Source organism: Drosophila nasuta, chromosome X, assembly GCF_023558535.2.
Source record: "Drosophila nasuta strain 15112-1781.00 chromosome X, ASM2355853v1, whole genome shotgun sequence".
NCBI lineage: Eukaryota > Metazoa > Arthropoda > Insecta > Diptera > Drosophilidae > Drosophila > Drosophila nasuta.
Genome location: NC_083459.1, coordinates 22,265,153 through 22,503,837, shown reverse-complemented (window position 1 = coordinate 22,503,837; position 238,685 = coordinate 22,265,153). Strand labels below are relative to the sequence as shown.

General features: G+C 39.7%; 19 protein-coding genes, 2 long non-coding RNA genes and 1 other non-coding gene across 30 annotated transcripts; 15 read left to right on the top strand and 7 right to left on the bottom strand.

Annotated features, from left to right (window-relative positions):
* The first annotated feature begins 3,839 nt into the window (after positions 1-3,839).
* On the top strand, positions 3,840-4,618 carry LOC132795831 (peptidoglycan-recognition protein SA). Its single transcript, XM_060806739.1, has 2 exons — positions 3,840-4,229; positions 4,286-4,618. Exons 1-2 carry the CDS (start codon positions 3,928-3,930, stop codon positions 4,587-4,589), a joined length of 606 nt encoding a protein of 201 aa, XP_060662722.1. The 5' UTR covers positions 3,840-3,927; the 3' UTR covers positions 4,590-4,618.
* A 547-nt stretch (positions 4,619-5,165) lies between these two features.
* Positions 5,166-70,433, top strand: LOC132796301 (uncharacterized). Of its 3 annotated transcripts, XM_060807421.1 has the most exons (6): positions 5,166-5,915; positions 19,255-19,721; positions 51,750-51,842; positions 63,776-64,069; positions 64,649-64,777; positions 64,855-70,432. In XM_060807421.1, exons 2-6 carry the CDS (start codon positions 19,383-19,385, stop codon positions 69,562-69,564), a joined length of 5,565 nt encoding a protein of 1,854 aa, XP_060663404.1. In that variant the 5' UTR covers positions 5,166-5,915; positions 19,255-19,382; the 3' UTR covers positions 69,565-70,432. The 3 variants fall into 3 exon arrangements, with proteins under 3 accessions (XP_060663404.1, XP_060663405.1, XP_060663403.1); XM_060807422.1 differs by lacking the exons at positions 5,166-5,915; positions 19,255-19,721 and adding an exon at positions 44,118-45,013 and having other exon boundaries at positions 64,855-70,431; XM_060807420.1 differs by lacking the exons at positions 5,166-5,915; positions 19,255-19,721; positions 51,750-51,842 and adding exons at positions 57,537-57,897; positions 63,053-63,632 and having other exon boundaries at positions 64,855-70,433.
* Trnap-cgg (transfer RNA proline (anticodon CGG)) lies at positions 11,647-11,718 on the top strand. The gene has a single exon. It is a non-coding gene; the product is annotated as a tRNA-Pro (tRNA).
* On the top strand, positions 28,847-31,081 carry LOC132796220 (uncharacterized). Its single transcript, XR_009633522.1, has 3 exons — positions 28,847-28,987; positions 29,052-29,161; positions 29,239-31,081. It is a non-coding gene; the product is annotated as an uncharacterized LOC132796220 (long non-coding RNA).
* On the top strand, positions 34,083-37,165 carry LOC132796811 (solute carrier family 53 member 1). Of its 4 annotated transcripts, none has more exons than XM_060808120.1 (5): positions 34,083-34,242; positions 34,299-35,022; positions 35,554-36,264; positions 36,329-36,639; positions 36,691-37,165. In XM_060808120.1, the coding sequence occupies exons 1-5, from the start codon at positions 34,174-34,176 to the stop codon at positions 36,880-36,882; spliced, it is 2,007 nt and encodes a 668-aa protein (XP_060664103.1). In that variant the 5' UTR covers positions 34,083-34,173; the 3' UTR covers positions 36,883-37,165. The 4 variants fall into 4 exon arrangements, with proteins under 4 accessions (XP_060664103.1, XP_060664106.1, XP_060664104.1 ...); XM_060808123.1 differs by having other exon boundaries at positions 36,339-36,639; positions 36,691-36,865; XM_060808121.1 differs by having other exon boundaries at positions 34,084-34,242; positions 36,339-36,639; positions 36,696-37,164.
* A 2,654-nt stretch (positions 70,434-73,087) lies between the features above and the next one.
* Positions 73,088-87,055, bottom strand: LOC132796302 (peptide transporter family 1). Of its 3 annotated transcripts, XM_060807423.1 has the most exons (7): positions 86,995-87,055; positions 86,847-86,934; positions 86,650-86,788; positions 79,797-79,875; positions 79,498-79,726; positions 78,086-79,439; positions 73,088-78,026 (listed from the first exon to the last, which is right to left on the bottom strand). In XM_060807423.1, the coding sequence occupies exons 1-7, from the start codon at positions 87,038-87,040 to the stop codon at positions 77,535-77,537; spliced, it is 2,427 nt and encodes an 808-aa protein (XP_060663406.1). In that variant the 5' UTR covers positions 87,041-87,055; the 3' UTR covers positions 73,088-77,534. The 3 variants fall into 3 exon arrangements, with proteins under 3 accessions (XP_060663406.1, XP_060663407.1, XP_060663409.1); XM_060807424.1 differs by lacking the exon at positions 86,995-87,055 and having other exon boundaries at positions 86,650-86,783; positions 86,847-86,949; XM_060807426.1 differs by lacking the exons at positions 86,650-86,788; positions 86,847-86,934; positions 86,995-87,055 and adding an exon at positions 85,497-86,004.
* A 2,284-nt stretch (positions 87,056-89,339) lies between these two features.
* Positions 89,340-98,203, top strand: LOC132796303 (peptide transporter family 1-like). Its single transcript, XM_060807427.1, has 6 exons — positions 89,340-89,496; positions 89,943-90,025; positions 95,273-95,562; positions 95,651-95,729; positions 95,801-96,804; positions 96,990-98,203. The coding sequence occupies exons 2-6, from the start codon at positions 90,007-90,009 to the stop codon at positions 97,968-97,970; spliced, it is 2,373 nt and encodes a 790-aa protein (XP_060663410.1). The 5' UTR covers positions 89,340-89,496; positions 89,943-90,006; the 3' UTR covers positions 97,971-98,203.
* Positions 98,204-98,434: 231 nt separating this feature from the next.
* LOC132795667 (solute carrier family 15 member 1-like) lies at positions 98,435-99,737 on the top strand. The gene is made up of 3 exons (XM_060806524.1): positions 98,435-98,446; positions 98,714-98,921; positions 98,974-99,737. The coding sequence occupies exons 1-3, from the start codon at positions 98,435-98,437 to the stop codon at positions 99,735-99,737; spliced, it is 984 nt and encodes a 327-aa protein (XP_060662507.1).
* Positions 99,738-100,849: 1,112 nt separating this feature from the next.
* Positions 100,850-103,161, top strand: LOC132796241 (V-type proton ATPase subunit d 1). Its single transcript, XM_060807331.1, has 3 exons — positions 100,850-101,239; positions 101,597-102,105; positions 102,174-103,161. The coding sequence occupies exons 1-3, from the start codon at positions 101,113-101,115 to the stop codon at positions 102,588-102,590; spliced, it is 1,053 nt and encodes a 350-aa protein (XP_060663314.1). The 5' UTR covers positions 100,850-101,112; the 3' UTR covers positions 102,591-103,161.
* An 828-nt stretch (positions 103,162-103,989) lies between these two features.
* LOC132795785 (uncharacterized protein ZK546.14) lies at positions 103,990-110,050 on the top strand. Its single transcript, XM_060806674.1, has 3 exons — positions 103,990-104,220; positions 107,795-108,669; positions 109,212-110,050. Exons 2-3 carry the CDS (start codon positions 107,805-107,807, stop codon positions 109,739-109,741), a joined length of 1,395 nt encoding a protein of 464 aa, XP_060662657.1. The 5' UTR covers positions 103,990-104,220; positions 107,795-107,804; the 3' UTR covers positions 109,742-110,050.
* Positions 110,051-113,448: 3,398 nt separating this feature from the next.
* LOC132796305 (uncharacterized) lies at positions 113,449-167,484 on the bottom strand. Its single transcript, XM_060807431.1, is given in 13 exon segments — positions 113,449-116,391; positions 116,453-116,645; positions 118,317-118,408; positions 123,761-123,984; positions 125,750-125,824; positions 125,956-126,080; positions 131,256-131,877; positions 133,117-133,283; positions 133,951-134,075; positions 134,077-134,592; positions 139,546-140,395; positions 140,577-140,865; positions 167,121-167,484. Coding segments are annotated over 12 exon segments (4,104 nt in total). The 5' UTR covers positions 140,784-140,865; positions 167,121-167,484; the 3' UTR covers positions 113,449-115,483.
* Positions 167,485-169,816: 2,332 nt separating this feature from the next.
* On the bottom strand, positions 169,817-172,839 carry LOC132796169 (ubiquitin-conjugating enzyme E2 S). The gene is made up of 4 exons (XM_060807237.1): positions 172,524-172,839; positions 171,794-172,472; positions 171,259-171,729; positions 169,817-171,197 (listed from the first exon to the last, which is right to left on the bottom strand). Exons 2-4 carry the CDS (start codon positions 171,800-171,802, stop codon positions 171,045-171,047), a joined length of 633 nt encoding a protein of 210 aa, XP_060663220.1. The 5' UTR covers positions 171,803-172,472; positions 172,524-172,839; the 3' UTR covers positions 169,817-171,044.
* A 395-nt stretch (positions 172,840-173,234) lies between these two features.
* LOC132796262 (partitioning defective protein 6) lies at positions 173,235-175,784 on the top strand. The gene is made up of 4 exons (XM_060807360.1): positions 173,235-173,537; positions 173,739-173,967; positions 174,045-174,436; positions 174,495-175,784. Exons 1-4 carry the CDS (start codon positions 173,460-173,462, stop codon positions 174,900-174,902), a joined length of 1,107 nt encoding a protein of 368 aa, XP_060663343.1. The 5' UTR covers positions 173,235-173,459; the 3' UTR covers positions 174,903-175,784.
* A 1,379-nt stretch (positions 175,785-177,163) lies between these two features.
* LOC132796720 (lymphokine-activated killer T-cell-originated protein kinase) lies at positions 177,164-179,701 on the bottom strand. The gene is made up of 3 exons (XM_060807977.1): positions 179,142-179,701; positions 178,404-178,762; positions 177,164-178,138 (listed from the first exon to the last, which is right to left on the bottom strand). The coding sequence occupies exons 1-3, from the start codon at positions 179,399-179,401 to the stop codon at positions 177,567-177,569; spliced, it is 1,191 nt and encodes a 396-aa protein (XP_060663960.1). The 5' UTR covers positions 179,402-179,701; the 3' UTR covers positions 177,164-177,566.
* Positions 179,702-180,010: 309 nt separating this feature from the next.
* On the top strand, positions 180,011-181,778 carry LOC132796718 (exopolyphosphatase PRUNE1). The gene is made up of 2 exons (XM_060807975.1): positions 180,011-180,167; positions 180,307-181,778. The coding sequence occupies exons 1-2, from the start codon at positions 180,120-180,122 to the stop codon at positions 181,513-181,515; spliced, it is 1,257 nt and encodes a 418-aa protein (XP_060663958.1). The 5' UTR covers positions 180,011-180,119; the 3' UTR covers positions 181,516-181,778.
* Positions 181,779-182,401: 623 nt separating this feature from the next.
* LOC132796717 (60S ribosomal export protein NMD3) lies at positions 182,402-184,188 on the bottom strand. The gene has a single exon (XM_060807974.1). The coding sequence runs from the start codon at positions 184,054-184,056 to the stop codon at positions 182,470-182,472; it is 1,587 nt and encodes a 528-aa protein (XP_060663957.1). The 5' UTR covers positions 184,057-184,188; the 3' UTR covers positions 182,402-182,469.
* Positions 184,189-184,485: 297 nt separating this feature from the next.
* LOC132796719 (RING-box protein 1A) lies at positions 184,486-185,483 on the top strand. Its single transcript, XM_060807976.1, has 3 exons — positions 184,486-184,642; positions 184,767-184,794; positions 185,065-185,483. Exons 1-3 carry the CDS (start codon positions 184,565-184,567, stop codon positions 185,283-185,285), a joined length of 327 nt encoding a protein of 108 aa, XP_060663959.1. The 5' UTR covers positions 184,486-184,564; the 3' UTR covers positions 185,286-185,483.
* A 1,181-nt stretch (positions 185,484-186,664) lies between these two features.
* Positions 186,665-196,281, bottom strand: LOC132796716 (histone-lysine N-methyltransferase Suv4-20). Of its 2 annotated transcripts, none has more exons than XM_060807973.1 (3): positions 192,651-193,436; positions 190,138-191,911; positions 186,665-187,382 (listed from the first exon to the last, which is right to left on the bottom strand). In XM_060807973.1, exons 1-3 carry the CDS (start codon positions 193,422-193,424, stop codon positions 187,102-187,104), a joined length of 2,829 nt encoding a protein of 942 aa, XP_060663956.1. In that variant the 5' UTR covers positions 193,425-193,436; the 3' UTR covers positions 186,665-187,101. The 2 variants fall into 2 exon arrangements, with proteins under 2 accessions (XP_060663956.1, XP_060663955.1); XM_060807972.1 differs by adding an exon at positions 195,383-196,281 and having other exon boundaries at positions 187,274-191,911.
* A 1,007-nt stretch (positions 196,282-197,288) lies between these two features.
* On the bottom strand, positions 197,289-199,856 carry LOC132796035 (uncharacterized). The gene is made up of 2 exons (XR_009633491.1): positions 199,687-199,856; positions 197,289-197,518 (listed from the first exon to the last, which is right to left on the bottom strand). It is a non-coding gene; the product is annotated as an uncharacterized LOC132796035 (long non-coding RNA).
* LOC132796033 (dihydroorotate dehydrogenase (quinone), mitochondrial-like) lies at positions 198,157-199,643 on the top strand. Its single transcript, XM_060807048.1, has 2 exons — positions 198,157-198,364; positions 198,420-199,643. The coding sequence occupies exons 1-2, from the start codon at positions 198,341-198,343 to the stop codon at positions 199,599-199,601; spliced, it is 1,206 nt and encodes a 401-aa protein (XP_060663031.1). The 5' UTR covers positions 198,157-198,340; the 3' UTR covers positions 199,602-199,643.
* A 241-nt stretch (positions 199,857-200,097) lies between the features above and the next one.
* Positions 200,098-202,575, top strand: LOC132796034 (protein ILRUN). Its single transcript, XM_060807049.1, has 4 exons — positions 200,098-200,321; positions 200,449-200,978; positions 201,057-201,352; positions 201,418-202,575. Exons 2-4 carry the CDS (start codon positions 200,512-200,514, stop codon positions 201,555-201,557), a joined length of 903 nt encoding a protein of 300 aa, XP_060663032.1. The 5' UTR covers positions 200,098-200,321; positions 200,449-200,511; the 3' UTR covers positions 201,558-202,575.
* Positions 202,576-218,505: 15,930 nt separating this feature from the next.
* LOC132796900 (homeobox protein B-H2-like) lies at positions 218,506-234,108 on the top strand. The gene is made up of 4 exons (XM_060808243.1): positions 218,506-219,414; positions 221,210-221,681; positions 229,278-229,524; positions 232,504-234,108. The coding sequence occupies exons 1-4, from the start codon at positions 218,782-218,784 to the stop codon at positions 233,138-233,140; spliced, it is 1,989 nt and encodes a 662-aa protein (XP_060664226.1). The 5' UTR covers positions 218,506-218,781; the 3' UTR covers positions 233,141-234,108.
* Positions 234,109-238,685: the final 4,577 nt, after the last annotated feature.

Here is a 238,685-nt window from a genome sequence, read left to right as displayed (position 1 = left end):
CATAGTATTCTATTAACCCTTTGGCATCTGATTTAAATAGCGTTAACTTAATTTGAATATTAATACTTTGTTAATGCTCAAATGCCAACAAAGAAGCTGATGACTGAACTGAAAAGAAAAAGATAGAAGCACAAAATAAATAGTAATGCGATATCGAGGAAAATAACGACAATATTAAGTATATGCATAGATTGTCCTTAAAAGGAGCAGCTGCGCTGGTCACACTTAACTGTGTTTACGAAAATGTCGAGCGAGTAACTCCAAGTCGAGCAAACTTCCTTAATAATTTTAAATATACATTGCAGCTCACTCTGGTCACACTGAATGTTAAACGATTATTTGTAAGTCAAGTAGACTTGTTAACTTTTAATTCGGTAATATTAAGAAGCATTTATAGTTTTCTCTGGTCACACTTAACTACTGCGTATTTCTATTTTATTTGTGAGTATCTTCAAGTCGAGCAAACTCCTCTCCAACCTGCTTATTAGCTTCAGCTAGCGGTTCTCTCTGGTTCTGCTCGGTCGCATTTTGTCCATAATCGAACATGTGCCCTTCTCTCCTGTTCTCCTTCTCTTACTCTTTCTATACGTGTCTCTCTCTCACTCCCTCTCTCTCTTTCTCTATCTCTTGGCCACCTGCCCAGAGCCTGGTGTCTGCTGGCGTTTTAGTCCATTGCCAATTTGTCGAGTTGTCAACGAAGCGAACGCCATTGAAGCGTCTAATCGAACACCCAAGCACCCTGTATGCCTTATATCGAGTACTATTCTATATATCCACTCTATCTGTTTCTCTCTCTCTCTCTCTGACTCTTTGTCTGTCTGTCTGTCTCTTGCACAGGTGTTGCGCAGGATTCGATTCTCTCAGCGAGCAGCGAGCACGCATGGTTGCCAAGGACTACGGAGAGACCCCATTGGAGGTCGCACACAATTTGGAGATATCTTCCCCCCTTTCTCTCTCTCACTCTCTCTTTCTCTCGCTCTGAGAGATCTTCTTGCAATGGCGGATAATTGGAGTGTCCAGCAGTGGAACAGAAAAAAAAAAAATAAAGGTTCTTATGTACATATATTTCTCTTTCCTGGCATTTGATTTAAACGATTAATCGCTTAGTTATTATTAGAAACATTAACTCTTAAAATATTATTTCAATTGTTTCTTTACTTATTTCTATTTGTGGAACTATTTCTTTATATACATTATATATTTTTTATAATTGTAGCTTAGAATTATTTGTAAAATTTATCTGTTTGTAGCTTTTACTTAAATTCTATTATTAAAATAAGCGCAAGTATAAAGCTAAAGTTATTGCACACAAATTGACTGTTAATTTATTACATATAAAATAAAATTAATTTTTATGGTGATTATGAAACAGATATTGAAATGCAAATTTTGTTAATTTGAAACTCATACTCGACTTTATTAGAATTTAACATAATTTGTCTTATATATTATTATATTTAGTATTTCAATTTATATTTGACGATTATTATTATCAAAATACCTAACATTTCGTTTACTTTATTGTGATAAGTATTATGAATAATTGAATTTATATTTGTATACGTTATTTAAGAAATATTGAATTGGTTTGGCTGACCACCGGGTATGTTTTGCACTCTATGGTATATATTGAATGTAGTAGTACATCAATATACCAATTATAGCCTTTGATATACTTTTGGTATTTTTTAGGTATATTTCAAACGTATTCGTTTCTAAAACTAGTATATTTTATAACCAAGGGTATGTTTTAAAGTACTACTATATAAATATACCAACCATTACACATTTTAGTATTTTTGTATATTATCTTAGCATATTTTTAGATTGATTTGGCTGACAATCTGGTACATTTGGAACCTCATGGTATATTTTAAATGCAGTTCTAAGACAATATACCAATTATGGTCTTTGGTATAGTTTTATTATTTTTGTGGTATATAAGTATATTTTGTACTCCATGATATATTTTAAATGTAGTAAGACAATATACCAAATATAGCCTTTAGTATTTTGCGGTATATTAAGTTGATATATTTTGATTGATTTTGAATGAAATTAAAATTATTGCAATTTATATTAATATTCAAAATATTCAATGAAACTCTGTCAAAATAATGTCTGTAAATGTTGCTTGGGCATTATTAAAACACAATTTAAAAATACATTTATCGAGTTATAATTTTATATATATTTTTAATACACAATGAAATAACAACGTGTTTTTCGGTTACGAGTGCTTAATTGGTTGTCAATCAACTGCTTTCTCAATGAATTGTTTTACAGTCGTGAGATTCGGATTTCTTGATTTCTGAGAAGAGAGCAACATCGACTTTTGAAATGCTCTGTTAATTAATCAAATTAATCTGTGAAATTTAATATAGACTAAAGAATTGATTATAGTGAAAAGTAGTTTCAGTAATAATCCGGAATGGATTTTACATTCTAGATTTTAACGATCGGAAATACTAATGAGTCTTCTACTAGCGAAAATCGACGTTAATCAGATAACCAGTTAATACGATTGAAGACTTTAGTGTGATTCAAAGTGATGATTCAAGTCGAGATTTGATTGTCGAGAGGCGAGAAGAATCCGAATCAGATGAGTTATCGCTCCGCGTTGGATTGGGACTCCCGGCAAATGCAAATAATGCAAACAAAGCGGCGAAAATAATTATGGAACAAATATATATATCAACTATGAGCAGCACCGACAGCTGAATACCCTGCAATCGCAGGTCTAATGGCAATATAATCTCTGCTCAGCTTGGTGAATATTCTTGAATTGATTAAATGTTGGTTGAATGAGTAGCTAATTAAAACTGCACTGAGAGAAAAATACTATATATTAAAAAAATACTATACATATATTCCAAAAATACTATATATTCGTTACACTATATATTCACATTTTTTAATTTCTGTTCATACAACTATACTAAAATAAATGAAAATGTTTTTTTACTATTATATATTTATAATTGTAAAAGTTATTTTAAAACTACTTTAGTATGTATTTAGTACTATATTAATATACCAATTAAGGCCTTTGGTATATTTTAATATTTTGTGTTAAATTAATCTGATATATTTGTAGACGATTTTGCCAGGCAATCTAGTATATTTTGCATTCTATAGTATATTTTGAATGTAGTACTGTATCGAAGCACCAAATACAGTCTATGATATGTTTTAGTATTTTTGCAGTATATATCATATATTTTTATATATTTTTAGACTATTAAGTTGACAATCTGGTATTTTTTGTTCTCTATGGTGTATTTTGAATGTAGTACTATATCAATATACGATATATAACATGCGGTTTATTTTTAGTACTTTTGCGGTATATTAATTTGGTTTTATTTCTGACTGATTTGTTAGATAATCTAGAATTTTTACTTTATGGTATAGTTTAAATGTAGTACTATGTCCATATACCAAATACAGCTTTTGGTATATTTCAGTATTTTTTGAGGGATATTCATTTGATATATTTTAATATGAATACCGCACATTGTAGCTTTTAATTACAATGTGTAGCTTTCATTCTTGTTATTGTTAAAATTGTATTTCATAAATCGTGAAGATTGATTGAAATTTGAATTCGTTACTTTTGTGCTCTGTATGTTGCAGATTGATCGACGCAATCGCGATACCCAGAAACAGAACAGAGCAGACGAGATTGGAACTTGTTTGACACCGCAGTTCCCTCACTTCCTCCCCCTTGGCCACTCCCTCTCCCTATCGCAGCTCGGCTCTTTGGCAACAATTGCGTCACTTGCGACGACAGCGAAGTATAAATTGGCAGCGATGCGATAAGAAGAGAACAGAACGAAGCGAAAGCATCTGCGATTAATTTACAGCCAGTTCTCACCCGGAGCACAACGTATAGAGATCGAAGATCACCGAGCAATCCCCGCGAAAATGCTGCGCTTATCCACGTTGCTCCTCCTCCTCGCCATCGTCGCCATTGTCTTTCTGTCTGGCGTTTCAGCGCGTGGCCGCAAGAAGGCGACGAAACCCGAGTGCCCAGAGATCAAGCTGAAGCGTCAATGGGGCGGAAAGTTGGCCTTGGGACTGAACTATCAGGTACGTCCCATTCGGAATGTGATCATCCATCATACGGTGACGAGCGAGTGCTCGACGTTCCCGCAGTGCGCTGAGATCCTGCAGAACATGCAGCACTACCACCAGACGCAGCTGGACTACTATGATGTGGCCTACAAGTGAGTTTTGCCTGCTTCTTAATCCACTTGCTTACTACTTTCTCCATCCTGAGTAGTTTTCTCATTGGCAACGATGGCGTCGTCTATGAGGGCACCGGCTGGGGAGTGCGGGGCGCTCACACTTATGGCTATAATACGAATGGCACTGGCATCGCCTTCATTGGCAACTTTGTGGATAAATTGCCCACGGAAGCAGCGTTGACCGCATGCAAAAAGCTTTTGGCTTGCGGCGTCACCGAGGGCGAATTGTCGGAGGATTATGGTCTGATTGGAGCCTCGCAGGTGATTAGCACACAGAGTCCGGGTCTGACGCTCTACAACGAGATACAGGAGTGGCCGCATTGGTTGCCCCGTCCCTAAGTTTGAATAAAGCGCCATGCAATACGTTACGTCATGCCTTACGTGGTTTCACTTACGATCGCTCGTGTTGTAGTTACGCGCTTCATCGCAGCAACTGGCGCCATTTGGCACAAGCAGCGCTCTCTATTGACTGTTGGTGGCGCGCTCTAGCGGCTGCAAATTGTATTGTGTTGCAAAGCAACTCCGAATCACGTCACGAACAATCGATAGCATTGTGCTGTGCTTCCATTTATTTTGTTATATTTTGCTGTTAAAAGTTCTAGTTTATTTTGTATATATTTCATTAATAATTGCACACCAATATCAATTCAACACTTGGGGTGAGTTGAACGACAGAGCTTGCGCTCGAGTTGCCGCCAAACTTATCGATTAGTAGTGTTGTATTTAGTGCTCCACACTTTTATTTATCGGTGAGCGCAACTTGTGGCTCTCTCGCGCTTTCTCACTCTCGCAAACAGCTTGCGCTTTTCACTTGTTCCACGGCACGAGAGACAGTTGTTTTATCGCACTTGTGTCGAGCGGATCGAGTGGTGTCGTGAGTGCGTGTTTTCTTCGTTTGTTATTTTTTTTTTGCGTTTGCGTTTGCTTTTGCATTTTGGCGGCCGGCGCGAATTTGACATTGTTTTTATACGTTGTGCGTTTATTATTTGTGGCCCTCAATCGGTTTGTTCTTGTTTGTTTGTTTTTTTGTTTGAGTTTGCAAACTTTTGCACGTTGCGCCGTTACAACGACAACAACAACAGCAGCAGCAGCAGCAACCGCCATTTGGAATTTAAAACGACGCGACGTTGCTATAACAGTTGATGAACCGTTAAAGCTGCAAGGGCTATTGCGCCACATTACGACAACAATAAGCGAATGTAACGAAATTGTAAAGTTTGTTTATGTTTTTTCATGTTCAAGTGAAAGCGTGTGAAAAATAGAGTCACCTTAACATTGCAAAGCCAAGCTCAAGTCTTGCTTCAAATTTCTTCTTCGATATACAAATTGAGCCTCTCTCTTACGCGCTCTTTGGCTGCGCTCTCTCTGTGTTTGCGCTCGCTCGCGCGTGTGTGTGTGTGTAAATGTTTGTTTGTGAAACTGCGTAAGAAAGAAGAAGAAGCATCAGCGCAATATTTCCCCCAAGGGGGGAAGGAACATTTTAACTTTTAACCCCCCTGCCACACAACATAATAAGATATCCTGTGGCCAATCAAAGCCAAAGCTTCCGGCCAACTAACGACATGCAACCGCAACTGTTGCGCCTGCCCAACAACAGCAACAACTACAACAACAACAACAACAACATCATTGGAGCAGCAACAACAACAAGTTTATTGCAGTAAGGTGAGTTACATGGGATAATGCTGAAAACATGCTGAAAGGGAAATTTAATAAGGATGGGAAATGGCAATGGGAATATGCGCAAAAGGGAATAAATATTGCATATCGCAATCAGATTGATAATTACCCAATTGGGAGTGTTGGGAAAGTGCAGCACATAACATACATAACATATATGATAAATACCTGTATGCTGTGCTACATTACTTAATTATGGTTATTGATCGGCCAATTGATCTCTTGTTGCTGTTTTTGGACAAGTTCGTTCTACGCTCAAGTCGTTCATGGTCTTTTGTACCCGTTTCGTTTCGTTTCGTTTCGTTTTCGTAATGATATTTTGCGGCCATTTTGAGTTTGAGTTTTGCCAAAACTGTTGTAATGATGTTTGCCATGTTGTTGTTGTTGTTGCTGCTGCTGCTGCTGTGGCTTCTTCGACGTCTTCTTTGGGGTTTCGGGGTCATCAACTCTTGACAACAGTAACAGCAACAGCAATCGCAATTGTTGCCAAAAATCCAAAAAGCACAAAAACAGCAGCAACAAACTTGCGTGCCAATGTTTCTCATGTTGTTGTTCTTGTTGTTGTTGTTGTTGTGCCTTGTATGATATACAATCCGAACATTAAAATAAAAACAACAACATAAAAAAGATTGACATCTTCTGTTGATACATTTGTACGTGCAACGAAGCGTCTTGTGTCATTTGGTAGCAAAGTCAAACATTTTCATGATCACTTCTCATGTTCGAGTAGCTGCTGCCAAATACCCTGTGTCCCAAATCTAGAGCAGTTGTGGCTATGATGGACTAGAACCTTGAATATGTATGCAATTTGAGGATGTTTATTCTAATATGAAGTTAGATCTTCAATCTTTATGCAATCACTTGACCCTATAAATCATATTTCTAAATTATTTTTTATCTAAGATCAAAACAAAACTAAAGTTGTTACTTGATATCAATATAAATAATTAAATTGAATACTTAATGGCCTTAGTTGCTAGCACTCCCTTCTTTTAGTTATTATATTATTTTGTATAATAATTTACATGTAAATAAATAAATGAATACTTAAGCATATTAATGTATTCTAAAATAAATACTTTTATGTAAAATAAAGAAAAACTAAATGTCCAATAAATACAAATTTCACTTGTTCGTTAATATAAATAATAAATTTCAAACTTAAAAAAATTTGATACTTTAAGAATAAAATTTTACTTATTTCTTAATATAAATAATCAATTTTAAACTTACAAGAATTTGAAAATATAAAAATAACTTCAAATTAAATTTTTCTAAGACCATCACAAAAATGCGTAAGAATAATAAGTTAATATTATTCTCAAATGAATGAAAAAAAACATTGTTTTTTTTTACTTTAGATTAAAGTAATTTAGAATTATGATTTATAAAACCTTTTTAAAATTTTTGAATTAAATTTTTATATTTTCGTTTACAATAATTTGCAAAGGCAAATGCAAATAAAAGAATTTCTTGACCTCAGATAAAAAGTGATTTAGAAATGTGAAATATAAAGCCAAGTTCTTAGTTTATAAGTATATCTTGATTAATATACTGACTGCAGGGTATCTCATTAAGCGTGTCAGCAATGCAACTTGTCATTTGATGACGAACTGCGTTTTGATATGGCTTCTCTCTGTTCGATTAGATGCGTTGCTCGATTGTGAATTGCATTTGCATAATCGAGCTGGACTCGTTTTGGGTTAAATATCTGGTCTGCTCAGCAATGCGATCCATCGATCGAGACTGAAGACTGTCGACTGTCGACTGGCGAGGACGGACAGTGTCTCATAACCTCAATTTGGCGGCGCTGTCCACTTGCTGCTGTGGCCCTGCCCCATCTGCGTCTCGCCTGGCGATGCCGCAAATTGCGGTGCGTGTAATTTGTTGTCCCCAATTGCGTAAAATGCACGCAGCATCGATTTTCACCTGCCACACGAGAGTGCAACTCAAAACTGTGGGCAGCCTGTTCCTCCTCCTCCATCTCCATCTCCCTCCTTCTCTTCCTTGGTTGTCTGCTTCTCTTGGGTAATCGATGAGCTCGACGAGTGTGAAACTGCCGTTAAATGCTGCCGCGCCAAAGATTGTTAATTACTCTCTTGCGGCAACTCTGCAACTCTGTCTCTGCCTCTGCCCCAGTCTCTGGGTTGTGGAACTGGCCGAAAATGTGACACAGAGAGAAAAAAGTCGATATTGAAAAAATCTTGATTCAAGATTTTTTCGATCTTAAATACAACAATCTTGAAATAAGATTTTTTGGTTGAAACGAATCTTAAATCAAGATTCTTATGCTAAATTTTCATTTTAAGATGAAAAGCATTTTATTTTAAAATTTTAAAAAATCTTGATTCAAGAAGGTTTTAGTCCATATTTAAAAGTGGTTTGCAAATCTTGAGTAAAGAACTCTTAGATCATAAAATAAAATATTTTATTCTTTTTTTTTAATGTTGGAATTCCCGTCCTTTAAATTTATAACTCAATTAATAATTAAGATTGTTACATCTTCTTATTTGAGTCACTATCAATCACATTCAATCTAGAATTAATCTAGATCGCTTGATCTTGATTTAAGATTTTGCCTTGGTTTAAGATTTTTCATTCTTGAGACAATATTGTAATATTGAATTTCAAGATTGGGCAATCAAGAATTTTGGTAGATTTTCGATCTTGATTTGAGAATAAACCTTTTGTTAAATTTTGACATACAAACAATTTTGATTCAAGATGTAGCACGTTTTTTCTTTCCGTGTAGAGAAGAAGAAGAAGAAAGAGTGGAAGTTGGTCGACATCAACTTTCACATACGCATTGAATCGAGTTCAATCGACGCGAGGATCTCAGTTTTGAGTCTGTGATCGAGGGACAATTTGGGGGGAAAAAGATAATGCTCTGATCTGATGTTGTTGATGTTGTAATTATTATTGGCTCTATTAACTAACAACTGTGCGTATTTAAGTGTTCTCATTGTTGTGGTTGTTGTTGTTGCTCTTCTCCAGCAATCTTCAAGTGCGTGCAAGCTCTGTGTGCTCAGAGGGGACCAGAGAGGGGAATGAAGCGTATGCTAATTCAGCAATTGTTCAGCGCAAATTGCGTGAGACTCGCTTCGCTCAACGAGAGACGTTGACCTCATGCTGCAGCAGCAACAACAACAGCGAAGGGAGCGAGGGAGGGAAAAGAATAACACAAAAGTTGTGGCGGAGGGGGAGTAGCTAATGGGAAACACTTTAGAAATATGAACGGATCGGATATGTGCTCAGATTGGAGCAGAGAGCACAGACAAAATGAATTGCTAAGAGCAGATGCAGCCTAGAAAGTAGTAATGAAATAGATAAATGAATGGACTTAAAAGTAAAAGATTAATAAAACTAATGAATACATTTAAAAGTAAAAGATAAATAAAAGTAATGAATAGATTTAAAAGTAAAGAATAATAAAAGTAATGAACAGATTTAAAAGTAAAAGATTAATAAAAGTAATGAATTATAAAAGTAATGAATAGATTTAAAAGTAAAGGAATACATATTTAGTTGTATTTCTTAAAAAATCAAGCGATTCATAAAAAGTTCCTATTAGAACCAGCTTAAAGATTCACAATAAAAAAAGTTTGAAAACTAGACAGCCAATGCAGAAAAAGAGTTAAGTAAACCAACTATTACACTGAGAGAAAAAATCTAAATTGAAAAGTTGCAAATCTTGACTTTTATATTTTTTCGTCTTTAAAAAAATCTTGAAATATGATTCTTGGGTTGAAAAAATCGTAAAGATTAAAATCTTGACTTAAGATTTTGTCTTCTTAGTTCAAGTTTTTCAATTTTTTATTATAATATTATAATTTTGAATTTCAAGATTAGGAAATCTAAAAGAATAAATATTCTTCGTTAAATTTTGACATACAAACAATCTTGATGCCAGATTTTATTCTTGATTTTATCATCTTTTTTCTTTTTGGATTGTTTCAATTCACTTAGCTCTACATATCATATAATGCTATAAGAATAGCCTTTGCTTACTTTGATAATTGCTTTAGCTTATATTTTTTTGTCCACTGCAAATAGTTTTGCCAGCAAATTATCCATTTAAAGTTTTATAGAGAATTAACACTTTCAGAATCCGATGTGGCATTGAATGCACTCAGTTTTCGATTATATGTTATTTGTGTTGAATTGTTTCCATTCTTGATCGTTGAGAATTGTAGGGAGTATTCTGAACGTAACTATTTTCCGCAATTGAAACAGTTTTCTCTCTCCCTCCTTCTCTCTCTCTGAAGCAGTTGAAGGAAGGGAATCAGATTCAAGAGGCGAATGCTGTGCAGTTCATTTCAGAAGAAGTAAACTGCTCCACAAATGGACTGTAAATCACGATAAACAGCCAAGAGCACAGCAGGCAAAGGGCAGCAGAGGGTAGGAAGAAGGAGGGGTGGAGGTGGAGGTGGCGCAGAAGGCGGTCTATCAAGTGCATAAATAGCACCAGCAACAACAACTCGCAACAACAATTGCATCTGCCACAGCAATAACAATAACAATGCCCTTTGCCCCCCTTTTCCTTCGCTCTGCGTTCTGCGCTTTGTGTTTCAAATGAAATTTCAAATAAAATTGTAACAGAATTTAGTTCATCTTGTTGCAGTTGTTGTTGCCATTATAGCATCGAAATATCTGATTGGAATGCAACGCGTGCTCCTCGACTAAACAATTTCATCTCGCATCGCATATTTCAATTATTGGAAGTGGAATCAATATTTTAGTTATTTTATGTGCGCAATTTTTTCATTCTCTCTAGTAGTTGAATTATCTCAAATTCAATATTTTACTTATTTCAGCTTTATTTTTTATTCCTTCTTTTTAAATTATCGTTAGTAGTTATTTCTTCGATCAATGCATTTTCAATATTTTAGTTATTTCTCATTTATTTTTCATTCTTTCTTTATGGTAATTGAATTATCTTTAGTTGTCAATAAATTTTTAATATTTTAGTTATTTCTAAATAGATAAGAAATATATAAATGAACAGATATAAAAGTAAACGAATATGTATTAAGTTGTATTCCTAGAAATCATTCGATTCATATGAAGCTTCTATAAGAACAGGATTAAAGATTCAAAGTAAATAAATATATGTATATAGTGAAAGCTTTCTTTCTGAAAGTTGAATTGTCTTTTGTAGTTTATTTTTCGTTCTAATTATTAAATGTTTTTGTTTTTTTATTCTATGTTTCAACTTAAAGTTCTTATTTCACTATTTTGCTTTTTAAAATCGTAAAAATCTTAAATCAAGATTTAGATTTTTTTCTCTCTGTGCATGATTTCTATTCGATTTCAGTTTCTTAGAGCATTTGTGCTTCGTTGTGGTGCAGAAAATTCAGTTTTTATGTTGCACAGACATTAAAAAAAAGAAAAGGAAGCGGAGAAATTGGGCGAAAAGTTGCCAGTGTAAACAATAAACAGATCTTTAGCCTATGCTGCATGCAACATGCGGCAGCAGCAGACGCTTTATGTGGCTGTTCAGGTCAGTGGCTGGCTTCTGGCTAAGAACATAAAAACGAAGAGAAAGGGAGAGAGAGAGAGAAAGAGAGGGGAATGTATGTATATACATTTATGCAACTTTAGAACTCGATCTGATGACCCGCTGCAAATACCCGGACATTAATGTGAGCTATAAATACATAGATTCGGGATCCGAGCGGCGGCTTTTGTTTCTCGGTTGGCCAGGCTTGATCAACAAGGCTCGTTGGTCTAGGGGTATGATTCTCGCTTCGGGTGCGAGAGGTCCCGGGTTCAACTCCCGGACGAGCCCGAGTTCAATTTTTTACTTTTTCGCTATTTTGTTATCTATAATTATAGTAGAGATTGCTATCGTCTATCGATGGAACACCATTTGTCATCTTGCCACACTGTGCGGTGGGCGTTTGGCTGCCCACGGTACAAAAGAAAAGAACAGAACAGATCAGCAAAGCAAAGCAGGAGCAACAACTTGATCATCGGCATCTCTCTTTGCGCCTTCATCTAATTACATGTTGTTCGTTGATGATGATGATGATGATGACGATGATGATGACGATCTGCGGCATTGCGTGTTTTGTATTTTTGTGCTCGGTCAGCACTTGGAGCGTTCAAATTTCAACAACATCTCAACTAAGACACCCAAATGGGCTTCCCTTCCCCTTTCTCTTTTCCTTCCCTTCTTACTCTCTTTTTGTGGTCGCAGGAGCAGACAAAGCGATTCTTCATTGCGGATTCTTGTTTCGTTTTTGTGCCTGTTAATCGATTTTAAATTGAAGATTGATTGATTGAGATACGAGCAATCGCTTCTTCCCTCCCACACACTTCCTCCCCTTCCGCTCCTCAGAGAGGGGATGTTCTTCTGTTCACTTCCCTCTTGAGCGTAAGATTTCACACAAATCAAAAACTCTCAATTGAAATGAAGCGATGCAAATTAGATTTACATTCACTCGATGCAGGGAAAAGTTCTCAGTTGTGTCACTAGATGGCGCCACATTCCTTTGCTTGTTTCCGTTGCCATTGGCTATCTGTTTAATTTCCTCGCTGCTGCTGCTTCAGCTGTCTCTGCTTCTATTACCCCCAATAGCTCGACATCCACCTGTTGCTTGTATAATATCCGTTAAATGCCTCTCTAGAGATCACTCGATGCTGCTGCTGCTGCTGCATTGTTTCGTTCGTTCAGGTTGCACGTTCATTTGCCACGATGCTGCACGCAACACTCCGAGACCGAAACTCGATTTTCTTTGCATTTTCGATATGCCGACTCAGCCAACGCAGCTAAACTCAGCCGACTCATGCCACCAAATTACGTTGATGATTAACGAATTTTAGACTGGAAAATAGTTCGTTACACCTTCCCCTCCCTGCTCCCTCTCTATCTCTCCTCTTACCCCCGTTTTATATTACTATATAGTAGCAATCTGTAAAGACTTTGATATGCAGTCCGTTGGCATTCCGAGAGCAATTAATGTGTTGCAAGCCGAAATCGAAGCATCAAAGCTCAAATGCCCTTTCAATCTAGTGAAGAGTTTAAAACACTTTCCAAGTAATAAGAAGTAAGAAGAAAGAAAGTATAGCAAGATAGTGTTGTACTAATTTTAAAATATACCAAATTAATATACCGAAAAAATACTAAAAATATACCAACGACTGTTTTCGGTTTATAGGTTTCAAATATATCGTAGAGTACAAAATCTACCAGATTGTTAGCCGAAGCAACCTAAAAATATACCAAATTAATATACCACAAAAATATTAAAAATATACCAAACGACTATTTTTGGTATATTGATATTGTGCTACATTCTAAATATATCAGATGGGCAGCCAATGCAGTCCAAAATATTACATATTAATATACCGAAAAGTACTAAAAATATACCAGAAAGTTTTGGTATATGGATAAAGTACAACATTCAAAATATATGTATAGTTTGGCATACCCGAAGAAAGGGTATTCCACGGTGGGGAAACCAAAATAAATAAGCAGCAAAGAAACCCATTAAAAAATGTTAATTTCCATAAAGAAAAAAGTCTCGAAAAAAAGCCACAACAACAACGCCGACAGCACGTGGCTAAAAGCCGCAAAGGGGCCAACAGACAAAAGCCAGAATTTCTACACTCAGTCTCTATATGTGTGTGTGTGTGTGTGTGTGTTGAAGCTTTATTTATGCGCGGAATTTATCTCGACTCAGTTGCGAGTTGTTTGGCTTTTGATTTGCTGCCAAAACAAGAATCAAAGTTATTGTCATGAAACGCCTACAACGAATCTCTATCTCAATCTGTAGTTGTATCTGTATCTGTAAATGTATCTGCGTATCTTTAGTGCGTTATTTGGGCATCTTGTTAGGCTGCGACTGATTTATAGCCTGGCTCTAAAGGTGTTGCTAATGGCCTCCATCGAGTTGAAGCTTGTCTAATGAAGTCCACTTTTGTCCATCGCTCGCTCGCTTCGCTGGCCAATTTTCTAGCGATTGCGATTGCCCGTTATGACAGCTGCGGTTGAGCCGCACACGAAGTTTTCCATTTGATTGGCGCTGCGACGTTTTCCTCTCAAAGGAGCTTCGACTAGAAATTATGCTGTCTGTCAGTCACAATCGGCCTTTGTCTCTGCAACTTCTCGATTTCGCGGTTGCTTTTCTTTCCCTTTCAAGTTTCGAGCAAAGACGCCTCTCTATGCAATTAAATGCTGCACAGCTGCTGTCAGCATCATTCTTGTGTAGCTAATCAATCGGCCAACCAAGGAGTCTTCTCTCTCTCTCTCAATCTTGAGTGCCAAATTGATTTGTGCACCTTGAGGAATGCGACTTGCATCACTTGGATGACTTCACGACTTGTCGAGCCAATTAGTTGGGCACGAGGCGGCGACTGCGACTGAGGTCGAGACTTAGGCTCAACTCTGACCATCGCGTGGGGGCTCGAAAAGAAGAAGAAGAAGAAGAAGAGCAGCCCAAGTTGTAAGTCGTTGTGTGGGCAGCGCCGACAAAATCATCCGCCCCAGCACAATTTCAATTTCAAACGCTAAACTGTCAAATTACTTGCGGAGTTTAACTCTGATGCAGCACGTGGGCAGCAAATTGGATGAGCGAAGAAAGACGCAAGACCCAAAACGAACAGCTGGTCTTCTCTTGTCTTCGCTTGTCTCTACTCTTCTCTTCTTTTCCCTTGTCTTGTCTTCGCCAATATCTTAAAGTTCCGCTGCAATTGGAGCACACGTTCAAACGTTTCGAGCTGATAAACAAAACAAAAGCAAAGCACACGACAACCTGAGAACTTTAACTCAACTGACAACTGAGAGAGTTGAGAATTATGCATGGAGAATTGAGAGCTAGCTGAGCTGAGAGCACGGAGAACTTTGCAAAAAGTGCGCATTGATTTCAGGGTCGACAACAACAACGTTGTTTGCTGCTGGCAACTTGTTTGCCAATGCAACAGCAGCAGCAACAATTGGCTGAAATGATGCCAACAGGTGCTCAACATTCTTGGCATAGTTTCGAGAGCAATTCGCTGAGTGTGGGGAGGGAGGGGTAGACAGAGGCAAGATTGAGGCTGCAGCCGATTGAGCTATTGTAATTGTTGGGCATGAGTGCGGGGAATGAATGAATGAGGTGTGAGGGCGCGGAAGAGGAGGGAAAGGGCAGAGACCGCAATGCATATGAATGCCTAAGGTATGTGAGGAGGGAGAAATACCAAGAGAAAGGGAGAGAGAGAGATTCGCATAGCCAACACAGTGTGAAATTCGACTTGATTGATCAATCACAGTTTTAGCAGCACTGTATACAGCTTGAGCTGTGACTTGGTTGATCAATCACAGTTTTTGATATAAAAAAGGACAAAAGCAATAGCTGGAATTAACTTAGCCAAAGCAGCAACAGTTATCGATCTCTCTTGTAATAAACAATGGCAGAGAAAGATTTTGAGGGAGTGAGAGCAAAGAGTGGGAGAAAGGGTGAGCCAGAGAGACTCGTAGAGGAAGGGAAAGATACGCAGCAAGTAAAAAGTATAAGTCAAAAGTTGAACAAAAAGTTGGAACACACAGAAATCAAATTGTAATAAAAAATGTCAACGCAAGATTATAAGGGAGTGGGATATATCAGTAGAAAGAGAGATGGAGAGAGAGAGAGGGAGGGACAGAGACAGAGACAGAGAGTCATATGCAGATAGGGAAAGAGAGACAGCAAGTGAGATAAGTGTAAGTTGAAAGTTAGAACACACAGAAATCAAATTGTAATACAAAATGCCAGGAAAATATTGTGAGGGAGTGTGAGACAGAGAGATTGAGAAATTGAGAGAGAAAAGGGAAAGAGAAAAACATAAAGAGAGAGAGAGAGAGAGAGAGCGACAAGTAAAGAGACAGGGAGAAATAGAGACAGCAAGTAAGTAGAAGTCAAAAATTTAATAGAATTGCAACACACAGAAATCGAAGCTATCAATCACCTGATGTGAGTACACTCATGAGTGTGTATTCAGTGCCTGCAGTGAGTGCATTCACATGCATTCACTGCACATTTTATCTGCCGTTGCGACTTTGACTTTAACTTCGACTCGAGTTTTGAGTTTGTCACGTTTCTCAGCGCGTTCAGCTGCTGCCTGATATGAATAAACTTACACACACACATATTCACTCACACACTCACATAGAGACAAACGTGCAGACAATGGCTAATGGAAATGCTGGCGCCAGCATCATCATAATAACAACAAACAACAAAAAGCAAAGCCAAAACAACAACAACACCAACTTAATAACTGAACAACAATTTGGTCAATCGCAGGGCTCGTTTTACCTTAACAGAGTCTCTGCTTTTGTTTAGTTACTTTGCTCGCTTTGTGTCGCAGAATGTTTGTTCATTAGGCTTATGTAATTGTCGCAAATTCGTTGCGTGACTTCTGTCCAGTTGATGACCACAATCTCAGTCCGATTCCGAGTCTGCAATCAGTCTGCCTCCATTGCTGTGTGGCCTCGATGAAGCCGAAGGGCGGCTGAAAAGTACTCGAAACTATGCTGATTGCTATATTCTTGACTGTCTTCAAGGAGATCAGTCGCTGGGGAGAGTTTGAACACAGTTTGAAATTCGATTTGATTGAGCAATCACAGTTTTGGCTGCATTGAATGCAGTTTGAAATTCCACTTGATTGATCAAGTTTTGTCTGCTCTGCAGATAGTATGTGCTTGATTGATCAGTCACAGTTTTGGTTGCACTGCACACAGTTTGACCTGATAGTTGATTGATCAATCACAGCTTTGACTCAACTGCGAACAGTTTGAGCTGCGACATGATTGTTCAATCAAAGTTTTGGTTGCTCTGTCGACAGTTTGTGCTGCGACTTGATTGATCAATATCAGTTTTGGTTTAACTGCGCACAGTTTGAGCTGCAATTTGATTGATAAATCACAATTTTGAATGCACTGCACACTTAAAATCTTGGGAATAGAAAGCTGTGGGTCCAGTTGTCATTTGCATGTTTGAGAAGAGACTGAGACTGTCGCATCCAATGGGAAAAGCAGCAGAAAGAGCGAGAGATAGAGACAGAGATAGAGAGAGAGAGAGAGTCAATCGGAGCTTGACTGCGTAAATTTGATGCTTATGTCTGCATTTTGCTGTAATTTGTGAAGAATTTTAATCAGCCCGGCCGAAATGAAGTTTCATGCCGCATGCCACATGCCGCATGCCACATGTGGCTGTGACTGTGACTGTGTGCGTAGATGATCGTGCATGAGTTAACGCTAGATCAAACTCGAATTGACAGGCGAACAACGAACAACGAACGACGAAGAGCGACGAGCGACGATGAATGTTGATTGCTCGACGTCAATTGAAATTGCCTCAAATTGTTGCATTTCACGCAAGAGTCGCAGCCAACAATTGACCGCAGCAGCAATTGAAATGCCTGACCAGTCGCTGCCCCAACCCAAACCGAAACCCAATCCCAGTCCGAGTCCGAATCCGAATCCAAGTCTGAATCCCAGAGTCACAGTCGGAGTCGTGTTGTTGTCATGCCGCATCATATATTCGATTAATATGCAAAGCAGGCGACTTGCGACTCGACTCGTTGCAGGTGCAAGAGTCCAACCCACAAAAAAAACCTAATCCGAGGCATGCTAACTACCTTTTGACTGCCTGTGGCAATTAGCACCGTTGTCAGACGGACATTCAACAATTAGTATAAGCATAAAGTTACCTCACTCCATCTGACCTTTCTCTCCCCCTCTCCACTTTTACCTCCCCCACAATTTGAATTGCGCACGCTCTTCGATATGAAATCTTCTGTTTAGCATTTAGTTCAAAATTATTAACGAAATGAAATCAACTTGCAGCTCTCAACTCGAAAATCGAACTCGCTTAGAATGTGTGAGAGCCAAGTTTGTTGCCTAAGTCTTTCGTTTTCTAGTCGCAGCGGCAGCAGCAGCAACACGAAAGCTGTTTGCCATTTACTGAATCTGAATCTGCCGGTAGAGGAAATTAAAACAGTCGAAGCAATGCGATTTGTCTGTCAGTGATGGACTAACAAATACCCGATAGTGAATGTGATTACAATTTTAAGCAGCTGTTAGGGGGTTAATTGCTTTGGTTAACAGTTTTATATATTTTGAATATACCAAATGTGAATTTCAGTATATTTTCGGTATATTAATTATCGAGTTCAATTCCTTCTGTTGACAATCTGACAAAATATATTTGCGCTTAGCTATATTTTTAATTTAGTATCCTAAGAATATACTAAATATACATTTTGGTATATTTTGTTATATGCAATATCTGTTATATGTCGTGCCTTTTGGTATACTTTGAATTTAATATCCCAAGAATATACCAAATATAAATTGCGGTATTCTTTCGGTATAATGATTGTTTTGGTTGCCAATCTAATAATATTTGTAAAATACTAGTAGCACATTGATATGCAAAATATACATTTCGGTATATTAATTGTGAAGTCTTAATTGCTTAGGTTGATAAACTGGTATAATTTCTACTTGTTGGTATATTTTAAATGTAGTAGCATACAAATATACAAAATATAAATTTTGGTATATATTTTCTCAGTATATTATTTGTCTGGTCTTAATTGCTTTGGTTCACAATCTGCCATATTTTATACTCTTTGACGTATTTTGATTGTACTAGTACATACCAAATATACAGTCGGGTATATTTTTTAATATTTGATGAGTATATTCATTTGGTATATTTCAACAATATTCGCTTCAAGAGCGTAATACTCCCGACATTTTATCGCACTAATTAGATGAGTATGCGAACAGTTGCATAATCACAGTTGGGAATTTGCGTTGTGGCCCACATTCTTGCCCAGCTACGGGTCGAGAGTCGGGCACAAAGCAATCAAAGCAATAGGTACGGGTATTCACTGCATGTGTTCGGCATTCTAATGCTGATGCTGATGCTGACACTGATGCTGATGCTTCATGTTGTTGCTGTTCGCAGCTCGCAGAACTTTCACTCGCAGAACTCGCTGCTTGTTGCGGCTTTCGGGGTCAGATGGAGATGGAAATGAAGATGAAGCGGGCAGTTTGACTGTTGTGTTGTTGCCTTTTCTCATCAGCAAAAAAATAAGCAAAGACAAAGACAACGACAACGAAGAAGAGTCGAGGCTAATTGCCAGCGACACGGCAGCCGCGATGATGAGGAAGTTTTAGCTTCAGCGTCAGCTTCAGGTCTTGAGTGAGGTATTTTGTTTGGTATTTTGAGTATGCGAGGTGAATGAGTCTGAGTATGAGGTGCGGGCGTCGTCGCATTAAGTTGTCATATTGCCATTGTTGTTGTGATTTAGATCTAACACCCAACTCTCAACTCTGTTTTACTTGCAGCCAGCATGTCAGCCACAATAACATCAACATCCACAACGACAGCTTGAACTCGCCACTGACATTGCGAGACCAAAACTGAGACTGAGACCAGAGAGAGAGAGAGAGAGAGATCGCAGATTGAATTTTGAATGCCAGCCTTAGGCGTTGCCCCAACTCGGAGTCGCAGTCGAAGCTGCAGTCGAACTCACACAATGGCCACCCATGGCACGCTCTATCGACCATCTGGCGGAGTCGCCACCGCCACTGCCTCAGCCTCAGCTGCCACGCCCATTGGTGTCGTCGTTCAATACGCCACAGCCCCAAAGCCCTTTGCAGCTGGCGCCGTGCAAAGCGGCGCCGAACGGAGTCGACTCCTCGAGCTGCTGCGCGCCCCCAACAATCTCACCTCGCCCACCCTGGAACCCTCATCGAAGGGTCTGCTCAACGGTCCCGGGCAGAACAATTGCTTCCTTAACTGTGCCGTACAGGTGAGTCAAGATTACTTATTACTATATTATATATACGAAAGTTGAGTCAGTTATTAATCAAGTGACAACAAAATTGTATAATAATATATTTCAAAGAAGTTGTTGGAGTAAATTATGGGAAAGTGCAATATGGATTATTATTATATTATTGAAATTTTAAAATAAATCAAAATTAGCAAAGCAATTGCTATGAGAAACTTTTAAAGGAAAATTGAGATTTGAAAGACTTTAGAAAATGAAGAAAACAATTGCTTATTTACAATTTTAAATTGAGATAATTATTATGCTTTAAGAATTAGGAATTCATTTTAAAAGTACATTAGCAAATGGAGCAAGTTATAGAAGAAGATAATTGATGGGTTATTATAATATTGGCAATGTAGAAATAACTCATAAATAGCAAAGCATTTTATATGACCAACTTTTATACCTAGAAAATTTGAGATTCATGAACTACAATTCATGTAATGAAAGACATTAGAAAAAGGAGTACATTATAGATGAATATCTAGTGAAAATAAATAAATGATGAAGCAATTGAAATGAGGAATAGTTAGCCAAGAAAATAATTACTTATTTATAATTTTCAAAACGTGATTTTCGAAATAATTTTTATGCTTGATCGACATGATTCATATAAAAAAGGTCACTCGTGTGTGATGATTATAAAGTTAATAATTAAATTCAAATAATAAATTATATCTCTATAGAAAAAAACATTATAAAAATAGAACAGCACAGAAATAGAGAAATACCTCATAAAAAAGAAAGCTATTCAAATGGGAAAAGTTAGACAAAATTTAAGACATATGTATTTCTATGAGTGAATATTACACATATGAACATTCAAGAACAGATTTATACATATTGGTATATTTGGACAACCGATATACCAAATATACATTTTGGTGTTGATTGTGTTGATATATTTCAATGATAATACCGTTTTTGTTTTGTATAAATTCGCTTTCAAAACTTTTTTAAATGAAATTGAATTTTTCTGAGATAAGTTTGGACAGTCGATATACCAAATATAAATTTGGGTATATTTGTAGTATACTATCGGTATATTATTTTGGTATATTTTTAATGATAACACCGCATTCTTTTGCTTATTTATTGGTGATAACCTTTTCAAATAATTTTGAATTGAATATGAATTAAGCATATTTCTTATATAAGTTTGGCCAACCGATATACCAAATATACATTTCGGTATATTATTTTAGTATATTTTAATGATAATACAGCATTATTTTACTTATTTGTTAGTAATTCCCTTTTGAAACATTTTTGAATTGAATTGAATATGAATTAAGCACATTTCTGAGATAAGTTGCGACAATCGCAAAGAGGGAGGCAAACTTATGAATCGTAGAATAGCATTAATGAGTCGAGGTCTCGCGCACGAAACGTGAATGAGTGTTGTGAGTGTATGAATGTATGAGTGTTGTGAGTGTACTCGCAGCGCATTCAAATCATTGAAAACGCGCACTTGAAACAAGAAAGAAATCATTTATTTTTTGTATTACTATTTGTGAGTTTTGGATTGTTGGAATGAGCTGCTCAGCAATTTGCTTGTTAAATTTCACACACTTTTTGGCTTCTTATTTTTTGCTGTGCTGTCGTCGCCGTTGTTCTTGCTGTCGTCGCCGTTGTTCTTGCTGTTGTTGTTGTTGTTTACTATTCGTGTTGTTGCCTCAAATGAGCTGTTGGCTTGGCTTTTTGCTCGGCAATTCAATTTTGGGGGCCAACCTTCAATTTGGAATCGTGTTAATTTGTTGCTCAATTTTTCTGCTCTTTTTTTTTTTTTTGTTTCTCTGGGCAATCTTCTGTGAGTCAACAATTTGTTGTAGGCGCCGAAGTCGCAGTCGAAGTCGAAGTCACCTTTTAAGGCAGCGGCCAACTTTTGGCTGGATGAATTGCTAGCCAAGGCAAAGCAAGGCCAAGGCAGACTTTAGCTTCAACTCTAACTCCGATTCCGATTACGATTCCAGCTTCGTCTTCTCACGGCAATTGTTTCGCTTGGCAGCAATGTAAATATTAGTTTTAGTTGCATGTTCTATCGCGCCTTGGCATAAAAGGAGGCCACTTGTGTTCTCTTCTATTCTCCGCCATTTGCATGGGAAAGCGAAAGGGAAGAAGAGGGAGAAAGAGAGAGAGAGAGGGCAGAAAAAGTGCCACCCAGTTGCATAAATTTGTATATAGTTATGATTGTTTCCATCCACTATCTCAATTAATACCACAATTAGTCGAAAGCAACAAGAAATGGGACGTTTCCCTCTCTCCTTCACTCCTTCTCTCTCTCTCGGTCGCACGCTGTACAAGTGAGTTCTAATTCTAATTAGAATACATAGTTTATTAAAAGCAAATGAGCTCATAGATGGCGCCACTGCTGCTTTCCCTGACCCAAGGCAAGCGTGAATAATCTTTAAAGTTAAGTTAATGTCATATACTCCAGACTTTTTTGACTGATCTTACACTTCAATCTCTCTTATAAAAGAAAGCTTTTGATTTTTTATTTATTAATCACCAAAAGTGTAAAAATATCACGTGCACGACATGAAATTTACCCTAAATCGGGAAACAAGTGATTGCCAAAAATTTGACTCTATTTGTGTCAAGTGTGTGTGTGACTATGAAAGAGGGCGGACCTCTTAAGTGGGCATGGTCAGACAGAAGAGCTCAACAATGTATTCCTAGCATAGAAATGCATGTGTTACACAACAGCTACTCAACAGTTGAGTGCAGAACTTTCATGTCGAAAATAAGTTTGCCAAAAATTTGTCAAAATGCGTGCGAAATGCATTTGAATTTTTCAAGCTAGGCGGCGGATCGAGACATTAGAGTGGGCGGACCTGCTAAGTGGGCGTGGTCAGTCAGGATAGTTTTGCTAAGAATTCACAGCTTCGAAGTGTGTGGTGTGTTTGTGTGTGTGTGCTTCTTATGAATTGGTATTCAATAGTTTAGCTTCTCAACTGTTACTCAACAGTTGTTAGGGCATTGCAAGTGATATTTGAAGGCTCAAAAAGTGATGTGCCAAAAATTTTAAGTTATGGCTTTCAAATTTTGTGTGTCTTCTTGACTAGGCGTCGGACCAAGGTAATGCAGGGGGCGGACCAGTTTAGTGGGCGTGGTCAGGCAGAAGAGCTACACAAAGATTACCCAGCTTAAAAGTGCATGTGTGTGTGAAGGTGCGTGCTTCTAATGAATAGATGCTACTATTATTCAACAGTTGAGCTTCTAGTCAACAATTGCTCAACAGTTGTGCCTGTGTTTTAAAGGCATTTCAACTGATCGAGTGAAAAAATCGCATGCCCAAAATATTAATATATCTCTGCCAAAAAATTGTGTGACTATTTGACTAGGCTTCGGACCGAGATATTAGAGTGGGCGGATGTGCTGAGTGGGCGTGGTCAGGCAAGGGGGCTTCACAAAGAAGTCGCAGATTGTTAGTTCAACAGTTGAGCAGTTCTTTCTCAACAGTTGTGCACAACCTCAATGCAATGCAGCTAATCAATTCAGTGTGAAAAAGTCGATGCCAAAAAGTTTTATGAATTTCTGCCAAATTAAATCTGCCTGCTTAACTAGGCGGCGGACTAAAATATTAGGCAAGGCGGACTTGCTAAGTGGGCGTGGTCAGGCAGGTGGGCTTTACAAAGTTAACCTAGCATCGATGTGTATGTGTTAGTGTGTATGTGTGCGTTGCTAGTCAAAGGCTTCTGATCTAAGACCAAATCAGCAGGCATCAGTCACGATTTTAAAGATTAAAATGTGTAAAGATTAAGATTATTTTGCTAAAGAATTATTGCTCTTATTATTACTCTTGCTTGTGGTTGACAATGTAAGCTTTTTTTTTTTAAATGCTTTCTTCATTAATGTTTTATAACAAGGGGTTTTTTTTTTGTTTCAATTTAATCATAATTCGTTTGGTTTTTATTGAAAAATTCTTTCTGTGAATTATTTCCATTATTCTTTCACATCTTAATCAGTATAGTATTAAATGTGAAGCACAATTGTTGCTGATAAATCGCATTTTCGAACTGTGATTTGTGATTTGCTTGATTTATCGATCGTCGAGTTTTTAGTGGCCACAATCAGAATCGGGCGATAATCAGACGCTGACTCACTTTCGGTGGAGCCATAAAAATTGGTTCAGGGTTGAGCTTCTGGTAAATCACGATCCATTCCCCATGTGGAGTATCAAGTATCGAGTGTAGAGTGAAGTTTAAGCCTAACTTTGGCCATTAAATTGGCGCCTAAGCACACGCCTAGTAGCTCTTTTTGCTGCGGGGGGAAGGGAAGAGCTGCATTTACTTGAAAAGGAGGGGAACAAGTTGATCGACTGAACTTTCGAGGTGTGGCCAAATGTATGGAAAAAAAAAAACACTAACATAACATCCAGCTAATTGCGCACAAGTTGTTGCTATTGTTGTTGTTGTTGTTGTTGCTGTTGTTGGTGACACGCCCCTCAGCTTTGGTTGTTGCCACACACAGCAACAACAATAAATGCGGCAAACAATGGCAATCAAATGTGGCCAAGTTGCAGACTCAAATAGACCAAGATGGAGATGTGATTGTTGTTGTTGTCATTGCTTTTGTTGCAGCGTGTGCCAAGCCTAAAGTCTCAAACTTCCCAACTGCAGGCACAGCATCATTGTTGCTTTTGTTGTTGTTGTTGTTGTGGCTGTTGTCAGTGAGGTTTGTTGTCATTGATTGTTTGTTGACATGACACAAATTTGAAGCCCCAACGAAAGTGTTGAAGACGTTCTTCGCTGAAGGGTTCGTTGCCTGCCTTCGCTTCACTACCATATGCAAATGCTCGACTAGCAGCTGCCCTGGAATTGTCCAAAAGCTACAAAAAATTCATGGCTAAGAAAAGTTATTAAATCTAAAGAGTTTTGAAGAGTTTCTATCACAATTTTCACACACAATAAACTGGGTAAGAGCAAGAACTAGTTTAGTGCTTATGTTTAAAATTGAATACTAGATTTGTTATGATTAAAAAGTGACACAAAAATTAAGAATTTCGCTGAAGAACTTTTTCATTGCAAACTAAACAAAAGATGAATAAATTAAAGAACAAAACTTCCAACACTCTAATGAAGATGAATGCATTTAAAGAAACAATCTCTTAAAACTCTATGCAAAAGGTGTATACATTAAAAAGAAGAATCAAATTGAACGAATGAATTGAGTTTCTATTTCATTTAAAATATTCAATAATTTACACACCGTGGAATACAATATTCAATCTGTCATCCGCCTCTTCACTGCGCATACCCCACGCAAGAGCTGCTGCTACAGGGTATCTAGAGTGTCCGGCACTAGTTTTTGGGAGCAGTCGCTTCCGCTGCAGTTATTGCAACCGGTAACCGGTAACTTGTAACTGGTAACTGGTAACTGGCGACTTGCAACTTGCAACTTGCCACTTGCAACCTGCGAGTGGCAGGCGCTGAGAACACTCGTGATGATTTCACTTGATATGCTTTTAATGTGTTTCTTTTGCCATCGTCGTCTCTCAACGTCTCAACGTCTCAGAGCAGTCAACTGCGACGCTTGCGAGACCCTTGAACAACTTCTTTCTTAGCTGCTGGTGTAATAAAGTAGCAACAACAATAAACATTTTCTTAGGCTTCAATTTCAAGAGGTGGAGAAGTGCAGTTTATTATGCTCATAGAGACTCGCACATCATTTCACAGCTTTGGCTGCGGCTATCGCAGCTCAATCTGTGTCTGTCTCTGTATCTGTAAATGTATCTGTATCTTTAACTGCATCTATATTAGTTGCTTCAGTTTGGTGTCTGGCTCTCTGGGGTTAGATTAGTTCACACGATAAGCGAGAAACCAAGAAATGTCGAGAACAACTCGCTGCAGTTAACCATTTTGCCATAGTTAAGTTGCTGCTTGACTGCCAGCTAATATGAGCTTGATATCGTTGCTGCATGCAACTTGATCTTACGCAAATTGGCAATTGAGACTGTTTTTAATTTTAAAAAATAATATACCGAAAAAATACTAAAATATATTGACGACAGTATTCGGTATATCACAGTATAAAAAGCAGAAGTTGCAAATGAGCTGAAAATTAAGACGGTTCCTTAAAAATGAATATACCAAAAAATACTACAAATATACCAGTATTTGGTATATCGATATATATATATATATATACTCCTTGACTTACCAAAGATTGCCTGCGGTATAATTTAGTATTTATTCGGTATATTAATATATGTATATATTTCAATACATTTTAGTATATAATATTTTTTGGTATTTCGATTTTTATAGTTCTTTATAGCTAGTTTTATACATCGATATACCAAATACTGCTTGCGACAAATTTTAGTATATTATATTATTTTTGGTATATTAATATATTTGTCGGTATATTTTAGTGCGTTTTGGTAGTATTTGTCGGAATATTAATATATGTCGGTATCTTAATATACATTTCGATTTATTTTAGTATATTTTCGGTATATTAATATATATGGATACATGTATAGTTGATAGAATTGCTGACAAATGTCAAGTAAAGATTCTCCAAATTAAGGCGAAGTCTTGTTGACTTTGTAAGGCGCAAGAGGAAGACGACTTCAACGGCGACTGCGCTGGCTTTTGGTTACGGCTGACGGCGCCGCCTGGGAAGAAGTTGCAATTGTTCTTCGCTTGGCAGCAGAAAGTGAGAGAGAGAGAAAGAGGAAGAGGAAGAGAGAGAGAGAGAGAGAGAGAGAGAGGGAGACTCCTGCGCCTCAATTTCGTTCTTCCTGTCTTGGAAGGTTCTTTTCCACTTTTCCACTTTGGGGGTTGCGCAGTTTTGAAGTCTTGGCGTGGACATGCTTAATTTAACAAATGCATGTTTAATCAACACACACACACATAGATAGCTGAAGTAACTTATGTAAATTTATGCATCGTTTTCAGTTTGATGTGTTTTTCTGCTTTTCCCTCTGTGCGCAGACAGTAATTTATTTTTGTTCAACAAGTTTAAGAACAGACATCGTCATCGTCATCGTCGACATCTTCTTCTTCGTCTTCGTCTTCGTGACGGTCAGTTTTCATGGCCAAAATCTGGACGGGAGTGTGATGCATTTCGTATGCGCGTCGCAGCAAAACTTCGACAACTTTTTTAGATGTAATTGTAGCACCCAAAAACAACAACAACAACAACTGAAATACAACTTGACTATTCGAAAGTTGTCCGCAGTTGTCCAATGTTCAATGAACCTTTAAAACTGTTACCATTTCTCTCTCTCTCTCTCTCTCTCTCTCTTTCTCTTTCGCTCACTCTCGCTTCAACAAGTGGAAGTTCGTGTCTTAAGTCTTTTGTTTTGTGACCGCTGTTAGGGCTTGCGCTAGGGCCACTTTTGTGGCAATGGAAAGTCTTGTTGTTGTTGCTTTGTTGTTTCTGTTGCTGTTCGTCTCCAAATTGAGACTCGACGCATTTTCAATTAATGTTTTAATTAGTCGTGAAAGTCGTGAAAGCAGTCGCAAGAATGAATATTTCAAGCTCTTAAACTGTCTATTAAGCGGGGCTTAGTTAACGCCCAATAAAAGCGAACTTTGTATATGGATAATTAGCTGCACTTCTCAACTGAGTTGTCTAATAAAATCCCTGGGAAAGAAAGTGCAAATTAAAATATGAATTATTAATTAATGCTTGGAATGCATCTAGTTCTGTGATCGTAAACTGCAATTAGAGTTTCACATTGTGCAAAAGGGATTGAAACGAGCTGGTTTCATATCAATTAACTCAGCAGGCTGTTCTTTTTTTGTACCCGGTACTCATAGGGTAGAAGGGTATTACAAGTTTGTGGCTGCAGGAAATGTAGAGGTAGAAAATGCAAAAAAGTGATCTGATCTAACAATATGGTATAATTTGTGCTCTATGATATATTTTAAATACAGTATTTGGCAAATTTCAGTACTTTTTCAGTATTCTACGATATTTTAAATTAAGTACTATTTGAATATACCAAATGCAGCATTTAGTATATTTTTGTATTTTTTCAACATTCTGCGAATCTGGCATATTTTGTATGCATTGATATACCAAATATAGCCTTTGATATATTTCAGTACTTTTTCCGTATTCTCCAAATCAGGTATATTTTGTACTTTATGGTATATGTTACTACTAGATTCGTTATTCCAAATGCAGCCTTCGCCATATTTCAGCATTTTTTCAATATTCGACGAATATTCAGTATTATTTTCAGAATTCTGCAAATCTGGTATATTTTGTACTCTATGATATAGATTAAATGTTCTACTAGATAGAAATACCAAATACAGTGTTCGGTATATGTTAGTATTTTGTCCGTATTTCAATTCGATTTATTTTTATAATATGCTGTTATTGAAAATGGGTAGCGGGTATCTCACAGTCGAGTCCACTCGACTGTAGCTGTCTTACTCATTGAGGAACACGTGTTTAAAGACCTTCTGTGGCTGCTCCTTTTCTGTTTGCTCCCACTCCAGTTATTCCAAATGAGGACTTCCTATTCAAAAGTGATTTGTCGCCTTTATGTCACTCGCTGCCTTCGCTTTGCTCCGATTCCGATTCTCTGCTAATTGAGCCATCGAAAAAACATCGAGTTTCGAAACGAAATCAAAATTCAAATCAGAACTCGGGACTTCCGTTGTCTGCCGTCTGCCGTCTGCTGTTTGTTGTCTCAATTGTGTGTGTTGCTGGATCATTTTATCAATTAGCTCGCGCTGCTTACATGGCATTTCCATTTACAAGCATTTCCGCGTGGCCAACAAAAGAAAACTCGCCTCGATGTCAGACCATCAAAACTCGAGCATTAAGGTGAAAGCAACATTTCAAATTCTCCTCACTACTTCTTCTCCCTTTTTCCTCGACATTTTTTACGTTTTGATTTTCATGTAATTGCCGCAACCCAAGAATGAACATTTCCTGCTCCCGTTTTCCCGCTTCCCGCTTCCAAATTCAACAATTTGTCGCATTATTTCGCTTGCTAATCATAATCAGCATCAGTTTCAGCTTCAGCTTCAGATGCGCCAATTTTCGCATCGAAGCAGGCGGCGATGTTAACGAGATTCGAGACTTGATTTTGAGTGAAAATCTTTTCGAATAGCGTCTTTTGTTAACACATTCTACAAATTGTAGACACCTAAATTTTAATTGACATTTAGTTAGTGGCTGTCTTTTATTCCACTAATTTTCAGGTAATCGAATATCAAAATCTATTCAATATTGCAGTCGCAGCTTTGACCTGAAGTACTTTGCTTTTTTAAGTAAGAGCAAAAAAGTCATTGGCAAAATTTTGTGTAAAATTTATCATAAAAATCATTATTTCAGATTGTTCTTTTTAAAGCTTAAATCAGTTTTTTTCAAACTCTCTATGTTGTAACAAATGAATCAGCTACTTTACTTTTATGAAGACTTGGCTGGAATCTATTTTCTTCTTTGTGAGTGTTATTTGTGATACTTGCGATTTCAAGAAACAAATTTGTGCATTTAAGAACTAATGTTTTTCATTTGATAGTAAAGGGTTTCCCTTGATTTAGATTTGAGAAATGTGCGATTAAAATTGTGCTATTGAGAGAAGTTAATGTGTGGCTTTGGAGCACTTGCTGCTCAGCTCTCAGCATTCTGTGTGGTCCGCCCACGCATAGCGGAAGGGGTCAAATGACAGAGGTCAGCGGAGAGAGAGAGAAGGGGCAGTGGCTGGGAGGGGGGCAGACCACCCTCGAAGGAATCAACATAAGACGCTTATGAAATACGACTACAAAAGCGAAGATGGAGAAGAAAATGGAGGAGATGGGAATGGAAATCGAGAGGGAGATGGAGATGGAGATGGATGGCACCTTCAATGTTGCTGCTGCTGGCTCTGGGAAATGATTAAATGATTAATGAGCGATTGGTTTTGTTTGTTTGCTGCACTGCGCTGCGCTGCGTTGCATCGGATGTGGCAATCCCTCAATTCTCCAATCAGTCAATCGTTCATTTCAATTAGCCAATTACGCATGCCAGACCAATTGCCAAGTCTTAAGAGTCTCAGAGCCAAGTTGAAGCTGACATTTGTAATTATAGATACTGATGCCGTAATTTGCAGTTACCGCTGCTGTTGGAGTTGTTGCTACTGTTGCAATTTGCAACAAGTGGAGCAAGTGCAACGCGCGTTGCACGGAAGTTGCACAAGTTGCAGAGCCAAGTGAAGGGAGAGAGACGAGAGGAAGAGAGGCAAGAAGTCTGCTTAGAATACTCGACATCGATATCGATATCAATGTTTGTGAGGATGTTTGCAGCAAGACGGAAGTGCAACTGCAACTCAGCCAACTCTGGGTGGCAAGTCGGATGTGGCGCCTCTCTCGTCATCTCTCTTCACTCTTCACTCTCCACGCATTTACTTCCGTTTTGCCAATCAATTGGCCAATTGACCCTGCAGATGCAAGCGATTGAATTCTTCCTGTGATTAGTGAATTAGGTGTGAAAGGGAAATGCTTCCTCTTTTGTGATAAACTCACAACTCAACTCTCAATTCCCTTTTTGTTTTCCCACCGAAAGTGTTTGAGCTTCTCTCTCTCTTCTTTCTCTTCTCAACATTCTCCAGAAGAATTGAATTTCTGGTATTCGAATTGGCCGCGAGGCAAAACACGCTTTGTGGGGTCCCGTTTAATTGCCCCCGTCCGTGGTGTCTAATGAATGTGTTTATGCTGGCAATACACAAAATACTAAATTCGTAAAGAGGCACAGAGAAAAGATAAAAGGGGCGGAACCTTTTGACCCGAATCTAAATATGATTAAATGTTAAAACGCTATGAAATCGACGTGGCAACACTTGAAGCTAATTGATTTCACCTCCGCGCCTAGGCTTGTCTCTCTCTCTCTCTTTCTCTCGCTCTCTCTATCTATCTCTTGTCTATTGCCTCGAGAAAGATTCCATTGATTCGCAGGGAAAATCTCATCGTCATCAGCTTTGGCTTCAGCAAGATCATCGTCCCCATCGTCGTCATGCCTCGGAGATACAGGTCATACGATCGATCGATCGATTGATCGCTTCGTTAATTAATTCTGCGATCCGTCACAATGAGAAACAATGAAACATTAATCGTTCGTTATGCGCCGCGTTGCCAGCAGCCAGCAGCCAAAAGTCTAAAGCCTAGCATCAAATTCGTAATAAATTACCACACAAAGACGTTTACGATTCCAATCAAAAGTCATGCCACAAATTCCCAAATGTTGTGCGACGAGCACGCGCCAAACAACTGGAATAATACTACAAGCAGAGCAATAAGTAAAAACAACAACAACATACCCTGTAGTTCAGTAGGGAGAGAGGGTATATTGCACTGCAAAGTATAGCATGAAATCTGAAGTGAATTTAAAGCGATGTATAAGATTTCTATTTTATTATTTTAATTTTTTTAATTATTGAGAATTCCTATTAAACCTCGAAGTAGAGCAATTTTAAATTAAAAAATTTGGATTGAATTTAAAGTTAAACTAAATTATTAACTAAAAAAAGGAATAGATAAGAATTATATTTTATTATTTTCAATTTTTTTACTACTCAGAATTTTAATTTTAAATTTAGATTGAATTCAAATCCAAATGTATACATATTATATTTTATTATTTTCAATTTTACAATTACTGAAAATACCTAAAATTTAGATTGAATGATGAGGGAATGTGTTGGAATTCCATTTCATTTTCAAATTTGTAATTATTCTTACACTGAAATACTTAAATTTTAGATTGAATTTAAATCCAAAAATAAACATTGGATGTAGAGGGTAAAAGACAAGAATACTATTATAATTTTTAATTTGTAATTCACTGAGAATTCGTACATTTCATTTTAAATTTCCGTTGACAATTTGTGATAATGTGTGATCATAGGATATCTCATAGTCGAGCTTGTTTCTTTTTGCAATTTTTACCCAAAGCTGTTGCTATTTGTGAACAAGCAAAAACGATGTTTCATCGTTGTTCTGCCTCTAATTCTATTTCTGTTTCGGTTTCTATTCTGAGTTTCTGACATCTTTCATCTCCCATCTTCTATCTCTCGTGTAATGCGATCGCAAGACAATGACACCAATAACAACAACAACAGATGGAAGTGGAAGATGCTTGAGAACCTTTCACGCCTTCTCTCCGTCTGTGGTTTGCTCTGCTGCCATTTCTAGCGGCACTTTTGTCGTAGGCGGCTGATCATCATCATCATCATCATCAGAATTATCATCATCATTGGCAGGCAGCCTTAGAAGTGCCTCCCCTCCGATTCTGGAATTCCGATTCTCAACTTCAATTTCAATTCTCTTTCTCTCTTTCTGCCAGTTCCAAATGATAACACACAAACCTTAAGCATTAAGCATTACTGTTATTCACGCCCTCCAAATGTCATCAGATATGTTTTTTACTACAGACAATGCTTGGAATGTTCTTCCTGTTTAGCACAACTTGATTTTGCATATTTCTATTTCGTAGTCTCGCTTTTCTACTATCTGTCGAGTCTACACAAAGTTACACAATTCAATTAAGCACTTCCAACTTTTATTCTGTGTAAAAACGCTTAGTTCAAATTGTGCTGAACACATTTATTTTGAAGCGGTGATTTTTTGTACATACAATAATAACTACATATATTATATGTTATCTGGCAACCAAGCTCAGAAACCTTAATGCTCTTAAATTTTAGACGAATATCATAGATATGATCCACGTTTAGGTTTTTCTACAAAGTGTAAATGGAGGTTGTGTTGCATCCGTTTCTCAAATTATTGATTATTATTTGCATCTTAGAATTGCTCTCCAAAAGGCTGAAAGAGTTGCCTTTGAAAGTTAAAGACTTAATCGCAGGTCAAAGGAGAATCGCTATCATTATCTGCCCCTCATTCACACAACATTATTTATTTATGGACCATACTATAATATATTAGTATTATTTACCATGTGAGCAATGTTAAATGGCTGCTAAGGCCATCGACTTGCAGTGTGATTAAATTAAAGCAAGCTGATTTCATTTGATTAGCTAACGTAAGTGACAATAACGAGTGCATTAACGGCAATTGTTGTCGTAACTGTTGTTGGCTCTTAGTTATTTGCTGTCTTCGTAGTTGTTGTTGTCGTTGTTGTTGTTGCTGTTTGCTTTGCAGCCAGCGATGCCTGGCATTAATTTGGCCAAGTCAACGAGCCGCAGAAAAAATGCCAAAAGAAGTGAGGAAAATGCGACAAGAATGGAAAAAAGGAAGTCGAAGTACTCGCTAAAAAGGCAAATGACTCACTTGCGTCCCAGACAGGAAGTCGCTTGCCAAAAAAAAACAGAGGGCGAGGGGAGAGAGGGAGAGGAGAAGACAATAAGTAAAGTTTGTGCCGTTCTGGTAAAGTAATTTGCGGGCGTGTGAACCGCAGCGAAGACGAAGACACAAGGGTCATCACCTCCCTCCGAACACTTCTCTTCTCTCGTTGACTTCATCTACATCTCAGACCCCTTTTCTATCTTCGACTGTGACTCACAACAAGATGCCAGTGATTAGACTCTGACTTTCCAGCTTAAATTAATAAAACTCGCGAAATTCGCGACCCGAGAGACTCAGATTATGAGACTGTTCCACTGTTGAGCTTTGTTTACACAATGCAGAAATTGTACTCGCAGGATTGTAGTTAAAGTCTGTTGAGTTCTTCACTCTTAATTGTAAATTATAAGCACATATTTAAAATAATATTCACTTGAATGTCTCTCGGTAATTTGAGAAGCTACTTTGAGAAGATTAGTTTTCTCTTCCACTTATTGATTTACACTATTGAAGTATTAACTCTTCTTAAAAGTGTATTTGTTTTTGAAGTTCTTTCGTCATTTATTTTGTTGACACAAATGATATTTAGAACTCAATCAGACTGACTAATAGCAATTCTTCCTTTTGCTTTTCAAGAGTGATTCAAAAGTATTAATTGATTAATTCTATGCTAAAATCTATATTCTACTGTGCTACTTTATTTATACTCTTCAACTACAAGATAAAACGATATTGTAAGCTTGAGTGTACAGAAAATGTGTGCAACAATTGCTTATTTGGTATATTTTGTACTTTATGGTATATTTTGAGCGCATATGTTGTATATCAGTGTATATTATTTAGAAATTTGATAAACTTTAGTATATTTTTGTATCTCAATTTGTTATAAATAATACTCTATGGAATATTTTGAATGAATGTGTGTGTAGTGTTTGGTAAACTTTAGTATTTTTTTGGTTGATTAATTTGGTATAATTCTACGGTAACACCGCATTGCATTATTAAAATAGCCAGCGGGTGTCTTATTGTCAATCACACTCCACTGTAGCTTTTCTCACTTATTTGACTTCGAATTGTGCTTGAGAAAGATGTCAGAATTTATTGAATCTGTCGAGACGCTGAACTTAGCAGCTAGCTAGCTCTGCCCCAACAAAAAGGGCTCCGCTCGCGGGCCAAAGATGAAATTTGGCAAGACCTTTGAGACGCATCTCACCATCGAATGGCGACAGCAGTATATGCGATATACGGTAAGCAGTTTCCTCTTTCTCTCTACTTTGAACAACACCCTCAACGCTCCCTTTAGGATTTAAAGACACTCATAAGGCGGGGCGTGGATGGAGCTCCAACGGAAAGTGAGACAACGCCGGACCAGTTTCTGGAATATTATGCAAGCTTTGAGGAGCATTTCTTTGCCGAGTGCCACCACGAGTTGACACGCGTTAACAACTTCTTTCTGGAGAAGATGGCCGAGGCGAGGCGCAAGCATGGTACACTCAAGCTGCAGCTGCTGGCCACAGCACATGCCACAGGTCATGTGTCTCGTTCCCATACTCGTAGTCAGAATCAGAGTCGGAGTCACTCGCAGTTGCCATCGCCGAGGGCGTCGGTGGTCAGCATGCCGAGCACGTCGAGCAATCGCAAGCTGATGACACAGCGGCAGCTGCGCAGTGCGTACACCGAGTTCTACTTGACGCTGGTGCTGCTCCAGAACTTTCAGTCGCTCAACGAGACGGGATTCCGAAAGATCTGCAAGAAGTACGACAAGTATTTGAAGTCCAATCATGGCGCCCTCTGGCTGGAGCGACATCTCACCTACATTGCCTTCGTCGATCGTCGGCCACTGCAGCAGATGACCATCGAGGTGGAGGAGCTCTACACGCACTATCTGGCTGCCGGAGATCGGGCCAAAGCGATGACAAAGCTCCGAGTGCCGCCACTCGGTGAACCGACGCCGCCTCCAATGGTTTTTCGGGCTGGTCTCGCTTTGGGCATGTTCATCATGCTAGCGCTGGCGGCGTTGTTCAGCTGTGAGTGTAAAACAATAGTTTATCGATAGTATTGCCATCAGTTATCGATAGTATTAGTTGAACACAACGATGTTCTTGTTATGGAAAGTTATCACAGCTACAGACTAAGTAATGACAGCTGCTTCAATGATTATTACTGCAGTCTCGTTATGATAATGACTAGTCAATTATAACTGATTATCGATCTACCATCAACTACTATCGATAATTAATACAAGTGACCTAGCTACTATCGATGACTTCTTCAAGTGACCGATTACTCACAGCTGCTACAATCGATTACTACTATCGATTATTAGCGCAAGAGATTGACCAATGAATACTATCGATACCAACTTAAAGTGACGAAGAATGACAACTGCTACGATCAATAGTAACTTTATTACTTAGCTAAGACTACTGCTGGAGACTAATCACTCTCATCTAGTATTGATAATTGCTGGAAGTGTGTAATCACTCTACTACTACTATCGATGACTATCGCAAACGTCAGTTACTATCGATAAATGCTCCCTCCCCCCCCTCGAATAGATCTCCGCAGGCCACCGATCACGGACAACATCGAGGCTTTCATGCGCCTCTATCGCGGCCCCTTCACCTGGGTGATTTTCAACTTCTTCATGGCCGCCAACGTGGCCGGCTGGCAGCGAGCTGGCGTCAATCATGTGCTCATCTTCGAGATCGATCCGCGCAGCCATCTGCAACCGGCGACGTTTCTGGAGATCGCCTGCACCTTCGGCATGCTGTGGACACTCTCGATGCTCGGCTTCCTCTTCCACGATCTGATCAACGTGACGGATCCGTTTGTCTTCCCGCTGGCACTCACACTGATCATGATCACGCTGTTGATCAATCCGCTGCCGATCATGAACTGGCCCGCCCGCTGGTGGACGATGCGCCTTGTGGGTCGCGTGATCACCGCTCCGCTGCACTACGTGGGATTCGCTGACTTCTGGATGGGGGATCAGATGAACTCGCTGGTCACGTGCATGGCCGACTATTACTACATTGTGCGCTTCTATGCTGTCTGCTGGCTGCGCTACAGTAACGTGAACTCCTGCTTCGATGAAGACATGTTTGTGCCGATCTCCCGCTGTCTGCCCGCCTGGTTCCGCTTTGCGCAGTGTCTGCGTCGCTTCTCGGACAGCGGATCGAAGTCGCTGAGCTATCTACTGAATGCAGGCAAATACTCGACCACGTTCTTTGTGGTCTTCTTCTCGACGATGCGCGGACGCACCGATGGTAGGCACTGCCCGACTCCGTGCTCCTCATCCACTCCTCCATTGCTCTCCTCACTCTCCGGCAGTCTCTTGCAGATGGCTATGCGAATACGTTTTACAATCCCTACACGTGGTTCTTCATCACCAGCTACATCGTGTCGAGCGTGTACAGCTATCTGTGGGATGTGTTCAAGGACTTTGGCATCTTTCAGATCTGGCGGGGCGAGCATTTGTTCCTCCGGGAGAAGCTCGTCTATCCGCAGTCCTTCTACTACTTTGTCATCCTCGAGAATCTCGTGCTGCGTCTCTTCTGGGTCATCGAGTTCGTTGTGCTTTACCACAAGCTGATTACGCCCTACAATATCAAAACTTGCGCCAGCATCCTGGAGATAACGCGGTGAGTCTGAGTCGAAGACGAGTTCGAGTTACTCATCTCCCCATCTGCCAGCTTAGTCGCTTCATCTGGAACTACATTCGGCTGGAGAACGAGCATCTGAACAACTGCGGACACTTTCGAGCCACGCGAGACATTCACCTGGCTGCCCTCAATCCGACGCAGGAACGCATGCTGGAGCATATGATGACGGACCCAGAGCGGAGGCCAGATGAACGCCAGAGACTGGGCAAACAATACTTCTAGTCAAGATGAAGCACGTGCCAAGGAGTAATCAGACATCAGCTGCCATTTAGGTTTTATCTGTTGCTTTTTGTGAGTTGTTGTTGTTGCCTGTTGCCTGTTGTTGATTGCCCAGTTGCCCGTTAATGTTAATGGCCCTCCGTCATCGTTGTGTGTTGTCATTTAAGCCGCTTCTTTAATTAATTCATTTGTGCAGAAAAATAAAACGAACGCCAAGCGCAAGGGAAAGAGCTGAGCTTACCTGCAGCAGGAGGCGAACAACTCGACTCGAACTCAAACTCAAACTCGCCTCAAACTCAAACTCGACTTGGCACGCGCCACAAAAGCCACAAAACCGGTTCAGCAGCTGCACCCAAAAGCAGCAGCAGCTTGTTGCTCTGTTCCTTGTTTTGCGATGCCTGTGCCTCGCATAACAATTGTCATTGCAGGCGATCGACCGGGATAGAGACAGATAGACAGAAAGAGAGAGATCTTTTAATTACCCAAGCTATTTAATTAGCGAAGCGATTAGTAAACGCATGCAGCCAGTGACTCGACTTCATTTCTCGTCAATTTATGCAGCCTCATTCCATGATTAGCCAGCATCAGTTGGCATCCTTTACAGCTCCCCTTACTCTTTCTTACTATAGATAACCGGCATTCCGCCTGATTGCGTCATTTGCCTTAGATTAAGGTTCGCTTGTGATCAGCTAATCGCCTTTCTAGAAGGTTGATACCTCATTGATTTCTTTAAGTTTCTCAAATGTTCCTTCTAGGCTAGAAGTTCTGGCATCGATCGATTATTGATTTCCTTATTTCTTCGTTTCGATGCTTCCTTATTTTAAGTGTTGCGTAATGATTGCCTAACTTAAGTGTTGATTAGTTTATTTATTTATTTTTCGTGTATTCACTTATTAATTTTCGTAATATTTAGGATTTATACATTTAATTAGTTTGCCCCATTTCACAAATGTTTCTTATAACATTAATCGATTTCTCTGTTTCTTTCCTTAGAAACTTCCTCATATTAAGTGTTGTAAAGTGCGTAATTATTACGTAACTTAAGTGTTGAGTAGTGCTTATTCATTTTGTTATATTTAGGTTTGACACATTCAATTAGTTTCCCCTCTTTTGACAAATGTTGCTTCTAGCGTTGATCGATTATTGATTTTCCTTCCTTTTTCCGATACTTTATCTTAAGTGTTGTTTAATGCGTGATGATTGACTAACTTATGTGTTGAGTATTCATTTATTAATTTTTGTTATATTTCAATCTTTCACCTTTGATTAGTTTGTTCTGTTTCACAAATGTTTCTTATAACATCGTTAGATTTATTTATTTTCGTTATATTTAAATCTTTCACTTTTGATTAGTTTGTTCTGTTTCACAAATGTTTCTTATAACATCGTTAGATTTCCTTATTTCATTTTTCGATACTTTCTAAACGTAAGTGTTGTGTAGTGCGTATTGATTGCTTAACTGTTGTGTTGGGTATTCGTATTTCATATTCTATTTCACAAATGGTTTGATCGATATCCTTATCTCTTCTTTTCAATACTTCCTCAACTTAAGTGTTGTTAATTGCTTAACTTAAATGTTGAGTAGCGCGTATCGATGACTTAGTTGAAGTGTTATGAAGCGCATAAATAAGCAACTTTTTTGTTATCCTGTTGTCGCTTAGATGCGATTTCAGTTGCATTCGCTTTGGTCTTTCTATCTGCCCTTTCAACTGTCAATCAAGCAAAGTCTCTCTCTATATATATATATATATATATATATATATATATATATATATATATATATATATCTGTCTCCTCTCTCTCTCTCTCTCTTCATTCTCTTTTTGTTCCATTTTGATAAACTGCCATTTAAACGCGTCTGGCCAAGAGGATGACAAGAAGTCGCGTCATTGCACGATGACTGTTCATACTTTCCACTGGCGATAAGAGTGAGACAGAGAAAGAGAAAGAGAGGGGGAAGTCTGGCCTAGTCAATTGGCGGTGCAAGTTATCTGAGCGTCGAGTGGTTTTTCCTCTTATGACTTGGGCACGAGGCAAACATAAATTTGCCATCATTGTTGTTGCCTCGATAATGACAACTGCGATTCTTGCTTGGATGAGGAGAGGACAGGATGCAGAGTTGCTCCTCGATTGCTGTTGTTAATTGTTGTCGTTGTCGATGTTGTCGTTGTTGTCGTTGTCTCTGGAGTGCGCTGCTGCTGTGCATCAATTGACTAAGCAACTAACTAACTGAGCTAGTGAGCAGCTAAGCTAAACTCACTTGACTGCTCTGCGGGTGCAATATGCTCTCAGTCTCAGCCCCAACGTGTTGCACACACTCCTGCTGTCAATGGTGTTGATCTTGGTACAGTTTTCGCTGCACGCGCAAGACAAACAAACAAAGCAAAGCAAAGCAAACGAAGCAATTGCGAACAAGATAACAAGCCAACAAACAAAGTTCCATTCCAGAGAGAGAGAAGTCCACAGGGAAACGAAAAGAGAAAAAGTTTGGAATCGAATCGAATTCGAATTCGATCGTAATATGTGATTAGACTAGTTTCCACTTTCAGGCACTAAATATGGAGAGATTTCTATCCACTCCAAATATATTCCATTTATAAGCTTGGGCATTTTAATTAAATGAGATAGGCTTATGCTCGCTTGATCACTTCTTAACACATTTCTCGACTGATTTGAATAATTGAAGCTCTCTCGCTGATCATTGATCGATGCTTGTGAATATTCAGTTTATTAACGAAATGTTTAAATGTCTCAAGGCAAAGTCTGATTGACTGACTGACTGATTGACAGCTCATCACTTGCAATCAAGCAAATCTGTAGCTTTGCCACCCACGACTTTAGTGAATAATTTACATTCTTATGCTTTGCTCTTAACATATATAGCTGTAGCTTTCTTGATTTTTAATTAAGAAGTACCTTTTAATTTTTAACCTTTAGTATCAGTTTTGTTTTGCTTTCTAAATTTTAATTTTTTACTACTTTAATATTTTTTTTGGTATATTAATTTGATATATATTAGTTGTAGCTTCCTTGATTTCTAATTGACAAGTAACAATTATGAAATTTTTAGATAAAGTTAAATTTTTGATTAGAAAGTTATGCTTTACTACGAAACTTTTGCATTATCTTTTTGATGAGATATTTTACTTCTTTGCAAGCTGGTTTAATTATAAGTAACTTTGTTTGAAATTAAATTAGACATAAAAATAAGGGAATTGAATGTTTCCTGATTGAGGGAAGTGGAAAGTTTCAGCAACTTAAATGTTTCATGATTGCCTCTGCTGATGTTGTAAAGTCGAGAGAGAGAGAGAGAGAGAGACAGAAGAAGAGTTCTTCGTTTGCAGTTGCAGCTGGAAAATGGCGCGCAAAACAAACAAAGAACAACAACAATGAGCTAAGCTCGCATTGTGTTCAAAGTCCACAACTATTTTTGGTAGTTGGCAATGGCAGCTCTCGTCTTGGCCATTGGCTTAAGCCCTTTTTTGAGCTGCAAGCTGCGAGCTGAGCTCGTGCTAAATTTAGCCAGGACTTCGAAGGCAACTTGCAACATCCACAACAACAACTGACAACATGCAACATAAGTGTGTGTGTATGTGTGTGTGTATGTGTGTGTGGAAGTGAAGTGAAAGAGAAGTAAACCAGTTTCGTTCCTTTTCCTGGTCGCCATCAATTTTGATGATGTTTAGCTCGTTGTGCTCCTCCAGCTGGCTGAAGTCGCTTGCCACGGCGACTCGTTGTTGATGCCACAGCTGCCTCAAGTTGCAGCACGCGCCGTGTCCCGCACGTTCAGTGACAGCTCCAAGTGCTCCAACAGTCCAACAACAGATTCGGCAGACGCGATGCTCATAAATTTATGTGGCAGTCATTTGATTGCCTCTCGCTCCTCTCTGCTTCCTCTTCCCCTTCTTCTCCATCAGTTGCATGTTTCTCCTGTTAATTTGTGCGCATAAATTGTGCTGTCTGTTGCAACAGTTCTAAGCTTGCAATTGAGCTTCAGCTTGAGCTTGACCATTGGCTGCCTCAAGTGGCACCTGCCTGCTGCATCTTTCCCCCTTTCCCCCCTTCCTTCTTCAGCTGCTGTCATTCCGCTGAAAACAGCTGAAAATCCTCTTCCACTTAATTACATTCAATATCGATAGCTGCTTTTTTTGTTTTCGTTTATTTGCAATTAAAATAAATTGCATTTTGATGCAGGCCTAATCGATTTAAGACATTCGTTATATTTTGAATAAATCTTGCTATTGATTGTACATAATAGATGTGAAGTTGAACTGTTGAATCAGCACACAATTGCGCCTAATTATTGAGCTAATGTTGGCAATTAAGTGCAATATTTAAATTTGTTATTTAATTAATGAACACAAATTGCAATTGCTTTAATTTCATGCATTATTTATAATTTATATATATGGAAATTAAACTTACTGCATTGGAAAACTTTGTTTACCATATGATGCTTGCATTAATGAGTTTGCAATTAAGTGCAATATTTTATTAATGATCACAAATTGGAATTGCTTTGAATGCATGCAATATCAGTAGTTGAAAGTTAATATGTTCTTCATGGGAAAATCCTTTTCAACAAATGAAGCTTGCATTAATGAGTTGGCAATTAAGTGCAATATTTTATTATTGATCACAATTTGCAATTGCTTTAAATGCATTATCATTAGTTGATAACTAAAACTTACTGCATTGGAAAATCCTTTTTTCACTAATGATGCTTGCATTAATGAGTTGGCAATTAAGTGCAATTTTTGTATTTGCTACTTTATTCTTTAATATAAATTGTATTGTCAGTAGTTATAACTGAAGCTGACTTTATTAGAAAACCCTTCTATTAGCGCTGCTTAAAAAGAGGAAAGTTTAAGCAATTTCGTAGGCGTGGTCAGCCCACTTCACACTACAAGCTGCAAGCTGCAACAATGGCAAAACCAAAAGCTTATTACAGGCTTCGAATTTGGCGGCGATTTGGCATGCAAAATTGCAAATGATGTGTTGCAACATTTGCGCTGCAATCGATATCAAAATTGTTGCAGCTGTGTTGCTGTGGCAGTTGTAGCTAGAGTTTGGGGGCAGGGCGTTGGCACTGGGCTCTGGCTAGTGGGCGTGGCATGACAGCGACAAGTGCAGTTCGCTTGCCACGAACGAATTGCAATTTAATTAGCAAATTCTCTCTCTCTCTCACTCGCTCTTTCTGTTTATCTCAGTTACTGTGCAACTCGAAAGAATGCCAATGTAATTGACACAAATTGTTGGCACGACACAACAACAGCAATAGCAACTGCAACAAATTATGATAATTGACAACAAGACGAATTGGCAGTCGCGATTGCAAAACTCTCGAACCTCAAACTCGAGATTTGGCTAGACTCGCATGAATACATATATCATTGTATAGTAAGTATAGGTCTCTATCTCAATCTCTCTCTCTCTTTCGCGCATCGGGATGTGGGCGGCACAGGAAGCAAGCACAGGCAGCAGGCAAAGCATTTCCTAGAACAGCGACACAACGCAAATATTCTTCTGATTTCGATCGAGTTTCGAAATCTCATCGAGATCTCTCGCCAGTTATTAATCTGAGTGTTTATTGTAGTCATGCTAAATGTTTCATAAAGCAACTTCACTCAGCAGGGGGGCAAAATGAAGCAAAGAAAAGAGTAGAGAAGAAGACGGGAGAGAAGAAAGGGGAGGGAGATAAAATGCCAGGGTCGAGAGTCGCCTGTTGATGAGCTGCCTAAGCGGATTTGCTGGCTACTGTTGATCGCTGTGATTGCTGTGATTGCTGTGCGTGCTCGCCTAGAGGAGATGCAAGTTTGTTGCCACAGTCTTTCGTTTTTTTTTTCTTTTGTGTTTCCTTGCGCAATGATTAACTGCAGAGCTGAACTCAAGTCAGCTTGGCTTTGGTTTTGGCGTTTTTGGCGCGCAATTTGAGGACGCTGCGCCTGACTGCCCCAAGTGGCACATAAAGAACGGCAAACGGAGCCCAGGAGTTGGCCCCAAAACAAAGAGGCAAGCCAACTAATGTGGCATGAATACAGCAGAAAAAAGAAACAGCGAAAAAATCAGAAAAAAAAAAACACAAAAAAGAATACAAAGCAAAACAAAAGGCACAAAAAAGCGAAGTCTCTGAACAGCCGTAGGAGCAACTTAGTCGCAGCATCAACATCAGATCTGGCCGTGAACGCGCTGGGGAACCTCAAAAGTAGCCCCAGCTTCCATCTCCTCCCCCTTCCCACTTGCCACTTCCCACTTGCTCTTCAATCGTTGTTTGTTTGTCTGTTTGGCAGCTTGTTTGCTTGACTTCGCTTTGCTTTGCTTGCTGCCTCCCCTTCCCCTATTTCCCCCCTGACGCAACCTCAATAACAATATTTTGTTCGTTTTCTCGCTGCTCGCGAGTTTCTACCTTTTTTCGGCTTATGTTGCACGTTGATTTTGAAAGCCAGCAGCAGCAGCAACATCTAGACAACAACAACAAAAAGAACGACAACGACAACAAAACTCGTTAGGTCTGTAAACGTGTTTTCGTACCTTTTCTCTTCTTATTTCTTATGTTGATCTTAACAGCACACAATGGCCGCCATTTTGTTTTGCTTGGCAGCCTGGCAGCGAAGCGTCTGTTAGCTCGCTGCTGAGACATTTCTGGTTTTTCGAACTTTTAGCAAAGTTGGCAACTCGTTCGCTCATAAAAGTTCATTTGCGGCAGGGAACACTTTGCGAGAGCTTGAGAGATAATTTCCCATTAGCAACAGTTCCCTTTTTGGCTCTCTCTCTCTTGCTGAAAATATCCCGAGCTCGTCAAACACTTTCATGGCTGTCTTGCTGTGTTTGCTAGTAACCTTTTCAAGAATTGAAGTATAAATTAATAACTATTTACTTTAGCTAAAAATCAAATCAATAAATCAAATCAGAAATAATTTTAATAATAATAATAATACAAGTTTTCTGTAGTTAGCTCTCGACTCGCTAACTTGTCCATATTTTAATCAGCTTAAAAGTATGCAACACATTGTCGACATTCACAGCTTGGGCCACAACCAGGGAAATTATGTACGTGGGTACAGTTTGCCAGTGCACACGTTGCTTTGGAAAAGTACTAAAGACTCACTGAGGTACTTTTGGGAGGGACACATTGCTCTCTCTTGGAGACTGTTGCCGCTTTGGCAGGGGAAATTTGTGAGCTTCGCATAGTGCGCCTGAGCGACCGCGCATCTGGGAAATTCGTGAGCCGCAGTATTGCGCACGCTCTCAAGATCAACGGACGTTTGTCAGTCGCGCAGTCGCAACACACATTTGATTCGCTCTCTCACTCTCTCGCGCAGCGGCAAACAAACACAGTTTGTTGTTTTTGTTTTACACGTTCGCTTTGATTTGTTGTTCGTGCGCTGGCGCTGTGTGCCTTTTATTATGTGTGTATGTTTTTTTTTCAAGTGAATTCGAAAACTGAAAACTGCTGACAATAAATACTATAAGTGAAGTGTGTGAGGCAAAAACAAATCGCAAGCGTGGCAATTTGGAATTGAATAGACGAAAACTAAAGACTGCACTCGACACTCTATACATGTGTATGTGTATGTGTGCGCGTGTGTGTGTGTAAAAACGTAACAATGTTTGCGCTGTCCGCAAAAACAAAAAGAGAGATGAACTCTTCTAGACTCTGCAAAACAGGTGCAAAAAGTACGCCAAACAACTGAAACTAGAACTTTTAAAGAAAATAAGAAGAAGAGCAACAACAACAGTTGCGCCAAGAAAAAGAAGAAGAAGAAGAAGGGAAGTTTGCAAAGGGTTGTCTTCTTTAACCCTCGCTTCCTTCCTTTGTCGCTTGCTCGCATTGTTCGCCGACTGAATCGGAAGCAGCAAGTTGCCCCCTCTCGTGCCACGCCCCCGTTGTCTGAACATGTGCTGAGCAAAAAAAAAGCGAAGAAGAAGACAACAATATCAAGAAGAAGATCAATACTCGATTAACATGGATACGGTGGCCATTAAAACGGCGCCGCCGCATGCGCCACTCGCCTCTGCCCAACAACAACAACAACAACTGCAGCGACAATCGTCGAATTCGCCAGCAACAATTGGCGATAATGTCTACAACAACAACAAGAACAACATTGGCGCCTTCTTTCAGACCTGCAAGGTAAGAAGAAGCACGGCGAGAAAAAAAACGAATTCGATTCTATGCAAAGTAAAATAGTATGAAATATGAATTTCAGTTTATTTTGAGTCGAATGCTTGATTTTCAATTTAGTTTGCTTTCATATTTCTATAATATACATAATTATTTTATTTAACTACAATATTGAGCTTAAATTTTCATTGAAAATATGAGCATCAACGTATATAACATAGTGCATAATGCGCTTTAAACTTTAACTTTTAACTTCAACATTTTCAATTTATTTTCGATTTATAATTGGCATTGAAAATATCAAATTCAATGCACAACAAGACACATATTTACACTTCAAGCTCCTTTGAAAGCTTTCGCAGCTTAAGATTGCCATTTTTATTTTCTTAGTTTTGACTCGAAGCTCGCTGCTGATTTATGAGTTCAACTGTACCCCGCACTTCCCCCGCCAAATGTAAAGTGTCAGTCATAAAGTAGCCAAAAAGCATTTCCCATTGCCCAAATAGTCGCACACACACACACACACACACACACTTATACTTAAACGTGTATTCGTATGAACTGTCACAATTATGCGCTTTACTTACAACTTTTACGAGCAGCAGCAACAACAAGTTTGTCATTGCGTGGTCTGCCCAAAGGCGAAAGAGTGGGGAAGGGAGCGAGAGAGCAAACGAAATTCTGATGCAGTTGACGAAGCCACAGAACCGAAATGAAGCCAGAACAAGAGCAAAAGAGAGAGTGAAGAGAACTTAGAGCGAGCACTTTAATTGCATTGTCATGTTCAGGAGAATGACCAGCGAGTGGGGAGAGGCGGGAGGGGAAGGAGGCAAACACCCGCACATAGACACACACCTGTGTGTGAGAGGGAGAGAGAGCAAAGGGCAGGCACAACACATAATTAATTAAAACAACAAGAGTGGGAAAGCAAAGGGAGATTTGTTCTACAATTCCCAGGAAAGTCAAGAGCAGGATAAAAGTCAGAGTTGGAGTTTACTTTATCATTTATTCAGCATCATTTAGCATTAAATACTGTACTGAGTTTTTTGTAGCTGTGAATTTGACAGTCAAGTGGAAGTGCAGCAACTATTATTAGCCATTAATGTTGCAAGTTCGGAATGTCATCTGTCGTTTTCATGCCACTTGAGAAAAAAACAAAACACATACACACACACAGATGCGACACACGAAACGTTTTGTTAGCAATGTTTTTTTTTTGGTTACTCACACTTTTTCTCGCGCCGGAAATGTAATGAACAACACCCAAAACAAAACAAAGTAAAACATAACAGAAGACAAGTCAAGCACTTGTTACATACATACTCTGTTTATGTGCGAGGTCAAATGAGGGGTAGCGAAGACTGTGAAAAGTGTCATCGTGAGTTTGCAGGGCAGTTCGCTAGTCGCGTCATTTGCGGCCAGCAGAGGGCGCCACAGTAGACACTTGCTCCCCACCTCAGGCCGCCGCTCGCTAGTGGAGTCAATTTCGCCCAGCAGAGGGCGCCACCTCTCTCGCCCACTCAGTCTTCGCAGTCTTGAAGTGTTGGTCAGTTAATGAGCGTCTGCAATTGCGAGTTATGAGCTTACATAACGAAAGTGTATGTGCATAACAGCGACTGTAAAACGAGTGTGTGTGAGAGTGTGCACAACAAGTGTAGAGCACACATACACACACACACATTGCGAGGGTAGCTGCAACTCGAACCCACATCTTTCACTAGACAGACAGACGGACAAAGGGAAAGGACAATTCTTAGCCTGGGAAATGATTAATGGGAACTGTTTCATTGCGGCTGTTGCGCTGCGTGACCAAATAATGCACAGTCAAAGGAAAGAATAGAGAAAGGGAAGAAGGCAGAGAGAGTTAGCTACCTGCCTCTGCCTTTGTCTCTATCTCTGTCTCTATTTCTGTTTCCATTCCCGATGCTGATCCTTTAACTGGACTGCACTTCTAGCTGTTTGTTCTGTTCCTTTACTTTGCTGTCTTTATGTGTTTTCAAACTACACTTGAGCTGCGTTTCTCACACAGCTTATGCAATTCTCTCTCTATCTCTATCTCTGTCTTTCTCCCTCCCACTCGCACTCTGCAAATTTGTCGCATTTCTTTTGTCGCCACCGCGAGCTTCGTTTAACATTTAATTAAATTTTCCGCGTTTGCCTTTTAACTTAATTATGTCAGTCAACGCACACACACTAACACTTGCACACACACACATACTCTCATACACACATGCATTCACACACGCAACAATTGCTTTTTGCTTCCAATTTCAATGCGCGGAAGCGGATCAAAGAGAAGGAAACAGAGGGAAAACACACACACATTGAGAAGATGTGTTTAAAATCGGATTCGAAATCCGAATCTCAATTTCAATCTTCATTTGAATTTCGAATTTGAATTTATCAAGTTGAAGTGGGATTTTGAAACGTTTTTATGCTAATTGATTAAGCTGAGGCAATCGATGCGAAGAGCAGGAGGAGAAGTAGAGGGAGGTAGGGAGGGGGCAGACTACTTAAGCACTAACAACATCGACAAATAATCGCAGTGCGATGTGCGATGAGCAGCAAGTTGCCCAGCTGCAGGCATCGAAGTCGAGGCGATCAAATTCAAATTCAAATTTAAATTCATGCACGATCAATATCGATAACAACAAAAACAAAAACAACCACAACACTGACAACAAAAACAACAACAACAAAGACAACAAGTGAGGCCTCAGCAACAGGTTGAGTTGAGCATAAATTATGAGCGACCAAAAATATTTCTTCTTAATTTTTATTTTTGTGTGTTGATTTCTTCTGCTTCTGCTGCTTCTTCTTCTTCTTGGCCAACTTTTCTTGCTGCTAGGGAAATTTGGGGTGTACGTTATGCCAGCAACTTTCACAAAGATTCGGACTTTTCAGCAACAACAACTGCAACATCGAGAAACCACGAAACTGATTGAAAAAAGAAAAAAAAATGGGTGTCCGACACTTTTCAGCTTTTCTGTTTTTCAAGTTTGTCGTCTAAGTCTTTTGTTGTTAATTCGCTTTGCTTTGCTTTGCTTTGCTTTGCTTTGCTTTGCGGTTGTTTAACGTTTTCTCTGTAAGCATTACGCAATGTGCTCAACCCGAAGACGCAACGTGTAAAAAGAACATTTTCTATGACAAAGTCTTTCGTTCAGAGTTCAGAGTTCAACTCAAGAGGAGAAGCCACTGAAGAGTTTGACAACCTTGTAGGAAATTGCTACAAAGGCAACTTAAAAGAAGAGAATTCACTTTTATTATTATAATAATTATTTAAAAATGAACCTAAAAGGGAACAAAGAATTTACTTTACTATGTACATAACAATATTTTGCACTCTATGATATATTTTGAATGTATTACCAATCATTATACCAAATATGGGTATATTTTTGGAATTTATTGTACTGCTTTAGTTCACTGTACAGTATATTTTGAATGTTAACATGTAAATGTACCAAATATAGCCTTTACAATATTTGCAGTATTTTTTCGGTATATGAATTTAGTATATTTTTAAACTGTGATGGCTGACAATCTGGTATATCTCGCACTATACTTTATTTTGAATATATTACTATGGAAATATATCAAAAATAGTCTCTGGTATAATTTTTATAGTATTTTTGAGGTATATTACATCGGTATATTTTACAATTAATACTGCATTGTTCTGCTTTCATTAAAAATGGGTCGCGGGTATCTCACAGTCGAGCTCACTTGACTGTAGATTTCTTGTTTTTGTATTCTCCGCATTGGCAGTGCAACAAATCAATGCAACAATGTTGCAATCGCAGCTGCAACAAGTTGTCAATTGTTCACTATTAACTTTGTCTAATTAGCGAGTCGAGTAAATAGCAGACTCAAAAAAATACTGAAACACAGATGCAAACACATTTCTCATGCGGAGCCCAAAAGAGGAAACACACACAGAGAGAGAGAGAGGGGAGAGGGAGAATGAAAAAGGGAAATTGTTTCCTGTTTGGTTGTTTCGTTTGCTTATTTACAAGATAATTAATCCACATCGATGTCAAATTGACATGTGCGCAACGCAACGAAACGCAGCGCAAAGGTAATGCTAACTGGCCAAGAAAGGAAGTCATTAGTTGCCATAAAGCTGCTGCCATAAGTGTGTGCGTGTGTGTGTGTGTGTGTGTGTGAGGAAACAACGGCTAAACGATTTGGTTAACAAAATGACCAAAAAAATGGAGACACATCATTAGCACGTGCGGAAAGCTGTCGCTGCCCTTTAGAGCCCCCTCTTATGTCTTGTGTCTGCTACCCAAATGTGACTTTGCTTCGCCACGCCCACACACCCACAAGAACGCCTACTCGCCCTAAGCCCACACACAAACACACACACACACACAATTCAATTCAATTGGTCAAAACGAAACCAATTAATGAGCGTCGTTTAATTTAGTTTAGCTTCGCTGTAATGTGGGTTTTCGTATTCTTTTGGGTGTTGAGCTTTAGGTTGTCGACTCTCGAATGCTGCCCCCACGCACTCCACAAAGTCGGAGTCCGATTCCGATTCAACGCCCACACTCGAGTTGCTGTTTTGAGCAGCGGAAGTGCACGAGTCGAGAAACGAAACACAAATCAAAATGCAAGTGCAACTTTGAGGTGGAAAACTATCGATTGTGGGCGCCATAGTATCGATAGTGTTATCGATAATCGACTACAGCCAATATTGAGTCATCGATAGTATCGATAGTGTCGTCGATTGTCGCCGATAGTCAATTTTAAGCCATTGATAGTTTCGAAAGTGCCATCGATATTTGACGATAGTCAATTTTGAATAATCGATAATAGTTCCATCGATTGTCGCCCGACATATAAATTTTGCCTAATTGCCACTTGTTTTGTATTCTTTGCCGCAGTCAAGGTATTTCGTAAATTTGTTGTCGTCTCACCTTTTGAAATACTTCTGCAGAATTTAACTCGACGCAGTGCAAGATTGCCACTTGAAGCAACTGTTAATGTTGCTCTGTTATAGAAGAAAAGTTCAGGGCTTTGGTTTTTCTTAATGGAGAGCAACTGTATTTGCCGCTTTCGATTCTTTGCACACATCTCAAACTACTCACTGCGTTTATGCAATGTAAAATTGACTGAGCTTTGCTATCTTGTTTGCTGCGATTTTTATTGATCCATGTGAAATTTTAGTCCTTTTAGTAGTACTTCGATTATTCTCCACTTCTATTGCAACTGGAGTTGCGATCTGAAAGCCTAGACAATAGCTGCTTCAAAGTGACGAGTGTGAAAGGCAAAATAAACGCAAGCAAACTGCGTAATCGAGTCGGGTGAAAGGTGCTCAAGAGGGAGGAAAAGGAGAAGGGGAATCTTGTGCAGAAGATAATGACAATTGATGGACTTTTTGTTCGAAGGAGTAAACTTCTTTCGCCATAGTTGCAAGCTCGAATTTTGTGGCGAGGCATCTTTCTTTTGTTATAAGAAGTCTTCCTCGAGAGCAATCTTCTTTCGCCTTAGTTCCCTCCTCATTCTTAGAAGAAGTCTTCCTTTCCTCGGGAAGCAATCTTCTAAGCTAAGCTCGCAGCCAGCTCAAATTACAGTCAAGCTAAAAAAGCTGAAACAGAAGAAGTAGAAGGCAATCCACGCAGCTGGCTCGTGGCAATTCAGTTTAGCTCCCTCGAGTCCAAGTCCAGTTGAGTCCAGAGTGCAGCTGTGGCGCTTTTATTGGACAATTCGGGTGTCCAAAAAAAGTCTCCATCTGTGTGTGTGTGTGTTTGTGTGTGAACCGGTTATGTTTAAAGTTCGCAGTTTGCAGTGCTCCAATTTAATGGAAGTTTTTGGCATTAGACGCGTGTTATGTTGCTCACAACATCGGGTGAAGGGAACAACTCTTGGCTGGGTTTGGGGAGCATGAAGCTGATGGCTTTCACTGAGACTCAAATGTTACTTGAAGTGTAATTGAATCTAACTTTGGCAACTCTGGCAAGTCGTAACCTCCATTGTCTTTCATTTAGCATAATTAGCCCCCACAGATCAGATCAGGCGATAGTTTCCTTCGGCTGCTCATGACTCACTGAGTCACTGTTGAACTCTGACTCTGAGCTTTACAACTGTTTTGTTTTTTATAGCTGCTTATGTGAATCCAATTGAAATTGAACCGCCAAAAGATTGTTGCGAGTATTGCGCCAAAACAACAAAACGAGACGCGATCGAAGATGCCTCGATTTCGACTTCGACTCTCGACTTTTGGGTCTCCAAAAACCGGCTCGTCTAAAGCCAGCGACAGAGACAGAGCCAGAGTCAAAGCCAGAGCCAGATCCAAGTTGGTAGCCGGCAGCAAAACTCAAACTCAAGCTTAACTCAGCTCTACTCTCCAAAATCGTGTGCAGCTTTGTAGCCCGCAACAAATTGAGACTTGGCTACAATTTTGTTGTCTGTCTTTTGTTGCTTGGCAGACAAAACTGGTTTTGCGATTTGGCCACAAAACGGCGGCCACAACTCTTTTGTGTGTGCTGCTGGCCAGCGATCGTTCTCTTGAGTCGCAACAGCAGACAACCCAACAACCAACAACAGACTGCAGACAACTTTGTAGTTGAGATCTTTGGCAAGATGGCGTCCCCGCAACCGGTTATTGTCTCTTGTTATACACACTGAGATTTCTATATATTTTTCTTCTTTTATGTATAACTTCCCCAACACAAACACACACACACACACTCACAAGCTCTCTTTACTGACTTTGTTTTTGGTTTGTGACTCTTTGCAGGTCTTGTGGCACTTGGACGCCTTTCGACGCTCGTTTCGAAGTCTCAATCAACATGTTTGCGGCGGCCAAGACTGTATTTTCTGTGCTCTGAAGGTGAGTTAGTCAAGACACAAACCTTTAACTACTTTATTCAATTTGTTGGCATTGCAAATATGATTATTTATTTTCGGCATTTTAGTTTTTACGTTGAAGTTTTTTTACATTTTTCAGCTACCATAGTTTTATGACATTTAAGTGAGATATATTTTCTATATTTTACAGCATTGTTTTATGACATTTGAATAATTCTATATTTGCAGCTAGATTAGGTTTGCAAATTTATGTTGCATACTTTTCGGAGTCTGTTGAAATGCTCATATTCATATTTTTAGGTTGAAGTATTCGCTGTTTTGAATGCTCCTCTTCCGATTCTTAGGTAATCGGAAAGTATGTGTTGCATACTTTCGAGCTGCAACTGTTAAATCAACACAATAAAGTAGTTAAACGTCGTTGTCCACTTGCAGACAAAGCAACAGCTATATTAATGTTCAGTTCAACTGCAGGCAGAGACTTGGCAAATTTTCCCAGTTGATTTTCCCGTGACGCGCTGTTTCAATTTAATTGCTGGCGACGCCTTCTGCACCGACACAGTTGCCAAATCATTTTTCACACGCACATGCAGAACCCACACACACACAGACACAGACTGAAACGCATTCACACTTATTACAATTGCTCAATGTGCTGGGCTCATCAGCAGCCTCAAGTGCGTGTTTCCCATTTTCTTTGCTAAGAGAATTCCCACAGTTGACGGGGGGAGAATCCCGCACTAAAATATATAAGTGCAACTCAGCTGCAAATGCAACTGCTGCTGCTGCATCTGTTGTTGGTTTAGAGTTTTCCCGTTGCAACAACAAAACAGACACAAAAAAAAAGAAGAATCTGCCACCTTTTGATCTCTGACATTTGACAGAAAGCGAGAGAGCGAGAGATGAGCCAAAGATGCAAAGACATCACGACACATTTTGCCAATTGTTGCGCCTTCGTCTCCCTCTCCCACTCACCCTCCTCTGCCACGCCCACTTGACAAGGTGTTGACATGACTTTCGTCCTGCGAGCCTTGCGTGAAACTTTAATTGCGTTGATGATTAATGCGCGCACTCCGTTTAGTGTCATGTTCTGTTCTCACCCAATTATTTAAATTGCAACCCCTCGCTCTTGCCCTCGCTTCCACTCCGCCTCGAAGGAGGCGAGTTCGTTGCTTTAGTCTTTCGTTCGTGTTGGGTTCAGTCTAGAAGTCAATAAACTCTCTCCAGCGTGTCCTCCTACTACGAGGAGAACAACAACAAATTTCCATAAAATAAAATGAAGTTGAGGGAAAAACGATACAACGATGAGGTAGAAGCAGCAGCAGCAGCAGATAAACAGACGAAAAACGATTTAAAAACCAGGCTGGAAAAGCGACGGGTACCCAGCATGATGATCATCATCATTTGGCCAAGACAACAACAAGAGAACAACAACATTTTCATGCTAACCCGTAGGCTATAAACAGGCAACAAGCAGAGAGGCTCAACTCTCAGTTCAGTTCGTGTCGTGTCGAAGACGTCGCTGTGGAAAACTCAGCGCCTTTCAAGCGGCGACTGTACTTTTTCTTGAGGTTCGTCGCAGGCCACACGAAGCACAGGGTGATTCGTTTCCCAGTTACCTGTTAGACTCCTGCGCTCGGTTATCTCTCTTTTTCTGTCGCTCTCTCGCTCTCTGTGTGTTGTTGATGACGTCGCCGTTTGTTTGCCAGAAGTGGAAAGTGTTCCCCCTTCCATCTGCCCCCCTCTCCCTCTGCCTAACTCTCCTCTCGCGCTCTTTGCCGGTCTTTGGTCTCTGCTCTTCTGCCGTTTGTTTGTTTCCCTGTTTGTTTTGACTCGAAGACGTTGCGCTTTGTTTTCACGTGCCCCCTTTTTACCTTCAGCCCGATCGTCGGTTGTCATAGAGCCCTGCACCGCTCTCCGTTCCCCCTCCCCTGCTCCCTCCGCTGTCTCCACTTGTCTGCTGCCACATATTAAACGACATTAGCAAGAACAACCTGGCAACCCCTTTTTTTCCTGCTTTTGTTTTTGGGTTTTGTTTTTTGTTGTATTTCGTTGTCGTTGTTTGTCTGGCTCCCTCGCTCCCCTCCCCCCCTCTCAGGGCTTTTCCACTTGTCGCTGCTAAATTAATTTAGCTTCCCCCACGCCTTTTTCCCAGTTCCCAATGCTCGGTTCTCGGTTCCCAGTTGCCTAGTGCAAAGCCAGTTAGCATTTCCCAGTTTAATTATGAATAGCTTCAGTTTTTAACTCGAGTCTTAGTCTTGGGCTTTAGTCACTCGTCCGTCACGAAGCAGACCAAGAATAAGAACTAGAAGTAGAACCAGAAGTAGCAGAAGAAGAAGAAGACGTTGGCCCTGTGAGAAACTCCCACGACAAGAAGCAAGCAACAAGAACACGCAACACAATTCGGATCGTAGATCTGCATCTCGCGATCTGCAGCTCTGGATCTGGATTTAACCGTGTGGGCTTTGCGTTGATTGTTTTTTATTTTCACGGCCATTTGGCACCGCTCCCCTTCCTCCCTTTCCCTTGGTCTCTCTTTTTAATGAAAAATTGTCTCGTCGCAACGTTTAAGTGAAATTTTAACGCTTCAATGCGCAATTCCCACAAGACACCAGACATTTAAGTAGTATCCTCATCCATTGTTGCAACTGCAACAGATTCGGAAAAAGAGTGTCGAAGAGTGTTTTCTCCTGTTGATGTTGATGTTAAAGGACAAAGTCATTAAAAGTCGCGTCGCATTTCCCTGAATCTCTGATCATCAGACAGCAGACAGCAGACACAAAAAAGCGACGGGGCAATGACTAGCCTCGAGGTCTGTGTGTGTTGCAAGTGCCACACACACACACACACCACAACACAACACATCAAAAATGGCTGTACCACTTTCCACTCTCGATTCTCTCGGTGATAAGCTGTTCTTATCGAGGGAGTTGCTTCGTCTTCCATTCTATGTTTGAGCAGCAAACACTCTTGTCTCTATTGTCTTTTGTCTCTAATCTCAACTCCACGTCTGAGTGTGATCTGATTTTGATTTGGATTCAGATTCGTTTCGTTTCATTTATTTGCTTGTGACTTAACGCCGAGCAGCCATAAACCCAAAATTAACATGAACATCAACATCAACATCAGCAACAGCTTCAGCATCAACATCGCATGGCGGCCATTAACACTCACCTCATCATCATCTGATTTGGGGATGATCATCATTGTACAGCACGAGCATGTTGGCGTTAATGAGTCCCAAGGAGGAGAGTTCAGAAAAAAAAAAAAGAACTCGCTTCTATTTTTTTCTGTGCTCTCTGTTTCCAAGTGAAACTTTGAGCACATGCCAAGCGCAGCTCCTGATTCATCTTCGAGCTGTTCCAGCGAAATCTTGCACAATCTTTGCACTCGCATTTATTACTTACTTATTTGTATTGTATTTAATTTTCGCATTTGTTGTTGGCACTTTCATATTCCACATTTCCATCTACTTTTGCATTCCCATCCATCGACGTGTTCGTCGAAGGTTGTCGCACATTTTCAACCATGAGCTGAGCTTCAACTCTCTGAGTCTGAGCGCTTATCAGATCTTTTGCATATTTTGGTAATTGCAAACAATGCGAAATCCGAACCGAAGCGAAGAGAACTATGAGATAATGTCGAATACGAGTACGAGTATTAAATACGTTCTTGTTTCCAGCTTCTAGTTGAGTAATTTCATTTATCAGATCTTTCGACTTTCGTCTAACACATTTTAGTCTGTACTATGTGCTTATCGCTGACATTTCTCTGAAATTATTTTAGAATTAAGTTCAGAACACAGAAAGAAAAGAACAATTTTTGAGCGTAGTTGACTCAATATTGAAATTCTTATTCTTCCCGCTACCCAAAGGGTAGAAGTATTTCAAAGTTTTAAGAAATACTTTTGCAAAGCAATTTGGTATAATTTGTACTCTCATTGAATTTGGTATTATATCAATATACCAAATATAGCCTTTGGTATATTTTTATATTAAATATATGTACATATATATTTATATATTAAATTTATGTCTTGTTAGACTACTTTGATTGGCAATCTAACAATCTAGTATATTTTGAATACTATATCAATATACCGAATATAGATTTTGCTTAAAATCTGGTATATTTTGCATTGTATGGTATATTTTCTTTCTTAATTGTTTATCTTTTCATTACTTTAACTCTTCAAATTTTAAAATCTCCGTTTTTAATATCCTCTTTGCTTCAAATGAGATTAGCTAAGAAGCTTAACTCAGATACTTTGAGCTCTCTTCTCTCGCACTCTTTGTTTGGCCACAGAAAAAGTGATTGAATCAATCAATTTGCTGGTGTCAAATTGCCACAGTGAATGAGTCATAGAATGGACAGCTTTGTTTGTAATGGAGATCGAGATGGAGTTGGAGTTGGAGATGAAGATGGAGTTGAATGCAGCGCAGTGAAATGAAATGTTGTGTGTCTTCCAAAGTCGCGGGGGGAACAACAACAATGCCAGCCATTTATGTTTCTGTGTCTTTGGGCTTTTGAGTCATGGCAGGCCAACTCATGATGGGCTTGTAACCGATAAAAACGCCAGCAGCGGCTGCTTCGAGATGAAGATGAAGACGCTTTTAAATATATATGTATGTATGTATGTATATACAATATTTTGTGAGGCAAATACAAACAGAAAAACGTGCAGCATGAACGTGCTGTGGCTTACTTTTCACCTACAACAACTTGGTCGCATCTTTAGCTAGTTTGTTGTCGCTGTTGCTGAACCTTGTCTTTTAGGCCGTGTTTATGGGTTGCGGGTTGTGTCGGTGTCGCTGTCGATGTCGGTGCTTTTGGGTTTTTTTTCCCCTCTGTTCATGTATTTTTTATACATTTTTGTTTTGTGGGTCGATCGATGCTGCTTCGATGGAAACTCTTATGCTGGCTGGCTGGCTGGCTGGCATTTCCGTTTTTTTGCGCTGACTCAGCGTGGCTAAAAACCCAATTTCGATATCGAATTCGCAGTCGAATTCAATATGCTGGAAGCTGTCTTCTTGTTTGTTGTACACAAATCTGCGCCGCATTTTGCCTCTAATGCCAATTAAGGCGCCGCCAGAGCGACAGTCACTGTCACTGCCACGCCCACAGGCGCACAGGCGCACAGGCTGCCCCTCCAAAAGTGGGCAACTGGTTTGCGCAGAGCCCTTTTGCTTAAAGCTGCGAGTTTTGCGCCATTTCCATTTGTCATTTCAAACTGACGCAAATCTGTGGGCTCCAATCGCGCACACACACACACACAGAAAGACTATCACGAGCACAGGGTGACTCTGTTGGTAATCAAGAGAGAGAGAGAGAGAGAGAGACTGAAGAGAGCGCAAGCGTAGCAACAACAACTTGTTTACCTGACTCGAGCACGTTTACCTGTTTACTTTTCCATCTTATTTCTTTTTGTCTTAGGTCTGCTTGTGTGTGAGTGTATGAGTGTACAAGTGTGTGTGTGTGTTTGTGTATTTGTTGTTGGCCTACTGCAACACGCAAAACTCCCCCGAGTTGCGACTTGAGGAGAAGTCGTCTCGCTTCTTCTCGCCGTATAACACAAGTTATTTTCTCTCTCTATCTCTCTGTCGTTCTCGCTCTCTCGGTCGGCAAACCGGTCGTTGGCAGCTCGCGCTCTATGACGACTTTTAGCCTGCGCTTGGCCTGGCCAAGAGAAACGAGTTTCAGTTGCGAGCCAATTTCAGTTGCGCACAGACGTCGCGCGTCGTTCGTTCGATCCGAATACACTTTGAATGCGATTCAATTCGTTGCGAGCACAAAAATACAAACTCGAATATCGAAACGGGAATTCAAATCTCTGCAATACACATAAAAAAAAACGCGCGCGTTCGCTGAAAAAGATAGAAAAACATATAAGAAACACATTCGCTGATTCGTTTATTTTACTTTTTTTGTTCTTGTGTGTTTGCTGAAAAGCTTCAAAGTTGTTTAACAAAGCAACAGCAAATGCTGTACAATACTTTTGGATTAAATACGCGCCATTATTGAAAGGATATTTCAAACATTGGATATAAATTAAGAGAGAAAAAAAGAAGGAATATGTCAGCGTAAGTAGCTTCGATTTGAAGTCGAAGAGATTTGCCAGCGATTTTAGGCAGCGTTTGTAATAGAGTTTGTCTTTTGTCGTTTGTCAGATTCAAAACTCGTGTTCGAGCTCGAATTCGAGTTCGAAAAACGTGTAGCGTTGTCATAGATTGATCCGCTAGATGTTTTTTTTTTGTTGGTCTTTTGGACATTTTGTTGACTTGATTTGCGTTTCAATTGGCCGTTAGCAGCGCTTTGGCCTTTTGTCTGTCCGTATGCAAATTGAGTCTTAGCCTTCACACAAAAGCAGCTTCGCCACTGAAGAGCTGCTTATTAATTGTGCTGCGGGAACAGGATTGAAGCAAAACCAGGGGGGGAAGGGAGCAATAAAGGGCGGCTAACAATGATTTTCTCAAGCCGCAGGCCTTTCGTTTCCCTAGGGAAACAGCCACAGAGAAACAGCACGCGATGGGGCAGCAACAAGAGCAGTAGAAGAAGAAGTAGAAGTCAAAGTAGAAGCTTGAGTTTTAGAGTAGGGAAAGAGTGGAAAGTGGGGAGTGGGAAATGAGGGGAGGGAACCTTTAGCGAATTTGCATTGCAAAGCCATAAAAGCGGGCAAAGCACTTGCCACGCTGTGATTTCAACTGCGACTGCGACTGCGGCTTGCCACAGTTTGCTGTGCTCACTTGACATGCGACAGGCGACGCGATGCGACAAAAACAAAAGACTTAAGCAACAAACTTTGCATTTGGTCATATGTCGCAAACACAACGCAGCAACGTTCTGCTGTCTTCCCCTCTCGAAGCTTAAGCGCCTGCATTCAGCATATTAATAGTTGCTTCGATGTTGTGTGGCATTCTTGCCACCAAAATATTTATGGTTAATTCTCAAAGCGTTGGCGCATGTTTGGCATATGTAAAAATGTAAATTTGTGGCCGTCTCTCTTTGTCTCTCAGTGTGTCCATCAACTGAGTCCCTCCTCCTCCACATCCTCCTCCTCCTCCGCCTGCAACCAATTGGTAGCCAACTCACGTGCCGCCAGCAACTTCTTTGCAATTGCCTTTGACTTCGACTTCGACTTTGGCTTTGGCTTTGGCTTTGCATAGCTTATTAAGCGTGCTTAAATATGCCTCTCAGTCAACTTATCTCTCTGTCGTTCTCTCTCTTTCTCCCTCTCTCGCTTTGTCCGCCAACACCTGTCTGACATAAAATATACAAAACAATATCTGTGTTTTGCATCTTTTCAATTTGATTTCGAGTTCAAGCTGCGAGCTAAGATTTTAACATAAACTGCATTCAATGGTTGTTCTTGTTGTTGTTGTTGTTGTTATTGTTGCAGTTGCACTTATCATTTGCTGCATGACGCAAGCGTCTTTTGCTTTGTCGTTTCACACACTAAACACGGCAAATAGTAGCCGAGTAGCAAAGTAGCTGAGATCTGAGATCTGAGCTCTACCTGCTTGCCTTTTATGGCCATCTGCCAACGCTGCCAACGACAGGTCAACAACAGAGTCTCATAGAATTGGTTTTCTTGTTACCAATCTCAACTGCTGCTGCTGCTGTGAAAAAGGTCAGCAATTGTTGCTGCAATTGCGGAAGCAGCAAAAACCAAGCACTGAGAACAAACAATGGCTCAACTTTGCTTAGCCGAATGCATGACGAATGTCATAGTATATAATACACTACATAATACTACATTCTATACTATACACTATAATACAGAATATACTACATTCTATACTACGTATTATACTAGACAATATACTACATTTTATACTATATGACTGAGAACAAACAATGGACAAACTTTACTTAGCTCAATGCACGATGAATGTCATAGTATATAATATACTAGATAATATACTACATTCTTTAGTATATACTATACTATATACTATACTATATACTATACTATTTACTATACTACATTTTATACTATATAACTGAGAACAAAGAATGGCACAACTTTGCTTTGTTGAATGCATCACGAATGTCATAGTATATAATATATACTACATTCTATACTATGTACTATATACTCATAATATCAGCCCCCGCATGTCGAGACAGTTTATGCCATAAATCATTTTGAGCAACTACAGTAAACAGCATTAACAATTAATAAGAAAGAGAGAGAAACCCAAAGACAGACATCAAAGTGAATACAAATAAGCGATTAAAAGCGAAATAAACATCGCACTTAACAATCAGCAATCGAGTCGCAAGCTGGCAACTCGTTTTGCATAATGCAGCATCGTAGCTTGTTCATATGAAAATAAATATCAATTTAAATATTATATATCGAGTCAACACATGTCTCGCCTCTCCCTTCGCTCTCTCTCTCTCTCTCTCTCTCTCTCTCTCTCTCTCTCTCTCTCTCTCTCTCTCTCTCTCTCTCGGTCTCTCGAAGTAGTTTCAAGGACTTCCAGTTGATGTTGTTGCAATGTTGTTGCTCAAAACTCAGCATTTGCCATTTGACAGAACAACAACATTAATAACTACAACTGGTCTCTCTATGCTCCAGAGTTGTATCTATTCATATCTAAAGCTGTGAACATTGAAATAGCAGTGCGATAGAAACAAAAGTACATAACGGTTTCTTTTTGCATATAGTTGTTGATCGCTTGCACATTGTTTATGTAAAATTGAATATAGAGATAAGAAACAGATATCTGTATGTGTGTATGTGTGTTAACCATGACCAACAAAATTGCAAATCAGTTGCGCGTTGTAAAAGTTGCAAAATGTTGGACAATTGTTTTTGTTTTTTTTTTCGGGCCACTTGCAATTCAATTGGGAGTGAGTCAAGAAGAATCCAGCCTCAGTTTGTGTAATTTACTGTTCGCTTTGGCTAATTGCCACACGGATGGGGAACCAGTTGACCAAACTAATTGCAGCTAAAAACCGTAACGCTGCCTCTGCCCCTATTCCCTTCTTCCCCTCTAGACTCTAATTAACATGCAACTGTTGCTGGCCAAACACCGCAAACAATAAGTCACATTACACAATCTGAACACACACATACACGCACACGTGTCAATGCAATACGCTGGAAAAACAATTAAGCACAAATAAAAGCAGCGCCCAAAACTGAACTCGAACTAAGTACAATCAACCAACCAACAAAATAAAAAAATAAAGTCTGCAACTACAATAAACAAATGCTTGTACAGCACTACACAAAAATAATAAAAGAAAAACAACGGCAATAAAAGCAATAGCAACAACAATAACAACTACAACAACAACAACTGTCCAAATGTCCACTTCCGGTGTATGGGAGGCTTTTCCGCCTATTAAGCAGTTGCAGTGCTCAGAGCTCTTAGTTTGCTGTTCTTGTAGCCGAAGTTGAGACAAAGAGCACACACAGAGCACGACTACAAAATACCCTTTCGAAGCATTGAAGCGATTGCATAACATCCGCTTCGCTTTAACTTATTTTCGCTTAACGGCATATTTGACATTAAACAATATTCACTGAAAAATAGCATAGAAAGTTAAGATAAATATTCATACTTCACTCTATGCTTACACACTTAACGGACACATCAAAATGCACTTAGTGGCAGACTTTTGCTTACTTAACAGCAACAAATGCACTTAGCGGCATTTTAGGCATTCCTTAAAATGAATTGTAAAATAGCGCAGAAAGTAAAGCTGAATATTCACGCTTACTCAGCAAAGTTTATGATGCTTCCCTTAACGTTGTTTGCTCTTTTTTTTAATGATATTGTTTTGTTCAAAGACAGTTAAGCGAGTTGTCTTGATTGCTGCCTCAATACTCCACTGTATGCCACAGTGGTGGCAAAAACAGTTGTCACATTAAAGCAATTAATTCGAATCGAAGGGAAAAGAAAAGAAATGGAAGTGGACTGAAGACGAAGCTCAAAGTTGATTCAGTTGGCTTCAGTTGACAAATGTTAAATGTGCTACACACCGACAACGATTTGGGGATAACATGTCATTCCAGTTGTTGTAGCTGTAGTTGTTGTTGTTGCTGTTGATTGACAACAACAGCTGAAAAATGATTAACTAAACAATTGTAATTGGCAGTGTGCAAAAAGGCAAAGCAACGACACAAAAAAAACAGAGCTAAAGCTGAGGCTTTATTTCGAAGACCATATGCCGCATATGGCGTCACTTTGCAGTCGCCCCCTTTAAGCCACTTGCTATATCTTCCCCTCCCCCGCCCTTCCTCTCTCTAGCTCTGGTCTAAACGAGTTCGCAGTTCTCAGTTTTCAGTTTTGAGTTTTGAAGGCGTCGTCAGCAAATGACAACTGCTAGTTTGCCACTTGCCAGTTGGCTGATCCCAAAGTCCAGCTCTGGTAATTTAAGCAGTAAACATTTGGATACTCACAACACTTGACTTGACCGTTTGCCGTTTGCTGCTGCCTTGGCGGCACTTTTTTTCTGTTGTCGTTGGCAGTTCACAATTCGCAATCAGCAATCCGCAATCCGCAATTTGCAATTTGATTTTGGGTGACACACAAAACAGACTCGATTCGGTTCTTTGCTTTGTTGACACTTTCAAAGCGTATTAAACGGAGGGAAGAAGGGAAAGATTCAGATGAAGCTGGACCGGTTTTAATAAGCCAAAAACTTTCGGGCCGTTTCGTCAGCGGTCAGCAAATGAGGTCGCAAAAGCGAAAGTTTAGTCTTGGGTTCGGTTCGGTTCTGTTCGCTTGCCTCCCGCTCTCTCTCTCTCTTTCCCTTACTCCCTCACGCTTTTGGGGTGTGTCAGTGCTTAGGCACCTGTGCTTTTCTCCCTTTTCTCCTTGCTTCAACTTGTCCTACACATCTGTTCATTGCGATCGTCGCGTGACCTGAGTGAAGTCCAAGTTCAAATCGGTTTCAATTCGCAGCTCTCGTTCTCTGCTTCTTCTACTTCTGTAAGTTCAACTTCCTTCCACGAGCCAATTTCTTACTGACTCGTCACATTTTGTTTGCTGTTTCTGCTTCATTCGACATTCACTTCCGTTGCTCGTTCTCTGCCGTTGTTTCCCCCCCTCCGCTCTATTTTCAATTGTGTCTAGTCAGCCAACGCAGTCAACGTTATCGCAATCGAAGCCGAAGTCGAAGTCGCCGTCGTCTTTTGTTATCGCTGGCAAAACTCTGAAGCCAGACCACATGCCACATGCCACAAGCGACATGCAACTTACGCCAAATTACCTTCCACAGTGCCACAATGCTAAGCGACATCATTAATTAAAACGCAACAGCAGCAACCGAAACGAAACGATCGAAACAGCCAACACTCGAAGCCACAATGATTAAGTTTCGCTACAAGCGCAAGGAGCCAAACAATGTGGTTGCCACAGCCCCCGCAACAGCCACAGCGACAACAGCAACCACGACAGCAGCAACAACATCTCCTTCAGCCGCAGTCTCCTCAACAGGAGCAGGACAAGGATCGAGTCTATCGCTGACGCTGTCGCCAAAGGCGCCTCAACCGCATCCAGCGCATACACAGTTGCATCACAGTACACATCCTCATCCTCACGCACATCTGCAACAGCTGATTAGCAACAATGGCACGCTGCCACGAAGCAGTCCGAGGAAGCTGCTCATGGAGAGCGGTGAGGGACACAAGTCGGCCACGTTGACGCGCCAGACAAAGAACCACCACAGTCACAACCACAATCAGCAGACGGTCTGCGGACTGGCCAAAGTCTCGAGCAGCGTCGAGCTGGCGGTGCTCGGCTACAACAACAACAACAACAATCCATCGGAGCGGGATCGTTGCATCAATGCGGTCATTGTAAGTCGAGGATACAGAGCTTAACCATTTACCATTTATCGTTTACCATTTACCATTTGCAATGCCAAATTAGACAAGCATAATTATTACTTTTACAAACTCATATCTACAATTGCAATTCTTTGTTCTCCCTCCCGTCACAGGAACTCTTCCAGCAGCTGCAAACGAGCTCGGAGCCAGCTTTGTGTCCGGAACCCTTGCGTCGCGCCTTGGCCAGCGGTCCGTTGGCTGGACGTCGTTTTCCCCTCGGCTGTCTCGGCGATGCTGCCGAGTGCTTTGAGCTCCTACTCCACCGCGTTCACTCGCACATCTCCCCAGACGATGGTGACTCGTGTGAGTCGCCAGCTTGCATTGCCCATCGACGCTTTGCCATGCGCGTCATCGAGCAGAGCGTCTGCAAGTGCGGCGCCAACTCGGAGCAGTTGCCCTTCACTCAGGTGAGTTATCGAATGCAGCTGCAGTTCAATTCAATTCAATTCAAAGCGGGGCGAAATCTGGTCGCGATAGATTAGTTAACTGTAACTGTAATTGAAACACACGCAAATGTGGGCTTGAAACACCTGCAAGCTTGGCAACTCGCCAGCTGCCAATGCCAAGTTGCTCCTATGTAAATGTCCGAGAGTCGAACTCAGAATCAAACTTGAACCGCGACTGCGTCTGAGACTAAGACTGAAAGCGGGTGCTGGCGCCTCAGAGCAAGCGAGGAACAGTTAGACGCAGCTTGTGACAAACTGGTTTCACCTAAACATGAACGTGAACGTGAACATGAATACTTACGACTCTGCGCAGAGTGCGTGTGCGAGTTCGGGTTCGGGTTCGACTTCGAGTTCTTCAAAAAGAAGTTTGACCAGTGCTCAGAACACCCACAAAACCAACGATAAAGAAACAGTTCAGTGTTGACTGTCATAGACCCGTTCTGAGTCAATAGTAATACCAGGTGTTATGTATAGTTATGTTAGATAACTGAGACTCCATTTTCTTATGACTCACTCTTGGTCTCTTCTCTCCACTTGCAGATGGTGCACTACGTCTCCGCTTCAGCGCTGACCTCCCAGAAGAGTCTAGCGCTGCAGAATCATCAACAACTCAGCTTCGGGCAGCTGCTGCGTGCTGCCGGCAACATGGGGGACATTCGCGATTGTCCGGTAAGTATTTCAACAAATAACACTAAAAACTTAACAAGATATGGTAACTAATGTATAATTTTTCCTTTGCTTTGCAGAACACCTGCGGTGCCAAAATCGGCATTTGCCGCGCGCTTCTCAATCGACCCGATGTCGTCTCCATTGGCATTGTGTGGGACTCGGAGCGTCCAGCGGCCGATCAAGTGCACGCCGTGCTCAAGGCTGTGGGCACGAGTCTGCGCCTCGCGGACGTCTTCCATCAGGTCAGCGAGCAGCGATGGGCACAGCAGGCCCAGCATGAACTTGTTGGCATCGTGTCGTACTATGGCAAGCACTACACGACCTTCTTCTACCACACAAAGCTCAAGGTGTGGGTCTACTTCGATGATGCCAATGTGAAAGAGGTCGGACCCAGCTGGGAGGGAGTTGTCGACAAGTGCAGTCGCGGTCGCTATCAGCCACTGTTGCTGCTCTACGCTGTGCCACAGCCCCCGAGCTCGCAGGTCGCCGCCGATCTGCTGCCCATGGGACAGACGACATGTTCTGCGACAGTGCGTCGTGCCGTCACCCCCAGTCCGGAGAAGCCGAGTCTGGGAAACACGAGGCGGGCCATTACACCGACGCCGATGCCACTGCGTGCCCCCTTGAATGATTATCAGAACCTGAGCGTCATCCAGAAGAACATCTTCCCTGTTCCCGTTGCAGCTGGATCAGGAACAGGAGCGGAAGTGCTGCCAACTGGCAGCGACGAGACGGATGCCTACATCAGTCGCAAGACCGTAGAGCATGTGCTGAGTGCGCAGTATCAGAATCTGAGCGTCATTCAGGACAAGATTGCCTCCTCGTCTGGTTCCTCGGCAGTTGGCAGCAACAACGTCCCATCCATCGCTGTCTCCAACGCGAATGGCGACAAGGACGGCGGTTTCCTCAATCGCAAGCCCATCGAGGCGATGCTGAGCGCACAGCTTGCGCGTCGTCAGCATCTGCAGCTGCAGCGCAGCCACAGCGCCGAGTCGAGTTCGGGACACACGAGTGGCGCCTCCAACGGCAGCTCGCCACCGAGCGATGGCCTCACTATACCGGAGCATTTGAATCAGCCGCGACGTCGCGACTCGGGCAACTGGTCCGGCGATCGCAACAGCGCCAGCTCGGCCAGCTCCACAACACTGGACAATCCCTACCTGTACATGGTGGCCAAGCGCGGTGTTGCCGCCGTTCCCCAAAGTCCCACGCGACACGGACACGGTCATGGTCATGGCCACGGACTGCCCTACGATGCGGGCTACGATTCGTTCTCGCTGAGCTCAACGGACTCATATCCGCCGAAGCATGTGCTCAACCCGCAACTGGCCAAGATCCCAGAGGCGGGCGCAGGTGCAGCTAATGGAGCCAAGGGACCGGGTCACGGACATGGACACGGCTTAACCCTCTCGGGTGACTGTGAGAAACTATGCCATGAGGCCGATCAGCTGCTGGAGAAGTCTCGACTGGTCGAGGAGTCGCACGACCTGGAGACTGCCCTGGTGCTATGCAACGCCGCTGCGGGAAGAGCTCGCGCTGCCATGGATGCACCCTACAGCAATCCACACACGATGACGTTCGCCCGGATGAAGCACAACACATGTGTGATGCGGGCGAGAAGTCTCCACCGACGCATTCTCGTGGAGAAGGGCGCCGAGAGCGAAGCGATGCCGGAGATGAAACACATGCGCGAGGGCAGCAACAGCAGCGTCAAGCACATACGTCAGAACAGCAAGGATCGGACACTGGACAAGCTGGAGAAACTGGAACAATCGCCAGCCTCGTCGACCTCCTCATCGGTGGCCAAGAGCATCGAGATCTATGCGACGCTGCCGAAGCGCAAGAGTCCGCTAAAAGCACTTGTCGGCGTTGGCTGCGACGACAATGCTATCGAGTACGAGCAGCAGCTGAGCACTCCGAGCAACAGCCAAGCGAAACCCGAGCGCGAGAGTCGCTCGCTGTTCGGTCGACGGGATAAGGATAAGGACAAGGACAAAGAGAAGGAGAAGCGCAGTCGGAGCGAGGATCGCAACAAGTTGACGCGAGAATTCTCGCTGACGGAGACGCTGCTGGTCAATGCCAAGGACACCCTGAAGAAGCACAAGGAGGACAAGGACGAGAAGAAGGAGAAGGACAAGAGCGGCAAGAAGCAACACAAAATCCGACGCAAACTCCTGATGGGCGGTCTCATACGTCGCAAGAACCGTTCCATGCCCGATCTCACCGAAGCCGTAGTCGACGACAACCACAGCCATGGCCACGGCAATTCTCACAACGTGGGCAGCAGCAGCCACACCCTCGCCCACAACAGCAGCAGCAACCACGCACATACGCACGTGCATGCGCACCTAACCACCCTGAATGCTCCGCTGACCAGCTCGGTGGATGACAGCGCCGTCGGTTTAAATTTGCATGGACATGGCAAACATGGTCTGGGTCTTGGGCTCGGACATGGTCATGGACAAGGAGGATTCATGATGAGTGGCTACATTTCGGAGGGTCACTTCGACTACTCAAGCAAGGGAAACGGACACAACAGCAACGGCAACGCAGCGACCATGTCGAGTGCCAATCCGAACCTAGAGCGAAGCAAACTGATGCGCAAGAGCTTCCACGGCAGCGGGCGACAGCTGACGATGGTCCCTAAGGTGGCGCCACCTCCGCCCATGCGTACCAGCTCCTCCCTGACCCCTCAGCAACAGCAGCAGCAACAACAGTTCCATCACGAGGCCAATCTGTCGAACATCTCAGCGATGAGCTCGAACACATCGATCAGCGAGGATTCATGCCAGACCATCATCACAACCTGTGCTCAGGTGCATTCGGAGCAGAGTCCCCTCAAGGACTTGCAGCTGCAATTGGCATCCTCATATCCCACCGCAGCGCAGGACGAACTCGACGGTCGGCAAACGCAGGCGCCAGAGCTGCCGCCACCTCCTCCACTGGAGCTGCCCCCGTATCCCAGCCCCCCGCAGTCGGTGTGCCATTCGCGACAGGCGAGTGAGGATTTCCCGCCACCGCCACCACCTGAAATTGATCTGGAACCGCTCAACCAGCAGCTGAGTCATCTGCAAGCACTCGAGGCGGCCAGCAAGCAGCAGCGCCAGCAACTGGACTCCCTTGAGGGCACCACCAGCATTCTCGCCCAGCTGCAGCAGCGCCAGCATCTGCTGAAACTGCGCAAGGATCAGGCGACACCGATGCCCATGGGCATGGACTGGTCCAAGCAAGCGCCCAACGATCTCAGAAGCAAGCAGGAGACATCGGCATCAGCGTCGAGCAGCAGCAGCGTGCGGGATTTGGCGCATCGCTTTGAGCAGACTAATGGCAACAACATGCGTTCCTATGCCTCTCAGGAGTTGCTCAATAACAGTCCCAGCTCTGGCGGTCAGGGTCAAGGTGTTGCTTCCCTTGCTGGCAGCGGACTGCGAACGCAGATGAATGGACTGCCCAACAATAACAGCAAGCAGGAGTCTGGCGATGAGGTTGACTGTGCGCTGCCCATGCGGATGCCGCTAGCGATGACGCATCAACAACAACAACAGCAGCAACTGTTGCTGCCGAAGCCCAAGTACGAGATGTCACAATCGCAGATCGCCGAGGAGATACGCGAAGTGGAGCTGCTCAACTCGATGGTGCAACAGACACTGAACCAGAGCAATCTGCAATCGCTTCAGGCGCCGCCAAAGCGTGTGAAGAAGAAGAGCGTCTCATTCTGTGATCAAGTGATTCTGGTTGCCACCGCTGGCAACGAGGAGGACGATGATTTTATACCCAATCCGATACTGGAGCGTGTGCTACGCACTGCGCAGCATCCCAACGAGAAAGTCACTGCTCAGCTCATCCAGCAGCAGCAGCAGAATATGCTGCGGTTGCAGACGGAGCCACAGTCACGCCAGCAACATCAACAACAGCAGCAGCAGCCACCAACGCAGCAGCAGCAAGCATCTCCTATGCTCGGTAGACCCGATATGCAGCGATATGTGCAGCGTCAGCAGCAGTTGATGCAGCAGCAGCAGCAACAGGAACTGTTTCGTCTACAGCAACAACAGCAACAACAGCAACAACAACAGCAGCAACAACAGCAGCAACAGCAAATGCAGCAACGAACTAGCATGAACGGTTTATCCAGCAACAACCTTCAGCACTTGCAGCAGCAACAGCAGCAGCAGTTGGAGGCTCAATACACGAGCATGCCACGAGCCATGCACTTGGCAGCTCAACACCAGTTGCCGCAGAGCTATTCGGTGCAGTTGCAGAAGCATCAGCAGCAACAACAGCAACAGCAGCTCAGCCTTGCCTACTTCAGCAATGGAAATGCGGGACAAATGGAGCAGCAGCCGCTGCCCTCGCCCTATCAGCGTGTACCTGTGCCCCATGGACCCTACTATGCACCTCCGCCCCAACAGCAGCAGCAACAGCAGCAACAAGTGATGAATATGAATGGCAAGCCAGCGCAGAAAAAGGTTAGCTTTGAGCCAGGAACGAAAGGAGAAACCGAAAGCTTGCCACCGCCACCGCCGCCACCACAAACGAAGCTCGCCCTGCAAAATAATGGATTGCCTGAATCGATGGCGGGCAACGCAACATCAGCAGCAGGAGCAGCAGCAGCAGCAGCAACCACAGCCATCACTGCCATTCCCACCCGCGTGTACAACAATGCCATCGTAAAGGCTTCGGCCAAAGCCGTCGAGTGCAATCTGTGCCGCAAGCGACACGTGATTGCGCCCGCCGTCTACTGCACCAACTGCGAATACTATCTGCAGATGCTGAATCAGCGCAGATGATGATGATGATGATGTTTAGATGTTTAGATATGTTTAGTCTCTAACTGTAGATGGAAACTGTTAAATCTCAAGCAATGCTGCCACGCCCAAAACCACGCCCATATGATGCATATGATAGGATGAAATGTGTACATAGCTAATCATTGTCGTACGTATAATATGTAGAAGTCGAAGCTACTGAGGATCAGGATCAGGATAAGGATGCAAATGCGAATGCGAATGGTTCCTTGTATGGGGGTGGGCAACAACAGTCCTTTTATGGTTCCACATAAGATGTCCAAACTGTATCAAGCCTCGCCTACGCTTACACACATGCACACACACTAACACACACATTCATACACGCATGTTCCCAGCACACATTCATATACGTATACTTGCCTTTATACATATATCTAACACATGTCGCTCACAACGAACAACCACAACAACATCAACAACTCCATCCAGCCTGGCTTCCGTAAACTCATTCATTTTTTTTTCTTTTTTTTTTGTAACAATTTTTACAATTATTTTACACATTTATTTTTGATAAGCTTCGAATTTAATCGTTAAGTTAAGCGCTTTTATACGTTAAGTTTGAAACTCAGCCGCTGAGCTTCCGCCGCCGGGCAGTTGTCGAACGACGCCTGGATATGTTTTTTTTATTATTATTATTATTATTACTACTTAAACTATAGTAAGCATTTATTTTTTGATGACCACTTAATAAGCATATTACTTTATATGTTTTTTTTTATGCATTTTATACAATTTTTTTTTTTAATATTTTATAGCGCTTGTTTACATAGCTACGATTATTTGTATACATATTTTATAACGACTTTTTTAAGATTTTTCTTTACAGAAAACTGAACAACATAAACGATGCAAAAAAATTATTGCAAATTGAAAAAAAGAAAATGGTAAATAATATTTTAATAAATGGACAAAAATAAACAAACGTGTTTTTATTACTTTGACATTTTCAGCAGCTTTTATAAATAGCGAAATTATCGTGGCATTCTTTTACATCCCAAAAATTACTTGCAAAGTATTTCCCAAATTTTATCAAGGCATACTTTTAGGATGCCCATTAATGAAAGCCGCCCATTCTGTAAAGTCTAAAAATTGCCCATAATATCTTGGCATACTTTTAGGATGGGGAATTAAGTCAAAGAAATTTGGTTTCAGCAGCCAATATTTTGCAGCATACTTTTACTGCGCATCTTCAATTTTTGCATTTCCATTTCAACTTGCTGCCGATTTATGTTCGCCTGGTATTTCACTTGGCCCAACTGGCATTTTGCAAGGGATCTTCGACCTCGTCGCAGATTTGCGGTCGACCAATTTTTAAGCACCACAAATATTTTAAAGCATACTTTTAGGGTTCAAGTAAGATGGCATAAAAAAGTGAAAAATGCATATATCTCAGCCGTATCCTGTCGGATTTTTAAAGGACATGTATTGTTCGATTCGTAAGGACCAACTCTACCGATTGGCATATAAAACTTGTTATTTTTCAGTTCCGTTGGGTAAATGAAAAATGCGTAAATTAGAAATTCAAGGATAACTCGAGAACTACAAGGACGATCAGGATCAAACTTGGCAGGATAATAGTCGTCACGAATACGCTTCGATTGACACAGGACTCACAAGGATTAACAAGGATATGACAGAGATATACGCTATTTTCTGTTTACATTTTATCTCGGGTCCTGTAAGGACTTTCGACCTTTGTAGTATGTCAATCAGTTAGTATTCGTATGAGGTATCCTTGCACCAAAGGACAATACGATCGTCCTTCAAATGGCCGAGATACAGATGATTTTCTTCCCTGAAATAATTTACTTTGCGTATATTAAAAGCCGATATCTTAAGGCATACTTTTAGGTTGAAGCTTAATGTTATCTGCATCATGAATTTTCTAGATTCCGCAATATTTTGCAGCATACTTTTACTGCGCCCCAACATATTTGTGCATCTGCTTGCTGCTGATTTATGTTTGCCTGGTATTTTACTTGGCCCAACTAGCATTTTGCAAGGCATCTTCGACATCTTGGCAGCTTTGCGGCCGACCAATTGTTAAGCACATCAATTATTTTAAAGCATACTTATAAGGGCGCAATTAATATGACGTATACAATTGAAAAATGCGAATAACTCGGCTATATCCTGTCGGATTTTTAAAGGACATGTATTGTTCGATTCGTAAGGAACAACTCTATCGATTGGCATCTAAAACTTGTTATTTTTCAGTTTCGTTGGTTAAATGAAAAATGCGTAAATTTGAAATTCAAGGATAACTTGAAAACTACAAGGACCATCAGGATTAAATTTGGCAGGATAATAGTCGTCACGAATACGCTTCGATTGACACAGGACTTGCAAGGATCAAAAAGGATATGACCGAGATATACGCTATTTTCTTTATTCATTTTATCGCGGGTCCTGTAAGGACCTTCGTCCAGTGTAGTATGTCAATCAATTTGTATTCTCAAGTGGTGCCTTTGTGTCAAGGGACATAACGATTGTCCTTCAAATGGCAAGAAATATAGGACATTTTTTAAATCTTACAAAATTTGTTTATAACATGCAGCATACTTTTACCTCGATTTCTAAAATACTGCTGTTGTTTTTTAATGCATACTTTCAGGATGTCAATTTAATGCGGAGTATGAACTTTTGATACACCAAATTAATGTTTGTGCATCTGCTTGCTGCTGATTTATGTTCGCCTGGTATTTCATGTGGCCCAGCTGACATTTTCCAAGGGCTCTTCTACCCCGTCATGGTTTGCCACCCAATTTTAGACACATTAGCTTCTTAAAGCATATCTTTAGAATGCAAATTAATGCAAGTAATATAGCATATAAAAATTAAAAATGCGTATATCTCGGCCATGTCCTGTCGCATTTTTTAAGGACTTGTATTGTTAGGATTATGAAGACCACCGCTATCGAGTGCCATCAAAAAAGTTGTAAGTTTTCAATCGCGTTGGCCAACTGAAAAATACGAAAATTACAACTCTAGAATAACTCGAGAACCACAAGAACAATCAGGATCAAATTGGGCAGGATAGTAGTCCCGACGAATACGCTTCGATTGACACACGACTCGCAAGGTTCAAAAAGGATATGGCAGGATAATTAAAATCCTTGAATGCAATCACTACAAATACTTACCGTGATTATAAGAATATAAATCCTTAAGAATTTGGCCAAGATATGGCAACAAAAATGAATTAATATACTACCCAAGCATGGTTTTTGTATAATAAATAAAAACGCAAAAGATATTTGAATTCAATAAATATTTAATATCAAAATAGAATTGTATGAATAATGTTGAAAATGGTTAATAACACCTTTTCTGTTCGGAATTACAAAATAATTTGAAGAGTGTGATAATCATATAATCCTGCACCGATTCTGAGATACTTCTTGTTAGACACTTTGCTGTTATCGAGGCTGCTCGGAAAACAGACAAATGATTTCTTTTCGATAGAATGGGCGCAGGCGTATAACAGATCATCATTTACATATTTATTAAACGCACTTTTGTGAAAGTTCGTATGACGCTTCCACACATTATTGTATATCTTTTAATATATTCTTTTTTTGTTTTTTTTTTTTTTTTTTTTTTGTTTTTTTTTTTTTTTTTTTTGTGTATACTTTGTGTGCATAATATTTTCGTTACTCTTTTCGAATTGCGTAAAACATTTATCCTAAAACATTTCATATTTACGTTAAACGAACCGCGGCCAAGCACATTCGACAGACGGAAAGTGCTTCGCGCGCAGTTCAAAGATATTTTACGCAATTCAAAAATACTTCTTTTCTTTTCTCTTCTTTTTGAGATTAGTGTTTGTGTCTATGGATATTGAGGATGTTTTTGTATGGTAATAGGTTGAGGACTATGAGTGAGTCCTGGGACCCAAATGACTTTAGTGTGGGAGGCGTTATCTTGTTGTTGGGAGTTGTGACAATGAGGATAGAATTGAAGAAACCAAAACTGAAAAATACTGGATAGTTTGTTTTTGGATATGCTTGAGAATGATCTGTGGAAACAAAATCAAAGAACAAATAAAAAAAGCTGCAAGTAGAAACCAGATTAATTCGTCGTCCGTCTTCTTGGCTGAAAATAGAATATAATTTTCATAGATCTCATCTTCAAATAATGTCTTTTGATTCGGCTTTTCCTATGGCTGTCAGTTTCTTTTCAATTTTATCAGCTTGCAAATCAAAGCTCTTATGCGGTAGACAGAAGAGGAAACACTTCATTTGAATTGGGAAAAATAGTAGATAAGAAATGTGATGCCAGATGATGAGAACAAAAATTAGTGGACACGCAGTTTAAAACTTGATTTTGAGATTTGAAAACTGTACTTTGAAATCGCCGTTGTATAACGATAACAAAATGAATAATTCGAGTAACTAAAAACTTTGGTTCCCATTGGCTCCAAGTTTCGGCAGTCATCGATTCGATTCGACTTACTCTCATCTGAAATACACAGCATAGAAATAGGTTAATCAACTGATCGACAAACTTTTCTTTTTCTTTTCTTTTTTGTTTTAAGGGAGTTTTGTAATATTTCCTCGCTGATCAGAAACAGAGAATTGCGAACATTCTTTGCCCCAATTTTAATTAGTTTTTCTCAACTGTCACGCGATGTGTGAACATTTATGCAATATTTTCATAATTACAAGCTTTAATTTGTTATAATCTCAACTTAGCAAACCAATTGCCAGACTCTAGACACATGTCGAGCAACAGGTTTGCATTTAATTTTCTTGTATTTTTTTGCTCATAATTCGAAAATTGTGACAGACTTGCGGTTACGAAGCGTTTTCGAAAACAATTTCATTTATTTTCATTTGTTTTTTTTTAAATTTTTTTTAATGTATATTTTTTGTTTTATTTTTTTCTTTTCTTTTTTTTTAATTGTTTTCTGTTTTGTTTTCTTTTGCATTAAGTGCACACATCACGTACAACAGTTAACCATTTATTTATTTAGTGGGGTTTATTAATTTATTGGGGGACTTTAAGACAGCTCCACAATTCTCTGAAGCAGCCAAAGAGGATTTCGGTTAGCAAATAATAACTCACCGATTTGCAGTCTTTTAAAAGGCATTAAATAACGGGAATTCAGAACTACTCTGGAAGCAACTTTTTGAGTTAAGGCAATAAAATGGTGCGATTATGAATTTAAGGCGATTTCAAAGTCGACAACTGATTTCATGACTGCACAAATTTTTGTTTGGGGGTGATTGAATGGGAAATGTGAAATTTTGCTGAAATATCTCTGGAAGCGTTTCCTTTACTTGTACACACGCATAAGAACTCATGCAGTGGCATTTCTTCTCGTCCTTTCTTCTTCAGTTTCCGGATTTGTTTTTCTTTGTCTGGGTTCTCCAAATATACTCGAAATATGTGGCAATCTCTGACTTTCTCTTTACGCATTTTCTTCACTCTTACGATTCTGGCTTTCACATTTCTTCTTCTTGGAATTTATTGATCTTTTTATTGGGTTTTGGCTGGTTTCTTCAAGGTGACAGTCGAGGCAGCGACACGGCCGAGGCTAAGAACTCGAAGAGAGTAATTCAATTATCGGAAAAGGTATTTGAATATGCCAATGGATAGGATGAGAGTTAATGAGTGATTAGGATGACACTTTTATTTCGTTATGGCACTTTCGTTGCTTTATTATATTAAGGATAGTTAGGATCTTAAGATCGTATTGAAAATATGTTGTTTTCATTGTTGTTTCATTCGAGACAAACTCGGAATTATTTATGGGAGGTCTCTCCGCGACAAGCGACATTACCACAAACTTGTGTGTGTGTTGTGTATCTGATGTTGGTTCTGCGATCTGTAGCAGCAGGAAGAGCGGAGCTAGGATCAGACGCCGAGCCCTCGCTCGATCCGTCGATTTATTCGCTTTCGATTGAGATTCACACTTGTTCAGCGTGCGTCTCGTTTAATTTCGTTTATTTCGTGTGTGTTGTTTATGCGCTCATTTTCGTGCAATTTCTTCAGTATTGAGTTGTTTTTTCTTCTTTTTTTGTTTTGTTGCATTTCCCGCTGGCCGCGCTTCTATGGCTATCCTGCTTTAGCCGCTCGAGTCGCACACCCTTGCCGAGCGAGATGGACATATGTGTGTGTGGTTGGCAAAAGAGAGAGAGAGAGCGGAACGCACGCTCTCTCCGATTGCGCGCTATTGCTATCTTTCTCGCTTACATGTGATGCCACCCACGTACGAGGGAAGTATGTTGTTACGCTTCATCTCGTGTATGCTTCGAAGGTGGCACCAAAAGCAAGCACAAAGTATCGCGAGTATAAGTTTCATTTTTCATTTGTCCACCTCTGGGGCAAGTGTCTCCAACATAAGCGTTTTCCTATAAGGCGGCGGCCAGTTGAGAAATGCAATCGTGATTGATCCTCAGCCCTCAACTACGACATCCACGTCCAAGTCCACGTCCCGCTGCGTCCGCCCTGGGAGAGTTTCCCCTTCAATGAGCCGACGCCACAAACTGGAACCCGGGCACACACACACAGACACATACACAGTGGGCAACTTACGTGGCGCGGGAGCCTTAATTTCTGGTTGAAAACATCATCAGTAATTTATGGAAGTGATGGATGCAAATGGAAACTTCCCGAAGGAGAGTCACTGGGATGTGATGATTTGGCATATACAAATTTTTCGGCAACTTGAGGCTGCTTTGCTTTCACTACTATTAGATTTTGGAACTTCTTTTGATTTCTGCACAAGCAAAAAAAATATTAACAAAAAAACTGCACTTTTTAAAAAGAAAATTTAGAAGCTGCGGCCGTGTCGCTGGCTGAAGAGTTCTCAATCGACTGTGACCGACGATGTGCGACGAGCGACGATGTCGACTCGTTATCCTCGCAGTATCCTTGGCAACAGAACCCAGACCGGACCAAAATAGGGACCAGGTAGACGACGGGGTGAGTCGACCCTTCGCCTCGTTTTGTCTCCTTAAGCCGGCTCTTTGTTCCTTATTCTGCATTGCAGCTGCATGTTTTTCTGTTTTCTTTCTGAATATTTCCAGTTTCTTTTGTTTGCACTTCCAGGTAGACGGAAACTGAAGTTGACACTGATAACTGTAAAACGGCCAGGCAAGAGCCTAATTCCGCTATTCATTCGTTTCGCTCTACAGGCTGTTCCTTCAGTCGGCTTCGTTTACTGCTGGCAATGCCGTCAACGTTGAAATTGTATAAAATCTACTTCTGCTGCTGTTTTCCCACGAACAAAGTTTGACATATTTGCATTCATTGCATTTTTTGGGTAAAGAAGTTATACACATTTGCATTAAATACAGTTTTCGTGTATAGTCTTTGTTTAACCAAATTGTTTCTTTTCACATTGAAAATAGCTGCGTTTAGTTAGTTGCCAACCTCTTTACACATAATGCGTCGCATTTGCGATAAACTCTCTCTTAAACTCCTTCCCAAAAGAATGCCATCACATTAATGAACATTTAGTATTTAACTATTTTGCAATTAGTCGCAGCAATGGCCTTCCAAAGTGGGCGATCGTGCGCAGTGGTTGCTAAACACATCGCACAGCACTGCCTCAGCCTCAGCCGCGTTGCCAACCACATGGAAACACATGCACAAAGTATTGCAGCCATGTGGCAACACATGCACAATGTATTGCAGCCATGTGGCAACGCTGGCAACGCAGCTGTGCAGCCCTCGTTACTGTATAACGTGTTACGGTTACATTCAAATAAAATAAAGTTAGTTTCAACGATACAACAACAATGTTAACAAATATAATTACATAAATAAAAAAATATATAAAACCAAATTGAACTTAAAACAACTACTAAAAAAAAACAAAATAAATGTATGTACATAAATAAAAAATAAACTTAAATAGCAAAAATTGAACAAATAAAAATGATTTTAAAATAAATAAAAGATTCGTATACATACAATCGCAATTGTGACTGCATTGCAACTTAGGGTTCAGGACCAGCATCGAAGGCGGCATTGCGATAGCTCCCTTGACCATCAATGCCATGATGGACTCCACCTTTAGCTGTTCGTCCAAGTTTCGGAATATGTTTATTCTCTTGCTCATTGACATCAGTTTCGTTTTCTTGCTGCTGCGAGCAGTCCGTGTACTTATAATTGCGAGCGAGGAACAGAAATAGTAGAAGATTGACCAGCATCAAAGTGGCAAAGAGCGCAAATTCCGCCGACTGAGATTCGACAAACTTGACCTCAGCAATGACCACAACAATCATGTTGCCAATGGCCACCGAGAGCAGCCAACAGGCTTGCAGTACGGCTTTCATGCTCACAGGCGCTTGGGTAAAGGAGAACTCGAGTCCAGTTACGGAGAACATTATTTCCGCGGCTGTCATCACAATAATCTGCGGCAGCTGCCACAGAATTGACAGTGTTGGGGCGCCACCTTCAGTAGGCATCACTTCTAGCAGATTGTGTTGCTGCAAAAGGCGCGTGAGTTGTGAATTGAAGAAGCTATTTTATAGACTGATCTACTTACGTAGCCATCCTCGGCATTTCCCTGCACCAGCAGATTGTAAAGCCTACCGCTTTTGGCCTCGAAGCTTGCTGCCCGCTGCCCGTTGATATCCAATTCGCCATGGCCAAGCGCAACCTGGTGGAGCGTGGACAAGTTGCTTGTGTCCAGGGGAATGCTCCTCGAGAGAAGCACTGGACCCTCGTCCATCGGTGTGTTGAGGAGCGTACGAATCAGCGGTGATCTGGATGTGTGTTGATCGTTGCTCACATCTTCGGCGAATTCATTGAGCGCATCCTTGGCCAGAAAGTAGCTGACTGACTTGCCCGGCTCCAGTCGAACTTGCCCCTCAATACGGGGGCACTTGCTACTCAACTCCGCCGACTGCGCTGTGAAGACAAACTTCAACTCTGTGGGCTGAGGCACATGCAGACCAAGTGCGTTCCACATGCTCAGTGGCTCAATGCTGTGCTTAGCTGTTAATCTCTCAAGGTCTCCTCCTTCTCCAGCCGATGACAACGCGCTACTGAAGTCATAGCGACACGGCATGCCGTTGTAGAGACGCAGGTGAGTTAGATTTGGGTTAAGCGACTGCGACTGTTGTTCCAAACGCATTTCCAGAGCAGCCGAGATGAAGAAGCCAAACGAGGCCAAGAGCAGACCAATCGAGAGCTTCTGCAGCGGTCGCCGGATGCCAATGCGAGCGAGCAGCGGATAGACAACATAGTCGAAAAGCGGTATGAAGGCGAGAATGAGCAGCGGATTGATCACCTGCATCTGGTCGGGCTTAATCTCGTAGCCCCAGACAAAGCCGTCCATGTGGGTGGCCTGGAATGTCCAGCGCGATCCCTGCTGATCGGACAGCGCCCAGAAGATGGGGAATGGCACATAGAGCAGTAGAATCTTCACCAGACACTTTGTCTCATGCACCATCTTCTGGCCAACTACGGGCGTGGCATAGTCCAAAAAGTGCGCCATCCGCTTTTCCTTGCGATTCTCTCGCCATCCCTTGTACGCACTTGTTATGCACTGCGAGACGCCAAAGATCATGTTGCCCGCCGGCGGCTGGACGCGATAGCGACGTTTGCCGGCCACAAAGATCAGCATCGAGACGACCATGAGGATGGCGGGTACGCCAAAGGCCAGCGAATAGCAATCGTCTTCGCCAAAGCAATGGACATCCGCTCGCAGAATTGGCGTGACTGTCGTCGAGATCATCGAGCCAGCATTGATGGCGAAATAGAAGAGCGAAAAGAACTTGGCCAACTGCATGCTCTGCTCCGGCAACTGAAATTGATCGCCGCCAAAGGCCGAGACACATGGCTTGATGCCTCCCGTGCCCACGGCAATGCACAGAAGTCCTACAATCGTCACAATTCTGCGGAATTAGATGATCAAATTAGCAAGTGTTTACAAAGTACTCGCTCTCTACTCACTTCACTGGCATCCCCTCAAGGGGCACGGCGCCAATGGCCACCACGAGGGCACCCAAGCTGTACACCACCGACAGATAGAGTATCGTCTTGTACTTGCCCAGCCAGCCATCGGCAATCAGAGCTCCGAGCAGCGGAAAGATGTAAACCAGCATCGTGAATATGTGGAACAGCACCGTCGATGTCTCCTCATTGTAGCCCAGCTTATGTGTCAGATACAGCACGAGAATCGCTGTGCATATCAAGTGTGTCATTAACAGAGATGGAGAATTGGAAAAGCGGATAACTCATAGTTAACTCACCTCGCATGCCATAGTAGTTAAAACGCTCGCAGAACTCATTGCTGATGATGAAGCCAACTGCTTTCGGATACTCGAGATTCTGTAAACAAGTAAAATATATCAATTTCAGCTCTTCCTACTTATTTCAAATTCAAAACTACTTGAAATTAATCAATTAAACACAATTAGTGCGAGAATGAAGTGTTTTTATTTCTTCATTAAGCTAAGACACAAGTCATAGCACGCTTTTAACCAGTGCTTATTTGATGCAGCTTAAGAATCTCTAATCTCAGTAAGTCTTTATATATTTCAAATACTTAACACTGATTCAAAACTATTTCAAATTATTAATTACAATTAGACACGAAACGAATTCTTCAAATTACTGGTAAGACTTTTATGTGCTGTCTGTCATTCAAGCTGAAATATACACTTCTGGGAACTTTATTACAAACGTTCGTAATCATATACATATATAAAAGAAGTAAGAGAAAACAAATTCAGCTCTTTTCAAATGCAAAACACATTAAATTAATCAACTAATTAAACACAATTAGAGCAGATTATTTCTTGATTAAGCTAAGACACAAACCACAGCATGTTTTTAAACCTGTGCTTATTTGATACAGCTTAAACAGTTCCAATTCCAGCAAGTATCTATTTATTTCAAATTCCTCACACTTATTCAAATTATTAATTATAGTACAATTAGTAACAAAGTGTTGTCTGTCATTCAAGCTGAAATATACGCTTCTCAGAACTTTATTGCAATCGCTTGTTCAGCTAGAGAGGAAGTTGTGCGAAACAATCGTTTTATGAGGCAAAAATCAAGTGCAGTTTAATTGCTTTATTTTCCATAAAAAAACGGACAGCGGGTATCTACACATAACAGGTGAACTCAATCGAGCGTAGTTTTTTCTCTTTGGCTTATCAGAGTGTACCCATTTATTAGACCGATTGTTTATGACCTGGTAGCTGGAATTACCCATTAGTAAAACACAAAAACACTTTAGACTGCCCCCAAAAAAGGTTTCCAAATGATCTAATCATCATTGTACCCATTTCTCAACGACTGCTTCTAAGGGAGAAGGATGTTTTTTATGTGGTTCACAATTCAATATTCATAAATATAGCTTATAACCGAAAACCGCATTGTAATCGACACTGTTGGTCAGTTGGTCAGTTTGTCAACCGAGAACCGATCGTTTTAAAAATACACATTATTTATAACTATTCTTAGTCGATGTATGTGTTTATGTTTGTGTTTGCGTTGCACGCATTGTTGAACTTGACTGAGCCGCTATCAAATCACTCAGATGAGAAAGTGCCGCATCATTTGGCCGATGACTTGCCAAATTCTAGACCACTTACCAGACACCTCTATCCGTATCTGTATCTGTGTATGTGTCTGATAAATATATACAACTGCAGATAGACATCATTCTTTGGGGTAAGGGCATTCAAACGTCATCGTCATCGTCGTCGACATCGCGTCGCGTCGCGTCGTCTCATTATCAAAAGTACGAATAATTAAATTGTTATTTTCTAAATTTTCAAAAATAGCAACAAAAACTTGACTGTCATTTCCCATTCTCCGTCTCTGCCTGCTTCTCTGTTGGTTTCCTCTCTCGTCTAGCTGCATTTAAGTAAGTCACAAACAAGTAAGAAAGCTATAGACGAATGTGCTCGACTGTGAGATACCCTCTACCCACTAAAAGCAAAACTGTGCGGTATTTATTTAAAAATATACTGAATTAATATACCGAAAAAAAAAACTACAAATATACCAAATGGAATAGTTGGTATATTGTTTCAGTACATATGTACATACATTCAAAATATACCATAGTGTATATATACCAGATTTTCAGTCAAATCAGTATACAAATATACCAAATTGATATACCGTAAATATACTGAAAATATACCAAAAGCAATAACAGACCATTTTTGTGGCATTTCCTGCTGGCACAAAGTTCTGCCTTCCTTCTACCCTATGGATAGCGGGTATAAAAAAAGTACTTAGAATCGAGTGAACATGTTGTACCCTGTGTGTACTGGGTTCAATGGGGTATATTGCGTCTGATGACAACAACGATGTACATATGTGATTGGTATAGCATTAATCTGGATCTTGTCTGCTAATCGACATCGCTGTGAAAGTATGTTCTTCATCATTTGCAGGGTATTTGCTAGTCTGACAGCTCAAGACTCAACTCTCGAGAGCGACTCTTAGCTAGTTACGAGTTTAAATAACGAATATGAATGCAGCATTTATATGTAGATTCTTTATAGCGACTCTGACCTAGTGTTTGTTGTATGTATTTACTGACTGGCTTTGAAGATTTTGCATTTCCATACCCTGCATTAGTTGGTTTGACAGGGTGGTATAAATGTGTGACTATGCTAACATAAATTCCAATTTTCGAATGTGGTAAATTGAGTTTAAATAATAATTGCAAAACTATTATCGCTACGCAACTATCGATAGTATAAGGGTGTTATCGATAGATGGCTATTATATCTACGCAACTATCGATAGTATGTGACTGTTATCGATAGTACATGACTGTTATCTCTAGGGTTAAACTTGGACTACCGGGTATCTCCTAGTCGAGTAGTGCCGCGCACAACGTTCTCACTTGTTGATATTTGTTTTCGCTTTCAATTTGTAAATTTGTTTTGGTGTCGCTGTTTGTTGTTTTTTGTTGGATTTGCTGTCTGTTATTGTTGGTATTTGTCTATTGGCCTATTGGCCAAGGTAAACCGTAAACGGGTTTCCAGCTGCAGCTGTTGGCCAACTCAACGCTAGACAAATCGCGAATTCTGCGCACGCAACAACGGTTAAGTTAAAGCCAAAGTCAAGTCCACACCTATTAAAAAACACTACTGGAGTGAGTGTTTCTGAGTATGAGTGTGTGTGAGTAGTGAGTGTATTCACACACCCCCCGCTACACACTCTCCATCGATGCGAAAAGTGGATTTTCCAATTGCAAGTGCTGACAAATGTTTTATTTACTATTTACTATTCGCTTTGCGAGTCGATGCAATGAATTGATCGCTAAGAATTGAATTGAGTGTTGAGTATAGAACACATTCGATCTGTAAGCTTCTATCGACCAGGTGCGCAAACTTCTGGCAAATAAGAAATCTTGCTGGAGGAAAGATCAGATCGAGACATTTATCGATCTCCAGAGGTAAACCAACAATAAATTCATCTTAGATCTAATCTAATCTAATCCAATTGCACTCGACACATTCAATTCATACACATATGTTATGCATGTCCATTTAATAGTACAAGTGCAATAAACCTGATTTGTGCATATCTAATCATACTGTCCAGATTCTAGGAATCTACCTCAGACATTACAACTAGTATATCATATAATAATTGCACAATTTTCACACAGTTGAGGGGCACAATGCACGGCTGATGGACATACCCGATGACTAGCACTTAAAAGGGTATTATCAGTTTGCAGTTTGGTAAAATTAATGTATTTAAACTATATAGAACAACAAGATCTCATTTAATACTACAAAAGCAAAGTTGTATTCGTGAATCATGAATCAAAATCAAAACAATTGAACTGGTTTCGATTGAATAACAAAACCTCTCGTATATATATAACTTGCAGGTATCAGACCGTCGAACACACTCAACTACAGTTTTTTTTATTTTCAATTTCAATATGCAAATCTATTTATAAGCAAAGCACACATAACCTCACTTTCATGATTGTGACGTCACAGTCTTAAGTGTTGTTGCTTTGTTGTCTCGGCTCATTCGCTCGAACGAACGGTAACACAACGACAAACAGACATACAAACATACTTATTGAGCCGTGAGGAACGCATAGAAAGAAAACTGATGATTTAACCGTGAGAGATCGAAAGCTGCTGCGACTAATTGCCGAAGCGAAGAAGGGGAAGAAGTTGAAGGTGAAGGGAAGGCGGGTGCAATGAGGCGCAGCCATTGCGTCGTCTAACGTTTGGCTAGACTGCAAATTACGTACAAACATCCAGTATGTCAAGAAACTCTTTACACACTGAAAAAAAACATATTTTTTGACTTTTCATGCAAAAATAACGCCTTTAGTTAGTTTTTTTCAATATTTTTTTTAATGCAGAACTATTATATAACTAATTTTAAATGAGTATGTATTAAAATAAAAACAAAATAACGAATGGGAAAATTTTCAAGCAACAAAAAATGAGTATACACATTTTTGACACTGTCAAGAAAGTCTTTACACAAAAAACTTAAACTACAATAGTAATAGAAGAGTACTTCTTCCGCAGAATTAGTTGGCGGATGGTTTCATGCGAAACGACCTTGCCACACTCTTCTTCCAACTCCTTGGCAAGTGTTCTAGTCGAAATTTGGGGGTTTTGACGCACCTTACACATGATAAGGCGGTCTTCTTGCTCGTCAATCTTCTTCGTTCGACCACTTCCACGCTTTGCTTCCAGTCTTTCTTCGTTTTCTGCTCGATTTAAAACATTATAAACTGTTTTTCGGGACACACGAAACATCTCCACTAAGTAGCTCCGCTACAGATTTCACAATTTGGTGATTATAATAAATCAATTGGGTAACTTCATAAGTCAATCTAGCTCCAGGCATATTAAATAATTAAAAAATCAGTTTTTTTGTGACAAGTGCGCAGCAAGATTTCGCAATTGAATGAAAAGGAATGCAAAAATAGTGCATAGTGCAGAAGAATGGATAACGGAAAAGTTTCGTTTTTTCTAAAAATAGAACAAAACGGAATCGAAAAGACAAGTGTGTAAACACTTTCTTGACAGTGTCAAAAATGTGTATACTCATTTTTTGTTGCTTGAAAATTTTCCCTCTCATTATATTGTTTTTATTTCTGTATATACTAATTAAAAATTTGCTAAATAATAGTTCTGCATTAAAAAAATATTGAAAAATGGCGTTATTTTTGCATGCAAAGTCAAAAATTATGTTTTTTTTTTCAGTGTGTAAGGAGTTTCTTGACATACTGTACATATGTGGTTAAAGAACTGAGAACTGCCAACTTATGTTTAGCCAGCAGCAGGTTATTCAACTCTTTGCGGTTGTAAATGTAAATGTACATATGTATGGGTGTGTGTGTAAGTTAGTTATTTCTATGCACTATCGGTAACTGGGTCATCGCCAGTCTATTGCTTGTTGTTCCACAATTCTATTGCGAATCTCTCATTTCAATTTCGCTCGTTGATTAATTCAATCAATTTGCGCGGCAATAAAAGGATTGCCAGGCACGCACTTCGCCCTGATAGTCGTGTGACCAAGGTCAAACACACACACACATATGTACATTCGCATGCATTGCATACATGTATTTGCAGTTGCATTGAGAGTCGAGTCGTCTACCATCTTAAGTTAGGAATCTCTCTCTTTCTCTCACTGCCTTATGTTCACTTCAGAATGCAGCACATTCAAGTGTGTGTGTGTGTGCTTGTGTGTGTGCGCAGTAGACTTTCTCAATTGCCATCAGAAAGTGACAACAAACAGACGCCGCGACGTCGCTTTTGCTGCTGATTTCTTTTCCTTTTCAAGTTTAGGGCACAGCACTTAAACACACACACGTGCACACAAACAGACTTGTACACTTAAAGCTTTGAATGTTTGTATGCATGTGTTGGTATGTAATTGCGCAGCATCCATAAGCGACGCGACCGTTTAAGGTAGCGGTACATTAAGCTCACCTCTTGCTGCTTCTCTTGCTTCTGCTTCTCGTTAGTTGTCATCTCCTTTAATTTGCCGCCGACTTCGTTTGCGTTTGCGACTGCGACTGCAGCAGAGGCAGAAGCAGAGGCAGTGCTTGCCTTCTCAACATCGACAGGTTTCATTTGCAGTTGTTGTTGCCGTTCAACAATAAAATTTAATGCACATAAGCAAACAGACAACAGACGGAGGTAAAAATGTGGGAGCGCACACACTCACACATATACACGCACACAGACAAAATTAAGCGCGAATTGTAAACACTAAAAACAAGCAAAAAAAAAAAATAAAACAAGCCTCGCCTCAAGTTCACAATTTGCCACTTGAAATTGGAATTTAATGTGCTGCCAAAAAACGCACGCGCGTGTTGCAATTATTAATCTGTTACAAAAACCACTGGTAGGAGAGGGGGGAGTAACAGTAACGGTCACGTTTACGCCACAAAACAACGAACACCACAAATTCTGGACAGCAAATGATCTGCGACTCTTGTGCAAACTGCACTTTAACCAAAATGCCAGACGAGACAAACGGCAAAAAGAACAACAACAAACACTAGCGCCATCGTCAGCATCTGCGTCGACGGCGCTGTCAACGCAGCAACACCACAACAACCCAACAACACAACAACAACAATCAATGCAAACGAGCAGTAATACACGAAACACTCAGTGTTAATATTTTGGATATTCAAAGCACCAGAGGGGGAAGGGGAGAAACGGGGGGAGGCAACGACCGTCGTATATCTGCTGCTGTGTTAATTAACATAGATCAGCACCAGTGCTTTACTCTCTCTCTCTCACCGGAGGCTGGCTCTCCCTCTCCCCATAGCGTGGTGGCTGCGCACACTCCACTTAGAGAGCTTAGTGCAGTTTAGTTGAGCAGCGCAGTCGCAGTCGCTACGCGAGAGCGAGATCGAGAGCTTTGGCATTAACATTGTCAAGTTCAATGCTGATAAACGCTGCCTCTGCCTCTGCCTCTGCCGCTGTCTCTATCTCTGTTATCCACTCACTGTAGACAACCTAATTAGCTTGCTTCTACGATTAGTTCTACAGTGCGTTTAACTATCTCAAGACTTAAAGTATGCACATACATATATGTAGATTCACTTTCTGTTAAAGAAGATTCTCTTACCTTAAATCGGTCCTGATCCTCACTTTCATTAATATCGGTTCGTGTATCGCTCTCATCAGTGTCGAATTCGGTTTCACTTTCCACTGGTTTTTTTAGTGGATGGCGAACAGCATATGCTCCTTTTTTAGGCACCACTTTGCTCAAATGATAATGATCGACGCATTATTAAGGGAATTTTAAAGAATTCCAAAACTCACCTTTGGAAGCGTCCGATGTGGAACAAAGGGTTTGATTCAGCGGCCGGGCTTTTCCCAGATGAACGCATAATTTCTGGTACATTTGGGTCTACAATGTCGAATTTCTATAGTATAATTTCATTAGTTTGACAGTTGTCTCAGGGACAACCTTTCGGGTTTGCAAACTGCAGTTTGAACCTTGATAATCTCTGCATGACTCCGATGTAATCTGTGCGATATTGTCACCTGACCAAAGGGTTTAATCGCAACCACGGCGCGTGCTGTTTCCACCCTTTCAAGTGGACAAAGTTAAGAGTTATCAACGTTGTTATTAGGAATAATATTACTCACCTTTAGTAGGAAATACTTCACATACTTATAGGTATATGAATCGTTGAAGTTCAGCTTTCGTTTCTTGACCTACACGGAGAAATGAAAAGCAGTAGTATTTTAGAAATAAAGAATATAAAGAAGTCAACATAAATCTAATTGCTACAATATATGAATCAACTGAGTTCCTAATTCATTCCAGATTATCCAATAAGTGCTTATCAGTATACATATATATTAGAAACTCAGTAGATTTATATGGGGTTTTTCTAGACAGCGATTGCTCAATCATTGGGACGCATTGTGAAGCCCCAACAAAGGGGTTGCAATGTCTCAAGACCTTCTAAACGTGATCGGCTCAGCAATGTGATTTACTTGAACTATATCTTGCTGTTGGACTGTTGCCACAACACTCTAGAGCCATTGTCTTTAGTTTGCAATTGTGTGATCATTATCATTATCGTGATCGTTATCGATATTCTATAAATGTGCATGCACTCGTTGCTCAAATGTAGTTGTAGCTGTAGGAATTTCAGCCTCAGATATGGGCCATGCGCTTCTCTTAATAGCCTTAATAAACGCTGTTACTCAATCCATTCATATATATTCGAATCGAATACTTAATAACACCCTGATGGCGTGCAATCTCAAGTCAAGTCTCAAGTTGGTATCGCCGAGAGCTCATGACCAAATGACAATCGTTGAATCGAAAGCAAAAATAACAGCAAAAATAAAAAAACAAAAAGGAAAATGAAAACGACAACAAAGTGGTTAATAAATCGCTTACAGCACCTAATAACAGTGTCACACAATGCAATAGTCATGTTTTTTACCCATATAACAACGCACACACATCTATGTTTGTGCGTTGGGCGGCATGTGTTAATCTTTGTGGGTATTATTATGGCGTCGCAATCGTAAATACTATTCACACTTATCGGCAGAACGATTAAGTTCATAAAACAAAATCGGTTGTCGCGCAGGGATCGAAATGGAATCGGTTCGAAACGAGAAACGAGTTGATTTGATCGCAATTGATTAAGTCACTGAATGCCCCACCTGATCAAGGATTGGCAAAACTTTCAAAAGTGTGAATATTTATGGGCTAAGGGAATCGAGAGTTGTGTGACATAACCTCACAAAAACTCTACTGCGCTGCACACCATAAACGCATCTCACACACACACATATATATATATATATACTACACTCTGATATCTTGGAAATTATCTAAACTAGTTGAGATAAGCAATGAATTGACACGAAAATATTTAATTAATGACGCCGCAGACACGACTCTCGACACGACGACGAGGCTGCTGTTTGCCAGATAACACCAGCCTGCCCCGATATTGGATTCCCCTTTGTCAAGTACTCTATATATGTATATGGAGAGCACAGAGATGAAAATAGATGTTGATGGGTCAATTCTTCTCTGGTGAAGACGTTTAGAGAAGGATTTATAAATTTAAAAGATGCATCATTACTAAAGTGTAACGATAGTATATCGATAGTATGTGCATCTAGTTGTTTTTTCTATAGCGAAGACTATTACAGAAGAATCTAAAAATAAAGATGCATCTGCAAGTGTAACGATAGTCTATCGATAGTATGTGCGTCTTCCATGATCTCTAGATACTAGTTCATCTTTAGTTGATTTAAATAGAGATGAGCAATGGTCTATCGACGATGATTTGCGCTACCACTGAGATCTCTGTTGGATTAGAGGCTTTAGAGACTTTCGACCGGTTCGATTGGCCCATAAATTAACGCAAGTTGTGAAGGACGCGGGCGGGCATTATAAATAAGTGCGAGTACTTCAGCTGGTCGGTAGCGATAAGCTGATAAGCCAACTAACGGAGTTGCGGCTTATCAGCATTGTACACGTTGCGCTACAATCCAAGTTCCCAAGTACCCCATCAATTGCACAGCCCAAGCGATTAATGGCTAATGCCTAAATGGCCAGGCAGGTGGGCGAAAAAGACGAAGAGCACAACTGTTTTGGGGGAGGAGGGAAAGGCAGCGACGACGCCTTCACACGGCACGCGCGCAGTCGCAGTCGAAGTCGAAGTCGTGTTGCGTCGCTTCTCGTCTCGTCTCGTCTCGCTGTCGCTGTCGGTGTCGCTGCCTGCTGATGATTGACTGACTGCGACGCTGACGTTAACAACGAAGCGACGGCTTCTTAGTTGACTTACACACATCGGACATCAGTCAGTTGATCGCCGTTGGCGGACTTGGACGCGCATCGCTTCGCTTCGACTTCGCGTTGCTATCGATTACGATTTCGATTCATTTTGTTTGTGCTCTGCCGTTGCATCTATGTTTAAATGTTTATTTTAATGTGAGTTACTAAAGTAACCAAAACTTAGCTCGTTATTTGTGTTCACTGTTTTTTTTTTTTTTGGTTGTTTGTTTTTTCTTTGCAATTTGTTTTAATTCGGTCGAACTTTTATAATGAACGCTAAATAATTCACTTGTTTGTTGTTTCAACTTTTCATGATACTTAATTATTGTTTTGCTTTACGAGCTTCCTTTTCGGTGACCGCTTTACGTGCTAATTACGATCAAAACCAAAAACAAAAAACAAAAAAAGAAGAGAATTACTTATTCAGTTGAACGTCCCATGAGTTTACTTTTCCATATTACAACCTGTTTTATATTTTTTTATGTTTCACACAACTTTTTTCTTTCTTTTTTTTGGAATTTTTGATTAAATTGTGTTTTTTGTTTTTCGGAGATTTTGAAAAAAATATCGAGTTCTGATTTCTCTTTCTCTTCAATTTCAAGTGTCGCAAAACGGATGTGAAGTGAATACAACCCGATTTGAAGAGCAAGAAGCCCCGACATCAACATGCCGGACAATGATAATGGTATTAGTTAATTTAACTTTAACGATAAACCTCCCTCCCCACCCTTTAAAAGGACTCTGCAATTATCGATAAATTACGGATTTAGTTTCGGACTGTTTGTGTATCTGTAAATCTATTCCACTATCATGCTCAACAGGCAGATTAGATTCACCAGTATCTGCAATAATATAATAGGCGATTAGCTATTAATTCATCGTTTTGCAATTTTGATATGATGAGTTTGCATAGTTTCCAAGAACCCGCAAATCTATCGTACTGCGGTAATCTTATCGTTCGCCAAAGAACGAGAGCGATAAGTGCCGTGTGTTCAAGTGTTTAGAGGATGATGATGGTGCACCATAGCGTGACTTTGCTGTAGCTCGAGCTGGCTGCGCGTTTCGCTTTCGCAAAGCAATTCCAATTTTGGAAAAATAGGCACAGCTTGGCTTATGGCATGTACTTTGATGACTTGTTGCACTCGATCGGTCGATCGATTGATCAAACGATCGATAGTAATCAGCTATCGCGTATTTTGCATTTTCTTAACATAATTGAACCATAGTCGATAGTAATAAGCTCTCGAGTGTTTTGTATTCCTCGTAGCTTGATGAAAGTATCTAATAGATCGATTAATCAATCGATAGTAATCAGTTGTCGAGTATTTTGTTTTCTTCTAACTTGATGAAACTATTCAAAAGATCGATTGATCTATCAATAGTAATGAACCATGCAGTCTTTTGTATTCTTTTAACTATCCACTAGAGCATGTCAATTCTCGCACACAGCTGGCGCCGGTAAATGTCAATTGCATTTGCAATGAGATTTACGGGGCCATAACTTCAAAATTGACTATATTGTTAAAGGCATTAGGAATAATTGCCTTTGGTATTCCCCACCACAAGTGACGGGGTGTTAGCTAATTCTAATTTCCGATAGCCACATGACTAATTGTCGTTGCAATCTGGCTGACGAATCGCACAGAGGCTGCTATTGAGAGTTGCATTATTATAAATGCGGATGCAAATGCTAAGATTTGTGTGGATCTCTCACTCTATGATGCCAAGATACCCTGTGATGCATATATATGATGATGATGATACTAATGATATAAATTTAGTCTGAAACATGGATGGGTAGGTTCTTTCTTCATTTTAACGACTTGTTTCAAAAATGAACGAATAATGGGAATAACAGGGTATTACCTCTGTCGAGCATACCCTAAACTCCAGTTTGACAGTTTGACTAGCTAGCTGCTGCTCAATTAGTCATTAACCATAAAGTTGTAATTACGTCGAGTGGAGTCGAATCATTACATCCGCCGGCAGAACTTGCCAAAAACTGAGAACTGCGACCGATAAGCTTTTGCTATTGCTATTGTGTTGTTGTTGTCGTTGTATCTGTATCTGAACCTAGCAATTAAGTGTAACAAGTCAATCAGTTGGTTGTGCAAGAGTGTGTGTGTGTGTGTTGTATCTGTCAAAAAGTTTGCAACATCATAGCTATTCGCGTACAGCGATTGCGAGTATTACGAAGAATGCTGAGCGGGAAAGTACGTACCATAAAAGAGGAGAAGGGGTCTGACTCTTTTTTAGTTTTTTGTTGTTTGTCTAGAAATATTATCGCACTTGGCAGTAAGGATCCAATAAATATGGCAAGAGTCACAAAGCGTCGGCTTAATCGCTTGTAAATCAGTTAAACGCCAACAGCAGGCAATTGCGACAATAGTTAACAAACATACGGATAACCGTCAATGCCCAATAATGCTTGATAGAGAGACGATAGATGATTTCTCTGATACCAACGACAATCGCTCGCCAAAATCACCCCGTCATATACAATAAATACTCTTATGCAAAGATATACCTACATAATATGTATGTATGTATGGCTGTATATATAGACCTGAACTCAGCTGCTAGAAATTTACGACCCTCTAGTTGTTCGTTCAAGTGGTAATCACAAAGCGATTCCATATCGATATGGTACTAGTTAGTGAGAACACTCATTATACCCACTCGCACGTCCGCCTCAAAAATACTATATACTATACTATATATATGGTATCTATATACTGACGAGCAAAACTTGAACACAACTTTAAAACTCAGTTTCTTAGTCTTGTTTTGTTGATATATTCATTCACTACATTTCTAGATAATAGGAATCTAAAATGCTAAAGCAAACTGTAAAAAGAAATCGAATGTTAGTTAGCCTATACAATTGTCCTCCACAATTCTTTCATTCACTGATTAAACTTAGAAAGTTCAAACTTTTTAATCTTTTCCTCATTAAACGTGGATGCACTTGATTAGCAACCACATACAATAAAATTAGTTTACTTATATAAAAACAAAATCAACGTGGGCGAAGCTGCAGGCTTAAACATTTATATGCCTATTATACGACACCCTTTCTTTCTTGCACCTGCCTATTACTCGACCACAAATTAGATTTAGCACCTGGAAGTCATCTACGAAATTGATTGTTCCCCATGTAATTTAAAAATAGAACAACTTGGCAGTAAAAAACAAATAAGAAAGCAACACTCGAGTGCTCAACTGTAAAATACCCGTTACCCATTTTGAGAAAAAAACCAAAAACATTTATTTTAAAATATACCAAATTAATATACCAACGGGTATATTTGGTATATTTATGTCGTACTACATTCAAAATATACCATAGAGCACCAACTATAAGAGATTATCAGCCAAAGTTTTCTAAAAAAAATACCAAATTAATATACCGCTGAAATACTAAAAGTGTACATTCGGCTATATTTGGTATATTGAAATTATACAACACTCAAAATAGATCGATTGATCTATCTATCAGTCAAATTGTCATACACAAGTTTTTCTAAATGACATCTATATTTTTTATCCGATCACAGCCAAATACTATAGTTATTATACTATATATATTATACTATATACTATATACCGATTCGATTATTGTCGATTGGAAACAAGCTTGATCTTCATGCAAACATTACAGCTGCTGTCGAAAACAAGTAAGAAAGTTACAGTCGAGTGTGCTCGACTGTGAGATACCCGCTACCCATTTTTAATAAGGGCAAAATATTGCGGTATCATTTTCAAAATATACCGAAAATACTAAAAATATAACAAATGGTATGTTTGGTATATCGATATAGTACACCATTCAAAATATACCATAGACGGCACGATGTGCCAGATTGTCGGCCAAAGCAACTCAGACCCCTAGTAAGTACCGTTTTTGCCCATACAAAAGTATTTCTTTAATAACTTCCACAATTTTTATCTGGTCGCAACCAAATCATAACTACTATAATAATTATAGTATATACCAAAATTCGCAACTCTAGCTTTAAAATTACGCTTGTTATTTTGATTTGCGGGGGCGGAAGTGGGTGTGGCAAAAATTTGAAACAAACTTGATCTGCGTGCAAACATAACAAATGCTGTCGAAAAAAAATTATAGCTCTATCTCTTATAGTCTCTGAGATCTAGGTGTTCATACGGACAGACGGACAGACACACAGACGGACAGACGGACATGGCTATATCGTCTCGGCTGTTGACGCTGATCAAGAATATATATACTTTATAGGGTCGGAGATGCCTCGTTCTGCCTGTTACATACATTTCCTGCCGGCACAAAGTTATAATACCCTTCTACCCTATGGGTAGCGGGTATAAATAGTTATGTTTACACGGCGGACGGATAGACGGACATGGATATACATAAAATATAATAAATAATATATTAATATGATGTAGATGACTCCTACTGCCTGTTACATTCGTTCTTGTATCATTTATTCCCTTTTATTATTTTGTGATATTGCGTAGAGATGCTTTTTTATGAATGAATACATAGCCAAGGAGCTTTATTTGATAGTCGAGCAATTCACACGACATTGGCCTACTTGAGGGACCTGAAGTTCTATGAATGAAACTGATCGATTAACCGAGTTATCAGCGTCAATCGGCAATCGACAGCGACAATGTGTTGTTAATGTCCCTATCATTGGGCATTGGGCTAGCCACACATTCGAATTTAAATTCGCATTCACATTTCAATTCGCATATAAATTTACAATCGCATTCACGTTTGCGATGTTTTATTTCTATTTAACATTTTTCGGCCAAGTTTGTTGATAGTTCCGACTGCGACATGTTGGCTGCCCCGACTTCAAACATTTTGCCGCAACGCGATACCAAGGCTGATAAGCACTTCTCTGATATGCATACGAGCACTCATAACAATGCCATTCAGCGGGTAATCATTTAGGCATCCGGGCAGAGGGGTTGGGGAGCCACTAAAATTGGAGTAGCTCCACATTATTTGGACGTTCGCTTGTTTATGGCCCCAATGTGTGATGCGACATTAAACTCCCTGACTATGTACGGCTATTTTGGGCAATAACAATAAATGTTTATCGGGCGACAAGCGATTAACTTAGCGTCCGTCCTCTGGCCAGGGGAAGCGAGGGCGTGTAGACTGGAGGCTGTTGGCTAAACTGGCAGGAAGTGAGCGTCCTTGACTCAAGTAGTTGCCATAAAACTACGTGCGCATTCTCAACTGCGTATACGAAGCTTTCGAAAGTTGATTGATATAGAACTCCGGGTGTACGCTAGTAACTTAGCTGCTTGCTATGGAGCAATTGAAAGCTGCCTGCTACGGCACTGACAACAGATTGGCAATCGAAAGCTGGCTGCTAATTTTGCTCAATTCGCCAAACGGACCGCAACATTAAAGCAGAAGATTTATGGGATGCATTCAACATGCGTTATCCATTTATGATGGCAAACATCCATAAATACCCCATATCCCAGTCTCAGTCTCAGTCACAGACCCAGACCCGGACTATATATAGAGTGACAGCCAGCAACTGTGACTGTGACAAGTGACAAGCCAAATGCCTATAGATTTATGAAGCACACACATCAAATTCTCACTCACGTTCATTATATGCGAGTAAGATCATAAGATCTTAGTCGAGTGCTAATCAGGGCGCGTTACGCGCATCAAATCTCAATTCAGATGAAGAGATTTGGTGTATAAGGCGATCTGCGTTTCGCTTTCTGATGAAATTTGAGACAATATCAATTTGTGTTGCTCTGATAGCTTGCAATCATCATGGCGAACCCGGCGGAGACAGTTCCGCTTCTAGGTGGCTCTCTTTACTACTACTTTGCCTCATACTGATTCTCTCACTCTGATCCTGACCAAGCGGGAACGTTCACTAATCCCCAAAGACTATTCTCTCTACACTTGCAGAAATCAAACCCGCAGAGGCCAGCACAGATGCTGCTGCAGAACCTGCAACTACCTCCCCAGCAGCTGCGGTAGCTGATCAGCCCGAGACAAAATCAGAGGTTGTTGAGGCCACCAAGCCAGCAGCAGAAGCAGCAAGCGAGCCTCTATCTGAGGCAGAGCCGGCAACGAATGGCAAAGCCAGAAAGTTGTCTGACGTAGACGAATCGCCGCAGGAGTCAAAGAAAAATGGTGGTGAACTAGTCGAGAGTAATAACTTTTCTAATGCTGTGGAGGCAGAGGGTCAGGAAAAGGTAAGTTCACATGGATATTGGACATCGCTAACCCACACCAGTCCAGACCAAACCAGACTCTAACTCTGTTCTCTGATCATCGTTGCAGAAACTGCCCTATCCCAAGTCCGTGTTCTTTATCATCAGCAACGAATTCTGCGAACGATTCAACTACTATGGCATGCGCAGTAAGTAGCCTCGAATTTCTCCTTGTTATTCCTAGCGTCCGTTCCGTTTTTAAAACAAAGTTTCCTTGCAGCTGTCCTTGTGCTCTATCTGAGCCGTCAATTGGGCTATTCCGAAAATACGGCCACTGTTGTGTTTCACGTTTTTACCATGTTTGTGTACTTCTTGTGTGTATTTGGTGCCATTATTTCGGACTCCTGGCTGGGCAAATTCAAGACTATATTGTACTTATCCCTCGTCTACATCTGTGGCTCGGTTCTCCTCACTCTCGGCGCTATTGGACCCCTAAATCTGCCGGTGGAAACGTTCACCATACTCGGTTTAGCGCTCATTGCGCTTGGTTCGGGTGGCATAAAACCTTGTGTCTCCGCATTTGGCGGCGATCAGTTCAAGGTCCCCGAGCAGGTGAAACAGATCACATCGTTCTTCTCGCTCTTCTACTTCTCGATCAATGCAGGCTCATTGATCTCGACAACGGTGACGCCGATTTTGCGTGAGGATGTCCATTGTTTCGATGACAACAACTGCTTCCCCTTGGCCTTCGGTGTGCCCGCCATTCTGATGATTGTCTCCGTGCTGATCTTTGTTCTCGGTCGACCACTGTACAAGATCAAACCGCCGGCAGGAAACATGGTAGTGCTGGTAAGCAGCACAATCTGGACAGCAATCAGGACTAAGTGCAAGGAGAAGAAGACCAATCCACGCGAACACTGGCTCGACTATGCGGATAAGAAGTACGACCGCCAGATGATCGACGATGTTAAGGTGCTGATGCGTGTCCTCTTCCTTTATCTGCCGCTGCCCGTCTTCTGGGCACTGTTCGATCAGCAAGGCTCCCGCTGGACTTTCCAGGCCACACGCATGGACGGCGACATGGGCTCGTGGGATCTGAAACCAGATCAGCTGCAGGTGCTGAATCCGTTGCTTATTCTTGTCTTCATTCCACTCTACGATGTCGCCTTCTATCCCGCTTTACGACTTGTTGGCATCCGGCGTCCACTGCAAAAGCTTACCATGGGCGGCATTTTGGCCGGCATTGCGTTCATCATTTCCGGCATTGTGGAGTTGAATCTGGAGGTGAGTGTGCTTACGTCACTAACGTCTTGCGTCTTCGTATCGATGTCAACTATGCACCAACTGCTGTTACAGCTGCTGTTATCTTCTCCTGCTTTACACTCTTTCTATCTTTTTTGTCTCTTTTTCGTCTCATTGCACGCCCATTGTCGCTATCGCTGTTGCTGTTGCTGTCGCTGTCGATGTAGAAAACCTATCCCGTATTGCCCTACAGTCACAACACCCAACTGCGCGTCTACAACACCGAGAATTGCGCCTACCATTTCGAGACCAATCTGACCAGTATTCCTAGCTTCGATGTGGAGCCCTCTAGTGTCTACACAAAAACTGATGTCTGGCTAGACGATGTGCCCACTTATCTGCAATACACAATCACACCGGGAGCCGGTTGTCCCGAATATGAGGGTGGCATTCACCGCCTGACCGACAACACCGCCTGGTCCTTGTTCCTCAATTCGGGGAATAAAACCGGCCCTGCAACCTTCTGGGAGGAGGACTTTGTGAACAAACCCTCCGACAGTTATCCCCTCGTTCGTACCGTGGCCAATTTAGTGCAAGAGCGTGAGATCAGATGGGTGAGCAGCAAGAACTCTTACGAGGCCACCGAGACGAATTTAACTCGAGTGAACTCCAACAACTACGATGTGTACATCGACGGTACGCCCTACGGTAACTTCCGCATTCACACCGGCGGTGTTTATACGGTCCTCATCAAGGAGAATCCCACTGGCGTCTATGAGCTGACGCTACACGAGGTGACCGAATCCAATTCAATGAACATTCTCTGGCTTATACCACAGTATGTTGTGATGACACTCGGAGAAGTGATGTTCTCGGTGACGGGTCTTGAGTTCTCGTATGCCCAAGCGCCGCCCAGCATGAAGTCTGTGCTGCAGGCATGTTGGCTCCTCACTGTCGCCTTTGGCAATGTTATTGTTGTGATCATTGCGGAAGCAGCGCTCTTCGATTCACAGGCCAGTGAATTTTTCCTATTCGCCGGTCTCATGTTCATCGACATGCTGATCTTTATGTTCATGGCTTACAACTACAAGCCCAACGATCCTAACAAGAAGAACGAGGAGATTGAACCGTTGACCGGCGATGTGAATAAACAGATCGAACCGCTGTCAACGGGCGTTCCCAACAAGGCACTGGAGGTCAACGAGTAGAGCTCATGTTCTCCGCCCAATTATGTTGTGTATTATATGAAAATTGTCCATTCCCATTCCCATTCTATTCCCCATCCTAATCCTAATCCCACACTCCTTGTGCGTGTCCATTTACAATGTAAGTGAAGCTCCTCTGCTCGCGTCTGTGAGCTGTTTGTTGAATATATATGACAAGACATACGTATTAACTAAACTAATCTAAATACAAATAAAATAAACTTGTAATCATATAAGTACATGTGTTTCTCCTTCTTCCTTTTCAATTCGTATCGTTTCGCTTCGTTTGTTTATCTCTTCGGCACCCAAATATTAAGCTGTTCTATCTTATCTACAATCTATCCAGTCCTATCTGTGTTTGTATGTGAGCACAATCTCTCTTGACGTCAAGGTGCTAATTGCTGCCAAGTCTCAGAGTTTCTCTCAAGTTGAGGGTGTGTTCCTCCTTAACAGTTATATATTATTTGATGTTTCTATTTGTAATGTTATTTCTCGACGAGAACTATTAGATTATAGCCACAAATTTTGTGCAATAACGAATTTTCCTAATGCAATGCAAAATAAATCCTTATTATTGAGTTAAGGAAATTATTATGGTCTAAAGTGTATAAAATGGATAGTTCAATCAAAAGGAATGATTTGAAACTACAATTTCTTTAAAGATCTATTGCAAGTCTGATTTAAAACATAAACAATCAATATTTTCTCCACCCTCTCCTTAATACTCCCCTAACTAATATACACAGCGCACTTATCCGGTCATTCCCGAGGAGGGAAGCACGCAAGTGCGCATCTTCAGCGGCATTCACGGCTGCAATTACCGGGTAAGCACCAACATTGGCTCTGGCCTCAACTTCACCCTGCAGGGCATCGACTTTTACTCAAGTGGCAACATTGCCACCAATATAGACGGCACTTTCTCCCTCGACTATACGATCGAATCACTGACACAAGGTAACAAAATACTGCACTTACCCCATTCAATCTGTCAATTTCCTGTTCACAGGCTGTCCACAGTTGGACTCTGGCAATCAGCTGTTGAGTGAGGCAACGGCGCACACATTGTTCCTGCGACCACAGCAGAGCGTGACCAAACATTGGTATGAGGATGAGTTGCAAAAGTCCAACAAATCGCTGGCTTTGGTGCGCACCCTGGCCAATTTGCCAGCCACAACGCGTATTCTGTGGCGCGAAGTCAAGACGGGCAATACTGCCTTAGAGCTGCTCGCTCGTCATCACGATCTGTACGAGCTGAACACTATCGAGTACGAGGTGTTGCATGGCCAGGTGCTGATCCATCAGCAGCGTCTGCGTCCCGGCGGTGTTTATGCCCTCGTCATTGGCCAGGAGAGTGCTAATGGCTTCGTCTCACGCATGTTCGAGGTAACGGAGCCCAATTCGATGAGCATGCTCTGGCTGATTCCCCAGTATGTGGTGATGACGCTGGGCGAAGTTATGTTCTCGGTAACGGGTTTGGTGTTCTCGTATTCGCAGGCGCCGCGCAGCATGAAGTCACTAATCCAGGCCTTCTGGCTGCTTACGGTCGCCTTTGGTAATATTATTGTGGTGGTGGTTGCGGAACTGAAGTTCTTTCAGTCGCAGGCGAATGAGTTCTTCCTTTTTGCCGGCCTCATGTTTGTCGATATGCTGATCTTCATGTGGTTCGCCTGTTACTATAAGACTTATGACGAGAATACCGCTCCCAAGCTGCATAGCGAGTCGAAGCCCGGCCAGCGAAAACTTATAAAGCCCCAACATTACTCGGAGTAGAATTGGACGCGTTCTTTTCTACCTGGTTTGAATACTATATGCACCTGTTAAAATGTTAAAATATGTACAATAATTGAAAAATATATAATTATCACAATCTGCATTCATATTAAAACTTATTTATGTACCATAAGTATATATGTATATACATATTTAAAAAAAAAAATAAACAAGCATTCAAAAATTCAACGGAACTAATTTTAGATATATTGATATACATCACATACTTTCGATACTTCGTTACAGTTTTAGAAGCATCGCATTTTGACTTTCTGCGCAAATGCGCTGCTTTTGCGTCCTGCACTAGGCGAGTAACGGCACAACGGCCATTGGAGTTTGCTCAGCATTTAAAATTTTACAAACGTGGAAATGTTTAAAACCCTCACTAGTCACTTGTTGCGCCTTCAATGTATGTTTTAAATATTCGCACCGTGTTGCATTTGATATCCGCAGTTACAAATTTTCAGCTAATTAATTATATTTTTTTGCTTCTCACACACTATGCGAATAACGGCACAACGGCCATTTGCGCTTTGTTTCGTATTTAAAATTTTACATATACATATTTAAGTGACTCACTAGTCACTTATTACGCCTTCGACGTACCGTGCTGCACTTAATACACGTAGTTATAAATATTTAACTAATTAAATAATTATATTTTCTCGCAGCCAAACCGTTTTCTTCAAAATTGCTTCTATTTAACTGTGCTGAGATGTGGCCACAATCAAAATGTCTAAAAATATACTATTTAAAGCTGAGAAAATATACCAAAATGAAGGTAGCATGAAAATAGTAATATGGTTACTCTTCATTTGTGATATATTTTCAAATGCGTTTAAAAAGACGCGTAACTGACATAATTATTATTTTGTTGTTTTTTCAATACTTTTTGCGTCATTACAGACTATGGTTGCTAGAGCAAAAAAAACGCTGATAGACTAGAATGAACCAGGGCTGCACCAAGCACTGCGTTGCCAATGCCACAACGCGTTGCCAACTATGCGCCGCTTTGCCAACTTATCAAGTGCGCATGTACAAGTTGGCAGCACCACGCTGGTCATTTGACATGTGGATTTTTTAGTGCTTTTCACTGACGTTAAGAAAAAAAAGCGAAGAAGAAGAGGAGTTGCAATCATATGACTTGTCGATCGATAGAGAAGAGAAAAAAAGGTTGCGAAGTTGCAAAAGTTACGGTTTATTTAGCCAGCAAACAGCCGAGCCGAACGATTGCTAAACTCCCTCATAAGCAACAGCAGCAGCAGCAGTAGCAGAAGGAAGCAATCAGCGAAAGCGTTTCAACGATTCTTCGATTTCCCCAACATTTTCTCATTCTCTGTGTGTGTGGTGTTGTTAGTGTGTGTGCGTCACAATAATGGATAGCTCTGGATTCATGTTCAACGTTGACAACGGCTACTTGGAGGGCTTGTGCCGCGGCTTCAAGTGCGGCATCCTCAAGCAGGCCGATTACCTCAATCTGGTGCAGTGCGAGACCTTGGAAGGTGAGTTGTCCACTTGTCCACTTTAGTTCGGTGCCATTGCTACGCCCGTGTTTTGAGTCACATGACGACAGCGCCAGCGGCGACGCAAGCAGCGCTGCTATCAGTCGAGGGCAGCAGCTGTTTGTGTGTGTGTGTGTGTGTGCGTTTGCATGTAACTACTATGCAAGTGTGTATGTGAATGTAAGCTTGTCTTGTGATTGATTGGTGCTAGTTAATATACCCGCTAGCTAAACAGGCTGACAGGGTATTCGAAAAGTATAAGTATATATACTGGTTCAGTCATGTCCCCTTCATGTCCCCCCTTTCCGCTAAATAATTGATTGCATTGATTTCACATTGAATTCATTCCCTTAACAGATCTGAAGCTGCATCTGCAGGGCACCGACTATGGCAGCTTCTTGGCCAACGAACCCTCGCCGCTCTCCGTCTCCGTGATCGACGACAAACTGCGCGAGAAGCTCGTCATTGAGTTCCAGCACATGCGCAATCACGCCGTCGAACCGCTGTCCAACTTCCTGGACTTCATCACCTATGGCTACATGATCGACAACATCATTCTGCTCATCACGGGCACGCTGCATCAGCGCCCCATCTCTGAGCTGATCCCCAAGTGCCATCCACTGGGCAGCTTTGAGCAGATGGAGGCCATCCATGTGGCATCCACACCGGCCGAGCTTTACAATGCTGTCCTTGTCGATACGCCGTTGGCGCCGTTCTTTGTCGACTGCATTTCGGAGCAGGATCTTGATGAGATGAACATCGAGATCATTCGTAACACGCTCTACAAGGCATATCTCGAGGCGTTCTACAACTTCTGCAAGAACATGGGCGGCTCCACAGCCGATGTGATGTGCGAGATTCTCGCTGTAAGTTATTTCTTGTCTTCTTATTGTGATTTGCCATCTCTATTGTCTCCTTCTGCTTCTGCTTTTAGTTCGAGGCCGATCGTCGGGCCATCATCATCACCATCAACTCCTTTGGAACGGAGCTCTCCAAGGACGATCGGGCCAAGCTGTATCCCAACTGCGGCAAGATGTATCCCGATGGCTTGGCCGCGTTGGCGCGCGCCGATGACTACGAACAGGTGAAAACCGTGGCCGAGTATTATGCCGAGTATGCGGCACTCTTCGATGGCTCCGGCAACAATCCCGGTGACAAGACGCTCGAGGATAAGTTCTTCGAGCACGAGGTGAAGCTCAATGTGTTTGCGTTCTTGCAACAGTTCCACTTTGGCGTCTTCTATGCGTACCTCAAGCTGAAGGAGCAGGAGTGCCGCAACATTGTCTGGATCGCTGAGTGCGTTGCCCAGAAGCATCGTGCCAAGATCGATAACTATATCCCTATATTCTAAGCTCCCAATTGAGTGGGACAACAGACATCGTGTTCTTGTTGTTGTTTTTTTTAAACGCAATCAATTTCTATTTTGAATCGTGTCGTTAATAATTAATTAACTATTTTTTTTTTGTGTCTCTTGTTTCGCCTCTTGTTATGCAATTTGTTTATATATTATAATATGATACTACAACTACATATAACACAACTACTGTAATGTAATCTGTATACTGTACGTTTATCTTTCTTTTTGAGTATTATTCCATATTACCATTAACATTAATGATGTTGTTGTCGTCGTCGTTTGTTGTAGAGAAAGAAGCGAAACACACGCAACACGTTCACGTTTGTACAGAGTTGAAAGTGTTTTTTGTTTTCATTAATTTTTAAACTGTAACTTTATCTTTAACTGGGGCTATAGATTCCAGATTCCAAGTCCCATTCCCACAAATCGAATGCGAATTCGATTTTACACTTAATTAATAACGAAAATGCATATAAATTGTAAATTCTTGCAGCTGCGCATCAAATATAAATAGAAAAATATATATACATATATCATATTATCAAAATAAAGCCAATCCCGTTAATGTTAATGCTCTTTCGACTATGTCTGAGATACTTTGACGCCATCTAGTGGGCAGTGTAGGCAACAATTAACTGACTATCTCAATTTGAGCCTAGCATTGATCAGCTGGCGCCATCTATCGTCGGGTGTATCAACCTCAATATTAACTTACAGCACTTGGCATTGTTGTTGCCAGCTCGCTCTAATCTTATCATCTGATCATTAAAGTGGCACAATGGGAATTTACTTACATGCATGAGTAATAGCTGTAGTTGGAGTTGCAAGTGCGACACGTCTCGCATCTTAATGTGAACTCCTCTTTGTTGGAACTTCTTTGTTGATGTTCTTGAACCAGACTACAGACAGTTCTGGGTTCTCAAGGTTTCCTTTGAGGGGTGCAGCACTTGTTCGTTTGTCTGACTCACCAGCAGGGGGAGGAGGAGGAGGAGGTGGCAGCTAGACAAAGCCAAGAGGAAGAGAGCTGCGCTAACTCCAGCTTACAGCATAGAAGAAGTTCGATGCGAAGTTTCGTTATGTGGGTCGTCTCGAACATGTTGCGTTGACCAGAGGGCGCCAAAGTGCGACTACTACATAATGTATGCATGAGTGTGTGTGTGTGTGTGTGTGTGTGTGGTGTGGTGTGTCTCCCGTTAGGCCAAACAGGTGCCAACACGTTTGAGGCAAAAAGAAAGCCACGCTCAGCTGTCGTCGCCTCTCCTCCCCCCCTCATCAACTCTTCCGTCTATGGCTTTGTTCGCGATGTGTGGCGTGCGCGAGGTTCGCTGTGGTTCGATGGATCTTCGGATCGGTTGGAATTGCCAATAACACGGCTCAACGTCGCTGCCTTCTCGCAGTTGTGTTTCGCGTCTCTAAACGTTGAGTTCAGCTTCTCAAGTTCCACTCTCCACTCTTCCCCCAGTCGACAACTGGCAGCAGAAGACACATAAAACTTGCAACGCGCGCCTAAAACGAATTCTATTTTTTTTTGCTGTTTTTTTTTAAACAAGTGTTTTTGCATTATTTTGTGGTTGCCGCTTGCCGCCTTCTTCACGGATTCACAGGATAACACACGTGTAAATAGGTAAAAACAAAAGAAAACCAAATAACTAAATATGTTGAATAAGACCCCAGAGCACTTTACTTACCCTCCGCCTCCGCCTCCTCCTCCTCCTCCTCCTCGTCAACATCCACAAGTTGCTGCCAATTGCGGCCAATGCAGACAGTCAGAAGAACATTGCCACTTAAGATGACCAGGAAACCCAAAACACCAAAAGCAAAAGCAAAGGCAAAAAACCAGCAACACGTCCATTGCACGTAAAAGTCGCTGAGAAATTGTGTCAACCAGTTTTGCGTTTGCTTTATCTTGCTGTTCCTCTCGCACTCGCACTCACACTCGAACTCGCACTTTGTGTTTGGTGTGCTGCTTAACGTTGTTCTTTTATTGTTTTTGTTGTTTTGGTTATTGCTAACCAATTGATTTATTTGAATTTGGCACTCGTTTTACTTTCTACCATTCGATCGATCTGCTGCGATCAGCAGCAGAGATCTTTCTATTGCTTCCACTTTTTCACGTCCGCCCACCCGCACTCAATACAATTCACACACAAGAAGCCAAGCTTCCAAGTCCCTCCCACGTCCATTTTTACTTCCCGCTTCCATGCTTGTCCTCTCGCGCTTCCATTATCGATAACTAGAGCTTGAAGTCATCGCGCAGTTGTGATATTTTGTAAGGATGCCAATCGTTTCATGCGTGAGCTTTGAAAAAGCTTTAAGCTTGATGCTTTGACAATGATGGATGCTGGAATTAAAGCTCTTACCGCGCCTCGCCTCGCCAGCGCCATCTCTCGATCGTTTGTTAATGTCATCAATGTGCCTGGGGCGCTAAAGTCAAAGCCAAACACATCGTAAAATTTCACTCCTCTAGCGTTGAGTAGAAGAAGTTACTTAACCTTAATATGCTTGTGCATTCACCATCTCGCTCGCTCGCATTCGCAATCGTAATTCTAATGGTTTCTTTCACCCACATGCAAAAATCAAAGTCAAAGAAAGTGAGACCTAAATTATGCAAATTACCTCTTTCTATGCACGTTTGTGTGTGTGTAGGTTATATAAACCATTGAAGGATGTAAAAGTTTCTGCAGCTGATTAGCATAATCAAAATATTCGTGTCGTAATCATCGACGTCATTAGAAGAAGACAACAACAAGAGATAACAAAAGAAATTTTTGCAGTCTGCAAAGATGAATAACAAATACAAAAAATACAACAAAACACAAAAATTTCAACACTTTCGCTTTGTGGACCGCTTAACGGCGGCGGCTGCATAATTAACATTTATTTTTTTCTTTCTGATTTCTTGATTTGATTTTCAATTTCGATTTTGATTTCAATTTCGTTGGGCTCCTTTCCCCCCTGCCCCATGCCCCCTTCTCAAACTCAATCTCAATCTCATCAACGTCCCCTCCCCTTTGCCCAGCACAGCTTTACGCATGTGTTATGATCATTTTGTTGTTGTTGTTGCTTACTTTCTATTTTCCTATGCGTTTAATAATTAATTAATGCTAATATCTTTTCACAACCGTTATAATTTATTGACAAAAATAGAAAATACAATGCGGCTGACAACAACACGATCCACATACAATCCACACACACTCACAGTTGTCTAGTTTTGCCTAGTTGTTGTTCCAAAGGCGGCAAATGCAAATGAACGTCAATATGAATATGAATGTGAATGAGAGTTCGAATTCAAATTCGACTCCGAATTCGAATTCGAATTCGAGTTTGAGCTTCACAGTTCGGGTTACGTATTGGAATGCCAGTGAAATTATGTGAACAGCTGAACACAATTTGTTTTTTTATTTTGGGATGCGACAGCCAATTCAGGCCAACTGGGCCAATTGACCAGAAGCGCAACCGGAGGCGACAACAACGACCAACAACAATAACTGCAGCTACAACGGTTAACTGTCACCAACAACTATGTAACTGTCTGCGATTGCAGTGACTCTGTGTATGTGTGTGTGTGTGCTGCATTATAGTGTTGCAAGAACAAAGAACATAAGCTTCGATGTATAATTACAATTCTTTCCAAACATACATGATGGGAACATCGATAGAAACTGAAAATCGTAATCGATATCGATTCTGTGTCGATGCATTAAGAACTCACCCACCCCCCACACTCGCATCTTGCATCTCGCTCTATTGTGTGGTCATTTTGAAGAAATCATTTCCACTTGTAATTACTTTAATTGTTCAGCCAAAGCTTCGACTTTTATTCTTGCTGCTGCTGTGTTTGTTGTTGTTGTTTGCTGTTAACAACTTGTGCTGCCGCATTTGGTCACCATACTTTCTATCCACTAATAAGTCGAGACACTCAGCCACAGCCAACAACAACAATAACAATTGGGTTACAAATTGCGCGAGTTTCTGTTGCCGTTGCTGTTGTTGTTGTTACCAGCTGGAAGGTCACACAGCAGCAGCAGCATCAACAGCAACAGCGAGAGCGAGACCGAGATACCTAAGGATTGCATACGTACAGACATCAGCATGCTCTCTCATTCTGTCAAGAGAACTTCTACAGACAGAAGTGCTATGTATGTGAGCTTTACACAGTGTTAGTGTAGCAAAGCCGAAAGAGAGCCGAAGCTGAGCTGAAGCTGAGCCGAAGCTAAGCCGAAGACTAGGCAAAGCTATTACGCTGCCGGCGGCCACTTGAAGTGCTGAGCGCACGGTTCAATGAGTCAATAGGTACACAAATTTCACTTTGCTGGCTGGCTGGATGAAACAGTTACGTTCAGATTCCACACATTCCCACTCCGCCGCACACATTCCGCATTCTAACGTTGTTGCTGTCGACAAAAAAAAAAAAAAGAGTTCAATTAAGTAACTGAACTTGTTGTTGGGTCTGTCTTTCAAGAAGATTTCACTCTCGTTTTTGGCCGTTGTTGTTGTGTTTTGGTCTTTGCTTTATCTATTTCTTGTTTTCATTTAGCTTTTGTCTTTGGATCTTCGGATCAATCAGCTATTGTTTGCATTCGCATTTCGAAATTAAGCATGGACATTGACATCGAGTCATCGAAATTGAATTCGATTTCGATTCCGGTTCAAGCTGCCCACACTCCCTTTGTGCTCGTGTGTGTGTGTGTGTGTGTGTGTGCGTGTGTTGAGCCACCCGCTAGATGGAAGATGCCGTTAATTTGTTTACTTTGAAATTCGTGCAGACACTCTTGCCTTCTCCCTTCCTCTCTTTGACCATCGTCTTAAGCTATTTCGCATGCTGCGTTGACAAAGAAAGCAGGAAAGAGAGCGAGCGAGCGAGAGTGAGAAGCGAATAGCAAGTGGCAGAAGAAATTATGTCAATATTTATTTAAATTCATTTCTTTCGTCAGCTCATGCCAAAAAAACACACACACACACACACACAACGACAACAAGTTAAAGAAATGGAGAGAAATTTAATCGCGCGCCACTTGAAAGCGATTTTTTTTTTCTTCTTCGCGCTTTGTTATTTCGAGTTTTGTTTACCTTTGAAATACTTTTGGGGTTTTTTATTCGTTGTTGTTGTGGTTGTTGTTTTTAACTGGGTGAAACCTCAAGCCTTTAAAATTGAAATTAATCGGAAATATTATCGAATTATTTCTACATTGCAGTTGCAAGAAGATGAGCAACTCCATCACTCGCTCTCTGTTGGTGCTGCTTTTGGCCAGCGCCGTCTTAATCGAGGCCAAGACGGTGCATCGACGCACCGACAAGATCTCCGAGAACTTTAAGCAGCTCGATCTGCCCCCAGAGGAGATCGATCCCAATGTCGCTCCCCCCGACAGCTCAGCTCCCATAGCCGACGCTCAGGACGCTCTTGATACCGCTGCAACCCCCGTAACCTCTGCCCCCGCTGCTCCGGCTGCTGCTGCACTTGCTGCCGTGGATGAAACCCTCAATGAAATCGCCAGCGAAGACACCGTCCCAGCTGCAGCTGCCGCCGCTGCAGAGGCAACGCCAGCGGAGACAACTGCTGTGGCAACAGCTAAACCCAAACCGAAGCCCACCAAGAGTCCCAAGCCACAGGATGAGGACAAGAACCCCATCAGCCGGTACTGCAAGTGCACGGAGTCGCATTGCGACTGCTGCCGCAAGTTCGGATTGCCATTGCTGCCCAGCGGACCCGGATGTGCCAAGATCGCGTATCTGGGCAACGACGAGATGAGCGTCTCCCTCAAGTTCGGCCAGATCACGCTCGCCTCGCGTCGCATCTCCAGCAAGCGGGCGCGTCCCATTTGTGTCAGCATGCCCGGCGGCTACAACAAGTTCTGCGGTCGCGTCTACGGTTTGTCCCAGGCCAAGGAGAACTTCAAGGCCTGTCTCGCCTTTGAGCTGCGCGCCGAGGACGAAGTAGAAGCCCAGCTGCCCATCTCCTGCTTCAAGTTCGGAGCCGAGGGACTGCGCGTTGCCGAGGCCGAACCTCTGCCCACCAAGGTGAAGTCGCCACAGGATGAGGATGACGATGACGACATCTTTGGCTTTGGAGGTAAGTCTCAGGATGAAGTTCTTAACTTATCGATATAGATATAGATGATATATGAGGTATAGGTATATATATATGATATAGATGACTGTGAATTTTGAAATAATATCTTAATGAATTCAACAATTTGTTCATTATTGGGAACTCAATAATATAGCAAATATGGATAATAACAAAACAAAAAGGATAAATTGTGATTAACATTGTTAAAAGAAAACTATAATAAAATTAGAAGTCGGGGATTTCTTATTATCTATCGAATCACTCATCAAATCAATATATAGTATATATATTATAGTAATAGTAATACTAAATAATAGTATATTCTAGTATATAATATAACTTTTAATGTCTGTGATTAACATTGAAATAGCAGTGTTAAAAGAAAACTATAATAAAATTAGAAATCGGGGAAAGAAATCGAATCAATCATCAAATCAATATAATGACATAGTATATAATAATATGTATAGTATTTAGTATATTCTAGTATATATAGTATATAATATAACTTTTAACTAATCCTTGTAATATTACGCTTACAGCTGGCGGCGATGATGACGAGGACGACGAGGACGACTACGATGATGCCGAGGAACCATCAGCGGAGGACGACGATGCCGAGGACTACACCGAGGACGACGACACCGAGGCACCCGAGGATGCCGACTATGGCGGCTTCAGTCTGGGCGGTCTGCTCGACGAACTCGACGACGACGAGGACGAGAAGCCAGCGAAGAAACCAGTTGCCGCAGCTGCCGCAGCACCTGCCACGGTGGCTGATCAGACACGTGAGCACGTGGAGACGGATGTGATGCAGAGCAAGGACGAGTCCGGAACTGTGGCAGCAGCCGCTGATTCAGTTGTGGCTGCCGAGGAGGCGGCTGTGAGTGCGGTGACTGCGGCGCCAGCTGCAGCTGCGGAAGCAACGGGTGCAACAACGACAGGCTCGAAGAAGAAGTCGAAGAAGGCGAAAAAGAACAAGAAGAAGAAGAAGGCCGCATCGGTGGCAAGCGAAGCCGAAGGCGACTTTGCCTACGAGCTGCTGAATGGCATTCTGGATTTTTTCAATTGAGCGGCCAACGCGAGTTCGCCAACATGCTTGGCAACACTGTAAATATCTTGCAACGACGTTGAGCTGCACCCAAGACGACGAAGAAGAAGATGATGATGATGAAAAAGGGTTTCAGGAGTTAAGTTAGTTAAGAGTCGCATCCTTTTTTACTTTGTGCCGTGCTGCGCATTAATTTATTTATTTTTATTTATTTATTCATCACACACGTCCCACGAGATTTCTCTGTGCCCACAAATCGTACTTACTTTATTTAAATCCTAACTTAAAAACTCATTAAATAGTGGTCTAAAAAAAACACACACACACAACACTGCGTATACTTAATCTCTGTCTGTTGAAAACTCACTGCCGCCGTCCAGTGCTGTCAATTTAGCTAGTTTCCCGCTGGTTAGTCAAACGTGGTCAAACTTCTTGCAAACATTCCAGAATATAATCGTGTTCTGAATAGGCCTCGGATTTCGTATATTTCCAAGGTAAGTTTTATCATTTGACATATTTTAAAATATTTGTTTTCGCCTATCTCTTAAAAAAATAGCTAAGTTCAACGTCTAGTTATAACTATCATACATATATACAATGACGCAAATGAAATCCATAAATACAAACCAAAGCCAGAGCTCTAATATAAGAATCATAAAGATATAGCTTAATAACTAGTGATGGCAATTTAGCTAGTTTTCCGCTGGTTAGTCAAAAGTGGTCAAAACTTCTTTAAAGCATTCAAGAATATAATAATGTTTTGGATTTTCATATTTCCAGTGTTTATTTTAATCAATTAACTTCGTATTCTAATGAATTGAAAAACATTTGTGTTCATCAGTCTTTAATACCTAAAAACATACAAAATCCGACGTCTAGTTATAATTAACTTGCCTATGTACACACATAATATTGCAAATCAATTAAATACTTGGCTGCTGGAAAATAATAATAGCTGCTCTAGCTTTTTTTTTTTAGCGGTCTGCGGCATCTCTGCTGCTACGATTCATGCAAATTTGATTTGATTTATCCAGGTCGTGTGTGTGTGGAGGAGCGAAACCAAGCCAAGGGGCAGATGTCCAGCGTCATCCTCATTTGTTAAAGCTCCGTTGGCATCGGGTATATTCGTTGCTTAGTTGTCTTTGTGGCAGCTGTTTTAGTTAGGGTATCTGGCAGTCCATTTCGCTCTTGCCTTGGATCTGTGGACTGATTAAGTGCCGCATCATTTATCAAAATGCCGCCCCAAAAAGCCACAAGGAGATGGGCCAACTTTTAATTAGAAACTATGCTTTGCAGTTAAGTGGGCAAACGTGCTAAATCAGCCAGAGGCTTAAAGCTCCTTCTCCTTTCACTTAATTAACTTCGGGCAAGTGAATTTGCCTTTCCTCGGAAAAGTTGTCAAATTTCTATGTGCGGAAAATGAAGTTGAAAGGAAGCACAGTTGCATACATATATATATATATATTTATTTATTTAAACATTAATGTACATTCGATTAAAATATGACCATTAAAACGTGCATTCAATTTCATTGAATGCAACGAACAAAATTCTTACAATTCTTCAACAGGGTTTCGCATCCGACTATATCGATTTCGAGTTCTCGATAACGATAGTGCTTGTCGAGATCGAGATCGATCTTAACAATTCCATAAAGTATTCTAAATATGTTGCTTCCTTTATCAATTGCACGCGATCTTTCGTTATTCTTGTGGTGGACATTTTCTTGTTGTTGTTGTTGTTGTTGTTCTTGCCATACAAAAATATGCAAAATAAAATTCATTCTACTTTCATTTAGCCGATTTTGTAGTTTGCTCTTTCAATAGAATATTACATTTATAATATATAGTATATATAAGTTGGTAGTATATAAATATTGTGTATCATATATAAAGAGCAAAAATCGTGTGTAAGGTTTACATTTATAAAACTTGTTTGTATATACTTGAATTTTTGGTTTTCTTTGGTTTTTTGTTTACTTACAAAATATGCATGTTTACACCAGAGATCCCTCGATTAAATCACAGCCGAGCTGAGCCGAGAAATGGGAATTCAATGAATATTGATTTATTAAATTATTGAATTGAATTATAATCGAATCAAATCGAATTGAATTGAATCTATGAAAGAGAGATGCTGTGTTTCTATATAAAGAAGTGGACCAGCAGTGTATGCATCCATATTTTATAAGCAATACAGCTGAGCGAGTCCAAGACTGGACATCTTTATACTCCAAAACGCTATTTTAATGAACATCGAAAAGATCATTTAAAACCATATATGTCTATATTGATCATCGTTTCACTTTTTATTTTCTGTTTAGTTTTGATTAAAACCATAATGAATCCCCCCATTTTATTGGGGATTATATCATGTACTATTCTCAATCATATATCATCGTGTAAAATGCCTTAAGATCATCTCAAAATTGTTGCTATGCCAAAGTTGATGTTTTTTTTTTCTTTTGTTTCGTCACTTTCTTGGTTTTTGTCAAAAGAACAAATATGAAACTTAAGATTACGTTTTACGAGTATAAAGAGCAAAAGTGATCAATCTCATAGTATACTGGATACACATATATATATAGTATATATATTTACTTGTATAGTATGTATAATATTATGTGGTAGGTGATGCACTATAATATGAATGTATAATATATGTTATTTATGTATAATTAGTATCATAATTGTATATATGTATGTATGTATATTCAATATGTATATGGTAATGGTTTCTTGTATCAAATGGGATTGTGTGTGAAATGCGCCGCCGGAAAAGTACAAAATGGAAATCATAAGGAAATCTTTCATCGAAAAAGCTGTGTACACAAATGAAAATTGGGCGCACACATTTTTAGTGGGGTTTAATCAGTCTCGTTTTTAAAAGTTAGTATATATAGATAGTAAGTTAGTGCATTTGTGTGTGTGTGTGTGTGCTGGGTCAGTTAGTTAAGCATGAAGTACTTTTCTATATGTCTGTGCTCTTCTACTCTTCTACTTATTCCTTATGGTCTTTAACGTCATATCATTTGTCACACTCTAACAGACGTAACGTTACGTTATTGATACCCTTCCCTCCCACAAAAGGTCGTTGGGACTTGGGACCGCATTGATATGCTTTAAATAGGTTACGTTTCAGCATTAGATATACATGTATGTATGTTATGTTATATGAATTTGGTGTATGGGATTCAAGGATTCATCTAAATACTTATTAGCATACTTAATCATCATTTAATTAGTCTTACCTATTCATTTCATTTCGATTTCGATTTCAAATCAACTCGTCGTATCGTTCATTATGTTTAGTTTTCGATTCCTTTCTTTTCAATTCCCAATCCGACTTTGTCTTTGTCCTTTTTTAAGTGTATCATTTAAGGCTTTCATTCTTCTCTAACGCCACCTCCTTATCCTTCTCCCCCTATGCATTACAATTCGATGCGCATATTTTATTCAATTGCAGTTGCTCTTGTTCTTCTTATTGTTGTTTTTGTTTGGCAGCTGCTGCTGTTTAGTTTGTGTAAGCAGCGCGGCCGAGCTTTTGCATTTGCTATCCCGTTTTAACTTGTTCTATTGTTCCAACCGCATATCGCTTCTTCTTCTTTTTCTTTTTCTTGTTCACTTTATTTTGTTGTCAGCTGCAATTGACTTTTTCCAGTTGATGGCACCATTGTGTTACTGCTGCTCACTTTCGTTGGGTTTAGTTAAGTTTAGTTTGCTATTGCATTGTTGTTCGGTGTTTGTTTTGTTTTTTTGTTTTCATTGTAATTGTGGTTTTACTACTTTTACTCCTTTTCTCCGCAGTCGCACTTTGACACTCGATTTATATCGACATGCCGCCACACTGCATGCAATTAGATGGCCGCTTTCTCGATAACAACTTATATATCGACATCAATATCGATATACATACGTACTCGCAAAGCATGCAACGTGAACGGAAACCATTTAACATTTAATGAGTGTTCCATTGAGATGAGATTAGCATGAAGGCCAAGCAGAGGAGTGAGTCATGATCATATGTTGATAATGACAATGTAACGTTGATATGCATGAAACATATATAGTATTATATGTATGTATGTATGTAGATATTTCGCTGTCGGCATTCCAATTCCTCTGCACACACATTACACATACAACGACTATGCACAGTATGTGTGCGTGTGCGCTTGTGGAGCTTTCATGCGGATGTGTATGTATGTGATGCGATGTGAGTGATTGTATTTTATTTGCATGCAAGTTGTAAAAAGGTTGGGGGATAGTTTCTCTCCCTCTCCTTCTCGCTTCTTTTGTCCCTGTAAATCAGTAATATTATTTATGAGAATAGTTTCTCTCTCTCTCACTCCTCCCTTCTTTTGTCGCTGTCAATCAGTAATATTATTTATCGTGTGTTTTTGGCTTCAACTGCTGCATTTTCATTGTTTTGTTGTTGTATTATTTGTTTGGGGTTTTTTGTTTTCGATTGTTAAACACAACACAGAGAACGCTAAAAGACATTTATGAATTGAGTATTTAAATATTTCAGTATTATTATTATTATTATTATGTTCGTGCTGTAATTCCGTTTCCGTTTCGTCTGTTTCATTATTCAGATATCCTGTAATTTCGCACAACATTTTGTTCTGATTACAAAAAAAAAAAAAATTCATACATACATATATCGAAAATAACAACTGGAATATGGTTAATTAGTGAGTAGCCCTAGCTCTGGGGCATCCTCTATATTATATAAAATTATATAATATTACTGTTCTGCAGTTCAGAGTATTCGCTAGTCGCGAATGTTTGCTTTCTATTTCGCTGTGTTCTCATTTCTTATTCCACTTTATGTTTTCTTGCTATTTTAAAAATCAACTAATCGCTTTGTTTTGTTGATCTCTTCTCTCTGGTTAAAGACAAAAAAAAAATAGCTCAAATATTCTAAAAATTTCAAACCTTAAAATCAGTCGAAAATGAATTTGATTTTGATTTTCTGCTAAAGGGTATTTCATGGTCGACTATGCTTAAAACTGTACCTGTACCTTGTTTTTTAGGTTTGTCGGTTTCTTTTTGTTTTAAATAAAATAAAATGTAGCTATTGTTTTTGTTGTTGTTGTTGTTTTTGTGAGGTTGTCGCTAGAGTTGCCACCGGGCCAAAAAATGGTCCAAGACCTCTTTGTTTTTAATCATTGGTTTTGATTATATATATATTTTTTGTGAATTTTCCTCTTTTTTTAGGTTTTTTGTTCGACATGATTTTTTGAAATATTGTTTTGTATTTTCAAAATTAATGATCATTTTTTTTTAAATTTTCTCTTTTTTTTAAGATTTTTTGTTCCACAGGATTTATGAAATATTGTATTTTCAAAATTATTGACCATTTTTTTTTTTTAGATTTTCTCTATTTTTTTAAGATTTCTTGTGTGACATGATTTTTGAAATATTGTTTTGTATTTTCAAAATTGTTGATCTTTTGTTTTGCATTTGGAATTTTGCTCTTTTTTTGTTAATGTAATTTTTGTTGTTTGCAAAATTATTGTCCGTATTAATGGCGCTTCAACACTTAAAAATTTAGAGTCGAAGATGCTCTAATATAACTTGGATCTCATCGGACATCGGACATCGATCGGGGTGGGAATCAGGAATCAGGAAAAGATCTCAAAATATGAGATGTTGTATGTAGCTCGGCAAGCCGTAGCTTCACAGTGCCTGACTAAAAGTATTCATCCAGCTGCACATTCAGTTCGATTCACACTCCACACACACACACACTCCCTGTTTAGATGACAAAGAGATCGCTGCAGCTGGAGGAGTTGCGTCGCTTCATGTTCTTCTTAAAGCGCAACACCGATGACAGAAATATTTTGGTGCGCGCCGTCAGCTTGGTGACGACTTTGCGATTGCAATCGATCGCCTTGTTCGAATCATCGTCGTCATCGTCATCGTCATCGGAGTCATCGACGCCAACACGAACTCCATTAACATCATCATCGTCGTCGTCGTCGTCATCATCATCGTCATCGTCATCGTGGTAGGTTCCATTGTGATGCCAAGGCTGCGCATTATTGCGACGTTGTTGCAAGCTCGAAGCAGATGCAGATGCAGCAGCAGCGGCTGCAGCTGCCGCTGAAGTGGAGGGACCATCGAAGTTCGAGGATTGTTGTTGTTGCTGTTGCTGTTGTTGTTGTTGCATGCCAGCGGCGAGCATCTCGAACTTGCTTCTTCCATTCACATAACCAGGCAAATGGCGATCGCTCTCCTCATCCTCGAGCTCACTTTCCCCCATCTTCAGTATGCTCTCCAGGTTGAGAGTCCGTCGATTCGCCTTTCGCACCTGCTGACTGCGTCCTCCGGCACCCGAAGAGCTTGGCAAGGGATTTGCCACGTCACCGTTGTGTTGGTTATCGTTGTTATCGTCATCGTCATCGTTGTCATCCACGCCATCCGCTTGGTAGATGCTCATCTGACGCACCATTCGCCTGGTGGGCAAATGCATCCTGCGATGATTCTGGATGGTGCTCTGCAGATTCAAGCGACGTCGATCCCGATCACTGAGCAATCGAATGCGCTGCGGATTGAGTTTCACCTGCGCCACAATTCCCACGAGCAGCTCGTCGACATTGTGATCCAATCCCGACGATGTCTCAATGAATTTGCACGCTATCTCTTTGGCCAGCTTGCGACCCACTGAAACATCGATTTCAATTCTTAGTTATCTATCAACTGAGGCTGAGCCTCATCAACTTACGTTGTCGGGAGACTTCGCGATGTCGCTCTAAGTCCGTCTTGTTGCCCACGAGAATGGCGCCGCGTGTCAAAAGCATATCGTTCTCCTTGAGGTACTGCAGCACCTTCTCCGCGAACTTGTACGCCCCTCGATCCACCACCGAGTAGACAACGACAAACAGATCGATGTTGTACGTCGCACAGAATGCCTCTGTCTGCAGGTTAAAGAGTCAAGTGAGACAGTATTTAAAAACTATAAATGTATTAAGACTAAACGATTTATATATGATAGAATTAAAAGAGAAGTGTTTAATGTAACTAAATTAAATTTGAAAACTCGTCTGTTCATAGTGAACTTACATTTGAAGTAAGTGAATCCAACGAATAAATTCATTACTTCGCTACACACCTCTATCTCGCTTAACGGCCTCTTTTGGCACCTTTGATTATTATAGAGTAATGTTTAATATTACTAAATTAAACTTGAAAGCTCGTCTGTTCATAGTTAATTTACATTTCAAGTAAATGAATCAACCGAATTAATTCATTACATCGCGACTCACGTCTATCTCGCTTAACGGCCTCTTTTGGCACCAAAAAAAGAGCGTCGAGCAGTCTTCAATTTGATTTAACCTCGACTGTTTATAGTTAAGCTCTACTTCAAATAAGTAAATCAATTGAATTCATTGCTTCAACATTGTCCTACATTTATATCTCGCTTAAAGGCCACTGTTTGTAACTAGCAAAGAAGTGTAAGAAGCTAACAGGCCGTTAGACTTTTTAACATCAACTGTTTATAGTTGACTTCCAATTTAAATGAGTAACCCAAATTAATGTAAACATTGTTTACCCATCCATATCTCAGCATGAATATCTCGCTTAACGGCCTCTCTTGGTGACTGAGAAAGGAAGCCGCTAAGTGAACAGATTTCACAACTTTTTAACCTGGATTGTTGATAGTTGACTTATATGCTAAATAAGGCTTATGCATCTATATCTCAGCGACAGCACTTTTAAATGTTTTCCGTACAATTACATTAATCACTGTTGTTCATGTAAGATGAGCGATTAAAAATAATGAGTAGCCGTTAAGTGCAGAAGATTTACATACTTTTTATATAAAGTAATTAACTAGTTTATTTGCCAATTATTTTTAAAGTCGAAACGGAAACAACTCAAATAGCAAATATCAAAGGGCAAAACGAAGTGAAGGCTGAAATGTAATGCTGAGAAACATTTATTTGTTTGTTGTGTTGTTCAAAGGGAAGTGTCAAGGCAATTTTGTGGCAGTTTTCCAATATGAAATCTTTGACAGCACAACAATGTAGTTAGTGTGGTATTATTTATTTTCAAACTCATTTATGTGCAACAAGAAGGAAGAAAGGCAAGGAGAAGAAGAAGGGGAAGCCACAACTGTTGGATATGGATAATTCGTTAGACAACAGCAAAATGAAACGAACATTGTCAATGCAATTTGCTGCCAGCTAGCTTCAAAGGAATCTCACATACCGTTGCACACATGAGTGAGAGAGAGACAGACAGAGAGAGATAGAAGGGGGAGAGGGAAGGCCATGCTGGTGCTAATGCGAAACGACGTCTATAACAATGTAATGCGCTTTGGCCTTTTCTTTTTGCAGCTGATAAAAAATGTGTTAATGACATTTGAAAAAAGTGTCAGCCGCAGAAAACGCCCGCAGACGAGAGTTCTCTCTCCCTTCCCCTTTCCTCTCTTTCCCTCTCTGTATGTGTGTGTGTGTGTGTGAAGTGCTCTTAACCCATAAACAGACTACGTCTGACCTAGTCAAAGAAGATGACACAAAGAGAGAGACATTGTTTCAGTCTCGAATGTGTTTTTTCACTTAGCGAGAAGTTGTGTCGATACTTACGGACATTTCGCAAGCAGGATGATCAATAATTTCCAAATCCGTCTCAATATTATCGACCAGCACCGACACCGTCTTCTGTCCGTAGTCATCATCTGGAAAGAAAAGGCAGAAAAAACAGAAACAATTGAAATGTTAGAGCCGCAGTTAACAAAACAATTTGATTTACTCCCCGTTAGAATAATCAAGTTAATGCGCTTACCCTCCTCCTCCTCCTCCTCATCCTCATCCTAAGTAATATGGTCTACTACTCGTATACTTAATGCAAACTGCTGCTGTTTGCGGAATTGCGCCAGAGGCGTTTACTCAACTCAGTTCGCATTGTTTATTCATATTAAGCGGACTTCAACAGCGCTTGATGTTGTTGTTTTTGTGTTGTTCGCCTTTCGACTCGCCACCGCAATTAGCTTTATTCTGTCTAAAAGCCAAGGGCGGAACTCGTTAGCGTTTCGCTAAAAGTGTTGATACCTTTGAAAGCGCATTCAAGTAGATGATATGCTCAGTTGCTCAAAATCATTGAAAGCTTTGAAAGCACTTTGATATGCAGAAAGCTTTTACAGCTTTTTCTTAGAACGTTTAGTTTTCGCTAAAGAAGATTCTCAGCTTGAATTTGTATCTTTAATAGATTTAAAATCACATTAATATGCAGCTACGAAAACTTATTATTACAACTTTACGATTTTGCTAAAGTAGATTTGCTTTAAAGCTTTGAAAGCACATTAAAGTGCATAAAGCTTTTACTGCCTATCACTCTCTCAAAAAGTAGATTAAAATTGTTGAAGTTCTTGCTAGACTAAATGCTTAAATTGCAAAAAAAAGACATACTGAATATTTTTCTTTGATAGCTTTGCAAGCACATAAAATTGCAGTGTTTGCTTCCTTTAAATTTTAACAATTTTCAAGTATTTTATTTACAGGGTATCGCATGCGTCGAGCTGGCGGCAAAGTTGCTGGACACGCAACCTGGCTGGCAAATCGATCAAAATTGCAGTTCAGCGCTTTCGCAGTGGGCGTTCCCTGTGGGGCCAACAGCGTATAAAAAGCGTAATCAATGCGATTTTATTTCGCTTCGAGTTGGCAGTTAATGCCGCAATTGGCGAGGCCCTCGTCATAAAACAAAAACAGAAAAAAACAAAGGGAGGCATCGTTAAAATGGCGCAGCCAAAAACCAACATCTTCCAAACACTTTTCCTTTTCACTTTCTTATCCTATCTGAATTTGTTCAGGTTCAATGTGGAATGTGGAAAGCGGAACGTAGAACGTAGAACGTGGAAGGAAAGGAAGAGTGAAACTTTACCCCAAAAAGCATGCTACACTTTTTTTCCATAGTCTCAACAGTCATTCACATACTAATTTATGCAGGCGTAAATGTGGATTCATTATATCTTGGGATTAGCTGAGCGTTGTTGCTCTTGCTTTTAATTGGCATAAACTGCACCCTTATCTAGAGCTCTTTTCTATATTTATCTCGCTACTGAATGCATCAAATGAGCAACGTCTAAACTTGGAATCTCATTCATTGAGTCAAGAGTTCTGGCTTTACTCGTACACAGAGAGAAACAGATGCATATTGAAAAAATCTTGATTTACGATTTTTTCGGTCTTAAAAAGAACAATCTTGTAATAAGATTTTTAAGTTAAAAGAATCATAAATCAAGATATTTATGGTAAATTTGCTTTTTAAGATTAAAGATATTTTATTTGAAGATTAAAATCTTTATTCAAGATTCTTTTATTCTAGATTGAAAAGTGGATTGCAAATCTTGATTTAAGATAATTTTGATCTATAAAAAAATAGAATTTATTTTTTTGGTTTTTAAATTGTTGGAATTCTCTTTCTTTAAAATTAGAACCTAATTTTAAACTATTTTTTTGTTTGGTTTTATTTTAAGCAATCTAAATTGAAGATTGTTTGATATTGGTTTAAGAGTTTTCTTTCTTTTATGGTTTAATTTTAAGAATTTTCCATTCTTGAAATAAGCTAATAATCTCGAATTTTAAGATTTTTGATCTTGTTTTAAGAATAAACCTTCTTTAATTCTTGATATTACCACTTTTTTTCTCTCTGTGTATATAAATATCTCAGAAGTTATGTGTTATGGGCTTATAAATATGCAACCAACTGTTTCCGTCGACTGTAGCCCAAAGGCCACAACTGATGCTCCGCTTAGATGTTTCATTTTATTTCTGTGTGTGTTTCGCCATTTCATGTGGTTTCTTTTTTTTCTTTTTTTTTGTGACACACGTTGCTGGACATGCACACGAGGCTAGGCCACTGGCCACACATGCAATGGCGTGTGTCCCGCATTGCGTTCACTGACACCCTCAACTCTCCCATTTGTGTGTAGGACATATGACAAAAGAAAACGGAAACGGATACGGAAAGAGGCAAGCGAAAAGGGGAAAGTGGAAAGTGGCAAGCGGAAAGGCGTCGAAAAAACGCAGGCAAGCAAGACGAGGAAGAGGAAGCCAAAAGCCAGATCTGTGATGAAATGCATTTCACTCGCATGATCGGATTATCCTTTGATTTTTCATGCCTGCTCTTCAACTGTCCGTGTCTTGCTATGCAAGTCACTTTCTCAGCTTTCTTAAGCCAGCTTCTCCGTACTTCAGTTGCCATTACTTAAGGGACAAGTCCTCGTTTGTTGCTGCAAAACTATTCTGTCTGTCCACCAGTTTCTGAGCAAGCCACTCTCTAATTTTTTTAAGCTATCTTCATGGAACTCTACACAATTGAACAGATATAATAATAATACGAATATTCTTCTTAAAGCTCTCGTTTATATATATGAGAGCAGTATCTAAAAGATTAATCCGTCTGTCCACCTCTTCTTATGCAAACTACTCGTTCAGTTTTCAAATTCTTGGAACTTCATTCGCCATTCTTCTGTCTGTCCGCCTGTTTCTGAGCAAGCCACTCTCTTATGTTTAAAGATATTTTCATGAAACTCATCACAATCAAAACAGATATAATTAAAATACAAAAAAACATCATTAAAACCCTTATTTTGTTACAACTTTTGAGATATCAATACCTGCAAAATGAATCTGTCTGTCCGCCTCTTTTCATGCAAACTACTCGCTCAGTTTTTAAGCTAGTTTTTTTTACTTTAGCTGATATTAAGGTAAAACACAAACAAAAATTATTTAAAGCTTCTTTTAATTCTACAACTAAAATTATAAATGTTGTTCCCACAAAATTCATCCGTCTGTCCGCCTGATCATTAAAAGATCAGTTTGGAATTTAGTAGATTTGATTAGTATTGAAGGAAATCTCAATTTTAGCATGTCTCAGTTGTATTTTCACTTTTTCTTAAAATGCATTAAATCTGTGGCTTGGTGGAAAAAGTTTTTCTTTTGCGTTACCATTTCCATTTTCATTTCCAGCTGTTTCTTCGAGGCTTTATTTAGTTTTGTTCTTAGAGATTCCACCGAGGGCAGCATCAGCTATTTGCAGCTTCTTAAGTTTATATGCGTTAAAAAGCGACACTAACAACAGGCTCACACACACACACACACACACATACTCACATACACACACACACACTCACATACACACATTCATCTCTAGGACAATAAAAGTTGCGTGCGGCGTTAAGTTGCTTTTGTTGGTCGCTGATGTCGCTGCTTTGACTGAAGTGCTAATTAAAACTTGGCTAATTTCATTCGTTCTCTCTTTCACTCTCAGTTTCTCTCTCTCTTTCTCTCTGTCTCTGTTGCAATGTTCAACAGCCTCCGCAGCTCGTTGCAACAATTTTGCATGGCTCAGCGCGTTGGGCCTAGCGAGAGTTTTTATTCCCATCTCGCAGCCGACCTCTGCCTCTCCCTTCTCCCTCTCTCTCTCTTACTCTCTCCTTCTTTTCTCACTCTTCTCTTGCTCAGCACGCAACTCGTACATCATGTAGCATGGCGACAGCGCCACTTGGAGTGGAACGATTGTTGTTGTAGCAGGATTAACTTAATGGCAGCGCGTAGAGCGTGCAGCTCCACATCCATCTCCATCTTCATCACCGTCTCCGTCTCCGTCTGCCCCTCTCTACCTCCACCACCACTTCGCATTTCTATCTTTATATCCAGAGCCAACGTCATCACAAAGTTGCCAGTTATTAGCGGCAACATGGACACACAGCGTGTGTGTTCGATTCCGATTCCGATGCCGATTTGGGATTCCGTTGCTGCATGCACACTTCCGACACGGAGTTGACTTCATGTTTTAGGTCAGAGGAAACCAGGACACGGCATATTGCTTCAAATGCCACTTCGCAAACTCGCAACTCAGCAAAACGAAACTAATTGCGCCTTAAATTCCACTAAAGTTCTACAGTTATTCATGCAGAAAGTTTGCTCTTTAAAAGGAATTCAATAATTTTAAATACGAGTCAACTACAGCTATATCTCACTTACTGGCCACACTGTATCAATGACCAGTATTCATTAACACAATTAATGCTTACAAATATTTAAAGGGAATTGAATTTTCGAAAATCTATTCAACATTTTGACATATTTGGAATGCGAGTCAACCATATCTCACTTATGGGCCTCACTGTAATTATGAGCAACATTCATTGAACGAAATGTAGATATATTACTAATATTTGGAGGATATCTAATATTTGAAAACCGATTCAACATTTTCAAATATTTTATATGCGAGTCAATTACAGCTTTTTCTCACTTACTGGCCACACAGTAATTATGAGTACTATTCCCTTAGCGGCTTAAATTTAGTTTATAACTCTATAGTTATTTATGCAGAAGAAAGTTTGCACTTTAAAACTAAATCAACATATCTCACTTACTGATCACATTGTACTTATGAGCAACATTTACTTAGCGGCATTGTTTTAAGGTAGAAAAGAGCAGAGCGAATTCTTTATTTTTATTGTGCTTGATTGCCAATTTTCCGGCTACCAATTGAGACCCTTAAGCGAGATATCGTATGGAAGCGAATTGTTGCTCAAATTTTATTAAACTTCGATGCAGACAACGACGATGACAACATCTGCTGCCTATCGATAATTCGGCAATATTTCCACGCATTTGTCAGAGCGTAGACATTAATAAAGTGGCTCCTTTTTCCTCTCTCTCGCTCTCTCCCTCGCCATGTGTCTCTCCATCTCACTCGCTCAGTCAACATAATGAAATTAGCAACGAACGCTTTTCATATTTTATGAGTTTGCGGCATAATTAAAATGCAAATGCGCTTGATTAAAAGCCACAGCCCACAGACCTAAGCTTTAGCCTCAGCCCACGTGCGTAGCTTTCCTTCGTCTCGTTCCCTCTCCCCGCCCCTGCCCCTAACTTTTAAGCTGAATGCTATCGTTTAACACGTGTCACATGCTCATCGTCAGGTCAGTTCTGTGTTTTCATCAGTTCCGGCTACCGGCTCTAGTTCCGCTTCCGGTTCCAGTTCCGGTTCGCAGTTCCGTTCGCAGTTCACTTACCCAGGCTTAAATCATAGGCGCAAATGTAGTCCGATGTTGTGAACTGATACGTGAGCGTTGTCTTTCCCACCCCCGATGCGCCCAGCATGGCGATTTTGTACGCTGGAATGTGTTCGCCTCCTCCATTCTGCTGCTGCTGCTGTCCATGCAATTTTTGAGGCTGCAGGGCAAGCGAGGGATCCACCCCCTCCACCAGCATATCGCCCGAAGCGCGTGACGCGTTGCTGCAGGCGCAAAAGCGAAAAGAGAAACAAGGAAAGAGAGAGAGAGACGGTATTAGAAAACATCATCATGACGTAGCTTATCTGTGTGACTGTGTGTGTGTGTGTGTGAGTGTTTTGCTGTCACACTTGCGAAAGCCTGCAAAGTGAACATCAGAAGAGAGCGTAAGCTTTCAAATGTGCGCTCATGAGTGAGAGCGAACAATAAAAAGAGTTGTTCACTCAAATGAGCGGAAAGGAACAAGTTTCCGTTCTAATTGTTCGCTATTGTTCGTTTCCTCAGCTGCTGAGCGGAATTAGAATTAAGCTTTCATTTTGAATGCATTACCGTACATTATCTTAATTATTTTAGTTGTTAGCAATAATTATTCTTTTACTTTTTAACATAATTAAAAATTTGTAATTCAAGATGGTTTTATAGTAAGACATAATTTATATATTATCATTAAATACTGTTATTCATATGAAATTATAAGAATATCCTCTAACATAATGAAGGTCTAATATCGACACATCGAACATTTATGCTATCAAATGTGAATTACAGTTACTCCTGCGATTACTATTTTTACTGCTGATGTATGCGCAAATAAGTATGAACTTGTCTTGTTCTTGTTGTCTTTCTTGTTTGTGCCTTTTTAAGCATTTTGATTTAATGATTTTGCATACAGGTGCTGAGCTGAACACAAAGCAAGCGAGCGAACGCACCAGCCATGTAATAACAATAATAACAGTAATAATGACAGACAGACAGACAAGAGAGGGCAGGATGACAACTTTGGTGGGAGCGGGACGGCAAGCATCAGTCCGACAGGCAACAATAGCAACAACAACAACAACAAAAAACAGCGACACCAACAGCGAATGCCTTTGACAATGCGAAGACGAGAAGAAAAAGAAGCGGCCAAAAAAAAAAGCTACGGTCGGGTTTGCCCGGCTATCGGATATCTGGCACTGAGTAAAAACTTAAAGAATTTCAAACTATTTATGTTGTTCAAGTTATAATTGAATAATATCTTTCTTATTATATAAATTTATAATATTAGTTCTAAGGAATGAAAAGATAAACTAAAAAAAAATAAATAATAAAATAAATAAATAAATAAAATAATATAAAACAATATTGAATACAATTAAAATAAAGAAAGCAGAAAATTACAAAGAAAAGAGTTCAAATAAAATAAAATAAAAATAAAACAAAGAAAGAAGAAAGTTACAAATATTTTGTTTCATGAAGTAAAACAAAGAAATAGAAATAGAAAGAAATGCATAAAGTAAAACAAAGTAAAGTAAAACAGAAAGAAAGAGGAAAGTTACAAATATTTTGTTTCAAACAAATAATTCTCCTTCCTTATTTTGTTTAATACGAATTGGGTATCACTTCTTAATAAAGTCAGCTGAATGGATCTCGACTCTAATTGATTGTCGTTAACTTATTATACCCTTCTTCTTTCCAAGAGGTGACGCGCATAAAAAAGCTCTGGTTGCCTGGCCTGTTGGTAATGGCAGCGGAAATTGTTTTGTGTGGAAATTGTATGAAATTAGTCTGCACTCCTGTACTTGCGTGTGTATGCGGAGGAGGGGAGGATATAAAAAGGAGGGTTGTATTTCTTTTTATTTGTATTTTCGTATTTTCATTGTTGCTGCCGTTTAAGAACTCTGGCCTGTCGTCAGCTTCATTGTCATTTGATGAACAATTTATAGCTGCCATTCACTTTATATATATACTTATGCTTTATAAAATATATAGACTATATATAGTACTCACCTATTGTGGCGATCGACGCCGCTGTGCGAAGTGCCCGCCGATGTCACAGAGTTGATCGAACGTGACCTTCGACTGCTGTCATTTCAACCATCAACCATCAAAAAAAGAGAGAGAAAGTGGAACGTGAGCGAAACAAGTAACAATAAAACAAAACAATGAAACTATTGTGAGTGTGTGTGTGTGTGTATGTGTGTCTCTCCACTTACCGTAATGAATCGCCCAAATTACAAACGCCGTGCGATGTGATGCTGAAACTGCGCAATCGATAATAATCCATATCCACATCGGCGCCGCAATGAATCGCTGAGCGACGCGTCTCCGCCAAACGGGGCTGCAATGACAAACAGGATGCAACAAGTAAGCGATAATTCCAACGGGACTTTCATCACGAATCAATTACACGCCAATACCACGCTCAAACTAACTTAATTAGTTGACAGGCGTAAACGAAAGAGTGGAAAACAAATATTCAGCGAAACTACTTTATTTTTCTATGTTCTCTATTCGTAGCCCTTATAAGTAGTTCGTCTGTTGTCCCCAAACTTCAAGAGATAGCTTAAGAATGTGCAATTTTTACAAAAACGGGCGAAAGATGGCGCCACTTAAGTGACTTGCTGTATTTCTGCTTGCTGCTGATTTCTGTTTGCCTGGTATTTCACATACTGATTTGGCAATTTCTGAGTATTTTGGTTATTTTCAAAATATAAATTTGAAATTTGCACCTAACGAGAATTCAATTTCTTGTAGCATTTTTTGAGGGTACAAGAGGAGCTCTTTTTCGAAGACAAGCTATATATCGGCCATATTCTGCCGCATTTTCAAAGGAGTTATATTAAAAGGATCGCAAGGACTAACTCCATCGATTGGCATCAACAAAATATGGGGTCATCTAAGAATCCAGCACTTATAATTTGTTAGTTCGGCGGCCATAAAAAAAAACAGGCGGAGATCACAAATTCCAGGATAACTAAAGAGCCGCAAGGATGCAGGATAGTAGTCCTCACGAATTCGCTTCGTATGACACTGGACTCAAAAGGATCAGACAGCATATACCAAAGATATACCAAATTTTCAATATACTGAAAGATCCGTTTATCTCGGTTCCTATGTATAAGGATATTTGTTCCTTTGAATGCACCTATAAATTTCTTCTTAAAAAAATCATCCTTGTTTGTTTTGAATTGAGCTCAAATACTGCATTTAGCATAATACTGCATTTGAGTTTATTTCCAAGAATTATTGTGCGAAAGTTATCCTGCTCTCAGACAATTTTTAAAAACTAGAAAATCACAGAGAAAATAGCACACATCAAATCTGTGGCGTGTGATTGAGATTGAGGCAGTTGATGCTAAGCTGACACCCAACGACTTGCTGCTTAGTGCTTTATGCTATTTACGTGTTTTATTTGCTATTGCTGTTTTCTGTTTTTTTGTGTGTTTTTGCTTTTTGCTCTTTTTTTTGCCTGCAGACACCGAAAGGCAGTCAACTGTGCAAAATTTACTTCTAGTGTAGTGCCAAAAATTAAAGAGACGAATCACTGCGGTGCGAAAGGGCGACAGCTTGAAGGGTGAGTAAAGAGTGCAGAGTGCAAAATGTGAAGAGAGAACAGAGAGCGGAGTGTGGAGAGTGGAGAATGGAGATTACTGATTGCGCGCTCTTATGGCAACGTTGCATAGCAACCATTCAGCATGACTAAACAACTGTCAACTCTCCAAGTCTCTTGACACTGAGCGAAGAGTTCTGAGCGGAATGTGGGAAGAAGAGAGGGGAAGGGGAGATATTGCTACCTTGCCCTTTGTACCAGGTGGAGAATAGACGATATTAAGCATTCAGGCTAAAGTACAGACGCAGCTGTCTACCACTCAAATCATACACTGCTCGCCACCTGATTAGAACACCTTTCTGGCCTAGTTTTCGATTGCACCTTGCTTGAGATTCATTTATTTGCTGTAAGACAAGCAAACAGAAGCAAAACATTTTAGCGAAATAAATGTTTTGGAGTATTCCCATTCAGGTTATTATTATGTTTAGCAACTAGCATAGTAGACGATATTTTTTAGAATTCATATTTTTGAAATTATTTCAAACTATATTTTTCTATTATTATACAAAAATATATGAATATCTTTTATATTGCATAAAACAAAAATGTATGTTGTTATTAGTATTAAATCAAACAAGTAACGAGTCAACGAATACTTTCTAACTTGCAATTTCTATAGTTACAATTATGTTAAACTCTAAAAATATAAAAAATACATTTTTACTTGCAATATTATACTAATTAAAGAATTTTTGTAATTTATATTATTAAAATTATTTAAAACTCTAAAAAAATATATATAATATTAGCATTAAATGATTATATATTTTTTTTTTTTGAAAATTTCTTCTCACTTACAATTGCTTAAAAGTTGTTCTATTTGAATAGCGTTGAGTGTAGAATATGAGTTACTGTTTTTGTATGTGTGCTAGTGTGTGTGTAAAGACCTTTATGTGTGTGCCTATCGTTAGCTTTAGTTAGTTTCTTTTGTGCGTCGCAATTCTTTTTTTCTTTTTTTTGGCACGCCAAAAAATTGCCAACTGCCAAGACACGAGTGAAGTGGTGTATATGTTTGTGTGTGTGTGTGTGAAAGAGGAGTTGCTATCTAACTCCTACACTCTAGTCATTAGCCAAGGATTTAGGAGCAGGCCTGACATAGAGTTCCACCCACACACATTATTCAGCAAGCAAATCGACAGATGTGGCAACAACAGCAAACATTCCACTTGCTGCCACTCTGCTCTCATCTGTGGCGCCTCTTTATGTGGCATGCACCTCTCTAGTCGCAGCAGCTAATTAAATTACTTTGCTGCACTCGACTATTTCTGTCCATTTCTGGTATTTCTGGTATTAATTAATGATGTTTAAGCTGAGCAAAAGGTGTTAAGATTTATACCAGTTAAGTAAATACGCATTAAAATTACTGCAAAGTAGTTAGTTTATCTAGTTTATCGAATTAATATACACAAAAAAATACTAGAATATACTAAAGGTAATACTTGGTACATCGATTTACTAGTGACTAGTGTTATAATTATCTAAAATTAAATTTAATTGAAATACCAAATAATACTAAAATATACCAAAGGCAATAATTGATATATCGATATATTTTTACAAACAATAATATAAAATGCCCACTTTTCTGGTATTAATTAAAGACTTTTAAGCTAAACAAGAAACTCGGTTAGTTCTTAAGTTGTTAAGATTTACCATATAAACTTTAAGTAAATAAGCATTCAAATGACTTTAAAACAGTTAGTAACTTAATTATCTAAAAGTATATCGATTTAATATACCAAACATTACTAAAATATACCAAATGGAATAATTGGTATAACTAGTGTAACAATTATTTAAAAGTATATTTAATTAATATACCAAAATATACTAAAATATACCGAAAGCAATAATTGGTATATCGAAATACTAATACATTAATATTTTAGCGAATCAAAAGCGACGCAGCAAAGAAGGCAACAGCTTAAGCAATTAATTGCGAGTGGCAAAAGAAAAATATGAAATTTAAAATGCTCTCAAAGTGAAAACTCGACTTGCCACTTGTCACTTGCCACTAGCCACTTGCCACCCGAGGCGGCAGTTGCAATTGCGTTGCGTCTGTGCCCCCAAAATCGAATCAATGGCAAACACGTAGACGACGCTCGCCAGGAGCCTCCAAGGGCCCGCCCATATAAATAGCGCATGTTGAAGTCGAAAAGAATGTCAAGTGTGTGTGTCTTTCTCTCTTTGTATGTGTGTGTGTGTGTATGTGTGTGGCAGCTGTAGCAACACCGACAGACAGAGAGAGAGAGGCAGACAGACATAAGCATTGCGCCAACACAACTTGGCCCCAAACGAGATGAGACGCCAAAACTTGTCAGTTGCAACCAACAAAAAAGAGAACTCTGCTGCTGCCCCCCGAAGTTGCATGCCACATGCTTGTGCACTTCTGATCCCTGGAGGCAAGTAACTTTGTGTGCACACGAGCATTTGCAATTCTCAATTGACGCTGGGCACGCGCGAGGGCAGCGAATCAACCGAGGATTGCATTTGGGATTGACAGCATCTCTCTCTCTCTCTCTCTTGTCCTCTCTCGCTCTCTCGCTTCATGCATGTCCGCAGGATTAACAATATACGCAAGCTAGCATCCACATTCCTTGGCACTTTTGTCTGCTTTTGCGGGTCCCAAGGGCTTAATGTCCCCCAAAATGACGACATGATTGTCAGGAGCTTAGGCTTAAGATTCGTTTGTCGAATCGACCGACGAGAACGGGAACGAGAACGAGAGCGAGAAGAGAAACGGGAAAAGGGACGCGACAATCGTTCATTCTGTTTTTTTTGTGTGTGGTGTAAGTCGTGCGATTAGGTCTATAACAACAGTATTTAACACTTAAGCCCATCACTTGCCGTCTTTATGGGCCCAAGCAGACGTCATCCTATTATTTAATTAGCCATAATTAATGCGAGTCTATTCAGCTTGCAAACTCTTGCGATTAGCTGCTTGTCACAGGCAACTCGATTCTGAGGGCTGCAGACCAGTCCACCTATTAGCTAACTTTGCAACTCGCCACTTTCTTTTATGGGTTGCTGCTCGCTATTCGCTATTTACTATTCGCCACTCGCTACTTTTTTATCTACTGTCAATCGCTAAGTCTTCTTGCTACTCGCTACTTACGAGCTTATGTGTTATACCTGTTCACCTATTTGTTAACGTTCCAACTCGCTACTTATTATTCGCCACTCGTCACTCTCTTTTACGTTTCGCTGTTAGCTGCTCACTACTCGCCACTCGCTATTTTTTCGTCACTTACTATTACAATATTATTACACGCTACGTACTAAACACTCGAAGTTAAGCAATGCCACTTGTCATTCCTTTTTTCTGTAAGCTTAACAGGTCTTAACCTATCACTCTATCAACTTCTATGACTAAATCACATAAATATATTAGTTATATCAGACTCTCCATTCGCTTCTGGCTATTCGTCATTTTTTGGTTTAGACGTGACACCCGCTTTCCTTTTACTTAAATAACTACTCTATTCTCGCATATATCTTCGACTACTACAACACTAACTTTTATTTCTAGACTACTAGGACCTATAATTTCTACTACTACTCGCTACTTTCCTTCCTAGAATACTAAATATATTTTCTACTACTCGTTACTCGTTTCTTTCCTTTCTATACCAAGCTCACGTTACACATCACTTAAATTACGAATTTAATTACTAGTATGAAATGATGTTTAAATATATTATACTACTCGCTACTCGCTATTTTAGTTTCTAGACTACTACATATGCCTTCTACTACTACAACACTCGCTACTCTCTAGTCGTTAATCGCTACTTTCCCCCTATCACTTAAATTACGAATTAATTAGTAGTATGGAATTTAAATATATATTCGCTACTCGGTACTACACTACTCACTACTCGTTCCTTGATAGTTGCGACTCACCTTGCGACTCTCAGCCGGCATGCTTGAGGTTCTCAGACGCTGACGCGCTGCTGCTGCTGTATTGTTGGCCGAGCTGTGGTTGCTCCCATTTGCGTGTGGCTGCTGAAGCGGACCGCCCGTCGATGTTGCTGAAGAGGACTCGCCAACGCCTCGTTCTCGCTGCAAGCTGCTGTGCAAGGCAGCCGCAGCAGCCATCGCCGCGACAGCAGCCGCCGATGTGGAGGCGGAGCCACCTGACAAGTGCTTCTTTGTTGCCATGGGCATCTCGTCGTCATCATCGTCGTCGTCGTCGATTCCGTTGTCATCGCTGCTGTTGTCCGCTGTGGGCGAGTCGTCGGTGGCTTCGGGTCCACTCGTTGTTGTGTCCTCGACGACAGCAGCCAGCGCATTACTGGAGCCCAGCAGGCGTCTATCCATCGGCTCATCGATAGCCAACTGTGCCGCTGCTGCTGCTGCTGAGGTGGAGGGACCTCCAGCAATTGTTCCCGCTGTCGCTGACGCTGCCGCTCCAGTCGCCGCATACTGTGGCGACACCGCGCCGGACATGGCCTGTTGAAAGGTGAGCACACTGCTGCCCTCGAGGCCCCGACCCAGCGGCGATTTGGGCAAGGACATGCGATCTCTGCAATGACAAAGCAGTGACAAGCGCCCAGACACAACGAACCACGACACGACACGACATGACAACATGGATCGATGGTGTAAGCATAATGAATTGCATTAGTATGCGTGACTGCGGTCAAGTCAAGTACAGTGGAGTTAATCAGGCATTAAAAACTAGTTTTAATTTAGTTGAAAGTGCTCAACTGATTTATAATCGGACTACATAGGAAAATCTTGCTTTCTCATTTTGTAAATTGACTCGTGGTAAACATATGTCTTTTAATATTTAAATACTCTTTTTGTTTCACTAAAAGTTTGAATTGTAATCAAATTTCAACTGCTTTTAAAGATATGTTCTCACTTAGTCTTCAATTTCGATTTAAATAGTTCGTCGCACTTTCTCCTATCTCTAAATTGAAACTTTATCATATTTTTAAAGTTGATGGTAATCGACTGATTTATTATCTGACTATGATTCTCTTTCGCTTATTAGTTTAATACTCATTTTCTAAAATGATTTGTAATACATAAATATCGCTTTTAATATGTTTTGATTTCACTAAAAGTTTGAACTGAAATCAAACTTTAATTGATCCTAACTTAATCTTCAATTTCCACAATTTTTTAAAATAATTCTTCACACTTTCTCTTATCTCTAAAACGAAAATCTTTAAATCTTTTAGCTCGTCTGGCAGTTAGCGAACCTTCGAAGCTCCACTGTACCCACAAAAAAAAACAAAAGAAAAAAAAGAAAAGAACATGCGACTGCATTTAACTGCAATTAACTGAAGCAAACAAGTGAAAGGAATGCCGCCTTCACTTTTCTCTCTCATTTTCCTTTCTGTAGATGTTTTTTGAGCTCATCCACATGCTTCTTAACTTAATGCTTTATCCATTGATTGACCTTTGACCAATTTGGCTTGAATTAAATTTCGTCTCTTTTGCCTTATCTTTTCTCTTTTGTATCTTTTGCAAATGAGGTTGTGCCAAAGAAAGGATTGCAAGCGCAGCAGGACAATGTGGAACAAAAAGGATCTGGGGTGAGGTGAAGTGAAGTAATTAAGCTGCTTAATGCGCTTTTCAGTGTTGCTGTTGTTGTTGTTATTGTTGTTATTGTTGTTGTTGTTGTTTCTGAGCTTAAGTACGCGTGGAAGTAGAACGGCTTTTGATTACGAAGGAAAGTGGGCTAGCGGAGCGGAGGGAGAGTGTTGGGGTAGCGGGGGTGCAGGGAAATGTAGCCATTACGTCTTACTCCTACCTGGTGCTGTTGTGCGCGATGCGAAACAACTCCTCGGCATCGCCTGGAATCGGAAGACCGCCAATGCTGTTGCGACTGAAGCCCAAGCCCAAATCGTAGTTGGACGCAATCGACGAGGAGCGACGGCGGTTCAAAATGGGCGACTTCGAGGCGCGCAGATTTTGTTGCTGCAGGCAGATGTAGGGAAAGAATAATAAAATAATAAATTGCGTTAATATACTTCAAGATTTCCAATTATTAAATATGAAAGGAAATTTGTGTGAAAATAAAGTATTTAAATAATTGCATTACACATAAAAATAGTTCAAGCAATACCAAATATACCAAATCAAAATATATAATATACCACAATAATATACTAAATGTACCAGTCGGTTTATTTTACCCATTCTCAATAGAAGCATAACAGTACGGAAATATCGTCAAAATATACCAAAATAATATATCGATAAAATACTAAAAAAATATCAGACCATATTTTAGCTTGCCAGAAACTTATACTAAAAAGAAATAGGCAGGAAAGAAAAAAAACGAAAAGGAGACGAAGAAAAAGAATAATAAACTAATACAAGTCAAAGGGAATTGATGTGGAAATAAATACGAAAGTATATAGATAATAAACAAAACAGTCCGGAAATGTATATCAAAATAATATACCAAAAATACTAAAAATATATTCAACGGGGTATTTTACCTATTTCCAAAACAGTATGGAAATATTGCAATAACTTAGTAAAAAATTATACCTAAAAAAATATTAAATGATACCAAACTTAAACTAAAAAGGTCTAGAAAAGAAAGGAATAAAACGGAAAGGAATAGAAAACAACTTACGCGACTCGCAGCAGCAGCAGCGGAAACGGAATTGCAATTGGAATTTGAACCGGATGCGGATGCGCCGTTAAGAAATTCGCTATAGCTGGAGCGAGTTGATGCCGGCGCTGCGTTCATCTCCTGATCCCATTCGCTCTCCTGATTCCGATCCGGCTGTTGCTCCTGCCCCCCAATCATACGTCATGCTGTAGTCTCCCATTTGCTGCTGTTGCTGTTGCTGCTGCTGCTGTTGCGACTGCTGCATGTTGTAGTTGCCACTCGCAGCTGCAACATTCGGATACACGACGCGTGCGTTGGCCAAGGCGGCGAAGCCGCTCTGCTGCTGGATACGCTGCAATGCCGTCTCCCGAGTATGGAATGCTCCGAGTCCACTGTGAGTCGGCGGCGTGGGCAACAAACGATGCACATGCCCCGGAGCTGCAACCGCAGCTGTTGCTGCCACAGCAACCGAACTCAATGTGGAGCCCAGCTGTTGTTGCTGCTGCTGCTGTTGCTGCTGTTGCTGCTGATGTTGTTGATGTTGCTGGGGCTGCTTGAGGATCGGCTTGAGCACGTTGTAGGCCGGCTGATGTGGTGCGGGAGAGGGAACAGGACACGGAGTGCTGCCGCAGCTCATGCCATCGCTCTCATCGCAACTGGTGTCTGCAAGCAAACAAATTCAAAATTACTAACTGCAACAATAACCACAACATAAATAATGAAAACAATAATACTCGATGCTGTAGCGATGGTCAAAAATTGGCATATTAGTAGGTGATATACCAGGCGAACAGAAATCAGCAGCAAGCAGAAATAGAGAAAGTCTCTTGAGGCCCCTTTTTGGTACCACAGAAATTAAATATATGCGCGCCAATTTGAATTTTTAATGCAACCGATGCACAAATGTCAAGCCCGTTAAAGTTTGAAAATATTTTTTCGGAAATTGCAACAACAACAACCACAACAGAAGTAATTAAAACACCAATTATTAATAATATGGTTGTTGTTATTGACCACTCGATGTTGTCAAAATCGATCGATTGTCAAAAATTGCCAAATCAGTGGGTGAAATACCAGGCGAACAGAAATCTGCAGCAAGCAGAAATGTTTTGGTACAATGTATGGAGTAAAGATGGTATTCAAGAAAATATGTAGACAATCAAATACACGATATAAGCAAGCACAGCTTTCTAAGCTTCCGTACAAAATTGCAAAGAAGCTCTTAAAGATCGCAGCAGTCTATCTTCAGACTTCAAATGAAAATACAAATGCTCTTATGGTGTCCAGTGGTGAAAGTCTTTACATACAAAAATCCCATATTCCAATGTTTTGCTGAAAAGTCACAGAGCTCGAGAAGTAACTGTAGCAGCTGTCCTGTTTTTCAGTATTACTCGCAAGAAGGTGACAGTTATTGGAGTCAATTCCGAGTTCGGTTCAGGACCAAAACACGCTCCGGGCACAAACATTTGCCGTGTGCTCCTCTTTGCTGTCCATTGTCTCTGTCGTGCATTGACTTCCTTGTTGTCCTCTCTTTGTTCTGTTTTACTTTACACACGTTCGTGTGTGTTCCCCTACCCTTCCTCTTGAGTGTGTGTGTGTGTGTGTGGCACAAGAAATATGTTTCCCAAGTCGAAGTTGGAGCCAAAGTCAAATATGAAAATATTTTCAACCGAAAACTTTTGTGCTAACATTTTTCAAAGGCTTTATTGCGGTTATAGAGATGTGTCTCCATCGCCCCATTGCTGTCAGTGTCAGTGTGTGAGTGTAGGTGTGTGTGTGTCGACAGGAGCTCTTTGCTTGTTTTTACAATGTTATGCGCTCTTGTATCCTGGCCACGGGGCTAAATGGACCATGACAAAGCGTGGGCTACTTTGAGTGGCATCACGCAGGGTAGCAGGGCGTCGAGTATGCCATGCTGTGGCATCTTCGCCTGGTATGTTTCCAGAGAAAGAGCGAGACACAAAGACAATTTAATAAACTACGTTTGCTGTTGTCGTAAAACGGAAAAAGAGTGTAGCAAATACTCAAAAAAGGAGCTAAGCAAAAAGATACATTCGAAGGGGAGTGAACGCACTCCAAATACCCTGTCATACAGCGAAGTATTTGGCAAGTTCTCTTCACTCGACGGGGAGTAAAAGCTTTCAAAATACCCTGTAAGAAAGCGAAGCATTTGGTAAATTCTCTTTAATTATAATTTGACTATTTCCGAGTTATTCTAAGTACCTAGATACACATGTGTGTGAATGATATACCCTACAGTCGGGGCAAGATGTCTGGGTATAATGCCTCAGCAATTTGTGCAGCACATAAACCAATAAAACACCAAACTGAAGCTCAAGACAAGGTCTGACTTTGACGTTGACGGCGCCTGAGTCGGCATCTCAGTCTCGGAGTCTGAGTCTGAGACGGTGTCGGTGTCGGAGTCGGAGACTAAGGTGAGAGGGAGAGAGCTCAAACTGAAGTTGGGAGTAGAGGCAACATCATGAACTGACGGGCTTAATGCTAATTAAAGTCCCGAATTAATTTTGGCCCATAATAAATATTTAATTACAACAACAACGAGAGTGATACGGAGAAGAAGACAGAGAACAACATCAGCGCGTGACACAACACTATTAGTAGTAGATAGTATAGTCTGAAATATATGTACTTTGAGTAGTGTATAGTATATAGTTCTATATACCATTAGTATTACACAGTATATACTAGAATATATATTATTTGTAAGACATAGCATGTACTAGTATATATACTATAAGTAGAACATAGTATATACTAGTACATATACCATTAGTAGTATATATTATTAATAGAGTATAGTATATACTAGAATACTTACATTAAAGTTATTTTTTTTGTGGCATACTCTTAATGATATATATACTTGAATATACTATACACTATAGTATTAATAGTATATTCTAGTATATACAAAATACCAAATACTACTAATAGTCTATGGTATATACAAGTAAATGTAATTCTAATGGTATGTAGTATATACATTAGTAGTAAATATTTTAGTTTATACTATATATTACATATAATATGAATATGCCACTTTGATAAAAATAACTAACTTGAATGTGGAATGAACTTGTTGTATACACTCAATTTGCATCGAATACGAATCCAAATCCGAGTGTAGAGACTAATTCACTACCAAAATCGAAGTGCTTAATTTAATGAGCATTTAATGCATTGAAAACCCCGAAATGAAAGTCCTAATGTGATTAAAAGGCAGCAAACATGAAAGCGAAATCAATCAGCCCAAAACTCCAGACTTTGCCATCGCCTTCCCCTTTTCCTTTGCCTTTGCCTTTTCCTTTGCCCTTGAACAGCGATTTGGTCAAATGGTTTTCCTTGGCGATTTATTAAATGTGATTTGAAACCACAGCTGTTGCTTGCTCTCTCCATTTCCATCTCCAACACATCCTTATTCCATTATTTTTTTCCATCACGAAATATAGTATTATATTTTAAAGTGCTCTTTAGTGTCTCTCTTTCATTTTTAAGGTCATTGAAGTTTGCGTTTAATGTGATGCAAATTAAATAATTAAAATTCATGAATATGCAATCAATTTAAATAGGATTAGAATGGCTTTGGTCCCGGTTCTCAGCTCTCAATTCCATGAGACGAAAGACGAAAGCGGTGCCAGACACATGTTTAAGCACACATTTATTTTTGGTACTTTACTTTAGGGAGAAATTCCAAGTTGATATGATTGGAGAAGATGTTTATGACACCAACTTATTGACTTAGGTCGACTTTGTAGTCCAAGTTTAAAGATTCATTATGGCTGCGTTCGTGGGAATCGATGTCGCCGAAACGAAGCCGATTATCCCACGATTCCAAATTCACTCTTCGATGTCAGCTGACAAACCGACAAAAAGCGACAAGTCGACCCCAGGATTTGGATTCGGTTTCGAAGGCGGAGTCGGAGTCAGGTTCGGATTCAGGTTTGAGGCTGCCCTTTTGACCGCCCCTTTTCGGGGGCATTCTTAATCGCCATGAAAAAAAGGTAAAGCGATTCCATTCCTTTTTTTTTTGGTTCAGTTCGGTTCGGTTTGGTTTGCTTCAGCTTTAGCTTTGCAAAGCGCCTGAAAACCTTTTTTTGAAAATCACCCCGTCCCGCCCTTTCAACTGAGTTGTTGTTTGTTATTATTTTGAATGTTGTTGCTCGGCGGTTTTTTGTTGTTCGCTGTTCATTTGGCACTTTTTAAGTTGATGTTTAACTTTCGTTTTGGGCCCCGTCTCCCACTCCAACTCCGTTTCATTGTGTGTGTGTGTGTGTGTCGGCTTTTTATATTCAACGGAATATATGAAAACTTTATGCGCATTATGTTCGGCTTTTTTTTATGGACAAGGACGCCAGGGACAGACTTCTCGTTAGCAGCAAAGGCGACGACGACGACGATGAAAAAAAGGAACCAACTCCTACCACCTGTCAGACTCATGTGTTTTTCTTTGTTGGTGAATGTATCTTAATTGAAATATGGATGTGGTCGAGCCCCATAAGCGTTTTTCCCCTAAACATTTTCCCCTCGTCTTTCACACAATTCTCCAATTCTTATTTTTATGCATTTGCAAGAAAGTGTTGTCACTTTAAGTGACACTTGAAATTGCAAATTTCTGGCTGACTGTCACAAAGGCAAAGTAATATGTAAAAAGCACATCGAGTGCACAGTCATCTTTCGATGTTCGATTCATGCTCTTCTAAGTAAAATACAAAACAATTGTGTCGCTCCTTACTAAAATAAAACAATATATTATATATAAACATGTAAGGAAGTTAAAGTCGAATGTGCCCGCTACACAAGTTTGATTAAAGCAAAACAATGCGAAAGCAGTATTAGGTATTTTTTTTGGTATATTCGGTTTATTTAAACCACAGAAAATGAATAAATATACCAAATGACTTAGAACTTCTTTTGAGTCGCCGTATTTAGTGAATTTATGTTACATCGTTCATATCGTTGACCTTCAAATCAATGCGAACAGACGCAACAAGTTAGCGAGGGGAGAACTCGACTCAATTGCCGGAAATTGCTTTCATATATTCCAACAATTTTCGTTGCCCCAGGAAACTGTGGTTCCTCCTCTTTAACTGACAGTTTGGTTGGCTATCTAGTTGTCTTTAAGCTAAGCTATTCATGTAAAGATAAAGATTTGTCTCAGTTGCTAGAAAAAGTTTCGGTGACTGAATTTGAAGAGGAAAGTTGCTTAAGCAGTCTGTTAGGAAACATTCCATAAGAACGAACAGAAGCAGAATGGGATCGAAAGCGACTCTCTATTAGCACATTTGTTTATCCCCGAATTCAAAATAGTTGGTTCAAAAAGTTATGTATCTAATAAAAATTGTCCCAAAAACTTTCGGGAGCAATATCATCCGATACATATTTTCTCTCAATTCATAAATCCTATCTTTAGCTCTGACAGTCTCTGAGATCTAAGTGTTCATACAGACGGACAGACGGACAGACAGACAGACGAACATGGCTATATTGTTTCGCTGATGAAAAATATATACATTTTGTAGGGTCGGAGATGCCTCCCTCTGCCTGTTAAATTCTGTTCCATATGAGTAGCGAGTACAATCTTTCGTGTTCACTTACCGAAATCAAAAGCGCGCTCAAGGATGACCGAATGACGCTGCTGGCGATCCCTGGAACCGTCGGCAACGCGTGCAATGAAATTTGCCGGCATGCGTCCTCCATTATCCTCGCCATCAGGGCCAAGACGCATCTGATGCAGCTGCAGCTCCAACTCCTGCTGCTGCTGCTGTTGTTGTTGTTGTTGCTGCTGGTGGTGCTGATGCTGTTGGTGTTGGGCGTTGTTGATGTCGAGGGCAGAGCCAAGCCGCTGATTATCCGCCGGCTGATGCAGGCAACAGTATTTGATGTGCTTGCAAAGCAAGTTGCCGCTGCTGCCCAGCGAGCCGCCACAACTGCGATCGCCATGATGTCCATGCGATTGACCCAGACCAAGACCGTGACCATGAACCTGAGCATGACCATGAGCCAGCTGCACTTGCTCCAGTTGCAGATTTAACATGCTGCCGCTGCTGCTGGTGCTGCCGTTGGAGATGATGCCACAGAAGCCGACGCGATTGATGCCCGTGCTGCTCGAGCTGAACGAGTTGCGAGCACTGCGCGTCATGCCCAAAGAATTCGATCGACTCGCAGTGCCATTCACTCCGGTTCCCGTCGCGTGCTCCGAGCTGGTGGCCATGGCCATGGTGAGACTGACATCATTGCTGCTGCCGCTGCGACTGCGAGCAGCTCCATGAGGATGTGGATGCTGCTGCTGCTGTTGCTGACGATGCTGGAGATGGTGACGAAGCTGCGAACTCGTCTGGTTGCCACTTGCTCCACTCGCTCGACTGTTGTGGCTGCTCTGGCTGCGCAAGCTGCCGCCGCAACGTTGGCGCTGTGTGTACATTAAATTGCTGCTGCGTGGAATCACCTGCAACACATGTGCGAAAAGAGAGCAGCGAAACAAAAAAACAAAGAGATATCGGGTTAGTTGCTGTTGGGATGGGAAAGCGGGGAGACAGAAAACACAACTAAACGCAGCTTGAGGAGGAAAGAGCCCAGCAAGAAGAGTTGCACCATGTTCCATACAATTATATGTTATATATATATACCTTATCCTCGAGCAGATTGGCAAAGAGCTCCACGTGATCCTCGTCTTCGTTCATCAGTTCAAAGAAGTTCTTGAACGTTTCGGGAAACGATGCCGGAAACTGGCCCATCGCCTGGCCTTGTCCCTGCCCATGACTCTGACTCTGACTCTGGCTCTGGCTCTGACTTTGGCCCTGGCACTGGCCACGTGCATCCAGCTTCGTATCCATGCTAAGCTCAGCGATACGACAGCGCAGCGCAGCGACAGAGACGCAGACGCAGAGCGAAAGAGCAAAAAGACGTGAGGAGAGACTGCTGCGAAAGAACGCCATGTATCATGCAATAGAGAACACACATCGAGTAAGTCCAACGAAAGATGCAAAACGACAATCAAAATGATCAAATGATTGAAAGGAAGGAGATGATTAAGCAAATGATAAGAGAGCAATGTGATACAGTTAAGGAAGAGAACTGACTGAGAGACTGACAAACTAAAGGAAAGAGAGAGTTAAGGAGTGATTTCAAATAGAAAGAAATGGATAAATATTTGATTGACCGACTGATTGACATTCTGATTGACTCACTTCGTGCCTAAAAACGATAGTTAAATAATGATAAAGATATCCAAGAGTGATTAAGTTAAAAAAGAGAAAAATAACGGATTAACTGACTGATTGACCTGTTGATTGACTGATTGATTCACTGATTGAAACTACAAAAGTTAAAGCACTGAGTGATATCAAGGATTTACTAGAGTTGCGAAATTAAAAGAAGAGAAATAAGTGATTGATTGATTGATTGACTGATTGACTGAAGGACTGACTGCTTAATCATATGATAAGATATCAGAGTGATACATTTAAAGAAAAGAAGTGACTGATAATGACGCCAAACTAAGAGAGTTAAGGATTGATATCAAACAGGGAGAAAAAGATAAATATTTGATTGACCGACTGATTGACTGGTAGATTGACTGGTAGATTCACTTCCTACCTAAAAACGACGGCTGAACAGCAACAACAAAGATATCAAAGAAGAGTTATAAAGTTAGTTAGTTAGTTGACTGATTAACCGGTTGATTGACTGATTGATTTACTGATTGCAAGTGCAAAAGTTCCTTCTGTCTAATTTTTTTTTTTTTTGAGAGATCGAATAGGATGCACATAAAAGAAAGACTCTCACAAAATTAAGCGAAATAAATGATTGACTGATTAATTGATATACACACTGACTGAACGAAAGAAAAGAAGCACAAGAAGAAGACTTGGAAAATAGTAAACAAAACGCTTAACTTTATAGTAAACATTGCCAAAGAGGGAGAGTAACAGTGAGAGTAGGAAACAAGAAGGCAGCTAGAGAAAAGACTGAAAGGAAGAGAGAATCGAAGGAAGATTGAGGGAAACAGGCAGAAGGAGAGAACTATGTTGACACTGTGCAAGCACATAAACGTGGAGAGCTCCTCAAGGCGAGCCAGCAAAGTTCTTGGATATATTTTATGCATGTGGTCAAGTCTTTGGAGCCTTTCGTGTGAGAGTGTTTAAAAAAAATGGCACTGTCAAAATAGCATAAATGAAAACTTCACAAACAGCCGCCAATTGATTAAGGCCAATAATAAAAGCTGAAAGACAGGGAGAGAAAAATAATAGAGGCGCTTTTCGCGTAGGCCGCCCGAAGATGTCTTGCTCGAGTGGATAAATTTGAAAAGTTGCCACTAAAAGCCAGGGGTGTCACTTGGCCAGGCCAACAACAGCAGCAAAAGCAATAAGCGGAGCATACACTCACTTGTATACTCACTCGTTCACTTGCTTATTCACTCGCTGACTCGCTTGTCTCGACCTCAGCATCAGCCTCGGCTTCAGCTTCAGCTTCAGATACAGCTCCAGTTGCAGCCTCACCTCATCCTCACCTCGAAAGTTGAAAAGTTATTTTAATGGCGGTTTTTGGTCGAAAGGCCAGCAACAACAACGGCAATAATGGTGAACAAGAGAAAAGAGAGGGAGAGAGAAAAGCGAGAAGAGACACAGAGTCGCAGAGAGGAACAACAAGAACCGGAGGGAAGGAAACCTATTCAACTTTTATACACACTGCAAATGGACTGGCTGCGGTTGTTTTGGCCAACATTTAATCCCCCGGTTCCTCAGCCCCCAGCAGATCCCGTTGCCTGTTTTTCTATGCCCTGAAAATGAGGTGCAGAGTGAAAAGTGAGAACCCAGAACTTAACTTAGACATTCAATTTGTCAACTTTTGAGATTCGTGAACATCGATGCCAGCCCTGCCCCCAATTTTGAGTTGGGTTGAGTTTGGCTTCCGCTCCTCTTCCCGTTCCCATTCCCGTTCCCGTTCACGTTTCCTTCACTTTACTTTCGTTGTCGCTATCTTGGGACCGATGATGGCAAAGTTGAGGAGACAACAACAAGTTGTGCGCGGGGCTTCCCCCGTTCGCTACTCAAATTAAGCACAATTAATGAAATGAAAGCTTTAGGACTTCAATTGATTCCATCGCCATTAGCAGACATTCGACTATAAGCGACAACGGAATGCTCTTCAATTTTATGCTCAGCTGTTTGTCTGTCAATGTCCCTGTGGAAATATTATACTACATAATGAAGCGCAGAATGCAGAGAATGTCACAGTCGAACACACTTGGGTGAAAGTTTTCAACAAGAAGTTCGAACTCAAGCGTTTTCAATTTGCCATTTGCAACGTAATTGTGTGTGCAGAGAATTGTGATGGAAGGTGTAGTAAAAACTATTAGTGAACTTAAAGCTACATCAAATTGTAGATTGCAGTTGAATCGGTTTGTTAATGGCACGGCTCAAAAAGTATCTCATGAAGCAACAAAAGAGGAATGCGAAGCACTTTTATCGTTGTTGCATTGTTGCAACAGACAGCGATGAACCGCAAATTCAATTTGCACACTCTAAACGTATTCGATTTTCGGTTTTCCGTTTTCAGTTTTTCCGTATTTGTATTTGTATTGGCATCCGTTTTCGACGTATTACGTATACGTAATATGCATAGCAAGTTGACCTGGCTAACAAGACGAGTTGACAGCCCCAGTTTGCGCAGTTAGTTTGTCAGGCAGTCAATAAAGTTGCAACAGCATCTCGCTGCCCCCAACTTGTGCTCCTCAGGGATTTGCCGGGTCAAAGGGTCAACAGCCTGGAACAGAACGAACCGGAACCGGACAATGCTTTAACATTTTACATTCTACATTTTACGGATTGCAGTTTGCAGTTTGCAGCTGGCCGCTAAAATTTGAAATGAAAATAATGTACACTAATTTTGCAATGCTGCAAAATTTGCCGCCAATTTGCAGCAAGTTTCTGCGGCAATTTGCGAGGCGTTGCCGGAAGTTTTTACTGCACGAGTGTGAGTGTGCGGCTGTATGTGTGTGTGTGTGTGTGTGTGTTGCATATAGGGAAAACATTCGCTCGCTCGCACTCGACAGCCAAGCGAATGATGTCAAGTGGAGGTGGGGGCGACTGTTCTACTTTCTACGTTGTTGTTGGCCCTCGACTCGCGTCAAGCTTATTAAAACAGCAATGTCGGAGTCTGCAGAGCAGAGGCCAACAAGAGAGGGGTGGGGGGGACTAGACCGTGGGGAAAAATGCAGTAGGTAAAGTGTTTTAAACGTTTAGCGCACTCAGCTGATTACGAAACCGAGAGCAAACTCAGCTCGCAGCTTCTAGCTTCTAGAGTTTACAGCTTCGTAACTCCGCAGTTGGCCTCAATTGCTGTCAAGTCTAGGGAAGTGCCTCAAAAAATACACTCTAGCATTATGTGTGTGCATAACACGCGAACATAACAAATATTTGTTAGCATTTCCCCCCATTTCCCCATTTGGCCCAGCCAAAGTTGAGCCGCAAAAATAGAAATAAAAATAAAAAGCCTTGTCGTTGTCGTTGCCGTTTTCTTTGTCACTCGAACAAAATTATAATTAACCAACTGCCTGTCAAGCGAGCGACTCCAAAATTGCGGCTAGCAACCCAAAAAAGACCTTGGCGTAGGTATTGTTCAAGAAATAAAGTAAAGGCTACAGTTAAATGTGATCCAAGTCGCACTTTCACTTAGCTGCCTTGTTTGGCACTTATCCTAAAAATTCATAAAATGGCATTTTCTTGTATAGCATAATAATGCTTAAAAAGTTAAAATTGAACGTGCATTGAGGTATTGTATCCTAGCATACAACATTATACCAACATCACACTTAACGGCCACTTTACATGTAATCTACATTCTATTTTATATTTTCTATTAATAATATGTTCTGTATGATACAGAAATGTGCGCAACTAAGGCAGTCAAAAAGGAATATCATATAATCATATCTCGCATAGCAACTAATATGCTTAATATCTATTTCACTTAGCTGCCTCTGTTGGCCAACAATGCGCTTAATGGCCACTCTATATATATAAAGTATACTATACAATGTTCTGTATTATACAGAAATTAGGTCAACTAATGCAGTGATAAAGTAATATAGATTCACAATGAACTAATTTGCTATACATCCATTTCACTTAGCTGCCTCTGTTGATATTCAAAATATCATAAAAATACAATTAATCGGATTAAGGTAAAGATTATTTCATTACATATTAATATTAAAAAGATTAGCATGTAATGTGCATTTTAACATTTGATTTGGGCAATTAACCAAACTAAAAGATTGTATCAACATTTCACTTAGCGGCACATTTCATCACATAGATTCTTTTCGCTTAATGACCACTTTTTCTGATTGAAATTGATTATGAGATGCATTCACATACATCCATTTAACATTAGTCGCTTTTAGCCTTTGGGCAAAGGGTAGAAAAATGATAAAAGCAACATAGGCAAATGAAAATGGTAATTGGCAATCGCAATCTTGGCTCAAAGTCAAGAGTTGCAGCTTGTTTTCTATGGCGCATATGAGTCTCTCTCTCGCTCTCTCTCTCTCTCTCTCTGTCTCTATTTCGCTTTGGGTGTATTTGTGTGTGTATTGTGCATTGAATTATGAACATGCCCAAATAAGTATGCTACTATAAATGAGCTGCAACTTCTGGGGGAAGAGCAGTGAGAGAAGAAGAGGGCCCCAAGGCAGCCACACGGCAAACATGAAAAGCATAAGACGACGGAGGGGGAAAGGAGAACGAGCAGCTACTATTGTTGGAGGTTAAGTACAAGTCTACTCAGAGTGCTCAGCTGTGGCATGTGGCATGTGGCACATAGCACGACAAATGAATGATGAGGCAAGACAAACTGGCAGATAGAACCCTCTTCGGAGATGCATACAGAACTCTGTGGCCAACTTTCAAAGAATATTCGTATTTGAGGTTAAGGTGTACCAAACGCATTTAATACCCGGCACATAACAACTAGCTAATGTTCAATACAAAAACAAAACAATAAAGAAAGCTGCAATCATGTGTGCTCGACTGAAAAATGGGTAAAAGTATGCCAAATTCATTTACCGAAAAAATACCTAATTGTACCGAATGCAGTATTTTTTTCATTGATGCTACGCGTATAAAATCTCGAAAACTTAAAAAAAGCTACAATCAAGTGAGTTCGATTGAAAAATGGGTAAAAGTGTGTCAAATTAATATACCGAAAAAATACTAAATTATACCGAATGCAGTATTTTGTTCATTGATATACTACGCGTATAAAATCTCGAAAGCTTAAAAAAAAAGAAAGCTACAGTAATGTGTGCTTCACTGTAAAATAGGTAAAAGTATATCCAATTAATATACCGAAAAAATACCTAATTATTCCGAATGCACTTTGTTTATCGGGTATAAAAACTCGAAAACTTAAAGAAATAAATCGACAATGAAGTGTGTTCGGCTGTAAGATGGGTTAATAAAAGTCAGACAGTGCAGCTTTGTTGTAAAAGTATACCAAAGTAATGTACCGAAAAAATACTAAATTATACGAAATATTACATTTGGTATATCAATATGGTACGGGTATAAAAACTAGAAAACTTAAAGAGTTACAAAATTGAAAAAGTTTGCTCTTTAATTGTTGCTTGTTGTTCACCTTTTGGATTTTTAAAATGTAAAATTAAATTGATTTTGTTTATCGATATACTACGTACTACTTAAAGAGCTAAAAAATTTAAATTCTTAAAAAGTAAAATGAAAGTACAAAATCCTAAATGCCTTTCGAGAATATTTTAAAAGGTTAAATTGAAGATTTGTTAACATTAATAAGCTAGACAAATGCGCCAACTGGGAGCAATCTGGCTTTAAAGTGTGACCAGCTGCGACCAGCAAGAAACGGAAAGAAGAAAATGGAAAATGAAGGTGTGACAGACAGCACGCAATATGCTCATTAAACTGAGCTCAAATACAATAGTGCGCAGGCTAATGAGGGACGAGATAAGCACCAAAGATTTGCCCGGGGTATAAAAAAAAACGCCCCAATGAAAAGCAAATACAAAATGTTGCTAGAACCGGGCTTTAAAACTAATGAAACAATTATCAGTTGAATTTTAGTTGGGAAAAGAATGAAAGCAAATGCCAAGTCATTCACATTGATTGGCAATCGCACACAACAGATTTGCTGCGTTGAAGTGAGTAATTTATCAAATCGAATACCCTTCACTTGCTCAGGGATGATTTCAGGGTACTTGAGCCTTCGGTGTTGTGTTGTGTTGTGTTGTATGTTGTGTGTTGTGTGTGCGCAAATATGCAGAGAGCATTTACATTTTGAAATTCCATTTGCTGTCGATTGTTTGTTTGTTTAGGCATCCCAAGCTCGAAGCGAGAGAGAGCGAGTGTCATGATAATTTATGCCAGAGTGAACCCAAAATCAAGTGGCTGAGAAGCGCAAAAAAAAAACAGAGAGGAGAAGGGAAAGGAAAAGAAAAGAAAGGGCTGCAAGTTGAAGTTGAAACTGAGTGCTACTTGAGTTGCGTGGCAACGTGGCAACTTACAACTTACATCGACTTACAACTGGCAACAATGGCTGCATGCGAACAACGAGCAACGAACAACGAGCAAGCGACAACAAACAAGAACATGGCACCAAACAACACAAAAAAAGGCACATGAAATTGGATTTGTACACAGGACACATGACAGGACGAAAAAGTGAAGTGAAGCGAAACGGTCAGCAATGAATGGAAGTACGGAACATGGGACAACGGACAGCGGACAGCGGACATCGGACATTGGACTTTGAGCTTGGGGCAGCCCAAGTGAATGAAGTGAAATGAATGAGCGAATGAATGAATAAAGCAGCAGCAACCCAAAAGCATTCTCTCACTCTTTCACTTACTCTCCCTCTTTCTCTCTCTCTCTCTCTTCAGATTGACAAATGAGCTATACTATGTGCAGGCAAATGAGTCCATCATTGTGGTCCCTGCTTTTGGGGCAGCTCCCAAGGGAACCCACAACAAAAACAGCAACGAAAAAAATAAAGCAAACGACACATTTGAGACTGAGGGTATCTGCAAGTCGAGCCCACTCCACAAAAGCCATTGGGTGACGATGAGTCGAAAGTTTTGTTTGTGGACATACGAACGTCTGTTTTGTTTCGTTTCGTTTCATTTCGTTTCATAAAAAAGAACTTTATCCCTGTCATTACAAACACCTTAATAGCTAAATCAACATGCCGCAAGTGCTCTCTCATGATCCACATAGAACACAGCACAGAACAAAACAACATCGTCATCATCATCATCATCATCATCATCATCATCATCCTACATAAGGAAAGCCAATGCGAGCAAATACGATATGGGAGAGAAAATAAATCCTAGTCGATTCCTAGAACAAATTGCACAATTGTATCGCATAGACAAAGCAAAAGATTCGACTCAGGTTCACTTCTTAAGTCGAATCTCTTTAAATTCTTTCTTTTTACCTATTTCTTTTCTTCCTTTGCAAATATATATAACGAATATGTGAAAACTTAAGTTTTGCAATTTATAAATTACATGTTTCTTCAATAACTTAAAAATACGTTTATGAAACAACATAAAAATACTTTGTCCACACTTGTCCCTTGATTACTTTGGATCTTTAAAATTAACAAAATGATTTTGTGCATAATCCAATAAAGAAAAAAAAAAAGAAAATTGGACTAATAAATGACTTTCTTTCGGAATTTGGTCACATTTTTTAAAGAAACAATGACTTTCGACTATTAAAGTACATAATTATTTATGTAAATTAATAAAAAGTTTAAAAAAGCAATGACTTTATGCAAAAATATGATGCACACACTTGATAACTTCAGTAGCATATATTGTGTACTTTGATCTTGCGTATTATTTAATACAAGATTATTAAAATTTATAAAAATACTTTGCACATTTGTCCTGTGATTACTTTTTAATCTACTCTTAAAGTGCTAACTTGTGGGCTTTAAAATTTACACAATGATTTTGTGCATATTTCTATCGAAAATAATAAAGAAAGGGCTAATAAATACCTTTCTCCCAGTATATGGTCACACTTTTCAATTTACTGACTTGCGAATAGTAAACTGCATGATTATTTATGTAAAAAGTATTATTAAAATTCATAAGAATGCTTTGCACATTAGTCCCTTGATTACTTTGTGACGCTTTACAAAATTTGCTGTACATAAATTTCTATAAATTTGAATTTTTGTTTGAGTACTGACTTAATAAATATGAAACTTCAAATTGTGCAACTCCATTGTAGTCATTATTTTGTAATATTGAGTTTACAAAATAATGTTGCTCTTTTACCCTGCTCATCAAAGGCAAATAACTCGTTAATAGAGAGGCATTGCTGTCCATTTACAAGATTCATTGAAGTTTGTACAACCATTGCTTTGGAATATTCAGTTTGATATGGAAATTTACAAAGTTATGTTGCACATTTGTCCTTCGGCTTTAACTCATTAACGGCAAAGTCATGACTCGGTCCATTTACAAGTAAATAATATTGGGTTTCATTTGGAAACTGGCCAAAATAATTGTGCACATGCACATTTTGCTTCTGTTGTTTGCAATTGAATGCCAAAGCAGACAATCCGAATTCGAATAGTAGAATAGAACCCGCAGATTGAGTGCGGAGTCTGTGTCTAATGAGTCTCTGAGTCTCCGAGTTGAGTTGCGTAACTAGATATTGGAGATGGAACATTGTTTTACTAGTTGGGCGCTGCGTTTAATGCGCGTCTTAATGCTTGGGGGCAATCTGATATTCAGCCCAAGGAGCAAGTAATGTGAATAAGCCGAATAGAGAGACAAGAGAAAAATGATTGATAAATCGAGGAAGGGGAAAAGCTGTTGCTGCTGCTGTTGCTGCTTGGAGTGTAATTAAGCCAGACGTTAATTAATGCCCATTGGCGATATTAATTAATGCAACTATACGCATCCAGCTACAGCTACAGCTCGTTGATCCTGCTGGACTCTTCGCTAACCAGGCAACCCGTGGCGCAGTCTGATTGTAATTGAACCCAGGGACACACGTGTCAAGAAGCTGCTCAAGAATTTTGAGAGGCTTCCCGATGCGTCACACTTCGCTCTCCCTTTTGAGGCGCGAAATGGCGCCAGGCGGAAATGATGATTGGATGACAGCTTCCATTGCCATTGCAATTGCACAGAGATAGACGATGAGGAAATGGAAATTTGCCACACATGTGTGTGTGTGTGTGTGTGTGTGTGTGTGTGTGGCAAGCAAAACTGTTGCATGCATCAACAGTTGTCGCACGCAGCTCATTGAACTCCCTCTGATTCTGTAATTCGCTTTAATCGCGTGTCTCTTTGTTAGACTGTTGCACGTTGCAAGTTGGTCTAGACTGCGCTCTCTCTCTCTCTCTCTTTCTCTCTCTCTCTCTCTCTCTCTCTCCCTTTCACCCTTTCTCTATCACTCTTTCGCTGCCTTTGTCAAAGTTGATTGACTGTTACACTTGGCCATCCAGCGAGTCTGCTGTTAGCTGTCAATCGCAGTCTTAGTGCTGATTACAAAATGCTGCTCGAATGTCGAAGGCAGCTTTAAATAAAATCACGTTCAGCACTCCAGTTGAAAGTCGCAGCTGACCACGAAATTAAATACAACACACTCTTTAATCACGATTCAGCACAGAGCTAACACACCATAAGCTCAGCCACAAAACTGTCTGACAGAATTGTGATGCAAATAAAGGTTCTTTCACAACTACAACAAATAAACTGATGACTGATCGACAAACGATTTAAGTGGAAATCAAACTAAGAAATAATACGTCGTTGATCTACCTATTTTTCAATTGAGTATAAAAAGAGATAATAAGTACCAACTAATTATGAGAACTTGGTCACACTTTTTAATAAACTTTCGACTATTCAACAAACGATTTAAGTAGAAAAAAAATAAGAAATACGTTGCTGTTCTACCTATTCATTCAATTTAGTTTAAAAAGAGCTAATAAATGTCAAAGTTTTATCACTTCTTAATAAACTGATGACTAATCAACAAACTATTTATAATTATTAAATATTAAACCAAATTTAGGTGAACAGAAAAATAATAAATGCGTTCAAAGATAAATAATTACATTACTACTAAAAGTAGTTAGAAAATTTAATATTGTAAATTCGAAAGTTTGTTATGCTTAGTGTCAAGTATGAAAGCAACAAGTGAATGAATTATGCATAATTCTAAGAAACCAAGAAACAAACTTACATAATGCACAATTCTTATCAAACAAAGGGCACATTCAGCACATAATACTGAACAGTAATCTTACAAATTTTTATGATCCATTAGTAATCAGTTATTGCGCTACCTTTTCCTGCTAATAAATACCAACTTCTTTCGGAATTTGGTCACACTTTTCAATGAAACAATGATTTGCTCATTTCTAAGAACGTGATTATTTATATAAATTCATAAAAGGTATTGAAATGCAATGGCTTTATGCAAAAATATGAAGCACACACTTGATACCTTCACTGCACTTCGTATAAAATTCCACTATCCATTCTGTGCATTCTTTCATATAGTAAGCGCATAATTAGTTTAGACATATGGCATCCGACTAACAATTAACAAAAACTTTATACAAATTTATTCTATGCACATTCCGCGTGCAGCATTCGAAGTGCAACCAGTTGCCAGAGCACTTGCAGTTGAAGTTGAAACTCGAATTTGAGTTGTTGAAGGTTCATTTCAAGCTTAATTAAAATACCGTAAAGCGACGAGGTGGACAGAGAGAGAGAGAGAGAGAGAGAGGAAAGCCAGATTACTTGCGAGAACAGAGAATATTTTAAATTTAAATTAATTTCACATAATACGCCGCAGGAGCTGAGCTCATCTGCCGCCGCATTCACATTCACATTCGCATTCACATTCAAAGAGTCGCATTTTCATTCGCCATTCACAATTTCGCGTTCTCCTTGAGCTGCTTCTCATTGTTATTGTAGTTTGCTGTTGTTGTTGTCGCCCCTTTGGCTGCCTCATGCCTCATGCCTCAAGCAGCTGTCAGGCATCTTCTATGTGCCACTTCATTTGTAGTCCTTGCATTTCAAGCGAACCAGCAAAAGCAACACAAATGCAACAGAGACTGCCCGACTGGCCAGCACAAAGGACAAGCAAAGGGTGCCTAGCATATCCCACTGTGTGCATTTACAGGGTATCACAACTCGTTTTTTTGTTCGTACCTGCTGCATTTTTTATTGCTCAGCCAAAAGTTCGCATTCAGATTTTATGCCGCAGTTGAGCCGACACTGCACAGACAGGATGCAGGACTCGGGATGCAGGACTCAGGATGCTGAAGCCCGTTGAATAGAGAGGCGACGACTCGGAAGCAGTCGCTTCAGCTTTTGCTACATCTTCAGCAATGCACAAAGGCAACTTGACTGTCAACCTCTCCCTCCGTCTTTCCGTCTGTCCTTCCGTCCGTTCGTCCTTCAGTCCAGACTGAATGCCACGAATTTCAATCAGTACATAAATTTATTATATCTATAGCTGCCAGAGTACTTATTACGTTTTTCATTTTACAGATTTGCCTGACAGATATCGTTGTGTCATCGTTGTTCACTCCTCTTGTCTTCGTGTCTTGTTGACTTTGGGCCAAAGTGCAAAATTTCATCATCAATCAGCATCAACTAGCGGCACAGTCGATGTTCAATTAAATAAATAATGCCACGTAATTATGTGTACTCCAAAACAAAACAAAACAATACAGCACAGTAAAGAAAAAAACATGATTTGATTGATTTCAACAGAACAATATGGCAAATCTAAATCTCACTCAGAGTTATGAAATATAAAAAGTGCAATTTTTCCATTTTGCCTGTTGTCACAATCAATATTTTTGTCGACAGAAATACTAAATCTATTAATAAATGCGAACAATTTAATGTGAACAAGTGAGAAAGCTAAAGCATCTGGCTACCCATTTAACAAAAGCAATACAATGCGGTATTATTATTAAAATATACTGGAAAATACTAAAACATAACAAAGGACGTATTTGGTATATCGATGAAGTACAACATGTGAAATATTTTATAGAGACCCCGCTGCCCATTTTATGAAAAAACCAAACATTGCGGTATTATTTATTTAAAATATACCAAATAATATACCACGAAAATACCAAATAAGTAAGAAAACTACATTTAAGTGAGCTCGACTGTGGAATACTCACTTCCCATTTTAATAAACGCAAAACCATATACCTAATAATATACCGCAAAAATACTAAAACATACCAAATGCTACTATATACTTAATGTGTCGATAATGTACTATATTCGAAATATACCACAGAGGTCGAAATATACCTTCTGCCCTATGGGTATTATGCAGTATTACTCTTAAAATATACCACATAATATACCGCTAAAATACAAAACAATTAAGAAACAATATATTATATAAAAAAAATGCCGCAAAAAAAATTCTAAAATATACTGAAGGTTATACTTAGTATATTGAAAAAGTACCACATTCGAAATATACCATAGAAGTCTAAATATGCCTTCTGCCTTATGGTCAGCTGGTATACAAATTCGTATTCGACTTTTTCCCTTATCAATTTCTACAATGACAATAATATATTATATTACAACACCTCTAATTCCCCGCTCGAAATACCGATATACTAAATCTACACAGATTTATAAATATAAGTAACTAACTATCGTAAAGTTGTTTTATACATCTCCCTTAAAATTGTGTCTACTTAAATTATTTTCTTTACTCAAAAAGGAGTCTAATAAAGTGAAGTACACCACATAAAGGAAAAGTTGCGTATACCACCTGTTGAGCAATGTGAAAATACATCTTTTGTTTAGTAAAAACCGCGTGATATCATTCGGTCTTTCGTGAATATTATGTACACTCATTGGAAAAGGGGGAAAAAACAAGTGACAAGCAGCGCGAATGACAGCAAGGATGTCAAAGGATACAAAGGACAATGGATTGCGACAGGAAATGCGTTTTGTGTTGTTTGCGATTCAAAAAAAAGATATCTATTATGAGCTTATTATGCAACGCGTTGACAGTTAATTTTCTACTCTCTGCGCGCATAACAATGCATAATTGACATCGACATGAGGACTGCGTCTGCGATTGCGATTACGATTGCGAATCGTAATTGCGTTTATAATTGAGATAAATTCATGCGAATTGCGTGAAAGGGATATTTGCATTAAATACTTAAAGGATTGCTCGACTCCTCTACTGAGTCAACTTAATGGCCCTCTAAGCGCAATAAATAAGTATATATGTATATATATGTATATTGTGTGTGGCACGTTTCGTCGTTGTTGCAGTCGTGTTGCCAGCGCAATTAATCTGCTTACAACATTCTAGCTGAACCGAAGTTTCCAGTTTCCCCTGCTTCGCAATTGCCTTTCGCTGCCTTTAAGCGCGACAACTTTAATTATCGATTTTTCTTTTTTCCCTTTTTTTTTTTTGTGTTGCTTTTCCCTTATTTTGTTTTCGGCGGCAAGGAGCAAGCCAAAGGTCTGACCACGCCTTGCCGCCCACCGCTCAACTGGTCAACTGGCCAACTGAGAACATTGTTTAACCGACTGTGCGTGTGACATTTTTATCATTTAATTACCAAGCACCACACAGCGAGTATATATTTTTATACTCTGCGACAAAACACATATGCTGCACGCTTAGGCCAGGGTATGACGCAGTCAGGCATGCTCCATTCTCTCCAAAATAAAGGCGGTTCAACTAAAGTTTAAGTTTAGTAACGAATTATAGCGGAAATAAGATTGAAATGGAATTGATTCAAAAGAAATGCACGTTTTATAAAGCTTAACTAATTTAGAAAGTTCGATAATTTGTTACGATCTTTCAATGCATTAAAAGAATTTCAAATAGTAAGCCGTGTTAGACAGAAATTACAAATACAAGTTAAAATACTCTTTCATATTGAAATTAATTTAGTTAATAATAGAAGCTAATCAGAAATTTGATTTATTTGCCATATATTAAAGCATTTTCACAATACTCTAAAAATACACCAAAATAATGTACTTAATAAAATATTTAAGTATACCGGAGGCTATATTTGGTATACCAAAACTAGTATATTCATCACGTGAGAATATTTTCCAACTCAAAATTCAAAATTAAAAAAAATTTTAAAATCTAGAGTATTTTTTATTTCTCAATTATTTGAACACATCGAATTAAACATAAATATTGTGCTGCTCTGTTATAATTCGTATGTACAACAAGTGCCTAACAGTCGAGCACAGTTAACACAACTTAGGGTGAAGTGTGGCAAATCGATACTTTTAGTCGCAGACAGAAAAAGATCCGCTAGTGGTTTTGGTTCGCGGTGGTTGTTGCCAGTTCAAGTGGAGCGAGCGACGAGTGTTCACCAAATTGCGTAGCAAAAGACAAGTTTTTTGGCGCAACATGTGCCTAATTTATGCCACACTTCACACACACACACACACACACATACAGAGTTAGAGGGAAAGGGGACGAAAGGGAAAAAAAAGAGAGAGAGAACGAAGTACTCATGTATATTTAAACACATCGGCCAAAATGCTGTCGTTGATTAGTTTATATGCCTTCCCTTTGCTCCGCCTCACTGCTAAGCTCAACTCCCCTTTAATACCCGCTATCCTTTGAGTAGAAAGGTATTATAAATATGTGTGACAACAGACAGAAGAAGGCATCTTTGACAAAAAAGAACTTTTATATGGCTGCAGCTGCCGAGTCTTAATTGCTTTAGTTGGTATACTACTATATACTATATTAGTAGTATATACCGATTACAGTATATTTTCTACTTTATGGTATGTTTTAAATATAGTAGTATATCGATATACCTAATATAATTTTTGATATAATATAATAGTTCGGTATTATAGCTACCAACAAAATACTAAAAAAAAATACCGAAACATGTATTCGGTATATCGGTATAGTAATATACAAAATTTTGGCAAACTGTTATACTCAAGTTAAAATATACCAAGCCGAAAAAATCCGAAAATATACCAAAAGCTTTATTCGGTATATCGATATACTAATATACATACTAATATAGCGAACTGTTATATTATGCTTAAAATATACCGAACTAAAATACCAAAAATATACTAAAATATATCAAAATTATATTTGGTATATCGATATAGTACTGCTTTCGTTGTAATTGGGTAACGCGTATCTCACAGTCGAGTCTTTGCTGTTCTAGCTTTATCGTTGTGGTTGCTGTTGAGCTGTGTGCTGTGTTCTGTATTCTGTGTGCTGTGCTGTTGTTTATTTGTTGTTGTTTGATTCAGTGTTTGCCGCCACACCGCACATTTGCTTTGCTCGCGTGTAATGGAATTGCGCGGTCGTCGCAAGGTGCTGCGTAACATTTAAATAGATCAGTCCAATTATAATTAAAGACACATGCAAACACGTATGTCGCTAAATATACAACTACAACTACTCTCCCTCTCCATTTCCCACTCCCACTCCCTACATCCACCATCAAACAAACACACACGCGTTTGATAAGCATTCAAACACGAATTGATATATCTGCGCCGAGTTGTGTCTCAATCCGCCCACAGTTCACAGCTATCGGGTATTTCACAGTCGGACGAATGCCATCCAGTTGGCCCCCCAATTAGAAGTAAAGCAAATTATTTCAATGATTTACGCAAATGCAATCACAATAATATCTTATCTCATCGATAGAGTTATTTTTATATGCATATATATTTTTATCATACGTGGGCGGCGGCAGCAGCATAAAACATATTACATATATAGTATATACCATATATATAAAGTCGATGTCGATTGGCATATTTGCCATATAAAATTACTTTCATTGCAATCCACAGATTTTGATTAAATACTTCACCCACTCACGCCGATTTATGTCATTTTCAAAATGATTGCATTTCAAAGAGTCGAACGTCTTCTGTAAATTTCCACGATTTATATTAATATTTTTTCATTGATTCGCGTGCATCATTTATTAAAATTTCGACTAGGCTGCCGACGACGCCGCCATAAAGAATTTCTTCACAAAGTTTCAATCAAAGGCGCTTGGTAAATATTAAAAAACAAAATCCCTCATATTTATTATTAAAAAGCAAAAAATTGGTCTATCGGCTATTGAGTTTTTACAGTTGCAGTTAAACTTTTTTTGCTGTCAATGCAATATTGAAGTGCAGCTGTTTGTTTGGATGACATTTGCGTCACAAAGCGAGAGTTATGTGTGGGCAGCTGGCATTGCTCATATTCATTCATTCTTTTTATACCCGCTAACAAGCAGAAAGAGGCATCTCCTATAGTATACAACGAAGCTAGCGTCTCGAGTTACGGTACACAAAATAATAACTATAGTTTTTATGATGTCTGATTTGGTTGCGATCAGATGAAAAATGCAGAAGTTGTTTAAGGCAAAAAATGCTGACAATCTAGTATATAACATATAGTATACCAGTATACCGAATATAGCCTTTGTTAATATATTTAGTATTTTTGCGGTTTTAATGTAGTATATTTTGCATTTAATACTGACAATCTACTATATAGTATACCAGTATACCGAATATAGCCTTTGTTAATATATTTAGTATTTTTGCGGTCTATTAATGTAGTATATTTTGCATTTAATACTGACAATCTACTATATAGTATAACAGTATACCAAATATAGCCTTTGTTTATATATTTAGTATTTTTGCGGTCTATTAATGTAGTATATTTTGCATGTAATACTATGTCAATCAATTCGATATATGTTTATTTTTGTGAATATATTAATTTGGTATATTGTGCACCAAAGCAGTTGGTATATTTGTAGCCTTTTTTTTGGTATGTTAATTTGGTATATTTTAAAATGAACACAACACACCGCTTTGGCTGACAATCTGATATATTTTGTATCAATATAGTAATTTATCCTTTTTTGTGTTTTAGTACTTTTTTGGTATTTTAATTTGATATATTTTAAAATGAATAATTGCAGTTCAATAAAACTCAACTCAAATCTCAATTATGAAATTATGCAAATTCATATTTACTGCAATCATTTGCATAATGCTCAATAAATATTCTGGGAATTCTGCGTATGCTGCAATTTAATATTGCGAGACACGTGTCGTATGCGCAATATCGAAACTTTGATTTTTCGGCGGCCATTTATAAGAGACCGTGATAGAGAGAGAGAGAGAGAGAGAGAGAGAGAGAGAGGGGAGCGAGAGAGTGTCTTTTACTTGTGGATATTTAATCGTTGCTTTTGTCCTTTGACCTCGAGCTCAAATTGCGTTTGTTAAACAAATACGCCAGCCAGCCAGCCGCAATAAGAACAATGAATGGATAACAACAACAGCAAGACAAACGAGAGAGAGAGAGAGAGGGCATGATACATATGTATGTGTGTCGCTGGCATGATTGCCTTTTGCCATAGACAGCGAAGGACTTGTCTATGTCGCTGCTGTTGCTGCTCACGCCTGCTGGCTGACTGATAAGATAACAGCTGTCCCTCTGCCTCGCCTTGCCCTTTCTCTCCCTCTCTCCGTCTCTCACTCACTCGCTGTCTCTACTCATAATTAGTTTGACGACAAAGCACATAGATTGTACTATTGGGCCATATTGCAAGACTGCGAGCTTAGCGGGTTTAATTTTAGCCCCGCCTCGCCTTTGTTGCTGCGTTTCTCGCTTCGTGTCAGCGAACGCGAATGCTGATTAGGTTTATTAAGCAATACCCGAATCGAACACTAAGCGTCGCAACGGATTAATTTCGAAACAAAAACAACTCTCGCTGCACTTGGTGACAAAACGAGAAACGGTGAAACGAGAAACGTGAAACGTGAAAGGGGGAGGCAACAGTTGTCGCCGGAAGCGAGTTGTCTGATAAAGCTTATTACTCAATCATAATACAACAAATATATAAATCGACAAAGAGAGAGAGAGAGAGAGAGAGAGAAGCGGGTATCTATTGATTAATAGATGGACTCTAATTAAATACAATAAGACAAAAAGTGTTGCCTACTTTTCAGCAGTCGAAAGACAGAGACGAACAAAAAATGTTGCCTAGTTTTCAGGGCTGATAAAGTAAAGCAAACAATGAAACAGTTGCGATTAAAAGACGAACTCGAATTAAATAATAATAATAAGACAATAGCGAACGAAAAGCGAGCAAAGTATTGCCTACTTTTCAGCAGTTGATAGACACAAACGCACGAAAAAGTGTTGCCTACTTTTCAGTGCTGTCAAAGTACATTTCGCAAGACAAAGAAAGAAACAGTTGCGAATTGTGGCAACTGGCAACTGGCAACTAGCTGCGTCACGCACTGAAAGTCAATTTAAATATCAATAAATATCCGATTTGAGCTGAGAACTTGGCTGGCAATGGGAAAAACATGACTAAAAGTGCATTGACACCGCCCGAATCCTAATGGCTTTTCTTTCCCTCTCGCTCTCTCTTTGCGTCTTGCTTTTTGCCATTCCTTTTGTTTTTGTTTTCGTTTTGCGGCTAAGCTCGCACGCACATTGGCATTCATATTCACACACTCGCATTCACATTCGCATTCGCATTCACATTTGCTTTCGCATTCCGCACACACAGACTCCACATCGAGGTCGAGACAAGTTGGGGGTCGGGGTCGGGGTCGGGGCTGGGATCGGGATCAGAATTCTCGCTGGCTGTTAACAAAATCAACAAACATTTGGCGAACTGGCTAAATGATTATTGCATTTAACAACCGCAGCTATGCGGCAAGCGATTGACTCTCATTCCAAAGGCTGCAGCTCGACTTTTACAATACATCATCATCAGCTCCCGCTCTCTCTGTCTGCGTCTCCATCTCCATCACGGTTTAAGGTCGCATTCATAACAATACACAAGTATTTTGTTGGTAAACCACAAACATGTATTTCACACACAAAAGCAATTCATGTTTTTGCATTTGGTTTCAAGAGATTTGGCAAAATGCTTTCGACGGCAGCAGGCAGTCATTAAGCTTGTAGCAAAATAAATAGTAGGCAAACTGCAAGCGAGTGGCATCGACTTTGAGACACACATTACATATGATTCTAAACAGAATTGATATATAAAAACAGTTCAATATGAAATTTGAAGCTATTTTCAAGTAGCTACTTGACTGATTAATTTAAAGTTTAAAGCAAAATATAATCAAAGCAAACTGCCGCCGAGTGGCATCGGCTTTAAAATACGCGCTACATATAATTCTAAACAGAATTGGAATATACAAATAATGATCAAATGTGAGTTTCGAAGCTATTTTGAAGCATCTAGCTTGTAGCAAAATAAATTAAAAGCAAACAGGGGATGATTGATTTCGACTTTGAAATACGTACTAAACAGAACTCTAAACAGAATTTGAATATAAAAATAATTTAATATGCATTTCGAAGCTATTTTGAAGCAGCAACATAAATAGAAGCCAAACTGCAGGCGAGTGACTTTGACTTTTATATACGTCCTAAGCAGAAGTGGAATATAAAAGTAGTTAAATATGAATTTCGCAGCAACTTCAACTCTTAAATGGCAAATCGTCAATTGCAAATTGGCATGAAAAGTGCCTTTTGGCAACACCTGCTTAGCATACCCTTTCTGCCCAATTAGGTAACGAGTATAAGAAGCGTTGTTGTCTACTTCTAAGGGCGCTCTCATTTGCCCACTGGGAAACAACTCGCCAAATACGCATTGCACAAGTGTGTATCTATGTGCGAATGTCTGTCTATGGCTGTGTCTGTGTGTGTGTGTGTGTGTGTGTGTGTTGGCACGCACGTAAAGTCAAATTGGCTCATTTATCTTATTTCACTTTTCTTACCCATTTCAAAAGCGAAGACGGACCGAAGGAGAGAGAGAAAGAGGGGGAAAGTAGACGAACAAAACGATTTGTGTTTTATTTTCATCTACACACGCAGCAAATACATAATATATATGTCTATATATGAATATACATTTCTTTCTTCTCACTTTTTTCGTTTTTTTTCTGTTTTTCTGTTTTTTTGCTTTGTTTGTTTTGTTTTTTGACGCTTGGCAGCATTTGAAGCAGCTCTCGCTTTAAAACAAATTCACGCACACTCGCACAGTCATAAATATTTATACAAATTTCTTTTTTTTTGCATTCTTTTCTTTTTTTTTTTGACTGGCATTTTCAGAAACCGAGCGACAGCTCACAGAAAAGTTGAAAAGTGCCGCAGCAAGCCGAAAGCCGAAAGCATATGGCAGACAGAACACATCGTGTGTTATGTGAAAGACGCACACACACAGAACATTTGAATGATTTTAAACGCATTAGCATATAAAATACGACGCTCCCCATTCCCCATTCCGCATTCCCCCAACTCCTTAAACAGAAACTGTCTCTTCAGACGGGCGTCAAAGTGAAACGAATGAGTTTTCAGCACAACAAGTTCCACAAACAAACATTTCACAGAGCCAACTGCAGCTATTTTTCATTTTCATTTTCATTTTCATTTACGTTTTCATTCTCCTGCTGCTGCACAACAACTGCAATTTTGCAACCCAGACACAAAGTGCAGACCAGTCAATAAGTTCACTTGCACTCAGCCTGCTCGACTTGGCGTATGCGCAATTTATATTACGTATACGCAACAAAAAGAAATTTCCATTTATATAATTTATCCAAATTCAAAATAAATGTTAAGCTTCGATCTCGATTGGAAGTAATTTTTACTAACTCTTAACTTGACGTATACGCAATAAGATTATGACATAACGTATACGTAATCTAAATAAATTTTCATTTTCAACTTTTGATATTAAAAACATCATCAAATGAAAACTTCGATCATTTTTGTATCTCAGTTGGAAGTAAATTTTACTATTTTTCTAAACTTGGCGTATACGCAATTAGATGATGTCATTACGTATACGTAATCCACTTTAATTTTTATTATTTTTTACGACTTGATCTGAGTTTAATTGAAGCGAGCAAAATAAGTGTTAGCTTTGATAGCAATTGGGAATAATTTTTATTAACTCTTAACTTAACATATACACAATAAGATGAATGCATTACGTATACGTAATCAACAAGGTTTCCACTTTAATTTGTATTGTTTTTAAGACTTGATCAAAATTTGATTGAAGCGAGCAAATTCAAATGTATTTTGTGACAGATGTGAAAATAAATTTAAAATTTCGATCATCTCAATTGGAAGTAATTTCTTCTAACTCTTAACTTGACATTACGTATACGTAATGAAAACAAATTTTGCATTTAAAACTCTTATATTGAAAACATCAGCATATCATTTATCCAAATTGAAAATAAATGTTAAACTTCGATCATTTATTCATCCCAATTGAAACTCTCGACCTGACGTATACGCAATTAGAAAATAGCATTACGTATACGTAAAGTCATTGAACATTGAAATTTGTGTTACTTTTTTAAGACTTAATTGATGCGAGCAAGATGGAAAGTATTTTGTGGCAGATCTTCAGCCGCGAGTTTCACTTTGACAGTAAAAAGGAAAAGGAAAAAGCAAAGCAAAAAAGGTGCAAGGCGAATTCTGCTTTCGTTCGATGATTTGTTATGTTAATTGTATATCGATTACTCGCTTTACACACATGTACGTATGTGTGCCGTAAAAGTAAGTGCTGTGACTTTGAGGCTCATTTGCATGTGGCAAACACTTCTCAATGCTGATGCTGATGCTGATGCTGATGCTGAGATTCGTCCTCCGCTTGCGGTTTGCCTGCGCCCCGCTGTGCCAGCATCCTTAACCTCAATTCACAATCGCAGTTCGTGTTTTTTTCTTTTTGTTTTTTTTTTTCCTTTTTGTAGTGCTGCATTTGATTTGTGTAAAGCAACAAAGTCTAGGATGACATTGAACGCAACCCTCAGAGAAAATCAAAACCCAAAAACCAGCAAAGTGCTAAAATCTTCATCGATTGTCCGGCGTGCTTGCAAGTCGAGCAAACTTCGCAGCAGTCGCACATTTAACCGCGACAGCAGTTAGGACTCTAGCTTATGGCATTACACTTGAGGCAAAGCACACGCATAGCTATAACTATAGCTATATCAATCTCTATCTCTATCTCATGCGCAGTCAGTCGCTTGTGTTGTGCAATCAACAGCAAATCCCTATCAAGCAGCGACGTTCAAGTTTCAGCTTAATGCTGCCTGACTTCAAGTCCCAAAAAATAAGTATACGTAAATCAAAAATAGCATGTATAACATTCATTGAAAAACGTTGTCGATTATTCGACAATCTGGTATATTTTGCACACTATTTTGCACTCTATGGTATATACTATATCAAATATACCCTTTAGTATATTTTTAGTATTTTAGCAGTATAATAATTCGACATATTTTCAGACTGCTTTGATAGGCAATCTGGCATATTTTGTACTTTATGGTATATTTTGAATGCATTACTATATCGTTATACCAAATACAGCCTTTGGTATATTTTCGTTATATTAATTTAGTATATTTTTAGACTGCATTAACCGATAATCTCCATTGGCATATTTTGAATGGACTTTTAAATTAATATTAATTTTAAAATATACCAAAGGCAAAATTTGGCATATTGATATAGTAATATACTAAATATTGTATGTGGTATTTTTGTGGTAAATTAATTTGGTAAATTTTCAGACTGCATTGGTTGAAAATCTAGTAAAATTTGAATGTATTGCTATATCAATATACCAAATATATTCTTTAGTATAGTTTTAGAATATTTTATAGTATATTAGTTTATTTATTATTTATTTTCAATTTAATACCGCACTGTTTTGCTTTTATTCACAATGGGTAGCGGGTATTTCACAGTCGAGCACACTCGACTGTATCTTTATTACTTGTTTTCAATTTCAATTTTAAGTTCTTGCAGCTTAAGTTCAGCAACTTAATTGAAATTCCCTTTCGACATTTAGTTCTGCATTTAATTCAAAGATCTTTTTAAACATAAAACAATAGCAGCAAGCATTGACAAAACTGAAAACTTATTGATAGGAAAACTACATTAGTTAGCCAGATATTAATTTGAGCACAAATAAACTGTGAACGCAACGCGCAGGAGAAATGTTTGCAAAGTATTAACTTCAATAAAGTTGCAAGCACACACAATTGATTTAAATCCAATAAAAATGTAATTGCTATAGTTCGATATACTCTTTTGTTACACACACACACGAACGAAATGTAAATGTTATTGCATAAAATTAACATAAATTAATGCGACAATGAGCGAGTAAATATTTACGTGGAGTGGAAGGAAAAATAGTGTTTGATGAGCGCGGGCAATGCCGGCCAAAGTCAGCAGCAGCTGTGGCTGCGATATATTATATTAAGTAAACAACGCAGACATAATATACTCGATAAAGATGGACAGCAAGTAAAGAAGAGGAGAAGAAAAAGAGGACTGGAGCACGTCTTTGACAGAGAGCACGCCTCGCCGTCGGGCTTTTGGCTTCTCTGCCTTCTGGCGGCAACAGATTTTATTATATTTCATACATTTAGTATATTTCGTACACCATGGTATACAGATATACTATATACAAAAGTTTTTCGTTTTGTTTGCGCAAATTTTAAATAGAAATAGAATCAAAATACAAATCAAATAAACCGTGGCCAAGCACAGAGAATAACAATAACAATCACACACAAAAAATTGACATGTACATACATATATTTATAACGATAACAGCAACAACAACAACAACAACAACAAGGAGACTTTATTTAAGTACTCGTCGTAATGAAAAACCAACAAGATAGACAGAGCGAGAGCGAACAAACAGCGGCACAAAAAAATGAAATTAATGCAAGTGAAAATTGAAAATGCTAAATGGGAAATTGAAAGAACATTGAACATTGAAGCGCCTCAACACAACGGCAAAAAACTTGGCAAATCAATTCAGCATCAACTTTGAATAACATATTTGCCCAGACTAGGCAAACGTTGTCCTCCAACTTGCCTCCCGCCCCCCGCCTCCGTCGCCAAACACATGTCAACGAACCTGATGCAAAGCACACCTGGCAGCTCCTTCCTCCTTCCTCCTTCCTTCGTCTTCTTCGTTCATGCTTTAGCTTAGGCCATGAAGCAACAGATTTAATAAGCACTTGTACAGGAGTCAGGAGCATGTCCCGCCATAATGCCAATCCCAAAAATAACGTATACGACATGGATGCCGGCCACAGATTAAATGAACAGCTCGACAGAGGAAAAACACACAGGTCGAGCATAGAGCACATTAAAGCACCGAAAAAAACACACAAAACCCAGCGAAAGGAAATCAAAATATTGCAACAACGAAAACGAGAACGAAAACGAAATCGCCAAAGGACATGTACGGCATTTTTGATTTTGTTTACACTACTCGACAACGACGACGATAAAAACACAAAATATGAAAAATACAAATTAAACAAGGGAGCCACAAAAAATAGATGGTGATGGAGGACTTTGAAATACCTCGCATGCGAATCAATTATTCAAAAAATGCTATCAATAAAACTATTTACGAAATTCGACTTTAAAAAGAAATACTTTAAAAAGTTGAATTCCAGTCGACTTCGATCACAGTTTTCCCATTTATTGTTCGTAACGCAAATATGAGCGAAGCACTTTTCAAAAACTTATTCACTCGTACACTGAAAAAAATACTAATTTCTAAAATCAAGAACATTCGTCTTAAAATTTGAGATCTTAAAAAAACACTTTAAAAAAATACTTAAAGCTAAGAACATTTGTCTACAAAATGTCAAATTTTCGAGATAATAAAGCTGTTAAATCATTAACATTATTTCGTGTTAGTTATTCAAAATACGCTTTACTGTTTCATTATTTGTATGTTATCATTGTTTTGAAGTACAATTAACGCATAATTATAACACTTCAATTAAATTTTCGATTTATTTTTTCTATAGCTTGCAGGCGCATCGAAATTACGTGCACATAACTATAAAATACATTCAGAGCTCTGCAATTATCATCATTATTTACACTAGGCTTTGTAGCTTTGCCCTTTGCAACTGGATGCATAGCTAATTTGGGCCTAGCTCTGATTTTCACAATTCATTCGTGGGTGTCAAATTGGCATTAGCATTTGTTTGTGGTAACAATTTTACTGCGCTTTCGGTTGCAGTTCAAATTCGCAGTGATAATTGCCACATTAGGCATTCATTTAAATACCCAAATACCTGCGAAAGATGAGAAGAAAAGGTAAAGGTCAACTCTCAATCCTCAGTCCCTGCACAGCGAAGGCAACGCAAAGCCTTGGGACACACTCGAAAGATGCAAAGACGCACGTAAATAAACTTGAATCAAACGCCCAAATGTAGGCAACAATTTTTGTGTGTTTCTGACTTTGTTTAGCTGTCGTCTGATCGTTGTCTGTCTGTCCGTCTGTCCATTTGTCTGTCTGTCCGTCTGTCTGTCTGTGTCTAATCAAAACAAGCCGAGATATTTCTAATTGTCTGGCAAATGCAGATAAATTCAAAATACGAAGTAAATAGTCAAAATCTGGGAACTGCTTTAATGAGCAGCTAATCGAATGATTATCTTCATCTGACTGCTCTTAAATGTGTGGGTCTGATTCGAGAGATAGAAATACTTTTAATTCTTACTTATATTTTAATTTCATCAGTCTCCCTTATGCATTCTGAATTATTTCTTATATCGAATAAAGGTTTCTTAACTCTTCTTTTCAATATTATTCCAACCTGGAATTTAGGTTTTGATTAAGAAGAAGAATTGAAAGTCAATCAGAGCTCAAATTGTAATTGCGTTTGGCCTGCAACAGGCGCTGAATACTTTTAATTACTAATGCGCATTAAGATGTTGAATTAATGCGATGCGATAAAAGATGAGGGAGCGAGAGAGAGAGATGGGATGAGCACGAATGGAAATGTGCGTGTGTGTGTGTGTGTGAGGAATAAGTGCACACATTTAGTTCTGTAATTATAATTGCGAATGACTCGAGTACATTCACAAAAAACATACAAACATTAAGAGATATTCAGCTGTAAGTATAATTAAGGAACACAACAGCAGCATCATAATAATGAATGTGGAAAAACGAGAGTAACGAGCGTAACGACAACTAAAAGCAAAAACAGAAACCGAAACAGAAACAACAAAAACAACAACAGAGTGTGTATTTCCTACCTGTGTAGAACTTGGATAAGTTTGTCGCCTTGGAAGCTCCTTCTGCTTCTTCTTCTACTTCTGCTTCTTCCTCACTTCACTTCCCTTCTTCTTCTTCTTCTATTCACTTCTTAGATGGACTCCTTAGAAACTAAGATGCTTGAAATTTAAATCACTGATGAGGGCTCGGTAATATATGAAGTTGTTCTTGATGCTTAACATCTTTCAATTTATGATTTCCGGCTGCTGCTGCTGTTGATTATTATTAATTTATTTGTTTGAAGTTTGTGTTTTTGATTTGTTTGATTATGTCTTTTGCTTTCAATTTATGGGATTTCTTGCTTTGCTAGTTCAAATATTTTTCACTTTATGATATGTCTCTGCTCTGGAATTTGAGATGAACAATAACAGCAAATGTTAAGCACACACAGGCAACATGGAAACCATTTAAAAAAAAACACACATACACACACATACACTTTCACAGAATCCAGTAAGTTTTGTTTTCTGTTTTTTTTTTTCATTCGTGTTAGCACCTTAACAAAAAACAACAACAAAAAGAAAGGAAACAAAACACAACACAACAAAACAACAACAGTCGACAAACGGCAGACGGCAAAGCACGCTCACACACACACACACACACACACACACAGGCTCACTTAACCACACACACACACAGCGCCCCAAATGTTGAAAGTTGCGCGCGCGTTTTTTTGTTGTTTTTTTTGTTTTTTGTTGTACATCCAAATCGAGCTTCAAATATTTGTCTTTGCCCAACTTTCGACTTGCTGTTAGGCCTGCGGTGTGTGAGCTGTGATGTGTCCGGTGTGTGTGAGCGGGGGGAGGAGAGAGTTTCATTAGAACTTCGATTCTCTGCTCTTAGTTTTTGGTTTTGTGTGCGCTGACTTTGCCGCGTGCCAAAAGAATGTGTTCTGATTGTGTTGTGTGTTTGTTATTAATGCGTTTCGTTCGCCGCTCCGCCTCTGGAGTCAACGTACTGTTTCTGCTTACGGGCAGCCGCTAACTGAACACGACAAGCGCCAAGTGTTCCCATTTAAGCACACATCGCAATTGTTCACGAACAACGAATAGCGAAGCTGAAACGACCGAAGCATGCCGAAGCTTCGGCCGTTACAAAGCCGAGTCGACAAACGAACAAACGAATAAACGAACGAACGTAATGTAACCTAGTAACAACTGCAGCTAGAGCTGACATTTTTGTAACGGTCAATACGGCAAGGAGCTTTTAAGGCAAAGCGCAACGCATGAAAGCTCTTGGCACTTGCATTTTGAACGCAAACGTACAGCTTGCAGATCACTAAGCTTTTCATTTCAACATACTATACACACATTGTACATTTATATTATACATATGCAATAATTGGAGCAGAATGTCAGTTCTATTAAATACGCTCCAAGCAGCTGTCTCGCTTATCACTTAAGTTCGTGTCTTGGTAATCAACGCAATTGCATTGCACCGAAATGGGAATGGGAATGAGTACAAGAGGGACGGAAATAACAATGCTTACCCCACATCCTGCTTTCATGCAGCACCTGTACTCTTCTAACATGCTCGCTTCAGGTTGAATGCGTGTTTTGTGAATGAACGCACCTCTCTGTGAATGTTTGTGTTGTGTTCCCGCCTTTTCGTTCCCATTTACAAACATACACATGCATATGTATGCTTGCATGTGTGTGCGCATTCCCAGCGGCTTTTGCTTCACAAGTCTGCATAATATTAACGGTATGTGGGCTGCTGTCAATTAGCACAGCGCTCTCCAGCAACAATAGCTCCATCACAGTCGGAACGAGGTCAGCCACGCCACGCCTCTTGCCGTCCAGTTGATGGGCGTTTTGGATTAGGCGACGCATAATTAGCAAAAGTGACGCTCCATGTCCTGGGTCAGTGGCCGTTAGCAAAGAACGTTAAAAAAATTTCAGTTTCAGTAAATTTTCCGGCTCTTGGTTTCCACTTATCAATAAAATGTATTTGCTGCAAGTCCTTGACACTCAAGCGCAGCAGGAAACAAATCACACAATAAACACACTTTTCTCGTCCGCGCCAATTTCCGGAACTTGAAAGAAAACTTTGCGCGTCCTTTTCACTTTCACTTTGATCATACTTTCGATTACTTTGCATGCATGTATCGATGTACATTTTTAAAATGTTGTTATTTTATTTATCGAAAGATCAAAGTACCAGTTATTTCAAATACCGCGCTTTTTATACCCCAATTCGGAAATATACCAACATACCAAAAAAGTGTGCTAACAGCTTGCGGTCACACACAAATTTCAAAATCATTATCGATTACTTAATGTTATCAACGATATTTTTTGTATTTTTGAATGCAAACGATAAGAAAGTATTTTTACCGCTTTTTTGTTTCTTATCCCTCGTAACATTCCAACAAATTTATTTTACATACAGTTACAACAATTGTGTACTCTCAAATGGCGAATTTATTTATTATAAATTTGTTGTTGGGTATTGAAAATGGATGACTCCATTTTACGCTTTTGTTTTTTGTTGTGTGAACAAATTCAACGAAAGGTTTTTGTTTTTTTTGTTATGCTTTTGAACTACTACGATAATTGAATTGAAAGATTGCATGTTTGGAAATTATCTAGCAGTTAAGCATTTAGAAATTTTGTATCTGTTTATAGTACTCGTATTATCAATCAGAAGGGCACATCATTTTTTTCATTTATCATTTTTTTTTTTTTGTATTTTGTTTTTTTTATTATAACCTAAATGTCTAACCAAAATATGATACTACATTTTGTTGTGCGAAGTTCCCGGAAACGTGATTATAATTTGAAAATCGTCTCGTATATTTCACAATATGAATTTGGTAGTTGTTGTTGATATAACGATAGGATTATAATAATCAATCACATGTTCAAGGATCTTCGATTTCTTTCAATTTCTCAATAAATATTATTTGCTTTGCTTCTTCTCCCTCCGTTTTTTTGTTTTGTTTTTGTTGTGTTCTTAGTTTAAGTAGAATCTTTGTTTTTAATTGAAACGTACGAATGTCAAAGAGAACAATTAAAAAAAATAATAAAACTGTAAGCTCACAATAAATATGATCTATACGCATAACGCTACACATGCTGGTGATGCTTTCTTCTTAGGGGACTGACTGGGAGATGGGTGAGTTGAATGTTTAAACTAATTACAAATACACATATAATTTATGCTACGATTCTTGAAAAATGGGCATGAAGAAGGCGAGGAGGATGGAGACGAGGACGTGGGCTAGGGCAGCACTAAATTATATATATATATATATATATATATATATATATATATATATATATATATATATATATATATATATATATATATATATATGTATTTATATATATATATAGGATCATCATTATCTTCTTCTCATCAGTTTCGTTTCGTCTACAATCTAATATCGGTCTCTCATCGTAACTGTTATATCTGATCTATCTGCTGGGACGCACCGAAGTGTTGCACAGACTTCAACCAGAGTTGTTTTTTTGCTTCGGCTTCGCTTTTCCATTCTTAAGTATTGTTATTTTATATTTATGTTTGTTTCGTATATTTAACTGGATGCATTTTCTTTGGAGTGGTTTGCTTGGTCGCTATTTCGATCATTCCTTTGATTCCTTCCTTTCATGTACACTCCTCTATCTATATTTCTCTCTCTCTCGCTCTCTACCTCTCGCTCTGATTCAGATCTCGTTTGTCTAACGGCTCACTTTTGATTTTTCATATAGTACCTAATGTAGAATCTGTTCATTGGTGTTCCTGTTGATGTTCTTTTAGTTGTTGTTGTTGTGCCAAATATGTAATTTACTGCTCCATTTTATTGTAGTATTTCTCTTTTTTCTCCCTCTCGCTCTGTATCTCTCGCTGTCTCTCTCCCTCTGGCTGGCTGGCTGATCTGCTGTCTTGACTTATGCCTCTCATAATCTCTTGAGCATACGCTTCTTCTCCTTCAGCAATTTCTCCTTTTTCTTATCCTGCAGCTTCTTGTCAAGACCAGCGTGTTTCTTCGTCGATGGTCCATCATCATCTTTGGCATCGCTGGCAGCAGCAGCACCTCCGCATTTGGCCGGCTAAAAAACCCAAAGAAAGAGCGGATAAGATGGTGAATTGTCCACTTTGCGAACTGCTTACCTGGGCATGTATCTCGGTCATCATGCGCGCACGCTGCGAATAATCATCATAACGCTCGAGAAGCATTTTGCCGGCTTCTTCGTTAAGCGCCGACTCCGGATTGGGCACAATGAGCAGGCATTTAATCGTAAGCAGTATGTGTTTAATGCCCAAATCGGGTTTCCAATCCTTTTTCAATGTGTTCACACAAATCTCGCCATTGGCGGCCACATTCGGATGGAATATCTTGGTGAGGAAATACGCTTTCGGCGGTGTCTGTGGGAAATCTTTGCTCAGCGTCAGCTTGACGCGAAACACACCAACGGCATATGGAGTGCCAGCTGGACCATCGATTAGTGCTTGAATATCGGTGACATCGCTCTCATTGATCAGCACCTTGATGCCTTCGGGTGGCGTTGTCTCCATATCCTGCAGCTCCTTCATCACCTGTCTGATCGTCTGTGGCGACAGATTCTCCACGTTCGAATATTGCTAAAGAATACAAATGTTTCAATTAATTCACATTTTTGGTCTCTATGCATTTTGTTTACATTACCGAACTCATGGCTTCGCCTGCTGTTCCCGCTGCCTGTGTGTGTGTGTGTGTGTGTGTGTGCTTGTCCGTGTGCTGCACGCTTGTGTGTGTGTAGTGTGGGTGTACGTGAGCGTCTTGCTCTTTCGCTCTCACGCAATAGATCTATATGTGAGTGTAAGTGTATGCGTGTGTTGTGTTTGAATGCGTTTCAAGGTTTCTCAATAGTCTCTGCGTTGCTGCTGCTTCAATGTCCTGCACCTCTTATTATTGTTGTAGTTGTTGTTAATACTGTCAAATGCTTAAGTTTTTTTTCGCTTGCAAAAAAAAGCTTCAAGTCCAACTGTATTTACTGCAGCGCCGTTAAGCTTTAGAGACAGCGTCTCCTCGTGCAGCAGCAGTGGGGGGAAAACTGTTTGCACTGTTTTCGTTTGCGTTTGCGTTTTTGTTTTTCCCACTACTCGCTGGCGCTTTATTGCAATTATTGCCTCGTGTTGTATGCTTGGTGGTGGCAAGTTGAATGTGTTTCAAACTGAAATCGATTTGTTGTCCGTTTTTGTTATTGGCTTTGCGACACATTTAAAAACAAAAAAAAAACAATTTCTAGTCAATTGCACACTTCACACACGCTCAACTCAACAACAAAACACAAAACAGCAGCCTCCATTTACAGAAACCCTCGTCGTATGGCATGCGCTACACTCTGCAGAGCATATGGCATTTAATAAGCATTATGCATTTGTTGTTCACTTACCTTAGATCGCTATTGGTAATTATATTTTCTCTAATTGCTTTCCACTTTTCGGCGTATTTATTGCAGTGTCTTAATCGCCAAGTCGCAACATACCATTTAATTAGATAAATTGTTAATAATTCATATATTTACTGTGCGTGCAGCGTATGCGGTTGTGTGTGTAGTTAGTACCAAACACAAGCTGCTATCTATACTGCTTTTATGCGCAGATGCACTAGTGTTGTCTCATTCGCGCCTATCGAATTGCATACAGACGCACAGCGATTGTTCAACCAATTATTTATTTTTCAGTAATGAAAAAAATATTCCAACTAATTATTAAATCAAGCGCTTTGTATGCTTTTCAATGCTAATATGTTCAAATCAGAGAAATAAAGTATGAGCCAAAGATGATAATGTTGCAATGAAATTGTACATTTGGCGTTGCCACCTGACGGCAAGTAGTAAGGGGCGGTGGTTGATAGTATAATATCGATATATGCAATTATACAGTTAATTTTGAAACCAATTAAAAATTTTACCTAACTGCAATTAAACGTTTTATATATAAATATATATAGCTGATGAAATTCCAATATTTCGTTGTAATTTTAATTTTCTACATCAGCTGTAGTTTGTTGTTAATCAATTAAAAGTATATATCGATAAATAGATATGAATGCATAACTATCGATGCATGTTGATTGGACTGAAAAAAAAACTAATCGCTATGTCTCGATGTTTTTTTTACTCAAACGCCAACGCATAATTTAGTTATTTTTTATAGTTGTAAGATTTTGTCGAACTCTCTAATTTATTGAACAATTTTAAAAAATTGCTTGGCGCCGCGACGCACTGCATCCTTCGTTGCGAGTTGTGTTTGTTGCGTGTGCGCTGCATGTTGCGTGTGTTGCTGTAAAATTGTGAAACGAGTGCAGCCAATAAAGAGGGCAAAAAATGTCGAAGAATAAAATCAACACAACGTCGGCGACGGCGGCGAGCGCTGAATCGACGCTCATCGAAGTGAAATCAAAGGTATGCCCAAGAACAAGTACATTTCCAAATATCCCTTCTAGCTTACACATACACTCACACACAAACACACATTCAACTGGTGACATGCTGATTCATTCACCCAAAAAGAAAAAAAAAATTAGTGGCAACAGTTGTCAGCTAGTAGTTGGCTTAGAGAGGGTTGATAGTGATGATGATAATAATTGTATGCAATTTGAACAGTTCGATGCCGAGTTTCGACGCTGGAGCTTTAAACGGCACGAGACTGAACAGAGCTTCGACAAGTTCGCCACGCTCGTCGAGCAGCTGCACAAGCTGAGCAACATCCAGTTTCTCATACTTTACATCGATCCGCGGGACAACGATCTGTTGCCTATCAACAACGACGACAACTTTGGGCGTGCCCTCAAAACAGCTCGTCCGCTGCTGCGTGTGATAGTGCAGCGCAAAGGTAAGAGAGGCAGAGTTATACATATATACATATATGTACATAGAGGGAGTGATCCAATATCGGAATTCCAATTACAGATGACTTGAATGAGTATTCAGGCTTTGGCACGATGAAGCCACGCAATCTGATTGGCAGCATTTTGGGGCATACGCCAGTGAAGACCAAGGCACCATCGATATCGATACCACACGATTTCCGTCAGGTGTCCGCCATCATTGATGTGGACATTGTGCCCGAAACGCATCGTCGTGTCCGTCTGCTGAAGCATGGCAGCGATAAACCATTGGGTTTCTATATCAGAGACGGCACCTCGGTGCGTGTGACGGCCAGCGGCTTGGAGAAGCAGCCTGGCATCTTTATATCGCGTCTGGTGCCGGGCGGATTGGCCGAAAGCACCGGCTTATTGGCCGTCAACGATGAGGTGATCGAAGTCAATGGCATTGAAGTGGCTGGCAAGACGCTCGATCAGGTGAGTGAAAGTTGTTGCATTCCGCATTTGAAGTGAATTCAAGTGTTTTCAATTATAGGTAACCGATATGATGGTCGCCAATAGCTCCAATTTGATCATCACAGTGAAGCCGGCCAATCAGCGTACGCTCACATCGACGCATCGCGGCAGCTTCTCGCGCAACAGTCAATTGTCCAGCGGATCGCATCACACGAATCACACAAACACCTCCGATGAGCTGGAGCACGACGATCAGGATGATATTGTTGATCTAACCGGCGTAACACTGGACGAAAGTCCAACGGGTGGCGGCGGAGCAACTGTTACAGTGACAACCACATCATCGGGAGCTGGAGCAGCTGGAACAGCAGCGCACAGTCATCAATCGCAGTCATCGTCATCACCGTCCACGCATCACAAACAGGCCGCCTCGAATGCGTCCACAATTATGGCCAGCGATGTCAAGGATGGCGTGCTGCACTTGTAAAAATGCAAGCAACAAAAAACAAACAAAAAAGGGGAAAAGACACAACCTACACATACACTACACACCCACACATACAAGCATATAACATATATGTATATTTATAATATTTTTGGTACACATTCCACATTTCCAGTTTTATGCACGAACTTGTTTTAATTTCATTTTCCTTGCTGCGAAACTATTGTATTTTAATTGTAAGCATTAATGTCCCTTATATTTTTTGTTATATTCATATATCCTTCATGTGTTAACATTAGTTAGAGCGAGCAAGGCAGTCACGAGTGAAAGAGAGAGAGATAGAGAGAGAGCAGCTTTGAGTTGTAATTGTAAAACAACAAAAAGTGGAATTGCAATTATAACTCGATCTTGAACATTGCATTCCATTAATGTACTTTGCGGCACACACACACACACACCCATACACACACACAACAAACTAATTCGATGTACTTACAACTTAAAACTTAAGCAAACTGTTTTGTTTCCCTATTATTTTTTTTAATTGAATTTTAATGCGTCATTTTTTTGTAACGTGTGCGAGCTTAAAAAGTGTTACTTAATATACATGCTATACATATATATATATATACATATATTTATACATAATATACATACTACATGTAATGTATGCTTTTTCATTTTGTGTTTAAAATACTCGTTCAAGTTTTGTTTGTATTTCGTAATTTGTAAGCAGGAAGAAACGAGGAATCGAAGAAAGATGAATGATGAATGATGAACAACTACCAAACACCAACAGCGCCTTTAAAAATAGCAAACCTACATTAATATACACTATACTATATAAATTATACTAAAAACTAATAACTATATATCAACTATTATTGTAGTCAAATTGAGACAAAAGACACTAAAAACGAAAAACGATAAAGATAAAAAAAAACAGCGACTTGAAGTTAACATAACACATATGAGACAGGCATATTTTAGATATATATAATATATATACGATACGATATACACATATACTTATACCATGTAGTTAGAGTTATAATCGAAAAAGAGTGTACTAATCTATCCGCATACCGAATACCCTATACTTTTACCTCTTACTCTTCTATGACCTCAGCTCATTTCCTTAGATTGTGTCAAGTGCAACAACTGACGCAAGTTAAATCAATTAATACACACACACACACATAACTCCAATCGAACAATTTCAAAATATACATTACATTATTACAAACACAAGAACAAGAAAAACAATATAAGACAAAGTAATATTTTGATGCATGTACTTTTAATAAATCAAAGTGAACTTTTCAAAGTGCACTGAAAACTTTAATTCTAATTTCACGATTTCTTAATGAAAGATGGGCGAAGGAAGGGAAAAATGATTATAATGTCGATAAGATTTATGATCTTATTTTCGAAAAAAAGCTATATCTCGACCAAATCCTTGAGCATCCTGCAAGGACCTACCCCTCTGTAATCAACTTATTCAGTAGAATCAAACTGCATTTAAGGATTTCAAAAATCCTTCCCAAAAATATTCTCAACTTTTTTTCAAGGGGAAATATAGAAAAATGTTGAAAAAATCATAAAATCCTCCTTATCTCGCCCATTTGAAGGACGATCAGCATGTCCTTTGGCACACAAATAATTATAATCTATACAACTCGATTGGTATACCAAAAAGACCAAAAGTCCTTACAGGAGTCGAGATAAAAGGACTTTTTTGTGTACATAAATTAAGCTATAACTCATGAATGTCCTTGCGTATCCTGGCAAGCGACATATCAAACGGTGCGTAGTAATAATGTCTATCAACTGGCCAAAGGACATTGCGATCGTCCTTGTGGGTCTCAAGTTATACTGAAATTTTTAATTTTGGCCTATTTTTCTGAAAAATTCAAAGTTTTGGATTCTTAGATGATCCGATATTTTATTGATGCCAATTGATAGAATCAATCTCTATAATCGTAGGAATACGTATCCTTTAAAAATACGGCAAGATATGGTCAAGATATAGTTATTTATGTAACTATAAATATCCAAATGAAGGCGAATAAACAATTATGATATATATAAATATAAGTTTCTTTCCGTTCCATAGATATTGTAATACAATCCATGAATTCGCAAACGTAAGTCTATCTTTGCACTAAGTAAACTTTATGTCTGTGAAAGTTGACTCTCTGTTTATTGTGGTTCGAAGAAGCGATAAATAATACCCGAGTTTTATGTTTTTATCTAATTTGTTTATATTTGGAATAATGAACAAAAAAAATGAACAAACTTTTGTTTTAGTTTTCGTTTTAGCTATTTTCATACATATGTATATAATATATAAGGAATACTTGGAATAGTTTGTTATATGCGTTAGGACTTATAACTAAATTGAAATGTTTTTGTTTTGTTTTTAATACAGACTTGAATTCAAATTCAATTGAATGTTTAGAGTTATGTTACGTACTGTTTTTAGTTTGGCTTGGCATGCGATCAATCGTCATTTTCGTTTTTACAGCGAATTGTTTTTTATTTTTTAGGTACACAGAGATAGAAATTTTCGAGATAGAGAGATGCAGTTAAGAGAGAATCAGAGAGACAGAGAGAGAGATTACGAATTAGTTTTTGTTTGTTGGCCACATACTGTACACGCGCATAATGAACTTATACATAAATTTATAATTATAGTTATAGCGTTTAATCGCTGGAGACATCGCATGCGGTGGCCACATTGGCTGCATTGTTCTCGAAGCACTGCCAAATGGTCCGAGCAGCGGGTCGATCCTCGCTCAAAGCATTGGTGCACAAATAGAACAACTCCACAATGCAATTGTAATCGTCGCTGAGCTGGAAGGCAACCGGCAGTGGTGGACGTGTGCCATACGCTTGCTCGATGTGTGTCATCGAATAGTCAGAAATGTCATTCTCTTTTGTGTCATCCTCATCTACATCTGTATCACCATCGTCATCTCCATCATCTTCTTCATCGATGCTCTCTTCAGCTGGTGTTGTGTCCTTTGGCATCGTCGTCGTCGCTGTTAGACTATCATCGTTGCCATAGCTGAGCTGTTTGCGTTGCGGCAGTTCCTGTGAGCTGTCCATGTCCATGGTATTGTTGCTGCTATTAAAGGCGGCGTCCAGTTCCAGTGTGTGTGGCGGCACCAGAGCCAATGTCTCATAGATGATAAGGCCGAAGCTGAATATGTCAGCTTTGCTGTCAATAATCTCCACTTCATCGATAATCTCCGGTGGCGACCAAAGCGTTGTGCCTGCAAAATGGTATAAAACAATTTAGCATCGTTCCATTGTCTTTTTTTGAGAGAGAAATGAATTACATAAATTTCTTCACATGAACAAACTATTCTCAACAATTATAGATAGTTTTGTTTTTAAGAAATGAATTACAGACAAATTCTTCAGATGAACACAAACTATTCTCAACAATTAGGGATTCTAATATTGATTTACCGAATTATTCGAAATTGTTGATCCTTAATTGAACAATAAGAACAGTCAAATGAGAGGACAACTTACCCACATACTGTAGATGGGGATTCTTTTGAAAGCTGATTTCGCCATTCTCGTCTAACGGCAGTGTGACGCCAAAATCGCAGAGTTTACAGATTTCAAATTCACCCTTGACCAGGACATTGAAGGACTTGAGATCGCCGTGCAGCAGACGCGCCTCACAGTGCAAAAAGTCGAGAGCATGCGCAATGTCCATGATCATTTTGAAGGTGTGTTTGGCGGGCAATGGGCCGAGATCCTCATCGTGACGCTCCTCCAAAATGGAGCCCAGCGAAGTGCTGCACATTTCCAAAGCCAGCGTATCGATACCCTCCGGCGTCTTGATGACCCCACGAAAGCCCACAATATTGGGATGATTAAGTTTACTGCAACAAATAAGTGAATATTATATATGCATGTAGGTAGAAGAACAGTTTAAGTGATAAAAGGGATAAAGGAAGTAAGATAAGCGATCAAGTCGAGCTGGTAATCAGCGACGTTGTCAGCAGATCAAATACAATTGTGCTGTGTGTATAACGGAATTATGTACACCAAATGCACGCACACACACATGAGACGCAGCAGCCTTACACGCATGCAAGGCTCACACAAGCACACACGCACACAACAAACGCAGCCAGCCACCGCCACCGGCTCGCCCACGTGTGTGAATGTGTGTGTGCGTGTGTACACAGCAATTGTTGAAAATACACACACACACACACAGACATTCATACACATGTGTGGGACCTTTGGAGGACTCACCGCAAGATGGCTGCTTCGTGCACGATGCGCTCATTATAGACCATCTCTTTTTTGGCCCGGGTGCGCTGTGTTATACGTTTGACCGCCCACGGCGAACGGATTTGTCCATGCTTGGGTGACCTGTCCAGGCGATATACACTGACACCGGTGCCATGTCCCAGTGTCTTCAGCATTGGCGATGGCGGTATTCTGATTGGTGTGCTATTGTTTTGCACGTTCTCCATGTGCAGGTTGCGCAGTTTGCGACGCGGCGTATCCATATTGTATTCTTTTGTGTGGGCAACTGGTGAAACTCGACCACGAACCGCAGCGGCGCAGGAGGTGGCGCAAGGGGGTAAATTGTTGATTTAGAAATACAAGTTGGGATATCTTCTAATGTGACGCGCACAAAAACGCCGTTTAATTGAAATGAAGGGATGGCTAAAACTAACTATCGATTACACGCGTTGTTATTGTATCGCACTGTAGCTTCGAATGCCTCATGTCATCGATAAGTTGGGCGCTACATTCAAAAAAGTAATCTATTTTCAACTACAATTTCAACATGCATGCAAGATATGCTGTAATTTAATAATTTTAGTATACAGCCTGTCAGTAACTGATTTGGATCATGCTCAAAGTTTGCTTGCATTTTTCTGCTTGCCTTGGAGCTGCGTGTTTATATCGAATGCATATTTGAAGCGACAAGCGCCACAGCGATAAATTGTCTATCGAAAATAAAGTTGAATTTAACGGTTACCACATTTAAATAATATACATTTCTTGCAACTTTTCTGTAAGACAAATGAGAACAAATGATTTGTGTTTGCCTAGTGAACTGTGCCATCTTAATCATTATCGATAAGTGCTGTGGGCTTTTGCCTATCGAGTGTGTACTCGATTAGCAAGTGACAACTGTAGCTTTCGCATTGCATCGTATCGCATTCCTTTTGCCCCGATTGTTGTTTTTATTATTTCATGTGACTTTCCCCGGGGATAATGTGTTTCCTGCGCTTTTTGATGCAAGCGCGCTCCACGCTTGGCCGCGTAAGTGCAACGTTTGTGTGCGTGTGTGTTTTATTCCTGCCAGCCAGCTTCTGGGCTTTACTCATATGGCTTCTCTACTCACTCTCACTCACTCACCCCCTCTCTATCTCTCCCACTCACTCTGTTGCACTCCCAATAGTATCTGCAAGCTGAGAAGGCAACAGGAAGCGAAACAAATTTGAGGAAACTGCACATTGTGCTGGGCAACGAATCATGCGATCTGGACTCCGCCGTTTCCGCCCTGACACTGGCTTTCATCTATGCGCAGCGACAGCAGGAGCACGACTTTCTGCCCGTCCTCAATATACCGCGCATTGATTATCCCCTCAAGACCGAGGTGCGACACATGCTCAACAAGTGCGAGATCGATGCCCAGTTGCTCTTGTTTCGCGACGATTTGCCGGAGCAGCTGCGCAGCGACATCAGCGTCATACTCGTGGATCATCATGTGAGCAGCACCAGCTTGGCGCCATTGGTGAGCGAGATCCTGGATCATCGGCCACTGGATAAACAGCATCCAGTGTTGCAGCTTCTGCCTACACACTGTGTGCGTCACATTGAGCCCGAGGTTGGCTCCTGTGCCACGCTGGTGGCCGAGCGCTATCTGGCCGAGGAGCAGCCACGTTCCAGTTGCGTCAGCCGCCTGTTGCATGCCACCATTGTGCTGGACACCATCAACTTTTCGCCCGCCGCGCGTCGCTTCTGTGCCCGCGATCTGGCCATGGTGGAGCTGCTGGAACAGCAGCAACAACAAGGCACCGAGACAACTGTTGACGAAGATGAAGATGTGCAGCTACAGCGTCTGCAGCTCTTCGAGGAGCTGGTCGCAGCACGTGCAGACATCAGTCAACTGTCGCTGGCCGAGGTTCTGCGCAAGGATGCCAAGCAGCTGCGGACGCAGCGCAACAATCTGCCGCTCGCCGGGCTGCCGATGTTGGTGCGCGACTTCATCGAGCTGCCGGATGCGGAGTTGGCCATCCGACAGTTTGCCGGCGACTCGCAACTGTTGATCATCCTGGGCATGTTTGTGGCACCAGGCACGGGGCAGGTGCAACGTGATGTGGCACTCATTCCGCTCTCGCCGCCCTGTCCACTCCTGGAGCGAGTGCGTCGTGCTCTGCTGGATTGTCAGACGCCAGCGCTGCAATTGCAGCCGCATGCCGCCGACAGCAGCTTCATGGGCGGATGCTTCATGCGGCAGCTGAACGTGCAGGCGACGCGGAAACACATCTTGCCCGTGGTCCAGCGTGTCCTGACCGAGTGGGAGGCAGCGGAGGAGGCGACACAGCACTGTGACTGCGACGATGTCTACTTCTTCAAGGAGAAACCCAAGCTGGGCCTCTCTTAGAGTGTCAAACCAATAGTTAATCCGTTGTTATGTGTGGATGCAACTCCCAATCTCCCTCTCTCTCTCTCTCTCTCTCTGTCTGTCTGTCTTTCTTTCGCTATCTTGCAAATCTTTTGTTATTCTGTTAGCCGAATTGTTTATGTATTAAGCACTTATTTATGTGTGTGCATGTGTGTGTGTGTGTCTGTGGGTGGGAGGGTGAGTGAGAGGAGGAGAGGAGCAACTCCCAAGATATCCAAATGTCTGTTAAGCCTTAATGTAAAATAAATGTATAATACAATCGGAAAGAGTTCAACTACATTCCAGAATTTCAAAAAGTTTCAATATGATCAACTAAGTATACCCGCTTTCCATAGGGTAGAAGGGTATTATGACTCGGTGCCTCCATGAAATGCTTGTAACAGGCAGAAGAAGATATCTCCGATCCTATAAAGTATATATATTTTTGTTCAGCCGAGACTAAAAGGCCATATCCGTCGTGTCAGATCTCAGGACTATAAAACTTAGAGATTGCATTTTCTTTTCTATGTGTGCTGTATCCATATACCAAATATAGCCATTGGTATATTTTAAGACCAATAATCTGGTATATTTTGTACTTTATGGTACATTTTGAATGTATCACTATATATATATACCGATTATAGCCTTTGATATATATTTAGTATTTTTGTGGTATATTATTTTGGTATATTTTTAACTTTGATATAATTTGCATGAAGTACTATATCATACAAAATATATCCTTTGGCATTTTTGTATTTTTGCGGTATAATAATTCGGTATATTTTGAGAAATAATACCGCATTTTATAGCTTGCATTCAAAATGGATAGCGGTTATTTCACAGTCGATCACAATTTATACTTTAAAGCACAATCTTGTCCTTTTCAATTTGTTTTTATTGTGCGAATATGTACATAGGAAATACATAAATAATTAAAAAAAAAGCGGACTACAATTGTGGCTCCGCTTCGCCAACACCGTCGCCGTCGCCATCGCCATCTCCCTCGCCCATCTCATCATCGGCACACTCGAGTGTCAGATCCTCCAGCATCTCCTCAAGCGTTATCTGCGGCACATCCGCCGCCGACTCGGCGACAGTTGGCAGCTGCTTTTTGGTGTCGCGATAGACATTGATCTGGCCACGAATGTCCGCGTTCTCCTCGATGTCGTCGAGGAACTCGTGATAGTCGTGCTTGCTGCGCTCATCCGTCGCCTCATCCGCCAGATGCTTCAGCTTCCACAGACGCTGGCTGAGACGCGTCTGGCGATCATAATGCTTGCGCACCAGGACGACATCGGGTATGAGTTCCGCAGGCAGTTTGTCAAACTCGGGATCGTTGATGTTCGCCTCGCCGGTGTTGTAGCCCAGCACGGAGTCACCCACCTTGAGCAGATGCCCCAGATGGGAGCGTGTATGAATGTTATTCTCGGCGATGCCCAATTCGGAGGCACGCACCAGCCAAATGTCACAGAGGGCGTGCTTGAAGGAGACGCTGCCCTGGCCGGGATAACTCTTGCGATCCTTTTCGTGTATCAGCTCAATGTCCATGACCACATACTCGACCAGCTGCTTCGGATTGCAGATTGCCTCGAACGGGGCACGGAAATAGACCTGTGATTGTATCTCAGCTATTTGGGCGGTCAGTGGATCAATCAGATGAATGCTGCTGGACACGCGATTCACGAGGCAAATAGGCGAAATGTTACCCAACTGTTGACGCAGCTTCTTGCTCAGGCAGACGGCGCTGTCCTTGGACACCGGCGCAATCTCCACCGACCAATTGTATTTGTAGTTGTAGTTGTTACTGTGAATATCATGGGAAATGAGACGCTTCGATGTGGTCACCTTGGCGGGCACCATTGTCTGCAGAAAATCGACCATACGACGCGCATGATTCTCGCTTGCATAGAAGAAGTCGAGGCCACCGTGCTCCGGCTTAATGCCCAGCGTATTCTCGTGGGCCTTGTACTTGAGCACCAACTGCTCGAGATAATAGAAGGTCTTCTTGTTCTCCGCCCGCTGGCGCACCTGAACGAGGCAACGCCAAAAGTCTTTCGCCTCGGTGCGATGGCAATCGTTGCACATTTGATTCTGCACCGTGAACTCCACGATGAACACTTGCTGCAGCACTGTGCCGCCAGAGATTTCGCCATGCACGGTCAGCTTCACTTTGATGCGCTTCGAGTGCTGCTCGGTCCAAATGAATCCAGCGTCCACGAGCTTCACATCCTTCAAGCCCTTCAGCTTCTTGAGGCAAACGGCGAGCAATTCACGCGACTCGAGCGAGGCTTGAATCCATTCGTTGGGCGGCTGCAGATAGCGTTCGCAGTTGCGACAGAAATGTAGCACCGCCTGCTTGGGTATGTTCTCTGTGATGTCGACGTGATTGCGCAGACAGGTGACGCACATATTGGCCGGATTTGGTTGGATCGCGACGCCACATTCACAGCACAGAATCATTGCTGTGCTCGCACTCCCGCTGATGCTGCTTGTGGCACCTAATGGGCTGACGCCGGCGTAATCGACGTGCTCCATACTTGATTGACACCTCCAATTAACCGATTGTTGTCCAATTTGAGAATAAATGCAATTCCAATTGCAGAATAACAAAAAACACGTGCAGCTATTTCACACTACTGCGCAATCAATGTTGGCTTGGACCTCAGTATGACCTGACTACAAAAATAAACAGAGGTATTTTATTATCACAAAATATACTAGCTGTATTGTTTACGTTCACTGCGGTTGTAGCAAGCAGCTTTTGACGGTTATCTAACCACATAAAACTAAAAACAAATCTATATTATGTAATAAAATTTACAGTAATGCACTCGCTGCAATTATGTTCTTCCAAATCACGTTATCTATTCGATAATGTTTTAAATATAAGCGAAATTATACAATTATTTTTATCGATGTTTGACACACTGAAAATCGATAAATATAATTCATCGGGCTTCACTACTATTATAATATCACACCACCTCTAATTGCTGACTTTGTGCAGAATCGACGAAATTCGGAAATTTTTAAGAAACGCAAGATGGAAGTTGACGAGGAAGAATTCGAGGTTCCCTCCAGCAGCAGTAAGGGCGAAAAGAAACGATTTGAAGTGAAAAAGGTATATTGCCGCATTCGGCATCAAAAAACAGTAAAGATTTCATGCAATTTCTGCATCGTCACGGCGGCGCGGCGTGTCAGTAATTTTTTATTAATTCTTCCTTTTGTTTCCAAACAAATTTCAGTGGAATGCAGTGGCACTTTGGGCTTGGGGTAAGTTGTGCAGTACACAAACAAAATAAAGAATAATACTCGGCGCCATCTTGAATGGCAGGAAAGGTGTCGTAAAGTGATTAATAAGGCGGTCGACAAGCATTACTAACAGTGTTGACTATTTAGCGATTTTCGCATTTCTTACGGAGTCAACAGCCTAAATCTAGCCATTTTTGTAGCCGTCTACTCAACGTTTTCGCTCTGAGTTGTCAACAGTGCTGCAGATTGATGTTGAATTTGAAATGTATTTAATGAAAATGTATTCCACAGATATCGTTGTTGACAACTGCGCCATTTGCCGCAATCACATCATGGACCTATGCATCGAGTGCCAGGCGAATCAAGCATCGGCAACTAGCGAGGAGTGTACGGTGGCCTGGGGCGTTTGCAATCATGCCTTCCACTTCCATTGCATTTCCCGTTGGCTGAAGACGCGTCAAGTGTGCCCGCTCGACAATCGTGAATGGGATTTCCAGAAGTATGGACATTAATAAGAACTGGATGATGACGATAAACGCACAGCCATCCCACAAAATACTGATGCGCTGATCACTCTCCTCTAGCATTGCAAATTGTTATGGGAGTTATTTATTCGCTGTCTCCACTCATTGTACTTCACACACACACACACTCACCAAAACACATACACCCACACAAAATATATATTTTTAAGGTTGAATGCGAAACTTACTATTCAGTAAAGTATAAATCTAAATGAAAAACTAAATAAAAAAAAAAATGCTTTGCATTAAGCCAGTCTTTTTTATGTTATTAGATTATAAGCAACCTCAAGTGCAGCCATTTATTTCCCCAGGATTTTTGTTAATTGAAATACAAAATAATGCTCCGCTTTATTGCAAAGGAGCGTTCATTCAAACTGTGCATGTATTGGTGTGCCTCGCACACATTTCAAAGAAAGAAAGAAGAGTAAGAGTGAAGAACATGATGATGATCAATACGCTGGTAATGTATGTATATATATTTAATATAATTGTTGTATTGTAAATATATATTGTATGTATATATAGATGTCTGTATGTTTAATCGCATGTGTTGTGTATAACTAATTCCATATGCTAGTTTAACATAAAACTTAGGCTTAAACAAAAAATTCAAATACATTTTATCTGTATGGGTGTAACTATGATCTATGCATGTGTGTGTGGTGTATGTTAAATTAAATTATTAAAAATAAACTAAAATTAACAAAGTGAACACTACAAAAAAGTGTGACCATGAATTTGCTTCTTATTTTTTTTTTGCAAGTTAACACAATTTTCTGCTTCTCTTCGCAACATGCTTGCACACATACACATGCAGCCGGCATATGCGTATGTGTGTGTGTGTGTGTAGGTGAACGCAACAACAAAACATTAGAAATACAAATACAAAATGTGCAATAAATATTTGATTGGATTTCCTCGCTTATTTCACACAAATCATAACATATTCTGTTTTTTTTTTCCTTTTTGTTCAATATGCAGCGTTTATTTTTGTTTGCTTTAAATATATGTGTATCCTTTTAGTTATAATTTAAATAGGTTTAATATTTTGTTTTTTTTTGTTAAGATTTTGCTTTTGTTTTATGTACAATTAATTTGTAGTGTGAATCTAATTTGGTTTGCTATGCTTGCAATATATATATTATTTATATATATGCTGTTTAGGCTGTGTAAATTGATTTTTTTTTGTTTTAATTTAATTTTTTATATATATTGCTTTGTTGCTATTGATTTTGTTAATTGTTTCTTACTATTTGTTTTTCTTGCTCTTTCATTTGTAATTGTAATTTCCTCGCTTACTAATTTGTTTGTTTCTCTATTTTATCGCATCTTCATATACACATATCCATATATATATATTTATATTCTTTTATTTGTTTGTTTATAAATTTAACTTTAGTTGTAAGGCGTCTAAAACCGCTGCTAATTGCGTTTGTGTCTGTCTGTGTGTATGTGTGTGTGAGTGGCTGTATGTGTGTGTGCATTGCATTTAGAATATTTATTTTTTGTGTTATTTTCTTTTTTGTTTGTGATTAACGTTTATCGTTTAGTTTTTGTTTTTTGTTTTTAACGTTTTTACAAGAGAGAGAGAGAGAGAGCGAGTTGGTTGTTGCCGTCCTGTTCTCTCAATTAATGGCAATTCTAATGTTCCTTGCTGTGTTGATGTTGTTGTTATATGCTGCTGCTCTGCTTGTAACCAGGGCTGCGCAAGTGCGACAGCCATTTTGTATTGTTTTGTTGCTGTTACTGCTGTTGTTGTTGTTGTTGTTGTCTCACTTAAACGTTACGATCATTTGATTTTCTTTTAACTGTACATGATTTGTATGCGTTTTAATTCTATTCTTAATTTTTTAACTATAAACTTGTGGTTGTTACTGTTACTGCTGCTGCTGCTGGTATTATTATTAGTATTATAATTGGCATTGTTGTTGTTTTTGTTGCTGCTGCTGCTGTTGTTGTTATTCATATTAATCTCAACTTCATTCTCATCATAATCTTTATCATCATCATCATCATGCCCACCACCTGCAACATCATAACGTATAATATTCGCTTTTTTGCTACTTTTATGCTTTAAATATCCATCTGAAATGGCAAAAAGAAAGAAAAGGAGAGAGAGCGGGAAAGAGAGAGAAAAATAGAAAGAAAAGCAAAAAAAAATAAATTTGTAATCAAAGTTTGCATTTACAAAAGACGTTTGTTGGTAGTTATTGTTATTCATTTTCTGCTTCTTTCTCCCCCACCCACCCGATTGAATGGCATTTGGACAGGACAAAGAAAGAACAAGAGAGTGACGGTGTTGCCAGACTGCGTCAATGTAATGTACGATTTATAGACAGACAGAGAAAGAGTGTATATGTGTGTGTGTCGCACACTAGCAAACTTAAGTGGGCGGAACAGGAGAGGGGGGCGTACTGTAGCTAGCAGCAAGCAAGGGCAGGCGGCAGACTTGTTGTTGTTGCTGTGGTTTGTTGTTGTTCTTGTTGTTGCTGTTGTTGGTGTTGTTGGCAATGGCAGCAGCGCAGTCAATACGCATAGAGATCAGTCGTTGGTTATTTGTTGCTATGTTGCTGCTGCTGTTGTTGTTGTTGTTGTTGCTGCTGCTGCTTGTGATGATGGTGATGATGATGATGATGGTGGTGGAGATGATGTTGCTGCTGCTGTGGCGATGAAGACGATGGTTGCTGCTGCTGCTGTTGTTGTTGTTGTTGCTGCTGTTGCTCTGCAACAATAGGCGAAGAGGAGGAGGAGGATGATGACGATGAGGAGGAGGAAGCGGCAGCTACCAGCTTTATTTGATGTTGCTGCTGCTGTGGTTGCTGCTGCTGGTGTTGCAGATTGGCAAAGCTGGTTGGCGCCAGAAGCGCGCAAGTGCCAAAAGTATGCTTCGGCATCATGGTTAACGCTTGTGGCAAGAATGTGTGCGAGCTGGAAACACTGCTCGGTGCTCCGGTGGCGCCATTGCTGCTGCTGCTGCTTGTGATGTTGCTGTTGCAGTTGTTGTTGTTGCTGATGTGACTGCTGTTGCTGTTGCCATTGCCACTGCTGCTGCTGACAACAGCTGCTTGAGCTTGATCTGCGCTGCGTTTGCCAAACTTGTTGAGCTGTTGCTGTTGATGTTGCTGCTGCTGTTGTTGTTGGTAGTAGGCCATGTAGTTGTTGCTGTTGCTGCGACTTCCGTTCAGCGGTGACTTGGAGCGAGTAAAGAAATTGGTGGTGGAAGTGCAAGCCGATTGAAATGAGCCAACACTCGACGATGTTGTTGATGTGGGTGAATCAGCTGCTGCTGCTGTTGTGGCTGTTGCTGGCAATCGAGTTGCAGTTGCTGTCGACGTGGATGTGGATGATGTTGCCGTTGTTGTGGCTGCTGCTGTTGCTGCTGCTGCTGGTGACTCAGCTGTCGTGCTGCTGTTAAGCGATGATGTGTTGATGCTGCTGCTGCTCGCATACGAAGCATTAAAGGATTCGTTGTCGGCGTTGCTGCTGCTGTTGAGCTCATCGATGCCGCTGCTGCTGCCAGCTGCAGCTGTGGCTGCTGCTGTGCTTCCCACTGCTGATGTGGCTGTCATCGCTGTTGCTGCTGCTGCTGTTGTTGTGGTTGTCGTCGTGTTGGTTGGTGGAATGTCTATCGTGTGCGACTCGTTGCCAAAGATCAAGCGCAGTCGCTTCTTTTGTGGCGTGCCATAGATGCTGTTGCAGTTGTTGCTGCTGGTGGTGCTGCTGCTAGTTGCTGCTGTTGTTGCTGCTGCCGAACGCCGAGTGCGACGCGTTTTCTCCTTGTAGCGCCACTCGGAGGCTTCGATTGCTGGCTCTGCTTCAGCTTCAACTTCCGCTTCCACTTCGGCATCTTCCTCCTCTACATCGAGCTCTTCCTCCTCTTCGTCGTCGTCATCTTCCTCCTCCTCATCTCCCTCTCCCTCTTCATCATCATCCTCGTCGTCCTCTTCCTCCTCCTCCTCTTCATCATCATCGTTGCCATGCTCTGAGATGCCTTCCATGCGCAGTATTTCATACTCAACTCCAGTTGTGCTGCTGCTTGTTGCATTGTTGTTGTTGTGGCTGCCACCGCTGCAACTGTTGCGTGCCACATTGTGGCTGCTGCCGCTGTGGCTGCTGCCACTGTGGCCGCTGCTGGCCACCGCATTGCCCGATCGACTGTTGTGGCTGCCGCCGTTGTGCAGCGCATGTTGTCCCCGCTCCTCGCTGTGGCTGCTGTGGAGACTCGTCCCCAGCTCAAAGACTTCGTCCAGGATGGGCGAACGCTTCATGCGCAACGTTAGCTTCAATCGTCGCTCTGGTGTCTTGAGCAGCGGCTCCACAGCGCTGCTGCTGATTGCTGTCGTTGCTGCTACTGCAGTTGTGTGTTGTTGTTGTTGCTGCTGCTGCTGTTGTTGTGGTTGCTGCTGCTGTTGTCGCTTGCGTTGGGAAATGCTGCCAACGGCTTCACAGTGAATGTGTTCAGCAGCTGCCAAAGCTGCAGCTCGACGACTGCGTTTGTGTTTGCCCGGTTCGATTGGATCAACAGTTGCTGCCGCCTGTCGCTTTGTTGTTGTGGTTGCTGTTGCTGATGATGTTGTAGTTGTGGTGGCTGCGTCGCCAGTTGTTGCTTGCTCAAAGCTAGCCATGAGGTTCTTCTTGTAGGCGGGACTGTTGCTCCGACTGCGTGTTGCTGTTGCTGCCGTTGCCTGCTGCTGCTGCTGTTGTTGCTGTGGCTGTTGTTCGCCCAACGTTGTTGCTGCTGCTGCTGCTGCCGGCTCGCTTGCTGCTGGCTTCAGTTTGCGTTCACTAAATCTACTGCTAAGATTATTTCTACAGCTATTACTATTATTTAAATTATTACAATTTGTAATCGTTGTTTTAATGTTGCTGCTGTTGTTGTTATGGGCAGTTATGGTTGCTGATGTTGTTGATGCTGTTGTTGTAGTGGCTGTTGCTGCTGCTGCTGCCGCTGCAGCTCGTCCAGCGCTGTTGCGCGTCACACGTTTATCCGATGCAGTTGCTGCTGCTGCTGTGATTGCTGTTGTTGTGGTTGCTGCTGTTGTGTCGGCGCTTAGCTCGCTGAATAGAAAAACTTTGTGTTGTTGCTGCAGCTGCTGGAAATCCGTATCGCTGCTTTCGCTGTCCGTTAAATACTTCCCCAACATTTGGCCGCTGTCCGATGCCTTTTGTCGCTGCGTTTGTCGCTCGCTGCGTCGCAATTGTCGCTGTTGCTGACGCTGCTGTTGTTGTTGCTGCTGCTGCTGTTGTTGTTGTTGTTGTAGAGCAGCTGCTGCTGGTTTGTAACGCGGCATCAAGACCACAGGCGCCTTCGCATGTCCCACAACAGTTGTGGCTGCTGCTGCTGCTGCAATTGTGGTTGCTGTCGCTGCAGTCTTTGTTGTTGTGGTTGCTGCTACACTTCCACTGCTGTTGTAGCTGGCCAACGGCTCGTCCGTGGAGGCTGTCGATATGCTGCTGCTGGTGCTGTTCACCCGCATCGATTTGCGCACATTCATCGACGCTCCGCGTTGATTGCTGTTGTTGTTGAGCAACTCGGCCGCAGCTTGTGGCTTCTGCATGGCTGTTGCCTGTGTGGCAGCCTCGGCATTTGTGCTGCTGTTGCCCGTTGCTGCTGCTGCTGTGTGTGGCAGGTGATGTGCATGTGCATGTGCATGTGGATGTGGATGATGTTGCTGCTGATGGTAAGCAGCATTCGCGATGATCATTTCGGCATCGTACTTTGTCATTCCCTTTTGGCGCAACTCTTTCATCGTCAGCGGCGAGACAACCACATTGGGGAGCTTTTTGTCCATCAAGGCGACAGCGCTTAGCTCTAGGCTGCTGCTCTTGGGACGTCCTCCTCCTCCGCCTCCAGCAGCAGCAGCAGGAGCGGCTACTGCTCCGATTCCTCCTCCTCCCGCTGCTGTTGCTGGTTGTGTTGCCCCCGCTCCTCCGCCAGTTGTTGTTCCATTGTTGCTGCTGTCATTGCTGTTGCTGTTCGAGGTGCTGTTGGTGCTGTTCGCACGACTCTTGATCCGATTGATGCGATTGTCCGTCTCCCGCAAACGATATCCGCCCCCGTTGGCGCCGCCGGCAGCGCCCATCAATCCCAATCCCAATCCGTTGCTCAGTCCCAGCATCGCTGCTTCGTTCAGATGATTGGCCGAATGTTTGCCGGCAAAGGCGCCGGTGCCGCGTCTCTCGCATGTCTCGCACTCGCAATACCGATTGCTGTCCCCGAAAAAGTCCTCGCCATAGAAGCAGGTGATCTCCTCGCCCACCTCAATGTCCCGCAACACTTTCACGCACGCCGTGTCCCGCCCGGTGGCCAGAAACTTGCAGTTGGCTCGGCAATCGTGATTGATATACGCGGCTGGTCCCAGCCACAGTTGGGCGCAATTCTTTCGGCAGCTGTACATCACAGAGAAATCATTTTTGCCCGAATGCAAGAGGGCTGCCTCCTCGGCTTCGCTTAGTTCCGCAATGCAGCCGACGAGGCATTCGATTTTCTCATTCTTGGACCAGCGTTTCGTTGAACTAATCTTGGCGCCGCGTTGCTCTTCGAGCGAATAACGATAACACGCCTCGATGGCAAAGCCGCTGTCCTTGTCGAACACGCGCAAATACCGCACAATCTAGAGAGGGACAGAGAAGGAGAGAGAGGGATGAGTAAAGTGTTCACAAGTTACTGTTAAAGTTACACGCTTAAACTTAATTATATCTAGAATTAATTTATAGTCCAGCTAAAATGTGACTGGATCATCTTCCTATCGAACCCTAGAGGTTATTTCTCATATAGGTAAGTGTCAACTTACAGATAAACTGACTGTTAACTTGGAAGCTATTCTAACACTGCCGGTTTCTTATGCTCAAGTTGAAGCTTAAGCTTAAATATAGATAGAATACATGTATAGTCCAGCTACAATTCCTATTGAGGCTATAAATTGTTAACTAGAGGTTTATCTCTCACATAAGTAAGTGTTAACTTACAGATAACCCGACTGTCAACTTGGAAGTCATTCTAAAACTGCCGCTTTCTTATGCTCAAGTTGAAGCTTAAGCTTAAATATAGATAGAATACATTTATAATCCAGCTTCAATTCCTATTGAGGCTATAAATTGTTAACTAGAGGTTTATCTCTCACATAAGAAAAGCCTCTTACAGATAAGCCTCTAATAAACCGACTGAGTAACTGACTTTTAGCTTAGAAGTCATACTAACGTTGCTTAGACCTAATTATAGCTTAAACTTATTGTCTTTTCTGATGCATCTTAATATAGAGTTGACTAGAACTTGTATCTCCCACATAGGTAAGTTAAGGCTTACAGATAAACCTTGAATAAACCGACTCTTAACTTGGAAATCATACTAACATGATCATGCAATCGCTTGGTGGCAATTTTGTTCTTATTCTTGAGATGTCGCGGTATCCAGGGTCCATCATAGATCCGCTGTATGGCCACATCATAGTTTTGCGTCCGTATAAACTCATCGACAATCGACTTGAGCTGCTGTGTGTCCATTTTGAGGGGCCGGAAGCGTATGTTCATCTTGTGCGTCTGGAAGCCCAAATGAGGATCCAGAATCAGCGATGTGGCCAAATCATCGTTCTCCGATAGCTCGCGAGGCGACATTCCTGTCGACTGAGACAATCGACTGACGGCGCTCCCATTGCAACTGCCATTGAGACTGCCATGCGTTGATGATCCAGATCCCGATCCCGATCCAGCTGTTGCTGATGCTGTTGCAGATGCGGTTGTAGTTCCAGTGCTTTGATGTGACGACGCGTTCGTTGGCAGCGTCTGGTAATGATGATGATGATGATTGTTATGATGTTGCTGCTGCTGCTGTTGATGTTGCTGATGTGAACTGTTGTTGTTGTTGAGTGTGTTGTGAGTTGCGTTTTGGCTTTTGTTGTTGTTGTTGTTATTATTATTGTTGTTGTTGTTGTTATGTGACATTGACGACGTCGTCGCTGCTGCTGCCGCCGCCGTCGTCGTTGAGGATGCAGTTGCAATTGAAGACGTTGCGCTGGTGGCGTTGTTGATGCTGCTGCTGCTATTTCCGTTGCTATTGCCGCCGCTGCTGCTGTTTGTAAATCTGCCGGCAGTTTCACTGCGCCGCGTGTGATTCGAGCCGACGACCATTCTGTCTGCAGTCTGCAAAATACCAGCAAGTAATACAAATTATTTCAAAACTGCTTTGTTTGACAAGAGACTCGAAAAACTCCAGACATTCAAATCTGAATGTGACCATTTTAAATACTAGCTTGAGCTTCTCCATTGTTTTGGTATTTTTGTATATATATTTTTTGCATGCATGCAATTGTTTTGATGATATGGCAACTTGCTTGTTTACTGCGCAAGTGAGAGTGAATAAGATAGAAAGAGTGCAAGTGAATACTGTCTGCATCTCGTATGCAAGCTTAATGTGTTTTTTCTTGTATCTTTTGTAATTCGACACATTTATATGCAACACATAAAATAAATAAAATTATATTGCAATGCTACATCATAACGAATACAATATTAAACTGTGTTCTATTTGCATACACAGAAGTAAACGAGATGGCAACACTGATTTTCAAGCATTCAGTAGAATATTCGCAAGCACACACAAATACAAATACAACTACGAAAAAGCTCTCCAAAAGCAAAAGTTGTTTCTGCTGACGCCGCTGATAAATGATAAGCGTATACAATTTGTGTAAAGCAGAAGCACGACGACGGCCTAATAAATGCACAAAGAAACGCGAATAACTCTTCAACAGATAGGATAGATACACATGCAGCCATTTAAATAAGTAATAAAATGCAATTGGCACATTCAACTTGATTTGAAAATTATTTTATGGCTTCGCTGCTGCTGCTGCCTTGTTGTGGGTGGGAGTGGGAAGGAAGAGAAAAAGATGCGAGGTCGACAGTCGGCACGCGTTCACTCGCTTCTCTCCCTCTCTCTGTCGCTCTCGTCCACTCACTCGCTCTGTCGGGTCTTTCTAACCGCTCTCTTTGCACGCATACACGTGCGAAATAAAAATCAATTAACATGGAAGCACATGTGTAATAAAACTAGCGACTAATACATACACTTTTTGGTTTGATTGAAGAACAAGAAAATTGACGCAAAATTAATCTCATTTTTCTTTTTGGTTAATGTCGCAAAGCAAACTCACACACACGCACACACGAGTACAAACTTACAAAAGAAAAAAATTCAACAGCAGCTAGCGGCTTTGTTGTAGCAGTACATTCGCTGCTTGTCTACGGTTGCAATAATTGCAAATACAAATATACATACGTTTCTGCATGGGTGTACGGATGTGTGTGAGTGTGTATGTGTGCGAACTGTATGCATGTTTGTATGTGTTCGCTTGCTGCCCAAAAGCTGCAGCAGTTCTCAGCTGTTTTGCTAGACGAGCGACACACAAGCACAAGCACACATGCATACACGCTTGCAAGTGCGAAAGAGAGGCATTCTACTATGTACTCATGCGCACACACTCGAAATAAAATGAGAGTGACCTGCGCAAGGTTGCCACTTTGGGCCAAAAGTACAAATTCAATAAATTAGTCGAGCTTTTTGTTGTTGTTGCTTTGTATAAATCACCAATCTACAATTCACATTACTTTCGCTATGTTGCGTTATTTTCTTTTTTTTTGTTTTGTTTATTTTTTGCACACAAAACAGATTGCACACTAGTGGCAGCACCGTCGTCGCTACACATACACATTCGAATCACAGACACACACATGTGCAAACTCACACAAACAAAAATGTCAACAAAGAAAAAGGTTGCAGGGTTGTCAAATATTATTTAGCAATAAACATTATCCAGTTTGCGATCGCGAGTATGAACAAATTTGAATACGTTTTATTAACGCTTTTGCGGCTTAATGTAGATGCTGCACAGCAACGAACTTGCTTGCTATTCAGCTATTATAAGCCGCAGACACGGCTCGTTTCGTTTTCGTGGACGTGCATTGCCAACCCTAGGTCCAGGTTTTTTTCTTTCAGCTTGTTACATGGATCACACGGAAAATGGCGGCGCCTATCACACACAACACATAACATATACACATATACACGAATGTACGAATGTATGTACCTTTAATAATATTCACTGAGGTGCTTGCGATTGCTGCTGCTGCTGTTTCTGGCTGCTTCTTTCGACGGCCCTGGATGATGCCGCTTTGTCTGTTGCTGTTGCGCTTCTTCGATAACTCTGATATTTTTTTTCTTTCTCTTACTTTTCGTTTGGCTTCGAGCAGAGGCAGAAAAGACAAAACCAGAAAGACGCTTCGACGGCTTGTTGGTTTGCGATGATGCGGGGCGGCTTTTTAAATCCAAATATCACAGTAATAGCCGTAGTAGAACATCGTACGTACTTTGGCGTTTATGGTGTAGTTGTTGTTGTGGTTGCGGTCGGCTGTGCCAGTTCATTTTTAACGTTATTCTCAAACGTTACGCTCAAACACTGCTGCCGTCGTTCTTGTCGTCCTCTCACCCCCTTCTTCTCATGGAGTCAGTCAGACGCGCTCTGCTGCTGCTCTGCCAATAGTAGCTGCTGCTGCTGCTAACGCACGCACGTACACACACACTCACACATACACACAAGCGCGACCGCACAACACCAGCACCAGCGCACACTCATACATCCGTATGCATATGTAGATACATATATTCCTTCGCAAAGACGACGTGCGTGCGTATGTATGTATGTTTGTATGTGTGTATGTGCCTTCTTTTTCTTCTACTTTGCATGAGCGCGACGTCTCATTTTCTTATTCCTTCATCTAGCACTGCTTCGTACAACGCGTTTTTTGTATTTATCAACTAAAAAGCAGAGATTATTTGGCAATCAAATCTTGTGTGTTGTTGAGCGAAGCAAAAAAACACGAACACGAGAAACGAATCTTTTTTATGTACTTTTCCGCGTTACAGTTCTCCGCGATTCCGTTTTTTCGCATTTTATGTAGCGATGTGTGTGTGTCAGAGGTGGAAAAATATCGGTGGCATTATCGATTCATCGATGTTTTTAAAGATTTTGGAAACATCGATTTTTTTTAATGACAAAAATCGATTTTAATAACCAAATAATGTAAATATACACATTATTGAAAGATTTTTCTTTAGAAAAATTCAGCCTTTTTGTTAAAAAAAACGAGCTTAAAGTTATTTTATTTGCCGACGTGCCACAAGCAACATTTCTAAAATATATGTATAAACGCTAAGATATACCAAAACACCAAAATTGAAAAGAGCGCCTTAACTTATAAGGGTGGTGAATTCAGAAATTTTAGAAAAAAGAGGATAAATTAAGACTTTATGATAAAAATTTAATTTTTCGGATTGATAGGCATAACATTTGAGGTACTTGACAGTATTTTATAGATTTTTTTTACGTTTTTCATTGTCCCGGTTTCCATTGGCACGAACCGAAAAATATGGGCAACGGTAAATTTCTCAATATGGCTGCTCTGAAATGTCAGCTGTTCAAATGTAAACACGAGTTGGCGAACAATTCAAAAAACAGCACGCGCATTTCTAAATTGGAAAATTAAATTGCAAGATTTTTATGAGGATTTTAACGAAGTGGTAATATTAGTTTGGGAATAATCACTAAAATTTAATTTTCTCGAAAACGGCTTGAACGATTTGAATAAAACAAATTTCAAAGCATTCGAATTTTTTGTTTATATTATAGCAATGCGCGCCTTCTCTGACAAAAAATCGAAATCGAAAAATGTAGATGTATTTTGAATTTTCTCGGAAACTATGATAATTTGCTATTTAGTATATATTGGGAAATGATACATATGTGAATTATCTATTTTTTAAGGTATTGAGTAATTATGTACATAGTGAAAATGTTTAAAAATCTGCTAGCTTCGAATGAAATAGCGCGACATGGCCTACAAGTTCCGAAAATATGAAGAATAATTTGATGATAGCGTTAACATAGTGTTTTGCCGCTAACAGTGGTCAAGTAAACTGCAAAATTACGATTTAAATAAGAATATAAAATGGCGTATATTTATCAATTATAATAAATTAATATATATGTAAATAGAGTATTTAAATGTAATATTAAATTATAGTTATAGTTGTTTCATTTAGTCATTTTCTGCAAGTATTTAAAGTCCCGCCAAAGTCCAAAGGGTGTTATTTAGCACTAAAGTCTTCCGATTTGAGTCGGCTCTGTCCTGACTGATTCCACGTTGGTTCCAGTTACTTGATGCACCTGCGAAATGAACGTGTTCTTGCGGGTTAGCAAAAGGTAAATTTTCTCAAAAACGGCCTAAAGGCCGAAAATTGCCACATATCTTTCTAATAGTTGTATCTACGAAAGTATAATGTACGCTATGGCCGACAAGAAAGTCAAAAAAAGTTATGGTCATTAATCGGCAACATTGATTTTTTGTGCTCATTTTGTATGGGGCTGGAGCTGAGGTTATTGTACTTTTCCCGAAATATCTCAAAAACGAATTTTTTGAGGGTATATTCATAAAACAATACTCTATAACTTGTCATAATCCGATTTGGCCGACAACTCGTCAAAGCCGAGATATTGGCAAAAATGTTGCTACCCCAATTTTTCATTCACGATTTTAGTGCATAAATACTGCATGCAATTTGACGAACATGGATTTAATAGAAAGATAATTTAGTTTTCTATATTTTTGCATTTAAACTTTTTTAATTTAAGACTAAATATTACGTAAAGAGACGAAAATAAAAAGTTTTTTATCCGATATTTTTTTTATCGATATGTGACGCTAAAGTTGCGGAGCTATCTTGACGTATGTACATAGTTTATACACAGAAATGAACAATAAGTAAAATCAATCAAATAAATAAATATAGTTCATACATTCAGTTTGTGTGATTGTAGACAATAGTTTAGGCATAAAAAAAGCATTTTACAAAAATTTGTCGTTTTTAAAATGTAAATTCAAATGTACTAAAACTCACGACAACCAAAAAAAAAAACCTTCAAAACTAAACAGAACACAATCCGCAACTTTCTTTTTTACCTCTTGAAAATAAACTTGGGTCAAAAAAAATGGCGCCGCAACCAAAGAGATTTGTGAGTTGTAAAAAATGAGATGGGCGGGAAAAAGCTAAACGATTTCCCCATTTAGGCTCCACTGCGAACACTGGGCATATTTGTGGCCAGTGTGACCGCAGTATACATGGGTCTAACGGCCTACGAGAACCAGGATAGTCTCATTCGGACATTCATAATGCCGGCAGTGCGCCGCCTGCCAGTTGAGATGTCGCACAATCTGGCGCTGCTGGCGTGCAAATATCGGATTAATCCCGTTTCCCAACATCTGGATGATTACAATTTGAACACCTCGTTCTTCGGACGACTCATTAGCAATCCCATTGGCATTGCGGCCGGCTTTGATCGCAACGCTGAGGCACTGCATGGCCTAAAGGATTTGGGTTTTGGTTTCATCGAGATTGGCAGCGTGACACCAATGGCCCAGAAAGGCAACGGCCGAACACGCCTCTTTGGCCTGTATGAAGATCGGAAGATCATGGGATCAAGCGATGGCTTCGATAGTGACGGACATTATGTGGTGATGCAACGTTTGAGGCGGGCGCTCGCTCGCAATGATTTCAAGGCGATTGTCGGCGTTAATCTCGGCTCCAATCGGAGCTCAACCACGCCCACTCGAGACTATGCGACAGGGGTCAAGACTTTTGGGCCAGTGGCCGATTTTCTGGTGGTGAATGCAACAAGTGCGTCAACAGCAAGCGGACAACCTAGCTGGGCGAATAAGAAGCAATTGATTGAGGTGCTGACGGCAGTGAATAATGCCAGATCGCAACTGCAGCAACGGAAAACTGTGCCGATTTTATTGAAACTTTCGCCTGACATGACGCTAGACGAAATGAAAGACACTGCTGCGGTTATTTCTATGCGAAAATGCCGTGTCGAAGGTCTCATTGTGGCCAATTCGACGGCGACACGCGACAATCTGTCGCCATCTTTGGTGTCGCATGATAATAACGGTGCTTTAAGTGATGCTCCACTGCGAGAGCGATCCACAAAGCAAATTGCACGCATGTACGAACTGACCAAGGGCAGTGTGACCATCGTTGGCGTTGGCGGTATTTCATCGGGCAGGGATGCATTTGAGAAAATTCAAGCTGGCGCCTCGTTTGTGCAGCTTTACACGGCCCTGGTTTACGAAGGCCCCGATTTGGTAGATCGCATCAAAGGGGAACTCTCGATGCTGCTCAAAGAGTCAGGCTATGCTAACGTACGCGACGCTGTTGGCTCCAATTACAAACAATATCTGCCCGGCAAATAAGACTTAGTACGAAATAAAGCTTTTGCATCTTTTAACAATGTAGACCGCTTTCTGCTAAGGGCGGCAAATAGACTTTGAGACTTACCAGCTGTTTGTACGCGTATAATGCGCATTTCGCCAATTGTACTGGTTTGCTAACTGGTTGACTTGCGTTTTTAATCACTTTTGATGCACTCATATTGTTTAATCTTATTGGCAAATGCATTTACAAATGCGCTTCACTTCAAAACACTGCACTTTTTTGACTGTTAAGCAACAACTGTCCACTCCACACATTTACCATTTTCGCACTCCTCAATTAACATTGCGTGCGGTTGCATTGCTGTTAACAGCAATAATGCTCCACACGAAGCATACCATTGCTGAGCGCATCGCTGTGCTTATCGAAAACATATGCTAAATAGCACTTATTCAAGCAGTCGATAATATTTGATAACACTTTCAGTATATTACTGTTGGTATATTCTGTTGTTGTGCTGCGAAGTTGACAAGTTGAGCGTAGAACGGTAACACTGCGTATTTTGTTGCACTGCTGCCTTTTTTTTTAATGTTTTAGTCTATTTTTATGTAAAACAAAAAGTACATAAACGCCAAGCGCATAAATGTGCGCACAGCAGCTAAACAAATAAGTTTCGAATCGAGTGCCGTCTATTGCAAAAATATACCGTGCTGGATCACAAAGAGAATTTGGTGTGGGGGGAATATATAAAATAATAAAAGGTTTGCTATATACATCGTATGTAGAGACGGTTGTGCTCCATTGTTTCTACTTGACAGTGCAGCAACAACAACAACAGAACAACAACAAAAACAATATGCTTACAACGCATTTTCCACCCTCTTGCAGATTAAGATTTTAAAAGCGTACGCGAGATATCACAAACAACAAACAAACAAAACAACACACACCATGGATGTGGAGGAAAATTACGAATCACAAAATGCCACAGAGACTCCGCCACAGCAGCAACAGCAGCAGCAGCAGCAATCTGGACAAGGACAACAGCAGCAGTTGCAACTGCTGCAGGATATGCAATGCGAACCGCTGTTTGGCAGCACAACCAACACGACAACAACCACAAATCCAATGATGGACACAAACAACATTGCGATACCGCTGCCACCGCCACCAGGAATGGGTTTGGTTGTGTCAGCGACACAGGCGGCGACAACAACGCAGAACAACAAACTCATTTCGCCGTCGCCGTCGTCGTCAACGCTGCCAACGAATGATTATGATATTGATTCGCTGCTGTTGCAACAATTCAGTTGCATGGGCACCACAGATCATGAGGATCTGATCAGTCAGTTCCAGAGTCTCATGAACAATCAAATGAATCGCGAGTCATCTCGTTTCTATCTAGAAATGAGCAATTGGTTAGTTGAATGTTCTCTTTCTTTCCCATACAAAGTGCATTTCATCTTTTATTCGCTTTGTTATTTGTTTTTTTTTAGGAACTTGCAAACTGCCGTTGGTTGCTATCTGGACTTTTGCAGCGCGCAATCGTTTCCATCGATGAAAATCGTTCAGGGGCTGCATGTGAATGCGCAACAGCAGGCATTCCAATTGCAAAACGATGGCACCGAACGTTGGCCCATCGGCTGCTTTCTAACATCGCCCATACAGACGCAACGCATCAATGTGCCGTCCCTGCGTCCTGGCGAAACTTGTGATATATTGGCTGATCTAATGCCCACACAGCCGGCGATTATGTGGCGTCTCTCCACGCCCTCCGGCTGGCACTTTGGCGGCAAGTTATATATATATAAGAAACATCAAAAATGTCTTCTTTATTGAGAATATATTGTTTTGCAGATCCCATTTGGATGATACCGCCGGGCACGCAGGCCAGCCAGGATGAGCTGCAGCAGCGCATGGTGCAGCTGATCACATCGGATGCGAAGCCAGAAGTTTATCCACAGATCAAAATCGTGATAACCGCGCATACACAATGAGCTCAGCGCTGCACACACACACACCCACACACATAATACACAACACACACACACACACACACACACAATAACAATACACTTTTGATTTCTCTTAAATGTCGAAAATGCTTTTGAATGAGATTTTGCACATTTTATTCGCCATCTTTAAATCTTATACCCGCTACCCATAAAGTAAATGTATTCTCGATCAATTATTTTCGATTCTGTCTGTCTGTCCGTATTTCCGTTTAAAATAACTACATATATCTTACCTTCCCCCACTTTAGTACACCCAAGCAATAAGAACAATCAGATAAAAAATAATTTGTTACAGCTGTTGTACAATTTCGTACATTTTCGATTCTATAGTATATTTCATATGTAGTAATAGTTTTTTTTTTTTGGTATATTTCTATAGTATATTTTGAATAGAGTAAGTTGTATATTGACATTTTTTTCGATTTTACTATTTCTTCCGTATATTTATATGGTATATTTGATATTTTGTAAAATTTTAGTATTTCGTCGGTGAAAATGGCTACCGGGTATCTCACAGTCGAGCAATCTCGACTGTCGTTCTCCAACTTCTTTTTCTTTTACATATTCCAAACAATTCTATTTGGACTAAAAATAAGAAATGTGCAAAATTCTTTGTCAATTTGTCAATAGTCATTTTCGTATTCAAATTTCATGTGAAAAGAAAAAAACTTTGATTACATATGCTATATTGCTCTTCTCTCTATTGTAGATCTACAATAATTTTGTAATTTGTCTATCGAAGCATTTCAATTCGATACGCATACAAATCCACACACACACACACACACACACACACACACACACATACAACACAACAAAAACAACAACAAGAACAACACACTCAAAAACCAATTCTAAATTTTTCCAAAAACTAATTATGTGCGCGAAATGGTTTTAATGTATGAGCGAGATGGTTTTTTTTTTTCTCCCCCTTTTTGTCAAAACAATCCTGTAACAAATGTAGTTTTAAGTGTTTTATTGAACGAAAGAAAGAGGAACGAAGAAATGTTTCAAGTCTTTTCATTATCGTTGCTTTTTAGCATTTTTTTTTTGCAGCTTTCAACGATTTAATTTGAAACGTTAACCATAACGATTATGATTCTGATGATGTTGGAAAGATGTATATTTTGGATTCTTGGAATCTGATTGTATAATGCCTAATTTGATGCCTGCATATTTTACGATGTCTGATTAATCATTTCTTGGAGCTGAACCCGCGAATGATGCATTAGCATTATTAATATTTCGGAAATAGTTGTAAATCTTCACTATATATACACATTTTTTAGAAGAAGACATACATATGTATGTATAAAGGGCTCTGTCGTTGAACATTATTTTTTAAATTTACTAATGCTTATATTTGATATTATATTACACTGATTCCCCAATTTTTTTTTTTTTTGCTTTTCAGACCTTTTTCTTAATTCTCGTAAAAGTTCACTGGCACTTTTACCCCATAAGTAAAGTCATGCAATATGTATTTTGAGAGGCTTCTTTTTAAACTCACCTTGCAGCTCCACCTTAGAGTAATAACCCAATAACGCTACAGCTGTTGCTATATTTCATAAATTGGGCTTACAACGGTTCGCTTATATAGTTTGTAGCTCTGCTCTACTATGGATTTAGCTATGCTTTGTATAACATTTTTTTCTAGAGTTTGTCGCTTCAACTTAACCCCACTTTTAAAAAATGCTTTTTATATGTTTTTACTTGCATGCAAACGAATAGTTGAGTTCCATATATTTAATGACACATTTAAGAATTTGTAACCCAATTTTGCTACAGCTGATGCATTTCATTTTTTCTATAGTTTTGTCAAATATCGCTTCAAGTTAACCTCAACTTGCAAAGGATTCCATAAATTGGCCTTTCGCTCTGCGAATGATTTGGCTATGCTATAAAAGTTTAACATAGTTTTACCCTAGAGTTTGTCGCTTCAACTTAACCTCACTTAAGGAAAATGGATTCTATATGGTTTTATTTGCATGCAAAGTAAAGTCATGCAAATTATATTGGAGGGGCTTCTTTATAACCTCACTTTGCAGTGCCCCGTTAGTATTTGTAACTCAATTACGTTGTAGTTATTTCTAATAGCTGTATCGCTTTAACTTAACCTCAAATTACAAAGAATTTTATGGAATAGGCGTACAATGGCTAGCTTTTGTAGTTTGTAGCTTCGCTTTGTGGTAGATTTAGATATGCTATAAGAATTTAACACAGTTTAACTCTAGAGCTTAGGCAAATATCGCCTCAACTTAACCTCACTTTTGGAAAAATGATTCTATATTATTCTACTTGCATGCAACATAAACTGTTGAAGTTCATATTTGTCATATTTTTAATGACTTGCCGCCTCGAACACTTCACCCATTCAACTTAACCTCACTTTTGATGATTGCACTGAAATAATTAAAGATGGAAACAACATATGTATATGATAGATGTATGTATGTGTGAGTATCTCCTGCCAGTTGACTGAATTTTCCAATTTCCCAGAAATTACACATCCGAAATAAGCAAGTAAAAACAGAGTGTGAGTGTTTGTGAGTGTATTCATGGCAAATATGAATACTTGCATGCATTTTAATTTGATCACGTTATGCAATCAGATTACAAGTGCCGTTACTTATGTTGACTGCCAGACCACGCCCCTTTCGCCCCTCTCTTGCTCTTGCTCTTTTGCATGAAAAATTATAATCGAGTCAAAAATGCAAAACACACACACACACACACATACATATATATGTACATACAATATGCTATAGATGTGTGAATTCGTGCGTCGGGCACGGAAATGAAATGCATTGAAACGGAAAAGAAATTATAATCCGTAGAGTCTTCCTCCACAACAGCAACGTTGTTTGCCTTTTGACTTGAATTACAAATGGCGCACATGTCGATGAGGTGCGGTGGGTGGAAGGGGACGAAGGGGGACTCTCGAGGGAGGGGGATGGAAGGACTCGATGTCATAGACAATCAAATCAAAAGGCGTCAAAGCGTAATCCCCCATATACGCATACACCCACACACACACACACACACCCATACATATATATCACATAATGCATGCCATCTCATTTTCGTCGACAACGAAGTCGACGCCATTTCCATTTCCATTCTCCGCTCTCTCCATTTCCGCTTCCGTTCTTCTGCGTCCAATGAGAACAAGGCTGTCAAACGTTTCATGTAACAACGTTGTAAAATTGCATTTGCCTATTCGAACAACAACAACGACAACAACAACGACGATGGGAACAACAACAATCGCTGCAACATCAACAAGGATAACAACAAGCGCAGCGTAAACAACACACTAGAAAGCTGCCAACGGATGCACCGACTACGAAATACCCGCTAATCATCAACAAATGAAATTAAGTGTAACCAAAGCAATTTAATCTGATTGGGAAATTATTTAAGACATTTCCGATTTGAGCTATGTATCTCTCGGTAAAACAAAGAACTGATTGCATTAAATTAAAAAGTAATAAATTTAATATTGAAAGCAATTGGTACTTTAAAGCAAAGCCTGAAAATTAAATTCAATTACCTGAAAATTAACAGAAATTAAAGTCATTTTACAAATATTTCATCTGAAAGAATATAAAAAATTAGAATTAATTCAAAAAGTAAATAAATAAATGTATTATTCAATTCGTAAATAAAAAAGCATTTTTATACGTATACGTACAAAAAAAGACCAAGTTTCCAAATGAAGAACATTCGTCTTAAAAATTGTGTTCTTGAAATGAAACCACTTTAATACAAATTCTTAAAACTAAGAACATTAGTAAAATTTTCAAAATAAGACCAAAAATTGTAGTTGTAGCTTATAAAATTCGGTAATCCATTGAAGTTCCTATAAAGTCTTTATATAGGTTAAAGTATTTTCGCTTATAGGAACTTGGGTCTCATATTAAATGTTCTTGAAGTTAAGATGTGTGTTTTATCATAGCTTTAAGATTTTCATGTTCTTGACGCACTTTTTAGACCAACATTTTAGTATCAAGACTAAAATCTGGATTTTAGATTTTTTTTTTCTGTGTAGTTAAACGTTTTAGTTAGAAAATAAACAAATATTTTGTAAGCTACTAAAATTGAGAAAATAACATTGTTTGATTGAATTGAAAAGTTTTTTTTTGTCGCTATATTTGAAATTCGAAACGTTGCTGTAGGATTTTTTAATAGTGAGTCAAGTAATTCAATAAAATTTTAAGTATTATTAATATTAAATTTAGTAAAAATAATAATACTGAATTTATAATAAAAATTATTTTTTCTGAATAAATTCCAAGTTTATTAGGCATTTAGGCTTTTGACTTTGTAATTTAAGTTGTTTCTTAGTGAAAAATTCATTTCAGTTGTGTTGAGATAAGAATTGATAGAAACTGCTATTTAGGTGTTTAGAAGAGTGTTCAGACAGACAATTAGACAATTGGACACTTTGGCTGTTGTTCAATAAAAGAGCAGTTAACTATCACATGTGTTTCTAATTGACACTAACTTGTGCTACCCTTCAACGCGGTGTCTACCGGGTATAACAACAGCAACAGCAACTGCTTGTGCTTTGCTTTAAAATTCAGATTATGATTTGATTTCCCAGCAGCAGCAGCAGCAAACAACAGTCAAGCGCATCTTTTGGCCCCGTTTCCCTTTCCCTCCCACTTTCCCTTCACCCGCCTTCTATGTGTGTGTGTGTGTGTGTATGCCCCCTTCTTGCCCTTTATTCGTTAGTTTGCTTGGGGGCCTGGCGTCGTCGTCAGACGTCTGACGCTTGCCTATTTGTTATTCATAGATTGGGAATTACAAGCAGCAATTGCCAATTGTCAGCATCTTTTACACACACACACACACACATACACACACACACATACACACACACACACACGCTCACTAACACACACTTGGAGATTTGTAGGCACGTGTTGATGGCAACTTGTTACATGGCCAATAACTGTTGATTTGTTTGTTCACTTCGCTTCGCTTCGTCTCGTTCTCTTATCAACATCACTTGTGAGGGGGGCTGTAATAATGTGGGCGTGGCATGGGCTGCTGCTGCAGTCCTATTCAAGTCCAATTAGAGCAACGAAAACAAGTCGCACTCGTTGACTAAGCTCAAAAGCAACGTGATAAGTTATTGATGCGACATGCAACAGTTGAAATCTCTATTTATCTAATAATATTATATATGTATGTACTATAAATACTGTATATAGTAGTATAAATATATAGTATATACAGTATATACTATTATAAATACATAGTATATTCAGTATGTTTAGTATACAGTAGTTATATATATATAGCACATATATTATATTCAGTATATAGTAGTATAAATATATAGTATATACAGTATATACTAGTATAAATACATATAATATTACACTATATAAATATACCAACTAAACTATGTGTCCGCCTGACTTTAATACCGCGATCTCGGATTTAAGTCAAACAACACACATTCCCAAGTTTTAGATAGAAAAGTTCTATAATGCAAATCGACCTAAAAGAAAAATTCTCGAAGCAAGAATTACAGATTGAACATCTAAGAAAAGTCCAGTGAAGTGTGCTTGACTGTGAGATACCCGCTATCCATTTTGAATAAAAGCTTATTTTAAATATTTCAAATTAATATACCGCAAAAATAGTAAAAATACATCAACTGCTATTTTTGGTATATTGATATAGTAATACATTCAAAATATACCATAGACTGCAAAATACACCGATTGTCAGTCAAAAAAAAACAAAGACTCGTAGTAAGCAGGCGTTTTTGCCCATACAAAAGTATTTCTTAAATAACTTCTAAATTATATGATCTCTACCAAATTTTCATGAATCATAAAAAGTAAAGGTATTATTGTAATCGCGACACTAGTTTTAAAATTGCGCTTGTTATTCGATTTGTATCAATTTTCGGGGGGCGGAAGTGGGCGTGGCAAAATTTTAAATAAACTTGATCGGCCTGCAAATATTACAAGTTCTGTCGAAATAAATTTATAAGTTATAATAACCGTCAACTTTATGGTTTTCGGGTATACAAAATTGAACAGCAAAAAAATACCTACTGTTATCGGGTCTTATCTGGTATATATACTATATATACTATAGATTATAAAAATATACCCAATTTTATACCATAGATTATAAAAATACACCAGATTGTCAGCAGAATGTACATAGTACAATATCAATATACCAATTATTTATAATATTATTCTGACTTTTTTGAATTTAAGTCAAATACTTTCATATTTTCTTAATCATAAATGAAATTATTTAACAACAAATATGGAAATAAGTATTATAGACAATTCGCGATAAACGCTAGTAAATAATTGTGTGTCGCCCCCGCAGCAGGACATTCCATTTTGTGGCATGCAACTGATCATTTGACATGCTTCCCTCGGAATAGGAATCGAAGTTGGGGCACATTAAATGCATGAAACAATGGCAGACAGTTTGACGCTGTTGCCGGCTTCGAATCTGACTCTGACTCTGACTCTGACTCTGACTGTGGCATGCAGCATGTGGCATGTGGCATGTGGCATGTGGCAGTTGTCCGGCTGTCCATGTCCAGTTCGGTGGTCGATTTTTATGAGCGCCGTCGTTGACAGCTTAAAAGTCTCTTAGCATGAAAAATATTGTCGACTCGCGACTTTTGTTGTTGTTGCTGTTGTTAATGTTATTGTTGTTGTTGCTGTTGTCGTTGCTGTTAAGCAAAAACTTTGACTTTTGATGTGTTCTGGCGATAAGATTTTGATGCGAGTGTCTGCGATTTATGCCCCGCCTTTCCCCTTTCCCCACTCCCCGCCTCTACCAAAAGAGCGAGTTGCGCTTTTAACTTATCTCTCGCATGTGACAATCAACTCATTTTAGTGGGTGGCTAACAAGAGTTTCTGTGTGTGTTCGTGTGTGTATGTGTGTGCGTTTCTTTTGGCCATAATTAGCACCGAACTGACGCGTTTTATGCGCATTTTAAAGTGCAATTCTCGACGCTCTCACGACTTCAATTTCAGCTTCAATTTCAACTTCTACTTCAAGTTTAGCTGTAAATTAATTTCACAAATTGTGCGATTGCTGCGATTGCAGTGCTATTTAATGCTGCGATAAATATAATATAAACTCGATTCAATTTGAATTCGATACGCTTAACAAACTTATCGCTAGACAAAGAGACACTAAGAGAAAGACGAAGACGAAGAGGGAGAGGGAGAGATAGAGGCGGAGAGCGGGCGTGGAGAGATCAAATGTAGATTAACAGAGTTCTGTTATATGTGCTCAGTCTCCATTTGATGTCTGCTCGCTCATACCCGGTAATTACGCTAACAACGAGTGGCTTTCGTTTGGTGGGAAATGAGAAAAGTGTCGTCTGAATAAGTCAAGTTAATATTATAAAATATCATATAAATTGTATAAGTGATTTGAGAAAACAATTTTGTATAAAGAAAACGGGCAATCTGGTATATTATGTACTCTATATCTTATTTGGAATGTACATATGTATGTAGTTCTATATCAATATATCAAATATAGCTTTTGGTATAATTTTGTTTTTGTATATTAATTTGGTATATTTTAGAATAATGTTTTATTAAAAATGATTAAGAAAAAGCCTTCTTACTTGTTTTTCTTGTTGGTATATTTTAGTATTTTTTGGGATATTAATTCGGTATATTTTATAATTTGGTTTTATTGAAATTGGGTAGCATTCTTATTTATTTTCGGTATATTCATTTGAAACATTTTTATAATTTTGTTTTATCGAAAAAGGGCTGCGGATAGTTTTCGCACTTGTTTTTATATTCGGTATGTTTTAGTATTTTTTCAGTGTGTTAAATTGGTATATTTTTAGAATTTTATTGAAATTTGGCGGCGAATAGCTTTCTTTCTTGGGAGAATATCTGACCGTCTGCCCGTCTGTCCATTGGATTGTATCGAAACTGCACTTACAATTTAGCAGTTATGTTTATGAAATTCGGTTTAAAACTTTATTTCTTTAGTAGTTATAACATATGATGAGAACTTGTTCGATTGGACTACTATACGATGTATTGTAGGTATGTAGCTGCCATAGAAACTGTTGTTCGACAATTTGTATATATATTTTGTCGTTATAATTTCAAATAAGCTTCCCATTTTGGTCAAAATTAAATAATCATAACATACAGTTTCATTTCCACGATAGAATTAGTTTATAATAAGTATATATGTATCTATATATGGATAATTCTCTTCTTATTCTTATAGTTCTGAATTAGCACTATATTTGGAGCTATGATTGATTTAAAGGTTTTCTGAGCGTCTGTTTTGTGCTCTGTTGATTAAAAAGAAAACTGGAGAGTACTGCCGGGTAGTTTGCCGTCGAACCCACTCCTCAAAGTCAAGTTGTTGTTGTTGTTGCTGTTGTGCGCTGCCTTTTAGTCTTAACATGATTTTGTACTTTTATTTTATGCCATATTTAAATTGATTTAATTTGATTTCTATTTGTTGAGCTTGTCCAACGCATCGATTCACTTTTTATACTAAACAGATACATATAAATGTGCATATATATATATTATAGTATGTATATATGTAGTGCTAATGAAATTAGCATACAACTTGCTACATTTATCGCCTGGATTCAAGTTGTCTTCGTCGTTTGTTTGTCGCTGTCATTGGTCACAGCCCATTTGGTTAATAGAGGCGAGAAGAGTTAAACAAAGAGTTAACTTTGCTTTGCCTTTATTATTTTTTTTTTTTTGTCTTTCTGGTCGTGAAGGTTTGTACGATTTTGTCTTCGCCTTTGTTGGTCGCGCGCTCTTTGTTTTGTCATCGTGATATATAACTGGCGATAACGCACAATCGAATCGCCCCCAACGTGTGCATAAATAATTTACCCCACAACAAAACAAAACAGAAAAGAAAGGAAATCAATGCTGACATTTTCTTCGATTTTCAACCTCAAATCGCAGTCAAAGTTTGAGCTTACGGGTATTTAACATGCGTTTTATGTCAGTTATTTAATTAACTCTTATTAAAATTATTACGTTACTTACAGCATTAATTATGTTTCGATTTCATTTCTTCATTTTTCAATATAATAAAATATTACATTATATTCAATTTCCATGTCTAGCGATTAATAATAATACAATTTTATTAATAATTGAATTTCTTGAAATAATCAAACCTAGATTTTTATTGAATTGAATCGAAAATAAATTAAAGTAGATAAAAAAAATACATTTTTTGTAGTAATCTAACTTAGATTTAAGTAGCTCAAATATTTTCCATAAATTGTTTTACAATGAATTGTGGTTAACGAATAAATAGAAATTATAAATATTTTTGTTGTTTGTATTTTTCATATGTTAAAGATATTAGGTATATTTTGCTCATGTTTGCTGTAATATCTTTTTGTATCATTTGTGAAATTGGAACACTGAAAAAAATACCAGTTTCTATAATTTTTATCCTAAAATTCTACGATTTTTCCCCTTTATAATATAAACTTACTTTTATATCAAATGTTTTTGAAATCAAGATGTGTTTTCTAACCTTAAGATTCGAATGTTCTTGACGCACATTTTAAAAACTTCTCCATATCAATAAATTTTTCTCAGGGAATCTTTGATTAATTTTATATTGGTGTTATATAGTTTTGTGTTCGGTTCAAATATTAATATTTTGTATACAATTAAATATCCGTGACAAATTTAAAAAATAAATAAGAATATTTTATGTACAATTAAAGTTGTTGGAAAAATAAACTTATTTTATAATATAATTCAAGAAAGTACATTTTTGAAACTTTTCCATAATCAAGCAAAATAGAAGTTGCTAAAATTTTGAGTTTGATTAAGTTGAATGAATAAAAAGCAATTGGAATGCAATAAGTTAAATAAAAGAAAAACGACGCATAATTATTTGATCGCATAGTTACAATTCGAAACAATTAAGAGACGTGCAATCGGAGGGAAACGAAATCGAAATCGAAAAAAAAGGGCAACGAACAATCAGAAATGGTTAAGAAATTCATAAATTTTGATGCGGTGCGTTTGCTTCTAACGAGGGTCAATAATGGGCAAACGTCAATATTATTTAATATAAATTGAATGGGACCGAGTGAGGGAGAGAGAGAGAGATAGAGAGAGGAGTAAGTGAGAGGGAGACACCAACAAAAATAATAATAAGAAAAACAAAAACAAAGAGCTGATGAAAAGAGCCGCGTGAGTGCTTAAAAATATTTTGGACGCGACATTGCGTGATGAACAATTCTCAATGGGTCAAGAGAAGCGGAGAGTGGAGCGGAGAGAGGGAAGGGGGAGCGCGGAGGTGTCTGCGACGAGCCTGGCCGACAAATGAAATGACATGACGTGTTGTTATTAAGCCGAAATCCAAAACAAAAACAGGAAAGCGCAGGGAGCGAGAGCGCGATTTTTATGAATGAAATCACGTAGAAGGCGCTCTAGGGTCAAGGAGAGGGAGGAAGAGGAAGAGCAGAGGACAGAGCTAGAGCTCAGCTAAGCTGAGACGCAGTTCAAGTCCGATTCGGAGTCTGAGAGAGAGAGAGAGAGACACACCCCAATCGTCGTCGTCGGCGGCGGCTTCAAGGCGATTAGCGAAAAGCGGTAAATGTTGTGTTAAACCTCAATTAAGAAGCGAGTTGAGAATCGAGGAGAGAGGCGTGGAGAGCGGAGTGGAGAGAGCGGCGAGCGAAGTGTAGAGATCACCAAACAAAGCCGCCAACAGGATGTTAACGTGGGCAATTTGAATTGGGTTTGACTGACGCCACACGCCACGCCAAAAAACAAAAAAAAACTGAAGACAACGTCTCGAGAAATTTACGAGCTCAAAGCGATTGCAGCTTCCCAACACTGAGAAGCTGATCGCTGATCGCTTCTCCGCTGCTCGCGGCGTTGACAGAGATCTACATAAATGATGTTTGGGCGAGACACAGCTCACGCAATCACCAAGACGAACAAGATGACGCTGAGCAGAGCGGCGCCTGAACAAGGCTGTCGATAGTGAGGAAGCTGAGTGGGCTGAAGAGTTGATAGAGCAAGAGGGTTGGGAGGAAGGGAGTCGAAGTAGCAGGCGTAGGACAGAGAAGATTGGAAGTGAGGGGAAGTAGAAAATGGAGAGGAGGTAAGGAAAGAAGCGAGAGAAGGAGAAAAGGGATAGAGGAGAGGAGGTTAGGAAAGAAAGAAGCGAAGGAGGAAGAAAATATAGTAGAGGTAAGAGAAAGAAACGAAGGAAGAAGAAACTGGGAAAGAAAATAAGGAAAGGAAGAAGAAAAAGGGAGAGGAGGTAAGTGAAGAAAGTAACGAAGGAAGTAGAAAATGGAGAAGAGGTAAGGGAAGAAAGACGCGAAGGAAGAAGAAAAAAGGGAGAGGAGGTAAGTGAAGAAAGTAACGAAGGAAGAAGAAAAGGAAGAGGAGGTAAGGGAAGAAGCGAAAGAAGGAGAAAAGGGAAAGAGGAGAGGAGGTTAGGAAAGAAAGAACCGAAGGAGGAAGAAAATATAGTAGAGGTAAGAGAAAGAAACGAAGGAAGAAGAAAAGGGAAAGGAAATAAGGAAAGGAAGAAGAAAAAGGGAGAGAAGGTAAGTGAAGAAAGTAACGAAGGAAGTAGAAAATGGAGAGGAGGTAAGGGAAGAAGCGAGAGAAGGGAGAGGAGGAAAAGGGAGAGGAGGTTAGGAAAGAAACAAATGAAGGAAGAAGAAAAGTGAAAGGAAATAAGTGAAGAAAGAAGCGAATGAAGAAGAAAAAAGGGAGAGGAGGTAAGTGAAGAAAGTAACGAAGGAAGTAGAAAAGGGAGAGGAGGTAAGGGAAGAAGCGAAAGAAGGAGAAAAGGGAAAGAGGAGAGGAGGTTAGGAAAGAAAAAACCGAAGGAGGAAGAAAATATAGTAGAGGTAAGAGAAAGAAACGAAGGAAGAAGAAACTGGGAAAGAAAATAAGGAAAGGAAGAAGAAAAAGGGAGAGAAGGTAAGTGAAGAAATTAACGAAGGAAGTAGAAAATGGAGAGGAGGTAAGGGAAGAAGCGAGAGAAGGGAGAGGAGGAAAAGGGAGAGGAGGTTAGGAAAGAAACAAACGAAGGAAGAAGAAAAGTGAAAGGAAATAAGTGAAGAAAGAAGCGAATGAAGAAGAATAAAGGGAGAGGAGGTAAGTAAAGAAAGTAACGAAGGAAGTAGAAAAGGGAGAGGAGGTTAGGGAAGTAAAAAGCGAGGGAATGAGAAAAATGGGGAGCACGTAAGGGAAGAAAGAAGCGAAGAAAGGAGAAAAGAGAAAGGAAGTAAGGAAAGAAGAAAAACTAAAAGGAGGTAAGGGAAGAAAGAAACCAAGGAAGAAGAAAAGGGAGAAGAGGAAAGAAGCGAAGGAAGAAGAAAAGGGAAAGGAAATATGGGAAGAAAGAGACGAAGGAAGAATAAAAAAGGGAGAGGAGGTAAGTGAAGAAAGTAACGAAGGAAGTAGAAAAGGGAGAGGAGGTAAGGGAAGAAAGACACGAAGAAAGGAGAAAAGAAGAAGGAAGTGAGGAAAGAAGAAAAACAAAGAGGAGGTAAGGGAAGAAAGAAACCAAGAAGGAAGAAAAGGGAGAAGAAGAAAGAACTGAAGGAGTCAGAAAAGGGATAGAAGGTAAGGGAAGAAAGAAGTGAAGGAAGAAGAATACGGAAAGGAAGTAAGGGAAGAATCAAAGAGGAGGTAAGGGAAGAAGCAAACGAAGGAAGGAGAAAAGGGAGACGAAGAAAGAAGCGAAGGAAGGAGAAGTACACGAAGTAGTGCCTGGAGGCAGAACAGAAGGAAGACCCACTAGGGGCAATAGGAAATGAAGGGGATAAAGAGGGAAAAGAGAATAGAAAGACAAGTAAAAAGGATATAAGAAAAGGAAAGAATAGGACAAAGAGAAGAAAGACGAGGAAGACAAAAAAATTGGGGAAAGTGAGAAACGGAAGAAAAGGGAATGGAGGAAAAAAAAGACAAGAAGAAAGGGGAGAAGAGGAATGAGGAATGAAGGAGAGGAATGAAAGAAAGGAAAGAAGAAACATCAAGTCGAGGTAGAATAGAAGAAGCAAATGAGGAGTCAAATGTAGAAGTGCAAAAGTGGGAGAAAGAGAGAGAAGGAAGAAGGATGCAGAAAAGGCAAGAAAGTTTACATACATCGTTAAGGACCGAAATAAAATGTTGATTTTAAGATTTTTTAAGGTCATATTACAAAAACCGTGAAAACAAATTTAATAATAAGACTGTATGACATTTTGTCAAACTAAAAAAAAAACAAAACTTTTAAAAAATGGAAAGAAAATTAAGAAGAGATTGAACAATATAAATGTGTTTCGGTAAAGTTGAACCCGAAACAGTTCTAGAGAGGTGGGACAATAGAGGTTAAAGCTAAAGAGAATGTGGAACGGAAGGGACAAATGAGACAGAGGCAAAGACAGAAAAAGAGTAAAAGCAAAGGAACAGCTCCTAGAATGAGAATGAGGCGAAGAACGAAGAAGCTGCTCGATTCGCAACTCAGCTGCTCATCTGTTAAGTGCTTTTTAATTTGTTTGCGTTGAAGCGTTTCCCCTTGACTCCGCTTCTCTCTATCTACGTCTCCGTCTCCTTCTCCAACTTCTTCTCCGCCTTCACACTTGTTATCTCTCTGTCTCTCTGCCTTTATCTGGCAAGCATCTGAATGAGCTGAGTGCAATTACGACACCTTCAAAGCGTCATTGCGTCCCTTTTCGCCTTCCTTGCCAAAACCACTTAAGTGAAGCGCATCCCCGAGGGGTTTGTCAACAGAGGACACGCGGGTGGCTGGCAAATTGCTCTGTAATGCTCTCACCCAGTCTCTGATACAGCCCCCCTTCCCACCACCTACACCCCCATCCACCTCACTCTCCTCTCCCACACTTAGAGCAAGTGGCAAGTGCCTAATTAAAATAAGTTGGCCAACAGAAGTGTGAAATTTACACACAACTAACCAAGCAGCAACCCCCGCCCGCACTTTGCCTCTCCTTCCCACACTCTTGCTGTCTCGCTTTGCTAATGAGCACAAGCAATCACTGACCACACACACACACACACACACACACTCAACTCATGTGTGTATGTCACTTTTAATGTCTTTTTCAATAATTTGTGTAAATTTTCTTTTTACTCATTCTCATTCCCTTTTTTTTTGGTTTTAATGAATCACACTTGGATGAGAGCAGAAGGGAAGGGGGGAGGAGGAGGGGAAGAGCAACCAGCAACTCCCGTTAGCTGTAGATTGACAGAGACAGCCACAAAATGGCGGCCACGAAAAAAGAAGAAGAATCTCCGAACATTTTTGGCTTATTTTTTGTTAACAGCAATTTTTGAATTATCATATAAGTAAGTATTTTAAATAAAAATTATTGAAATAAAATTTTAAAATCGTTCTTAGATTTAATTTAAGCGCCAATCAAGAGCTGAAAAAGTATTCATCTTTATTCAAAATAAAACAAGGCTTTACAATATGTTTTTTACTTTAAATAGGAGAATTCGATTTATGGTTTTTAATTAACAAACACTTTCTTTTCTTCTTCTTTAGTTATTTAAATATGTACCTAATTCCATCAAATAAATATCCACAAGAAAAAACTTTAAAATTCTTGCTAAATAATAAGTAATTATTATTACATTTCACTTGTTGAAAATATTTATTATAAAAAAAAGTTGATCATAAAGTTGATTTTTCTTCCATTCTAAGCTCTATAAATTGATCTTAATATTAAACTTATGGAAAAACAGTCTAAATTAAAAAATAGATATTTTTTCAAAAATAATTTATGTAATTATGCCAAAGTCAAACGATGATTAGTTTAATTAATAAAATCGAATCTGTTTTCTGTTCACACATCGACAATATCAAATTTGAATTCCCCCAAAGATGGACCTTTGAGCACATAATAAGAAACGTATTAAAATAAAAATAATTGAAAATGTAAAATCAATATTACTTTTATTTACTATTTACTCAACTAATACAAATTAGCTAACGAAAATAATTAATAATGTGATGAATAATGTATTTTGGATATAACATATAAGCAAAAAAAATTTGTACTCCAATTACATTTATCTAATCAAATTTCTGAGTGTTTTTATTTGTGATCTTCAACTTTTCTGTAAAATGTTTCAAAATTGTAAGCAAATGGAACACAAAATTATAATATTGTAAACTTTAACTTTACTCAAAAATGTTTTAAAATTGGAAGCATATAGAAATAATGTATAAAAATACTAATGGCTAAAATCGCTCTATTCCCGTATGTATGAGATATTTACATATATTTCTTATTGGCTGCTTTTGTACACTCATTATTTCCATTCAATTTTGCTTGAGCAGCAGAAACAACAAAAACCTTGCAGACAGCCATTGCTCAGCACACACACACACACAGTAAGTACACTCACACATATGCAGAGAGCTGAGTATAATAAGATGTAGTGGAGAAGCAACAACAACAACAACAGCAACAACAAAGCTAATTGCTGTCATTTGTAATGAAGCCATTTTTAAAAGTATGTAACTACATAAGCACATGTCCAAACACATGCGTGTATGTGTATTTGTATGTGTAATGTGTATGTGTGTGTGTGTGTCGACACACAAACAAAGCAACTGCAACAAACAAAAACAAGAACAACAACAACGAAAGAAGTCGCAGCATCCGCCCCAAGTGTTTCCCCACCTTCCTCTCCCACCCCTCACTTACCACCTGCAGTCTACACTATTATATTATGTGCGCGTAGGCAACCCCGCCGCCCCTTCCCCTTCCCCGTCCCCACACTCGACCCTCTCCTCTAGCACGCTGCCAAAGTCATTCACTTGCACATTAGGCAGCAAATTGACATCGATACTAAACAACAACAACTACAGCTGAAAACTACATACAAATACGTGTACAAATACAAATGCATACAAGCTCACAAGAGTGAGCGAGCGAGAGAGAGAGAGAGCGCACGCAACAGCTAACTAGTGTGAGCGAGAGAGAGTGAGAGAGAGCACGAACGCCTCAGAGAGCGGGCATCATTTAACTGCTGCCAATTTACTGTTTAAATGCCAAACAAAAAGTGTTAACAAGCGCAAAAATAACAAAAGATACTCAGCACACACAAACACAAACACACACGCGCGCACACGTACACAGGCGGTGAGAGAACGCGCGCACAAAGCAAAGAGAGCAAAGTGTGCATGGTCTGCGCTTGGCATGCGTTAGAGCGAGCCAGCGCTAGCACAAGAGAGTGCTCAAGTTTGACTCTCCGCAAAGCGAGTGAGTGTGTGCATGTGTATGCGTGTTTGTGTGTGTGCTCCGGTGCTAACCAGTTTCAATGGGCGGAGCTTGCAGATGCTGCTGGCTGCTGCTGCTGCGGCCCTGCAGGGTTGCAGCATCCGAACGTTGCGACGTCGGCAGCGCCATAAAAACAGCGTTGCCATAAAAAAGAGGTTTATGGCAAAGCGAAGCTGTTGCGGCCATTGCAGCGAAACTCACCACACAACACACACACGAGAGCGCGAGTAAGAGAGAGCGAGCGAGCGAGAGAGAGAGGGAGAGAGGCAAGTGAGTGAGTGAGTGAGAACGCTGGCTGATTGAAACCTAATGAATGTCAATTGCTGCCAATTACGACCAATAAATGCAGCCAATAGATGGCAGCAACAACAACGACGACGATGACAAACTCACCACGCTGCCTGAGAGTTGCGGGTGTGTGTGTGAGCGAGATGACGACAGGTGCGTGGACTTGGCCGTTAACAGTTAGTGAAAAGAGAAGAAGAAGAGGAAGCAGCTAAAGCAGCAGCAGCAGCTTGAAACGTTTTTCGCTGTTCAGTTCAGTTTCGGTTGAAAGCCAAAGGCGAGCGGTTGTCTCACGGCTTTTGTTGAGCTCGGCTCGTCGACTACAACAACAACAATAATAACGATAAACAAGACAACAATAAGAATAAAGCGCGTGTGAACTAGAAGAAGAAGAAGAAGAAGAAGCAGCAGCAGCTGCTGCATTTCAATTTTGCCAATTGCAAACGATTCAATTCTACAAATTGTTGTTACTCATTTTTTTTTTACTGATCTTTCGTTTCGGTTTTGTTTAATTTTTTGTGCCGTCGGCAAACAACCAGCAAAAAAAACAAAAACAGTGCAGTGAGTGTGTGTGAGTGAAAAGAGAGACAGAGAGAGAGGGAGAGATCTTCAAAGCATTTGGGCAACCACATGACCACAATGCCACCGGAAATGTCCACAACTACGGCCGCCGTTGGGGACACTCCGGGCAGCTTGACGCCATCGCCAACGGCGACGCAGGCGCCGCGCTCCCGCTTCATGATCACCGACATTTTGGCCGGCAGCGCTGCCGCCGCCGCCGCTGCTGCTGCCGCTGCCGCTGCGATGGCCGCTGCTGCTTCGGCGGGACGACAATCCGCCAGTCCGCCCGAGGATTGTTATGCGCCCTCGCCCACGTCTCGTGATCCCACACAGCATCCACAACAACAACAACAGCAGCAGCAGCAGCAGCAACAACAACAGGCACAACAACAACAAGCGGCACTTCAACATTATTTGGCACAGCAACAACAACTGCTTCGCTTTGAGCGTGAGCGAGAAAGAGAACGCGAGCGAGAGCGAGAGCGTGAATATCATCATGTGGCACCGTTGTTGGCGCACTTTCCGCCCGCCAGCCATTACGCCGTGTTGCAGCAGCAACAGCAGCAACAACAACAACAACAACATCCACATCATCTGCAACGCTTTGGGCGTCAGGCGTCGAGTCGCGACGCTTCGCCGCCGCCGCCAACGTCGCTGGGGAAGGAGTTGCACGGCGCCACAGCTGCCGCTGCGTGGAGCACAGTAAGTGTGTTGCCCAACACTGCACAGCTGCAGTGTTGTTAGAAAACACTAGTTGAAGATAGTTCTCAAGATAGCGGCTAAAAAACTCTATTCAATCTAATCTCACTTTATAACACTTTAGTTAATTCATTTTGAATAGTTCACATTTTGTCTTTTGTTAGGAAATTTTTTTCATTTCACAACACTGCTGAACTTCTATGATAATAGCATAGACCTCAGGCTTTAATCTGTAAGCAAAATAAAAAGAAATTGCATTTCATATTCTTTTGTTAAATACATTTTTTAAAGGTTTTACCTTTTGTCTATAAAAATATGCTCAACAAGAGCATTTTTATGGAACACTTTATTTGAATAATTATGATAAAGATAGAGATAGATTTTGCTAGAAGGAAATAATAAAAGCGTGAGAATGTAAGATAACATGCCCTTATCCTTTTCCTTAGACCTTTTTTATAGCAAAAGCCAGAAAAAGTTGTAGTCCATAGCTTAAAGCTGCTTAAAGCTTCCACAAGAATTTGCCATAACTTTAATTGATTAGTTCGTTGTGTGCTTGAGATGTATTTTTGAAGATTAATGAAAAAGAAATATTTTTCTTGTTTTTGGTTTCATTTCTAATCGGAAACATTTACTTTCTATAATACTAAGTTAAGAGTTTATTGTTCTAATTTGATTTAAATTGTTTTTCAAATATTTCTTGAGTTTGTTTGAATCTTGTAATCAGCTTCTGTTGTAGATGATATAGTGAAATTTTACAGCAAAAGTAATTAAAATTTGCATACAGAATGTAATTTAGGTTTAGACTTTTTTTTTCCTTTTGAACATCTGTATTTACTTTTATCTATTAGGATAGACAAAAAATCGTTTTGTTTGGCTTGCATTCGTTTAATGGTAAAGAATTGAAACATACATCTTTTTATTAATATGAATACAAATTTGTACATTATTTTTTTTTTAATCAGAGAACTGAATTCAATTAGAAATAATACAAATTTGTCAAGTTTTTTTTATTAATTCGAGAATTTAATTATAGAAAGTCAAAAGCGCAAGAGAATTTATTATTATATTATTATATTTATTATTTTTTTATTTTCTGTTAGCTTTTATAATTGAATCTTTAACGATTTGTATTGAAATCAGTTGCCAACGAGGGTCATCACTAAAGCTATATGATCGATTATTAAAAATGTTTAATTTATTTTACATAAAGCTATAGCTTTTATATGAACGAAAATACTTAAATCTAATACAGAATTACAGAATTTTGTTGCCTAAATATAGAATTTTTGGTCATATTTCGAATATGTATAATTTTTTACTCAATTGTTCTTAGTTTTAAGAATTTGTTTTTAAAGTAGTAAATACGAATGTTCTTGATTGTAGAACTTGGTATTTTTCTTCAGTGTATCCAACAATAAGGCACTCAGCATTTATTCGAGTTTGTTATTCAATTAACTTGAGAAGCAAAATTTACTTGTGTGTTAAAATCTGGAATCTAAATGAATTTTTGTATAGCACAATTTCGAGCAGTTCTTAGGAGAATAGAGAAAGAGTTTCCTTATTTATTTTTTTTTGTTTAGATGTAATTAAAAATACCTTTATATGGCACAATTTAGAGCGGATCTTAAGATATAAAGAGTTTACTGATTGATATTACTTAAAAAAGGTTAGATATAATTTAAACTTAAAGCTAACTTGTTTCTAAAACACTGACTGCAAAGCCCTTTGACTTAAAGGGATTACTTGAATGAACTTCAATATATTCAACAAAAAATTGTTGCCTTTTTCTTTGCAACAGCAACAACAACAACAACAGCAGCAGCAGGCAGCTTTGAATCCGCACACGCATCCGTCGCATCCGCAGCTTGGGCATCACTCGCAGCATCCGCATTCGCATCCGCATCCACATGCGGCGCATCACCATCAGCTGCAGCTGGAGCGGGAACGCATCGAGGCGCTGCATCGACATGGCGGCAACGTGCCACTTGCTGCTGCTGCCGCCGCTGCTGCTGCGGCTGCCGCTGCTGCGGCTGCTGCTGGCCACATGGAGGGGCACGATGAACGATCGCGTTCTCCCCTCGTTCTCCACTCCATGGGCAACAGCAACAACAACAACAATCTGAGTGGCAGCAGCAACAACAACAATAACAATAATGGTAGCAACAACAACAACAATGGCAGTGCTGGGGGCATGCTACTTGGGGGCACGGGCAGCAGCATCAGCGGCGATCAGGCGAGCACCATCGATGACAGCGACAGCGACGATTGCGGTGAGTTCAGTTCAACTATTTCTTTTCTGTCTTTCTTATTTTTAAGAATTTGCAGTCTTTTATTGCTCCAAATTGTAATTTAAACATTTACTGAGCTTTAATCAAGTTTCGCAGCTTTACATTGCAAGTTTTATCAACTTGCTTTTAAGCTGTTGTCAAACTTTTTAAGAAGCTTTCAGTTATCAGCAAGTTTAGATTTCTCTCCGTACTTAAACTTGCGCTGTAAGCTGTTGAAGAGCTTTTTAATAGTCAAGTTCAACGAATTTATTTGCTCCAAATTGTAATTGAAACATTTACTGAGCTTTAATCAAGTTTCGCAGCTTTACATAGTTGCAAGTTTTATCAACTTGCTTTTAAGAAGCTGTCAGTCATCAGCAAGTTAATTAAATTTCAAATGTACAGATATCTCGCCGTACTTAAACTTGTTGTGTAAGCTGTTGAAGAGCTTTTTAAGAGTAAAGTTCAACGAATTTATTTGCTCCAAATTGTAATTGAAGCATTTACTAATCTTTGATCATTTTTTAAGCTTTAAAGTTGCACGTTTTCTTCAGAAGCTTTAAAAACAAGTTTTTCAGTTTTATTGAGTTGTTTGTTGAGTTTCTATGCCACAGAGTTTTATTGAGCATGAGCTTTAAAGCAGTTTGGACGTGATCTCAAAGCATTGCATAAATTTTTAAGAAACTTTCAGCTAATAAGAAGTAATTCAGTTTCCAATCCTTCGGTTTTTTTTTGTGGACTTCAAGTAGTATTGTAAACTTCTGCAGAGTTTTTTAAGAAGCTTTTAAACACGTTTTAAAGTCCTTAACATTTTCAGTTTTCCTTTTTTTCGAACTTCCAAGTTGTACTGTAAGCTGTTGTAGAGCTTTTTAAGAAGCTTTCTACCAGCTTTTCAATCAGCTTTCTAGGAAATTAAGTCTGTAAGTTTGAAAGTGATTTAATTTTGAATAATTTTAAACTTAAATTGTAACAGTAAATGACGTAGCTAACAACGGTGTAATAAAATACTATACAAAGATTTGAAGGCAGCTTTAAGCAGCTCGAAACAGCTTTTTAAAAATCTTACATCTATTTATGTTAATTTATGGTAAATGTTCAAACTTTATTTTTGTGTAAGTTAGCTATTCATTATTAATAATATGTTTAAATATTTAAAAAAACAAATAGTTTCTAAGGAACTACCAGGCGAATGCAGCCATAAACATAAATGGAAACTGTTGCGAGTGGCAGCCGCAGTTGGCACTTTTGTTTTGCTGCTCAGCTGAGCGAGACAGCGCAAGGGGCAGCTGTGTGGCAAGTTTGTGTGTAGTAGTAGCAGCAAAGTGAACTGCAAAAACGAAAAAAAATGCTTAAATGAAAATGTTAATTATTTATTTAAGCACACATTTTGCGATCAACGCTCAACGATCAGCGATCAGCGATTTGCACAATTACAACTACAACTAAAATTGCGACTGCGACTGCGAGACTCGCTACCCTTGACAGCACGCCCAAGTGCCACATAGCTTGCCCCTGCCTCTTGCCACTTGCGACGACTAAAAAGTTGACAGCTTTTAGCATGCAACATTTTTTAATTGATTTTAATGTTTGTTTCTTTCTTTTATCGTTTGTTGCTGTCTCGTTTTTTTTTATTATTATTATTTATTTGTTAAGCGCTTTTAAACGTTATGCAAATTATGACAAATTACTATTAAATAGTCGTAAATGTGCGTTGGAAATTGATTTCGATGCCAACAGAGAGTTGTGTATTAAAATTAAGATACAGCAAAGAAGAGAGAAAACGAGGGAGAGCGGGAGAGAGAGAGAGAGAGAGAGAGCAAGTCTGGGAGCAGCTTTGTGCTTATCTGTGTGTGACAAGCGCTGATAGAAGGCGGGAAGTCTGGCCAGATAGGCAAATCGTTGTGTAAATAGATTGTGGATCAGGTTCAACGACAAGCAAATACCCTGTAGGAAAAGCAACAATCATAAAGGGAAATACATACACTGTAGCACATGCAGTTGTGTTCATTGAAATAGCAGTGCTTACGAGCTAACGAAATTTCGAGACAATGAAAACTTTTCTACTTCTACTTCTTCTACTTTTATGATTTTACTTCTAAATTTTTTAAATTTTACATTTTCTAAGAACTTGACATTTTTTTTATCGATTCGTTTTCCATTTTTATAGTCTGTGGGAAGTGTTATTCGACATTTGTGTATACAATAAATGTAATAAAATGAATGTAAACTATAAAATTTTCTATCACATAGTTTTTCAAAATAAACATAAATTCACCTTATTTATATTTTAAACAAAATCTAATCTTTCTCCAACTAGAGATATAAATAAAATTGAAATATCTCAAAAAGCGTTTAGTTTATTTAATTTCCATGCCATACAATTTCAAAGAATTAATTAAAGTACACGAAAGATTTGTTTAGACAATAAATCAGAATATTTTCTTTTCATAGAATATAATTTAAATACCCCGTAATCATTCACCTTCTGAGCAAGCTGTAATAAATGAATTGTAAATATTTAATATTCAGAAATTTGAAAGCATTTTACAAAGTATCGACAAAGTCGTCCACACAGCTAATTGTTTATTTAGCAGCTTAAGAGTTTCATTTAAGTAAATAATTGCAATATAAGCGGCTTAAGGCGACACTTAAATAATCCAATAGATGAAACGAACTTAGGCAGCTAAATTCAGCAGCTGATTAAAATAAATCACTGAAAGAAAGAAAGTTTTTTTTGATGATTTCAATTCAATTCTCGATAAAAATAAAGCTCAACTTATTATCGATTCGTTGCGTTTAATTTTTGGTTTCAAAATATAAATATGATTTTCGTAGCAATTTCACGGGCATTTTTAATTTCGTTTCGAGACTTGTGCCAAAGTCAATTAAAATTAAGGGAAGATGGAGGGGAAGAAGAAGAAGAGAGAAGACTTCCCGCTAGGCTGTCAATTCTAGAAATTTGTTGTTTTGATTTGAGACACAAGCCAAACGAAAGAAATGTATAAAGCCATAAATGCAGCCCACACAGAAAAGGAAAGAGAGAGCAATAGAGAGAGAGAGAGCAAGAGATAAAGACTTGTGTCCGTTTTTCTAGCACAGTTTGAGGCAAGTTTTTGTATTATTATTTTGTTTTTTTTTGTTGAGCCCACGCTGCGACAACGGTTAATTTTCAGCTAAAGTTTTATGATTCGTTTTTTTTTGTCAAAATCAAAACGCTGCTTTTAACGGCTTAATCGAAGCCCAACAACGAAGCGCAGGAATGCAAAACTCGTCGTTGTTGTTGTTGTTGTTGTTGCTCGTTGCTCATAATTCAAATTTTCGGTTGACACTCGCGCGTCACTTGAGACGCGTGCGAGCGACAGTTGTGCTCCCCTCTCCTTCTCCCCTCTCTGCTCCACTCCTTTCGCGAAGGATCAATTGCCGTTGCCGTCGCGTTTGAAATTGAGCCAAATTCGGCTTCGATTCGAGACGCTGCTCAGCTGATGTCGCATTCTACACTCCACGTTCTCTCTCTCTCACTCTTTTTCCCCGCTCTCTTTCGCTCAGCGTGCAGCTTAGCCGAAGCTGTCAAATGAACTGTGCGCTGATCCGGCGAGACAAGCAGACACTCGCATAACACTTTGCCTCCTCTCTTCCTTTCTCTTTCTCTCTCTCTTTCGCTCTCGCTCTCGTTCTTAGCGCTTGCTTCCTCTTGTCGTACGCTTTGAGCAGTTTTCGTCACTAATTGAAATTGATATTTTTTGGCCTTTTTTTTCTTTGGCTGCGTTGTCTTTGCGCGTTCCTTCAACTTCAACTTCAACTTCAACTTTAACTTGAACCTTTCGTTGGCTTCCCCAAAATCGTAGCGTGTGGCCTCAGCGACAACAACAACAATAACAACAACAGGAACAACAACAACAACTACTGCAAATACAACAACTTTTGCTGCAATTGCATTGCTTACTATAAACACAATTCACACTTCCAATTGACAGTTGGTTGCAGCAAGTTCGTTGCCTAAGTCTTTTGTTTCACTACTTTGAATTTTTAGCTTTTTTTCTAGGTTTTGTTCTATGTTTTGTATCTATTATTTTGCTGAACATATCACTCTATATTTTCAATGTTTTCTTATTACATTTCGTTGCAATATTTTTAATGGTTTTGCAAAAATAATTTTAATTTAAGTCTTAAGATTTTTGTTTTTCCAATTTCTTTAAATTATTCCGTTTTTTATACTTGCTAGCCATGGGGTAACAAGGTATTAGAACTTAGTCCCGGCAGGAAATACCTAAAATATCATCACCAAAAAAATACTACTTCTTTTAGTATTTTTTCGGTATATTCAGTTGGTATATTTTAAGAATAATATCGTAAATATTTTGCTTTTATTTCTTTCTTTCTTTCATGTTACTTGTTATTTATTTTGATTCATTCTTCAATTTCTTCTTGTGTTTGTTAACTTTATTTTATTTAAACATTTTTAACATACATATATATATGTAGTTTGATATTTTGTGCGCTATTTTATTTCTCAGCCACATTTTTACTCTTCACATTTTCTTCTTAATTTTGAATCAACATTTTTATGCACCATTTTTTGTGTTGTTGTTTTTTGGCGTGTTGTTGTTTTTTGGTTAAATCGCAGACAATGCTTAGTTATATATGATAATGCAGGCGCACACACACACTCACAAACACACTTACTAATCGCGTTACCGTTATGCAAGCTTTATTGTAGCATTTGCATTTACAACAACAACTGCAATGAGCTCGAAGCAATCGTTGTTGCTGCGGTTGTTGTTGTTGTTGTTTTGCTGCTCACTGCATTTAAGCGTGCACATTATCAAAATGCTGATAAACGTTTAACAGCAACAACAGCAACAACAACGCATGCTTAGAGCTCATTGTAGTTGTTGTTGTTGTTGTTAGTGTTGCTTTAATTAAAATGCAAAAAGGCCAATTGCAAATGTGTTGCTGCCATGCGCAATTAAATGCAGACGAACAACAACAACAACAACTTGGCCAAGAGTCTCTCAGTCGTTCAGTTGCTCAGTTTCTTAGTTTCTTAGTTTTTCAGCTCAGCAGTCAGCCAGGTAGAAGGAAGTTGTTGCTGCAGTTGCTGTTGTTGTTGTTGTTGTTGGCTGCACACTTAAGCATGTTTAATACAGTTTAGCCACAAGCACTTAATTACTAATGCAGCGCGGAGGGGAGGTGCGAGGGGCGCTTTAAGAGTTATGCGCGAGGGTTTCACATATTGCGGAAATGTTTTGCTAACTGACTTTTTCGACTAGCCGTAATGCAGAGGCAACAGAGGCAACAGAGGCAGCTGCCAGCTGACTGGTTTCTTGTTGTTAACACGAATGGATGCGGCAGAGAGAAAGAGAGAAATGAGAGAGAGAGAGAGAGAGAGAGAGAGTGAGGGGGAACACGCAGAAAATAGCAAAAAGTAAATAAACATAAAAAAAACACACACGAAAAAAGAGGCGCATGAAAAGGCAAAAGAATGTGAAGCAAATAGGAAGAAGACAGCGTAAGGCGAGGAAGTAAAATGTGTGGAAAATGCAAGAAAAATAAACGGAAAACATGTAAGAAAGCTGCATACCCACAAAGCATTTTCAATAAAAGCACACAAATGTGGTATTATTTGAGAAATATTCAAAGAATACGCCTGAGACGATATTTGGTATTACAAAATATAGTAGTATGTATTAATTGTAAAATACATATATGAAAATTATATACCGAACAAATACTGAAATATACCGTTTTTCTATTACACATAAATGTTATTTGTTTGGAAAATATACAAAAAACATACAGAAGGTCTATCGATATACTATTTCATTTAAATGCAAAACTGTGCGTTATTTACTTGAGAAAAATATACCGACAAAATACTCAAAAATATGGATGGCTATACTTGGTATATTGATATACTATTATATTCCAAGAATACCATAGAGTACAAAGACAGAAAAAGTTGGAAAGGAAAAGGAAAAAGAAAATCGAATAGTTCGAGAGGTGCTAAGAGAGAGATTATGATAAAGAACAGTGAAAGCTTTGTATTTAAACAAAGCATATCATACAAAAAGTATTCAGCCAAGTAACTCAGAAGTCTGCTCATTAATAGTGGACAATTTTAGAGCGTAAACAACTTGCTTAGAAAGTAATGTAAGACATTGAAATATATAGTATATTGAAACGTAAATTAGTTTAAATCGATAATGTCGCAGCTGGGAAACTTTAAAGAAAATTTAAATAGCAAACAACAAAAATTTGATGGCAATTTGAAAAACTAAAGACTTTTATTAGAAATTGTCAGCTATTAAGATCTGCTTTTAGTGGTGAAGCATTGAAGATGGGGGGACTAAAAACTAAAGAATTCCAGATGAGATAATGATCTTTTGAGTGGCATCATTTATATAGTTCTACTCTTTGGTGTATGCTCCTTAAATTCTTTTTATTACACAATAAGTTGAAATGGAATGAATTCAAGTCGCAGCAATTGTTGTGTAGTTGTACTCGTAGTTGTAGTTATTCTCTTAGTTGTTTGCAATTTGTGCTCATAAAGTGTTTAATTGCAAATTAGCAATGGCATGTCACAAAGTTGCATGCGTTGCAGTCATCAAATTAAACAGCGCGCGCAAATCTGAGCAGCAAAAAAGGAGAACAAGTAAGAAAACTGCAGACGAGTGTGCTCGACTGTGAGATACCTGCTACACATTTTCAATAAGAGTAAAAGAGTTTGGTATTATTCTTAAATAAACACCATATTAATATACCAGAAAAATACAATGAATATACTGAAAGCTACATTTGGTATATTGATGTAGTACTACTTTCAAAATATACTTAAATAAATACCATATAATATACCGCAAATATACTTCAAATATACCGAAAGCTACATTTGGTATATTGACATCGTATTGCTTCCAAAATTTACCTAAATAATACCATACAATATACCGCAAATATACTTCAAATATACCGAAAGTTATATTTGGTATATTGATATAGTACTTCATTTAAAATATACTGAAAATATAACGTTAGTGTACCATAAAAAATATTAAAATATACAATAAACTGCATTTGGTATATTGATGTCGTAATACTTTCAAAATATACCTAAATAAATACCATATAATATACCGCAAATATACTTCAAATATATACCGAAAGCTACATTTGGTTTATTGATACATATACTACTTCATTTAAAATATACTTAAAAAATATACCATAAGCTGTATTTGGTATATTGATATAGTACTACTTCCACAATATACTTAAGATATGCCATACTAATATACCACAAAAATACCGAAATATACCGAAGTCTGTATTTGGTATATTAATGTAGTACTCCTTTCATGGTATATTTTGAAAGAGAGTACTAAATATACGAGATGAACAGACAGACATACAGACGAAAATGGCTCGCACTGATCACGAATCTATATACTTTATAGGGTTGGAGATACCTCCTCCTGCCTGTCACATACAGTTTCTTCAAACCCTTTCCTATCAGACCCTTCTACCATATTCTACTATATTTTTGAATTAAAGTTAATTTACTAATTAAAGCTCATATTTGTTTCTTTGACTATTTTGCAGGCGGCAAGGACGACGATGGCGAGGATAGTTTGAAGAATGGCAATGGCGCCAATGGCGATTCGCATTTGGGTTTGTCGCTGAGCAAGAAGCAGCGCAAGGCGCGTACCGCCTTCACCGATCATCAGCTGCAGACGCTGGAGAAATCCTTTGAGCGGCAGAAATATTTGAGCGTTCAGGATCGCATGGAGTTGGCCAACAAGCTGGAGCTGAGCGATTGCCAGGTGAAGACCTGGTATCAGAATCGCAGGTGAGTCTCTTTCCTTCTTCTTCTGCTTCTTTTGCGGCGGTTTCTTTGACGCTCGCAATTTAATTGTTTTTGGATAGGGAGAGGTTGAGTTGGGTGAAGGGGATGAAGGGGGAAAGGAATAGTGTCTTTGCTAATCAGCGCCTTTTATGGAACCGCCCATTTCTTCGCGCACTTTTCCAATAAAAATCACTTTAATGGCTCTCCACCGGCAACGACTTCTCTATTCCCTTTCCTCTCTCCCTCCCCTCCCCAACCCCCTTGGTAACCGGTTGGGAATCAAGTTGGCGCTGTTTATGCGTTTTGTTTTTATGCTGATTGCTTAATTTGCTGCATTTTGCGCAAGAGTCGTAAAATGCCTTTTGCTGTTTATTAAATGAGTTGTTTACTTTTTTCCTTTTTCGTTGTTTTTTTTTTGCTCCCATCTCGGCGCGCAAGTTTGTTGCCTAAGTCATTCGTTTTCAATATCAGTTTCGACTTGCAGCATCTCTCTCTCTCTCTCGGTTGCTTCTTGATTCGATTTCTAATATCATTTCTGTGCCTCCTCAGTCGACGTCACCGTCGACGTCGCTGTCTGCGTCGCTGCCAACGACAGCTGCCCCTGTTTAAAAATAGATGGCAAAGCTGCTGCCTTATTACGTTTAATAGCATTTTATTTTCTTTTTTAATTATTGCCCAATGACTTGTCACATTTCGTTTTGGGCATTAACAACGCCAGCAGCAGAGCAAAAAAGTGAGAGAGAGAGAGACAGATAAAAAGAGAGAGAGACCTCTTGCTGAGCCAGAGCCGAAAACTCAACCGGATATTAACAACGGTTTTATACTTATTTTTTCTTTCGCTTGTTTGCAAATTCATTGGCAATGACTGCCAAAAGCGCTACACGAGATTAAATTGAAGGAATTAAGAACAAATTTGAAATTTAGATATAAATACAGATTAATTAAATGAATGAAGACGGAAATAAAGTTGAAATATTGAAAGGTGAAAACTGCAGAAATTTAGATTTAAATTCAGATTCAGATAACTCTGAATAAGGAAAAAAGGTAAAATATAGCCAAAATAGTGGAATTCAGATTTAAATGCTTATATTTTAACTAAATGAATAAAAAAATAAGTTCAGATATAAAATGAAAAAAATGTGCGAAATATATTAGATATAAGTACGGATTAATCAAATGTATGGAAAAATAAATGGAAATATAGAATGAAGAATTTCGACAACAATATCTAGACACATAAGAATATAAAGCTCTATTTTCTCTATAAGAATAATATTGTATGTTGATCAAATAACTGATTAGTTGCCTTGAAAAAATTGCTAGACATAGAGTGACAAATAAATGAAAAAGTAGCCCATAGATTATATTAAGACAACAATTAGTTGTGATCTATAAATGCTGTTCAAAAATATTTTATAATAATAAGAAAGTGATGACAAAATCAGATAATATTAGGAAAATATTTATTTTTACACTCAAGTTGAAGTGGACTTCTGTTGACTCTTAAAAAATCTCTTCCCTTAAAGAATCTATTTAGCAATTTATGTATTTTTATTTGCCTTTTTTATCTCGCAAGAAGCTGTCAAACATTCGCTGCAAATCCGTTGAAAATTGTTTTTTTCCGTATTCCGTACACCGTTTGCTGTTTATGTTTTTTTGTTGTGTTTTTTCCTTTTTGTGTTGTTGCCTATTTAAGTCAAAATGCTCAGCTGCCGCAGGGCAACAAAAGTCGCCTTTAATTTTCGCTTAAACATTTTCACAGCTGCGCACGATGAGTGCGCAGAAAAAGCGATCGAAAAGTGATCCTCGGATCCTGATCCTGGCGCCTAGAGGCGATTAAAGGATTTGCCAAAAAGAAAAAGAAGTATTTCATTTCCCTAAATTGTTTTCCCTTCCCTTCCCTTCCCTCTCTCTCTATCTCTCTCATTTCTCTCCGCTGAGCTCTCTCTAGTTGAGTTGGGCGTGCCGTTGCCAATTAGTGCTCATTCCGAGCTGCCGCCCTCGTCTGCCTTTCACTCCAGCTCAATGCTCAATGCTCGATGCGTGGGCGTGCGTTTTGAAGTGCAAGATAAATGACAAAACAATTAAGTGCGAAATATAAACAGCAATAATAGCTCAGTCGACCTCAGTCGAAGTCTCATCCTTGCATCCTTGTCTGGGCCACGCAGCAGGCGGCCAGGACACGCGTAGTCAGCGGCATGATGCAGCACTCTGGGGCATGATTAATGTGGCTTGCCACACAGCTTGCCACAGCCGCTGTTATTATGCTCTTTGCATACACTGCGAGAAATTGGCCGGTTGACTTAGATAAAAACTTAGATAAATGATAATTTTTGAAATTTAGACAGCTTCCAAATTATTTTCAACTGAACTCAGCTTTGTTTTAATATTATGCAATTGAGTTTTAAGTATATACTTAAATTCATTTACGATATACAAATATTTAATTTCAATCATTTCAATACTTCAATTGCTATATTCAAATATATTTACTTCAATCACTTTAAGTATAACAAAATTGCATATAACTAAAGTAATTTTTCCAATTTTATATTCATTTAACTTTAAACCATACCATAAAATATATTATATATATCATTGTCTGTCTGTCTGTCCGTCTGTATGAACACCTAGATCTCAGAGATTATAAAAGATAGAGCTAAAATTCTTTTTCGACAGCTCTTGTTTGTACGCAGATCAAGTTTGTTTAAAATTCTGCCACGCCCACTCTCGCCTACTGAAATCGGGTCTTGATATCTTTGACTGACAATCTATATATAGGCTTTTGGTATATTTTAGAATTTTTGGGTTAAATTATAGTATAATACCGCACTGTTTTGCTTATTGTCCTCCCCCTTTCGTTTTTGTCAGTGTAGTTTCGCCTTTTCTTCCTAATTTGCTTAATTTTTTATGCATTCGCTGCGCTTTCACCACGAACAACTAATGAACTGTTTTCTTTCCTTCCACTCTTCTCTCTCTCAGAACCAAATGGAAGCGCCAGACAGCCGTGGGATTAGAGCTGCTCGCCGAGGCTGGCAACTATGCGGCGTTTCAACGTTTATACGGCGGTGCCACGCCCTATTTGAGCGCCTGGCCATATGCGGCAGCCGCTGCCGCCCAGACGCCACACGGAGCGCCTCCCTCGGCCATTGATATCTACTATCGGCAGGCGGCAGCGGCGGCTGCGCTGCAGAAGCCTGCGCTGCCCGCCAGCTACATGTATCCCAGTCGGATGCCACCGGGAATGGGGCTGCCCGGCATGCCGCCTCCTCCGGGTGCCACGCCCATGCTGGGTGGCTACTATGCGCCGGCGTTGGCGCCACAGCAACAACAGCCGCAGCGCGAACGATCGCCCGCAACCAGCCAGAGCGCCAACAGCGAGGCGGAATACGAACGCAGCAGCAGCAGCCGGCAGCGTTTGCAGACGCCGAGTCCGCCTCTGAATCCGGGCAGTCCGCCACCTCGCAGAGAACAGACAGCGGAGGAGACGGCGCCAACAAAAACACCAACAACATCAGCGGGTGCCGGGGAGCAGGAGGAACGCGGCGAATTGGGTTCGCTGCCTGCGGTCGATGTGGACGAGGATGAGGATGACGAGGAGCTGGCGCTGGACGTCTAAGGCGACCCAAGCATGCGAGCTGGATCTCAGACACAGGCGGAGGAAAGGGCAGAGCGGGGGTAAATGTGGGGATGGGGTCTGGGGGAGTGGCAAAAGACAAGTGAAATGTGGGGAGAGAACAAAAGCCAGAAGAAAAGGAAGTGTGGAAGCGTATGAGTGCCAAGGCAGTTGCAGCTGTGGAAATTCAATTGGAAGCTGGAAAGGTTGCATGGAAGTGCAGAGTGGAGCCTGGAACTGGAAGTGCAGACTGGAAACTGGAAGTTGGAACTGGAACTAAGAACACAATTGATATATTCTAGTGTTATTCGAATGAAATGTGAGCGATATTCCAGATATTACAACTGGAAATAGACACGCGGATCTTTTACTGTAAGTTCAACAGTTCCAACACAAATGACAACTGAATAGTGCAATAAAAATGCTCACTGCAAGTGCGACTGCAACAGAATATATATGAAAACTGGAAGTACAGACTGGCAACTGGAATAAAACACAAATGATATATTCCAGTGATATTCCAACAAAATGCAAGGGATATATTGCAGCGACATTTCACGAATATCCTGACTGAAAGTGCGACGGCAACATAAAAGAAATTTATAGATTCCACTGACATTCCAGTTGCATTTCCATTAACTGGAAATAAGGATGCCGACTTTCTGTGATTGATCCTACACAAGCACAAGCTAAATATTCAGCTGACATCCCAGTATAATTTCCATAAAATATACAACTGGAAAACAAACGAAGAACACTTTGGCCATCATTGGAATGGGAATTTCAACTTGATTATCAGCTAAAGCTTGGCAACTTTTCTACTTCCAACTCAACTTGCAACTCATTCGAAAATCCACGCAAAACGTCTCCGCAAACACAAATATACAAAAAAAATATGATTAACATTAATATTAATACACTTTTTTTTGTCTAAATAATACTTATATTTAAAACTATTTAAAACGTAGCCTAACGCATAAATTTTGTAAATTTTTGTAAATGTTTTGTACATATATAACGAATGAAAAAAAAAAAACGTGAAATGAACACAATTTTTTTGATTATTTTTTTTGTGAATTTTTTTTTTTTTTTTGTGCCTAGTCTTAAGACGTCTATTGTGTGTAGAAAATAAACAAAAAGAACAAAATATAATAAAAAAGAAAAAGAAATAAAAACAAAAGAATCATTCACTTGGCAGAACCTTAAGGATTGAGCTTAATGCAAGCTGACACACACGAGTCCTGTGCCGAATTCCAAGGACCTCTTCAGGCCCTCTGAGCTTGGGCCACTTGAAAAACTGTTGCATTTTTGTGTGGAAGAAGTTGCGAGGCATGGAAGGCCATGGGAAGCGAAGCGAAGCGCGGCATGCCCCTAAACGGCATCACTTACAAAATTGTTAACATTCTCAGCACTTGAGTGCGACTCTCAATTCGACTTTCGATGCTCGACGCTCTCGATTCGCGATTCTCTCGACTCTCAAAACTCTCGACGACGCTTGACTCTTGCGCTTCTCAAGTTGAAAGACGGCGCTGGCCTTTTTTTTTTTTTTGTGTATTATATACATACATATATATTTTTTATTGCGCCCTGTCGTCGAGTGGCTCGGCGGCAAACGAAACGTTTCTAATTGAGTTGCAACCCTCAAGTGCAGAGGGGGGAGGGCGAGAGCAGCAACAGCAGCAAGAGCAGCAACTACCCCATCCCCAAGTTGTCTGGCTGTTTGTTTTGCCTGTTGCCAGTTTCGCTACTTTTGATACCCGCTACACACGGCCATCAAAGGGGTTATTTCACTTGGTGCCAAAGCGAACAAGTTTGTCCGTCGTTCTGTCTGTCCGCGTCTATCAACAGCTAGAACTCTGAGACTATAAAAGCTACGAATACCAAATTTACTGAGCATATTCTTAGCTCTGAAATGTAAGAAATCTAAGAATTACAATGTGAACTTCAGTAAACGTTTTAATAATAACATTTGTTATGATTTCTTTGAAGCAGATACATATTTAGTTTATTGAAGCAGACAACGTTTTCGAAAGTTTAGGGAGAGAGTATCTGAGATTTTGATGGAATATTTCAATTAGTTCAGCAATATTAATAATAAAAATAATGTAATTTTATTGCGAACGATTTATTTATTTTTACAATCATGGATAAAATTCACAATGTTGAAGGGAAGAAGACAAATTTGTGGAGAATTACGAACCGAAACTTTTTTTAAAGATATAATTAATTAGATGCGAATTTCATAATAAAAATTTATTATGATTTCTGAAAACTTAAGATTAGTGACAGTATTAAATATTAAAGTTAAGTGATGGAAGCTTCAATATTTCGTTCGGATGTTTAATATATTTCAATATAAAAATATCTAGCGGGTATTTTAAAGTCGTTCTCACACACTTTGTAGACGCTTGGCGAACTAGTTTCTATTTCTTCTCGCCCCCGTCTCTCGCCCTAGCTGTCACTTAATTTATGGGGTTGCGCCTAAGCGAATGCAATTTGCGCTGCCTTTCAGCAGCCTCCCCCTCCAAGAATTCTCGCTGCGTTGCGTGAAGTGGCCAAACGCAGCAGCGTTCGCAGCTCGAATCGAAATCGAAACCCAAATCCCAATCCAAATCGAAGTCATAGTTCAAAAGTTTGAAGTGCGAAGGGTTCGCGAGATATTTTGTGCGTAAGGAGCGTAGACCGTGGGTTAGCTTCGGTTTTCCGGACTCGAGTTTTGTGCGAATTTCTCTCACTCTCTCACTCACTCACACACTCAGTCAGTCAGTCAGTCAGTCATAACGCCTCTGTAACAAATTGATTATTTGTTGCGGTTTTTCTTGCCAACGATTTGCATTTTTATGAGTGCCACTTATAAATTTATGAGTGCCGCATGCGACCGTGCGAACATTTTGCTCCTTGCCGTAGTTTCTTCTTGTTTCATTTTTGTTTTTGTTATGTTTTTTGTCTTTCGAATGGAAATCGAAATTTTGCGACTGCGAATCGATTGAATCGAATCAATGGCACTTGTCGATCACTTCATTGAAAAATTCCCCATTAAGTTGCAAACGGAGCTTGACTTTGATTTTAACTTCACAAATTTAAAGTATCTTGTATATGATTTTCTCTAATTTATCGTTATCGTATTGCTTTTATTAAAATATGAATTAATTTTGAACTTGGTATGGTCTTTAGCAAGTAAGAAAGCTACAGTCGAGTGTGCTCGACTGTGAGATACACGCTATCATTTAATTAAATAAAACTATGCAGTATTATTCTTAAAATATACCAAAGAATTTATCACAAAACTGCAAAAATATACCAAAGGTCTTATTATTCCTAAAATATAACAAATACTGTATCACAAAAATACTAAAATATACCAAAGACAATATTTTATGGTATCACAAAAATACAAGAATATACCAATGGTATTTTTGGTATATTTATTAAGTACTACACTACAGGTCAACATATACCAAAGCACCCAAAGCAACGAAGAATAAACGTTTTTTTCCCATACAAAGTTATTTGTTAATTTAGCTCTATAATTTTTATCCGATCGCAACCTTATTTTCAGAAATCATATATATTGTAGTTATTACTCTATTATGTTTGTATAATATCTATATCTTATACAATATCCTCACATAAGTTCATCATTAACTTTATGCAATCAATAATTTGTGGTCAATCAATAATTCGTTTTACGACCTCACATCATTATGAATACACTCAAGCTCACATATCATATATTTAGTGGGGCTTAGAAGAGATAATATTATTCTGTAAATCATAATATTCGTTTTATGACATTTCGATTAATGGCGCATTTTCCGGTTTTACTTAGTTCAGATCATTCAATCAGCAAACTATTGTAGTTAATAGTTTGTAGCTCGTTAGCAGCCTATCAAATTATTATAATTTCATTTAATGATATTAATGCATTCAGCATTACATGTTTATTAAAAAATGAAAATTAAAGTTTGCCAGATCATTTTTTATTTTCTGTGTTTATTATGATAAGTCACAATTATGATAATCCTATAAGATCTATTTTAGTTTCAGAAAGAATTATATAAATTATATTTTTATATATGGGCAATTCTCAAAGAAAGGTAAACCACGACCGAAAAAAAAAATCTTCACATTCATCGTATTTTTTTGTATAATGTCATAAAGAAATATCCAAATTTTCATAATACAATGGATCCGTAGCATATCTTCGTTGTTTTTATAAAAAAATTTGCCTGCAAACTGAAAAATGTAATTTTTCACATTTAGCTACTTTTATATGCATTTTTGATTAATTATTTCACAAGAAAAACATAAGATATGTTTGCATTTTTTCTACCAAATCTCTTAATAGCAATCCAATAATAAGATAAAAAATGCAAAGTGAGCGAAAAAATGTTCAATTAACTGTTTATTTTTATTTTGCTTCTTATCTATGTTCAAATCGTACGTTCGCGACCGAAAACATCATTTTATTGTAATTGCTTCGCACTAAGTGCAAGCAGGTGAATGAAACTTCGCGTGTTAAGTTATTTTGGTATATATATTTTAAATATAAAAAATCGTTGGGGTTACTCAAACCAATCTTTTTTTATTGATTGTCAAAGTAGCGTACGTTCGCGACCTTACCTATAAGCATATGTCGATTTTACTAGCGTCGCATGGATTTAAAAAAATTTTTTTTTTTGTTTTGTTTTGAAAACTATGTCGTTTGCAGTTACTTATTACTTGTTAGTTATTACTTATTATTTATTACATTTTTTTCTTGCTATTAATAAATTTCAGTACATATTTCATATTTAATAAAAATGTATTTTTTTTGCTTTTAAATGTTATTAGACGCATTTAATTGAGTTAAATCCGTTTGTTTTTATGAAATATGAAGTTATTAATAAAAAAAGTTGTGGTAAAATAAAAATTTAATAAAAAAAACCTCATGGAAAAATCGTACGTTCGCGACCGTACGTTCGCGACCGGAACTTAATTAAATTAAAAATAAATAAATGGAGATATTTTCTTGGGAGTAGACTTAATAGAAAGCTACATGATTCTACTTTAAAAGTAAAGTCATTTCTTTAAAGTATTCCGTCTCAATTCGCAGAGTTTTGCATTTTACTGCATTAAGCCAAATTCGACTTCCATTTTGCGTACGTTCGCGACCGCATGTTTTTTGACAATATTATGAAAATTAAAAATCGATAAGCCCCATAATTTACATTAAGCAAAGAGCTAAACAAATGCTATCGAAGAGTAAAAAAAAAGTTTCAGGAAACGTTTGTTTTCGATGTTATTTTTTGAATTAATCTCGTACGAACGTACGTTCGCGACTTTGAGAAATGCCCATATTATACATTTATTTACGCTTTTCTGTTTCGAAAAGCACTAATGATATTTTACCCATTTGAAGGGACAGTTCTTGGATATATGTATAATAATATTAATAATAATAATGTGAGCTGCATTTGAATTCTATTGAAATCATTTGATTCGATTTCTTAAAATAATAATGTGCATAAATGTATGAAAAAGAAAGATTTTTAATCTCACGAACAAA

Coding starts and splice junctions, on each gene's coding strand:
- LOC132795831 (XM_060806739.1), top strand. CDS start 3,928: ATGCTGCGCTTATCCACGTTGCTCCTCCTCCTCGCCATCGTCGCCATT. Junction 4,230..4,285: donor TACTATGATGTGGCCTACAA/GTGAGTTTTGCC, acceptor CATCCTGAGTAG/TTTTCTCATTGGCAACGATG.
- LOC132796811 (XM_060808120.1), top strand. CDS start 34,174: ATGAAATTTGGCAAGACCTTTGAGACGCATCTCACCATCGAATGGCGA. Junction 34,243..34,298: donor AGCAGTATATGCGATATACG/GTAAGCAGTTTC, acceptor CGCTCCCTTTAG/GATTTAAAGACACTCATAAG. Junction 36,265..36,328: donor GATGCGCGGACGCACCGATG/GTAGGCACTGCC, acceptor ACTCTCCGGCAG/TCTCTTGCAGATGGCTATGC.
- LOC132796301 (XM_060807420.1), top strand. CDS start 63,141: ATGATTAAGTTTCGCTACAAGCGCAAGGAGCCAAACAATGTGGTTGCC. Junction 63,633..63,775: donor GTTGCATCAATGCGGTCATT/GTAAGTCGAGGA, acceptor CTCCCGTCACAG/GAACTCTTCCAGCAGCTGCA. Junction 64,070..64,648: donor AGCAGTTGCCCTTCACTCAG/GTGAGTTATCGA, acceptor CTCCACTTGCAG/ATGGTGCACTACGTCTCCGC.
- LOC132796302 (XM_060807423.1), bottom strand. CDS start 87,040: ATGCAGAGATTATCAAGGTTCAAACTGCAGTTTGCAAACCCGAAAG. Junction 86,935..86,994: donor GCAGTTTGCAAACCCGAAAG/GTTGTCCCTGAG, acceptor TCGACATTGTAG/ACCCAAATGTACCAGAAATT. Junction 79,727..79,796: donor TAACTACTATGGCATGCGAG/GTGAGTTAACTA, acceptor TGATATGCACAG/CGATTCTCGTGCTGTATCTG.
- LOC132796303 (XM_060807427.1), top strand. Junction 95,563..95,650: donor AGGCAGAGGGTCAGGAAAAG/GTAAGTTCACAT, acceptor TCATCGTTGCAG/AAACTGCCCTATCCCAAGTC. Junction 95,730..95,800: donor CAACTACTATGGCATGCGCA/GTAAGTAGCCTC, acceptor GTTTCCTTGCAG/CTGTCCTTGTGCTCTATCTG.
- LOC132795667 (XM_060806524.1), top strand. Junction 98,922..98,973: donor GATCGAATCACTGACACAAG/GTAACAAAATAC, acceptor TCCTGTTCACAG/GCTGTCCACAGTTGGACTCT.
- LOC132796241 (XM_060807331.1), top strand. CDS start 101,113: ATGGATAGCTCTGGATTCATGTTCAACGTTGACAACGGCTACTTGGAG. Junction 101,240..101,596: donor GCAGTGCGAGACCTTGGAAG/GTGAGTTGTCCA, acceptor TTCCCTTAACAG/ATCTGAAGCTGCATCTGCAG. Junction 102,106..102,173: donor TGATGTGCGAGATTCTCGCT/GTAAGTTATTTC, acceptor TTCTGCTTTTAG/TTCGAGGCCGATCGTCGGGC.
- LOC132795785 (XM_060806674.1), top strand. CDS start 107,805: ATGAGCAACTCCATCACTCGCTCTCTGTTGGTGCTGCTTTTGGCCAGC. Junction 108,670..109,211: donor CGACATCTTTGGCTTTGGAG/GTAAGTCTCAGG, acceptor TTACGCTTACAG/CTGGCGGCGATGATGACGAG.
- LOC132796169 (XM_060807237.1), bottom strand. Junction 171,198..171,258: donor TGACCGAGATACATGCCCAG/GTAAGCAGTTCG, acceptor TGGGTTTTTTAG/CCGGCCAAATGCGGAGGTGC.
- LOC132796262 (XM_060807360.1), top strand. CDS start 173,460: ATGTCGAAGAATAAAATCAACACAACGTCGGCGACGGCGGCGAGCGCT. Junction 173,538..173,738: donor TCATCGAAGTGAAATCAAAG/GTATGCCCAAGA, acceptor CAATTTGAACAG/TTCGATGCCGAGTTTCGACG. Junction 173,968..174,044: donor TGTGATAGTGCAGCGCAAAG/GTAAGAGAGGCA, acceptor TTCCAATTACAG/ATGACTTGAATGAGTATTCA.
- LOC132796720 (XM_060807977.1), bottom strand. CDS start 179,401: ATGGATACGCCGCGTCGCAAACTGCGCAACCTGCACATGGAGAACGTG. Junction 178,763..179,141: donor CACGAAGCAGCCATCTTGCG/GTGAGTCCTCCA, acceptor TATTTGTTGCAG/TAAACTTAATCATCCCAATA. Junction 178,139..178,403: donor TCCCCATCTACAGTATGTGG/GTAAGTTGTCCT, acceptor ACCATTTTGCAG/GCACAACGCTTTGGTCGCCA.
- LOC132796718 (XM_060807975.1), top strand. CDS start 180,120: ATGTGTTTCCTGCGCTTTTTGATGCAAGCGCGCTCCACGCTTGGCCGC. Junction 180,168..180,306: donor CGCGCTCCACGCTTGGCCGC/GTAAGTGCAACG, acceptor CACTCCCAATAG/TATCTGCAAGCTGAGAAGGC.
- LOC132796717 (XM_060807974.1), bottom strand. CDS start 184,056: ATGGAGCACGTCGATTACGCCGGCGTCAGCCCATTAGGTGCCACAAGC.
- LOC132796719 (XM_060807976.1), top strand. CDS start 184,565: ATGGAAGTTGACGAGGAAGAATTCGAGGTTCCCTCCAGCAGCAGTAAG. Junction 184,643..184,766: donor AACGATTTGAAGTGAAAAAG/GTATATTGCCGC, acceptor AACAAATTTCAG/TGGAATGCAGTGGCACTTTG. Junction 184,795..185,064: donor AGTGGCACTTTGGGCTTGGG/GTAAGTTGTGCA, acceptor TGTATTCCACAG/ATATCGTTGTTGACAACTGC.
- LOC132796716 (XM_060807972.1), bottom strand. CDS start 193,424: ATGGTCGTCGGCTCGAATCACACGCGGCGCAGTGAAACTGCCGGCAGA. Junction 191,912..192,650: donor CCAAGCGATTGCATGATCAT/GTTAGTATGATT, acceptor GTCCCTCTCTAG/ATTGTGCGGTATTTGCGCGT.
- LOC132796033 (XM_060807048.1), top strand. CDS start 198,341: ATGGCGCCGCAACCAAAGAGATTT. Junction 198,365..198,419: donor CGCCGCAACCAAAGAGATTT/GTGAGTTGTAAA, acceptor TTCCCCATTTAG/GCTCCACTGCGAACACTGGG.
- LOC132796034 (XM_060807049.1), top strand. CDS start 200,512: ATGGATGTGGAGGAAAATTACGAATCACAAAATGCCACAGAGACTCCG. Junction 200,979..201,056: donor TATCTAGAAATGAGCAATTG/GTTAGTTGAATG, acceptor GTTTTTTTTTAG/GAACTTGCAAACTGCCGTTG. Junction 201,353..201,417: donor CTCCGGCTGGCACTTTGGCG/GCAAGTTATATA, acceptor ATTGTTTTGCAG/ATCCCATTTGGATGATACCG.
- LOC132796900 (XM_060808243.1), top strand. CDS start 218,782: ATGACCACAATGCCACCGGAAATGTCCACAACTACGGCCGCCGTTGGG. Junction 219,415..221,209: donor CTGCCGCTGCGTGGAGCACA/GTAAGTGTGTTG, acceptor TCTTTGCAACAG/CAACAACAACAACAACAGCA. Junction 229,525..232,503: donor ACCTGGTATCAGAATCGCAG/GTGAGTCTCTTT, acceptor TCTCTCTCTCAG/AACCAAATGGAAGCGCCAGA.